General features: G+C 44.3%; 4 protein-coding genes, 5 long non-coding RNA genes and 1 pseudogene across 14 annotated transcripts; 5 read left to right on the forward strand and 5 right to left on the reverse strand.

The window, feature by feature from the left end:
• Positions 1–4029: 4029 nt before the first annotated feature.
• LOC101331962 (deleted in azoospermia-like) lies at positions 4030–8853 on the reverse strand (annotated as a pseudogene).
• An 18954-nt stretch (positions 8854–27807) lies between these two features.
• SDE2 (SDE2 telomere maintenance homolog) lies at positions 27808–41517 on the reverse strand. 3 transcript variants are annotated; one of them, XM_073801009.1, is made up of 9 exons: positions 41331–41461; positions 38500–38578; positions 35419–35536; positions 34303–34414; positions 33797–33966; positions 32894–33008; positions 30467–30971; positions 28807–28977; positions 27808–28143 (listed from the first exon to the last, which is right to left on the reverse strand). In XM_073801009.1, exons 4-9 carry the CDS (start codon positions 34401–34403, stop codon positions 27922–27924), a joined length of 1284 nt encoding a protein of 427 aa, XP_073657110.1. In that variant the 5' UTR covers positions 34404–34414; positions 35419–35536; positions 38500–38578; positions 41331–41461; the 3' UTR covers positions 27808–27921. The 3 variants fall into 3 exon arrangements, with proteins under 3 accessions (XP_073657110.1, XP_073657104.1, XP_004325365.1); XM_073801003.1 differs by lacking the exon at positions 38500–38578 and having other exon boundaries at positions 41331–41517; XM_004325317.4 differs by lacking the exons at positions 28807–28977; positions 38500–38578 and having other exon boundaries at positions 41331–41510.
• A 39508-nt stretch (positions 41518–81025) lies between these two features.
• LOC109547494 (uncharacterized) lies at positions 81026–88781 on the reverse strand. Its single transcript, XR_002173259.3, has 4 exons — positions 88704–88781; positions 87222–87291; positions 83655–83736; positions 81026–81132 (listed from the first exon to the last, which is right to left on the reverse strand). It is a non-coding gene; the product is annotated as an uncharacterized lncRNA (long non-coding RNA).
• Positions 88782–88977: 196 nt separating this feature from the next.
• Positions 88978–97167, forward strand: H3-3A (H3.3 histone A). Its single transcript, XM_033851392.2, has 4 exons — positions 88978–89125; positions 90670–90820; positions 92007–92160; positions 96507–97167. The coding sequence occupies exons 2-4, from the start codon at positions 90693–90695 to the stop codon at positions 96633–96635; spliced, it is 411 nt and encodes a 136-aa protein (XP_033707283.1). The 5' UTR covers positions 88978–89125; positions 90670–90692; the 3' UTR covers positions 96636–97167.
• A 10754-nt stretch (positions 97168–107921) lies between these two features.
• On the forward strand, positions 107922–111002 carry LOC141278024 (uncharacterized). The gene is made up of 2 exons (XR_012330127.1): positions 107922–108287; positions 109231–111002. It is a non-coding gene; the product is annotated as an uncharacterized lncRNA (long non-coding RNA).
• Positions 111003–125752: 14750 nt separating this feature from the next.
• Positions 125753–128985, reverse strand: LOC117311073 (uncharacterized). Its single transcript, XR_012330128.1, has 2 exons — positions 128852–128985; positions 125753–127644 (listed from the first exon to the last, which is right to left on the reverse strand). It is a non-coding gene; the product is annotated as an uncharacterized lncRNA (long non-coding RNA).
• A 288-nt stretch (positions 128986–129273) lies between these two features.
• Positions 129274–139534, forward strand: LOC141278023 (uncharacterized). Its single transcript, XR_012330125.1, has 3 exons — positions 129274–129383; positions 130278–136051; positions 136332–139534. It is a non-coding gene; the product is annotated as an uncharacterized lncRNA (long non-coding RNA).
• A 501-nt stretch (positions 139535–140035) lies between these two features.
• Positions 140036–169096, forward strand: LOC141278022 (uncharacterized). Of its 4 annotated transcripts, XR_012330122.1 has the most exons (6): positions 140036–140275; positions 140460–140793; positions 142386–142586; positions 144130–144376; positions 144837–144963; positions 146219–169096. It is a non-coding gene; the product is annotated as an uncharacterized lncRNA (long non-coding RNA). The 4 variants fall into 4 exon arrangements; XR_012330124.1 differs by lacking the exon at positions 142386–142586 and having other exon boundaries at positions 140042–140275; positions 149831–169096; XR_012330123.1 differs by lacking the exon at positions 142386–142586 and having other exon boundaries at positions 140042–140275; positions 150295–169096.
• Positions 169097–169360: 264 nt separating this feature from the next.
• ACBD3 (acyl-CoA binding domain containing 3) lies at positions 169361–203611 on the reverse strand. Its single transcript, XM_019920488.3, has 8 exons — positions 203280–203611; positions 187107–187248; positions 186321–186461; positions 183321–183479; positions 181403–181577; positions 177447–177633; positions 175272–175556; positions 169361–171497 (listed from the first exon to the last, which is right to left on the reverse strand). Exons 1-8 carry the CDS (start codon positions 203563–203565, stop codon positions 171286–171288), a joined length of 1587 nt encoding a protein of 528 aa, XP_019776047.1. The 5' UTR covers positions 203566–203611; the 3' UTR covers positions 169361–171285.
• Positions 203612–231157: 27546 nt separating this feature from the next.
• Positions 231158–234142, forward strand: MIXL1 (Mix paired-like homeobox). Its single transcript, XM_004320952.3, has 2 exons — positions 231158–231705; positions 232899–234142. Exons 1-2 carry the CDS (start codon positions 231298–231300, stop codon positions 233202–233204), a joined length of 714 nt encoding a protein of 237 aa, XP_004321000.1. The 5' UTR covers positions 231158–231297; the 3' UTR covers positions 233205–234142.
• Positions 234143–238277: the final 4135 nt, after the last annotated feature.

Genomic DNA, 238277 nt, shown 5'->3' on the forward strand with positions numbered 1-238277 from the left:
CTGAACCGTGCCTCTTTGCCCAGGTGACGCCTAACTTGTCACTCTCGTGGCCACACGGAGCACAGAGGTTCCTCCCCCGAGGCCCAGCCTGCTTTCCCACCCCCGCGTCCTGCCCCTCACATCACCCTCCACTCAGCATTCAGGCCTCTCACAGAACACCCCCTGGATGGTCATCTAGTGGCTCATTCTTCATCTCTCTTTTATCTTTGAAATGTTCTCATCTGGCAAGTCTCAGCATAAATTTCACTTCCTTTATGAAAACGCTTCCTAATGTTCTGAGCACCCCCATCTCTCCCTGCCCAGTTCATCACTATGTTCTCTGGATGCCCTTGGTCTCTCGTGAAAACAGGGGGATGACACTCCCTGTGACATTCTGGAAAGAGATGCTGGGGTGCAGCTCTCCCAACAGAGCACGTGCTCAGCGAGGGACGGACACCCCTCTAGGTGTAATCATGTCTAACATGGTGCCCGGCAGATAGTTTGTGCTCGAACTGCACTTGCTGAAAAAAGAGAGAGGCAGGGGGTGGGCAGCAGGGGAAAAAGAGAAGAGTAGATGAATGGAAATTAGACACATGAGATCTTACTCCAGATTAAGGCCACTATTGATTCAGGAAACTAATAGCCAACACATACAACGTTAAAGTTGACAAACTTGGCAGATGGACAATGAGAAGCGTCTCCTGTGCTCACCTCTAACCTCAGCTCTGCTTCCCCAAAGCAACACTAAATCTTGTATGAGCTCCCAGAACGGCTGGACCTGCACAAGCCCAGGTGTGTGACAACATCCGTGTGGTAACATGTTCTCCTGTTTTCACCTGACAACACATCCTCCGCCGCCTCCCTGCCCTTGGAGACAGCCAGGAGTCATCAGGGCCGGAGCTGGGTCCTGGTTCTCCTGCTCTCACGTGATTCCCTTGGCCTTTTCTTTATTTTTTTTTCAGTGTGGCAAGATTTGCTTTTATAAACTAACTTGGCCAGATTAAGAGACTGAACAATACTTACACTTCAAGGATCTAAATCTTGTCACATATTCCCCACCCAAATCCCCACCATCTTTTAAGATAATATGACATGAATAAGTAGGTCAAAATGCTTTTGAAAAAATTTTTTTTTCTTAATTTCTATTTATTCATTTATGCAAAGACAGTATCAACATAGGTAGTAGGAACACACTTTTTTTTTTTTTTTTTTTTTTTGCGGTACGCGGGCCTCTCACTGTTGTGGCCTCTCCCGTTGCGGAGCACAGGCTCCAGATGCACAGGCTCAGCGGCCATGGCTCACGGGCCCAGCCGCTCCGTGGCATGTGGGATCTTCCCGGACCGGGGCACGAACCCGTGTCCCCTGCATCGGCAGGCGGACTCCCAACCACTGCGCCACCAGGGAAGCCCCCCCACCATCTTTTTAGATAATATGACATGAATAAGTAGGTCAAAACGCTTTTGAAAAAAATATTTTTTTTCTTTATTTCTATTTATTCATTTATGCAAAGACAGTATCAACATAGGTAATAGGAACACACTTTTAAGTTTAATTTTCCATTTTGAAAGGTTCAGAATTTTGTCTCTTCTTTCTACCTTTTTAAATACTTCGGTCCAACAAAATAGCACACAAATAAAAAGTTTATTCCCTTACTTTTCTTAAGGTCATATTGGGATAATTAGAATTGGCTCTTTAGAATTTAGGTATCATTTATAGTAAACTTGAAATTTAATCATAGAATAATACATGTAAAATGTTATAGCACACACACACAAAAGTACAGAGAATTTTAAAAAGAACAAATTTCAGGGCACTTTCAAATTCTGAGGCATAAGAAAGCACTCTTGGGCATCCTTAAGTTAAAAGACTCTTCCCTTCAGATTCAGAATGAAGATTGTTAGGAATTGTAAGACAATGGGCACTGATGATATGGCCGATGGAAGATTCATTAGGCTAGGGAAAAATGGAGTTTCCATGTTTTAGTGAAGGGGCTGGCCAATGAAAGAAAACCCAGGAAGCCACTTTAAACTCATGTCCATGGCAGGTCAAATGATGCTGATACAAGTGTTTCCCTTAGAAATGTATTATCCCATTGCTACCTTTCCAAGGCTTAGCCCTCAAATTGTTTATACTGATACTTCTCTTCTTCACGTCACCTGTTCTAGGAGCAAACCTCCTGGAAGAATGGTGCTACAGACTGGAAAAGCAAGACTGTGGGTATAGCAAAGGGGCTCTGGATCTCTAGTTATTTGTCACGGTTTACACTGTCTAACGAGGAATCTAGCTGATCTAAAAATGGACTGTTAACTCTAAATCTAGTATATTTTGGGGATATGCTTATTGCTAAACAACTCTTTTGGTTTAGAAATGCCAAAACTTCCTTGACTCTCCTGGACATATTTTACTTTAAAAAAGGAAATATAATAGGCTAAAAAACAAAAATCTATCTGTTCTTTAACAAATAACTAATATTTTAATGTTTTTATAGAAACAATTCCTTTCAGGTGCTCTGAGTAACTTTTAAGTGACATTAAAAAAAGTTTCAGGGCTTGCCTGGTGACACAGTGGTTAAGAATCCACCTACCAATGCAGGAGAAACGGGTTCGAGCCCTGGTCCGGGAAGATCCCACATGCCGCGGAGCAGCTAAGCCCGTGCGCCACAACTACTGAGGCTGTGAGCCACAGCTACTGAAGTCTGTGTGCCTAGAGCCCATGTTCCGCAACAAGAAGCCACCACAATGAGAAGCCCGTGCACTGCAACAAAGAGTAGCCTCTGCTCACCTCAACTAGAGAAAGCCCGTGCACAGCAACGAAGACCCAACACAGCCAAAAGTAAATAAATTTAAAAAAAACAAAAAAAAGTTTCAGCCTTCTTTAATACCAATATTTTACACAATTTAAGACATAGCCATTGAGTTTAGCATTTCAAGGGAAAAAAAGTAAAGAGAAAAAGGAGAATGGTAACTTATTGAGAAGCTTATGTACTTAATAAAGTTTAGTTTGTTTTGGAGTCTTTACAAAAAATTAGGCCCAGAATTTAATCATCCTAATTACCATCCCAATCAGATATCTCTATGAGTGGATTCTAGATAAGATAAAATATTTTGAACTAATAAATGTAAGACCCACTGATTGGACTGTTTGTTTGGAATCTGTTTTACTGGGTTTAGATAAGGAAAACTTCAATAAAGCTAACTATATACTGAGTTCCACTGATTAAAAATGCAGTTTTAAAAACTCTGCTTTTGGACTTCCCTGGTGGTGCAGTGGTTGAGAATCTGCCTGCTAATGCAGGGGACGCGGGTTCGAGCCCTGGTCTGGGAGGATCCCACTTGCCGCGGAGCAACTGGGCCCGTGAGCCACAACTACTGAGCCTGCGCGTCTGGAGCCTGTGCTCCGCAATGGGAGAGGCCGCCATAGTGAGAGGCCCGCGTACCGTGATGAAGAGTGGCCCCTGCTTGCCGCAACTAGAGAAAGCCCTCGCGCAGAAACGAAGACCCAACACAGCCAAAAATAAATTAATTAATTAATAAACTCCTACTCCCAACATCTTCTTTAAAAAAAAACTCTGCTTTTGTGGTAAATTTCTGGACAAATCATCAAAGCACAACATCATAGAAATTGTACTCTTCACAGTTACTTGTTGCAGAAGTGAAGTGCTTATATTTAAACTATCAAAATTCTGACCTTTCAAAACAGGTTTTCTAAAACAATTTTTTTTGCAAATCAGCATTTGCTTTTAAACTCTTAAAATGTCAATTTAAAAAAATCCTTACAGATAAATCTTAAAGTTATTCCTTTCAGTCTCAATTAGTTTTTTACTTTTAACTGTATATTGAACACAGAATCAGTTTCTAAGTACATGTCTAATGAAAAACAGTTTCACTGTAAAATAAAACTAGGCAATCTATTATAACTGGTATAGAAAAGTCTGAGTGTGATTTATCAAAATTCAGAATTAAATTTCTATAATAGTTGAAACACTTTCAGTCTCTTCTTACTATTCAAAACCTGCAACTTCCTATGAGACTAGAAAGGCAGCAGAGAAGATCAAACAGACTTAAGCACTGCCCAACTTCTAAAGTGATGAACTCGGGCTTCCCTGGTGGTGCAGTGGTTGGGAGTCCGCCTGCCGATGCAGGGGACACGGGTTTGTGCCCTGGTCCGGGAAAGATCCCACATGCCGCGGAGCGGCTGGGCCCGTGAGCCATGGCCGCTGAGCCTGCGCGTCCGGAGCCTGTGCTCCCCAACGGGAGAGGCCACGACAGTGAGAGGCCCACATACCCGCAAAAAATAAATAAGTAAGTAAGTAAGTAAGTAAGTAAATAAATAAATAAATAAATAAATAAATAAATAAATAAAGTGATGAACTCTTAACCTTGAAGTAGTCATCTTGAGTAACAAAGGAGTTTCTCAGTCTGTTCTCTGGATTAAATAGACATGATTCCACCGTCTGTATGCTTCAGCCCACAGATTTCTTTTGTGGGCCATTTCCAGAGGATGGAGTAGCTTCATGAATTGAGCATTCACTTGGCAAAACTTCAGCTCCTGGATCAACTTCATTACAGTGGTAGTTAACAGCTGTATAATCCAGAGGAATAACGTAAGTCCTTTGTTCCCCAGTAGACCACTGAGGTGGCATCTGATAACTATAAACCCACAGCTGATATCCGGTCATAACCTGAACTGGTGAATTTGGATAAGGAGGATAAGCCTGAACATACTGATTCATCGTGGTTGGAGGCTGCATGTAAGTTTCAGTGTTGGGATTACTCCAGTGTCTGGATTACACTGAAACTGTGGTAGAGGAGGAGGATTAAAAACCAAAGGACGGGGCTTCCCTGGTGGCGCAGTGGTTGGGAGTCCGCCTGCCAATGCAGGGGATGCGGGTTCATTCCCCGCTCCGGGGCGATCCCATGTGCCGCGGAGCGGCTGGGCCCATGAGCCATGACCACTGGGCCTGTGCCTCCGGAGCCTGTGCTCCGCAAAAAAACCCCAAAGCACGTGGCTGTACATGATAAGCACTTAAATTTTGTTTCCTGATTGCAGGGCCCAGTTTCAGCTTTTTACCATGGAAATTTATCTGTGCTTCTACTATCTTCTGCACATCCATGTCATTATAAAATGAAACAAGTCCATAGCCTTTGGGCACACCAGTTCAGTCCGTGATTATCTTCACTTCTTTTACTGAACCATACGTAGCAAAGAAGCTTGTAATTTCGGTTTCATCCATCCTAACATCAATTCTACCACCACCAAAAAAAAAAGGTATTTGGCATGATTTTGCCTTCTGGTAAAACATAGCCTTGGCTGGTCGTAGTTGGTGAAGGCTGGGTGCTGGCCTCTCTGGAGGCGGTTGAGTTTGGAGTCTCAGGATTTGCAGCCTCAGGATGGCGGCAGCCAGGGTTCCCGCAGAGGGGCTTTCGGAGGAGCAGGGGCTGCTGTTAGGCCTGCTCGTGCCCGCCGCCCGGCTTGACAGGGCGCAGGCGGACGAGCGGGGACAGTCAGAGACGGGTGGCGAGGCCGATGGGCACAGGCGGACTCCCCTGGCCTTTTCCTTAGGATCACCTGTTCTAGATGGAAACTTCTTTAAGGCCTGGATCAGATCATCTTTTCTAGACTGTCAGTACTAAGTTCATCCTAGTGGAGCCAGAGTTCTAACCAGTCCGGGGGAGAGTGTGAATGGAGGGCGGTGGTATTGACATTTGACATCATTAATTGATATTTGCTATGGTAATCATTATTATGGTACCGATATCATTATCTTATTCTCTACCTGATTCTCTACCTCTCATACCTGATAAAGCAGGGAGGAAGCATTTGCACATTCTGACGGGTAATTGGAAAGGTGGCCTGAGTAAACAAAATACATAATAACGAGTGTGGAGTCATTTGGGAATCCCTGGGATTAGCTCTGTCCTGCTGAGCCGGATCCTTTTCCCAGATACTTCAGCATTTTGTTAATAGCTCAGCACTGCAACTATCATGGAAAGGAAACGAGCTTTTGCCATCCACTCTGGTGAGAAGCTACTGGCGTGTTTTACCCGCTTCCTGCATGTTCATTAGGGAATGTGACACTCCAGCCACCAAGCAGCCCCGACACCTCCTGGAAACACTTTTTGCTTCCTCTGCAATGCAGCTCTAAGCTGTCCTTTGAGCATTTGGCCTGCCGCTTGCTCTTGGAGCTCTGACAGTTTCCTGGTGGGAGCTGATGAGTTTTCTGAAGAGCCGTGTGTGTGTGTGTGTGTGTGTGTGTGTGTGTGTGTGTGTTCAAGGACGTATCTATGGTACTAAATCAAATAGCAAAGAAAGATTTATAATGAAATGTAATAGTCTCCCACTCCATCCTTCCCCACTCTTCAAACGTCACTTCTGACAGTTTACCTCCCAAACCATAAACAGTATGCTTGATTTCTTACCTTAGACGTATCTGTTGACTCCCTGCTACGAAAAACAAGGGTTTAGCTCTTTTCCCCCCTCATTCTGGATTCCATCCTCCTCTCAAATTTTTAATAAACGCATTGGTAATTTTAGTTATTTTCATCACTTTTGCAAATTTAAACAATATACGAAAACCTCTATTTCTCGCTCCCTGAGCTGCAGACAGTGTCTTATTTTTGCATCATGTAAAACTAGACTATGAAGCGACCGTGTCTTGCACCTCCTCACCCAGCCTGGTCTCCCAAGCCTGTACTAGCTACACCTTGGCGTTTGCGATGTCAAGATGGGTAACCGTAACATTCTGTTTAGTCCTTTGTTTATAAGTTGATTTTAAATGCTGAAAACAAGTAAGTGACATTTATGTTACCATTATGTAACTATTCTTTATTGTAGAGCCAAAAAAAAAAAAGCTATGGGTCCAAAATAAACCCTGGGCCACTCATTCTAAGCGAAGTAAGTTAGAAAGAGAAGGACAAATACCATATGATATCACTTATATGTGGAATCTAAAATATGACACAAATGAACTTATCTATGAAACAGACTCACAGACATAGAGAACAGACTTGTGGTTGCCAAGGGGGAGGGGGTGTGGGAGAGGGTTGGACTGGGAGTTTAAGATTAGCAGATGCAAACTATTATATATAGAATGGATAAACAACGAGGTCCTACTGTATAGCACAGGAAACTATATTCAATATCCTGTGATAAACCATAATAGAAAAGGATATATATATATGTATATGTATAACTGAATCACTTTGCTGTACACCTGAAACTACCGCAATATTGGAAATCAACTATATATTCAATTAAAAATCATTCTGAGAATACTAATTATAATTTTTGAGCATTTTATGTTCCCAAATAATATTTGTTTGCTCTAGAGTCAGTCCTTCAAAGGGGACCAACCTAAGGTATCGCCTATTACTTTGGAGAAAGTAGGGCTGTGGGTCTTCACTACCAAAATTTGTTCTTTGGCAAAGACCTGAGGCCATGTCTCCTCATTGTGAATTTAGGTCAGCGTGCTTCTTGTACGAGGATGCATGCATTTCAGCCTCGTCTTCAGTGAGAGGCTGACCAGCGCTCTGTGAGCAAAAGAAACATCCCTGGACATCACCCAAGTCCCTTGTCCAAGGGCAGCTTCTAGGCTCCCCCAGGGGCACTAACCACAGAACTGTGCAGCCCCTTGACTCTTTCCTGAGGAAGATTTCTCTAAGAAAAGGGTTCCCCTCCCCAACTTTCCCCAGAGCCTGGAGAAGCCTCTGAGATGGACAAACTGAAGGACTGGGATGTAGGAGCCCAACACTTTGCCCAAAATCCTGCAGAAGGAAAGCAACCGGTGTGCCCCACAGAAGCCTGAAGAGGCAGTGAGATTGCGAATGGGACTCGGGGCTGAAGCTGACATGCTGTTTGCAAAAGAGCACAGCACAGCCCTTGCCCCTTAACCTGCTCGCGACCACTTACAGCGGGCAGCCTCTCAGAGGAAGATGTTGCTATCGCCCTATGTTAACACGGCCTGTTACTGGGTGTCTATAAACAGAATAATACTTTTTTTTTTTTTAAAGCCTTCAGAGTCCTTGCAAGAAGGAAGGCTCCAGCTGGAGTGGATGGGATGACCTCTGCCAGGCGGTCTGGCTACGGGACCCTAAGGCCAAAGCCCTAAGGCGGGTCTCTCAGTCCTGAGGACTTGTTTGCCTCGTCCCGGAATGAGAAGCCATCTCCCTCTGAGGGAGGCCAGAGGAGGGAGGCTGAGGGAGGCTGAGCCCTTGCCACCCCTTTGGGCCTATCTAGGAGAATGCTAGGAAGGAGAAAATGGGGAAGGGTGGAGGGAGGAGTTTCACAAAGGATGCAGCAGAGATGGGCCCTTGCTTCTGTGGTACCCTATTCCTTCCTCTGCCTTCACCACATCACTGTGGCCGCTTCTTAATTTGTTAACAGTGGGAGGGAAGTTTAGAACTTCCTGGAATCCAGCCTCAGCCGATGTGAAACGTGTCCAGCCAGACCCCAGAGGTCTTGGCAAATCAGCTTCCTGCCTCCCAGAGGCTGAAGCCGTCAAGAGGACAGAGCCCCCTTCAGGAAAAGCATTTATGAGTAGGGCAGGAAGGTCAACCCTGGAACCCCTAATGGTGCCACCTTTGCTACGAAGGAGCAAGACAGAGCAGACCCTGTGGCTCCGAGGTCCCCGTCCAAAGGCTCAGCGCCCATCGTACATCTACCTGGGTCTCCTTGCCATCACATACACTCCATTTCTACCCTCACAACCATGGGGGCCTTTGGGAAGGAAAACTGAGGCCAAAACACACAAACTAATATCACCCAAGGCCATGAGCCTGAATGTCAGGGACACCACTGGGATTTGAACGCAGGCCCCCTGACCAGGGTAGGCCGTGCCCGCAGCACCTTGATCTCGTGGGTAAACAATCTCTTCATCTCAGTAGGTGGGCCACTTCTGGTCAGCCAGCTCATCCCATCTGCAGTTCGCTCATTCAATCAGCATTCACTGAGCACCTATCAATCACCAGACACCTCAGGGCTGGGGAGACAAAGACAGGGTCCCAGCAGTAGGAAGTCCACCCTTAGTAAACAGACAGCTGCACGGGGTGATAAGTGTGGCTGGGCTGACGTGAGGCAAATGTGGATTCTCCCTAGCTTCCCAGTGAGCTGTCGATGTCAGATTTCCCTTCCTCTGGGGTTTGGGACACTTCCACGCTGACTGGCAGAGGTAGCCCTGCCACCCACTGAGCTTTGGGGTTGGAAAAGGCCCTGGCACAGTGACTTGTGGCTGTGATTCCTTATGACCTGTCTGTGCCACAGCCTTGACTACAAAGCAAGTGTCATTCTTGACACCCCAAGGACACTGGCCAGGCTGCCTGTAGGCCCGTTAATGTGACCAGGCTTGGCAACAGTGTCCATGAACTGGTGCTCAAGGCACCTGAAGAAATAAGACAGGGCCTAAAAGAAAGAAGGGTGATGAGTCAGGGAATGTGTGGCTGAGGCCCAAATCAGAGGTGCTGGCTTCTTCGTGCAGCAGGAACCCTTCCCTTCTTCTGAGTGGCCCCAGCGCCTGCTCCCAGACTGAGCCCAGCTCTACCTTGTCACAAGTCAGGTGGCCTGGAGCTGCGCTCTGTGCCTTAGTTTCCACATCTACTGAATAAGGAGGATGACAGTAGAGCCTCCATTGTAGGGTTATTTGAATTCGTATTTGTTAAGCACTTAAACAGTTCCCAGGACATGGAAAACACTATGGAAGGGCTTTTTAAAAAAAATAAAAGAAGGGATCCAAGAGGCAGTGGCCCCGTTACCTTCACCCAGGATCCCCTCCATGGAGCATGGAGAAGTCAAAAGAGGACAGGCTTACTCAACAGGAAGGTAGCACTATTGGTGGAATGTGAATTGGTGCAGCCACTGTAGAAAACAGTTTAGAGTTTCCTCAAAAAACAAAAATAGAGCTACTGTATGGTCCTGAAATCCCACTCCTGGGTATATATCCAGAGAAAACTGTAATTCGAAAAGATACATGCACCCCAATATTCAAAGCAGCACTATTCACAATAGCCAAGACATGGAAGCAACCTAACTGTCCATCAACAGATGAATGGATAAAGAAGATGTGGTGTATATATATATATATATATATATATATATATATATATATATATACTGTGTATATGTATATATAATATTCCATTGTGTATATATATATACAATGGAATATTACTCAGCCATAAAAAAGAATGAAATAATGCCATTTGCAGCAACATGGAAAGACCTAGAGATTATCATACTAAGTGAAGGAAGTCAGAGAAAGATAAATACCATATGATATCACTTACATGTGGAATCTAAAAAATGATACAAATGAACTTATTTACAAAACAGAAACAGACTCACAGACATAGAAAATAAACTTATGGTTACCAAAGGGGAAAGGTGGGAGGATAAATTAGGAGTTTGTAATTAGCAGATACAAACTACTATATACAAAATAGATAAACAACAAGGACCTACTGAATAGCACAGGGAACTATATTCAATATCTTGTAATAAACTATAATGGAGAAGAATCTGAAAAAGAATATATATCTGAATCACTTTGCTGTATACCTGAAACTAACACAGCATTGTAAATCAACTAACTTCAATAAACAAAAACAAAACCAAAAAACAGGAAGGTAGCATTATTCGGGCACCAAATTAGTAAAGAATTCTTTTGAGAAGTTAATAGTCAATGTTGCAGAGAGAGCAGTGAGAAGGTGCCAGGTGCATTTACAGGTGCCACCTTTGCAGCAGTAATTTGGTCATATGTATCAAGGGCCTTAAAAATATTCATAAACTTGCCCCAGTAAGTCTCCTTTTAAATGAATCTGTCCCACAGAGATAATTTGAGATTTAGACAACAGTTGAAACACAAAGATTTTCTACAGCATTTCATACAATTACCAAAAAAATTAAGAAAATGCCCAACAAAAGAAAGATAAATACACAAAATAAATTGTTAAATAGTCATTAAAAACCATATTCAGAAGAATTTTAAATGGCATAAAGAAAGCTCACACTATGCAATGTCAGTTAAAAAGGAATATGTATCATCATTAAAATGTATGATTTCATGCTGGAAAGGGTGTGGAGAAAAGGGAACCCTCCTACACTGTTGATGGGAATGTAAATTGGTGGAGCCACTATAGAAAACAGTATGGAGGGTCCTTAAAAAACTAAAAATAGAGTTATCATATGAGCCAGCAATCCCCCTCTGGGCATATATCCAGACAAAACTATAATTTGAAAAGACGCATGTGCCCCGATGTTGATAGTAGCACTATTTACAATAGCCAAGATGTGGAAACAACGTAAATGTCCAACAACAGATGAATGGATAAAGGAGATGTGGTACATATATACAGTGGAATATTACTCAGCCATAAAAAAGAATGAAATAATGCCATTATCATACTAAGTGAAGTAAGTCAGACAGAGAAAGACAAATACCATATGATATCACTTATATGTAGAATCTAAAAGATAACACAAATGAACTTATCTACGAAACAGAAACAGAAACATACTCACAGACATAGAGAACAGACTTGTGGTTGCCAAGGGGGAGGGGGTACAGGAGAGGGTTGGGTTAGGAGTTTGGGACTATCAGATGCAAACTATTATTTATAGAATGGATAAACAATAAGGTCCTACTATATAGCACAGGGAACTATATTCAATATCCTGTAATAAACCATAATGGAAAAGAATATGAAAAAAATAAAATGTATGATTTCAGTCAATGCACACAGAAGAAAAAAAAAAAAGAAATTTACCAATGTGTTAACAATGATTACTACTGAGTTGAAGATATCTGGGTGATTTTTAGTATCATCTTTATATTTCTTCTGTATTTTCCAGAATTTCTGAAGGCCTTTTTTAGTAATCAGAAAAATGAGATTTTTGTTTTGCTTTGCTTTGTTTTTAATGCACAATCTCTGTAGTTAAAACAGATAAATTCTGACAATAACCTGCCTGCTTAGGAGCTTGGGCAAGTTATTTAAGCACTCTTGATAACTCGGTTTGATCCACCACAAAATGGGGGAAAGAATACCTACTTCATGAAGACTGGAGGATGAGAAAATGAAGTAAAGCCAGCACCTGACGGTTCCGTCCACCACACCTTAGGCCAGGGAAGATGCCGTTGGGGAAGAGTCCCATCCTCCCTTGGGATGTCAGAAGAGACCTGAGAGTTTACAGACTGGCTTTGCTGCCCTTACAATTTTGAAAAACATTCAGAAGGAAGTGCTTCTTGGCTGCATAAGCTGTATCCATGAACCCACACAAAGAAATTTCCTTCCAAGCATTCAACTGAAAGAGCGTTCGTAAAACGGTCTTGCAGACAAAAGTTGTCAAGAGCTGTTCAAGGGTTGGGGATTGTTGTTGGTAAGAATTGTGTGACACATTGGAATATTTTTCAGCCACAAAAAAGAAAATCCTGCCATTGGAATAAGTGGGATGGAGCTGAAGGACATTATGCTAAGCAAAATAAGCAAGACACAGAAAGAGAAATACCACATGATCTCACTTTATGTGGAATTTAAAGAACAGTCAAACTCCTAGAATCAGAGAGGATGGTGGTTGCCGGGATCGGGGGAGGGGGAAGTGGGGTGATGTTGGTCAAAAGTACAGCGTTTCAGTTATGCAAGATGAATAGGTTCTGGAGACCTGATGTACTGCATGGTGACTATAGCTAATAATACTGTATTGTATAACTGATATCTGCTAAGAGGATGTAGCTTAAATCTTCTCAACACACACACATACAAATGGTAAGTACAGAGACGTGATAGATACATTAATTAGCTGGATTGTGGTGATCATTTCACAATATATAAGTACATCAAAACATCAAGTTGGGGCTTTCCTGGTGGCGCAGTGGTTGAGAGTCCGCCTGCCGTTGCGGGGGACGCGGGTTCGTGCCCCGGTCCGGGAGGATCCCACATGCCATGGAGCAGCTGGGCCCGTGAGCCACAGCCGCTGAGCCTGCGCGTCCGGAGCCTGTGCTCTGCAACAGGAGAGGCCACAACAGTGAGAGGCCCGTGTACCGCAAAAAAACAAACGAAAAAAACAACTGCCCAAATCAATGCACTGAATCCCACAGGCAAGCACGCACCAAAGAGAACTTTCCTCATTTCCCATGTACGTAAGTCAGGATAGTGGTTACCTTGGAGGGGTGGTGACCAGAGGAGGCATAAAAGGGGCTTTGGGGATGCTGGTGATATTGATTCTCAATCTGGATGCTGGTCACACAGTTCATTTGTAAAAAATTCACATTGTACTGCATGATGTATTCACTGTTCTGTATGTATGTATGTATGTTATATTCAATAATATGTTTATTTTAAGACCCCATTAATGAAAAGGCAAGCCGAAAGTAGGAGGAGATATTTGCAACACAGAAAAAGTATGCTGGTACATATATCACTTAGCTCTGTGCCAGCATGTTAAATTAAGGGCTTTTCCTTCTAAGATCTCTTCATCCTTCTCTAACTATGCATTTTTATGTGTTTCTATAGATATGTGTGATTTGACAATAAATTATTCTTTGTGTTTATTGAGCAGATTTTCCCTCATGACAAACTTTTAAATGCAGATGAGTGGAAATTCTGCTCTTTCTCTGGGGAAATTTTTCGAATAATTTTGTTATGTTGTTCTTGGTTTCTTTCTTCCTCTAGTTAAAAGATTTGATCTATTTCTTTTTAAAGCTCTTTACCCGATCTTCTCAGTTTCTCTCCCTCCCTACAGCATCACAAAGCACTAGGCGGTCAGGAGGAGACACACGCTGTCAGCACGCCCCACCTTGATTTGACGGAAGGAGAAACTGAGACCTTCAGTCCAGCTGCCTGATCAGGAGGCTGTGGATACAAGGAAGAGAGGGAGAAAACCTGGGTTCCTAACAGTCAAGTGCAGCCCCTTGCAAGGTCACAACCACCTTCTAATATCAGTACTTTTATAAAAGCGCATTTAGGACAAGTGAGCAAGTGACACTAAATCACGGCAGGTCACGCCCCCCGCAGACAGCCCGACAGCGCCCATTCAGCCAGGCGCTCATCAGAGCATCTTTACCGAGCCCACAGCAGTGACCCAGACGGCCAGGTCTGCATCTTGTGAAGCTCCCATTCCAAGGAGAGGAGACAGACAATACACAAGCCACCAAAGAAGCCAGATAATGTGAAGGAAGTAAACAGGGTGCTGAAAGAGAGAGTGACTGGGGAGGCCTCACCAAGGAGGCAACATCTGGAGTAGAATGAACCAGCGCCAAGGGAGCAGGGAAGATGGTTCCAGGCAGAGGGCAACGTGGGTGTGGGGCTGGGAAAGGGCTTGGCTTGTTCCGGGATTAGGAAGCGGCCCGCGTGGCCAGAGCACAGAGGCCGAGGGGCGGAAGCTGGAGGAGGGCATCCCAGCCATGGGAAGCCTCTGACTGAGAGCCATGGGAAGCCACTGAGGAGTCTTGAGCAAAAAACGGACGTGATCTGATTTGCATTTTAAAAGATAATTCTCATGGATAAACAAAGTGTGGTACACACATACAATGGGATATTATTCAGCCTTGAAAAAGGCAGACATTCTGACACATGCTACAACCTTGAGGATATTACGCCAAGTAAAATAAGCTGGTCACAAAAGGACCAACACTGTGTGATTCCACTTACGCGACGTACCTAGAGTCATCAAGTTAATAAAGACAGAAAGTAGGATGGTGGCTGCCAGGGGCTGGAAGCGGGGGGATGGGGAGTTACCGTTCAAAGCGTTCAGAGTTTCAGTTTGGGAAGATGAAAAAGTTCTGGAGGCGGACCGTGGTGACAGTTGCACAACAATGTGCATGTAATTAATGCCAGTGAAGTGTACACTTAAAAATACTTAAAATAGTAAATTGCATGTTATGTATATTTTACCACAATAAGATAAAAACATTTTAAAGGTAATTCTACGTGCTGTGTAGAGGATGAACAGCAGGGTTGGGGCTTCAGAGATGAAGCTGAGAGACCTTCGAAGACTAAAGTGCTGAGGGCAGTCGGAGGGGTGGAGGCCTGACTAGGCAGTGGCCATGGGGGTGAGAAAAGCGGGCAGATGTGCCGTCCGGGTCATTCCGGACTTGGCCACGGACTAGACTGGGGAGAAGGGGAGGGAGAGGTCAGTATGTCTGTGACCTAACAACAAATGACAGTAACAGAATACGAAATGCAGTAACAAGAAAGCATTCCCAAGTAAGTTGTGCTAGCGTAGGATTTCATGTTTTCATTTTCAGAATTGTCTTTAACATTGTTGTATTAAAAAACGATGTATCTGGGCTCCCCTGGTGGCGCAGTGGTTGGGAGTCCGCCTGCCGATGCAGGGGACACGGGTTCGTGCCCCGGTCTGGGAAGATCCCACATGCCGCGGAGCGGCTGGCCCCGTGAGCCATGGCTGCTGAGCCTGCGCGTCCGGAGCCTGTGCTCCGCAACGGGAGAGGCCACAACAGTGAGAAGCCCGCGTACCGCAAAAAAGAAAACAAACAAAAAAAAGTTGTATCTTTTTTCCAACAAGATTTTAAAACCCACACATAAGGCCATTTACAGTCTCCAAACCCGGCCTGTCTCAGCACGCAGGACACTGCATCAGATCCCCGTCCATAGGGTCGTGTTCCAGTGGGGTCTGCTTCAGGAGCTCAGCATCCTCCTGACTCCCGGCTTTTGTCTGACAGCAGAGGGGAGCACGTGCAGTCCCAACACTAGAAAACACGAGGCACCGAGACGGCTGCTTTAGGGAAATGATCTCGTTGAATCCTGGAGACAGCTCGGCATCCTCAAAGCTGTGTGCCCTGGGGCTGGGCATTTCCTATTTGTAAGCGTTAGTTTCCCGTCTGTAAAACAAGTAAACAATATCGTTTGAAGGGTTGCGGTGAGGAGCAAATGAAAGTATTTGAACAGTGTTTTCAACTCAGATTGTCTCTTTCTTTGGCAAGGCCTGGGAGGGTCTGCTGGAGGTTATGGGAGCAAAGAACAGCAGCTAAGCTTCCCCACCTCAGCCAGCCTTTGTCACTACGGCTGGACAGGGAAGGATTTTATGAGTCATTGTGTGGCATGCCCGTGCTACTTCTTAGTAAGAACGCCGTCATTATATACCCATTTTTTGTCTGGGATGGAAGATCTTTTAAAACCCAGGCCCCCAGTCGCCTCCCCAGTGACCTGACCTCACTCCACCAGATGGAATGAGTCCTCCTTCTTCGTGCTGTGTCGCCTGTGAATACGCTTCATTATTGCACCTTCTATGTATTGATAAAAAACTACTATAACCACGTTCTAGACACCTACTTTGGCTGCTGGATTTGAGCTCTGTGAGAAAGGCATCCCCAGGGCGGGGGAGAGTAGAGAACAGGGCAGGTGCTCAACGAGTATTTGTTAAAATAAAATTGAAATAAACCAAAGTGACGTTCCAGCAAAGGAGCCATAACATGTTTCATTGTTATAAAAATTATATACATGGGACTTCCCTGGTGGCGCAGTGGTTAAGAATCCTCCTGTCAATGCAGGGGACATGGGTTCGAGCCCTGGTCCGGGAAGATCCCACGTGCTGCAGAGCAACTAAGCCCATGCGCCACAACCACTGAACCTGCGCTCTAGAGCACGGGAGCCGCAACTACTGAGCCCACGTGCCGCAACTACTGAAGCCCGCATGCCTACAGCCTGTGCTCCACAACAGGACAAGCCACCGCAATGAGAAGGCTGTGCACAGCAACGAAGACCCAACACGGCCAAAAATAGATAAATAAAAATTATATACATATACACATATATACATAATGGAATATTATACAGCCATAAAAAGAAGGAAATACTGCCATTTTTGACAACATGGATGGACAATGAGGGCATTATGCTAAGTGAAATAAGTCAGACAGAGAAAGACAAATACTGTATGATCTCCCACATATAGGGAATCAAAAACAAAATAAAACAATGGCTTGTAGATACAAAGAACAGATTAGTAGTTGCCAAAAAATAAAAAAGTAACCTGATCATAGGTCATAGAATATTTAGGGAATATATGAGATTAGAAAGAAGGGGGAGTAATCCATTTTCACATCCCCCAGTGATAATTTTGGTAAACATTAACCCGTATTTCTTTTTTTGGTATATATTTATTTATTTTATTTTTATTTATTTGGCTGCACCGGGTCTTAGCTGCGGCATGCAGGATCTTCGTTGTGGTGTGGAGGATCTTTAGTTTTGGCATGTGAGATCTTTAGTTGCAGCATGCGGGATCTCTAGTTGTGGCATGTGGGTTCTAGTTCCCTGACCAGTGATCGAACCCAGGCCCCCTGCATTGAGAGGGCGGAGTCTTAACTGTTGGACCACCAGGGAAGTCCCAACCTGTATTTCTTTCCAGTCATTTTTTCCTAGATGTGCTCTGTTTTTACACAATGATTTTGTAATTTATACACGCAATTTTTAAATCTGGCCTCTTTTAACATTATAACTGTTACAATATTTCATTCTTAAATCTCAAGGTCAGTTTTCATTCTTTTTTCCCCTCTTTGTTCTGGATTATCCATTTTTCCAAAAATCATGTTTCCAAAATAACAATATAAAGAATTAATGTCTCGAAGCTTTCAAAATTGCTTTATCAATAAACCCTGTTTTTATAAATTGAATCTTATATAGAACTCCAATATACAAAGAGATAATACTTTATTCAAATCAAATCATTTTCTAAGTCAAAAGCCTGGTATTTGCTTGTGGTAACATCAGTCAATTCACACACTAAGGCTATTTAGATGAAGACAAAATTGGAGCCTGGGGCTATATTACATCCTCTGAGGAGCCACACCCACAGAATCACGGCACCCTGAACACCCTGGGATTCTGTGGCAGCTCCATAGAGAAGGGGACAGACCTGCCAGCTCCCCAGGAGCCTGGCAGATGGGTTTCCCTCCCCATGCCAGGCTGTGACCAGTCAAGACTTCCAGGCAGTTCCAGGAGCCTCCCTAATTCCGCCAAGTGAACAGAGGAGAGGAAGAAGCATCTCTGAGGAACCCCATCTACCTCGACACTCACATAGGGTGACTTGGGGGATTGCCTTTAAGCAAAGCAGCCACTTATCTCTGATTTTCCAGGGCAGAAGCTGGGATTTTGTCCTCCCCACCCCCAGCCCGATTTCTCCCTTCTGCCCCTCTCCTGCAGTCCCCTCTCACTCAATCTGTGGTCAAGGGCTTCCCTGGTGGTGCAGTGGTTAGGAATTTGCCTGCCAATGCAGGGGACACAGGTTCGAGCCCTGGTCCGGGAAGATCCCATGTGCCGCGGAGCAACTAAGCCCATGCACCACAACTACTGAGCCCACGTGCCACAACTACTGAAGCCCACGTGCCTGGAGCCCATGCTCCACAACAAGAGAAGCCACTGCAATGAGAAGCCTGCTCATCGCAACAAAGAGTAGCCCCCGCTCGCTGCAACTAGAGAAAGTCCATGTGCAGCAAGGAAGACCCAATGCAACAACAACAAAAATAATTTAAAGAAAAAAATCTGTGGTTGAACCTTCCAACAGCCTTTCTGCAGAGATGAGAGAGAAGGAAGAGAAGACGGTATATTTCCTTGTGTCTCTGCGTTTCGGGACAGGAAGCTAGCTCTGGTCAGAGGCCTCTTCTGCCGGCTGGAGGGAGGGCAGTGAGGGGCAGCAGTACAAGCTGGAGCATCAGTGCACACAGTTCCCACTAAAGTGACCTGAGGACACCGGGCAGAAATAAATATGTCAGAGGTGTACAAAATACAGCTGTAACCGCCTCCCCTAATTTGTTTTATAACACAAAAATAAAGCAATTGTTACACAAGGATACTCCAATTCCTCTGGCAGAAACAACAGCAAATGATTAGGAAAGAGTTGTTTGTTGAGAAGTAGCTCTGGGATATTCAGCAAGCCTGTAAATGTGTTATTAACACCTGGTAGAGTGGAAGCTGAAATGCAATACGGGAATCTAAGAATCAGAATGGATAGAGCCTGGTCAAATCCAGGCCAGCTGCCCCTGACCCTCTGTCTGTCACCTCACCTCGGAGCAGGCTCCCACCCTGCCCTGCTCCTGTTCACATTTGTTGGTGCCCAGCACCCTCTACTGGCAACAAGAAAAGTCTTTCTTCCTCCAGAAATTGGCAGTTTTGTCACTTGGCAGGTGGTGAGCAACAGAATCCCTTTCTGTAGGGTTGCCCTTCCTGCCCAACTTGAGATTGCTGTCAGATTTTATTTTGATAAAATATTAAGTTCCAGTCATTTTCCACAACGACCTTCAAAGGCACCTACGTTGACAAGCAAAGGTTTCAAAGGCACTCCGTGGGATATGCCATATGATGGATGATGAATATATTCGGAATTCTATGCTTATTGTTTTTATAAAATACATCATATTAGGGCAGTAGTACATTCATTCGTTCACATTTTTTGAGCAGCTTCTATGTACCAGGTACTAGAAAACAGACAAATATTTCTGCCCTGATGGAGCTTATCCCTATGCGGGGAGGGGGGAGAGGGACATTTAATAAACAAGTAAAATAAATAGTATGAAATTGGTGGTACAAAAAAGAATACGCAGGAAAGGTACAGATGTGTGTGGGGGAGGGGTAGCTGCCTTTTTAAATTAGAGAAGTGAGGATATCTGGAGATAGAATGTTCTGGGCAGAGGGAAGTTGGTGCAAAGCTCTGGAAGCAGAGTGTCTTTGGTGTGTTGGGTTTGTCCAAGCAGCAGCAAGGAGGCCGCCTCGGCTGAGGTGGAGTGAGGCAGGGAGGAGATGAGGTCAGAGAGGGGTGAGGGCATAGACTGTAAAGGGGTTGCCGGGGATTGTAAGCAAGCACTTGGGCTTTTTTTTTTTTAAGGGCTTCAAATGCTTGGCTTTTTTTTTTTTTTTTTTTTTTTAATTTTTGGCTGCGTTGGGTCTTCATTTCTGCACGAGGGCATTCTCTAGTTGTGACAAGCTGGGGCCACTCTTCATTGCGGTGCACGGGCCTCTCACTACCGCGGCCTCTCGTTGCGGAGCACAGGCTCCAGATGCGCAGGCTCAGTAGTTGTGGCTCACGGGCCTAGTTGCTCCGCGGCATGTGGGATCTTCCCAGACCAGGGCTCGAACCCATGTTCCCTGCATTAGCAGGCAGATTCTCAATCACTGCGCCACCAGGGAAGCCCAAGCACTTGGGCTTTTTATTCAGAGGCAGATGGGGCTCTAAATAGATAAGTGACATGATCTGGGGTACACACCCCCAAGTGTTTTACTGATAGACATGCACAATTAATGTTTGGAAACTAGAGGTCTGCAGAATTAACTCTAAAATCAGCCCACTGTTTCCTTTCACTGAGACCCACATTGGAGGAGGCAATGTGAGCTGTCTTGAAAGATAAGAACTTCAACAAGCAGACATGACAGGCCTTCCTAGACTAATCGTCATTCCTTTGCTAAACCTCGAAGTGCAGCAAGTGATCTAGTTGGTAAACTGAGGTATCCAGCACTGGGGGCCTTCTCCGTACTGAATGCCCATTTTCATTGAGTATTTGTCTACACTCCTAATTCCTCACTCTCTTCCTTACTAGTCCTGATTCCTTACCTGAATCAGACTTCTCCCCAGAAACAAGTCGACAGACAGATGGCTTAGAGGGCCTGTGTGACACAGTGACACCTGGATTCCCCGTGTTCTAGATCAGACGCACAAGGAGTGTCATGAAGTTTAACAGCTGGTACCTTCCCGATTTTGATCAGAGCCAGCCTAGACTTGTTAATACCTGCTATTAAAATATTGGACTTTCTGGGAGGCACTTTTAATTTAGAAAACCCACTAACAGGGGCTGGTTCAGGTTGGTAATCTGAGAACATACATTTAACTCCTTCTTGCAAACTCCCACTTAAGTGACCAAAGGAATATAACAAGAAAACTCTGTATTAGTACTAGAAACTGAGGAGAAAGGCTGCTACCTTCAAATCAAAGTGTGAGCAAGTAAGTGAAATGAGTCAGAGGAAGACAAATTCACAATCTGACTTATATATAAGGAAAAAAAATCAAGCTCATAAAAAGAGAGAGAGAGAGAGAGAGAGAGAGAGATCACACTTGTGGTTACCAGAGGTGGAGGGTGGGAGAGGGGGAACTGGAGGAAGATAGTTAAAAGGTACAAATTTATAAGATTAAAAAGTACTAGGCTGTGATAACCTATATAAGAATCTAAAAAAGAATGAATAAATGTATACGTATAACTGAATCACTTTGCTGTACACCCGAAAGTAATACAACATTGTAAATCAACTATATTCCAATAAAATTTTAAAAAATTTTCTTTTAAGTACTAGGGATGTAACGTATGACAGGACTATAGCCAACACTGCTGCCTGGCATGTAGGAAAGTTGTTACAAGTAAATCCTAAGAGTTCCCATCACAAGAATTTTTTTTTCCTTTTTTCTTTTCCTTTTATTGTATGTATTTGGGAAGATGGATGCTAGTTGAACCTACTGTGGTAGTCATTTCACAATATATGTAAATCAAATCATCATGTTGTATGTCTACAACTTATACAGTGATGTATGTCAACTATTTCTCAATAAAGCGGGAAAAATAGAAGTGTGAGCCAGGGCTTCCCTGGTGGCGCAGTGGTTGGGAGTCCGCCTGCCGATGCTGGGGACACGGGTTCGTGCCCCGGTACGGGAGGATCCCACATGCTGCGGAGCGGCTGGGCCCGTGAGCCATGGCTGCTGAGCCTGTGCGTCTGGAGCCTGTGCTCCGCAACGGGAGAGGTCACAACAGTGAGAGGCCCGCATACTGCAAAAAAAAAAAAAAAAGCGTGAGCCATTGGAATGGACCCCAGCAGAAGCTCATTAACATCCCCACCCGTGGACCAGTGAGAGCTGGACAAACTACAGCCACATATAATAAGGTCAAGATGGTCAGTCTCTGTTCACCGTGAACCTCCTTACTTCCGGTCTTTAATGCTACAAGGGGCAATTTCAGAATTATGATCTTCTTACTTTGCCAGTCAAGGTCATTTTTCTTTGGGGAGCAGGGTGAGGGCTGCTCACACTTCCACACTCAGTGAAGCAGGGCACAGCTCGAGCTGGCAACTGAAGGGCATAACCATGCCACTTGGGAAAGGGGCACTGGCCCAGCCAACTTCATGCTGCCACAACAGAAAAATTCTTTGGACACAGCTGCCCAAATCTCTCACACGTGAAAGAACCTCTAATCTGACAAAGTAAATCTCCACTAAATCTAAACTCTCCCCTTCCCCCTTTGAGTGTGCTTTTTAAGATTTGCACAAGTACCCACATAATTTGAAGAAAATGGATTTCAACTACCTGAACTAGAAAAATAATCCTAAGCAACAGAAGAACATACTGTGGCAACCATGAATAAATACCCTTCAGATGCCCTGGTGGAGAGCATCATTGACTGATGGTCCCATCGGCTGCCCCCTGGATGCACCAAGTTCACCCCAGCCTACACTTCCCGGGGACTCTTTCTAGCCAATGAGCATGGCGGGGTACTAAGGCAGCCCCATTCACCGAGATGCTGGATTCCAACAGACGACTTTGGCTTGAGTCTCCATCCGCCTGGCCGAATCTTTCTTGGAACTGTAGTCCGAGATTCTTCCTATCTCCTTTCTTCCCTCTCCCTCCATGGGTGTCAAACCTAGATCTAAAGCCTCTCCCTGCCTTCTCTGGCACCAGCCCCCAGCCCCAGCCCCCAATGAATTCTTGTATATCTAATCCCATCCTAGCAGACCTAAATGCATGCACATGCAGACATACTAAAAAATCGAAAAATTGTAAAGAAATCAATTTGAGGGATTAGAGGAAAGGTGCCCTTATGAAAGAGAAACAGTAAACATAGAAGACCCTAAAGCACGTGCATACCGAGTTTCAAGAGAACACATCTAAAAACAGAAGCAAGTAAGCATGAAGAGGGACTAATCTGAGAGTGAGAAAGATTCTCTAAGGGAAAAACCTAATTGTTGACAAATACAGGAGGAGTGGTAAACAGCAGATTGGATGTGGCGAAATATCAGGTTCCATGGAAACAGAGCAGAGAATGAAGGCAAGAATCAAATAATAGGAGAATAATGGTCTAAAATTAAAAGGCTGGTCTTCAGACCTCAAAAAGGTTACCCAACACTAAGAAATATTAAGGAAGAGACCATACTTAGAAATAACATGGTGACATTTTAAAATCTAAAGGATAAAGATATAGAGGTATCTATCTACGAGAAAAATTCACATTGTACACAATACAAAAGAAACTCAAAATCAGACAGAAAGCTTCTCTTCTGCCAATACTCTATCCCAGAAAACAAAAGCAAATATCTATTGTTTTTAAAGGAGAAGATCGTAAGCTAAGGATTTGATATCCAGTCACGGTATCACATATGCAAAGGTAACAGAAAAACACTGCCAGGAATGTGACGGTTCAGAAAGTGCACCACCCATATACTCTTTATTTAAAGAAAAAAAAGAAAGAAATTAAGAATACCAGCAGAAGACAAAAAAAAATAGTAATAATTAAAGAACTGAGGCTTCCCTGGTGGCGCAGTGGTTGAGAGTCCGCCTGCCGATGCAGGGGACATGGTTTCATGCCCGGATCCGGGAAGATCCCACATGCCGCGGAGCGGCTGGGCCCGTGAGCCATGGCCGCTGAGCCTGCGCGTCCGGAGCCTGTGCTCCGCAACGGGAGAGGCCACAAGTGTGAGAGGCCCGCGTACCACAAAAACAAAAACAAAAACAAAAATAACAAAGAACTGGCCAGACTATGTAGTATGATACTGGAACATTAATTTGGGCCTAAATAAAAACTGAGACATTACAAAGGGAAGGGAAGGGAGTGGAGTGAAGATACGGTAAAAAAAAAATAGCAATTAAGGGAAACCAGGAAAAACAGAGCAGTGTCTCCGTAAGGTTGTTTCTATCATCATGAAACAAGGTAATGTCCAAAATATTCCTGAAAGAAGATAATAAAGAAAAAAATGCACTGCTTTTTGATTCCTTAGGTAACTATTTACTGTCCAGTTTTGCCCAAGGCATTTCATTGAACACCTGTTTTCTGTGTAATAACCATACTTCTATATAAACAGAGAGCCCCTGGTAATACCATGAAGGGAATTTTGGCAGTGGCTTTCTCCTTTACAGGAACACCGTTTGAAAAATCAGACAAAATCAATAGCTAAGCACATCTAATAAATGCTGTGCAGAGTTTAGCCCATTACATTTATGCCTTATGTAATCTTCACAACCCTACAATTATTCCTTTTACAGCTGAACAGACTGATTCCCAGAGAGGTTAAATAATTTTTCCAAAGTCACATAGCTTGTTAAGTGTATGAGCTAGGACTGGAAATATCTCCAAATCCAAGTTCTCCATCACTACACTAAAATGCTTCATTTTCTCCAGAATAAAAGCACTTACACACAAAATTGTGCCCATAATTTTACTTGTAGTTTTAGAGACAACCCTACTGAGTTGTTAGGAACCATTAATACGTGTGTATGAACAATTTCACCACGTAAAATCATCCCTTCATAACTCAAAATATATGGACTCTTGCAATTCAGTTTAGAAAGATATAGATACACACACATCTGTAATGCAGTACTAGAGGTTCTGCTCCTAATATGGCTGAGCAGCTTCTTTTGGACCAACCCTCCTGTTGTTAATAGGTATAAACTCTGGACAAAATACAAAAAACAACTAACTGAATACACTGGAGAATGACCAGAAGCAGGCAGAGTTCACACTTCAAAGAAAAGAATAGCACTGCGGAAGTCTCCCACTTTTACAGTTTTTAGTCCCTACTCTATACCTTGCCAGGCAGCTAGAACTCTGATGGAAAAATTGCAGAGTATTGTTGATAAGAATTCAGGGAAATCACAGCTGCAGGAAAGTGAGGGAGGAGGTCCTGCAAGGCAGAGCCAGAGAAGGTAAGCCAAAAATTCTGTCTACTTTAACTCTGCCCCCGAACCACACAGGCACAGGGCAGACTCTAAGCAGCAACTGAGATATGAGGTGCTGCCCACCTAGAAAAAAGAGTTTAGGGTTTGAGTCCAGCCAAGTTAAATGCCTAATAGGAAACAAAGAGCTATACTCTTGAAGGCATATAACAGGATCCAGAATCTCTGTAAAATCATTCACCATATCCAAGATACAACCTAAAACTACTTGACATGTGAACAATCAGGAAAATGAGATCCATTTTCAAGAAAATCAACAAAGACTGAGCCTGAGATGATCCAAGTGTCAGAACAAGCAGACAAGGATTCTAAGGCTGCTTTTTCAAGTTTACGTGGAACATTCATCTAGACAGACCATACACTGTGTCATAATACAAGTCTCAATAAAATTAAAAGGATTGAGGGCTTCCCTGGTGGCGCAGTGGTTGAGAGTCCGCCTGCCGATGCAGGAGACACGGGTTCGTGCCCTGGTCCGGGAAGATCCCACATGCCGCAGAGCGGCTGGGCCCGTGAGCCATGGCCGCTGAGCCTGCGCGTCTGGAGCCTGTGCTCTGCAGCGGGAGAGGCCACAACAGTGAGAGGCCCGCATACTGCAAACACACACACACACACACACACAACACACACACACACAAAAAAAAATTAAAAGGACTGAAATCATAAACAGGCTATTTTCTGACCACAGTGGAATTAAAAGCAGAAACCAGTAACAATAAAATATTTAGGAGAACAAACAAACATTTGTTCTATGTTACGCCATCCATAAAAATTAACTCAAATGGATTAAAGACTTGAACTTAAGACCTGAAACCATAAAACTCCTAGAAGAAAACATAGCGGTAAGCTCCTTGACACAGGTCTTGGCAATGATTTATTTCAATCTGACACCAAAAGTATAAGCAACAAAAGCAAAAATAAACAAATGGAAATATATCAAACTAAAAAGCTTCTGCATAGCAAAGGAAACCATCAACAAAATGAAAAGGCAGTCTACTGAACGGGAGAAAATATTTGCTAATCATGTATCTGATAAGGCGCTAATATCCAAAATATATAAAGAACTCATATAACTCAACAGCAAAAAAACAATCTGATAATAAAAATGGGCAGAAGATCTGAATACTTTTTTCCAAAGAAGACATACAGATGGCAAACAGGTACATGAAAAGCTGCTCTACATCATTAATGATCAGGGAAATACAAATCAAAACCAGAGTGAGATATCACCTCATACCTATTAGAATGGCTGTTATCAAAAAGACTAGAAGTAACAAGTGTTGGCAGGGACGTGGAGAGAAGGGAACCCTCCTGAGGCTTTGGCTTCCCTGGTGGCGCAGTGGTTGAGAGTCCGCCTGCCGATGCAGGGGACGCGGGTTAGTGCCCCGATCCGGGAAGATCCCACATGCCGCGGAGTGGCTGGGCCTGTGAGCCATGGCCAGTGAGCCTGCGCATCCGGAGCCTGTGCTCCGCAACGGGAGAGCCCACAACAGTGAGAGGCCCACGTACCGCAAAATAAATAAATAAATAAATAAAACTAGAACTACTATACAATATATCAATTCCACTTCTAGGTATTTATCTGAGGAAAATGAACACATTAACTTGAAAATCTATACGCACCCCCATATTCACTGCAGCATTATTTATAATAGCCAAGATACGAAAACAACCTAAGTGTCCATCAATGGATGACAGATGAATGAAGATGTGGTAAATATATACAATGGAATATTATTCAGCTGTAACAAAGAAGTAAATCTTGCCATTTGCAACAACATGAATGGAACTTGAGGGCACTATGCTCAGTGAAATAAGTCAGATAAAGACAAATACTGTATGACCTCTCTTAAACGTGGAATTAAACTTTTTTTTAATTAAAAAAACCCCTCAAGCTGATAGATACAGAGAACTGATGGGTGGTGTCAGAGGCAGGGGGGTACAGGGTGGGAGAAATGGGTGAACTTTTTTTTTTAGTTTAAATAAACTGAAAGTTTAACATTTGCTAATTAGACAACATACTTCTAGGTAATCCATGGGTCAAAGAATTCACAAGGGGGCTTCCCTGGTGGCGCAGTGGTTGAGAGTCCGCCTGCCGATGCAGGGGACACGGGTTTGTGCCCTGGTCCGGGAGGATCCCACATGCCGCAGAGCGGCTAGGCCCGTGAGCCATGGCCACTGAGCCTGCACGTCCGGAGCCTGTGCTCCGCAACGGGAGCGGCCACAATAGTGAGAGGCCCATGTACCGCAAAAAAAAAAAAAAAAAGAATTTACAAGGAAGCTAGAAAATACTTGGAACTGAGTGAAAATGAAAATACAACATATTAAAATTTTTGAGATGCAGCTAAAACAGTGCTTAAAGAAAAACTTACAGCTTTAAATATTTATACTAGAAAAAAAAGTCTAAAATCAATGACTTAGGACTTACCTTAAGAAGATAAAGAAAAAAGAGCAAAGTAAACCCAAACTAAGTAGAAGAAAGGAAATGATAAAGAGCAAAAATCAATGAAATTAAAAACAATTAAAAATCAACAAAGGCAAAAGTTGGCTCTGAAAACAGAACAATACAATAAACTCCTAGGTAGACTGATCAAGGAGAAAACAGAAATTATCAGTACCAGAATGAAAAAGAAGTTACCACCACAGCTCCTACAAGATGTTAAAAGGATAGAAAAGACTATTATGAATAACTTTATGTCCACAAATCTGACAACTGGGGTCAAATGGATAAATTCTTTGAAATTATAATTTACCTAAACAACAGAAGATGAAACCCAAACTCTGAATAGCCCTATATTTATTAAAGAAATAAGTTATAAGAAACCTTCCCACAAAAAAAACTTCAGGCCCAGAGGGTTTCACAAATTAATTCTATAAATCTAATAAAGAAAAAGAGGATAGTTAGAATTTGGTTATTAAAAAGTCACCTTTAATAGCAACAAGAATAATGTCCAAGAGTCAACATTATACAGGTTGTAAGCGCTAGCCTATAAAGAAACAGGAAATCAGCTCCGATGAAATTCACTTCTTCTTCCCTTTCGAAGGCTTGGCAAATAAAGCTGGATCTATCCGCTCCTTTGCCAGTCCTCTGACAGAGAAGAGCCTCGCCGCCCGCTCCTGGAGAGTGCCCCCACACTTCAGTCCCCGGGCCGTGAGTTCACACTTGAGCTTCTCCAAACCCAGCAACTCCACTTCCGCAACAGAGCTGAACGCCAGTAAATCTACAGTTTCCTGACCAATATCCTGAGAAGAAGAAAAAGAAAGAAAAATTTTAAATAGGTCCATTCCTCTGAATAAAACTTCCTTCAATTGTCATCGACCTTCTGTTTTACAAGAAATCTTCATTTAATACGCCATATCTCACTACTGAATTTTAATAATCAAGCTATTCTCTACACATTGTCAATACATATAATTAATAAATATTAATTTTCTATCTATATACTTAGAAACAAGTATTCAGAAGAGTAACAAGTTATAGAATTCTTGAACAGATTCTTAATATTACTTTTCTTTTTTGATTTTTCCAGTAAAAATTCAAACAGCAAAATGTACCTCACCTACCCCCATACTATGACCAGAGAAAAGAGCAGCACCCTATAAAGCCTCATTTTAATGAGATTCCTATGCCTGTGAATCTACTAACCCCATAATCCTAAGCTTTCTATTTTAATCAAATAACTGTGATTATCAAAGTTCTCACTTATATAACTTGACAAATTTAAATGCTGTTCAAAAGACTTGCAACTGTTCTATCCACCAAGTACCTTTATAGACTTTAAGACAAAAGTAAATACTTTTTTTTTTTAATTAAATACTTCTAATGACGGGTGCTCTTCAAAGAATGAAAACGTTCACCACCTAGGTTTTTTTTTTTTTTTTTTTTGCGGCATGTGGGCCTCTCACTGTTGTAGCCTCTCCCGTTGCGGAGCACAGGCTCCGGACGCGCAGGCCCAGCAGCCATGGCTCACGGGCCCAGCCACTCCGCGGCACGTGGTATCTTCCCGTACCGGGGCACGAACCCGTGTCCCCTGCATCAGCAGGCGGACTCTCAACCACTGCGCCACCAGGGAAGCCCTAGGGTTTCTTTTAAAAAAACATATTCGAAGGTCAGTAATTTTCTCTCACAGTAAGTTGTTTTTTAAAAATATTGAAGAGCTCTAGGGACAAACTATCTTTCTAGGTGATCTTTATTCTTTTTTTTTTTAAAAAAGTCCATTTTGTTAAGATTTCTGGAGTGAATCTTGGCTTCTTTATATATGGCCAAATCCTAAACCACCACTTATGTGTCTTTGGAGAATCACACATGGTTGTACATGATTATTATGAATACAACAGCTACAACTACATCAAGAACAAAATTTCCACAGTTAAAAGCTCAAAGATTGAAAGTCAAATCAGGTTTTATTCTATTTTCCTTTCTTCATTTTTCCAAGACTTTGGTTAAGATAAACTCCTAGCATATATGAGTAACATAAAAGCTACATGCTTGTAACTCCAGAGATGGTGTAAGGGTCAATTTAAAGCCCTTAGCATAAAAAATTTCACTATCTTCCCTAGAAAGGGCAATATGTGCATTTTTGCTTATTTAACCAGCACCAGTAGGGAAGCTGCTGGTTAAATAAATAATGATAAGCTTTGTGTTTACCAAAGAAGCCAAGTAGTTCAGGTTTCATCTATCCTAAAAAGCAAATCATTAGACTGAAGAGTAAACGTTAAAGATTTTTCCTGGAAGTAAGTCCACTAAAGGCGGCAAATAACTATTTAAGGAAAAGCATGCACAATGAAAATAAATTTTAAAAAGGTTGAGTGTGGGGCTTAAGATTTAATGATAAATTAAAAAGGAGCTGCTCGTCTTCTACAGGAAAGATCTTCACATCCAACTGACAACTGTGTTCAAACAGTAACTCACACGAGAAAGAAAAACTAAGTAACTAGAAATTTAGTGATAGGAAAATAAGCACATTTTATCAAAGCTAAAAATGCCATCTATCATAATATGCCTTATTAGTTCATGTGTTATTAAGAAAGAATAACAATACCAATTAAACTATAACATGATATATATTCAAATTCAGAGGTATTAAAACGTGAAAAACGTGCATCTTAGAATTGATGAAATATGGAACCAAGGACACCACCTAGTGGCAAAATAATACCAATTCCAGAGCTTTAAAAAAAAACAAAAACTGGGCTTCCCTGGTGGTGCAGTGGTTCAGAGTCCACCTGCCGATACAGGGGACACGGGTCCGTGCCCCGGTCCGGGAAGATCCCACATGCCGTGGAGCGGCTGGGCCCGTGAGCCATGGCGGCTGAGCCTGCGCGTCCGGAGCCTGTGCTCCGCAACAGGAGAGGCCACAACGGTGAGAGGCCCACGTACCACAAAAAAAAACTAAGGATTTTTGGGGGGGACATGGCAAGCTTCACCATCATCTGTACTTCTGATTATTAAACAAGCTTTTCCACTAAGCAGCTGATGGGAAAAAGCACATCTTTTCATTTTAACGACTTACTACAGAGATTAAACTGATTTGGCTTCAGACATCACCCCCCCAAATTTACTTACTGTGTTTCCTGACTGGCTTTCCTCCAGCTTGGCAACAGGTATGTTTTTCCTGTCTCCTCCAGGGGCTCCCTTGGCACCTCTTTCCCCATCAGTCATTTCTTTGGTCTCCTGCTCCTTGTTCAGTCCAACTCCAGCTGCTTCCTTTTCTAAGGGTTCTTTACTCTCTGCCTCATTTTTCTCCTGGGTTTTCTCTGTTTCTAAAGCCATCTTCCTTTCCATGTACTCCTGGGTAGATGCCTCTCCCAGCTCAGCATACAAGTCTTCTGAAATACCATTCCCAGAGTCCGTCACAGGGGTCTGTAGTTTTTCTCGTGATCTAGAGTCTGCACTCAATACTCTTGCCTGCTGAGAGCTACTAGGAAATTCGGCTGCCATCTCAACAACATCACTGCCATTTTGGGGAACGTGAAAGCTCATTCCTGAAGTACTAGGTGCTTCTGCACTGTCATCATCGGAGCTCTCAGAGCCAGACCCTTCTGCAGTCTCTAGTCCTTCCATGCCCAACCTATTAGAAGCAACAAAAAGGTTTAACACCATTTACAGCTTCTACTTAAAAAAAAAAAAAAGAGTTGCAGTTTGTCCAGGAAACAGACTCTGAATAAAGGTATCGGCTAGCTTGAGATGGAGAGTAGGTGAGTTTCAGAACAAGATACTCCAGAGGTATAAAAGGAAAAAAAACTTCAGTGAGACTGGAAGCAACATGCCAAAGATCCAACAGGATCTCTTTTTAAAAGCTGTGACTCTCTTAAAACAAACTGGTTTTGCTTAAAACTTTTTTCCCCAATACTGTATGAATTTTAACTGTTGGAAATCAGATAAAATAATAAACAATTAAAAGAAAATCCTGGGAATTCCCTGGCAGTCCAGTGGTTAGGACTCCGAGTTTCCACTGCAGGGGGCACAGGTTCAATCCTTGGTCAAGGAACTAAGATCCCGCATGCCACATGGCCAAAAAAAAAGAAAGAAAATCCTGTTTTATTCATAATTGCCCAAGACTGGAAACTACCCAAACCTCTAACAGCTAGAGAATGGTTGATAAACAAATTGTGGTACAGACATACCAGGCAACAATACTTGGCAATAGAAAGGAACGAACTACTGATACAATATAATACCATCTGTGGATCTCGAAAGCATTATTGTAAGTGAAAGCAGCAGACATAATGACATTCTGGAAAAGACAAAACCATATGAACAAACATCACACCAGTGATCAGCGGTTGCCAGGAATGGAGGTGGGGGAAGAAAATTAACTGCAAAGGGACACGTGGGAACTTCTTAGGGTGATAAAAATATTCCATAGCTTGATTTTGGTGATGCTTACATGATGTATATTATAAAATTTTCAAAACTTGTAGAACTGTTCAAAAAGGGTGAATTTTGGGCTTCCCTGGTGGCGCAGTGGTTGAGAGTCCGCCTGCCGATGCAGGGGACACAGGTTCGTGCCCCGGTCCGGGAAGATCCCACATGCCGCGGAGCGGTTGGGCCCGTGAGCCACAGCCGCTGAGCCTGCGCATCCGGAGCCTGTGCTCCGCAACGGGAGAGGCCACAACAGTGAGAGGCCCGTGTACCGCAAAAAAAAAAAAAAAAAAAAAAAAAAAAGGGTGAATTTTACCATATATAGATTATACCACAATAAACCTGGCTTAAAAAAAAGAAACCCACAGGAAATACTACTATCTTTTCTCTCAGGAACATTTAATTCACATTTCAGAAAGAACACAAAAAATTCTATGCTGGACTCACAGAGTTACATGGTGTTTAGTTAATAATTATCTTTCTATCCCCAAAGGGGAGGCCAACAAGGAAACCAAGATCCATTTGCACTTATCATATTCTAGAACTCGGCCCAAGGGAACTGAGCTGGTAACCAGAGGACCAACTGGGAAGGGTGGGAGAACTGTAAGAAGAATGGATAAGAAAAAGTACTGTTGTGCTTTTCACCTGCAGGTACAAAAGTGGTGAAGAGAGGTCTGGCAAAGTGACCAAAGACCTCAGTGATGACGATGAAAAACCACAGAGAAAACAGAACCACCTGGAAAGTAAAGCCATGGCTTCCACCTGGAATTTCTGAAAGTTAACTTAGTTAATTACCTAACAGTAATTCAAGTATAAAGCTATTTTTATGTGATTTTCCACTGTAAGGAAAAGAATTATCCTTTAGATTCTATGAATGGCACTTATGGCAGAAACCATTACTAACGTATACAATGTGAGAATCACTGAAACCTGAACTAAAGCACTCTGGAAAATTTCTGAGCTTCCATCAGACTTTACTTAAAAGTATGTTTATTCCAGGTAGACAAGAAAAAAATATAGTAGGTAAGTTTCAGAACAAGATATTCCAGAGGGATAAATAGAAGGAAAAACATTTTTTTTTCCTTCAGTTCTCAAAGATCTATTTGAAATGAAAATGAACACACTTACCAAAAGCATTTCCTTTTCTCTGCACTGGCTGCTCTGTCTGTTTTTGATTTGTTAGGCCGTTTCCGACTCTCACCAACTTCTGCCGATACCGTCTTGCTGGAGGCAGCCTGCATACCTAACCAGACATTTTAACAACTCAGTTTCTACTATCAGGACTAAGTTCAATTAAAGAATTTATAAATAATCTGAATTGCAAAAACAGCTGCAATCTAAAGCTCTAGATTTAAATTTCTTAACATACCAAAATTTAATCCAGTTAAAAGGAGACTAATCTCAAATTTATACAGATTTAAGATAAGCATTCTGGCTCTTGAACCGGATTTTTAAAGCACCATGTCCAATTTGTAATTTTGAGGCTGACAGATTCATACCTATCTCTCCTCAAACCTAATGATTCATCCCTTTGTCCTTGTTATTTGCATACAACTGTCTTTCCCCTGTTATGCCATAACCCTTTTGATGGAAAAGACTCCTTCTTATTCAACTGAATGCACAATAGCCCTAGCATAATGCTTTGGATGCTAAAAACATAAAAGTTAATGAAAATCATTCTCATTAAAAACTGTGTTTTAAAAAAGGGACCTAAAACTGGAAGCAAAATGTTGGGGTCTAGGCACCTCCTGAAGACTTAGCTTATTCCCATGAAGTACAAAAAGTATTCTTACCTGGGGCCCATGAGCCCACAGAGTTCAGGGGTCAAGTATGTCAAATGTTGTGAGAGTGTATGGGTTTTTTCCCTGGGTTGTATAAGATATACTGTATTCATTACTGAGGGGAGAAATTCCACAGCTTCATCAGTTTCTCAGAAGTCTGTAACCCAAAAAGGCTTAAGAACTGCCCTCTGTGTGGAACAGCTGGCTTCAGGGATGCCTGCTGATGGCACTAAGGAATCCTCATTCTCACCTCGGAGGACGGAATCCTCCAGACGCTCGGCCATCTCATGGCACTGCTGCTGGTAGTCGGGGCTGGTGAAGCAGTGCCTGGGTTCTGCAAGCTTCCGCTGCAGTCGTTCCAAGCGCTTTTGCTCCTTTTCAGCTTCTCGCTCGGCTTGTTGTTTTACCCATTCAGCCATTCTGGGGATGGGAGAGAAGAGATGTAACTGAATGGCCATATTATACACATGTGTTTTTATACATTAAACACCCCACCCAGACAAATTAATGCACTCTTGTTCATACTGTGATATTCCCTCAGAAAGGTGTGCCATGCTTACTACTTAGCATACTGTTATGGACTTGACTAAAACCCAAAGATAATTATTAAATTACAGAAAAAGTTAAATCTGATAACAACAAATTAGAGCATAAGTATTTCAAGTTTACATTTCTGATATGCATGGCATGCGTACAATCACTAATGCTAGAAAAGTATGTTTCTTAAAAAAAAATAAAAACAGGTGGGCATCTTACGCTTTTTCGTGATTGACATCTCGCAGTCTCCTTCCACTGAGATCCCGGCAAGCTTCTCGATTGGTTGTCTTCTCAATCTGAGCACCAAGTGCTCGGAGCATAGAGCCAAAACCTGAGCAAATATGTTTGGAGAAAGCAGGTTAAAAAAGTGTTCAAGGATGGACAAAAGCCAAATTTGTGAAAATAGTATTATATCAGAAGACTACAGGTGATCTCTACTTTCTTTTCAGTTTTAAAGGAAATGTACATGAAGATTCTAACCCAGGTGGCAAAGGTAAGAGTACTGACAAACTTGGTTCAATCTCATGCTTTTTACACTTCCTCTTATACTCCTGCAATATTGTATCAATACCCACACCACTGGGCTATTTTAGAGGGCTTTACCTAGTGCCAGAAATCCCAAGATTCCAAGATTAAGAATTTTAAAAATTATATGGTGAGATTTTGCAAGGAGGCAATTTTAAGCTGTCACTGGCTGATACGACAAGCTTCATTCTTATTGACACAATTTCGAACAGCAGGATGATTATAATCTGAAATGTTAGCTCTTTGAACACCAAACCGAATCACCACAGATTTTGAGAAAGCCTAAGGATTACATGTTAGTGCATCAGGAGAAATACAAAGAACTGTTCATATTCAGTTTTTGCTCTTTTAGTTTCTTTTTTCTCTTCTAAGATGAGTTACTACAACCAGGACCTTAATCTACCTCAATCTGTAAATGGTTGTATTTCATAAAGTGACTTTAGACCTCCCTTGGAACTACAATAACTAGGCAAAAATCTTGAGAAAAGCACAAGGAGATTTGATTGTTTTGACACTCGTCTGCAAACTGGACAAAATAACAATCATCCCTCTTCATCTAATCCTCCCTAGAGTTTGAGAGCCTAGGGTGCCTAAGAGTGATCCAGCTGGAGAAGGTGGGAATTTTATCATACAGTATCTACCTCAAAAAGAATAAAAGAGAAAATATGCAAAATTAGATAAGCAAACAAAGGATTTCACAAGGCAAATCGAGGCTGGTACATTACAGACACCAAGGAGTTTGTTAATTTAATACATATGGCTACAGAACGCAGATGTGTTACAACTAAGCCATCAACATTCATGTCCTACCTCCTTTTCCACCACGAAGTCTGGGTTCCAAACTATAAACAGCTCCATGCTGCACTGTGTCACTGGTGTTAACGAGTAATCCATTGCATTTCACAAAGTAGCATTCCACTGGAATATCCTAGAGACAAGTTTGGGGGTTCTTTCAATGCTGTTTATGAGACAATACAAGTTTCTTGCAGAAAGGGACCTAGCTTATCTTTTTATTACTCCAGTTATAAGGAGACAGTATGTGTTCAATTAATATTTGTTGAATTGCAAAAATGGAAACTACTAAAAGAAAAACCTCATTTTGTATGATGTATTCTAGGTACAATTTCTTCCTAATACTTAATCATGATATATAAAAGAACTTTCTGCCTTTTGGGTGAAAATTAAAACTGCTCTCAGGACTTCCCTGGTGGCCCAGTGGCTAAGATTCCACACTCCCAGTGCAGGGGGCCCAAGTTCGATCTCTGGTTAGGGAACTAGATCCCACACGCCACAACTAAGAGTTCGCATGCCACAACTAAAGATACTGCACGTTGCAACTTAAAAAAAGATCCCGAATGCTGCAAGAGCCCGCATGCAGCAATGAAGATCCCACGTGCCGCAACTAAGACAGGCACAGCCAAACAAATAAATAAATGTTAAAAAAAAAAAAAAAAACAGGAACAAAAAACCTGCTCTTTCTCCTTCTCTAATAGGAAATAGGGGTCAAGGTAGAATATTCAGTGCTCAGATCTAGTAACTCTGAAGGTCCCACTTCCTCTGACTTTTTAAAACAGGTAGTATCAAGTTGAACACTGAGTGGCCCCAAGTTTAAAAGTGACGTCTTGAAAAGTGTAGATAGGGATAAGAAGAGAGGAGAGGAGGAGACAAAAGTATGTTTTTTTTTTTTGTGGTACACGGGCCTCTCACTGTTGTGGCCTCTCCCATTGCGGAGCACAGGCTCCGGACACGCAGGCTCAGCGGCCATGGCTCACGGGCCCAGCCGCTCCGCGGCATGTGGGATCTTTCCAGACCGGGGCACGAACCCACGTCCCCTGCATCGGCAGGCGGACTCTCAACCACCGCGCCACCAGGGAAGCCCTGATTTTTAATATACTACCTATATAAGCTTTAACAGCTTTAGGACCAGCTGGCAGTTGGTGCCTCATCTCTTCTGCCAGCATCCCCCTGAGTTCCAGCCAATCACTGCAGAAGCCCAAGTACACTCCCCCAAACCCACTCTATGTATTTCAAAAAAATTCTCAGATCAAATGATGAAAGGAAAATATAAAAACTGTAAGTCTTTCTAAACAAGTTTCTAATGCCATAAAATTAGACAAGAGAGGAGTATTCTCCAAAGTTATATGGAACTTAGGAGGCTGACAATTAACTCTGCAACATGAAGAAAAGAGAGATCTAAATAGGAATAGAAAGGAAAAATGCATTGCCGTCATCTTCCTGAAGTGGAAAGTATGAACATTCATTCTGAACCACATCATACAGCTATTTCAATGGGAGCCATTCATTCATTCAGCAAATATTAAGTACCTACTATTTGCCAGGTACTTTTCAAGTGTTGGAATACTACCATGAATACTACAGTGAATACAGATCCTGTCTCATGAAGCTAACATTCTAGAGGGGGAAGACAAATAATGAACAAATTATATATCATGTCAAGTGGTGATATGCAGGGTAAAGGGGATAAGATATGTGGATGGGTGTGGTGGTAATCTATTTAATATATATAGTCAAGGAAAGCCTCTCTGATCAAGTGACATTTGAGCGGAGAATTAAAGAAAGTGAGAGAATGAGCCATGTGACTACCTGGGGGAACAGTATTCCAGACAGAGACAAGAGCAAACGCAACAGGAATGAACTTATTCAAGGAATGACAACACAGCCAATGAGGCTAGAATGAAGTACACAAAAGGGGAGTGATAAGGCCTTCAAAACCATTGTAAGGACTCTGGATGTTACTCGGAATAAAACTATTGTAGAGTTTTGAACAAAGTGAGATCTGAGTCATGCTCTTAAAGTATCACTCTAGCTGTTAAACTGAAAGTAAGACTATAGAAGCAGAGAGATCATTGAGAAGCTATTGCGATAATCCAGGTAAGAAATGAAGGCTATTTGTACCAGGGCAGCAGTGGCAGAGATGATGAGAAATGTGAGATTCTGAGGATACTCTGAAGGTAAAGGCAACAGGATTTGCTAATGCTCTCGGTGAAGGGAGTGAGATCAATAGAGGAATTAGAGATTATTGCAAAAATCCGGTTTGATAAATGGGAAAATGGAGTTGTCATTCATTAAGAGGGAAAAGGAAGTTTGAGGGAGAAAATTAGTCTCATCTCAGATATTTTACTTTGAGATGTTTATTGCACAGCCAGATGCAGATGCCAAGTAGACTGGTGGCTATACAAGTCTGGAGTGTGGGGGAGAGGTCTGCACTGGGGATTTACATTTGAAAGTTGTTGGCATACTGATGGTAGTTAAAGCCATGAGTATGGATGAAATCACTGGGATGAGGGAGGGGCCCCTCCAAGATTAGAGTTCAGGGTGATGAGGAGGAAACTGTAAAAGACTGGAAAGGAGAGGCCAGTGAGGTGGACGAGAACTGAGAGTGATATCTGGACAAGTGAGAAAAGTGTACTCCGGCGGGGAATGGTCAATTGTGCAAACTGGCACTGACAGACAAAGCAAGATGAAAACTGCAAACTGATCACTGGATATGGCAACATAGAAGATACTGACCAGTATGACAAAGAGCTGTTCTGTTGGAGTGATGGGAACAAAAAAGCCTAACTAGAGTGGGTTCTAAAGGAGAAAAGTTTTATGTTCAAGAATATTTTTTTATAAAGAAAATCAGAGAAAATAAGGTGATAGCTAGAATGGATGTGGGCTCACGTTTGCGCACTGGTAGGAATGATGCTGTAAAAAGGGAAAACACTGGAAAATACAGGGGAGAAAGAACTAATGCCCAAATAAGTCTTTCAGTAGGTGAGGGGGAGGGGTTACTGTACAAAGTAGAAGATAATTGCAAATTATTTGTAAAATAATGACAGTGCATCCACAGTAACAGACAAGAAGGCTGAATATACAGCAGGTACCTACCAGAGGCACTGGTGTGATGATGCAGAAATTCTCTCCTTACTGCTTGAGTACAAAGTATGGTCCTTGGGATGGAAGAAGTCTTGGAGATTTAAAGAGAGATGTGAAAAAGTAATCTAGGAGAGTGAAAGAGTGATGAACTGAGCAGTGCCTCTCAACCCTTTTCACATCATGGTATACACAAATAATATTTGGATGACACTCTAGGGAAAATGAGCAAAGCTATTAAAGATGTGTTGAGATCCTGGGTTCTGTCCAGCTGCCCAAGGACTACTTAGATCAATATTCTCAGCAGTCCTGCAACCCAGTGGAAGCATGCTCTGGGTTAGAGAAATACAGTAGAAATGCCAAGCACCACTAAGTTTGGTGTTTATGAATTTGTAGTGAGACTTGTTTGCGTGATTAGTTCCCCTACCACAGTCACTGCCCAGATGCCAGGTAAAACAGGTGGAGAGTTGGATTTAAACTGACTGGAGTTTTCCCAGGCAAATATGATACCAGGAGAGAGGAGCAAGGGGGCTCAGGCTATATGCAATGATGTGATTAACATGAAAGACTATTCTTGCCTATAAAATACTGTCCACTTTAAAGAGTTGTAAAAATTAAATGAGACATATAATATACCTCCTATATGTTTAATGTTTATAAATTAAAAGCTACTTTAGTTTCTTTTAATATCTTATATATCCAATGGGTATGGTATTTCTAAAATCCTAAATAACTTTAAAAGACTTTAACATGAAGGCTGAAAGATTATACATCATGCATCATACTTCGTTTCCAAACAGAACTGCTTATTTAACGAGACAACTGATTAACAAAATGGCATTTTCTACTTGCTAAGATTCTTGTCAGTTAATAATCACTAGTAGAAAAAAATAACAAAGAAAATTTACAATCAATTTAACTGTTTTTAACCATGACAGAGCATTTCAAGCAGAAAGTATTACGTGTGTCTTAGGCCAATCAGCCAAAGGCCACCAGAGACAACATATAGTTCAACAACTCAAATTTCTTGACTCACTACAACAAGAGAGGGACTGCACACAAGAGGAATCATGAGGTGTCTCACCAACAAATAAAAAGATATAGTTATTATAGGATTTGGGGTGGATGGAATTTAGGTAAAATTTAAATGAAACAATGTTTTGAGAGGCTCACAATAAAGCAGGGCTGTGTGTATAAGGGTCAACATCAGGTCTAGACTGTGAAGGAGATCCAGGCTCCTCTTTCCTCGGAAACTACAAAGTTAAGATAAATGTGGAATGTTGCGTCCAGAAACCCCTAATCTGAAGCTCTGCACCTGGGAAATCAAGAGTGCTTCTCTACGTCAAAGGGACTTAGATTCTCAAGGTAAGAGTGGGATGCTTCTTACTGATATAACTTCCAACAGCAGTTTATTCTTATAGTCTATGATTTTTGAGGTAAGGTTTCACAAAGACTAAAAAAGAAGCAGACTTTCAAGGAAGTCATTATGACATTTCATCACTGTACCATGTCCTTGGGAGAAACACTGTTTCCTATCAACTTTGCAGCTAGCTTTATCTGTGTATTATCCCAGTCTGATGAAGAGCCAGGCTGATTTTTACTTTCTCAGGGAGAGCTAACACTAACTTTATCATGTGTCAGAATAGCTCTGTTTTAAAAGGCATAAGCATGAACTTGAGCTATTTTTATTCGTTCCAGGATCTCATTAAATGCCCTTTTGTAAGTTTTGTTCATACTTGTTATGGCCATGTGTCTTAAGTATATGAATGAATCCATTCGTTTATATTTCTTGCTTATTTTAAATTATTTTTTCCAAGACTCCTCATAATTAAGATCTTATTTTTTTCTGGTCTCACTTTGGATCAACTGTCAGTAAGTTTGAAAACTGGTCATCAGATAAAAGTTATTTTCAGAGATACTAAAATCCAACTATTTTGGAAAATATTTCCCCATTCAGATGGTAAAAACATATCTGACAGTTTTTAAACTGGACTGAAGTCTGGGAATAAATATGGGGAAACTGAAAAACCACATTATTTGCAAACAGACATTGCTTCTTCACGGAACCAATCCAAGTAAAGATTTGGTTTAGACTGCAGTGTTAACGTGTTAATAGGAGATCAAATGTCAAAATTAAAATTAGATTCATTGAGACCAGCATATTCTTTAAATAACTGAATAGGTTTAGTATCTTATAGTTGGTAAAAGCTTGCTTACTTGATAATTAAGTAAACCACACATGTAACTTTAGAAGTCAATGACAGGTTTTCAAAAATATGCCTGGGCAAATCAGAGCATCACAATGATTAGTGAAAACATCTACATGACAGGCCCTAAGAATCATGCCCTCGACATGACCTATGTAAGTGCTTGGCCCCGACCAGTGACCAGATAAATCCATTTCCTTCCCAACCATCCTTTGGCCTGGGTTTGGATATGACATACTTCTCTAGGTTGGAGCTAAGAGGGCTGTGTTATCAGTGGACAAAAAATCCACGTCACATAAGCACAGAGCGAAAGTAAGGAAATGAGCCTTAAAAATCATCTGGTTCAACTGCCTCATTTACGGATGAAGAGAATACCAAAGTGTATTCTGTTAGTCCAGACTGAGGGCCGGACTAAACGCCCGTGAGCGGAGGGGTTTTTCTCCCTTCTGTGAGACAGAACCACCACAAAACAAAAGCAAAGGCAGGCCTCAGCATCAGTTTGAAGCACCTTAAAACCCTAACCCTCAGCCTCAAAAACTGAGAACCCCAAAGAATAGACGTGACCCCGACAGACCCTCACCGCACCTAATTCTGCCCCTGTCCTGCTTTCCCATTCCTTCCAGGAACCACAAACCTCACCTGATCTTGGCAGTGTCGGTGGATAAAATCGCGTACTGAGCGCGTGGCCGAGGTACACCACACCGCCTTGCACCCGAAGCTGGGGCCCCGAAGCCACACCACAGCCACAGGCTCCGCCATTTCACCCACTCGCCGAATCTCAAGACTCCCAGAAGCGCTAAGCGCCACAACCAGCTCGGCGTATCTTGATGACGTTGAGCTCGCCCTCCAGCGCCCCGCCCCTCACATCTTCCGCTCGTCCCGTTCCTCCCCTGGGGATAGTCACGTGACTTGGGACGGCGGAGCCTGCTGCCTGGGGGAGGGGAACAGGAAGAGCCTGGCAGAGGCAGATAAGACCTCGGAGCACCCGGGCGAGGCGTTGCTAGGAGAAGTTGCTAGGGCGGGGCTCCAGGGACTCTCTATAAAAGGCTAGCGCTGGGTTAGGTTTCGAGCGTTCTGGCTGTAAGCGATAAGTCGGTAACTAAGCACCTCCCTGTGCCGCAGGCTTTGGCCCTTTTCCTCACGTCTGTGTAGTTATTTTTGGGTCGCAGGGAATCGTGGCCTGAGAAGGCGCTGCTCCCTGGGGGCGTGAGGAGGGACGCTTCAGTCCCGGAAGCGGTTTTGGGGGGCTGCTTCCTCGGCTCTGGGGAGCTCCCCCAACCCTAGGGGCAAGGGAAACGGAGGTCAGGAGGTTTCTAAACAACACCCCTGGGCGGTTTTTTCCTCCCGGTTTACCGAGCATTCTCTTCCTTTGCGGAAACTGCCAACCACTCGGTTTCTGCCTGCCACGCTCAGTTTATTCGTACTTCCGCCTGTTTGCGCTCTGCGTTAGCTTCACTTCAGCTCTGTTTTCAAAATATTTCACAGCAAGTGGGCCCTTGTGAAAGGCAGTGGCAGGAGTGACGCTTATAGCAATGCTGCTTCGAAAAACCCTGCCGTAACTTTCATTCCGCACCATGGAAACACACTCGCACGCATTTGCATAGTCTAACTTTAAGGCTCTGGGAATCCGAAGGAGTCCCTTCCTATTTAATATGCTGAGATTATGGTGTTTCTAAAATCCTGAAAAATATAAAGGCGACGAGTGTGAAGATAGGAGGGTTCTTAGGAGATATCTGCGCCTGTTAAACACAAATATATCCGCCCGCAGAATCGAATTCTCTGACGCTCAGGTACTTGGCAAATGAAACTCTGCTGAAGGGAAAGCAACAAAAAATTCAGAAATCATTTTAACTGTGGCGGTATGAACAACAATAAAATTTCAAGGCCTCTGAAGTTATAGACTCTGTTACCTTTATTTCACTTACACAGGAGGAAAAATGAGAAAGTGCCTCCATGGGGGTGCCAGGAAATAAAGAAAAATTACACAAAATAACAAAGGTGCGGTGCTAGAGACCAGCGTTTTGCAAAGAGGGTGACATGGTGACCCTGGAGTCAGTAAATGTCTCACTAAGTATGTATCTTTCTAATAAGGGAAGTCCACATTGTTTATTACTAACATTATATCTAGTCCTTCCAAAACCTGAAGTCTGAATGAAATTGTTCACTCTTTATCCCTTTGTTGCATTTAAATTCCTATTGTTAAAAAAAATCCCAAGTATTGAAAAGGCGTTTGTCATATAATATATGAAATAGCTATTATTAACTTTTCAAAGACAAAAATCTCCTGAGCAGTATATAATGTTGTTAAATCTTCACAATAAGCACTAGCACTATGACACACACAAAGTAGACATTAAATCAATATTAGCTGGATATTTGATGAATTACTAAGGTAGTAAGTCTAATTATTCCCAATACACATCTGAAGAGACATAACTTGCACTAACCGAACGCTTTCTCTCCTAAGGATGCGGATTCAACTTGGGTTATCATTACTGAATACATTTAAATAATGAGGAAACTGATGTGCCTAAAGTTAGGGCTGTGGCCAAGAAAACAGTGCACATCAGTGGAAAAAAACCTAGAAACACAGCTGACTGGCTGGATGGCTGAGAGTGTGTGGTGGTGTCCAGTAGACGGTGTTGTGTGGCCAGACTGGTCAGTGGTTATGATAAAACAGAGATAACTGCTGCCACGTTTCCCACCGCACGGTGTTAGGTAGGGAAGGGACAGGAAGACACATGTAGGGTTGTGACACTAAGTGGTGAGGGGGTGGGGGCCTAGTTCCTCTACTATCAAAAGAGTGTAGCTGTGCTCTTAGAACTGTATTTGGTGTTCTTTCCAATAAACCACACTGACCTTGTTTCTGCCCATCTTCTCCAGAAGATTGACTCTAGCTATACAGTTGCTTTTTGAAAACTGGTTCAACCGCCACAAGAAGGACACTGTGAGAGCATCCCGAGGCAATGGGGAATATTGCTCACTGCCAGGAAATGACAGCACCAGACAACGTTTGTGTGGCAGCCCGTGACAGGGGCTCAACTGAGCCAGAATGTCCTGCTGGTCTGTAAGAACAGGAAGCAGAGCCGGACAGCTCTGGCAGTTTTCATAAATGACAGCAAGGCTCCTGAACTACTGAATTCACAGACTATATCCATGTGTGACATGCAAGTCGCACTTCGGCGTTTTCAGCCATGTTCGTGCTCAGAAGAAGACGAAAGGAGGTTGTCAATGCCATTACGACAAAAGACAATGGGACAGGATGACTCCTCCAGTGCCACAAACGCAAACGCTCTAGACTCCCCAACTGGTAAGTGTCACCTTGTAGATGGCTCCCGACCCAGGAACAATGAGGTCAGCTCCTAGGATGGAAAAACAGCTTCTGGGTAAGAGCTGTGTAATCCACACTGGGTGGTGGTTGGTGTAGGAGGTGGAGCCTGAAGCAAGCACCCAAGGTGTTTGGCTGCCAATGAAGGCACAGCTCCACCCTCCTTCCTTTACTGGATGGAAGAAAACAGGACCCGTCAAGGGTGAGATGGAGTTGAGATGTAGAAGAGGTTTGTGTTTAGCTCTGATGCTGGAGAGGCTCTGGAGAGAGCAGAAGAGGAGAGTAGGGTAGAAGCACAGAGCAGAGATAAAAAGCTGGACCCACAGTCAGTGCTGAATGAAGAAGCCCACCTCTCTGTAGTATCAGCAAGAAGAAAGCATCTTCACTTAGGGTAGACTTACATCAATACATTCTGTCACTCCTGATTGCCCTAGATATTACCTTGTTTGCATCATCATGCCAACAGTAGTTTCCAAAGGCTTATTTGGTATCATCATTCTTACATCACCATCAAATAATGTCATTACATTAAAAATTTCTGCCGTGCTGTTCAGTGTACTAGAACTATAAAACAAAACTGGCAAAGCACCTATCTTTCAGAAATTTACTATCTCAGCAGTGGAATTTTTTCAACACTGAAATTTAATTTCTCTCTAGTCAATAGATATCCACAATCCTTTATGAATTCTGCATAGCTAAGCCTTTCAAAAGGGGATTTTCCTGCTGGAGAAGTGATAAGTCTTTGGGAGTATTTTTTCCTTTAATTATTTGACATTAGAGTATGTCCACTACATTAGTCAGTGTTCTCCAGAGAAACAGAGTCAATAGGAGATGTGTGTGTGTGTGTGTGTGTGTGTGTGTGTGTGTGTGTGTATACAGAGAGAGAGAGAGACACACACTTATTATAAAGAATTGGCTCACACCTCATGCAATTATGAAGGCTGACAAGTCACAAGATCTGCAGGGCAAGTGGGCAAGTTGGAGACCGAGGAAAGCTGATTGCGTAGTTCTAGTCTGAAGGTCAGCAGGCTCAAGACTCAGAAAGAGCCAATGTTTCAGTTTGAGTTTGAAGGCAGGAAAAAGCTGATGTTCCAGTTTGAAAGCAGTCAGGTAGAAGGAATTCTCCCTTACTGGGAGGAGGGTTGGGCTTTTTGCTCTATCCAGGCCTTCAACTGATTGGACGGAGCCCACCCACATTAGGCAGGGCAATCTGCTTTGCTCAGTCTACTGGTTCAAATGTTAATCTCATCCAGAAACACCCAGAATAACGTTAGACCAAATATTTGGGCACCTCGTGACCCAGTCAAGTTGACATATAAAATTAACCATCTGGGAGGGAGACGCAAGAGGGAGGAGATATGGGGCTATATGTTTATGTATAGCTGATTCACTTTGTTATACAGCAGAAACTAACACACCATTGTAAAGCAATTATACTCCAATAAAGATGTTAAAAAAATGGGGCTTCCCTGGTGGCACAGTGGTTAAGAATCCGCCTGCCAATGCACGGGACACAGGTTTGAGCCCTGGTCTGGGAGGATCCCACATTCCGAGGAGCAACTAAGCCCATGTGCCACAACTACTAAGCCTGCAATCTAGAGCCTGTGAGCCACAACTACTGAGCCCACATGCCACAACTACTGAAGCCCGCGTGCCTAAGAGCCCATGCTCTGCAACAAGAGAAGCCACCGCAATGAGAAGCCTGCACACCACAATGAAGAGTAGCCCCTGCTCGCCGCAACCAGAGAAAAGCCCACACGCAGCAAAAAAGACCCAACACAGCAAAAAATAAAATAAATAAAAAAGTTTTTAAAAGATGTTAAAAAAATAAATAAAAAGTAAAACTAAGGGGCTTCCCTGGTGGTGCAGTGGTTGAGAGTCCGCCTGCCGATGTGGGGGACGCGGGTTCGTGCCCCGGTCCGGGAGGATCCCAAATGCCGTGGAGCGGCTGGGCCCGTGAGCCATGGCCGCTGAGCCTGCGCGTCCGAAGCCTGTGCTGCACAACGGGAGAGGCCACAACAGTGAGAGGCCCGCATACCGCAAAAAAAAAAAAAAAAAAAAAATTAACCATCATGTCCACTAACTGGAGTTATCTTTAGTAAAGAAATAACTTTAACTATTTAATTTTACTTTGCACCTGAAGAGGAAATGTTATGTGGTGAATAGAGAGACTGAGAAAAAATTAGATATTTCTTACTCCCCAGAGGTTTCACTGTATGAACTCAGGAAACTCATCTGACTGCTCTGTGTATCTGCTTCTGAATAGCTGAAGAACTACACTACAGCTGTTGTTAGAATTTATCTTTGTACCGCAGGGTGTGGTCAAACTTCAAGTGGCGAAATCCTTTGAGATTTTTTGCATGAAAGGTGTTGTACCTTATTAATTAAAATGTCAGGAGTCATTGGGCAACTGAATTAGGATTCTAGGTTAAATAAATTAACTAAATTTATTTTAATAACTCAGCTGTCTGCCTAACTCATCTACCTAAGAACACATTTTTTAAAAGTAAAAAATAAAATAAGCCCAAAAGTCTCTACACAGCTAACATCTGTGAATTTATCTCATAAAATCCTAGACTCCTTTTTTATCCATTAATTAATTTATTCATTCATTTAACAGATATTTACTGAGAATCTACTAGATGCCAGGCACTGATCTAGGCACTGAGAACAAGAAGAGGATAAGATAGACAATTCTTCATCCCAGAGAACTTAGATTCTAGTGGGACCATAGAGGCAGAGAAAAATACATTTAATTACATGAAAATGGAAATGCTTCTAAAGGACAAAAGATGTCACCAGCAAAATGACAATGCTAGGAGAAGACACTTGCAATGCACATAACCAAAAAGGATTAGTATCTGGAATATATAGAACCACTTCCTAATCAAAAAGAAAAAGACAGACAACCCAATAGAAGAATGAGCAAATGATATAGGAAAAGAAAGCCAAATAGTCAATAAACATGAAGAGATTTTCAGCATAATTTATAACAACAGAACCCTAGACTCTTTTTGTTTTAAAAAGGATTCTAAGGGAATTCCCTGGCGGTCCAGTGGTTAGGGCTCAGCACTTTCACTGCCGTGGGCCTGGGTTCAATCCCTGGTCAGGGAATTAAGATCCAGCGAGCCACGTGGCGTGACCAAAACTTAAAAAAAATAAAAATAAAAAGGATTCTAAGAAGGGTGGTGGTCTGCTACAGAAAATTAGTAAATTAATATGAAGTAAATTCTATGAAATGGGGAGGCAAGAATGAAGAGCGAAATGGGGGCTGCAAGAGTCTGGTGTGGGAACAAGAATGAGAAGTAATAGTTGCTGGCCAGAGTGATATAAAAGACAAAACTAATGCCAGGGAAGATTTGGAGAAGATTTTGTGATGGGTCAAACAGCGTGACACACCACTATAGACCCTGGAGATCTTCCTATATCACAGCAGAGTGAAAGCCTTGAAGGAAAGACTCAGCTATGTGGAGTGTACCCTAGTTAAGATGACAAGGTGGCATGATACACATTTTAGAAAAGATCTACCCAAAAGGTAGAATTTTGAAAACTCATGAGAATATAGGTTAAACTCTAGCAATAAAGAAAACTCAGCTCTCCAGAACAGCATGTTTCCCGAAAGCTCCAGATGTGAAAGTCTTAGCTGTTTAGGCTCTCCCCACAAATAACTTTTGTCTTCTAACATATTTCAAATACAGGGTAAGACAGACTGCTTTGAGTACAAATAAACAACTTTCTCCTTGTTACTATCATATGATGGTGATTTCAACACATAACTTCTCTTTTAATTACCCAGTGCCTTGAAAGACAATCTGTGCCACTCTGGGTAAGAAGATAAGGTTGGAAATGACACAAAAATTCTCTCATTTTCCATACATTAGTACAGGGCTTTCTTCTGAATATTTGCTAAAAATCTACAACCCAGGTATCTGGGCTAAAGGATTCATAAAGGATATGAAATGCATATTTCTCCTGTAATCACTGTTGAAATCCTCTGGACCTTGGAAGAAGGAGAGGAGTAATGCGTATTATGTGCTGCTATTAGGAGATGCAAACAACCCATATACAGTCTTCAGGTATTAGTGTTAAATTAGAGCAGTGTCTCCCAAAGTGTGTTCCATGAAGCGCTAGGTTCTTACAATGCACTATTATAAAAGAATTCCATTTTCAAATAAATTTGGGAACACTCACATACCGTATGCTGGCCCCTAGAGATTCACAAAGTTCATTAACATGATAAAAGCCCTGAGAAATTCTGTTATCTTTGTTTAATCCAATATTTCACAAACATATTTGACTATGGAACTTCTTTTCTAGATACACCTATTAGTTTGCCCTAGGATTAGTATTTTAAAAAGGTGAGGCTGAAGTATGGTTAACTATGGGTTCCCCCCCCAGTTTTATTAAGATATAATTGACCTACAGCACTGTATAAGCTTAAGGTGTACAGGATGATTTATCTCACTTATATTGTGAAACAATTACCACAATAAGTTTAGTTAACATGCATCAACTCATAGAGGTACCAAAAAAAAGTTTTTCCCTTGTAATGAGAACTCTTAATTAGGATCTACTCTCTTAACAACTTTCAAATATACCACACAGCAGTGTTAACTACAGCTATCATCATGTTGTACATTACATCCCTAATGCTCATTTACCTTATAAGTAGAAATTTGTACAGTTGACCACCTTCATCTAATTCTTCCACCCCACCCCCGACCTCTGCTGACCACAAATCTGATCTCTTTTGCCGTGAGTACTTTTTTTGTTTTGTTTTTTAGATTCCACATGTAAGTGAGATCATACAGTATTTATCTTTCTCTGTCTGACTTATTTCACTTAGCATAATTCCCTCAAGATCCATCCATGTTGTTGCAAATGGCATGATTTCCTTCTCTTTCATGGCTGAATGATATTCCATTGTATGTATTCCACAACTTCTTTATCTGTTTATCCGCTGATGGACATTTAGGCTGTTCCCATGTCTTGGCTATTGTAAGTAATGCTGCTGCGAACATGGGGATGCAGTTACTCTTCAACATAGTGTTTCCGTTTCCTTCAGATATATTCCCAGGAGTGGAATTGCTGGATCATGTGGTACTTCTATTTTTAACTTTTTGAGGAACCTCCATACTGTTTTCCATGTTGGCTGTACCAATTTACAATCCCACCAACAGTGCACAAAATGTCCCTTTTCCCCACATCCTCACCCGCATTTGTTTTCCCTTGTCTTTTTGATTATAGCCTTTCTAATAGGTGTGAGGTGATATCTCATTGTGGTTTTGATTTGCATTTCCCTTATGATTAGTGATGTTGAGCCCTTCTCATGTACCTGTTGGCCATTCATATATCTTCTTTGGAAAAATGTCTGTTCACATCCTTTGCCCATTTCTGAATTAGATTATTTGGGAATTTTTTTTTTTTTGCTATTGAGTTGTATGAGTTCTTTGATATTAACCTATGGGGATTCTAAATAAAAAAAACTACAGGGGCTTCCCTAGTGGCGCAGTGGTTGAGAGTCCGCCTGCCGATGCAAGGGACACGAGTTCGTGCCCCGGTCCGGGAAGATCCCACATGCCGCGGAGTGGCTGGGCCTGTGAGCCATGGCCGCTGAGCCTGCGTGTCCAGAGCCTGTGTTCCGCAACGGGAGAGGCCACAGCAGTGAGAGGCCGGCATACCCAAAAAAAAAAAAAAAAAAAAAAAAAAACAGAGACGCTGACCACAAAGGCAATTCCTCAGGGTATTATAGAGCTCAGTTCATTTTAATTCATAAAAACAAACACATTTTTTCCCTCCACACACTATCAAAATCCACTTTACCATATATATTTTTTCTAAATTGTTAGGACCTATGCTGGTGAGCTAAGTCTTCTTTCTGCCTCTTGGGGGATAAGGTAATAAGTGAACACAATGCCATTCCTTGTCCTCTTCATGCCCACATGCAGAGTCAATAAACACAAAGGAATTTACTGTGTCAAGATGAACCTCTACTACCTTCATAGTTCATACTGGAGATTCAGAGACCTGCAGTGTGAGTGAATTGTTCAATTCAATTTAACAACCGCTATTTCTTACCTCTTAAGTGCAGGAGAAGAGAAGGGAGAGAGAGGGGACTGGACAGAGAGATACCAAAATAAAAGAGTTAAGGGCCCACTCTCCTGACGCTCTAAAACTGTAATAAATGAAAAATCGTTCTTAAAACAGCTCAGACCAATAGATGCTATAATAGGCATTCTAACATACAAACACGAACTACATCCTATAGGCATATAGGGAAGAGAGAGAGAAAGGCAAAGAATTTGAGTTTTGAATGGCTATGCATTGTATAGGCTGGTTAGGTAAACACACACACACACACACACACGCACATGCACACGATAGAAAGGCACAGAAGAAGAGAGCACAGGGTTCAGGAGTGCAAGAAGTCTGAGTTACTGCAAGAGCATGCGAGGTGGGGGAAGAGGGTGGAAACCGTAGAAGAGAATGGCTGGAGGGGTGGATAGGGCTTTTAACTCCAGGCTGAGACATCCAGACCTCAATTTTCAAGGAAGGGAGAGACCACAGCAGGTTTCAAACAGAAGAAACATGATCAGATCTATATTTAAGAAAAATAAATCTGGGGAGAGATCAGAGGCATAAGCAGTCACAAGAGCCACACTTTATTGAGTAGCTCTCCCTACTGATAGCTGATTCCACAGCATAAGACCTACTAGTAGGTCCTACATTAGGCTGTTGCCAAGGTCAAAGAGGCCTGCAGGCAGTGACAGCGAAAAGAAGAGAACAGGTGGGAGACACTGAGGAAGCAGAATGGCTAGCTGGTTCCCTGCCTATTCACCATGACGTGGCATCCTCACAGAGAAGTCATAGAGAAACCACCATCTAGAAGAGAGATGATCATGGGGGAAGAAACAGGAAGACATTTGCTGAATCTTGAGCGTCTTCTTCCTGCCTCAAGATGGCTGTTGAGTGCTGAGCAGGGAAACTCAGGGACTCGTTTCTGTTGTGTCTTTATCTTCAATGCACTTCTTGCCAGATCCCTTTTCTTTGCCTTTTGTTTTACATATCTGGGTTCTGTGTGCAGTCTGTCAATGTCTGTGTTATGAATTCATAATGATATTCTGTTAGTATCTGCATGAATCTGGAAAATGCTTGTGTGTTTGCATCATATTGTGTTGACCAAAAAGTTCGTTAGTTTTTTTCTCTGTAAGATGGCTCTAGTAGCAGTTAGTTGTCTTCATTCAAGACAATTTTTGCATTTAAAAAAAAAAATCAAAATTGGTGAATTTTTGTGTAGCCATTTTAATATTGAAGGTGGAAGGAAAAAAGCAACATTTTTGACTTATTATGCTTTATTATTTCAAGAACAAAAATGCAACCGAAACACAAAAAAAGATTTGTGCAGTGTACAGAGAAGGTGCTGTGACTGATTGAACGTGTCAAAAGCGGTTTGTGAAGTTTCGTGCTAGAGACTTCTGGCTGGACAATGCTCCACGGTCAGGTAGACCAGTTGAAGTTGATAGCGATCAAATTGAGAACAATCAATGTTATACCACATGGGAGATAGCCGACATACGTAAAATATCCAAATCAACCGTTGAAAATCATTTGCACGCACTTGGCTATGTTTATTGCTTTGATGTTTGGGTTCCACGTAAGTTAAGAGGAAAAAAAACCTTCTTGACCATATTTCCGCATGCAATTCTCTACTGAAACATAATGAAAACGTTCCGTTTTTAAAACAAATTGTGATGGGGGATGAAAAGTGGATACTGTACAATAATGCGGAACGGAAGAGATAGTGGGGCAAGTGAAATGAACCACCACCAATCACACCAAAGGCCGGTCTTCATCTAAAGAAAGTGATGTTGTATATATGGTGGGATTGGAAGGGAGTCCTCTATTATGAGCTCCTTCTGGAAAACCAATCGATTAATTCCAACAAGTACTGCTCCCAATTAGACCAACTGAAAGCAGCACTCGACAAAAAGCGTCCAGACTTAGTCAACAGAAAACATAATCTTCCATCAGGATAACGCAAGACTGCATGTTTTTTTGCTGACCACGAAAAAACTGTTACAGCTTGGCTGGGAGGTTCTGATTCATCCACTGTATTCACCAGACATTGCACCTTCGGATTTCCATTTATTTCAGTCTTTACAGAATTCACTTAATGGAAAAAATTTCAATTCCCTGGAATATTGAAAAGGCACCTGGAAGAGTTCTTTGCTCAAAAAGATAAAAAGTTTTGGGAAGATGGAATTATGAAGTTGCCTGAAAAATGGCAGAGGTAGTGGAACAAAAGGGTGAATACGTTGTTCAATAAAGTTGTTGGTGAAATGAAAAATATGTCTTTTATTTTTACTTAAAAACTGAAGGAGGGACTTCCCTGGTGGCGCAGTGGTTAAGAATCTGCCTGCCAATGCAGGGGACACGGGTTCAAGCCTTGGTCCAGGAAGATCCCACATGCCGCAGAGCAACTAAGCCCGTGCACCACAACTACTGAGCCCGTGCTCCGCAACAAGAGAAGCCACTGCAACGAGAAGCCCGCGCACTGCAATGAAGAGTAGCCCTCGCTAGCCACACCTAGAGAAATCCCGCACGGAGCAACGAGAACGCAACGCAGCCAAAAATAAATAAATAAATATACAAAAAACGAAGGAAACTTTTGGCCAACCGAATACATCTGCGTAAATAGAAAACCCCAATGAAAAGGGCTGGATGCCTAGCATATTCATGCAATACAGATATACATAAAGACGTTAGGCCTGAACCTGTTACCCTGAGTTACATTCCTTTGTGTGATTGTTGTAATGTTGGATATATACCTTGTCTGTGCATTGAAATTGCTGTTTGCTCTCCGTGAGGCAAGAGGTGTTATAATTTTGACACTATCTAGGACTTATTTTAGGGTAAAAGTGGCTTCCTGGAAATACCACTACCTTTTCTTTGAAATCAGATCAATGTCCAAATCCTTCACACCTCTCCCGGCCCCTCTTCCCCTGATGCTAACACCTTGTTTCAGCTGTCATGGTCTCTGGCCTGGGTGGGCTCTCAGCCACCATCCTCAGTCCCTCCACCCACACTCCAGAGTGATCTCCCTGAAACCAAATTTAATGATGTCACTCCCTGTTCAAAACTCTTCAGTGGCAACCTGGGGCTTCTAGGCAAAAGTTCAAGCACCCACTGGCCTCTGCCTAATGCTGCATCATGATCTCATCTAACCTTCCCCACTGGACTCTATGCTTCAGCCATGCTGGCTACTTATGTTTCTCTATTTTTACCTTATTATTCACACCTACATGTTTTTGTTCAATTGCCTCTTTCAAGCTTCTCCTATGCCTACCTTTCCTCAACATTCCCTGCCTTTTCTGGTGGGATGGACCATCTCTTCCCTGGTGCCCTACTGGACCGTACGACAATTCTAACAGTGCCAAGGACTCTTGATGCCCTATCAACTCCTTGTCTTCCCTGACACACTGCAGTCTCCCTAAGAACAGGGCTGCATCTTATTTGTTTTTGTACTTGTAGCTTCTAGCACAGTGTCTGAAAGATAGTTGGTGCTCAACAAATATTTGAGGAAGGAATGTTTTTGTTTTAACATCTTTATTGGAGTATAATTGCTTTACAATGGTGTGTTAGTTTCTTCTTTATAACAAAGTGAATCAGCCATACATATACATACATCCCCATGTCTCCTCCATCCTGCGTCTCCCTCCCTCCCACACTCCCTATCCCACCCCTCCAGGCGGTCACAAAGCACCGAGCTGATCTCCCTGTGCTAGGTTGCTTCCCACTAGCTAGCTATTTTACGTTTGGTAGTGCATATATGTCCATGCCACTCTCTCACTTTGTCCCAGCTTACCCTTTCCCCTCCCCATATCCTCAAGCCCATTCTCTGGAAGGTCTGTGTCTTTATTCCTGTCTCGCCCCTAGGTTCTTCATGACCATTTATTTTGTTTGTTTTTTAGATTCCATATGTAAGTTTTAGCATACAGTATTTGTTTTTCTCTTTCTGACTTACTTCACTCTGTATGACAGACTCTAGGTCCATCCACCTCACTACAAATAACTCAGTTTCATTTCTTTTTATGGCTGAGTAATATTCCATTGTATATATGTACCACATCTTCTTTATCCATTCATCTGTTGACGGACACTTAGGTTGCTTCCATGTCCTGGCTATTGTAAATACGGCTGCAATGAACATTGTGGTACATGACTGTTTTTGAATTATGGTTTTCTCAGGGTATATGCCCAGTAGTGGGATTGCTGGGTCATATGGTAGTTCTATTTTTAGTTTTTTAAGGAACCTCCATACTGTTCTCCATAGTGGCTGTATCAATTTACATTCCCACCAACAGTGCAAGAGGGTTCCCTTTTCTCCACACCCTCTCCAGCATTTATTGTTTGTAGATTTTTCGATGATGGCCATTCTTACCAGTGTGAGATGATATCACATTGTAGTTTTGATTTGCATTTCTCTAATGATTAATGATGTTGAGCATTCTTTCATGTGTTTGTTGGCAATCTGTATATCTTCTTTGGAGAAATGTCTATTTAGGTCTTCTGCCCATTTCTGAATTGGGTTGTTTGTTTTTTTTGATATTGAGCTGCATAAGCTGCTTGTAAATTTTGGAGATTAATCCTTTGTCAGTTGCTTCATTTGCAAATATTTTCTCCCATTCTGAGGGTTGTCTTTTAGTCTTGTTTATGGTTTCCTTTGTTGTGCAAAAGCTTTTAAGTTTCATTAGGTCCCATTTGTTTATTTTTGTTTTTATTTCCATTTCTCTAGGAGATGGGTCAAAAAAGGATCTTGCTGTGATTTATGTCAGAGTGTTCTGCCTATGTTTTCCTCTAAGAGTTTGAAAGTGTCTGGCCTTACATTTAGGTCTGTAACCCATTTTGAGTTTATTTTTGTGTATGGTGTTAGGGAGTGTTCTAATTTCATTCTTTTACATGTAGCTGTCCAGTTTTCCCAGCACCACTTATTGAAGAGGCTGTCTTTTCTCCACTGTATATTCTTGCCTCCTTTATCAAAGATAAGGTGACCATATGTGCGTGGGTTTATCTCTGGGCTTTCTATCCTGTTCCATTGATCTATATTTCTGTTTTTGTGCCAGTACCATACTGTCTTGATTACTGTAGCTTTGTAGTATAGTCTGAAGTCAGGGAGCCTGATTCCTCCAGTTCTGTTTTTCTTTCGCAAGATTCCTTTGGCTACTCGGGGTCTTTTGTGTTTCTATACAAATTGTGAAATTTTTTGTTCTAGTTCTGTGAAAAATGCCAGTGGTAGTTTGATAGGGATTGCATTGAATCTGTAGATTGCTTTGGGTAGTAGAGTCATTTTCACAGTGCCGATTCTTCCAATCCAAGAACATGGTATATCTCTCCATCTGTTTGTATCATCTTTAATTTCTTGAGGAAGGAATGTTTATTAATTTTTATTACCTTCTTTGGAAACTTTATTTTTAGGAATTTCAAATTTTTACATTGGGGTAGGCATAATATCCCATTTGTTTCTTTGTTTTGTTTTGTTTTGTTTTTGCAGTATGCGGGCCTCTCACTCTTGTGGCCTCTCCCGTTGCAGAGCACAGGCTCCGGATGCGCAGGTCCAGCGGCCATGACTCACGGGCCCAGCCACTCCACAGCATGTGGGATCTTCCCAGACCAGGGCACGAACCTATGTCCCCTGCATCGGCAAGCAGACTCTCAACCACTGCACCACCAGGGAAGCCCTCCCATTTGTTTTAATACAGAAGATTTTAACCTTTTTCTCCCAACACTATTTCCAGCCTGTAAAGACTCTGATGTTTATATTCCAAGTGGGAGTGAGAGAGCAATCAGGAAGCAAGAGGCGAACACCTGGTTAAGTAGAGCCACATCCAGGGAAGAGGGTGATTTGGCTACAGTAAGACTATTGCAATTTGGAGGAAACAATGGGTCTCTTTAAGACTGTGAAGTCAGCTGCAATTTTATTTATATTCACATCTAATCTCAAATTATAAAATGTTTATCATGGGGGTGGGGTTTAAAACAGCAGAATAATCTTTAGTCCTGGAGATTGTTTGCCTAAAATCTATAGGCAAACAAATGTTCTTACTTTGAATGTAGTCAAATTTATCAGTTTTCCTTTTTCGTTAAATGCTTTTTGTGTCTTAAGAAGTCTTTTCCAACTCCAAGTTCTAAAAGATTCACCTGCATTTTCTAATTAGAGTTTTTATGTGTTTTTTTATACGTAGGATTTTAATCCAGTTAATGTTAATTTTTACTTATAGTCTGAGGTAGGGATTCGACTTCATCCTTTTTCATATGGATAATAATTTTATCCAACTCCATTTATTGAGTAGTCTCTCCTTTCCCCACTAGTCTTAAATGCCACCTCTGACACAGAAAAATTTCATACCATCCCATTCTATTCCGTTGGTCAATTTTTCTATCCCTGGGCCAGCACTACACTGCTTTCATTACTATAGCTTCACAATAGTTTTTGCTATCTACAGCATAAGTTTCTCCTTGCTGATCTTCTTTCACAAGTATCCTATCTGCTCTTCACTGTAACAAAAAACTCCATAGCAACTCAAATGCCAATCAAAAGGAGAATAGATGGATAAGCTCTATTTTATTCCCACAGTGGAATGTGATTCAGCAGTTACAACAAATGAACTACAGCTTCATGTAACAATATGGTTGAATCTCAGCAATATATGAAGTGAAAAAAGTAAATTCCAAAAAATTACATTTATTATGACCCTTTTTATATAGCCAGAAAAGACCAGAATAAAAATGTACTTTGTAGGAATACATAGAGATGAAATAAAATGATATGAAAAGACAAGCAAATAAATGAGAACACAGGATTCAGGATGACAGGTTCCTTGAGGTACAGGGAGGCGTGTGTCTCTTGGGGGTGGGTTTATGGGTACGTGTTACATGAATAAACATAACTAAATAAAAGAGAGACTTGCTTGAATAATGAGGATATGATTAATCCAATTCTGAGGTTTAAAAGATGAAATGAAATAAAAGATATAGGAGCTTCCCTGGTGGTGCAGTGGTTAAGAATCTGCCTGCCAATGCAGGGGACACAGGTTCGAGCCCTGGTCCGGGAAGATCCCACATGCCGTGGAGCAACTAAGCCCGTGCACCACAACTACTGGGCCTGCGCTCTAGAGCCCAGGAGCCACAACTACTGAGCCCATGTGCCACAACTCCTGAGCCCACGTGCTGCAACTACTGAAGCCCAAGCTCCTAGAGCCCGTGCTCCACAACAAGAGAAGCCACTGGAAGGAGAAGCCCGTGCACCGCAACGAAGAGTAGCCCCGCTCGCCGCAACTAGAGAAAGCCCACGCACAGCAATGAAGACCCAAAGCAGCCAAAAATAAATAAATAAGTTGAATAAATAAAAGATATAGAAATGGGCTTTGAGAAGGTATGTTGAGTTCTAAATGTTCCAAGGCCAAAGATTTTTGTTACTGCACTTCAATGTAATCTAAAGAGCTACTCAGGGGCTTCCCTGGTGGCGCAGTGGTTAAGAATCCGCCTGCCAATGCAGGGGACGCGGGTTCGAGCCCTGGTCCGGGAAGATCCCACATGCCACGGAGCAACTAAGCCCGTGCGCCACAACTACTGAGCCTGCGCTCTAGAGCCCGTGAGCCACAACTACTGAGCCTGTGTGCCACAGCTACTGAAGCCCACACTCCTAGAGCCTGTGCTCCGCAACAAGAGAAGCCACCGCAGTGAGAAGCCGGCACACTGCAATGAAGAGTAGCCCTCGCTCACTGCAACTAGAGAAAGCCCGTGCACGCAACAAAGACCCAACACAGCCATAAATTAATTAATTAATTAAAATTTATTTTTAAAAAAAAGAGCTACTCAGAAACTGCCTGACAAAAATATTGTAAAGACTAGCAGGTGAGTGTCATAAAAAATTACACTGCTATTTATTCCACACTCTTTTAGTTAATCTGTATGGATTGTGTACTCCAGTGGGTAATAAAGGGTTTCCTTCCCAGCATCCTTCCCTTCTTCAACAACCCCAAACTTGTCTTCAGCATCCCCACTGTGGAGCTGCGGGAGTTTGGGAGGAGTTGGACACCCCCTCATTCCCGGCCAGGCTCTGACTAACCAGGGTGATCCCACCCCCTTACCTCAGTTATCTCTTACGGGTTGAGGGATGAGTACCTGATGTAAACTGGCCTCGCCAGAATGAAGTTAAAGACTTCCATTTGCTGTTTAGGGAAATGCATTCTCCCCGCCTAGACTTGAACTGAGAAGTCTGTAGCCCAACCTGTTGCTACTGGCTGTACTGAGAACAGAGATGACACCTCAGAAACCAGAGCTGAGGGAATCCCAGGACACAGAGCCTGAGCCCTGATAGAACCACCCATGAAGCCTGAATGTATTTCCTCAGGAATCTGCAGTTTCATGAGCAAGAAAGTCCTTCTACTTTGTAAGCCAACCTGAACTGGGGTTTTGAGTCCTTGTGACAGGAAAACCTCGTAACACCAATATGCTCAGTCTAGGACGCCTCTCACTCGGCACGTCAGAGGGATATAGAAAATGAAACAGAACAAGTAAGCTGAGGTCCCTGGTACATTATAAAATCTGAGGGGAAATGTGATGAATACGATAAAAGTATAAAAACGCAGTGCTGTGTGCCTGATGGGGGATCGAGAGGGGCTCTGGGAGGAGCGGCGTTTGAGGCACACTCTGGAGAAGGAGGCGGAGCAGGCAACCTCTGCGACGGATGGGGGCGAGGCCCAGGGAGGCTCCGAAGAGCAGAATGGCAGAACCAAGGACGCAGGCGCAAGCAGAGGACTTTGATTTTACTCATGCTTTCATACCAGGCACTAATATGGATTATCTCTTTTAAGTCTCACTAGGTAGATGCTATTGTTACTGATTTCTTTTTTTCTGCAGAAATCCTGGGGCACAAAGAAGTGTTTTGTTTTCTTTAATATTTATTTATTTGGCTGCATCCGGTCTTAGGTGTGGCACGCGGGATCTTCTATGCGGCATGCGGGATCTTTTGTTGCAGCGCGCAGGCTCTTCGTTGCGGCACGCGGGCTTCTCTCTAGTTGTGACACGTGAGCTCAGTAGTTGCAGCACGCGGGCTTAGTTGTCCCGAGGCATGTGGGATCTTAGTTCCCCGACTAGGGATCGAACCCGCGTCCCCTTCATTGGAAGGCGGATTCTTAACCACTGGACCACCAGGGAAGTCCCCCCACAAAGGGAAGTCCCCCCACAAAGAGGTTAAACAACTCTCCACCTCTCTAGTTAACGCAGAAGACAAGCAGTTTGATTCCCATGCCAAACCATTAGCCTATACTGCCACAAGTTCAATAAGCAATTAACTCGTCTCCACACATGGTCAGTGTTGAATGACTTCACTAGGTACCCGGTGGCAGGGTTATGAAGTCCAAGTAATGGACTTCCTCAAGAAGTCCCAGTTGGGGAATTCGCTGGTAGTCCAGTGGTTAGGACTCTCCGCTTCCACTGCTGGGGGCCCGGGTTCAATCCCTGGTCGGGGAACTAAGATCCTGTAAGCCACGTGGCGCAGCCAAAAAAAAAAGAATTCTCAGATGGATTTGTCAAGGCAGAAAGATAAATAGGAAAATGTCACCCACATGTAATAAATAAATACAGGTCGCTATGAATAGTCCTTATACTATGCCTTTCTTTGACAACTCAGAGCCCTTTGGGCACACCCCACCTTACCATCATTTATTCTGATAACAGCCCATGGAAGGTTACCGGGGACGTTTGTCCTTTCTTTGCGAGGCCCCAGGCCCTCAGCCCCTCTGATCATATGTGGACTTCTCTACCAGGTGTTTCCTAACCAGGCGGTCCTCCTGCAGATTTCTTCCCTCAACTTTCCCAGGCTGCTTCTGAATCATACAGGAAAGCTCTTTGCCTAGCAGCCTCCTGGGCTGGTACTGGCAGGAGCGCCTCTCTCTGAGCAGAATCTGGCTCCATCATGAGACGAAAGATGGGTAGAAAGAGAATGCTCTTCCATTACGTACTCAGCCCTCTCTTGGTTAATAGAGCAAAATAAGGTAATCTTAAATTTTCACACGAAGAAACTGAGTTGCAAAGGACGGAGAAAAATGGCTATTTATACAAATATTAAGCACTCTCAAGGCGGACAATAAAGCGTCCCTCCCCACCCCAATTTTCTGCCTCTGTAAATATATGTTTTTCTTATAGACCAGTGGTTCTCATACTTTAGCGCCGTCAGGTCAGGTTGTTAAAACAGACTGCTGGGCCCCATTCTGTAGGTCTGGGGTGAGGCCTGAGAATTTGCATTTCTAGTAAGTTCCCAGGCGATGCTGTGGCTGCCAGATTGTTGGGAACCACACTTACAGGACACGTTACAGACTGTGGCTCTGTAAATGTGGCAAATCCTTTGATCCCTTTACCTTGGAGCAGTCTAAAAGAAGGCATAGAAAAATTAGAGTTCGGACTATATTATCTGTAAGGTTTCTTCCAGAATCAGATCCTATGATGAGGACAGACAGTCATCAACTTACTGGGAGATTTGTGTACCAAAGGTAATAAGTCGGTTGTGTACACCTCAGGAAACATTTTCCTATAACAGTAATGTAGGGAGGAAGCATCATTAAGTTATCATTCATTTACATTAGACCATGAGAGAGATGCTTCTTTCACAGAAGCATATCCTGAATTGGGCTCAAAGGGCAGTTAAGAGACTGAGAATCCAGGCCTCCTCCACTGCTTATTTGTTTGTTTTCCTAAAGTCTGAGTCAGGAATCAAGGGCCACCCACATTGATGTCCTTGTGCAAGGGCAAATGTCAACAATGAGCCTTCGAGGCCAGAGGAAGTAGCCCTGAGATCTTGGTTACCTGATGGCAGATCCAGGTTCAGAACCAACACCTTCTAATTTAGGGTCTGGAGTGGAGTCTTTTTATGTGATTTTTGTTATTGTTGTTTTAATTAAATTGCAGACTTTCTTGGCACACGAGTCATAGCAGCCTGAGGACCTCTAATCTCATGCATTAATTTAACCAAAGTTGCCCCTTGCCAACCAGGAAATGGTTTGACCTGATCTTGCTGCTAAGAAAGGAATAACCATCTGGTGTGGGACATGACCCTGGCTCTTTGTACACTGGATTTTTTATTCCTGGAAATACAGGCCAGGAGTGGCTTTATGATCATACCAGGTATAAACCCTGTCTGGTCAAGCGTGACTGGGCTATTCTTTTTTTTGTTTTTCCTTCTTTCTTTCTTTCCTGCTGGCAGGTGAGGACATTTGACTTCTCCCAACACATCTGAGGCATGCTCTGACAGTATCTTGTTTTGATTTACTGTTTAATTATAACTGTATCCACATCTGCCTGGGCCTGTAAAAGAACTGGAGCTCTTTTCTTTTCATCTATAATAGGCAGTCATAGTTACGCATTCAGAGAAAATATTTTTTTATGGTGAATGAATTATTAACCATAAACCGAAGTGGTACCAAGCTAAGTCGGCCTAAACAAGGATGCAGGAAGAAAGCAAAGAAAAAAGAGAGAGGAAAGTTCTTATCAAGGAAAATGAGGGCTAGAGAAAACCTGAGTTGAGATGTTGATGCAACATTCTCTAGCTTGGGTCACAAACAGATTTTCAGTTGGTAAACAAGAGACCTCTTGAGATATTCTATGAGAGAGAAAGAGAGAGACACAGAGAGAGAGAGAGGATGCTTGCGGAAAAGCAGAACTCAGACATATATATATATATATATATATATATATATATATATATATATATATATATATATACTCAGACCAAAAATGCCTTTGAACTGTAATAACACAAATATGGAGGTTCTAGTCCAGGTACCTGCAGGCACAGTCCTGTCATCACTGAGAGTGATAACAACAAAGGGGATGATATCAGAAGTGAAGCATAGAACCAGCTCTAGAGTCCAACATCCCTGTGGGAGGGTGAAAAGGAGCATTCCAGTTTCAGTTTTGCTCAGGAAGCCAAGAGTTTGTAATGTTGAGATTTTCAACACATCCAGTCTTAAAGTTTGTGTTCCTTGAAAACCCCAAGCGCTGTTGGGAAGTCACCTCTTAGCCGCTATCAGAGGAGTAGCCCTCGACCCTCTTCCCAGCCTGAGAAAACCTGAGGGGTGCTATGAAATTTGGTACGAGGCTTTGAAAGAGTCCCAGGGATCATCATCATCATTTCAGCTCTTTTAAAGTCCCTTTCAGCTGAACATCTCAAAGTCCTGTGTAAACATTAATTATTCTCATAACACTGCTCGGAGGTAAACAGATATTAGAATTCAATTGCCTTTCACTGATGCTTCTACATCTGTAGACTTCAGGTTCCATTCCATTATTTACTTTAGCAAAAAGTAAGTATCCCCCTCCCCATTTTTTAGGGTAAATGAATTTGCCAAAGTCTGTAAGCTGTACAAAGAAGTTCTGTATAGGGACCTCCCTGGTGGCGCAGTGGTTGAGAATCCACCTGCAAATGCAGTGGACACGGATTCGAGCCCTGTTCCGGGAAGATCCCACATGCCGCGGAGCAACTAAGCCTGTGTGCCACAACTACCGAGCCCGTGTGCTGCAGCTACCGAAGCCCGCACGCCTAGAGCCCATGCTCTGCAACAAGAGAAGCCACCGCAATGAGAAGCCCATGCACCGCAACGAAGAGTAGACCCTGCTCGCCACAACTAGAGAAAACTGCGCAGCAAGGAAGACCCAACACAGACAAAAAAAAAAAAAAGTTCTGTATAAAACACAGCCCCTGCCCTTGTGGAGTTTACAGTCTATTGGAGATAAGATGCATACATATAACCAATAATAATTTTAAAATTATTACAAGACAGGATATGATTAGACTAAAATGAGAGGTTTTCAGCAGGAGAGATCAACATGGATGCTGGTAGCCCAGGAGAGCTTCATGGAGGAGGAGGTATTTGGACAGAACCCAGTGTGTAAGTGTATGTGTGTGAGTGCACAAGTGCATCCCAGAAGGGGATGATAGGTAGGAATTCCTACTGAGGTAGGAATATGACTGATTTGTTTAGAAGTCAGGTAGCCTGATATTTTTGGAATCGGAAGAAGAGTGAAAGATAAGACTGGAAAGCTAAGTAGATTGAGATCAAATAGTGAAAATCTTAATACTAAATTCTTCAGATTTTGACACTCAGCATATTCTACAATAAATTAAATAGGATCAGAAACTGGCCGAAGTGAATAGTTAAAGCTCATACTTGACATGAAAAAGAAAAGGAATGGAATTGGTGACAGAAAAAATGAAGCAGGGGACTTCCCTGGCGGTCCAGTGGCTAAGGCTCTGCGCTCCCGGAGCAGAGAACTAGATCCCACATGCCACATGAAGATCCCACGTGCCGCAATGAAGACTCGATGCAGCCAAATAAATAAATAAGTAAATAAAAAGAAGAAGCAAGTTAGTTTAGAAGAGATGGTTTAGCTAGAGTTGTGGTTCTCAGTGTGGTCCGTGGACCAGCTGCATCAGTATCAAATGGGAGCTTTTTAGAAAGGCAAATTCTTAGGCCCCTGCAAAGACCTATTGAATCAGAAACTCTGGGGCGGGGGGACCCAGCAATGTGAGTTGTAACCAGCCTTCCAGGGGACTCTGATGTATACTCGTTTGAGAGCTAGTAAACTAGAAAAAATCCTTTAACAGTCTCAAATACGGCAGAACTCTCTCCATCTAATTCATGCTCTGCATATGCAAAAAATAAACTGTTAAACCAAATATTTTAATGTTCTTTAAAATAAGTTTTATTATGTAAACTTTTTAACTCACACAAAAGTGGACAGAGTAGAACAATAAACCTTCATATTTCCATCACTCAGATTCAACAATTAGCAAGATTTTGCTGTACTATCCCTTCTCTCTTTTTCTCTGAATTATTTTTTTAATCCTAGAAATTATTTCAACTCACTGCTACATATTTCAGTGTGCCTCTCTTAAATATATGTATGTTCTCACATGTCCATAATGTCAATATGACACCTAACAGAAAGAACAGTACTTCTTCGGTTTCTCCTAATACCCAGACTATAATCAGATTTCTCTGGTTGTTGAAATAGAGTCTATTTAATTCTGTTGTAACTGGCTATCTTCTGTATTATGATACCCACCTACCACAATAAACTTTAGAGGGAAACTGACTAAGAGGGAAAATACTTTAGACATCTTTCTTTGTAAAATATCTCTAAGAATGCATATTTCTTTTAGATACAGATGTTTGTAAGTACTAGAGGGGAGTTCCTTAGTATCTGTGGATTGGATATTATTACAGTACCTGTGAAATGAGTTTCCACTTTGGATGCTGTGACATCACACTAGCTGTCAGAAAATGTAATTAACCAAGATGAATCTCAGTCAGCTTAAGTACAGTTTCCTGCCATACATCTATCTGTTCCACTCTCTGTAGGGTCAGAAGCATGAAATGTTATTGAAATGTGTGGTGTTTCCTGACACTGCTTTGGAAATACCTGTGCTGTATGAGTATTAAAATATATAGTAAAATATTCTCAGTACCTTCAAAATATTCTTAGTTCTCTTAATTTCTAGAGTTAGAAGTAATAATAATTGTGCACACTTACACAGTGCTTTTAAGCACTTTACCTATATTAACTCTTAATTTTTTAAAAAAGCCATTAAGGAAGTGCTCAAATGATGGCAAAACAACAGGATACGAAGGAGACAAATGAAATCATAAGAAGATAGTTGACCAAATGTTTAGGTAATGAGAAATGGAATTTTTAACTTTAATTCTCTCGTCAGTTTTTTCTGATTATATATATATATATATATATATTCTGTTATATATGGCCCATCATTTATACAATCTTGATATTTATAAAGTAATTAATTTAATTAGCATATGCTCAAGACATGCACATACTGTATGTGTACTTTATACTCTTGCAACTATAATTTAAATTGGATGATGCAATAGAGACAAAGACGTAGAGAACAAACATATGGATACCAAGAGGGAAAGGGAGGGGTAGAATGAACTGGGAGATTGGTATTGACATATAAAAACTATTGATACTCTGTATAAAATAGATAACTAATGAGAACCTACTGTATGGCACAAGGAACTCTACTCAGTGCCCTGTGGTGACCTAAATGGGAAGGAAATCCAAAAAAGAGGGGACATATGTATACATATAGCTGATTCACTTTGCTGTACAGTAGAAACTAACACAACATTGTAAAGCAACTATACTCCAAAAACATGTTTTTTTGAAAAATAAAATAAAATAAATAAAAAATAATAAACTGGATGATGCAACAAAATACAAAGAGTAAATCTGGGTCAAAATTGAATTGTACCACCCCTTAAAATTCAACACAGATGACAGATTTTAATTATTTCATTTTCTTTCTTAACCTTTTTCTGGAGGAGAGTTCTATCCCTGTCTTGTTCTCATCACCTCTTCTGCCTGCTTCTTCCCTGCTTCTCTCTAGGCCATTTCACAAATGTGTCATTTTACGGCACTTTATCCAGACTGATTTGTAAGGTTGGAAATACTGTAAACAAGTTGATAAAGTGTCAATTGTATTGAAGATAAGAACAATTCCAAAAATAGTTGTCTGCCTCTCTGTGGTTTTGTTCTCCCAATAACGAAGCTCACTGCCTTTAATTATAGTTCGAGGCACTGCTGAAATATTTAATCTCTGAGTAATGACTGGATTTTAGTTTCCTAATTGGCATCTGCGTGTTTAGCAAATCTGTGCCAAAGCCCGAATCTGAGAATGAGCACACAATACAAGACATGGACTATATGTAAAACATTTCTGATATCTGCCACCTTAGCTCCAGGGCAACAGTGCTATAACCAAAAAGGAAAAGATAAATATCGTACAGTTTATGATTTCACATTTTTGAATCACTAACCAACAACCTGCTAAGGTTTATATGTCAAACCCAAAAGCCATGTGTGATCAGTACATAGTGAAGTGTAACTGTAGCCTCAAAGAAGCCCTTGGGGCTTGGGAACATGTCTTCCTTGCTTTCAAATGGTATTTCAGGTACCTGGGAGTAGTTCCCAGGAGATAAGGTCCCACCCACAACTGGGTGACTTACTGAAAGCCTTCCGAAACCAGCTTGAAAGGACTTAAAGAATAGGTTAGGTGGAGAAGTGATCACCTTGAACTCTGTCCACCAAAATGTCTTTGTGTTTTCCTAGGAGGAGAATAATCCACAGAATTGACCTGGGCATCTTCCTCCAATTATTGTTAGCTTCTTACTGTTTGAAACAAGATGGCCAACTCACCATCAGCAACACACCTCTTCGGTGAGTGTGTGATACAGATACATGCTGTGGGCGTGAGACCTACAAGCTCACATTCCCTGAATAATGTATGTTTCCTTTGGCAATGTTTATCCAGCCTAAAGTTACACATGAGTGAAGAAGGAGCAGGGGGTGGAATTACAGAACCCAGCTGTTCTACCCATTCTGACCTTCCTAAGATGAAAGGCCAAATTGTAGCCTGATGACAGGCTCTGGAGGCCAGTAGACAGAACTGCTCTTTCAGCTGTGGAGAAGGAGAAGAGATTCTGATTCTCCAATCTAGTTCAAACGGAGAAAGAGATCCCTTACACGTCTGATAGCAGTGTCTGAAGCCTCTTTCACTCAGGACAGGGTTTAACAGGCTACCTTAGACACTTCAGAGCTGAATTGTCACCTGGAGGCTATGGCATTCATGGTTCTCTGAAAACAGAAAACCGCTCTCCTTCCACATGTGAATGATAGCCTGTGGGTCTGGGATTGGTAAGGTGATACAGTGAAGGACTAAAGGAGGCCACTTGCAAACTCTGAACCATCACTGTGGTTACTCCAGAGGATCAAAACAAAGCCAGCTCCCTCCGTTGGCAGGCCGTGAGACGATGGCAGAGGCCAGCTGACCATGTTGATGAACGGTCGCCCAAATTTGATGTTCACATTGTACGTTGCCTTTCGCAGGCACAACCCAGAACCAGAACTTTCACTCTCCCCAAATTCAGATAAAGGAGATCCGATCATGTCCCAGAGCGCTCAGTGCTTTCACTGAATTCTCTCTACTTCTTCGTATAATGGGATTTTCCTCCTTGTGCTACAGAAGAGAAAACTAAAGCTTAAGCAACACACAGGAAGAGGCAGCACCAGGAAGGGAACCCAGGTCTGTCTGACTTCAAAGGTCGCGTCCTTTCCACTTCCTCATTTTCCACGCCTCCCTCACCCTCAAAAAATATAGATTCTATAGATAAAGAAATAACAATTCTATGTCGTCCATCCCACTGTGGTATTAGCAGGTTCTAAATTTCACTGTGATGGAGCTCATTGAACCAGATCAGTTCTAGGTAGAGGTGACAAGTATGTAGACAACATGAGGCCATAAGATCCCTTGCCTCTTAAGATTCACTAACTTCACTCTTGGCCAAAGACACTGAGTTGACAATGTTCTTTGGACCCTTTATCATGGCAAGGTATAATTCTCAACCTGGAATGTATAGATTGGCTGGCATTACCACCTGGAAGAGAGTTTGCGTCCTTTTTATGCCCTCCCTCGGTATCTGGAGGCAACAAATCTGAGGTTGATTTAGCCATATCCTCTTCTCTATAACAGGCTGAAGGTGGAAGCGAGGGAAAATGTCCCAGAGAAGGCCTCAGGCATTTGGGCACCCAGTTACTTCTGTGGTAACAACTCAGGGACACGTTGATCCTCTGCTCCCAAAGCTTCACATGTTCTCCTGCCTCTAGCCTCAATACAGTGTCACTTACATAATTTCAAAAAACAAAAGGAACATAACCACTGATTTTTTTTTTAACACACATTATATATTAAAAGCATAAAATCATGAATGGGAAAGAAACACAATGAAATTCTTGATAGTAGTGTCTCTGACAAGGGAAAGAGGACAGGGGTGAGGGGGAGGGGAAAAGTTCAAAAGAATTTCAACCACATCTGTTTTCTGTTTGATTTATTTTAAAGGGGAAGGAAAAGATTTGAAATAAGCATGGCAGAAAGTTAACATGGTCTGTGGGACTGTGAGAGTGTGTGCATCTTGGGGTTGGGTGCGTGGAATGGGGGCCTAAGGAGGGGAGCTGAGGCTGCAGGAGGGGCCTTCCTCCCAGAGGGATTGCCCATTAGCAAGTGACACAATTTGGGAGTCCAGAGATGGCAGGGCTGGACTGAGGCAGTCGGAGTGGTGGGCATGGAGAGAAATGGACGGACTCAACAGAAATTGTGACGGTAGAAGGGCAGGATTTGGTGATGGATTCTGAGAAGAGGAAACCAGACCAATGCCTGAGTGCTTAGCCCACGCAACAGGGTGGGTCGTGATATGGAATACTAACAGAAGCAGGTAAGAATTCCCTGGCGCTCCAGTGGTTAGGATTCTGAGCCCTCAGGGCTGAGGGCTGGGGTTAGATCCCTGGTCGGGGAACTGGAATTCCACAAGCCAAAAAAAAAGCAGGAGTGTAGCAAGGAGAATCATGGATTTGGTTTGGGACATATTGATTTTGAGGTATCTTTAAGACTTGGAGGAAAATCAGGGTACAGTTAACAAGGAAGTGGCCATACTTTGCTAATTGTCAGAGGACCGAAACCTGGCTGTCTCTTCTGTGCACTTCCTCTGTGATGTGTCCAGTTGCTCCATTCAGGGGCAGCGGTTTAGGGTGCAAAAACCTGCTTTATTACACTGTGATGAATCTTAGAATACTTTCTGTCTCTAGATGGGAAAGGTAACCATGCCCAGCTTAGTTACGTTTGCACTAACTTATTGAGGATTGTGTCCGATTTTTCAGTTTCCTCCTTTCCAACCCCAGGCCCGCTAGGCTCTTTCTCCAATTCCAAGTCCTTGCTGATATCAGGTTCCTTTTGTTGGACTCTGCCATGGTCTGAATGTTTGTGTCCCTCCCCCCAAATTCACATGTTCACGGCCAATACCCAAGGTGATGGTATTAGGAGGTGGGACCTTTGGGAGGTCATTAGGTTGTGAAGATGGAGTCCTCATGAATGGGATTAGTTTTCTAATAAAAGAGACTCCAGGGGGCCAGCTCACCCCTTCCACCATGTGAGGATGCAGCAAAAAGTCAGCAATCTGCAACCCAGAAGTGGGTCTCCACCAGATACCAAAACTCTGCACACCATGATCTTGGACTTCCTGGCCTCCAGAACTGTGAGAGATAAATTTCTGTTGTTTATAAGCTACCCTGCCTGTGGTATTTTGTTACAGCTGTCCAAATGAACTACGACACACTCCAGGTATAATACTAAATTCAACTTGTAACTGATTTTTTTCCTCTGCCACCCAGTCTAGTATTGACTCCCACTGTCTTGGGTTGGGTTGTCCCAGAATGGGACACTGACGCAGGATTTGAGTGCAACTAGTTTACTTAAGAGGTGATCTGGGGCTTCCCTGGTGGCACAGTGGTTGAGAGTCCGCCTGCCGATGCAGGGGACACAGGTTCGTGCCCCGGTCTGGGAAGATCCCACATGCTGTGGAGCGGCTGGGCCCGTGAGCCATGGCTGCTGAGCCTGCGTGTCCGGAGCCTGTGCTCTGCAACGGGAGAGGTCACAACAGTGAGAGGCCCGCGTACCACAAAAAAAAAAAAAAAAAAAAAAAAAAAAAGAGGTGATCTGAGGAAGACTGGGAGTGGGGAAGGGAGGCAGGGAAGAGAGGGAAGCCAAGGAAAGAACATTATCAAGCATGTTAGCTCTGTGGCGACTGGAACTGGGGCTCAGTCCTGCTGGGGACTCTGGGAGACAGTACTGAACACGCCTCTGAGTTTTCCTACCCAAGGGGTTAAGAAGCGGGGGAACCTCCACTTCCCAGCCGTCAGTGGCTGAGGCCAGCTTCTAGCGACATTAATTCCCCAGGATGTCTGTCGGTGGTATGGAAGGAAAGTTGTCAGGCGGAGAATCATGGGTGCTTGCAGTAGCAGCCTTTGGAATGTACCAGAATGCTGAGTGACAAGGGGATGTGTTTCCCACAAAAATTTTTGAGCTTTGTGTAACAGACTCTGAGATCATCTCGATGATTCCCACTTCCTGGTACAATCCCCTTTCCTGAATGGGATGCTTCTAACCACTAGAATATGATGGTGATGGGACGTTAGTCTGTGATCAGGTTATGTTATGTAAGATTCCATTCTTGCTAGCTGTTTCCCTTCCTGGCTTTGCAGACGTGAGTCGCCATGTTGTAAGAGGCCCTGTGGAGAGGCCCACGTGGCAAGGAGCTGTGAGCAGCCTCTTGGAGATGAGCATGGCCTCCAGCCTACAGTCAGCAAAAAGCTGGGTCCTCAGACTTACAGCGACAAGGAGCTAAATTCTGCTAATGGTGAGTGAGCTTGAAAGTAGATCCATTGCCAGTTAATCCCCCAGAGGAACCGCCGCCTGGCTGGCACCATGATGACAGCCTTGCAGGGGGTCGAGTGTATACCGTGCCCACCCAGACTCCTAACCCACAGGGTGTGAGATAATAAATGGGAGTTGTTTTAAGCCACTATAAGTTTGCGGTCATTTGTTATGCAGCATAGAAAACACACACTCCCTTATCCTATAAGCCCTCAGTCTGGGTAAGGTGGCCTCAGCTCCTCTGCTTTACTTATAATCTTTACTCCTTGTTCACTGATCAGTAATTCTTTTAGTTAAAAAGAAGTACTGGGTTTTTTTTCTTATTATTACAAAAATAAGACATTTTCATTCTAAAACATTTATAAAATAGATATAAGCAAAAAGAAAACTAATGAATTTCACTCAACTATTTTTAAGTAAGTTCAAACTTTCTTGCAGGGAGTTTTCTCTGTCTTTGAGTCCTATAATTTGTTCTTTTTCAGCCCTGCTGTGAATGAACTTTTACCCAAATATAAATTTATAATTAGAAGAGACTGCATTTATATGCATTGTTCTTAAACTTTTCTGAAAAGGAGAACACTCAAAATACCCATGTAATCGGGAAGACGCATTATTCCCAGAGGGAAAGGTTTCCACGGACACAGCAAAGCCATTGTCCAACCTTTGCTCAGAGGGATTCTCCTTCCATCCAAGGAGAAAAGAAGTGCCAAGTGTTTGAGGCCGTTCTTCCTGAACACCTTTTCAGTTAATAAAGGGCTTCCAAATTTAGAAATTAGGTGCTGAGTTTAGCAAAGGAGGAACTGCAGAGGCAGACTGAGTTCTCTGTATCTTCCCTTACTTTTCCACTTTTTTCCTTCTTTACCCGGGACAGCAGTGGAGGAAGACTCTCCTGCAGGCTCTGAGGCTCTCAGTCCCCAGGTGGTAGCCCCAAGGCATTTCCTCTCTTCCCTCTTCCTTTCCAACTGTCCCTCTTTCTGCTGCTCACAAAGCACTTTCCATTCCACCTCCATGTAGCCTCCATGCGGCCACCTGCCATTAGGTGAGCCTCCTTATCTTCCTACCCCACTGGTGTTCCTTTCTGGGGAGGTTTGCCCATGCATTCATCCAACAAACTGTCCTAAAGTGACTGCTGTGTGCTGAGCAATGTGAAGGATGACCAAGCATGTGGGCAAGAGGCAGCCTATGCTCCAGGAGCTTGGACCTAGTAGGGGAGTCCAGTGCGTGCACAGGTGACACACGGTGTCCTGAGCGCTCTAATAGCTGCCTACGTGCACATGGGACTGTGGGGGCCAAAGGACAGGAGATGGGGCTGGGGAAAAGAATGACAGTGGAAGATAGAAGGCCAGATACTACAGAACCACAGTGAGATACCACTTCACACTCAGGATGGTCATAATAAAAAAGATGGACACTGGCAAATGTTGGTAAGGATGTGACAAAATCAGAAGCTTCATACAGCGGTGAGAATGCAAAATGGAGCAGACCCTTTGAAAAACAGGTTGGCAGTTCCTCAGAAAGTCAAGTGTAGAGTTACCACATGACTCAGCAATTCCACTCCTTAGGTATGTACCTAAAAGAACTGCAAACACAAAAACTCTTATGAGGGAACTCCCTGGTGGTGCAGTGGTTAAGAATCCGCCTGCCAATGCAGGGGAAACGGGTTCAATCCCTGGTCCAGGAAGATCCCACATGCCGCGAAACAACTAAGTCTGTGTGCCACAACTACTGAGCCTGTGTGCTGCAACTACTGAAGCCCATGCACCTAGAGCCCGTGCTCCGCAACAAGAGAAGCCACCGCAATGAGAAGCACGTGCACCGCAATGAAGTGTAGCCCCTGCTCGCCGCAACTAGAGAAAGCCCGCGCGCAGCAACGAAGAACCAACACAGCCAAAAGTAAATAAATAAAATAAATAAGAGAAAAAAAAAAAAAGAACAGTTGCATCACATACACCCCTTGTGCCACCCCGTTATGGCCACAGTCATACCCCCCTCCTCCCATCTACCTGACCCCTGGCAACCGCTAATCTGTTTTCCATCTCTATAATTTTGTCATTTCAAGAATGTTATATAAATGAAATCACACACTATGTAACCTTTTGAGATTTTTTTTCACTCAGCAGAATTCTCTGGAGATCCATCCAGGTTGTTGTGTGTATAAATAGTTCCTTCCTTTTTGTTGCTGAGTAGTATTCTATGGTATGGATTGTACCACAGTTTATTTAACCTTTCAGCTGTCTGGATGTTTGGGTTGTTTCCAGTTTTTGGCAACTACAAATAAAGGTATTATGAACATTCATGCACAGGTTTTGTGTAAACATAAGTTTTCATTTCTCTAAGCTAGATGTCCAGGAGTGCAATTGCTGAGTCATACAGTAAGTGCATATTTAATAATTTAAGAAACAGCCATACTCTCTTCTAGAGTGGCTGTACCATTTTACATTCCCACCAGCAAAGTCTAAAGATCCAGTTTCTCTGTATCCTCGCCAGCATTTAGTGTTGTCACAATTTTTTATTTTAGCCAGTCTTATTATGCATGTATTTTTTAAAAGTTAGACAAATATGCACCAAAACTTTTAACAATGGTTATTTCTGGTGTGTATGTGCAGGGCGGGGTGGAGGGGGGCTAATATTAAGGAGGACTTTTACTGTCTATGTTACATATTTTTGTAGTGTTCAAATTTTGCATAATGTAATATGTGTTTGGAATCTAAAGTTCAATAGGGATTTTTTTTTAAAAGAGTTAACAGGTAGTAAGACAATGAAGACAAGTATTATAAACTCTTCTACAGAGGAGTTTGTCCATGCAAGGAAGGGGACAGGTGGGCAGAGGGGAAAATAGTGTTGAGGGAACTTTCTCTTTAATATAGTTGATGAAAGAAACCAATGGAAAGGGGAGAGTCTGCGCCACCCTAGAGCCCGTGCTCCACAACAAGAGAAGCCACCGCCATGAGAAGCCCGCGCACCACCACGAAGAGTAGCCCCCGCTCGCTGCAACTAGAAAAATCACCAGCGCAGCAATGAAGACCAACACAACCAAAAATAAATTTAAAAAAAAAAAAAAGAAGAAGAAAGGGGAGAGGCTGATAATACAGGAGTGAAGGCATATCTCCTCCATTTATCCAAGACCCTCCCTCCTCTCTCCTCTGTCCCCCCAAACACAGCTCTGCTCCGCCTGACTTTAAGGCCCCCCTTCTCTCAGACAGCCCCTCCTCACGGTGTCACCTCTCCCCACGCCCCTCACCCCTCTGCCTAGAGTAAGCCACGGCTCCCTGCTGTCGCTTGGGCCCAGGTGCCCCCTCCTACCCTGCCCACATCCCCGGGGACAGTCTCTCTATCAAGCCCTAGTGGTGCTCAGGGGTCAGCTCCCTCTGCCAGGACCCTGGCTCACGCATCCGATGAGGCCAGCCCCGGGAGCATGCCACAGGGACCCAGATCCGCTAAAGCGAGGGGACACCCAATTCTCTGAGCCCGAGGAGGCAGGTGAGGGTGGTCCAATGGAGATGTCTGCAGGTGGGAGCCAGGGGAATTCACACCCAATTCCCTCAGTTTTCTTGGTCAACTAGGAGGCACTGACTGTGCAGGCACTAGAGCTAGAGACTGATCACTCCTTTTCACAACCATGCTTCCAGAAAAAGTCTTGTTCTTTTCTGAAGGATAAAGCATTTTCTCTGCTCTTTATTTAGGCTGCTGAGCACAGTTGGGTTTTATTATCACAAAACTAATAAGGGGTTAAGGACCTCGATTCTGGAACCAGGCTGCCTAGTTTGAATTCTCATTATCACTGTTCTGTGACGTTGGACAAGTAAATTAGTCTCCATGCCTTAGCTTTCTCATCTGTAAAATGGGGATGCTAATAACAGGATTTGCCTCCTAGGTTTCAGGAGGATTAAAGGACTTAACACATGGAAAGCACTCAGCATAGTGCTTTTTTTAGGGACTTCCCTGGTGGTCCAGTGGTTAAGAATCCGCCTTCCAATGCAGGGGAGGTGGGTTCGATCGCTGGTCGGGGAGCTAGGATCCCACAAGTTAGAGGTAGCCTGTGCTATTGCCAGTCTCTGGTAGGGAAAGAAGCGATTAGCATCATCTACTGCCCCTGTAAATGTTGTCTTCAGGTCTAATATTTAGGAATTTGTTCAGACTGACTCTTGGTAAGCATCAAATCTCAGGCATCAAAGAACTCTGGTCAATAAATTCCTAGAAAGCCTCCTAGGCAGGTGGCCATGAACACTTTTCTATTAGCAGAACCACCCTAAGGAGAAATCCAGAGGCGGATCAAGGAAGAAAAAGCGAAAGTCCTACTGTTCCCTCACTTAGCAAACAATATTGTCTAGTATGTGACATTTGTCCTCAGCGTCTTTTCCTTCCCCTTTCTGAATCTCCCTCTAAATTTCCAGCTAATCTCAGCACTAAGAGTAAGTCACCAGCCCTCCGAAGGCCTTCCTCAGGCACAACCCTGAGGCCCACTCTCTGCAGGCAGCTCCCCGTCTGAGCCCTTTCTACAGGGCTCGTGGGATCAGGGTCCTAAGCACACAGACACCCCTACCCTGCCCCCCTTTACCCAGCAGCTTCTGTGACTCTGATTTAACCTATAAACTGAGGGGGAGGGGAAGGGATGTTTTTCTGTAGTCTTTAATTCCAGTATGTAATAAATTATGCCCATTTAAATTAATCCTTTAATAAATGAACAAATGACTGAATCAGTCTTCAGGACATTCAGCAATCCCTTTTTACGAAAACTTAATTTGGAGTGTATGTAACAGTAGTGAGAGAGAGCGAGCGAGAGAGAGACAGAGAAAGAGAGAGAAAGAGAGGGGTGGGGTGGGGGAGAGCAGAAAGCAGCAATGGCAATGAGCATCTGGTGTAGTCTCCAGGCACCATCCTGGATGCGCTGTTTAATGCAGGGGCTAGAAGGAAGGCTCTTTTCCAGGACAAACTCGGTGAATGCGCTGGGAGAGGGGAAAAGTAGCAGAATGTCATTATCTGAATTCCACCAAAAAGCTTCTAAATTATGGGTAAGGCATTGTAATGCTTCTGTACCAGTGTTTATGTTAGTTAGGACTTGCCTTTGTATAGAATGATGACACCACCAACAGAGAAGTTTCTGGAACAGGACAATTGCTCAAAAGATTCATTGTTTTAGCCACAGGAGGGTATGGATTTTATTTGGTCCCCTGACAGCTTGCACCACCCTGGGACTAAGGCACCATGGGTGGCCTTGAGTCACTGACAATATAGTGCCTGGAGGGCTTCCCTCCAAAAGCCCTGTCACCTGATTCACTTTTGGCTCACAGTCATCACTGCCAGTTTACATGTACATACGTGTCCTGGATCTGCAGGAATATTCCAATTTCAAATCCTGTGTCCTGTTGCCAGACCATAAGTCAGTCCATGCATCCTGGGGCTTTTAGTTCTAAAACTTCTCATCATAATGTCATATGGTTCTAATTGTACTTATAAGAGTTTTTTATTAAAAACCTTTCCACTATAAAAATAATATAATCATAGTATTAAAATTCTGTAAAACTAGGAAGAAAAACATAGCACCCATAATACCACCATCCTGCTGTATAGTTATATATACCAGTGTATAATTTCCCAGCATATTACCAAAATAAATACACAATTTTATATTCTGATTTCTCCAACCAACATTACATTTTTTAAAAAAACATTGCTAACAAACATTTTTAAAGCATGTATTTTAATGAAAGGGTAATATTTCATTCAGAAGATTACTAAAATACATTAATCATATTTATATTTGTTTATAATTTCACTAATGTTAATAAATCCACAATATATACCATTGTATATATTGTGGATTGTATATATACCATGTATATATACATTTTCTATATTTTTAATTTTTCTTTAGTTTAGTTTTTACAAGTTGAATTCCAGGCTCAGAGTATGAATATGCTAATGACTCTCAATACATACTGCAAATTGCTTCCCAAAAGGGTTGAGCTAACATACACAACCATCAGCAATGCATGAGGGTGTCTGTTCCACGTCATCACCACCAACAAACCGATTTGTCGAGGTGAAGTTTTGGAACGATTCTCATCATAGTTTCATTGAGTAACGGTCCCCTGTTTTAGAAGGGAAAGTACAGGTACAAAATGGATTATAAACAGAGATATACTGACGATGGTAAACTGACAAAGGTTATCTTTTAAGCCAGATGAGCAGGAAAAAATAAAAAGCACTTAAATGATGCTCTAAACCACAATTTCCAATGATGTGTCTGAGGACTGCTAGGAAATAAAACTATGGCAGGCAAATAAACGGCATGCAGCAATCCCAATTAGGGGAGCTTTTTCAGAAGAAAAGTCTTTTGGTGGATTTGAGTCTGAAGCCAAACTCCAAACAGCTCCAGGCACACTGCCTCATACGAAGGGTCTGATTTCTATGTAAATACCTTGGAAAGCATTGTTGCCACACACTGGTCTTTTCAACGCTACTTATGGATGTAACATATGGGAACGAATCTATTATTTTCTAATGCAACAATATATAGTGGCTAGATACAACTAAACAGCAATTCATTGACAAAGGGAAGGGGAAAATAGTATTTACAGGGTACCTACAAAGAGCCAGGCCCTTCACATTGGTTTTGTCCATTTAATGGGCTTGGATCCAATGTGCCGGCCCTTCAGTCTCACTTGGCAGCTCTGAAAACCATATTCCAGGGGTGCAGAGTGACTGAGCTGGGGCTTCTTGGCTGGGGCTCCCCAGGCTCAGGCACTGCACCTCTAAAATGATAGAAGGGTATTTACTAAGTACTAGGCTAATAGGCTAACTGCCGATACATGGCCAGTGGTTGATGTTCACCCTCTTTACTGGATGGCTCTTGCATTTAGATGCTAATCTCTCTGAAAATTACTGCAGCTTTTAATAGTAAGCATTATGGTTTACATTCTGGATTTTAGCAACTTATTGTGAGGTTCTTAGTATATCTGCATGACACCCTGGAAAAACTGACCAGTTCTTAGTAGGTAAAAATATTATGAAATGTGGCCATTTGAAAGATTTTCAAGGTAAATTTCTGATAACTGTGACTAATCTTAGTCAAATAAAAGTTTGCAAATCATGTGGGCAGGAGAGCCTGGGCTCCCAGATCTGCAACTTGCTAGTCCTGCCTTCCTTAGCCTGTTTCCTCATCTGTAAATGGGGCAGAATAATATATACTTATTATTATTTGAGAAAACATATCTAATGTACTCAGCACAGTCCCTGACATACCATAAATGCTCAATAAATATTATCTATGTTTATTATTATTGTTTTACATGATGATGATGATGATGATGGAGCCCATCCGATGAAAGCACAGGATAAGCAGGAATGTTTAATCCCTTAGACTCTGATACAATCAAATCATTAAACTATTTTTGCTAAAAAGCTAAATTCCTCTTGATTAGGGAGGTGAAATTGACTATATCTTTAAGTATAAAAAATATACATTCCTGGGAATTTCCTGGCAGTCCACTGGTTAGGACTCCACACTTTCACTGCTAAGGGCTTGGGTTCAATCCCGGGTCGGGGAACTAAGATCCTGCAAGCCATGCGGCGCGGCCAAAGATGATAATAATAATAAATATGCATTCCTGAGGTCTCCTCATGAGTTTCTTTACCTTCAGTCTTTTTTTTTTTTTAAGTGTCTGGTACTTCGTAGATGCTCAATTATACTTGTTGAGTAGAGATAAATTTTTTTTTTAAATTTATTTATTTATGTATTTATTTTTGGCTGTGTTGGGTCTTTGTTTCTGTGCGAGGACTTTCTCTAGTTGCGGCGAGCGGGGGCCACTCTTCATCGCGGTGCACGGGCCTCTCACTATTGCGGCCTCTCTTGTTGTGGAGCACAGGCTCCAGACACACAGGCTCAGTAGTTATGGCTCACGGGCCCAGTTGCTCCGTGGCATGTGGGATCTTCCCAGACCAGGGCTCGAACCTGTGTCCCCTGCATTGGCAGGCAGATTCTCAACCACTGCGCCACCAGGGAAGCCCGAGATAAATTTTTTTAATTGGGGTATAATTGACATACTACATTGTATTACTTTTAGGTGTATAACATAATGATTCGATATTTATATCCTGTCAATCCTTGAACAACTCAGGGGTTAGGGGTAACACACCCCGGCATTCAAAGATCAGTGTAGAACTTTACAATCGGCCCTCCGTATCCACAACTGCACATTCGCGGATTCAACCAACTGAGGTTGTTTTAGTACTGTAGTATTTACTATTGAAAAATTCCGCCTATAAGTAGACCCGCACAGTCCAACCCCGTGTAATTCAAGGGGAAGCAGCATAATGCAAATTGATCACCACAATAAGTCTACTTAATACCTGTCACCACACAGAGTTACAAAACTTTGTTTCTTGTGATGAGAGCTTTCAAGATGTACTCTCTTAGCAACTTCAAATGTGCAGTACAGTACGTTTAACTACAGCCACCATGTTATACATTATATCCCCATAGCTTATTTATTTTATAACTGGAAGCTGTGACCCCCTTCACCCATTTCACCCACCCCACACACACACCATGCCTCCAACAACCCATGCCTCACCTCTGACAACCACCAGTCTGTCCTCTGTACGTAGGAGCTTGGTTTGGGGGTTTGGGGTTTGGGGGTTTTTTTTAGATTCCACATATGTGAGATCATACAGTATTGGTTTTCCTCTGTCTGATTTACCTCACTTAGCCTAACACCCTCAAAGTCCATCCACATTGTTGCAAATTCTTTGCCTTCAGTCTTAACCCTCTCAAACTCACCACTCACCCTGCTGCCAACGTGATATTCATACAAGAAAACCTGATCATGTCTCTTCCCTAACCCTCTCCACAGCCCAAGTGTCTTGGGCTGACAGACAAGGCCATCTAGGACCAAGTCTCTGGTCATTTTCCAGCCTCCTCTCCTGAGACTTCCTGTCTTGATATATGTGTCCTGGTTTTATGAAAATGCTTGCCTCACTACCTTTACTCATGCTATTCCCTCTGCTTGGAACACCCTTCCATCTCTTCTTCACCTGCTCTATTCCTACTCATTCTTCAGGGCTAATTCCTATTTTTTGTAAAAAAAATGCCAAAAGAAAAGTTTGCATATGAATTGCATGTTGATGTATAGAAAGAAGTCAAAATATTTGAAAATACAAACTGTTAGAAGTAGTTATCTGTAATAATTTTCTTCCTTATAAGAAAATATTTTAAAATGTTGAAAATATTTTAAAGAAAGTTTAGGTGTCGCCACTTCCCAAATGTTCCCTGACCCTGAGGTTTCCTTGGTGCTCCCACAGAACTCCTGAAATGCCTCGAATGGAGAACACATCACACCATGTTGAGATGATCCCTTTCTCAATAGGACAAGGGCTATCTTTTTGCCTTTGTAGCAAGTGCCTAGCATAGTGCCAGGCACACGGTGGGCACTCAATAGATGCTTGTTGAACCGACCCGAATTGCCCTTGTTCACACCTAGTGAGCAGCTAGCAGATCCTGTTCAGATCTGTGGGCAGAGCCTGGCCACACATTTGTAAGAGGCAAACCCCGGAGCAGAGCCATTTTTCTGTGTCTGCCATTCCCAGTCACTCTGTCAGGAGCCGTGGGTGCCTTTTCCCAGTTTTTGCACTTCCATTTTTTCTAACTATAGAAGTAATACAGTCTCACTATAAAAATAAAAATTTGGAAAGCATATACTGCAATAAAGTAAGAAAAAAAAACATCTATTCAGTCCAAATACCTACTATTTTTTAACCAGAATTATTTAAATCAATGTTTTTCAATTTTCTTTTCCCATTTCCTGGCACATATATAACTTCTAAATTTTCCCAGCACTGGTCCAATTAGGAAATGGAGGGAGTCTATGCCCACGCATGAAAATTTGTAGGGGGCAATAGTGCATATAAAAGATTTTTAATAATCTTTGTATAAACCATGTTTAATGTGTTGGGGTTTCTTCATCTCCTAATAAGTTTAAGGCACCTAGGGAGACAAACTTTGCCTCTGAAATGACAACAGATCTCTCATCTGTGAATCCTGGTAACTAGGTGTGAAGAAGCTACTTTTGGTATTCAAGATAACCCAGAGGCAAGGAAAAGCTGATCACTCTTGGAGGAAGCATAAACATATCATTCCAAGATAACTGAGTCATATATAAAGTCAGGGAGAGCCTCCTCCATAGAATAAGGGGAGTAGCAGCAGGGTGTCCTTCTTGACCCCCAAGGGTCATCAGAGAGAATATCCAGGGAAGGACACTACTCACAGGCCAAAACATCACCTAGGCAGAGTCAGTCTCTCTCTCTCCCTGTCTCTCTCTCTGAGATGTTAACACTCCTATGGATCCAGCATAGAAAGATCTTCCTCCCTCCTGATTCTGCAATTACTGTTCCACCTCAGAGACTGGGGGACATTGTGGGGCTTCTAATAATGTGGTTATTGTTTAATTAAGCTTCTTCCTAAACCTTATGTAGAAGTACTGGGCCCATACTATGTCCTGGGGGGGCGCTGACTAGCTACCTAGCAGGGGACTGAAGCTAAACAAAGCATGACAAATTCTCTCAAGCTAACCTGCACCTTCATGCTTCAAAAAAGGTTACAGTTTGCCCACGTGTTTGGGAACTATTAACACAGCTACTTTAAATTGCAATGATACATAGTAGATCATACCTTTTGAAAGCAGTGAAGACAGGTTTGACACAATGATGGTCATTTGTGGAGCCCGTACTCTGTGTCAGGTGCTCTGTATTTATTCTTTCTGATCCTTAGTGACCTGGCAAGGTAGGATTATTATTACACTTTAAGGTAATTTTGCTCATTTTACAGACGAGGAAACTAAGACCCAGAAAGGTTAACGCTCCGTTGATTAGTGGCAGAGCTAGGATTCAAACTCAGTCCTGTTTGCCTCCCAAGTCCCCTCCCTTCCTACTTGGTCTCCTTTGATCCTGGCTGTGCCATGGGTGTCAGTCATCACTGGGTAGGTTCTGCTGGGGGAAGGACTAAGTAGGAATTGAACTCAGATAGCACTGTCAAACCTCACAGCACTGGCAGGATGTGACAAGGACTCCAGACTGCTTCCTGGGGTAGTTTCTCGGCAGAATATTTAGGAGGGAGAACAGAGTAATAACCTCAGCTATTACAGCACTTCGCCATGACGGTGGAGGGTTCTAAAGGCCCCAGAAGAGACCTGAGAGGGCCTGGAAACTCCTCGAGTGTGGAGATCTTACATGGAACACTTTGCTTTCTAGAAAGGGTAAGATGGGTGTGGCAAGAGTGCCGGCAGACACCAGCCCTGCCAGCCCATGAAAGGAAGCCAGATTCAGTTGCTAAAGAAGCTTAGAGAAGCTTGAGCAATGGGAGCTGGGGTCATGGAAAGTTGAGAGGAATATCCCCTTAGCATGCGTAAGGGCTGTTAGACTTAGGAAATAAAAATACAGGATGCCCAGTTAAATTTGAATTTCAGAAAAACAACAAAATATTGTTTAGTATAAATATGTCCCAGGCACCATTTTATCTGGAAACCCTAGCCGAGCTGAGCTTGAGTAGAAAGAGTTCCCTCTATGAGGGGACAGTGTGTCCAGGATGGGTCTTGCTGTTGGTGGATGTCAGTGTTGGAAGTGGTGTTGGGGAAACTTACTGTCTCAACAGGGAGCCATATGAGCCCTAAGCCAGCCTAGGGTAGGACAAGCCATCTAAGAATATAGCGGATGTGCATGGATTTTTAGACTGAGGTGACTTAGAAATTTTCCTTTCCAGGTAAAGACTTCATACTTAAGGTTTGATAACATATGTTCCATAATTTTTAAAAAATATTTCTTTATTTATTTGGCTGTGCTGGGTCTTAGTTGTGCCATGTGGGATCTTCGTTGCCACGTGTAGGATCTTTTTAGTCGTGGTACGCAGGATCTTTAGTTGCAGTGTGCACTTAGTTGCGGCATATGGGATCTTGTTCCCTGCCCAGGGATCGAAGCCGAACCCCCTGCATTGGGAGCGTGAAGTCTCAGCCACTGGATCACCAGGGAAGTCCCCATGTGTTCCATAATTTAAATTTTAATATAATTGGGAAAAAATAGTCTATTAAAAAGAAAAAAATCTTAATATACTAGGGATAAGTTAACTTGTCTGGTATTTGAGGTATTCTTATAAATGCTAGGAGTGAGAAAGGGGATTATAGAAGAAAGAATTTACTCTTTTTTTGATACTAGAAAAGGGGAACACCACTGCTTGAACCATTAAAAAATGGTACCAGGCAGTTCAGGGCTCCCTGGTAATTCAAGTCCTTGTTCTTCTGACAGGCAAGCTCTGCAGAGTAGAATATTCTGTCTGTCAAAGGAAGCATAACTCCTCTTTTTCCCAGAGGAGAAGGTAGTACTTTTTTTTTTTTTTTTTTTTTTTTTGGCTGCGTTGGGTCTTTGTTGCTGCACATGGGCTTTCTCTAGTTGCAGCGAGCAGGGGCTACTCTTCATTGTGATGCACAGGCTTCTCATTGCGGTGGCTTCTCTTGTTGAGGAGCACGGGCTCTAGGTGCGTGGGCTTCAGGAGTTGTGGCGCATGGGCTTAGTTGCTCTGTGGCATGTGGGATCTTCCCGGACCAGGGATCAAACCTGTGTCCCCTGCATTGGCAGGCGGATTTTTAACCACTGCATCACTGGGGAGGTCCCAAAGGCAGTATACTTCTTGAACCTTACTTTTCTTTGAACTTGGACAATTAATCCAGTTCTTGGAAAAGGGGGGATTTTTTCAAAAGAGAGAATCCTCTTTTTTTAAAAGGTTTTTTATGAAATAGAATTTTCTCACCTGTTTATTAATACTTAGCAAGTGTCAAGATCATTATATTAGAATGTTGGAGTTTGAAGCAAGGGGTTGGGGAGTGTCTCAAAGGCTGTCTAATGTCCAACAAGCTTCACCAGGTGCCATTTATATGTATGAATTCACAATGGTTCAAAGGCCTGGCTCTGGGCCTTGTGGTCTTAGAAACCACTTAACCTCTTGGCCGTCCTTCTTCAGGGCAGACCTACACCAACTCACTTCACCAAGACTGATGTAGAACTGGGACACCCACTTATTCATTTACAAAGAAATGTTGACAATCTCTAGGATACTGGGGAGGGCACCTCCAATCTACATAAGGAGCCCAACTACAATCCCAAGGCTGCCTGGTGAGCAGAAAATAATGATAATAGATGCCATTAGTCATTTAATGAGTGTTCAAAATTTATAAAACATTAATAGTGACAGTTAGCCCTGGTCAAAAGCACATTCATCCTCACAACTTCACCATGAGAAAATATTTACCTTCCTTATACGGATGAGAATACGGAGAAAGATATCATAGCTCATTAACTCTAAGAGGTACATTTTTTCAGATGTGAATATCCTGCAAACAAAATACATTTAAAAATTGGTTATAAAACTCTATAAACTATGGTCACTTTTTGTTTATTTATCCACCAAATAGTTATTAAGTGTCCAGCATGGACTGGGTACTATGCAAGTTGACAGGGACAGAACAGTGTATAAAATGTCAAGGTCCTTGCTCTCATCAAGTTTACAGTCTAGTTGGGGAGACCACTAATCAGCAAATGAATCAAAACATCAGGTTGTGAGAACTGCTGATGGAAATAAGCATGGAAATGTGACCGAGTATAACATGAGGTGTGGGGGGCAAGGAAGACAGGGTGGCTCTCTGAGGGGTGACATTGAACTGAGACCTCAGAGTCATCCAGTGGTCTTCACTTTGGGCTACGTAGGTACCAGGAGATAGGTCCTCTCAGCCCTATGGCCCAGGGATCCTGGCTGTAAGCAGCCCCTTCCGAGGCTCCTTGGAGGGCAGCCTGAGAGGCATGGGTCTGACCTGTGCCCCATGGTTGGCACAGAGCTGAGCAGATAAGTGGTGCCCACGACCCACTGTTCCATGTGATATGCTGAGCACAGCCCAGGAGGTGCTCTAGCCCCTCATGCTTGCTTTAGTTCTGCGGCAGGGAACACTGCCCATCATGGACAAGGAGACATAGGAATACCATGCCAGGTGCCCAGGGAGTGTTGGTGTAGCCCAAAATGCAGCCAGTCGGGGCTGGGGACAAGGAGGCTGAACAGGGCTGCTGGTGCAGATTTGAACTTCTGTTCTCCTACCAGGTACTTCTCACTATTTTAGACTCTTTTTGGTGGTGACCAAGGCACCTACAGGGTGACTACTTAGCAACATGTGCATTTTGCAAATTTGAGCTGTATCATAATTTTAAAATACTTGACCTTTAAAAAGTTTAATTAGATTCAAAATCCATTCACAAGAAATTCCAAGTTTACATTTGTCAATGAAAGAAAGGCAAGAATTTTAAATATATAACTTCAACAGTTACACTTTTTTGAATGACTGAAAACAATTATTTTGAAGTTTTTCAGTAAGATCATCAAGAATTTGAAGAGCTCTTCATCCTAAAATCTTGATCAGGAATGGCACGTGGCCATTTCAAGTATAAAACCTGATATAAAAAATTATGCTCATGGATGTAAGCTCAACATTTCCCATTAAAAACTTTGAAAACGTTTTATTTGGGAGTTTTACACAAGTTTGATATGTATTATCTTCTTTAAAATGTAATCTAAAAAATGTAATTATTTTCTTTCATAGTGATTATGTAATATAAAAATGTATAACGAAAGTTTTAATCAAGTTCTATTTGAATCGCTCCAAATCCCCTTCACTTTTCCTCAGTGTACCATACAAAGAGGATCTTTTTCTAAGAGACATGGAAAAGTGGAAAAGCTGCCTTAGAAGATGAGGGAGCCAGCCCTGTGAAAAGCTTGGGGAGAGCATTCAAGCTGCGAAACACAGTGAAATGACCCTCAGGAGGGAAGAGCTTGAAAGGTAAGGTAGCAGGGCTGGAGCAGAATACCACTGGAGAGGGCAGAAGTGATGCTAGGCCTTGCATTTAACCAAAAGCAGTGGGAGGCCTCTGAATGCATTTACACAAGGGTATGACTTAATCTGATTTACATTCTATAAATCTAATCTCTGCATGCACTGTAGAGAATGGAATACAGAGGTGCAAGAGTGGAAAGAGAAAGGTCATATAGGAAGTAACTGGGGGCCAGCTGAGAGGTGAGGAGAGGAGGAAAGGAGTAGGTCATTCTGAGAAGCTTTTCATAGGTAGGACCAATAGGACTATGGGAATGAAAGAAAGGGAGGCTTAAGTAGGATGCCTACACTTTTCGGTTTAAGCAGTTAAGTAAATCATAATGCCATTTACTGGGCAACACTGAAGGAGGGACAGTTATGGAAAGAGGACACTGGGATCCAAAGTCTCAGGACACAGTTTTCAACAAAGGGCAAACAGAATCATAGACGATAAGAGATTTAATGGGCATATGAATCATTAATCAATGATTACAATACATACTGAAATATCTACAGGTAAAATGATGTAAAGCCTGCAATTTGCTTCAAAATCATTTGAGTGGGGGGAGGTAGGAAGAATGAGTACAGGCGTAGATGAAACACAAGATTGGGCATGAGTAGATCATCTTTGAAGCTAGCTGATGGGTACCTAGAGGTTCATCATACTACTCTCCTTTTGCGTATGTTTGACAATTCCATGGGACTGGATGAGATCACCTAATATTCAACAAATGGGGACAGCCCCACACTGGCAGGGGTGGGGGGAGTGGAGTAGAGGTGGCGGTGCTAGTGCAGTGGAAAGAAAGAGATAAGACCACTGCTGTCCTAGAGTTGACATTCTCTGGGGAAGAGACATAACAAGCAAGTAAACAAATATGACACATTTAAATCAATGTGATAAAGAGGAAGGGTGATGTGATAAAGTGTGCATGCAACTGAGTGGCCAGAAGCAACAGCTCCTTGAGGCAGTAATCTTTGCATTGGACTGATTCACAAGCTAAACAGATATCAATAGTGGTGTTTTTAAAGTCCTTTCCATTCTACTTTTTAAACTTTTACTCATAAACAAATCTGAATTAGTGACCATAAGATTTCTACTCTAGGGAAAATGTTTTAACTTAAAAGCTTTTGCTCCCCTCCTCTCCACTTTTTTTTTTTTTTTTTTTTTTTTTTTCCTCTCTCTTTTTTTCTTTTAAAATTCATTTGGCTGCACTGGGTCTTAGTTGCAGCATGCGGGATCTTTAGTTGCAGCATGCAGGATCTAGTTCCCTGACCAGGGATCGAACCCGGGCCCCCTGCATTGGGAGCATGGAGCCTTAACCACTGGACCACCAGGGAAGTCCCTCCATTGTTTTTTAAACTCCAAATTTTGAAGCCATTATTAGCCCAAGAGTTCTAGAAGTAAAGCCAATTCAGGACTGACCCTGGTACCCCCTTTAGAATCCCTTTTTGCCCTGACAGCTTTCCTTCCCCCATCATCTGACTCTAAAGTGCTCTTCTCCCCTCAGCTACAGTTTTTGCCAATCTTAGGACTCCAAAGGATGTCTTTCCTTCCCTCTTCCAAGTGCTACTTCCCTGTGCAAAGCAATGCTTCCAGAGATTATAAGCCCCATGAGGGCTTGTGTTGTTTGTTCACTGCTGTCTTCCAGCACCCAGAACTATGCCAAGCACAGTTGGCACCCAATAAATATTCACTCAGTGAGAAAACTTCCAGAAGCCACTAGGTAGGTAACCAGGCACCTACCTAGGTGCTAAACGTACTTGATCCTACAAGTAGAAAAAACTTGTGGCCTATCTTCACACAGATAAATATCACTTCTATTTTACATATGGACAGCTGAGTAGGTTCAGATAATCCAAGATCAGAACTATTTCACCTAAAACAGTCTTTCCTGTCCTTAAAAATATTTTGAAGACAAAAAATAGAAGCTATGGAAAAATCTAGCATATAAAGAGAACGTTACCAGTGTCATTTAACATTTCTTGAAGATATGATGAGTTTAATTGATGTACAACAGCCTTCCTGGAAAAATCCTGGAAAAAAAACCAACAAATATTTTGGTTTCCTCAAAACAAAACAAAAAACAAGCAAAGAAACCTCTTCTTGGCCCGAATTATAGAAAGTCTTCGCTGGCAGCTCAGCCTAAGCTCTTTTGCATACGTGCTTTTAGGAGAGGCTTGCAGATTGCATGTATTCTGCAGAGCAACCACACACACTTAACATTCATTAAATAATAATGAAACAGGAGGCCTGGATTTTTTTTGGTTTCTCCTGGGTCTCTTCATCACTCAAGTGTCCTTGGACAAATCTACTCCCTCTCTCATATCTGATTTCCATATATCCGTTTCAGGATAACCTTTCATATCTGATTTCCATATATCCGTTTCAGGATAATGTTTATGACTAAGATGCTTTATAAGATCTTCAGACTACCAGTAGTAGTTATGCCCTCCATCTATGAAATTTATCTCCTTCACTATCCTATGGGATGTCTTCATGACACTTCTATTGAAAACCCTCACACATAGTTGCGAGTGCTGTCAAAACCACCTAGGGACGGTACAGATAGTCTAAGGCCAATGAGCTGACAACGTGGATGACTTGAACCTGAAGTCTGTTTCCTATGCTACTGAGAATTGGAAAATGGATAAATGTGATAATCCCCAAACCACGTTTTCCTTATTTCTGCCGTTTTCCGCCGCATCTAAACTATGCAGAAGCTGCTGACAACACTTGACTATCCAGTATTTGGCAATTCTACCGAATACTGAAAAGGTTAAAAGGCCGAACTTGCTAGTAGAACAAGCTGCCAGGACTGGTAGTCAGGCTCTGGTGCAGTTAGCTGTGTATTCCACACATTGTTTTAGAGGCTTACAAAATACAGCCATCTTGCATCAGGCATCCCGGCTCAGGAAGAAGGCGAGCCCCGGCCCCTCGGCCCTGGAGATGCCACCTGCGCGGGGCCGGGCGTCCTAGGTGGCAGAGCCCTTGCGGACTGCCTACAGCCCGCACCGCGGGGCCCGCCACGGCCCGGGCCGGCGTGTTGAGCGACTAAAGTTGTCTACGGGCGGGCCGGCCGCACCTGGCCCGGAGAGAGAGCGTGAAGACTGCAGTCCGGCAGCCCTGCCAGCGGCTACAGCAGCCCCATCCGAAAGTGGACGCGGGACGCTAGGCTGCTGTTTGCTTCCGGTTGGGTAGTGTTTTCAACTGGGGTGCACCGACCCGACCGGCGGTGCCCTTCTCCCCGCCCCCGGGGCGCCTCGGGGACGCGCGCCTGGGCCCGCGCCGGAGCGGGGCGCTCCCTCCCTCGCCCTCCCCGCCGCGGCCTGAGACGCCCGCAGGCCGGGTGTTCACCGACCGCGCCTCCTCCCGCCCGCCCCTCCCCCCTCACTTCCCCCTCGGCGCCCCAAACCCGGGCTTCCCGAGTGCCAAGACGTGTGCGCACGGAGCAGGGTGGGAGTGCGGGGCCGGAGAGCCGGAGTTAAAACGGGGGCGGGCGGGCGGCCGTCTCGGCCGGAGCCGGCGGCCCTTCGGCGTGTCTTTTGTGTTTGTACACACACTGCGCGAGGCGGCCGGGAGGAGGGAGCGGGCGGCGCGCGGGGGAGGGGCGAGCGCGCGCCAGCGAACGGGCGCGCGGGGGGAGGGGCGGAGGCGGGGCGCGAGCGAGGGGCGGGGGCGGGGCCGAGCCTTCCCTCCATTGTGTGTGATTGGTTGGCGCGCGGCGCGGGGGCGGGGCGGCGTGTGTTGGGGGATAGCCTCGGTGTCAGCCATCTTTCAATTGTGTTCACTGCCGCCGCCGCGCCGCTGTCGCTCTCCGACGCCAGCGCCGCCTCTAGCTCGCTGAGCTCCAGCCGAAGGAGAAGGGGGGTAAGTTTCCCCGTCTGCCCGCTTCCCCGGAACCGAGCCCCGCTTGCCGTCAACCCCGGGCCGGGCCCCGGCGGTGCGGTGAGGGGACCCAGGGTCCCTCCGGCTTGGCCCACAAACTTTTTGGCCCAGAAATGGAGGTGAGGAGCGAGTTTCCCTCACCCCTCAGGCGACGGCGGCTCCGGCGGCTCCCCAGTCTCTCGCCGCCTCAGCCCAACAGCAGCAACCGCCGCGTCGCCGAGCCTGCTCTCCCTCCCCGCGCCCCTGGCTCCTCTTTCTTCGGTGAAATCCCGCCCGCCGCCCCTTCCCGGGACCCCAGACCTTCACCACGACCCGCGCGGGCCTCTTAACTACCGCCCCCGGACCCCGGACCCCAGTTTTCGAGCGGGAAAAGGGTGGAAATCGCCGCTGCTTCCCACCCTGGGGTAACTCGCTTTTTGCTGCCTCCCCACAGTTGTTGCTAAGCTTCACCATCTTGTCTCTCTTCTCTGGTCACCGACCATATTTTTTCCCCCGTTTCTCTCTTCCCCATTTGAAAAAGGAGGAAAATTTTTTAAAGAGAAAAATTTTTTTCTCCTTTTTTAGAGAAGCGGAAACTTGATGCATTTGAAATGCACAAAAAAAAACTTTTGCATTTTTGGAGGGCGGCACGTGGCAGGGGATCGGGCTATTTTCGAGCGATTTGGTGTTTTGTCTCTTTGGTAGGGAATCGGATACGTTTTGCGATTGTTTCCATTTTGTTCTGGTCTGGGAGCCGAGTTTGTGCCTGCGCGAGACGCTGGGAGCGAGGCGGGCAGGCTGGGGGACCCTGTGCCGAGGGGCCGGAGGAGGCGAAACCAAAAGTTTATGTGGTGCTTGGGGTGGACTGGTCGGCCGGTCCCGTGCGTTAATTAAAGCCTGGGTGCGGGGCACTTTTTTTTTTTAATTTCACTGCGAAGCTTCTGAGGACTGGACGCCAGGACGGTGCTTTGTAGAATGCTCGCTGGTGGTAGCTGTTGTTCCTCTCTTGTTTTTTGAGACGCCTTTTTGTCAACAGAACTGTAGAGATGCAGAAGCAGGAATGTTTTCAGATATTTACAGCAGTCTATCAACTGCCAGACGTAAAGGGGGGGGGGCGGCGGGGGGGTGACCAAAACCTTTTTTGCTGTAATTTGACTCGACCTTTCTGTGGTTTGTGGCTTCGTTCTTTTGACTTGTTAGTGGGTCGAATATTTACAGTCATTTCTAATTTCTACTTTAATTAAAGAAACTGAAGTGAAGGCTGTCAGGGGTCTTTTTGTTTTGCCGTTTATCGCTCAGATTTGGCATTTTTGAGAGATGATTGGTGTTAACGCTAACAATTTTCTAGTACTACAGTTTGTTTCAGGAAGTCATATTTGGGTGGTAGACGTAATCTGCACACTTTAAAATTATGTAACATTACAGACATTATTTTTTTATACTGATCATAATTTCCAGATTTTTTGGGGGGGGAGCGGTGGTAATGGCAGGAAAACTTGTATGTTTGTTAGTTGCATATGGTGATTTTTGTGTTTTGATGCTGGTAGGTAAGTAAGGAGGTCTTTATACCATGGCTCGTACAAAGCAGACTGCCCGCAAATCGACCGGTGGTAAAGCACCGAGGAAGCAACTGGCTACGAAAGCCGCTCGCAAGAGTGCGCCCTCTACTGGAGGGGTGAAGAAACCTCATCGTTACAGGTATTAAAACAAGAGGAGGGAAAAAATGGGACAAAGCCTATCTCCCGAAGCAGTATCTATATAATTTAATAAAAAGATGTATAATTATACTTTTTGCTTTAGAGAAACTAATAATTTTTCCTTTTGAATATTTACTAATACTTTAAAATATATATATATAATTTAGTGTTAGGTTTTATTGGGAACATGTTTAATTTTGAAGCCATGATCTTGCCCATAGCCCAGAGGAGAGGTTGTATCACTAATAACGTTAATGGGATAGGGTAACATTTTATTTAGCTGTTAGGTGTATTGTATATTTTTTAAATAGTAAATACATTTTTAAATACATTTTTGAGGATACTCTTTCTCTTGGTAAAGTAATTTACTCAAGATTGGGGGTCATTTTGTTTTAGGTAAGTCCTTCATTTACTTGAATTGGTTTATTTCCTTCTGTTAGCACAGTTTTGAACTACCCTGAGCAGTGTTGTTAAGGGCATCTGCCATTAGAGGGCAGAAGTTGTCTGTATTTAGGTGCCTTCTGCAAATGATTTTAGTTAGCCTAAAATAAAAGTGGAAGAAATAAGTCAGAATTGAGGTAAATTTCTTGCTTAAAATTAGTTTTAAAAAGAAAGAAAGAAAGAAAACTTCCATATAGAAGATACACCATAAAAGAGTATTCACATTTAATCATTCATGAGGTATGTGCAGTGTTCAAAGGTATTCTGGGAAATCAAACTTAAATGCCATAAGTGTATTTTTTAAAGGAAGCTCATTGGGTTGTGCTGGTAGGTCTTTTAGAAGAATTGGGGGTGCCAGTGGGAAGAAGGAGAGTGCTGCCAAATTGAGAAGAGTCTGAACAATTTTGACCTCTTTATTTGTGACCTAGTACTTTCCCAAGTTGTAATTATAACAAGTTAGTTATATATATGTTAAAGAGGAAGAAAATAAGGGGACTTTGATTAAACCCCCCTGCCAGGAATCTACTTTAATATCATGCTTTTTGCTTTAAAGGATTGTTGTGTTACTCTTAACAGACTTGAATATTCGGGTCATAATTTAATAAGTGAAATTTGATACAGAAGCTGAAGAATAGTTGGGTGATTTATTTTGTGAAAAGTGACTGCGTCTTTTTAAAGCTGATGACCACTCTTTTATGTTTTTTATGTATTTGGTAACCGTGTCTTTATTGTGTTTTGTTTTAAAGGCCTGGTACCGTGGCACTCCGTGAAATTAGACGTTATCAGAAGTCCACTGAACTTCTGATTCGCAAACTTCCCTTCCAGCGTCTGGTGCGGGAAATTGCTCAGGACTTCAAAACAGATCTGCGCTTCCAGAGTGCAGCTATTGGTGCTTTGCAGGTAAAATGGCGGGTGGGAAAGGCTCTAAGAGTTGGCCGTTCCTGCTTTGTACCAAGAACAATTCTAAATCTTTGTATATGCTTGTTAAATTTAATCATCACGAGTGGATGAGGTAGGTCTTATCTATTTCACTGTTAAGATGTCAGAAAGGTTAAGTTGCTCAAGGTCATACAAGCAGACATAGGATTTTAAAATTTTAGACGTTGCAGTGTTTAAAGGGAAAAAGAACCTTCTGGTTTGGCTTACAGTTGCTGCAGGACATCAGGAAGTCATGGGGCTAAAGGTAATTGGTAATTAGTTTCAAACAGTGACTGATATAAAAAGAATGTTAGAATAAATGGCTTCCTGGGCCTGAAGAGGCAGTTGCAAGTGGAGAGAACATAATATCTGGGATGGGAACAGGCAGCATAAAAGAACTGTGCATTGAGGTAAAAGAAGCATGAGTGGTAGTTAGGATTAGGTTGACGATAAGGAGAAAAAGATACTAGGCTTGTAAAAAGAAATTGGAAGACTTGTAGTTTGCTAAAGGGGATTATGTATGGATTTCCACTTAAATGGGAAACATAGTGAATTTATTCTTAGCTCCAGTGTGTCAGAACTTTGAGAAGTACTGTTTTAGCTGTGGTTATCTATTTGAAATACTGGTGGTTTGTGCCAAGATTAAAACTTGAAATGCCCACAAGTAAGATATTTGATTAGGTATGTGGGTATAATTAACATCAATCACTTAAGTAACCTATAATGTTAATGGCGTTCGTTGTAACTCAGAGTATGGTAAGACTGCCACCTCCTTCAGAGCGTGGGGTTAGAGGTGATTAAAATTGCAGATTGCTAGGCACCTCCACAGACCTGAATCGGAATCTCTTTTGGGGGAGGGTCCAGAATCTACATACACTCCATTGGAGGATTTTGCAAGGCTGCTGTTGCCAAGCTTTTCCTTTATGTGTGAGGAAGATTTGATAGGTGGATTCTACCCTGAAGTGTAATTGGTTGAGCTGTTTCTATGGTTAGTCTGAACTTCATTTGATTGGTAAATTCCAGGAGTAGGCATCCATTAAATTCTCAATGAATTGAAATTACTGAAATTTCAAACTACTAAAATCTTCCAGTGCTGTTATTTAAAACCCTTATTTTCTGTTTTAATCATTGACTATCTTTAGATCCCATTTTGTTTATTACTATAATTGCTAATCACATTTTCCCCACTAATTTTAAATATAGAAATATTATTGATATTCTCAAGCATTGATCTAAAGCTGCCAATTTTGTTTTGTAGTTAGAGTTAGCAGGGCTATGCTTGAAGAACACACTATACTTGAAAGTCCAACATTGTTGAGCTTAAGTGTCAATGATAGAGCTTTGTAAATTGATTACTAAACAGTCTGAGTAAAAGACTATTGTTTTTTAAAATTCATGTCTAAACTTCCACATTGCTGTTATTAAGGTGTGTGTTTTATATTTGTCAGTAAATGTGGTTGTATTGGTTTTGAGCAAAATGTTCAATTCTGCTGCCTGTAGTACTCTTGCATTAGGTAGCTCTTTATTGGAAGAGTAATCTTTGTTAGAAGTTTATTTTGTTTGTGTTGCTTTTTTTATACATCAGTTCTCTTAAAGATACAGAGATGGAGAATTTGCTAATGGAAATAGGGCAATAGAAGAGAGCAGTTGAAATAGAATTCCAAAAGTCACTATTTTTGCCTTTAGAATTACACAGTTTACAACTTTTCTAATACAACTAAATGAGGAGGGGAGGTAGTCCAATGAGGATGGGAGAGAATTTAGTCTAGGTTTGCCATAGATAATCAAGAATTCGCTAACTTGAAATTTAGCCTTTGCCCCTGATATCTGAGAGTTTGAACTGAGGTATCATGTTAAAAATGGACATTGGTGGTTTGAAGTGGTGGAAGAGTCAGATATTGAATATACTCAAAATGTTGTAAATTAACATTTTCTTCCAGCTATAAGATACTTTTTCTTTTGCTGTTATCAAAATTACGTTCACTGGGCTATAAATTAATGTGTCAGTCTTTAATTCCCATCATAGCCTTAATGTTTAGGAGACTTTGAGACACTAGCAATAGAATTAGAAATATATGAGTCATGGTTAAATTCCCTATGAGTATTGACTCTTCTCCCAGAGCTGACCAGACACAACTCTATAAAACCTATAGCCAGGTTGTAAGATGGCAGTGAGAGGCCCAGCTGCTACATGCCACATTTGAGTCGTACTAGGGGAGCCAGTAGATCATTATTCCACTCTTAAATGGTCTCAGAATTGCAGGACCTGTTGGCTTGTCCATATAGCAGCTCATAGTGCTGTGTTTTGCAGAAGCCTTCTAGATTTGCATAATCCTGAGATACGCTGGGTGAAACAAAAAAGAAACTAGTTTCTTTCTTGAGGAACTTCAGTCCTAGTATCTGATGTGTGGTGCGAACCCGTAAGAGTAGGCAGGCTACAGTATGCTGTGTTTCCTAAATTTTTTACCTATTTCTAGAGTATCCCAAGAATTAATCCCCAAACATTAAGGACTTTTGCTTTTAATATATTCTTTGGAATAGGTAAGATACACGGAACTAATTGCATAGAAAAGATGCAAATTTCGGGAATTCCCTTGTGGTCCAGCGGTTAGGACTCCGCGCTTTCACAGCTGAGGAGCTGCATTCAATCCTTGGTCAGGGAACTGTCCTGCAGCCACATATCCTGGCCAAGAAAAAAAAGGAAAAGATGCAAATTTCAGTTAGGGTTAGAGGTCTCTGTTAAGTAATTTAAGGGCATTAAAAGATGGCTAGTGTACAAGGCCATTATGATTGCCAAGGCATTAGGAGTTCAAAGTTACCTGCACCTGGGAACCAGGGGCAGGAGGAGTGTTTGCTTTCTCCTTCATGGAATAATCTTAGGTAGTCCATAAAGGGGAGGTAAATAAGACTTAGCTCTTGATAACAAATGCTGCAGAAAGACATGTAGGGATAGTAAACTTTAGGTGAAACAGATTTTTATAGAAGAGAGATTAGGCTAAAAAGAATGAAGATATAAATGTAGGGAATAATTTTTTTCATAAGATGGAATAACGTAAACCATTTGAATTAATTGTTGCTGTGTTAGTTCTTTTAAAAGCAGAATCTCAAGTTTTATTGGCAAAGTCAAAATGTTTGTAAAAAGCAAAACTGGTTCTTCCCATCTCTGTATCTTGTGTGTTATGTAGTATTGTGGGGCTTGAATTGCTCAAGTATTCTGTGTATTTCCCTTTTAGTTTTATTACCCAGAGTTTCCAAAATGGATATAATTTTTTTAATTAGGACAAAAATAGCAATTACAAAAATCTGGTTTTTTCCCCTAAATATATCTCGAACAGAGAAATAACTTGCTTATAGAGAAGCCAAATATCGTCTTTCATTTAGTGTGTTCCTAATCCGCTGAAACAGTTGGACTGATGACTGGTAAAACAGTAGGTTCATTTCAAAATGAGTAAGCAGATGTTTTAACCTAGACGAAAGGATTCTTCAGCTTTTCAGACAGCTGTAAGATGTGCTAACAATTTAAGAGTTAATTATAAGTAGAAGCTCCCGTTTTTTCCTCTTTACATGCCAAGTGTTGGTGAATGATTCATGTAGCTACCAGTTTTTGAGTGAAAGTAGGGATAAGAAGATGCCTTCAGAAAAGTCTTAAGAATATCATGAGAAAAACCAGGGGGATCAATGTTAATGCTGGGAGGTAGCAAAAATGCCATTACAGATAGGGGTGCATAGAAGAAGGTACAGTTAGTGGGGGGCATGGGGGCATATCTCAGCAAAGTAGGTCAATGTATATAAGTAAGACACAAATCTGGTGTGTTCTGGGACCCAATAGCACTCTAGTGGTAAAACTGAGGTGTTAAAGGAAAGGTAGATGAGGACCATATGATGGAAACCAGTGGTCAAACAGATATAATGAAGTGTGAGTAAGATTCAGAAAAAGGAGGACACAGCAGGGTAGGAGAGTGTATTACTTTGGATTAGATACATGATTCCATTTATCTTAGGATGAGAATGAATGTTAGAATTTAAGTTGGATTTTTTGCTTTACTCAAGACACATTTCAGTTTACTAAAAATCACATATAACATTAAAAAAATTAAACTTTTTTAGTAGTGAAATTATTTGACTTGTATTATTTGATAAAGACTTGAGTTTTCACTTTCATAAGCTGCCTTTCAGCCTCGTCGCACAGATATTAAAATGTAAGCATTTGGTAAAATAGTCAACATCTTCTGAAGTAGGTTTTTAAAGGGCTCAAAAACCTCATCTTTTTAACTGATACAGATGTAACTTAACTATTGATAATATTTTTTTCTTTATTCCTGTTGTAGGAGGCAAGTGAGGCCTATCTGGTTGGCCTTTTTGAAGACACCAACCTGTGTGCTATCCATGCCAAACGTGTAACGATTATGCCAAAAGACATCCAGCTAGCACGCCGCATACGTGGAGAACGTGCTTAAGAATCCACTATGATGGGAAACATTTCATTCTTTAAAAAAAAAAAAAAAAAAAAAAAAAATCTCTTCCTGTTATTGGTAGTTCTGAATGTTAGATTTTTTTTTTTCCCCCGTGGGGTCAAAAGGTACCTAAGTATATGATTGCAGGTGGAAAAATGGGGGACAGAAATCAGGTATTGGCAGTTTTTCCATTTTCATTTGTGTGTGAATTTTTAATATAAATGCGGGGACATAAAGCATTAATGCAAGTCAAAATGTTTCAGTGAACAAGTTTCAGCAGTTCAACTTTATAACAATTATAAATAAACCTGTTAAATTTTTCTGGACAATGCCAGCATTTGGATTTTTTTAAAACAAGTAAATTTCTTATTGACTGCAACTAAATGGTGTTTGTAGCATTTTTATCATACAGTAGATTCCATCCATTCACTATACTTTTCTAACTGAGTTGTCCTATATGCAAGTACATGTTTTTAATGTTGTCTGTCTTCTGTGCTGTTCCTGTAAGTTTGCTATTAAAATACATTAAACTATACCTGCTTTTGGTCTTTACTATCAACCTTATCTGTACAATTAACTTACTTGAAATTTCCATATTCAGAATAATGTTAGTATCAAGTGTTTTGTCACTTTTTATCTGAAACTGTTGAGAGAGGAGGAAAGTATAAGCTTTGTATGGGAAGGAAACTGGAGCTACTGGCTTTCCTCAAATTTTTAAAAATTTGAAGATGGTATTTCTATTTTCCAAAACCAGAGTTTGACTACGGATATGTGTACTTTTAACCAGCAGTTCCCAAACCTAGCTGGCCAGCAGAATCACATGAAAATAGTTAAATCTGTGTAAGTAGTGAAAGTACATATATAAACATAATCTGTTATTAAACTTTGAATATTTAATGGTAATTTAACTGCAAATGTAACAGTCTTCAGTTCAAAAATTAGTGCATCAGAGAGCTGGCTATTTTAAGATATTGTATATTAACCCTGAAGTTATTAATCAAGCACCTATAGTTCATTCTTAGCACTGTTTTATTTAGCATTGGGGTGATTAATGTGAAATGAGGATGGTGAACCTTTTAAGACTTACAACATTTCTTATTAGAGAAATGCAAATCAAAACTACAATGAGGTATCACACCAGTCAGAATGGCCATCATTAAAAAATTGTCTACAAACAATAAGTGCTGGAGAGGGTGTGGAGTAAAGGGAATCCTCTTGCACTGTTGGTGGGAATGTAAATTGATACAGCCACTATGGAGAACACTGTGGAGGTGCCTTAAAAAAACTAAAAGTAGAATTACCATATGGCCCAGCAATCCCACTACTGGACACATACCCTGAGAAAACCGTAATTCAAAAAGAGTCATGTACCACAATGTTCATTGCAGCACTGTTTACAATAGCCGGATCATGGAAACAACCTAAATGCCCATGGACAGACGAATGGATAAAGAAGATGTACATATGCACAACAGAATATTACTCAGCCACAAAAAGGAACAAAATTGGGTCATTTGTAGAGACATGGATGGACCCAGAGACTGTCATACAGAGTAAGTCAGAAAGAGGAAAACCGTATGTTAACATATATGTGGAATCTAGAAAAATGGTACAGATGAACTGGTTTGCAAGGTAGAAATAGAGACACAGATGTAGAGAACAAGTATGGACACCAAGGGGGGAAAGCAGGCGGGGAGGGGGTGGTGGTGTGATGAATGGGAGATTGGGATTGACATATATACACTAATAGGTATAAACCAGATAACTAACAAGAACTTGCTGTGTAAAAAAGTTCAAAACAAGGGGGCTTCCCTGGTGGCGCAGTGGCTAAGAATCCACCTGACTGGGACATTGGTTCGAACCCTGGTTGGGGAAGATCCCACATGCCGCGGAGCAACAAAGCCCGTGTGCCACAACTACTAAGCCTGCGCTCTAGAGCCTGTGTGCCTAGAGCCCGTGCTCCACAAGAGAAGCTGCTGCAATGAGAAGCCCACGCACCACAACAAAGAGTAGTCCCTGCTTGCTGCAACTAGAGAAAAGCCCATGCGCAGCAACAAAGACCCAACGCAGCTGAAAATTTATTAATTAAAAAAAAAAATTCAAAACAAAAACAGACACATGCTCCCCCAGTGTTCCTTGCACCGTTTACAACAGCCAGGACATGGAAACAACCTAAATGTCCACCAACAGAGGAATGGATAAAGCAGATGTGGCACATATATTCAATGGAATATTAGCCATAAAAAGGAACGAAATTGGGTCGTTTGTAGAGACGTGGATGGACCTAGAGGCTGTCATACAAAGTGAAGTAAGTCAGAAAGAGAAAAACAAATATTGTAGACTAACGCATATATGTGGAATCTGAAAAAATCGCTATAGACGATCTTATTTACAAAGCAGAAATAGAGACAGATGTAGAGAACAAATGTATGGATACCAAGGGGGAAGGGGGGTGGGATGAACTGGGAGATTGGGATTGACATATATACACTATTGATACTCTGTATAAAATAGATAACTAATTAGAACCTACAGTATAGCACAGGGAACTCTGACATTAGTTGTAGCATACGAGTGAAGCTGCTCTGGAAGTGAACTGAGGTGTATTAATCAATGGGCTAAGAACAGATTCATGTCAATACGATATAACATTGGGCTTATAAACATTGATGTTAAGCTCCTTTTTAGCAGTAACTTCATTTTTAGATTTTAGGTCATTATAAAATCACTGAGAAATATAAGATTTTTTGAGAGCCTGTTTCTAATTTGTTGACGTGGTATCCTAGTTTTAGTGTGATCGTTTGTATAGGCTTCTACAGGCAGGCACTAGTATTACTTGGAGTATTGGCAGGAGCATATGTCCACTGCAGTATAAGCTACCAAGAGCCAATTGAAGTATGTTTGATACAAAATAGATGACCTTGGCACTCAAAGCAGGTACACAGATGTCTGGTCAATGTACTGAGCTTGTCTCAGTATACCATGGTCTGTTAATACTTGACATGTATTCTCTTGTTCCTATAAGGTAGGTAACTCTTTCCTACTTAACTAAAGAGGCAATGAAATTTGGGAGGATTATTCTTATTTGACTAGGGTCTAAACAATATTCATAATTTTGAGGTCAGGGTTATTCTTTGACTTAGATATGAGTGTGATCTGCCACTCCCATTGATGCTTATTAACCTCCTGGGCTGAAAATCCTCTTACCTGCTATGCTTTGGAGTTGGCTACCTGAGAATTTACCTAGGAAAAATCTATAGTGAATTAGAGTTGGGCCCAAAGTGATATGTGGGGACCATAGCTAAACTCACCACTCGTTATTAAGTTCAGTTTTTAACATCTGTAACAAGGTGGTAACCAGCTTTTGAATATGAAGTATCTTATGAAAATAGCTGATTAATACGTAAAAGTTTCCAGAAAATATTCCTAAAGTCTAAGACAAATTTACAGATGAAAAACCCTATGAACTCATGTGGTAAGATAAAAAACTTTAGATAAGGTTTTAGGGAAATCAGGGAATGCTGGAAGAACTTCTAGGAAGGAATTTGGAAATGTCATTCTCTTAGGCAAACGAGGGGAGGAATTCTTCTCTTGGCTAAATACCGTCAGGTGGGTTAGTGCTTGAACAATGTCCAAGCTCTTGCCCTTCTCATCTTGACAGCCTAGAATCTGAGAGGAAATCAACTTTGCACATTTGAATATATCGAGGATCTGCTAGGTGCTGAGTATGTAAAGGTATAAAGCTGCTCCAATGTAAATTCTCAACAACTCTGTAAGGTGGGTGCTATTATATACCCTATTCTACAGGTGAAACTTGCCCAAGATCGCACCGTAAATAGAGGGGATGGAATTTGTTTCCCGGTAGACTAAATCCAAGGCCTTGCTCTCTAATTCCCATGCTCTAAGTGTGAGACATACAAATAAGAGCAGTTAGTTTGTCGGGGGCACTAGAAGTTAAGGAAAGTCTTGACAGTAGAAACAAATGGGGGCCAGAGGAGACAAAATTGGGAATGAGAGGGACAGATTATAGAAATTACAAGAAAACTCTTCATTTGAAAACATGCTGCTCACCACCTGCTCAGTCTTGAGCTACCCCCTTGATTCCTCCCTCTTCCTCACCTCCATTAAATCCTGTTGACTTTCTCCGAAAGTGCATCCAAAACTTTGCACTTACTTACTCCTTCTACCATCCTAGTCCGAGCTGCTATCAGCAGCTAAGTTATGGACTATTGCCATAACTTAAATCAGTCTGCATTCATCCACTCATTCCCTCCGGCCTCTTCACACAGCCCCCAGAGAATGTTTCTAAAACATAAATCATTTCAGATCATTTCCGCACTTAAAAATATCTAGTGACTTCCCATTGCTCACAGAGTAACATCTAAACAGGCTCATGAGGCAGGCCCTGCGTGATCTGGCCCTGTCAATCTTCTCTTCCCACCACTTGCTTATTAAGCTGTAGCCAAACCCTCTGCCCACATACCCTTTGTCACATCCCTTGGCTTTATTTCCTTATTTATCAAAATCTGAAATTACATTACATTTTTCCTGACTCTATCCCTACTAGAATGTGCTACAAAACAGGGGTTCATTGTCTCCTCCATTGTAGCCCCAGTGCCGGTACATAGTAAACCTAAATAAAAATCAGTTGCATTCATGCTAGAATGAATGTCTTGCTGTCCTTCAGATTTTAACATTAAGCTTGTATAACCTTAAAATATAGTAACTGATTTATTGTTTTGAAGATTAAGTGAAAACGTGAGGCTTGGCACATAATATTCAATAAATGCTGGGCTAGAATTTTAAATTCCGGTAAATCAAGTCAGCATACATATTGTTTCTTGCAAAGTTGTAGAGAAAAATGCCTCCAACTTCCTATCTTTCTAAGTAGTACGCATTTTCTATTAAAACCCTGCTGAATAGTTATCATTCTTATGCCATTAAGCATAGATGTCTAAGTGAAATAGAATTTAGGTAACACCCTTATCACGACAAAGTCAGTTGAATCAGTAAGTACATAACTAGTGGTGAAACCATAGGTTAAGAGGCATTCTCTTAAAGTCATTATGAGTACTTTTTTCACCATTATCACTAAACATTCTTTGGAAAGTTCTAGTCAACGAGAAAATGTATTTTTTTAAAGGAAATAATTATTTGCAGTATAGCTTCATAGCTGAGTTCCAGCTCTGGGACTTTCCTGGCTGTCCAGTGGTTAGGACGCCGGGCTTTTACTGCCGTGGCCTTGGTTTGATCCCTGGTCAGGGAAATAAGACCGCGCAAGACCAGCAGTGCGGGGGGTAGTTCAGGTCCACTCGATGCCTTGTTCATTCAGTATTTATGGAGGCAGGCACAGTATTCCATGTGCCAGGCACTGTTGAAGGAATACTGAAGTGAACAAAACAAAGTTAAAATTCTCTGTCCTCATGGAGCTACATTCTAGTGAGGGAAATAGACAAGGATAATCCTTAAAGGATAAAGAAGTAAAATACAGTTGTTCCCCCGAATCCCCTGGGATTGGATACAGGACCCACCGCAGATACCAAAATCTCGGACGCTCAAGTCCCATAGTTGGCCCCTCCATGGCCGTGGTTCCACATCCAGGGAATCAACCACCACTGATCGTGTGGTACTGTAGGATGTATTTAGTGAAAAAAATCCGCGTATCCTTGGACCCACAGAGTTCAAGCTCGTGCCCTTCAACAACACAGGCTTGAACTGTGCTGGTCCACTTATAGGTGGATTTTTTTTCAATAAATATGCAGTGAGCCCTCGATTTCCCCGGGTTCCGTATCTGCAAATACGAGCGCCCACTATGGGACTTGAGCATCGGCAGATTTTGGTATGCGAGGCGGGTCCCAGAACCAATCCCCCACAGACACGGAGGGATGACTGTACATCGTTTATTAGATAGCGGTACGTGCTAAAGAGAAAAAGTAACATGGGTAAAAGGTGTTGTGATACAAGGGAAGTGGGTGTTGGGAGTTAGGCCAGGCAGGCATCACTGAGGTGTCTTTGGAGTAAAGCCCTAAAGAAAATGAGAGAGCAAGCCACACAGATGTGAGAGAAGAATATTCCAGGCCCTACTGGGGGTCCTGCTGGGGGCAAGCCTGGTGTGTTCAGGAACCACAGGGAGACAGGAATGGGTGCAGTGGAAGAAGTGAGCAGAGTAGGAGAGAAATCAGAGATGCAATGGGGACCAGATCCTGCAGGACTTAGAGGTCCTAGTAAGGACGCTGAGTGAGAGGAGATGCCTCGGGAAAGTTTTAAGCAGAAGACTAATATGGTGTGACTTAAGTTTTAACAAAATCACTCCAACTACTGTGTGCAAAATGAGGAGAATAAAGGTAGAGCAAGAAGGAAAACCCCTTAGGAAGCTACTGGCAGTAACCTAAATGTGACATGATATTGTGGCTTGGACTTGAGTGATGGCAGTGGAGGTGGTGAGAAGTGGCATGCTGGCTATTTTTGAAAGGTAGGATGGCTGGGACTTGCTAATGGGTGTGGGCATGAGAAAGAGAGGAGTTAATGGTGCCAAGGTTTTTTGTTTTTGTTTTTTGCGGTACGCGGGCCTCTCACTGTCGTGGCCTCTCCCGTTGCGGAGCACAGGCTCCAGACGCGCAGGCTCAGCCGCCATGGCTCACGGGCCCAGCCGCTCCGCGGCATGTGGGATCTTCCCGGACCGGGGCACGAACCTGTGTCCCCTGCATCGGCAGGCGGACTCTCAACCACTGCGCCACCAGGGAAGCCCGGTGCCAAGGTTTTTGGCCTGAGCAACAGCAACAATGAAGTTGCTCTTGCTTGAGACAGGGGGACATGTCGGGGCAGGTTGGAGGGGAATATAAGGACCTTAGTTATGGACATGTTAAGATTGAGACGCTTATTAGACTTTAGTGGAGATTTCAAGTAGATTGTTAGATACGAGCCTGGGGTTTAAGAGACAGGTTTGGGCTGGAGACAGAAATCCAGAAGTCATCAGTAAATGTATGGTCTAAAAGCCAAGAAGCTGGATGAGATCACCAAGGGAGTGGGGGTAGGTAGAAATTAGAGAAGAGGTCCAAGCACTCAGGGACTCAACATTCAGAGTTTAGGGAGCAAGGGAGCATTCCGAAGGAGGCTGAGACGAGCAGGCAGATAGGAGAAAGCCAGGCGTCCGTGATGTCTGTAAGCCTGAAGAAGCAAGTACTCCAAGGAAGAGGAGTGGTCTCTGTGACAAATACTACTGCTGTGTCAGGAAGAGGGAGGTCTGAGAGTTGACCGTTGGATTTGGCAACGTGGAGGTAATTGGTGATCTTGATAAGAACCATGTTGGTGAAATCGAGGGAACAAAACCTGATTAGAGTGGATTCAAGATTTGGGGCTTTAAGCAAAATGATCACACTTCGCATTGTCAATAATGAGACAAACTGACATTATAAACCCCTGATGTAAAACACTAAGGACACAACATTACCCAAACGTTTACCCCAAATGTTTAATCTGTATATAATCATGAGGAAACAACCAGCTAAATCCAAAGTGTGAGACATACTACAAAACAACTGGCCTAGACTCTTCAAAAATGTCAATTTCACAAAACAAAACAAGGCCGGGGAACTGTTTCAGATTAAGGGTGACTTAAGAGACATGACAATTAATTGCATGTTAATCAATCCTTCATTGGATCCTGGATTTAAAAAAAAAGTTAAAAAGAAACTTTGGGGACAGTTGGGCAAATTTCAGTATGGAATATATGTTAAATAATACATCAATTTCAAATTTCTTTAGTGTATGATAATGGTATTAAGGTTATAGAGGAGAATGTACTTGTTCTTCATGCATGCTGAAGGAGTGAAGAGTCATAACAGCTGCAGCTTAATCCAAAATATATAGAGGGGAAGGTGGGGGAGGGATAGACTGGGAGTTTGGGGTTAGTAGATGCAAACTATTACATATAGAATGGATAGACAATGATGTCCTACTGTATAGCACAGGGAACTATATTCAATGTCGTGGGATAAACCATAATGGAAAAGAATATAAAAAAAAGTATATATATGTATAACTGAGTCTGCCGTACAGCAGAAATTAACACAGCATTGTAAATCAACTATACTTCAATTAAAAAAAGAAAACATATATAGAGAAAAAGATAAAACAAATATGGTAAAATAACAATTGGTAAATTTACATTGTGCCATTCTTTCAACTTTTCTATAGGCTTAAAATTTTCAAAACAATCAGTTGGAAATGTTTTTAAAAAGAATTAGAAGAAATGAATTGGTAACTCCAGGAATTTTGCTTAAAATAAAGAGAAATGGAAAGTAAATGAAGAGGAAAGTGTAGCTCAGTGTTTTTGTTTTTGTTTCCTGTAGGGTGGGAGAGATAGAATATTTGTTTGCTGTTGTGTGTTTTGTATGTTTGTGCTATTGGGGTTGTGAGGATTATATGTATTAAAACATGTCAACTACTTGGAACGTTCCTGGCACATAGTAAATGCTCAATAAATATTCACTGATATGTTTATTATAAAATTGTTATTATTAACAAATAATATTTATCTTGGAAGCCCAAGAGTCTCAATTACAAAATTATTGGTTTTAATGAGATCTCAGTAGATGGTAGGTAATAAAATATACAAAAGTCAATAGTGGTGATCATTTTGTAATGTATAAAAACATTGAGTCACTATGTTATACACCTGGAACTAATTTAATGTGGTAAGTCAATTATACTCGTTTTTAAAAAGTCAATATAATTTCTATACATTAATAATTAGTTAAAATTTATAATGAGGGCTTCCCTGGCGGCGCAGTGGTTGAGTGTCCGCCTGCCGATGCAGGGGACACGGGTTCGTGCCCCGGTCCAGGAAGATCCGACATGCCGCGGAGCGGCTGGGCCCGTGAGCCATGGCCGCTGAGCCTGCGCATCCGGAGCCTGTGCTCCGCAACGGGAGAGGCCACAACAGTAAGAGGCCCATGTACAGCAAAAAATAAATAAATAAATAAATACTATGTAGCTGGGACTTCCCTTGGTGGTGCAGTGGATAATATTCTGTGCTCCCAATGCAGGGGGCCCAGGTTCGATCCCTGGTCAGGGAACTAGATCCCACATGCTTGTCGCAACTAAAAAAATTCACATGCCACAACTAAGGAGCCCGCCTGCTGCAACTAAGACCTGATGCAACCACATAAATAAACACATATTTTTTAAAAAGAAAGAAAGAAATACTATATAGCCATTGAAAAGAATGAGGCAGAGAGACCTATACATGCTGATGTGGAAAGGTTTCCAAGCTATACTGTTAAATAAAAAAGAAAGCTGTGCAACAAGTGTAGAATTCTTCTTCCTATGAGTCTAACAACAAAAACAGCAACAAAACCTCAAATTACTTGTAAATCGTGTGTGTATGTACACATTATATATAACCAGAGACTACATGCATATGCATAGGAAAGGTCTGGAAAGATACGCACCAAACCGCTAACAGTGGTAGCCTAAGGGGAACAGAGTTTGTGGAATCTTAGATATTCTGGCAGAGGAGCCACTCACTCACAAGCATGGCTTCAGAGCTCCTTACCCAACTTTTTATAGCAACAGGAGGGATTTATTGAGGGCTTGCTATGTGCCAAGCCAAGCACTGTACTAAACACTCTGCTTTATCTCAGTTCTCACAAGGACCTCAGGAAGGAGACTGTTACTATCTCCATTTCAGAGATGGGAGAAGTGAGGCTGAGTATCCCCATCTTCCCATCCCTGCCCAGCCCTAGTGTCTTGGACACATCCCTGTGTTTGTGGTTCCCCTTTGCGAGAATCCTTCTGTTTGGACCGCTCCAGGTTGTATCCTTTTGTAGTCGCCTGTGTCTGGTTTGAGGGCAGTTTCAGGAGTTAAGTAGGGCAGTAGCTTGGCCAATGCCACAACCGTGGGCGGGGCACTTAACCTCCATGAGCCTCAGTTTACCAGTCCAAAAAACAGGGACCACTGGTGGGACATGAGGTGATTTCATGTGGCTTATGAGAGATTTTTTTTTTTTTTTGGCCGCGCCGCGGGGCATGTGGGGTCTTATTTACCAGACCAGGGATCGAACTTCCACCCCGTGCAGTTCTTAGCGCAGTCTTAATCACTGGACCGCTGGGGAACTCCCATGAGTGAACATTTTAAATAAATAAATAAATAAATAAATATATATATATATATATATATATATAGTTTATGAACTAGTAAAATAAACATTGTACATCAAACCTGGGATTTCAGATAGCACCTCTTTACATTTTGAGTGGATTAAAAATTATAATAAGTAAATAATAGTACAGGTGGTGCTGGCCAAAATGACGAAAGGGGTAGGAGAGGAGGGGAATTTATGAGAAAAAGCATGAAAAAATGCTTAGCACAGAGCCAGAACGCACACACAGTGAGTGATCAATGCACAGATTTAATTGGTTATCATCATCACATTTGGACTTGAAATAAGCAGTTCTGATTCCAAGTGTAGGGGAGCGAGATGGAGTGGGGAGAGAGAGAGGTGGCCAGGACTCCTGTCACCAGCCTCGGGCACCCTCAAGACGTCCCAGGCCCGGGCTTAGCCCCGGTGGGGCCCGACAGCGTGTTGGGGAACTCGGTGGCTTCACGGCCAGCTGAGCCGAGGCGACCGCGCTGGCTCCAGACTGGTCAGCAGAGGGCCGCGCATAGGGGTCCTTCCTGCACTTCCTGCGCGACTCGCGGCTCTCAGCGCCCGAAGCGGCGGCTGCCAAGGACGGATTCCGAAGGAGCGCTGCCCAGTCTCGGGGAATCGGGTGCGGAAAAGGCTGCCGCTGCCAGCCCGCCCTCGGGAGCAGCCAGCGGGGGACGGGGAACGGACGGGGCCTCGAGAACCGAGCGCTCAGACTCCTCCCTGCCCTTCGCCGCCCACACCCCGTCTACCTCAGGTTGGGAGGCCAGTCCTCCACGCCTTTCGCCTCTCGAGCCCACCCCTTTCGCTCCTTGCCCCTGTTGTTGCCTTACTGAGGGCTTTTCCTTTTCCGCACTTTTCTGAAATCGCCTCCTGACCTGGGCTCTCCCTGCGATCTCTCCCTCCCCACCCACTGTCCAGCGTCTGAGGGACCTTCATACGACGCCAAGCTGATCTTTCCAGCCCTTTCCAAACTAACGCCAGGCCGGCGGGCAGCACCGCCGCCTTCGTCCGCTGTCACTGGAGGCCGCCCCATCCAGACCATGCCCCTCGGAATCCCGACACGCCCCTCCAAGTCCACGCCCCTCCTAGACCACGCCCCTCCGCGCCTGATGCTCTTCTGGAGCTCCGGAAGGTGAGCTAGCGCTGGGAGTCCCGGCTTTGCAGCCCACTCCCCGCCCGCACCCCCAGGAGGGAAGATCCTGGACGCCCCCTGCCGTCCCTGCGAGGGCCACACGCGCCCACGATGAGGCCTGCTTCCCAGACCTCAGCCTCCTCGGGGGTCAGGGCCCGGGCTCGCTGTCCCCGCAGCTTCTCCCGGCCCTCAGGTTTGGGGTCCCTTCCCGCGACGAGGGGCCGGCGGCCCGCACGGCTCCGAGCTCAGGGCCTCCCCGCCCCCGGCCCGCTCCCGTGGCCATCTGGAGGCCCGCGAGCTGCAGCTGCGGCCCCGAAGACGCCGCGCGTCCCGCCGAGGGGTTACACTTGGCGTTTTGGGAAAACAAAGCTGGTTAGTGCTCAGCTGTCTCAGATGAAAACTGTGGATGAAAATGTAACATTTATGAACGGAGAAGCCATGAGCATGTAAACTGCGTTTATTCTTGCCGCGGCTCCCGGGGAGCAGGAGTTACTCGTCCCGCCGCGCCCGCGGTTGTCTCCGGCAGCCGCCTCCTTCTGCCCCTCGAAGGTGGGCTTCAGCCTTTAACCCACCTGGACCTGGCTGAAACTGATCAGGAAGCAGGGCTGTCGGAGAAAACGCCAGGACGCCGCAGGCTTCCGAGGCGCAGTCACTGCGCCCCAGCCTCCCCTGTGGCGGAGGAGGCCGCTTCCCTGGCTCGCCCGGACCGGCCCGATTCCCAGTGCTCCGGATTAAGGTTTTTTTTTACCCGGAGCTTCGGTCTTTGATTTAGCCGCCCCGCTGGGAGCTAGGAGAAAGGATGACCAGGCAGTTCCCAGTCCGGAGAAAGCGAGTCCTTAGGGGACACTCAGGAGAGGGGAGCCAGTGCTGAGGGAAGCGGGGGTGGGGGGCGGTCGTCCAGGTCAGCGTTCCCCGTGCCCTCGAGGATAAGCAAGATTTATACAGGTCAGGAGAGGCAATCGGGGAGGCTTTAGGATGGGATTTTACTTAGGAATCAGTCATGTGCGATTATCGCAAAGTGATCAGTTATGAGGTCGGGGCAAGGCCTGAGGAGCTGCCCCTGGGGGAGAGGGAATCCTAAGTCCTGGAGGAGTCATCTTGGGGACACCAAATGTAGAAGGGTCCTGGGATGGGGGCTGTCTCCCAAGGGTGCCTTAACGGCCCAGCTCAGCTTCTCCCACTTGCTGGGGAGGAGGCCTGGGGCGACCTGGGGAGGGGACCCCAGCACGAATACCACTTCAACAGAGCTTTGCCTCTGTACCACCCCAGGTCCTGCCCAGAGGTTTTAACAGGACTATTTCCTCCCTCCTCACAGAATCAAGCACTTGGCAATGAGTCTGAGAGAAAGAGCAGGTCAAAACAGTCCTCAGGGGCTTCCCTGGTGGCGCAGTGGTTGAGAATCTGCCTGCCAATGCAGGGGACACGGGTTCGAGCCCTGGTCTGGGAAGATCCCACATGCCGCGGAGCAACTAGGTCCGTGAGCCACAACTACTGAGCCTGCGCGTCTGGAGCCTGTACTCCGCAACAAGAGAGGCCGCAACAGTGAGAGGCCCGCGCACCGCAATGAAGAGTGGCCCCCGCTCGCCGCAACTAGAGGAAGCCCTCACACAGAAACGAAGACCCAACACAGCCAAAAATAAATAAATAAATAAAAAATAAAATAAAACAGTCCTCAGGACAGCAGGGGAATAATTTTCTAAGGAAAGGGCACACCCAGAGAGAGGATGCCACCTCCACTCCTGGGAATTTCCGGTAGGTGCCACCTGGGATCTCCCCAGAGCCTCCCTCCCTTCCATCTGCTGGTTGAGTGGTGGGGACACTGTGGAAGTCTCCCAGTAGCCTGCTCTTGGGAAATAAAGAACGATGGATTAACCCAAGAGTTCTAGGACCCTGGAACTTAATGTTGAGAATGGTTGACAAACAATTTAAAGGGAGATATTCGGCTTCCTATTCAGGATGAAGAGATGTTCTTGTATGTCTTCTTCACCATGAGCCAAGCACTATGCTAAGCTCTCATTCTCATGTCGTCAGAGCAACCTTGAGGAATAAGTATTGTTTTCCCTATTTTAGAGATATGGAAACTGAAGCTCAGAGTTATGAAATGACGGACACCAATCACACAGCTATTGAGGGGCAGAATCAGAATTATAAGACAGGTCTTGACTTCAATCTTGGTAGAAGGAGAAATTTACATAATTAAGAAATGGATGAAACCTTTGTTAGGTTTTGGGAAGCATATAAGGACAAACATGGACCCAGCCACAGGTTTAGTAAGCAGGGTCTTCCAAACGGGAATGACCAACGCACCCCAACCCCTTGGGTTGCCCTGTGCCATTTCCACTTTGCAGTGCGGGGCAGCACCTCTGCTTTCCCGCTGGCTCGCCTGTAGACCGCACCGGGGAGCAGGGCAGGAGACTGCCAGCCTAGAGGGGGCAAAGGGGACTGACTTCTTCCCGGAGGCTTCCTGTGGGCTTTCCATCTGCTTCCAGTTTGTGGGGGCATCACCCCGGTCTCAGTTCTTCAGCCCAGCAATAGCAGTTCTTTCCTGTGGCAGCGGCTCAACCCAGTTTGCAGTTTCTCCTCATCATGTACCACCGCAACCCCCCGCCCCACTCACCTATCGGAGATCTCAGCACTATTTGGACAACACCCCCTCCTCAGAAGATTGGGTTCCAGACCCACAGGGCCCTTCTTCCCAGCTCAGAGATGCTAGCACCAGCCGAGCAGTACCCCCTTCTCTGAGGTCCGTGTGTCAGCTCCGGGCCTCTCGTGTGAGTTTCTGTTTTCATCATTCTGACCACTTAGATTCTCCCAGCTCTAGAGCGGTGGCTGCTTCCTGCAGTTACTCCCTTTGTGATACCTTAAAGCTTTCTTTTTACTCTTTCACTTACTAGTTAAATGTTTACCTACTTAACAGTTCTTTTTTTTAAACTTTATTTTGTTGAAGTAGAGTTGATTTACAATGTCGTGTTAATGAACAGTTCTTTATATTAAATTTTCTCTGTTAAAAAAAACTACTGTGGCTTCCGTCTCCTGACTGGCCCTTGACTGATACAGAAATTGGGACCACGAGTGGAGTGTTAGGTGTGATAAAAGCAAGAGGAGGACTTCCCTGGTGGCGCAGTGGTTGAGAGTACGCCTGCCGATGCAGGGGACGCGGGTTCGTGCCCCGGTCCGGGAAGATCCCACATGCCGCGGAGCGGCTGGGCCCGTGAGCCATGGCCGCTGAGCCTGCGTGTCCCGAGCCTGTGCTCCGCAACGGGAGAGGCCACAACAGTGAGAGGCCCGCGTACCGCAAAAAAAAAAAAGCAGAGCCACTCTCACCCTGAGTCCCAGGCCCAGCTGTGGGACAAACAGCGCCACGTGATGGTCTCTGACTCAAAGCATCCACTGTGGCCTGTGAGACCTGTGAGACAGAACCCCATCCCTTCAGAGTGGTGACTCCCAACAGGCACCATAACTAGGTCATCAGTCGGTCATCCCACCTTTCTATTAGGTCAGCTGCTTCTGAGTGATAGGGTATGTGACTAAACTGGTTAATTCCACAGGCATCAGCCCTTTGCTGCTCTCCTTCTGACATGAGGTGACTTCTTTGATCCAAAGCAGTGTTGTGTGAAGCAGCAGGGCTGTGAGCGAGGCACTCCGCAAATCCATGCATGGGTTGCTTGCAGAAACGCTATGAGCAGGAAAGGCACGTCCATATCCAGAATGTGTGTATAGTCCATTGGGCACAAATCTCTGCCTCTTCCATTATGGAAAGGGGCCAATGGAATCAACCTGCCACTAGGTGGCTGGCTGGGCCCCCCAGTATGGCTCAGTGTTGGTATCTGCTTCTAGCTGATGAGACAGTTGTCGACCAAGTCAGCATTGGTGAGGGGAACCCTGTGCATAGACTTGGACTCAGACCCTGCCGCCATGGCCACTTGGTTCCATGGGCCCATTGAGCAAGCACTGGGATAGCTGTGCAAAGAGGCTGACTGACATCCTTAGGACATGCTTTGTTCACCTGATTGGCAAGAGCCTGCTTTGCAGTGAATACCCTTTAGTGAGCAGTTACGTGGGACACAAATATCCTGGCATTCCATGCCCGTTTGGAGAGACACATCCACATACTTCTTCCCCAGACCTCCTTGTCACCAACCTTCCAATCATATTCCTTCCACATCCCTGCCAATGAATCCATATAGACCCATACTTCTGGCCGTCTCTCAGCCCAGACAAAGTGGGCAAAGTGCCTCTTGAAGTCCTGCCCACTAGGAGGATTTTCTTTCACTGTCCTTCAGAGCCACCCTGGCGTGGGACTGTAGGGTTACGGCCGTCCACTTTCTGTTGGTGCCAGCAGAGCGTGTAGAACCTTCTGTAAACCAGACCTGAATTTTTTACTTCTCAGCCAACTGATCACAAGGAACTTTCTATGAAGTCCTGGGATTAAGGGAAGACAGGCGATGAAGAAAGAGTCTCTGTTACAGGCATCTAAGCCACATGCACACACAACCTCCTTGTGTCTCTGAACCTGCTTGAGCCCAGCCTCTCACGTGCCATTCCACGGGACAAACCAGTGTCGGGTATTGTACCTGAAAAGCTATCACCATACCCAAGTTCACCTAGATTTTCTCCAACGTTATCTTCTAGGAGTTTTATAGTTTTACCTTTTATACTTAGGTCTGTGATCCAGTTAGAGGTAGTTTCTGTGAAGGGTATAAGTCTGTATCCATATTCCCTTTTTTTTAAAAAATAGATCTTTATTGGAGTATAATTGCTTCACAATACTGTGTAAGTTTCTGTTGCACAACAAAGTGAATCAGCCGTATGCATACACATGTCCTCATATCCCCTCCCTCTTGCGTCTCCCTCCCACCCTCCCTATCCCACCCCTCTAGGTTATCGCAAACACCGAGCTGATCTCCCTGTGCTATGCTTCTGCTTCCCACCAGCCAACTATTTTACATTCCGTAGTGTATATATGTCGATGTTATTCTCACTTCGCCCCAGCTTCTCCCCCCCACCCCATGTCATCAAGTCCGTTCTCTACATCTACCTCTTTATTCCTGCCCTGCAACTAGGTTCATCAGTACCATTATTTTTTTTTTTTAGATTCCATATATATGCATTAGCATACTGTATTTGTTTTTCTCTTTCTGACTTACTTTAGTCTGTATGACAGACTCTAGGTCCATCCACCTTACTACAAATAACTCAGTTTCGTTTCTTTTTATAGCTGAGTAATATTCCATTGTATATACGTGCCACATCTCACATTCACTTTTTTGCATGTCGATGTCCTGTTGTTTCAGCACCATTTGTTGAAAAGCATAATTTTATTTTTTGAATTTACATACAGTAAAAATTGACCTTTTTCACAGGGTGTGTGTGTACACTTCTGAGTTTTAACTTATATATAGATTCATGTAACCATCACCACGATCAAGGTACAGAACAGCTCCATCACTCTGCAAGATTCCCTCATGCTCGCCCTTTGTAGTTGAACTGTCTATCCAGCCACTAGCCCCTGGCAGTCACTGATCTGTTCTCCATCCGTATAGTTTTGCCTTTTCCACAATGCCATATAAATTGACTTGAACAATATGTGACCTTCCAACGTTAGCTTCTTTCACTCAGCACAATGCCTTTGAGATTCATCCATGTCATTTCCTGTATCATAGTTTGTTCCTTTTGCTGAGTGGTGTTTCATGGTGTGGATGAACCATTTGTTTATGTATTTGCTCATTGAAGAACATTTGTTTCTAGATTGATGACTTATTAAAGTTGCTATAAACATTTGCGTAGACGTTTTGGGGTGAATGTAAGTTTTCATTTCTCTAAAGTAAATACCTAGAAGTATTTTATTTTTCAGGTCAGTTTATTAACTCTTAAAACTCTGAAAAATAAAGCGTTTATTAACGCTTTATTTTTCAGGTCAGTTTATTAACTCTTTTTTTTTTCCATTGGCCGTGTGGCGCGACTTGCGGGATCTTGGTTCCCTGACCAGGGATCGAACCTGTGCCCTCAGCAGTGAAAGCATGGAGTCTTAACCACTGGACCATCAGGGAATTCCCTCAGGTCAGTTTTTTTAAAATATTTATTTATTTATGGCTGTGCTGGGTCTCAGTTGCGGCACACGGGATCTTCACTGTAGCCCATGGGCTTCTCTCTAGTTGTGGAGCAGGGGCTCAGTAGTTGCTGCAGTGCACGGGCCTAGCTGCCCCACGGCATGTGGAGTCTTAGTTCCCTGACCAGGGATCAAACCCACATCCCCTGCATTGGAAAGCGGATTCTTAACCACTGGACCACCAGGGAAGTCTCAGCCCTCAGATCATTTTAAATTGGACTTGCTGTTACTGAAGATGGAAAGCATCCTAGTAAGTACACGTCCCAGGATCACAGGGTCATGTGCAGTGCCCAGGCACCACATGGTCTCCAATCTTTGGTCATAGGTCCCTGGTGGTATCAGCAGTGACGCCCATGACCCCAGCTCACAAGGTCCCTATGGGTCTGAAGGTGCTGTTGCTTCCATGCCTCTTATGAAGTTGGGGTTCTTGGGTGAGGCTGGGCCTCCCACATCTAGGATCTGCCTTCCCTGGTGTTACAAGCAGCCAGCTCGCTGAAACACTACCCCCTTCACTGCAGCTGACAGCAAGTAGGCTCCATGGAACCTGTGGCAATCTCCAAACATGGTCCACACATTCTTTGACACTCTCTCCATCAAAGAGTAGAATCTAATCCCCCTCTACTTGAACCTGGGCCATCCTTGGCAACTCACTTCTAGTGAATAGAATGTGGCAGAATTGATGCCGCGTGGCTTCTGGGGCTAGATTAGAAGAGGCAATATGCTTCCTTGTGGCTCTCTCCCAGGATGCTTGCTCTTGGAACCCAAGCTCCATGCTGTGAGAAATCCCAACAGCCACATGGAAAGGCCACATGTAGGTGCTTCGCCTACAGGTCCAAGCGAGGTCCCAGCCAACAGCTAGCATCAACCAGACATGTGACTGAGGCCTCAGTGATTCCAGGCCCCAGGCTTTGAGTCCAGGTCCAAGCTGATGACGAGCAGAACAGAGACAAGCGGTCCCCACCAAACACTGCCCGAGTAGCAGATTTGTGAGCAAAATAAATGGTGTCATTGTGTAATGCTAAGTTTTGGGGTATTACATTATGGAGCAACAGATAACTGGAACAGCAGATGACTTCTTTCCCCAGACTCTCTCCTCTGGGTCTTACTGCTTTTCACCCCTCCCCAGCCCCTGGAGCACCCAGCATAAACTCTTCAACATCACCAGCTTTGGGAAAACTAAAGCCAGAAAGGAGAATGCGGTAACTTGCTAGTTATGCCTCAAAATATCTTCTTCCCTTCCTCTAGAGTAATCGAGTTAGGTTAGCACACGTCTCTCCAGCTAGAGATGCCATTTCTCAGCATTCCTTGCAGCTGGATGTATCCACTTGATTTAATTCCAGACAATGGAATGTGACTGGGTGACGTGCGCTACTGCTAAGCCTCGGGCATGTGCTTTTCTAAACTCTCCCCTTTCAATGGGTTGGATCACAGATGGGATGATGTCCCAGCTGCAACCATGCAGATGAGGGTAACAGCCTAGGAGATGGAGGAACAGCAGCTTAGAGGAAGCCTGGGGCCCTGAATAATCCTGTGGAGCAGAGCAGTTTATCCTTCTTGAACCTCAGCTGGCCTCCTCTGCGTTGGCACATGAGAGAGAAGTAAACTTATATCCTGTTTGAATGACTATACTTTGTGGTCTCTTTGTTATAGCAGCTTAGTCTCTACCCAAATAATACTAGAAGTAAGAGTCTCAAGCCCTGTGACCTAACCTTCCCTGAGACAAGGGCACAGAAGGGCTTGGCTACTTTCCTAAAATGGGAATTAAAACACAGGGAGGAAAATCGCAACCAATGCTCAGGAAATTATCCTGCTCTAAGGTCTCCTCTGATGAGTGCCATATAACTGGTCCCAGCAAGGGAGCTATGGGAACCTAGAAGGAGAAATTGCCTTCAGATGGAACTATTAGGGAAGACTCCTGCAGAGACAGTGGCATTAAATTGAAGGTAGAATTTGGATAGAGGCAAATGGGGTATGGGAAGTTCAGATAAAGGGAAAGTGAGCCAAAAGGTGGAGATAGGAAGATGACAGATCTTTCTGGGAGAGATGCAGAAGAGATAGTATGCAGTTTAAAAGTAGAGCTAAATATAAGCCAGTGCTTTGGGGCTTAAATTCAACATGGCAAATTCACAGGTTTAGTATCCTAAAAGATTCTTTCCTGTTTCTATTAGAGAACTGTCTGCAAACAAATCTTTGCTTGATGAGAAGTTTAAACATAATTACATCTAGTATATTACATGCATATTTCATTGCTTTCTTAAATCCTTCAGACAACACAGTTCTTGGAAGTATAATTAAACTCTTTAGAACATTACCTCACAAGAGAATGAATGAATCATAAACTTCAGATATTCTTTCTAAATACCTCTTAGTCTGTAACGTCTGCAGCGATACTGAGTGATGCCATGGGAAAGTGGCCTAAGGGAGTGAGGGTGGTGGTACCCAGCTCACTTATTCCTACTCCCTTTCTTCTGGTAACAGACTTTCTGGCCAGAAGAAAGGCATGTCAGCCAGGCCTGGGCCATTGTAGTACACCATTCCCCAGGCCTCAGTGATTAGACCAGTGATGGATATGTGACTAAGCAGGACCAATCAGAGTTCTTCCTTAGGATTGATGCACAGAGGTAGGTAGAGAGGGATTGGGAGTTATTTTATTCTCAGGACTATTAAGCTGGGGTTTCCCCCATGGAGGAAGAGAACCCATAGGCAAAGATGAGCAGAGATGAAACATGGACAGAGACCTAACAGTGTTGAGTCCTACTTTCAGTGTCTCTGCAGCTCTTCCTTCAGTCCAATGACTTAATCCCAGGATCCTTCCCAATTTTTGAGGGTAAGTTCCCCTTTGAGCTGGATTTCTGTCACTTGCAACCCAGAGTCCTGACACAAGGGTGAACTATATATAAGGGAGGCTACTAGGATCAGCCACTTAATACCGTAGCTCATCCAATTTAAGACGCCTTTGATTGTAAAATATATGTTACATACCACTGAGAAAGGGGAAAATGCGGCCGAATAAGCTATGATGAGCCATTCATTAGATGCATCCTGGTTTCAGAAATATGAAAAAGTACTTTCTAGAAGTGATGAAATATGGTACTTGTGTGCCCTTGGGTGAGTTACTTAGTATCTGTTATCCTCAGTATCCTCACCTATAAGGCGAGGATGATAATACCCACCTCACAGGATTGGGAGGATTAGTAATAACAGATTTAAAGTATCAGAACACAAACTTAAAGAACACAAGTGTTCTTAGCAGCGTTATTCATAATAGCCCCAAACTGGAAACAACCTCAGTGCCCATCAACCAGTGAATGCACAGGCAAACTGTGGTATATCCAAATGATGGAATACTATTCAGCACTAAAAAGGAATGAAGTACTGATACATGCTATACCATGGATGAGCTTCGAAAACATTCTGCAAAGTGAAAGAAGCCAGACACGAGAGACTGCATATTGTATGATTCCATTTATAAGAAATGTCCAGAAAAGACGAATAATATACGATATCACTTATATGTGGAATCTAGAAAAGAATACAAACAAATATATATACAAAACAGAAACAGACTCACAGACATAGAAAACAAACTTCTGGTCACCAGACGGGAAAGGGAGAAGGAGAGGGATAAATTAGGAGTATGGGATTAACAGGTACACACTACTATATGTAAAATAGATACGCAACAGGGTTGACTGTAGAGCACAGAGAACTATATTCAATATCTTGTAATATCTATAATGGAAAAGAATCTGAAAATTTATATCTATACACAAAACTGAATCACTTTGCTGTACACCTGAAACTAACACAATATTGTAAATCAACTATGCTTCAATTTTGAAAAAATGTCCAGAAAGGACAAATCTATATAGAGACAGAAAATAGTGGTTGCCCGGGGCAGAGAGAAAACAGGAATTAACAGTGAATGGGTGTGAGGGATCTTATTGGGGTGATGGAAATGTTCTACAACTGATTTATGCTGACGGTTGCGCATCTTGGTAAATTTACTAAAAAAATTCATTGAATTGGACACTCAAAATGTGTGAATTATACGATATGTAAAATAGAACTCAACAAAGTTATTTTAAAAAGATGTAAGATGTCTAGAATAGTTTCTCAACATGGTGGTTGCTTAAGAAAGGGTGACTCTCTTTACAACACAGGGAATATAGCCAATATTTTACTATAACTATAAATGGAACAGAATGTTTACAAACTGTGAATCACTATGTTGTATACCTGAAACTTATATAATATTGTACGTCAACTACACCTCAGTTGAAAAAAAAAAAAGAAACGGTGACTTTTCTCAGCTCTGCTTCGGGCTCAGGTACCTAAATTCATAAAGCTACCCCTTCTTGGGGAACCAGAACGGTCAGTGCTCTCTCTTTTGTTTTTTTTTTTTTTGCGGTACGCGGGCCTCTCACTGTTGTGGCCTCTCCTGTTGCAGAGCACAGGCTCCGGACGCGCGGGCTCAGCGGCCATGTGGGATCCTCCCGGACCGGGGTACGAACCCACGTCCCCTGCATCGGCAGGCGGACTCTCAACCACTGCGCCACCAGGGAAGCCCAGTGCTCTCTTTTTTTATGGTACCTAGGAAGCACTGCTTCTAGAAACTACTCTGGTCAGTTAAGCTGTGCAGGGTGCAGCAGGAGAGGGTCCTTGTCTACAGAGAGCAGACTGACAGGACTTCAGGAGACTGGCCAACCCGCCCACCCCTCCACCCACCGCTACCATTACACACACAAACTAAGAGGTTAGTGACCAACAGTCTCCTGGACTGGTCCTGGAGGCAGTAAAAGATCTCAGAAATATAAAGAAGTGAGGTTGCTTTCACTTCCTGGAAAGCTGGTTTCATCCCCAGGAGTCTCCTCTATGCAGCCCTACACTTGTCCTCTTCCCTCCTCATCCTCTGGAGGTCACCAATCTTGAGACCCGACCGTCAGCATAGTGACCCTCGGCGTATCGAGATGTCCAGACACTGGCAAAAATATTCGATCCAGAAAGAAGCTCCTAAGAAGGCCTCCAGCATGGGGCTTGGACTCAGCTCCCACAGGTGGCCACGCGGGGCCTTGGCTCCCTTTCCCAGCTGCTGCCAGGCCCGCTGGAGAGAAATGGGGGCTCCGGGTCCGAGAGCCCAGTGTTCCAACCCCAGCTCGGCGTGTGTGGGCCGTGTGACCTCAGGAACCACAGTGTGTCCGCTGTAGAAACGGAGCTTCCCTCACCCCTACCTCTCCAGGGACTGTTGCGGATGAATGGAACGTCGGCGGTGGCAGCACCTGGACGGCAGGGCTCCAGCAGGGCCGGCTCCTGCCCTCCCATCCAGATGCTGCCATCGCCGACGTTCCATTCATGCATTGGACCTCGCTGCTTTGCCTTCACCTGGGCTCCATTTTAATCCCAGAAATGATGTTGTCAGCAAGTCATCAGGCCTGAATGAGGGCCTGCCCCCTTGACTTATGGCGACACTTTTACTTTCTTGGAGATGCTGGTAGACACAATCGGGCCTGGCAGCAAAAACAGTGGCCATTGAGTGGTTTGGGGCTGTAACCATTTAGCCATACACAGCCTGCACCTTCAGGGCCTTGCATTACCAATGTGTGGGCTGCAGGGCCCCAGAGGGCAGCCTGGCCCTGGGATCACAGCCTCCTCTACTCCCACAACCCCCCAGGGTACAGGGAGGGCATTTCACCCCTGCCAGGCAGTGCCCTGGGGCACAAGCCAAGCTCCAGAGCCCTGCGGGCCAGAGAAGGCAGCACAAGCACCTGGCCTGGATTTGAGTATGCGCTTCAGCACTTGCTGGTCAGTGACCTGGGCAGGTCTCTTAACTTCTCGGAGCCTCAGTTACTTTGTCTGTAAAATGGGCACCATTGCACCTGTCTCCCAGGGTTGTTGGAGGATGAATGTGTGCAGAGCCCTGGGCACAATGCCTGGCGCACCTGCAGTACCTATCATAGTCCAGGCAGAGGAGATGGGGCTGGTGGGAGAACAGCAAGGAGGAGAGAAAGAAAAGCAAGAGAGGGGCTTCCCTGGTGGTCCAGTGGCTAAGTCTCTGCACTCCCAATGCAGGGGGCCTGGGTTCGATCCCTGGTCAGGGAACTAGATCCCACATGCTGCAACGAAGAAGTTCGCATGCTACAACTAAAGATCCCATATGCAGCAACGAAGATCCCACGTGCCACAACTAAGACCCAGGGCAGCCAAATAACGAAATAAATATTTTAAAAAAGAGAGAGACGGAGACAAAAAGAAAAGCAAGAGAGGGAAGTGCCAGGGGGAACAAGAACACCTTGGGTTTTGCAGGGACGGCAGTTTAGGCTTTCCTGGCAGTGCCCATTACCCACCCTGCGCTCTCCCCCGCCAGCTGCACCCTCCCCGCCTCTGCCTGCCGAGGCCTCCTCACCCCTCAGCCTCAGCCTCAGTTTAAAAAACACCTCCTCCAAGAGACCTTCCCTCGAAACCCCCAATCCACACGAAAAGAGATCCCTCCCACCTTGTTTCTCCCTTCCAGGCCGAATCTATAGGTGTATCTGTCTGATTATACGTTTAACATCCATCCGCCCCCAAGACAGTCAGTCCCAGAGGGCAAGGCCACGTTTATTTTGCTCACTTCTGAACCAGCACCCAGCACCATGCCTGGCAGAGTTGGTGGAGGGAACCATTCCATGTCTGCAGCTCAGACAGGTGACAGAGACATCACGACAGGGTCCTGCTTCCAGCAGAGAGAGGAGCGCGGGTCAGCGTGAATCAAAAGCAGAGCCTGCGGACGGTGACATGGCGAGAGCCCGAGCAGGTCGGGCCACGGAGGGGCGGGCACGGGGCATTCTAGGCATTGTCTCAAGGAGTTTGGAGGAGACAGTCTAGGGAGTGGCTGGATAAGCAGAAGGAAGGGGCCGGCTTGTAAATGACCTTGAAATCTCCACTAGGGTACTCGGACCTTCCCTCGGTTTTGAAGTGGGGAAGTAATATGGTCAAGTATGGTCAGAGCTCCCAGCCTAGGGCTGCAGGAGGAGGCTGTTCCCTTGAGAGTGGAGTCTGGGCTCCAGCCTCACTCCTTCCTGGGACAGGGTCCTTGCTGGGCTGAGCAGCTGGTGAATCGGACACACTCCCCCTTCTTTTGCCGCCTTTGGCTGACCCTCTACAGGCAGGCTCCCCGCATCCTCTCCGGGTGCCTCCTGCCCACCACAGCGTTGGTGTCTGTGCCCAGGCAATGCAGGCTCAGCCCAGCACTGGCCCCGCGGCAGTAGTGAGCCCCGTGCTTGGAGACATCCCAGCCAAATCCTCCCCAGGGCACTAACTCCTGATGTCTTCCTTGCTCTACCCATGCCCAGCCCACCTCTGTGCTGCTGAGAGGGGAGGTCCCCTCAGAGCTGGTATATTAGTCAGGTTAGGCTCGGTTCTACTGCAGTAAATCAGCCCCCAAACTTCAATGACTTCACAGTAAAAGTTTCTTGCTCAGTCACGTTATATGCCCAGCGCAGGGGGAGAGGGCGATGGCAGGGCTCCGCTCCACCTAGCGTCTCAGGGATCCAGGCTGCTAGAAGAACCACCATCTGAACAGTCACCAGTCACAGTGGCAGGGGAAGAGAGGGCATAGAGGACTCTGACCCACAACTGACACAGAGCGCCGCCAGTGACGGCCCATTGGCCAGCAGCCAGGACTTTGGCAAGGTGGAAAGCCCACAGGCGCTCAGTGGCCAGTGTCTTTTCAGCCTGGTGAGTGCCAGGGTCAAGAGCAGGTTGGCTTCTGCCTAGACACAGAAAGATGGATGACAAAGGATGCAGGGGGAGGTGTGGGCTCCCTCCCAGTTGCCTCCACCCTCCCCCTGCACCCTGCTTCCTAGAGCACAGCTCTGGTAGCATCAGCCCCACTGCTCCCCGCTCCTGCAGAATGCGGTCTCTACCCAGTCTGGCCTCAACCCAGCTTTTTGCCTCATTTCCCTCCACTCCCCCACCCTCACCATGAGTCCCTCTCAAGCCACACGACACTCCCTGCTGCTCTGTAGACATCTGCTTTATTTCCTTTACTCCTCCTGTAATGTTCTTTCTGCCTCATCTCTGCTCATTGGAATCCTACCCATTCTTCCAGGCCTAGTTCAGGTATCACCTTATCCATAAAAGCTTCCAGACTCTTCCACACCGTAGCATCTGCGTATCAGACACGTCTGTGACGGTTCGTCTCACAGTTCACCCCCACAGTCTCCTGCAAGTGACACTGCTCAGCCCAGAGCCCCCCACTGACAGGCCGGCCCCAGGCCGACCATGGGACCCCACTCCCTCCCAACCACAGCTGACTAGCCCGAAATGGCCAATGTGCTGCCTGGCAGCGGCCTACAAGGTGGAGCCTGATGCACGAGGAGGAGCTGGGCCAGTCAAATCCTTGCCAGAGACTTTTAACTGGGGCCAGGCAATAGTAGCAGGAGGAAGAGCTGCAGAACGGCATCGGGGTGCCACAACCTGGAGATGGGCGCGCGGGGCCCCAAGAGCTGAGCCTGAAGAAGCAGAGCCACGAGGACGACGAGAAAGGCAGAGCTGCCAGTAAGCAAATCCCCGATTGGTGGAGAAGAGACGGCACGGGTCCGGGAGTGGAGGGAGAGGCAGGCACCCAGGAGAGGCTTCAAAGCACCCTTCACCCCAGGCCACCCAAGGGAGGAAGCTGTGTAGCATCCAAGCTGGTACCATGCTGCTGTGGACCCTTCCCACGCAATGACTGCAGAAGCTGGTCCATTTGGAAAGGCTGACTCTAAAGCGAGTCCAGGGGGCAGGCCTGCTCACCAGAGGAGTGGCTGTGATCCACACTGCTTGCTCCCCAGCACGGCCGCCCTGCCCTGCCGCTGAAAAGCATTGCTGCTGACTCTTCACTCCTCAGGCCCCACACACCCAGAAACAAAGGCAGGGAGAGACCAGCCTGCCCAGCCAGAGCGGTCCTGATGGACTCCCAGGCCCTGGGGCTACACTGCCTCATGCCTCTAACTCCCCCTAGGCACCAAGAGCCCCAGGGCCTGGGCTCAGTATCTCAATATCCCGGTACTGCCTCTTAGGAGTACAGTATCACTGAGCAAGTTTTCACATCTGTAAAATGGGACAGTAATAGCTGTCTGCCCACTCCATGGGGTTGTCATGGAGATCCAGTGCTTCTACATGGAAAGAGTGTCTCTATGTCTTTCCGTCTTTCTGTTGCTTTCTGTGCTCTCAAGACGTGATGATGGAGGCCGAGTAGGCGGCCTCTCCTGTGACAGAGGCAGGGCTGAGGCCGGCACTGAAGACGTCCCAGGCGTCTCTCAGCCCCGAGCCCTCCTGTTCCTGTGGCACCTGATCCAGGCAGCCGTACGCTGTTTGTGTCTGCTCCTTACCCCCACCCCAATCACTTGCCATTTTAGTTTCTGCTCCTTTTTTTTTTTTTTTTTTTTTTTTTGCAGTATGCGGGCCTCTCACTGTTGTGGCCTCTCCCGTTGCGCAGCACAGGCTCCGGACGTGCAGGCTCAGCGGCCATGCTCACGGGCCCAGCCGCTCCGCGGCATGTGGGATCTTCCCGGACCGGGGCACGAACACGTGTCCCCTGCATCCTTTTAATGGTTACCTCACCTGACCTCCAGATGTGCCCTCATCTTCAGGCCCAAGTCCCCAGAGGCCACTCGGCTCTGTCTCTGGCTGCCAGGTTGGCACAGGGCGTCTGAGGGCTGAAGTCAAGCATAGAACCATTCCCCTCCAGGCTCCTGAGAGGACAAGCCACACAGAGAATTCACCTCAGATGCTGTGGCGAAGGTTGCTTGTGGCCTACCCAGTGTCCACTTACCCCTTCTTCCTTGGTAACTGAACTGACTGTTGTATGGTTGGTGAGGGATGAGGCTAAAAACCTACATTTCTAACCTCTCTTGCAGATAGGGGTTGCCAAGGAGATATAAGTGGGAGTCATTGGGTGGGGCTTCTGGGAAAGCTCTCTAAAGGGGGTTAACTCAACAGGGAACTTAGCCCCTTTTGTCCTTCTCACCTTCTTCCTTCTTGGAACTGAGAGGTGAGGGTGAGAGCACCAGCAGCCATCTTGTACCATAAAGACAACCTTGAGAACAGAAGACATGAGCTAATAATGGCGAGGTCTGGGTTCCTGTGATCGTGGAGCTGCCATCCAATCTGGAATTCTTAACTCTGGACTTTTTATGTAAGAGACAGACACACATAACTGGATCGAACTAGACTTCATTTCACAGAAGAAGTGTCTTCCTAAAAAACTGCTTTTCAAATAAAATTTTTAGTCATTGACTTCTACACCAAGGAGGATCCTGGGTCCTAAAAAATGTTTTCCTAAAATATTCTGTGCAAACCATATTTTCACAAATCTAGTCACTGTTCCCCATTGATTTACTTTATGAATTTTAGAAATGCCTTTGATATAGTATTCATTTGTCAGTGACATTCAACCAGTGGTTTAAGTTTTTCAAATTTTTCACTCCTCAGTCAGTTGGGTAATGATCAGTAAACAACACTTAAAAGTCCCAAAGAGGCACTTCAAAGAGAAGAATCTTTCTGTAAGATCAGTGTAATAACCACCCCTAATGTGTTGTGACCTTGCATTTCTTAGAGCAGAGGATGTGACGGCAACCCAAGGTTGAGGGGAGATGACCTCCCCATCTACCCTGGAGGGAGGGGTCAGTGCCCCGGACAGAGATGGCTCCAGAGGCAGGCCCTGCTGGCCAGGAACCTAGGATGAAGGGGCTGATCAGAAAGTCCTCAGTCCCCCTGGTTACTGCCCACCATTGAAACGTGTGTTGAAGCTGGGTTGGTAGCACAGAGGCAGCCCACGGGAGCAGGGTGCATCCAGGGCAGTGTGTGCTGAGCTAAATGGCTCCCTGGGGGGAGTTTCTCCCCAGAGGCAAGAGATTGCATCTTCCCAAGTACCTTCATGGCCTTGGGTGTTGTTAATAAGTATTCTGATTTTTTTTTTTTAAATGTGACGAAGTGGTTTTTTTTTTTAACATTTTAATTTTTTTAATAAATTTATTTAGTTTATTTATTTATTCTTGGCTGCATTGGGTCTTCGTTGCTGCATGCCTTCTCTCTGGTACCTATGGAGCCTTCCTGGCCCAGGCAAAGGCCTCTGCTCTCCCCATCTACTCAAGGACATTGCTGCAGCTGCTCTCCCCTCCCCACTGGCTCATCCCCATCAGCAGGAACACATGCTGCCATTTCTCCCAGCTAAAAAGAGCCCTTTCTGTCCCAGCTCCCTCTCCAGCTCCCTCTCCCTTCTCCCTTTACAGGCAAACTCTGCTAAGAGTTGCCCATCCCTCTCCTCCCCTCCTCTCTTGGAGCCGCTCCAATCAGGCTTTGGGCCCACTTCTCCTCCAAACCTGCTCTTGCCAGCATCACCAGTGAGTGACCTCCCGGTTTGGACCCAGTGTCCACGCTCTGTCCTCATCACTTGACCCTGCAGCAACGTTCTGCCAGATGTTCACTCCCTCCTCCTGGTATCACCCTCTTCTAGGGTCTTCTGGGACACCACACCTGCCTGGTTTTCCTCCTGTCTCTGCTCCTTCCCAGGCTTTCTGCCGGTTCCTCCCCATCTTGCTGGCTTTTACATCATGGAGTGCCCTTGGGCTCAGTTAATCCGTGGACCCCTTCTCTTCTCTAAACACATTCCCTCCCTAGATTGAAACTATCCAATAGAAGTTTAATCAACCACATGTGTAATTAAAATGTTTCTAGAAGCCATTTTTTAAAAAGTAAAAAAGAAACAGGTAAAACTGATTTTAATAACATCTTATTAACCCAATATATCCAAAATAGCATCATTTAAATATGTAATCAATATAAAACTTACTAATGAGACATTTACCTTTTTGTATTAAGTCTTCGAAACAGTGTATATTTGACATAGCATATCCCAAAGTGGACACCAAATTTTCACTGGAAGTTCTTTTTTTTTTTTTTTTTGTGGTACGCGGGCCTCTCACTGTTGTGGCCTCTCCCACTGTGGAGCACAGGCTCCGGACGCGTAGGCTCAGCGGCCATGGCTCATGGGCCCAGCCGCTCCGCGGCAATGTGGGATCTTCCCAGACCGGGAAACGAACCGGTGTCCCCTGCATCGACAGGCGGACTCTCAACCACTGCGCCACCAGGGAAGCCCTCACTGGAAGTTCTTGATCTGTATTTAGATTTTATAAACTCTACAGCTGAAAAAGTAGATCTGTATACCCAAGTTATTCCAAACTTATTAAAATTTTTCCAATAATTTAATCAAATATCAGTTTTTAAAATTTAACTAAAATTTAAAACTTAGCTCTTCAGCTGCACAATTTCCACGAATTTCAAGCGCTCAGTAGTCACATACGGCCAGCAGCTACTGCATCAGACAGCACAGAGCTAGATCATCTCAGAAAATTATGGCTCTGAATACCAGCAGATCTTGCTGATGACTTCCCATTTTTATCCCCAGCCTGTACATTTCCTCTGGCACTGCAGACCTGTCTAACCAGTGTCTACTCAACCCTGCACCTGGATGTCTAATGGGCACCTCCAACCTAACCTGTTCAAAACTGTGCTCCAGAGAGGTCCACTCCCAACCACCAAACTAGCCAGGCCAGTTTTCTCCATCTCGGTTAATGACCACTCTTTCTTCCTTTTGCTCAGGCCAAAGCCTTGGTACTCTCCTCGTCCTTTTTCTCTTTCCTACCTCATATCTGGTCAGTCTCCCCATCGAAGTATTTCCAGAATCCCACAACTTCTGGTCATTTCAGCTGCCACCAGCCTTGGACATGCCCCCTCATGGCTCCTAGATTACTGAAGGGCCTCCTGGCTCTGGTCCTGCCCCTGCAGTCTGTTCCCATTCAGAATGCTTTTAAAAGAAGTCAGACACATCCTTCTTCTGCTCAGAACCCTGCAGGGCTCCCACCTCACCCAGAATCGCAAGTCCTTACAATGGCCCCATAAGGCCCTCCCACATCGGATCATCCACCCTGACCCCTTCATCCCCAGCTTCTCCTAGGTGCCTCTCCCTACTCTGCTCCAGCCTCCTGGCTGCTCCTGGAACACTGTAGGCCACCAGATATCTGCGTGGCTGGCTCACTCAGTCCTTTACTCATAATCGCTGTTCTCCTACATGTACATTTCATACCCGCTTTCCCTGCCTTTTTGCCTTTAGCCCTAATTCCTAACACATTCTATATTTCACTTATGCCGTTCTGTCTCTTCTATTATAATATAAGCTCCAGGAGGGCAGGGACTTTCGTATGTGTTTGTTTTGCTGCTCTAACCCCGGTGCCTAGAATAGTACCTGGAACCTATCAGGAGCTCAAGAAATATTTTAGATGAATGACTTCCAGTCAGGGAGAAAAGCTGGAGCAAATCCAAGGGCAGTTGCTACCTTGAGAAGCCTGAAGCTGGAACTGGGGAGCAGCGGGGGGTGGGACAGACCACTCCCCCGGTTGAAGTTGGGTCGGGGGTGGGCACTGAAACTTTGCTATCTGCAAGATGGGAGCCGGCGCCGGAAGCTCAGAGTCTTGGGAAAGCGGCGGGTCTGTAATCTCCTCCGGAGAGGCTGGCAGAAAGGCAGAGGCGGGTTGGCTTCCTCCGTCACCACTCCCCACCGACCCAGGGAAGCCCGGGAGATCCGAATGTCGAAGAACTCTGAGAAAGCAAAACGTGTCATTAAACTCAAGCTGGGGATTTGTGTGGAGGATCCTAAATGACAGCTGCCCCCACGGAGGAGCGCGGAGGGCGGGCCGGGCTTTGTCCCGGGAGGAGGAGCTGCGGGCTCGGGAAGCGCGCGCGTCACATGGCCGTCAGTGCGCCGCTCCGCGAAAAGGGGCTGACCGCCGGGCCGTGGGCGGTGAGGCCCGGGAGGGCAGCCGAGGACGCAGAGCGGCGTGCGAACCTTCTCAGTCCTCGGTCCCGCCGGGACAGTGCAGGCTCGAGCCACCGCTCGGAGCCGGAGGCGAGGCCTCCGGAGCCCGGGGCAGCTCGGCGCGGGCGCGTGCCCGGGTTCGCCGCCGCCGCCAGTACGTCCGCGCTGCCGGCGCGCGCCCGGGCCGTGCTCACAAAGGAGAGCCTTTCCCGGGCGCCCCGCCGCCCGCGCGCCAGCCGCGGTCCCGGCACCAAGGGGAGGGGCCGCTTGCGAGCCGCCCGCGAGCTGCTCCAGGCTTCCAGGCTTCCAGGCTCCCCGGCAGCTTGCCCCGAGCTGCCCTTCATTTATTTATTTTGGTGGAGGAAGGCGGGGTCATCTATCTTGGAGCAGCAAATCTTTCCAGGAAGTTTGTACCTATTAATATTTCAGTTCCTGGCAGCTGCTTTAAGTGCCTGGGGGTGGGGGTGGGGGTGGGGGTGGGGTGGGGGAAGGGCCAAGTTCAAAGCCGCGAGAGTGGGAGCTGCTGAGCGCGGCCGACTGTTCTCGGCAGGCCTGCGGCGGTGGGGCCGAGGGGCAGTCCCCGCGCCTCCGAGACACGTCCCTCTCCGCCGGAGGCAGGAGCTGCCCGGACCCCCGTGGGGCGCGGGCACTACAGTGGCGGGTGACCTGGGGAGAGTCGCGCTTGGGGGCAGTGGGGGGAGAGGCGGGCCCAGAGTCTGCGACCTGAGCGGGGACGCCAGCTTCGAGTTCCCAGAGCGGGGGCGGTGGAGGGAGCGGGGAGGGCCGCTCAGCCAGCAGATGTCGGCGCGGAGCGGACGCGGGCGGGGAGGAAGGAAAGGCGGCGCCGGGAGCACCCCGGCTTGGAGGGCGCGTCCCCGCAAGCGAGGGGCCGCCCGCCCGGTCCCTGCGGCTCGGCCGCCGCCTGCATTCGCGGGGAGCCGGCGACGGTGAGGCCCAGAGCCCTGAAGAGGTCGGGACGCCCTTTCTGACCTTGGTCCAGCCACACAGTGCGAGGGCGCTGCTGCAGAAACTTGATCTCTTAAAGCTCGATACTCTTCGCAACCTCCCTGCAAGGTTATCGTTATCGCCAGTCTACAGAAAATAGAGCTCAGAGAAGTTAAATAACCTCCTCGCGGTCGCAGTGCTGCTGCCCCACAGCGAGGTTCCCGATTTTTGACATATCTTGCAAGAAGTGGTCCCTTGGAAGCAAATGCAACGCTGTTCTTCCTATAGTACCGCCCACAGGATCGTCCCCTAAGGAGAACCACGGGAACGAGTGGAACTCTAGACCCACAGCACCTGGACTTGCCAGCTTTTCAGAATCCCTTTCATTCACCGCAGAAGTGCCTGCTCAGGCATCCTAGCCAATCACGCGTCCGGAACACAAGTCGTTTCGCCAAAGAAAACTTATTTTTAACATCCCTCAGGTGCATATGTAGATGAAGAGATTTGCAGCGGTTGGCATAGCCACCTCTGAAGTGTGGCTCCTGAAAAGGTTACTTCAAATGCTAACATCCCCACGGTAAAAACTGAAGTCCTCACACACAGCAACACGGCACTGCCTTGTCCCCAGTATTGCAAAGTCAGTCGTAGACACTATGGCAGCGTTCCTTCTCAGTATTATCAGCCCCATTCTGCCGAGGCACTCTGTCCAGCCCGGCATGGAGGTCACTCACTCCAGAGCCAAGACTTGGAAACCCTTGGGCAAGGGGAAGTTTGTCTCAGGCACCTTCTCACTCTAGTCTCCAGGATCCCCTCCCCATTCCACCCTCTTACCCCCTCCCCAGCTACATGTGTTTCTCCCAGGTGGCCAGAGCCCCACTGGCCTTGGACCAGAAGGGAGGATGTGACAGATTCAGGCATCTTAAGGTAGGACTTGCTGACTAGAAAGCCTTCCCTGACCGCGTCTCCTGGGACAAGTACTCATAGGAAAGCCCCTGGTGGAGCGTGTGGAGAGCTGGCTGCCACATCTGTCTTCCTGGGATACCAGCCTTGGTGATCCAATGGAGGAATTCCAGCCTCTGCTGGCTACAGTCAGCAGGGCGTGCTTTTTGGAGGCTTAAGTCCTCAAGCATGGCTGCCTCCTGTGAGCTTTCTCTCCCAGCCCTGGGCCATACCCAAAGCACCCCGCTTCTGTTTGCATTCCCACCGCTGAGGTTTTCGTGAGGGAGGGGGGCGCTGTCGGTGAAACAGATGCCCTCTCCCCGGCTTGGGTGGGCTAGCCCTGCCAGCTGCCTTCACTTTTGGCTGCAGAAAGCCTGCCAGGCTGCAGTGTGCAAGGGCCTGAAACAATGACTGGTAGCATCAGCTATTTTAATGCAGAGTTAGGCACACAATCCTTGCTAAAAATACATACAAAGGAAAGCCCCAAAGTAGCTAAGCCTATTTTAATACCTTTTATTTTTCTTGGTCCTAGTTCTTTTGTCTTCCCTTGCAACTTGGGAGCTGCATTTCACACAGGGCCCACCCTGAGTGTTGTCAGGGCTCCCCCCACCCGTGTCCTGTGGACGTACAGCCCTATCTTGATCATTGGCAGGAACAGTCAGAGGGAATAGAGGGAAGAAAAGGAAGAAGACTCAACGGCCATTTATTTGAGTGCAATTTATATTATTAAATAAAATGATGGCATGATTTCTGAGGCATGATAACCACAAAGGAGCTTAGGGGTGATGAGCCCTCTTCCCACTGCCCATCTCCCATGCAACTCCCACGCAGCCCCACAGGGGGGAGAATGGACGTTTGCAAAGCACCTGCCTGAGAAATGGCTAGCGGATGCTGCTCTCCTCTGATGGGAGGAAACAAATTCGAGTGCCTTTGGGCTCCTGTGGGCATCACTGCTTACCTTTTCAGAAGGGAAACAAGGGTGGCAGACACCTTTGTGGGTGTCTACTGTTAAATTACTTAAACAAGGAGGCCATTAGACTGACTGGCTCTAATGCTTTGGGGACTACCTAGGCAGACCAAAATCTATGCCTGTAAATGCGTCAAGGTTATGAAATCAGAACTATAAAGACAACTCATCACAAACAGCCAACTAGGCTATAAGCTACAGCCAAGCAAATGATTTCCTTTTTTTGCTTCCACGTAAGTCTGTCTTTCTGTCTTTCCCTCCTGGAGGAGTGCTCCTAACCACTTCCAGTTTAACCCTGCCCCCTTCAAATGGGTTTTTGCTCAAACTTACAATTTTCAATATGTCTCAATCGATTTTTTAACACTGCCTGGATCGGAATCGATGACCCCTCTTTTCTCTGGGAACTGATCCTCATCCCCGTGAGCTCAAGGAGGTAGTTCCTACCTGCTATGACGTTACAAATTTTCTCTACCCGCCCCACCCCCACGCCTGCACCTCTCTCACAGGTGATAGGATCGGGGTGGACACCTGGCCCGATCAGGCTCTTCCCTGGAAATTGGAACAGAGAGAAAGGGAGGGAAGGTGAGAGACGAAGCCCAACATCTGGGCCCCCTCAGTGAATTTCTAGTGACTCCTTTTTGTCAGATTACAGGGCACACTTTTCTGTTTCTTTGCATATCCTGTATTATTATTTTTTTTTATTGACATGTGGCTATTGGAGGTCATATATTGTAGCGGCTCTGGACTTGGACCCCACCCCACCCTTGCTGCCCGCCCTTGTTATTGCTGGGTGTGTTTGTGTATGGGCTTGCTCAGACCAATTCTGTGGAGTCTGTCTCCCTGCAGTGTGCAGCTACTGCTCTCTCTACTCCATTTCTACTTCTTGTTTTGATGTTTTGGGTTTTTTTTAATTTTTAAAAATTTTTTAACATCTTTATTGGAGTATAATTGCTTTACAATGGTGTGTTGGTTTCTGCTTTATAACAAAGTGAATCAGCTATACATATACATATGTCCCCATATCTCCTCCCTCTTGCGTCTCCCTCCAACCCTCCCTATCCCAACCCTCCCTATCCCACCCCTCTAGGTGGTCACAAAGCACCGAGCTGATCTCCCTGTGCTATGCGGCTGCTTCCCACTAGCTATCTATTTTACACTTGGTAGTGTATATATATCCATGCCACTTTCTCACTTCGTCCCAGCTTATCCTTCCCCCTCCCCATGTCCTCAAGTCCATTCTCTACATCTGCGTCTTTATTCCTGTCCTGCCCCTAGATTGTTTTGATGTTGAATCTGGCCTGTCTGGAGGCTGTCCCTGTGAGCCAGTGATTGGTCAGAGGTTATGCCCACACTTTTTGACCAGTAAGGCTTCCACCCTTCGCCGATGGATCTGTGTGTAGGTCAGGGGAATGCATTCAAAGTCCAGGCAGTTGTGCAAGTTTGACCCCGCCTTTACCTTCTGCCAGGCCCTCTTGTGTCTCTTCCACATGCGTGCAAGGCATGCATTCGGCCAAGGATGTGTGGAGAGCCAGGGCTGTCTCGGGTCTCTCTGGAGTGGTGCAGCCTTGGGCCTGCAGGCAGCCTCCAGACCACGAAGGATGTGAGGAAGACTACACACTGATGAGAAGAGCCCTCCTTGTTCTTCCTCCAGGGCCCGGAGTGCCCCGGTCACCAGTGTTAGGTCCCTTATTGCCATGACCAAGAAGGATGCCTGTGCTCGGACCTCAGGCACAGCCCAGAGGCCTGAGCTCCACTGCTGAGGTACTGAGGGGACAGCTGGGGTCTTCCTGCCCTCACAGAAAAGTGAAGACTTCTGCTCCCAGCCAATTCTACACGGCCTTCTCACTTCTCCTCCCCTTCACCAGTAAGCGGGTCAGGCCCGGAGGAAAGAGACCACAGGATATGGTTCTCAGGTATCAGAAGCTCAGGGCTCAGGTGGGGAAGGGAGCCGCGTAAGTTGACTAGCTCTAGGACAGTCCCCTGGGTGTCCTAGCCGAGGGGGGCAGGAGGCTGATTGGGAGCAGAGGGGGAGTGGGGGGGGAGTGTGGGTGGGGGGACACTGGGCCCCGAAGGCTGAGGGGGCGCCTGGCTTCCCTTGCTTCTCTCTCCCCCTCTCGGTCCCCCTGCTCTCTGTATGCCCCCCGCATTCCATCCAGCACCACTGAACCCTGCCTGGATCATCACACTTTGGTCCTTTCATTGGTGGATTCTCTAAGATTTGTATTGTTAAGAGAGAAACTGAGACACATTAAACATTTTAAGTTATTTGAGCAAAAACCAATTCAAATTGGGCAGCATCCAGTCTAGCAGAGGATGTTAAAAAGGGAAGACTTTTACAGAAGGGAGCAGGAGTAGTTACACGAGGCCGAGGAGCTGTACAAAAGGGAAGACTTTTATAGAAGGGAGCAGGAATAATTATACGAGGCCGAAAAGCAGGTTGGCTATGACAAGGTCACTTTTAGGGAATGGCAGGGCTCTGCCAGGCAGATGACCTCACTGGTGCCGACTGGGTGTTTCCTGATGGACTGGTTTAAGATTCCATTTCTGGGAGAACCGAAACTGTAATTAAGTCTCGGATTGGTGACATCGGGCCTAGCATAAGTAACTCCATGTGGGGCTGTTGCCTTACTTTTTTTCACAATACGTTACTCTGTTGTGATTTATTTATTTTTTGCTTTTGTTATGCCTCACTTTTTTTTTTTTTTTTTTTTGGCTGCATCGGGTCTCAGTTGTGGCACGCAGGATCTTCATTGAGGCGTGCAGGATCTTTCGCTGAGGCGTGCGGGCTCTTTGTCATTGTGTGCGGGCTCTCTAGTTGTGGCATGCAGGTTTTCTCTTCTCTAGTTGTGGCGCACAGGCTCCAGGGTGCATGGGCTCTGTAGTTGGGGCTCGCGGGTTCCAGAGCACATGGGCCCTATAGTTTGCGGCACGTGGGCTCTAGTTGAGGTGCGCACGAGCTCAGTAGTTGTGGCACGTGGGCTTAGTTGCCCCGCGGGCTTAGTTGCCCCGCGGCATGTGGGATCTTAGTTCCCTGACCAGGGATCGAACCCGCGTCCCCTGCATTGCAAGGTGGATTCTTTACCACTGGACCACCAGGGAAGTCCCTATGCCTCACTTTTTATAAGTATTTGACTTATTTACTTGTCAGGTAGATGATACATTCACATAGTTCAAAATTCAAAAGGCACAAAAGAGTATTCAGGGACAAACTCCCTCCATTCCCAGGCCCCAGCAGCCCTGCTCCTGTCTGTAAAGGCAGACTCAGCTCTGTGTTCCAGCGGAAAGGTTTCAGCTCCCCGCTACACGCCAAACATTTCCCTGCCAGCGGGACTATGGGTCCACCTGTCAGGGGCACCTCCAGTCCCAGCCCTGGAGGCGGTACTGTCTCGACTGTAGCAGGACTTGCCTTGTCCATCAAGAACCCAGTGCGTGTTTGTGGAAGGGATGGGCAGACAGGGGATCAACATTATTTAATATTCAGCTACCGCATATTAGGGGCCTGCTGCATCATGTTAACATGTCTTATTTCTAATCCTTTCAAAACTCCGTGAGGTACATCTAGGATCTGTATTTTACAGATAAGGGAACTGAGACTCAGAACCCTCAAGCACACTCAGCCTGTAAGTGGCTTTATTGGTTTTATGCTGCTGGATAATAAATTACCCTAAAGCTCAGTGGCTTTGAAACAATGCACATTTATTACCACTCGCATTTTATGTGGCTCCGAAATTCAGGAGCAGCTTCATTCTGGCTCAGGATCGCTCATGAAATTAGAGTCGAGATGTCAGCCGGGGCTGCAGTCATCTGAAGGCTCGAGTGGGGCTGGCGAGTTTGCTTCCAAGGCTGCTGACTCACGTGGCTGGCAAGTTAGTGCTGCTGCTGGTGGGAGGCCTCAGCTACCCACACACGGGCCTCTCCGAAGCTGCTTCAGTGGCCTCACAACATGCTGGCTGGCCTCCCCTAGAGCCAGTGATCTGGGAGGTGGGGGGTGTCACGGGGAAGCTGCAATGCCCTTTATGACCTTGTCTCGGAAGTCACATGTCACTTCCACCGCATCCAATTCGTTATAAGCAAGTTGTTAGGTCAAGTCCAGCTCACACTCGAGGGGAGGGGATTTTGCTCCATCTTTGGAAGGGAGATATGCCAAAGCACTTGTGAACACATTTTAAAACCATCACAGGGCTGATCCAGGATTGTAACTGTAGTCCCCAAAGCCCGTTGTTTTCACTGGAGGTCCGTGAAGCTAAGCTCTCAGAATGGGACGCTCTCAGAATGTAAAGTCTTTGCCCCCATCTGGATGTGTCATGAGGACAAGACCCCACAAGGCAACATGAGCGCTGGCTTCTTGGGTGTGGATAGCAGTTACAGCCAAGGCCAGTGGAGGGCAGGGCCAGAGTGGGTCTGAGGGCCTGGGAGAGGCTGGGAGGAACCAGCAACAGGAGGCTGGGCCTTGACAAGTTGGCTTGGAGGGAGCACAGGGGAGAATGAACCGGGAGGGACCGAGGTGGGATAGAGGCCTGGGGGCTAGTGGAGAGGGCCCCTGAGAGGGGGGAGAGCCCTGAGCAGGTGCAAGGGAGTGGAGAGCTGTGACACTGTTTACTGCCGACCCAGGGCTGGGGATGTCCCTCTTGTTGGGACAGCATGACCTGCAGCTGCCTGGGTCCCACCATCAAGCTCCTCCTGACCTTCTCAAGGCGCTAGTGTGATGCTTGGGGCCCGTCTTGGGCCCAGACAGGATGGTGTCCCTGCTCCCCATTTCCTCTGGGTCCCATAGCTCTGGCTGCCCCAGTGAGGAGAGGTGCTGGTGGCCTCACGCACATCTCATCTCCCTGGAAGCATAGACGCCCTCCCTTTCTTGGGACTGGCAGGGCATCGACTCATCCTTCCGGTGCGTCCCAAAGCCCTCTCCCCTTCCGCTCCAGCTGGTCAGGGACCCCAAGTATTGGGAAATCTCTCCACACTGGGTCCACCTGACCCCCTCCACCATGTAGCTCCTGAGGACAGAACCCTGTCCCTGGGGGGAGGGCTCCTCTCTTGCCCTTTGGGTGGGGGGCAAATGCCAGCCGTATTCCAGATGACTTTTAGTGTTTGCAAAACTAGGTCAGAAGTGGGCGGGAGGAGGGAATTCTCCCTCATCAGATGGTCATTTCAGCAGGGGAATGTCGCTTCTTGGAGGAGTAGCATCAACTGTCTGCTAGAAGGTTCATTAAAGAAGCCCCTGACAATAACAGAGAGGAGGTGAAGAATAATGGTGATGAATGTGGGTGAGCTGAACCGTGTGTCTTCTCGATGGTGCCAGCCCCACGCAGGTCTCCTCGCCTCTGTCTAGGCTCATCAAGGTGATTAGAATTGCTGTGGGGGACAGCAGGCCTGTGGTGTCTGTCTCCCCTCTGACCTTGGGCTGCTGCCCACTGCATGCAGGAAGGCAGAGGAGGAGAGGGAGGAAAGGGAGAGGCAGGGGAGGGGAGACATCAGCTTTTTCTTAAAGGCCAGGAATCCTGGCTGTGGGGGGCGGGGGGTGGGGGGGGCTACTCTGGTGGGGAGGAAGCCGGGAGGAGGATGGGTAGCCCTTCCCGCTGTGATAGGGAATTTTCCTGGGTGGGGGGGTGTATTTCTAAGGAAGGAGATGAAGGGTCCAGACGAATTCTCCTGGCTGATGGCTGACTACAGGGAGGTGTGAAGAGCGGACCCTCATGGGATGGGGTAAGGCCCTGAAAGGAGGACACACAGCCACCAGAGGCAGAGCTGGGATGGGGGGGGGGGGCTCCTGACTTGGGGGAGCTGGAGGACCCCTTTCTTTCATCGTGGGATATCTGCCCCTGTCCTGGTCAGGGGTCCTCAGTGGTCCTTGGCATTCAGTCAATCAATTACCAATCACACAGGCGGCACACGCTTGCATGTCTCCAGACAATAGGGAAGAGACTGACGAGGAGGCTTGGTGGGCTGGAGGAGCCCTGGCGGGGGAGGGAAGATGGAGGGAGACCAAGGGCCTTCGGGGAGGAGGGTCTGAGCTAACCTCCACCCCCAGAGCCTCAGGCTGTCTTTCTACTGTGACCAGAGAAAGTTCTACAGGGACCTCTCACAGCTTAACGGCCAAGACTCATAGTGGAGGTATCCGACCAAGGTGCCCTTGGTCTCACTTTTCAGATGAAGAAACTGAGTCTCAGAGAGGTTGAGTGACTTGCCCCAGGTCACACAGCTGATAAGTGGTGAAGTCAGAGTTCTTCGCTTCAGTATCAGGAAGTAAGAAACACTCTCCATGAATCCTATAAAAATATGTTTTAGGGGGACTTCCCTAGTGGTTCAGTGGTAAAAAATCTGCTTTCCAACGTGGGGTATGCGGGTTCGATCCCTGTTCGGGGAGCTAAGATCTCACGTGCTGCGGGGCAAGTAAACCCATGCACCACAACTACTGAGCTCACGTGCCTCAACTAGAGAGCCTGTGTGACGCAAACTACAGAGCCCACGCGCCCTGGAGCCCAGGCGCCACAACTAGAGAAAAGAACACCCGCATACCACAGCTAGAGAGAAGCCTGAGCGCCGCAACAAAGGGGCCGCACGCAGTAACAAAAAGGTCCCGCACGCCTCAGCGAAGATCCAGTGTGCTGCAGCTAAGACCCGACGAAGCCAAAAAAATAAGGAGAATAAATAAATAATACATATTTTAAGAAATACGTTTGGACTTCCCTGGTGGCGCAGTGGTTAAGAATCTGTCTCCCAATTAAAAGGACACGGGTTCGAGCCCTGGTCTGGGAAGATCCCACATGCCGCGGAGCAACTAAGTTGTGAACCACAACTACTGAGCCCACGTGCCACAACTACTAAAGCCTGCGCGCCTAGAGCCCGTGATCCACTAAAAGAGAAGCCACTGCAATAAGTCCGCGCACCGCAACGAAGAGTAGCCCATGCTCGCCTCAACTAGAGAAAGCCCACGCACAGCAACAAAGACCCAACGCAGCCAAAATAAAATAAATAAATAAATACATTTTTAATAAAAAGAAATATGTTTTAGGTCTCCACCCCCACCTCTACTGGAGAGCCTGATTCAAAACAGGTGTCAACAATAAAGATGTTAAAGATAATAATAATTTTTTTAAAAAAACGTGTCAGGAACTGTGTGTAGAACAATTAAGTGAAGAATAAATAGAAAACAATGACTGAAATCTGCTTCCTGAGGTGCCTTCTTCACATGCTGCCCAGGGGATGGAGCCCATCGCTGCTGAATAGGCTCTAAGCCCGCCCCAGTTGCGGAGGAGGGGAGGGGGCCGCCGTGGTGAAGGCAGTCCGGTGGTTCCTCCCTGAGGCCCCAGGTCGTGTGCCCTCCCCACAGGTTTCCCAGGCTTGGCCCTTGCCCTCTGGCCAGGGAGGCCCAGCGCTGCTGGGGTGGTGGGTGGTTTCCCTAAACGGGAAACCCTGACATTCATTGGCTCTGCCTCTCCCCAGCCAAGGGAGGTGAGCGCCTGTGTGTTCGCCTGACGAAAAATTCACAAAGGTCAGAGGATTTAAAAGCAGCGAGTGAGCAGTGCTATCTGCTAATGGTCGGTCTCTGCCCAGCACCAAATGGCCCAGGGAAGAAGAAGGCTTGTGTCACCTGCTTGCCCAACGCTGGGTGGCTGGGTCTTTCCTTGCAGCAGGATGGCCTGGGGCTGGTGGACCAAGAGATGGTCAACACTTCACACGACGTCCTGGAGCCCAAGATGCCGTCTCCTCCATCCACCAGCATCCAGAGAGATGCCCCACTGAGTTCAGGAATTCTGTGGATGGGAGTAGGGAATGGGTGGGTGTCCCCAAGCCAGAGTCCCCAAGAGGAGCACCCAGGCAGGGTGGGAGGCCCTGGTCAGCACACATGGGTTGGCTGGCCAGTGAAGCTGCTCCCCGTGTGGCCTCTAGGTCTCTTCCCGCAGAGGCACATGGAGCAGCCAGATAATCTGTCCTGAGGGGGGAGGGGGGAGCAGGTGGGGTCAGGAGGGGAAACTGAGGCAGGAAGGGGCCCAGCTTTAGTATCCCCAGGCCAGGTGAGGCAGAATCCCGGCTACAGAGCGAGTGGGAAAGAACTGACCCCAAGCAGCAGGTCAGGGCACCTATCGGTTGAGCCCTGAGTCAGCTCCCCCATCACATGCCCGCCCTTGGCCCTGTATCTGTTATTACCAGGGAAGTATTTGTTCTACAAAAGGGTTGCTTTTCAAGTCCCCTGGGCTGTTATAGATATTCTATTTACAAGGGACACTTTCCTACAACTTATTCATTGAGAGAAATCCCACTGCAAGTGATCTTGTAAGGGGAGGAATCCCTTTGTTAAGCTGATGCCAGATTTCCCTGGACGGAGTGTGCTCAAAGGAAGGGCTGCTCGGCACTGCCCAGGCTGGTAGTGAGTAGCGACCACATCACAGCGCCGGGGGGGTAGGTGCACCTGGGAATGAGAGGACCTGGCTCCCACTCTCACCCACTTTCGATTTTAAATGCAATAACGAGGCAGTTTGTACCACTTCGTCCGTGCCGCTCTGGGAAAGCCCACCCGCCGGGCCCCTCCCGGGTGGCCTCGGGGTGCCTCGCAACCGCGCCCCGCACGCAGAGGGGCAGTTCTCATTCTCCGTCCACAGGCGGAAAACCGAGTCCCCAGGAGGGCCAACACCTGCCCCGAGGGTCACACGGCGACCGAGCTTGGTTCTCTGGTGGCCTCAGGAGGTTCGGGCCGGGACAGGGTCTGCGCGATTATCCCCTAAGGCACACACACCCCCTCCAGGCCCTTCCCCGCCAGACCAGGCCGGTCGCCCTCCGCCAGAACGTCCCCGCTGCCCTACGCAGGAGCGGGGTGGCCCGCCCGCCGCGGACCTCGGAGTCCCCCGGCCCGAGCCTGGGTCGCGCGCTCTGCCGGGTCTCGGCGGCCGGGGCGCGGGAGAACCAGGGGACGGCGCCGCGCGCCCTCTGGTGGCCGCCGCGGGCGGAAGCGGGAGCGCTGGTCCCCCGCGCCGCCGCCGCCGGGCGGGGGCGACAGCGGCCGAGAACCCCCCTCATGAAGCGGCGTCCGGGCCTCGCGCCCGCTTCCCCTTTTCCACAAAAAGGAAGCACGTTTGGGGTAAAACCGAACTTCTGTAAAATCAATGAAATCGACAGGGACACCTGGTCTATAAAACGAGAGGGAGGCGCTCAGGCGCTCGGGACCCGTGGGCAGAAGCCAGGGGAAGCCGCGCCGAGCGGAAATGGTGGCTATTGTCGCGGCGGCGCGCGGTTCCGCTCGGGCCACCCGCTGAGGGGCGCGGCTGCGGGGCCCCCGGGCAGGGCGGGGGGCAAGAATGACACTCCCCCACCCCACCCCCATCCCGGTTCGGGCCCAGCCGGCTAGGCTGGCCCGCCGCGTCAGCCGCCCTTTGTCCGCCGCCGAGCCCCGCCCCTCCGCCCCTGCGACTCCGCCCGCCCGGTGCCCGCCGCCTCCCCCGCCTCGGCCCTCGCGGGTGAGAAAAGCAGGGGAATGTGATCGCCCGTCTCGGCCGCCGAGAAAACCTTCTCTAGGAGGGGAGGTGACTGGTTGCTCGTCACACGGCACGGCCAGGACCCGAACCCAGGTCTGCGGGGCCAGCGTGAGCCTCCCGCAGACGTGGGAGCCGCACCCCTCCCGCCCCCGCGCCCTATCCCTGGGGGGTCCAGGCCCGGAGGCGGGGAAGGGCCGTCCCAGTCTCTGTGCGGGAGGCAGTTTGCTGGCTAAATCCCCAGCACCCTCTGGTTTTTAAAAATCGCCTTTATTTGCAGAGCCCAGTCAGAGGCGCCGCTTCCTGGACTGTGAAATCAGAACTGGGAGAAGATGGTTTGCTGCTGCTGCTGCTTCTGGGGATTTGGTCCCAGCTCCTAGGTGCTGCCTTGAGAAGACAAGCACTTACTTGAGGGGCGGCTGCAGCCCAGGCAGGGGAGGGGAGGATTCAGCGAGTGTAGCGGTCGGGCCTTGCCTTCCAGTCCGGGGACAGAAGCTGGACAGACAGGGCTCTCCCGGGGAGCAGCGGAAGGTGGTGCAGAAGCCGGGCGCTGCTGGAAGATTCAGAGCCGGGGGAGATGGACGAGTTAGGCACGCTCCAGAACCTGGCACATGGTAGGGGCTCCATAAATAACTGTCTAAGTGTCTGCTGCAGGATGGAGGTGGGACTTGAGCTGCGTGAACTCCGGCTGAGCAGAGAGGACTGGAAAGATCTGAGGGGACTGTTTTGAGCCTGGCAGCCCAGGGGCTTTGCAGGGCAGTCAGGAGCCGCCTGGAGGAGGGGGGCTCCAGGTTGCGTCTGGGTTGGAGAAGGTTGGCCGGGCGGGGGATGGGTCTGAGGGTCTCAGAGGGTGAGGAGGGCACCTGGGAAGTGGCCCCTCTGAGTGCTGGAGCTTTACTGCTTGTAAAAGTGACAGTTGACTTGGCAGCACCCACAGAGGACACATCACCAGCAAATGTTTGCCCAATCCGGCTGCTCGTCTCTCCAGCTCCTCCCTGAGGGGTGCTCAGTGGTGGTGGCCGTGGTTGGCCTTTCCAGGTGAGGCCCTGCCAGGCCAGGAAAGGCCCAAGTGGGAGCTCACCAAGCCCTTCATGTCCCCATATATACCTTGAAAACCCAGCAGAGTCATCTCCTGTGGTTGTAGAAACTGCCTTTTAGAATGGCACATTTGCTGACTCTAAACGTCTGGGTCGTGATGCAACTTCTTGCTGCAGCAGCTGCGTGGACCACAGGTTATCACACTTATCAGGGTCCCTCACACAGTGAGGTACCTGTGACACTCGAAAGGGACTCCCAAAAGGGGTTACAGGGAGGGAACTAGGAGCTCGAGGAGCTGCCTGGGAGTCAGGGGACCGGGGCTCAGAAAACAAAGAGGGACCAAGGGAGCCTAGTTAGCCGATGCCACCACTGGGCTGCAGCACCGCTGGACTCAGCCCCTGCTGCCATTACTCAGCTGTAGGCTCTGCTCCTGGGGGAGCTCCCACTGTCCAAGCCTGGTCTGTGCTCTGCACCCCAGCTGCCCAGGAGAGGGGGAGGTGAGAGCTGGAGCCCTTCAGCCTCTGAAGTGAGAGGAAAGGCCCTGCACAATGCGGATTGCCCCCAGTGGGAAGGCGGTGTGGACGCTGACAGCCCACCAAGTGTTCACAGCTACTGAGAGCTATGAAGGGTCTTCAACAGGAGCAGCCGGACCACATAAGCTTCTGAAGTTGCCCCCTGGCTGGGGATGATGTCGTGGGGAGGGGCTGGCAGCCACAGCCAGAGCGTGTTTTCAATTGCCAGGTGTGAGGCTGAGAAAGACATGCTGATGGGAGGCGGGCAGAGCCACTGGGGAGCCGGCTGTTCCTTTTGCGAGAGCAGCAGGGACTCAGATACTGGCAACAGAAGGTTTTTGTTTGTTTATTTACCTCTTAAACACTGAAAAAGATGTACAGTAAAGGTGTGTAAAACGAAAGGCCTCCTTCACTCTTCCCCATCCCCCCCTCACCAGGCCGTGTGTCCTGACCTGTCCTCCTATACATTTTCAAACTGATGTGTAAACCGTAGGTCAGGTTTCGGTTGGTCTCTTTTAGTAACTGGAATTGTGTTGTATATGTTGATCTGTGATATGCTTGTTGAAGATGTTTCCAGTCCTGCATACTCCTTTTAGCCACTACATAACATTCAATAGAATCAGTGTTCACCATCTTTTTTTTTCTATTATAACCAGATGATTTTACTGAAAGTTACGGAAAACATAGCCAGTGAATTGAAAGTGCCTTGCTTAAGACGCCACTGAGAGTCACCAGAAGATCCAGACCGATGCCCCAGTCCTCACACTACCTTGATGCTTTTTATAATTCTACCCCCTTAAGAGCCATCCTAGGACGACACGCTCTGAAAAGAGTGACTTTCCCCCTTCCCTGTTTGGGTCAGTTATTTCTTGCAGTTCTGTCCCTCCTTTGAAAATGTTTTTATGTTTTGTTTCTGGCTGCGCCATGCAGCTTATGGGATTTTAGTTCCCCAGCCAGGGATCGAACCCGGGCCCTCAGAAGTGACAGTGAAGAGTCCTAACCACTGGACTGCCAGGGAATTCCCCCACCTTTGCAAATGCTTCGATCCCTCTCAGGTTGAATCCCCATAAAATCCCCGTGAGTTGGGAGGATGAAATATCAGTATTTTTGTTTTAAAATTAAAACAAAGTCTTGATCGGGAGTTCCCTGGTGGTCTAGTGGTTAGGATTCAGAGCTTTCACTGCCATGGCCTGGGTTCCATCCTTGGTCTGGGAACTGAGGTCCCAGAAGCCACGAGGTGGGGTTAAAACTCAAACCAAAAACCAAAGCAAAAACAAAGAAGGTCTTGATCAAAGGGGTTCATTGGCTTTTCCAAAAGCATTTGGGAACGCCCTCCAGCACCTGCTGGACCACCTGCCAGCTTGTAGCACACTTCTCCAATCCTGAGTGTACCTGCATGGATGTCTTCAAAAGGTGGTTACCTTTTCTTCTAAACATTAAAAACAATTGGATGGGAAGCTAGAAAGGGAGAAGGAGATGAAAGTGGGAAGTTATGATTGAGAGAGTTATGAGCATTCTCATTCGGTTTTTCTATCACTCCCTAAGAAGGAAATTAAAAATCTGTGAACTTGGGGCTTCCCTGGTGGCGCAGTGGTTAAGAATCCGCCTGCCAATGCAGGGGACACAGGTTCGAGCCCTGCTCTGGGAAGATCCCACATGCTGCGGAGCAACTAAGCCCGTGCGCCACAACTACTGAGCCTGCGCTGTAGAGCCCACGAGCCACAACTATTGAGCCCACGTGCCACAATTACTGAAGCCCACGCGCCTAGAGCCCGCGCCCCGCAACAAGAGAAGCCACCGCAATGAGAAGCCCGCGCGCCACAACGAAGATTAGCCCCCGCTCGCCACAACTAGAGAAAGCCAGCGCACAGCAACAAAAGACCCAACTCAGCCAAAAAAAAAAAAAAAAGATAAATAAAATTAAAAAAAGAAATCTTTGAACTTCCCATTACTGCAGCTGCAACAGTAAATTCCTGATGGCTGCTGGATGAAAGGAGCACCTGATTGGTTTCTCATTTCAGCATTTCCCATTGCAGGCATAGTCTCTTACTTGTGCTAATCTCATTCAAAATATTTTCCCTTCCTATCTTACTTGTTTTGTTTTTGGCTTTTTTTTTTTTTTTTTTTGGCTGTACCACGTGGCTTATGGGATCTTAGTGCCCCGACCAGGGATTGAACCCTGGCCCATGGCAGTAAACGTGCTGAGTCCTAACCACTGCACCGCTGGTGAATTCCCTCCCCTTTCTATTTTGAAAAGAAAGTTAGTTTTCTTCCTATTTTACTTTTCTCTCCCTGAGGCAATTTCTGGAACAGGAGAAGGTGAGCCTTAATTGACAGGATGCCACTTTCTTGCCAGCTGCTAACCTTTCCCTCTGCCCCTCATATTTCTTTTTCCTACAGTGTTCACCGTCTCGATGGACATTTGGGTTGTTTCATTCTGCTCTAGTTATGAGCACTTTTGTGCACACGTTTGAGTGCAGGGATGGGATTTGAAGGGGAGAGTCTCCGTGTGAATCCCTGCCCATCTCAGGGGAAGAAGTGTTGACTTGGCATCCAGCAGGCACCCCACTGCACGCTAAGCCACGTGGGAGAGCAGCTGGCCTGTGGATTTGGGACTCAAAAAGTCCAGAGGCACCCGTATGGCCAGGTAGGTCGCTGGTTTTGCTTCTGGGCTACAGAAAGGTCTGTGGGCCGGGGTGGGGGTGGGGTGGGGGGCGCAGACATGTCCACTAGATGGCGCCAAAGCCAGTAAGACGAGGCCTGGGCTTCGGAAGCCCCAGTCGCTGCAGGAGAAGTGGTTCCAGCGTCTGACCCCTTCGCCCCTAGAAGACAGGTGAAGATTCTCCTAAGGCACCAGCTGCCTCACTTAAACACCTTGCAGGTCGCGCGGTGGGGAGCGGGGCAGCCGTGAATGGTTCCACAGCTTAAGCCGGGCCCGGAGGGCTGCAATTCAGGCTGTGGGACTGGCCGTGACAGCCCAGGGGAGGGGCTGCTTTCTTGTCATTGATACAAGTTTAGACAGCGCTTGCAGTGGCCGGGGGCGGGACGGGGCGGGGCGGGGCGGGGCGGGAGTTCCAGTAATACAGCCCCGTGTTCCACATTGCTAGTACCTGCAGAGGAACCCACCTCCTGGAGAAAATATGGGATCGGATGGCACAAGGATTCTCTCTGTTGGCCACTGAAGGTTCGAGGTGGCTGTAGACAGTCCTGCCCCACAAAGGAGCTCACCGCCAGGTAGGAAATTGACACTGGACAAATTGCAATTTGTTATGCCACTGCTCTAATGGTCCATTTGGAATCAAATAGGATGACGTGAGGGAAGGTGCTTTGAAACACCTAAAGGCCTCATCTGCGTGGGATAATTCGCCATTTGCCCAGAAAAGCTTCAAAGCAGCAGCAGCAGTAGCAGCAATAGCAGAATCTCTCTCCCTCCTTCCTTCCCTCCCTCTTCTCTCTCCCACCCCTTCACCGTCCCTAAGTTCGGAGCCCACCCTGCTGCTCAGCCCCCCTAGCAGTCTCCAGGCTGCTCCACTCCCAGCGTCTGAAGCTGCCCCAGGTTCCCAGCACTGGAGCTCAGGCCTGACTCTTTAAATAGTAAATGAATTTGCAGAGAAACAATAGCCTCCAGCCCCAGTTCCTAGCATACTGTAGGTGTGATGAACTTTGTAGAGTCGGAAGAAGGAAGCAGGGAGGAAGAATGGACTCTGGCTGATCAGGGTTCCCTTCCCTTAACTTTCTGTGCTGGGGCAGGAGACAAGGTGTGGCTAAGTGGGTTTCCTGACTGCGGACGAGCATCTCCCGCCACACGGGGTGACGTCACACCCTCCGTGGAGCATGGGGTCTGTTTCCTCCCCTGGAATCTGGGAAGCCTGTGACTGCTTCGGAAGTGATGTTCTCTGATGACAGACTTCCCATTTGTTTTTTGGGGTTTTTAAAAAATTTTTATTATTTATTTATTGGTTGAGTTGGGTCTCTTGCTGCGCGCGGGCTTTCTCTAGTTGGGGCGAGCGGGGGCTACTCTTCGTTGCGGTGTGCGGGCTTCTCATTGCGGTGGCTTCTCTTGCTGTGGACCACGGGCTTTAGGTGCGCGGGCTTCAGTAGTTGTGGCACGTGGGCTTCAGTAGTTGTGGCTCGCGGGCTCTAGTGCGTAGGCTCAGTAGTTGTGGCGCACGGGCTTAGTTGCTCCGTGGCATGTGGGATCTTCCCAGAGCAGGGCTTGAACCCATGTCCTCTGCATTGGCAGGCGGATTCTTAACTACTGCACCACCAGGGAAGCCCAACAGGCTTCCCGTTTGTATTCTCTCTTTTGGGACATGCCCCCTGGGATTCCTGATCGGCAGGTAAAAGGCCATCTACCCTGAAGCCACCAGGCTGGAGGGACCACGTGTAGCCAGAGATGCCAAGGGCCTCACTATTCCAGTCTCAGCACAGGAGCCAGACCTTTTTACTTTTTTGTTTTTTCTTTTCCTTCTATGGCTGCGCCGTGCAGCATGTGGAATCTTAGTTCCCCGACCAGGGATCGAACCTATGCCCCCTTGCAGTGGAAGCACGGAGTCTTAACCACTGGACCGCCAGGGAAGTCCCAGGAGCCAGACCTTCTGATGACGCAGCAAACCCCAGACGTTGAGCGGCCCAGCTAACACAGAGTGGAGCAGAGATGGGCTGGCCCTGCCCAAGTTGCAGATTCATTAACAAAATAATACTGTTTTGGGTCACTCTATTCTGGGGGCGGTGTTGTTTCACAGCAACAGAAAATGAAACAAAGGACCTAAAGCTGGGGTGACCAACCATCCCGGTTTGCCGGAAACTGAAAGGTTTCTGGGACTCAAGACATTCAGTGCTGACACTGGCAGAGTCCAAGGCACACGGATAAAGCAGTGGTTCTCAAACCTTCATGTGCATCGGAAACACCTAGGGATTTATTAAAACACAGATGGCTGGGCCCTACCCCTAGAATTTAGTGGATCTAGAGTTGGGTCCAATCATTTGCCTTTCTAACAAGTTCCCTGTTGCTGGTTGGAGCCCAAACTTCCAGAAGGACTGGCCTGAATGAAAGGCTGAGTTCGGGACCTGCAAATCCCAGGTTACTGCATGTCCCACTACTTCATCCTCTGCGCGACCCAGCACTGTGGCAGGAAATGGAGGAGGCCAAGGTCCTCTGGGTGTCAACCAGGAGAAACCCACATCTTCCTGGCAGGGTGGCTGGGTGCTATGGAAACAAGGCTAAGCCCGGAAGTGCCCAGGCTCCTTGGCACCTGCTTCCCAGAGGGAGCCTCAGCCCCTGCGGAGGAGCGAAGTGAACAAACAGCAGAGATCAGCCCTCGACCAGGGAGGGTGCCTGCAGGTCCCCACCCCTCAGGAAGCAACCCCGAGGACAAACCTCTGCAAAGGAAACCACCCATCTCCCAGGACCTTGAGTTTTGTAGCTAGAGGGGACCTTTGCCATCATTGGGCCAACCTCCTCTTTTAACTGGGCGGGGTGGGGGGGAGCAGGGAAGCAGGCTGTGTGTTGACATGACTTGTCAAGACCACCCGTCGAGAATGAGAAGCTTCTCCCCTCCCAGCCGCCTTCCTGGGTCTTGGTCCCTCCTACCTCAGGCTCTGGCCCCATCTCAGCCTGGGTGCCCACAGCTCCTCGCCCCACGTGGTCCTACGCTGTGAACCCACATCCCCCTCGTGGGCCCTCCCCATCTTGAGCGTCTCAGTCCACGTAGGCACCAGCCACCAGGAGCTGCAGGCCCGGGCAGAGGAAAGCTCAAAAGCGGCTGCTGCCTTACTGCAGGGCCCCAAGCTTCAGCGTGAAGACTGCAGAGTCCTGGACCCACCCCCGAGAGGCTGTGACGGGGCCCAGGCACCGACATTCTCGACAAGAGCCCTACGTGATTTGGATGCAGGTAGCGTTGGCCAGACTCCGAGAAGCAACCCCCTAGCATCATCTTCCACAGAAGGCCACCGACAAAGAGGTGACGAAGTGACAGAAGCCTGACTCAAGTACACTTGGGAGGAAGCCGGAATTTATTACTGGTTCTAAAACCCAAACAACGGACAAAGCAGAGCAAAGATGTCATTTGGCCTCATGCATAGTGGGAGCTGAGGCCTGGGATGAATTCCCTTGATTCTCATGGCTAATTTCCATCCAGCTGGACATAATAACCCACAGGTCACATCTTCCACCAGGGGATCGACTCACTCTCCCAAATTAAGACACTCTGGGGGAGGGCTGATTGGGTCAGGTGCTTCTCCCTGGACCAGCGAGTAGGATCCTACGCAGGCCCCAGTAGCCCAGCCTGGTCGGTACTGCTCAGGGTCTGAGAGGGAAATGTGGTAAAGAAGGGAGGACTTGGTTCCAGTCTGTGGAGGCCTCTCCCAACCACTGAGACTCTGGGCAGGAGACCTGGTACGGCAGCCAGCCTCCAAGACGGTACCATGATTCTTGTCTCCTGGCGTTCATGTACCTATGTACTCCCTCCTGTATTGAACAGGGCTGACCTGGGTGATGAATAGGATACTGCAGAAGTGATGAAGTGTCTTCCAAAGTTATGCTTTAAGAAGTATTGCAGCTTCTTCCTTGCTCACTCTTGGGTCACTGGCTCCGGGGGAGCCAGCTGCCATACTGTGAGGCACTCAGTCAGCCCTTTGGGCCAGGGCTGGGATGAGGGTGAGTGAGGTATTGGCTCAGGCTCAGAATTTAAGGGGTTGCCAATAAAGCCAGTTATCAAGATAGATGTTTTAAAGTAATATTTTAAAAATGAAAATTCATGCAAAAAAATCCATCGTGAACAAAATATCAAATTTTTAAATAAAGACAGGCTCAGTACGGTCTGAAGTGTACTGGAGCCTGAAGCAAAAGGGAAAATCAGTAACACTCGTCCTGATAGCAATACTAGAGCCCACCAGGAGTGTGGGAGGTCTCGGTCCCGGGGCTGAGGATCCAGTGACATCCACTCAGCCTCCAAACAAGTGACTGGATAAGAAGAACACACGTGTCATCTTCTGGCTCCAGGAAGAAGGCAAATCTAGCAGGGCGTTTCCCTCTGTGTCTGGACTAGGGTGACTAAGCTAAGCTCCCCTTAGCCAAGCAGAACAGTAGCTGGCCACTTCCAGGGCTGCAGCCCGGTAATGACGATGACTCATCATAACCACATCTGTGGATTCCTTATCACGTGCCAGGTCCTTTGCCAAGCACTTTTCAGGTATTAACTTCATTCCTCAGTGGGGACCTGAGGTAGGTTCTAATCACCATTTTACAAATGAGGGAACAGAAGTACAGAGACTTCAGTAACTTGCCCAAGTTTCCACAGAGCGAGGGGTCGGAGTTGGGGTTTGACCTCAGGCAGCGTCTGACTCTGGAAACCACAGGCTGAATTTGCATCTCAGCTCTGCCAAGTATTTGCTGTCTATACTGGGAAAATTACTTCACCTCTTTAGGCTCAGTGCTCACCCCTGTAAAATGGGGATAGTAGATGAGCTCATGCTTAAAGCACTTAGCACCACAGTTGCTATGAAGCAAATGAACACTCAGCATTAGCCATTATTATTCTTCTGTCAGGTGCACTTGAACTTCAGATGGTAGCTTCCACTCAGGGACGGTCTCCCCCTAATCTTTCCCTCCACTTCCTTTTTTTTTTTTTTTGCGGTACGCGGGCCTCTCCCGTTGCGGAGCACAGGCTCCGGATGCGCAGGCTCAGCGGCCATGGCTCACCGGCCCAGCCGCTCCGCGGCATGTGGGATCCCCCCGGACCAGGGCATGAACCCGTGTCCCCTGCATCGGCAGGCAGACTCTCAACCACTGCGCCACCAGGGAAGCCCCTCCACTTCCTTTTTTACTGGCTTCTATAACCATCCTCCCTCACTCTGCAGGGACCCCTTGCCTCTCATGGGGTTGTACCTACTCCCCACCCAACCCTCATGCAGTGAAGCTCAGAAAATCCAGGAAGAGCTATGGGATGCTGGGGAGAGCCTGGGGCGGGTGTGGGGAGAGGAACAGGAGGTGAGCCGGGCAGGGAGAGCGTGGCCCTGGGGCAGGAAGCGCCGGTCTAGGGGAGGCCTCAGGGCCCCAAGCGAGCAAGCTTGCCGAGCTCGATCCTGTTTGCTTCCCCAGCTGCAGCCCCGACTCACAAGGAGACCTACCAGAGCGGACACACCGACTAACCCGCGGGTCTTCTTCCCTCCCCACCGCCAGGCGCCATCAGGGCGATCCCAGAGGCCTCGTAGGTGGGAATGGGGAACCAGGAGCACAGGGCAGGCTGGGCCGCCGCGTGGAAACCTGGCTTGAGGGGGTGGAGGGACCACCTCTGCCCTTCGTCCGCCAACACCGTCCCCCGCCCAAATTCATGCTCATAAAGAAGCTTGTGGGCACAGGCTGGGGACCAGTGACTGCGTGTGCACTGGAGTGCTGGTGGCAGCGAGCTCTGCCAGGTGGCTCCTGCTGGGCGCTACTCCCCTTCAGCCATGCCACCCAGTGTCACACAACAAACCCATCACGACGTCCCAAGTCTGTCAAGTCTTCTGAAAAGACTTGCTCTCTTCTCTTATTGCCATCCTGCCTCCTGCCCTCCTGGGAAGGGATGACCTTCATCCCGTGATGGATCCCCGATGCTGTGCTGGAACCATGAGGCGCACAGATGAAAGGCGCTCCAGGATTCTCGGTTCCAGTTTGCAGAGGAGCGGGGGTAAGAGCCGATTTGGTCCCAGTGCCTGGGCTATGGTAGGAGGCTATGCAAGGACAGGGGCAGCAGAGGGGGTTCCGGAGTCCTGAAGGTCACCAGGAGTTGGCCAGGGGAAGGAGAAGTGTCCCCAGAGGAAAGGCCCTGCAGGGTAACTGGGATGAATTCTGGGGGTGTGTCCTGGAGGCAAGTGGGGAGAAGTGGGGAGGTGGAGCCGATGATGCTGAGCTTTGTAATTAGCCGGCTTTCATAGTTTGCCTTTTATCTAGAATCCTCTGGGGATCCAAAGGGTTTTAAGCTGAGGGACATGATTAGACCTGCCTTTTGGAAAGCTCTCTGGCTGCGCTGCAGAGAGTGGATGGGTGGATGGAGAGGCCGGGAGAAGGGCGGAGGGAGAACAGGTGCCGGCCCTGGGAGGAGAGCATTGGCGTGGGAACCAACAGGACTTGGGGGCTGATGAGGGGAGACTCTAAAGAGGACACAGTTTGCTGACATGGGGGATTGAGGAGGAGGGCACATTTGGGGAAGGTTTCCGACACATCCACAGTAGAATCCAGAAGGGACATGGATAGATAGCATCGTGTAACTGTGGCGTCTCCCTTTACCACCTTGAACAGGAGTAGCAGGCCCATTGTTTCTAAGTGTCACTCAACCCTTCTCCCCCCTCCTTCTCCCATGTGACTAAGACCCCAAACCTACTCAGTTTAAGTGGGGCTTCCCTGGTGGCGCAGGGGTTAAGAATCCGCCTGCCAATGCAGGGGACACAGGTTTGAGCCCTGGTCCGGGAAGATCCCACATGCCGCGAAGCAACTAGGCCCGTGAGCCACTACTACTAAGCCTGAGCTCTAGAGCCCGTGAGCCACAACTACTCAGCCCACGTGCCACAACTACTGAGCCTGTGCTCTAGAGCCCGCGAGCCACAACTACTGAAGCCCACGAGCCACAACTACTGAAGCCCGTGCGCCTAGAGCCCGTGCTCCGCAACAAGAGAAGCCACCGCAGTGAGAAGCCCGCACACCGCAAGGAAGAGTGGCTCCCGCTTGCGGCAGCTAGAGAAAGCCCACGTGCAGCAACACAGCCATAAATAAATTAATTAATTTTAAATTAATTAGTTTTCAGAAGGGGTGGGTACTGTGGTTTGCAGCTGTGAATCCCATAGGACTTGCTAACACTGCTCAGGGCCCCAGCACATCCAGTGGGGTGGCCCTCACTATGAATCGTGGCCCCGCAGTCCTCTGCAAACCGCCACTCAGAACAGGTCCTGTCACCTGCCAGCTCTGACTCCAAAACCTATCCTGAACTCAACCCTCCCATCTCCACCGCACCACCGCAGTTCAAGCCACCAGCGCCTCACCTGGACCACTGCCTCCTAACTGGTCGGCCAGCCTCTGCTCTGGCTTCCGCACTCTCAATATGGCAACCAGAGAAATCTTTTCAAAATATAAACCAGATCATATCACACCTTGGTTTAACACCCCTCTATCTGCATGGGCTAACTTACCACTCAGGCCTCAGACAAAATATCCCCTCAGAGAAGCCTTCTTGACACCCCCCCGCCAAGCTAGATTAGTGGCCCCAGCCTCAGTATCCCATCACCTTCTTCTACTTTCTTTGTCGCTCTTTCATTATCTGACATTATCTTGTTTCCTTGCTTCCTTGGTCTGTCTCTGCCCGACAGGATGTCAGCTGACAGCAGGGCCCTTGCTGGGCTCGATGGCCCAGTATCACCGGCGTCTGGCGCCGGGAGAACAGGTGCTCAAGAAGCATCTGTTCCATGAACTGTTAATGCTATAGGCCCCTGCTGCAAACTGCCTCTGAGCCCTGGCATTCGGGCAGCCTGGTGACCTCCCTTGACCTGAAGACAGCACCTAGTGACAAGGGTCAGGTAGAGGAGGAGTGAGACTCTGACAGCCTGCTCTCCGTGCCAGTCTCCTCCGCACGGCCCTCCCCACCAGGCCCCCAGCACCTCTCTCCTCTCCCAGTGTCCAAGTCTGCTCCACGGCCTGCTCTGTGGAGAGGACACTCCTTTTGGGGAACCCCTACTCCTACACCACTTTGGCAGTGAAGTCAGGAGCTGGTGGGGGCTAGAGGAGGGGGTAGGCCGTCCAGAGCAGAGGGGCAGCGTTAGCTTTGGTCAGTCATTTGAGAACAGGGTGAGAGCCGAGAGCAGGGCGATGAGTCCACATCTCGCATACAGGTTTCCAGTGTCCCTGTGCCCTCCGATTCTCTAAACTGCTAACATTGTTTACTACACACAGGCCCTCATTAACCTAAGAAAGCCCTGCAGGAGGGGCTCCTGTTTCGTTGGGTGCCTCTCCTGGTGTGTGGGGAAGGAGGGCTGTGGCCAGAATCCTGGAACATTGGCCTTCAGGAGACATACGGGAGGAAGCGGAGGCTAAGGCGAGGATGAAAGTGCCCAGAGGCTCAGAAGGAAGTCGAGAGAGGACGCTGGAGGCCAGTGGAGCAAAGGATTTCAAGAAGGAAGTAGTAAACAGGGTCAATGTTGCCAAGCAGTCCGGGTTGCAGAGGTGTCAGTGGCTAACCACTGAGATTGTTGGTGACTCTGGTGGGGGCAGAAGCTAGCCAGGCGTTGCAGACACGAGGAGCCTGGGACTTCTTCCTGAGTAGCTGTGCCTGTGATGGAAGGGAGACTGGGCAAAAGCTCATAGGGCTCAGGGGACAGGAGCCTTTTTCCTTTTGAGATGGAATGTGAGCATGCCTACAGGGGAAGAGAAAGGCGGCCAGGCCAGAAGAGAACCTAAATGATGCAGGGAGGCCCCGGGGGACAGGGGGTGGAATGGGATCGGTGGGAAGCAAGGCAGCAACGTGAGGTGATGCAGAGCGGAGATGAAGGGGCTTCTCACCTGTTGGCGGGAAGCGAGCTCACTTGCTGGAGTTGGGGGTCGAGGGGCAGCGGCAGGGCCGTAATCGTTGCTGTAGGGGAGCAAGGGCGGGTCGTGCAAAGAAGTGGAGGGGCCCTGAGGCCACGTGACCTGGACCAACACCCTCGAGAGGGAGGAGACTTTCTCTCCAGAAGCACTTGTCAGCCCAAGTGCAGGAACAGATTCGAGGGTTTTGCTTTCCTCCTCCTCCAAACCCTCATTTTATGGAGGCAAGTCTTGTCATTACTTTGGTTAGCAGTATGGCTCTACGAGAGCTGGCTTTAACAATAAAACCCGCTGGATAGAAGAAAATTCTTCCATAAAAGCCCCCCAAAAAACTGTTCAGGGCTTCCCTGGTGGCGCAGTGGTTGAGAGTCCGCCTGCCGATGCAGGGGACGCGGGTTCGTGCCCCGGTCCGGGAGGATCCCACGTGCCACGGATCGGCTGGGCCCGTGAGCCATGGCCACTGAGCCTGCGCGTCCGGAGCCTGTGCTCCGCAGCAGGAGAGGCTGCAACAGTGAGAGGCCCGCTTACCGCAAAAACAAACAAAGAAACAAACAAAAACTATCTGAAAAGAAAAGATGGGGGGGGGAGTGTCATGGGTCTACATTCACAGGTGAAATAAAGTAGTACCGTCCCACTGAAGCATACATACCAAGGCCTCTCGCAAAATGACTGGAGAAACCAAGAATATTAAAAAGCAGTTTCCAAGCAAGATGACTGGGTAGCTCCAAATCTAGTTTTGGTTCTGCTGCAAATGATTATATGCTTTTATGTAGGCGCGCCGTTTCCTTTTTTTTAACTTATTGTTAAAAGGCAGTGGAACTAGAGAGCTGCAGACTCCCTGGATTCTGAGGCTTTGAGCCTGAGAAATTCCCGTGAGTCAGCAACCCTCGGGACAGCCACAGGGACGCAGTCTGGTGGCTCTGACCCCAATCATGCTGCCCTGACCTGGCAGCAGGCCTCCACCAGCAGTGGCCACTCCCTCTCTGGGGACTGTTGTTAAGTCTGGAGCTTGGCTTTAGCCACTCATTCTTCCTTTAAATCTGTCTCCAGAATTTGGGTCTCTTTCTGGCCAGGACGGAGATCTTCGTAGTAGGGATACCAGGAGGAAATATGTCTGCTCTCAGCATTGAAAGAATTGCCCAGGAGGGAAGAAATTCTGTCACAAAACATTTCAGAGATCAGTTCATCTGGTCCAAACCTCCCATTTCACAGATAAGAAATACAAGTCAGCCCGGAAAAGCTGCATCTGTTAACCTCACAGTTGGTGGCAGCACGTGTGTGCCCTACACACTGGGGGCAGGGTAGACGGGTAGGGCTGTCTTGGAAAGACCGGGAAACTGAGAAAAGAGGGAGGCAGCCTGTTCAGATACTGGCAGCTGGTACGTGAAGCCAGAAAGCATTACAGAGATTCTGTGGTACACCTATTTTAGTCCAGAAGAAACAAAAATCTTCACTTTCATTTTCTGTGATCCCCATGGATTGCCTGTCTGTATGTGTACTCAGTGCTTTGTTGTGTAATATAAAGACTTCCCCAAGATGCTACACAGGTATAAAATCCCTTAGGCAGAAATAGTATTCACAGGATATTAATAAATGGAACATAAAGACAGTGTTGGCCACAAAAGTTTTAATTCTTTAAGGGATTTAATTATATTAAAGAGCTAAATGTTCCAGGAAAGATTCTGTTCCCCTTTCACAGCCAGTTCATGGCAAAAGGTTTCTGGGGACAGGCAGCTGTCCCCAGAGACAATTAAGTGAGGCTCCAGGCTGTTGCTGGTTGCCTTATTTGGAAATGGCTGAAGTCGAAGGAGTTCCTGACAATCACTGTGGGGGGACGATACAGGCAGAAACCTCTCAAAACCTCTCAGTCTCCTCACAAATCGCTGAGAAAAGGGCCTTTAAAACAAACAAAAAAAAGGCAGACAGAAGACTCCGGAAGAGTAGCCAAATAAAGGTCTTTGAGACCACAGACGAGAGGCTTACTGCATGCACAGCTCGAAGTATAATCACCAGCTGGCTGTGACAAATCTGTCCTCATTAGACCTTGGACTCTGAAGCTAGTTCTCAATATAATCCTGAAGCCCAGTGGATGGATGTGGAGAGTGTTATCTGTTCTCTATCCCCACTGCACTTACTGTTTAAAAGGTTCGGGCTTCCCTGGTGGCGCAGTGGTTGAGAGTCCGCCTGCTGATGCAAGGGGCATGGGTTCGTGCCCCGGTCTGGGAAGATCCCACACGCCGCGGAGCGGCTGGGCCCGCGAGCCATGGCCGCTAAGCCTGCGTGTCCGGAGCCTGTGCTCCGCAACGGGAGAGGCCACAACAGTGAGAGGCCAGCGTACCGCAAAAAAAAAAGGTTCAGCAATCTTGCTTATGCCACAGGCAAGAAAGCAAAAGTCTTCACAAAATCAATATGTCCAACCCAAAGAATTGGAGAAAATATTTGCAAACCATTTATCTGTTAAAGGATTGATACCCAGAATATATGAAGAAGCGTCTACAACTCAACAACAAAAAACCAAACTACCCAGTTTAAAAAATGGGCAAAGGACTTGAATAGACATTTCTCCAAAGAAGACATACAAGTAGCTAACAGGCATGTGAAAAGATGCTCAAAAAAAAAAAAAAAGATGCTCAACATCACTAATCATTAGGGAAATACAAATCAAAACCACAGTGAGATACCACTTCACACCAATTGGGATGGCTGTTTCATAAATATATAAAACAGGCATTGGAGAGAAACTGGAACTCTTGTACATCGCATTCTGGTGGGAGAGTAAAATGGTGGCACTGTAGAAAACAGTACAGATGTTCCTCAAAAAATGAAAAATAGATCCAGCTATTCCACTTCTGGGTATATACCCCAAAGAGTTGCAAAGTAGAGTCTTGAAGAGATATTTGCACACCCATGTTCATAGCATTGTTCACAACAGCCAAGATGTGGAAACAACCCAAATGTCCATCAACGGATGAATGGATAAACAAAATGTGGTATACACAGATATACAATGGAATAAGATTCAGCTTTAAAAAGGAATGAAATTCTGACATATGCTAAACATGGATAAACCCTGAAGACATTATGCTAACTGAAATAAACCAGAAACAAAGAGAACAAATATTGCATGATTCCAATTATACGAAGTATACAGAGGAGTCAAATTCATAGAGAAAGAAAGGTAGAATAGTGATTACCAGGGGTTGGGGCAGAGGGTAAGGGAGAGTTACTGTTTAATGGGGACAGAGTTTCAATTTGGGATAATGAAAAATTTCTAGAGATATTGGTGATTTTGCACAACACATGAATATACTTAATGCCACTGAAATGTACACTTAAAAATGGTTAATATGATGTTATATATATTTTACTAAAATAAAAATAAATAAAAAACCAATCTGTCACCAGATTGGTACAACTGTCATGTCTCAATACCAGTATCAAATAATCTTGTTCTAAGGCTGGAGAGAAAAAATGTGAAATCTTTTCAAGGTAGAATAACTTATTCTAAAAGACTCCTGGGGACTTCCCCGGTGGCGCAGTGGTTAAGACTCTGTGCTTCCAATGCACGGGGCCCAGGTTTGATTCCTGGTCAGGGAACTAGATCCCACATGTGTGCCGCAACTAAGAGTTCGCATGCCACAACTAAGGAGGCTGCAACAAAGACCCAGTGCAACCAAATAAATACATAAATATTAAAAAAAAAAAGACTCCTGGATACAAGATAAATATGCAAAACAATTAGCCACAAATCACAAAAAAAGGTATTTTAAAAATATATTTTGTAGGTTCACCATTCTTAAGATGTAGAAATACATTAACAATGGAAGAAAAACCGAGTAATATTCAAAAATCATAACTTTCCTTGGGCCCATCTCAGAGCTATTACAAAGGAACCAAATAAACTGAATTCTAAAGGGTAATAAACCCATCCAAGCAGAGAAAGGGATGCACTGAGCATGTCATATTATGCTGATCATGGAAGAAAAAGGTGGGCGCCATTGGAGATAAGGAAGAAGAAATGAACTAAAATTTTAACAAGTTTTTAAAGGCCAAGTGTGGGCTAGTGTGTCAATTTTGACAGCAGAGAGGACCAGAAAAGGAGAACTCACACTCACTTGCAAGCTCTTTTCTGGGTTGGGCCTCCAATGGTACAGACCAGGAGGATGGAGAGAGCCACCCTTGGCGGCACATGCATGCAGGAGTGATAAGCTGCTCTGGGGGAACAGATGTGAAAACCCACCTCCTTCCCAGGAATCCTTCTCTCCTCCACAGCCCAGGCCAAAATCTATTCTAAAGCCACTAGGGAGGACATGAAGTATGCTACTGTAATGTTTTTATACTGTACATGAAGTGGTATAATATATTTGAAGGTCGACTGTGACACATTAAAGACATGTATTATGAACTCTAGCACAAACACTAAGTAAACCAAAAAAAAGTAAAAACAAAAGAATAAGTCAGTAGGAGAATTCCAAAAGAAGGCAGTAAAAGAGGGGAAAAGTCATCCAAAGAAGAGATGCAACAGAGAAAACAGCAAGAGTATAATAGATTTAAATGCATATCTACCAACAATTACATTAAATGTAAATTGTCTAAACACTCCCATTAAGAGCAAATGATTTTTAAAAAAAAATCCGACTACATGCTATCAACAAGAAACCCACTTTAGGTATAAAGACATGGACAGGTTAAAAGTAAAAACATGGAATAAGATATACCCTGTAAATTTTAACCAAAAGAAAGCTTAAGTGGCAATATTAATACAAGATGAAACAGACTTTAGGACAAGGAAGTGTCCTTAGGAGTGAAGAGACAATTATATAATAAAAAAGAGGTCAATCCATCAAGACATAACAATCATAAACGTAGACACCCAATAATAGAGCTTCAAAAGACATAATTCAAAAATCGACCAAAAAAAAAGTATTCAAAATAGACAAACTCAGAATTTAGTCGAAGACTTTAACACTCCTTTGTTGGTAATTGATAGGGCATACATAAAATCAGTGAGGATACAGAATACTTTAATACTACTATCAACCAACTTGACATGCTTGACATTTACAAAACATTCTCCCCACCAAGAGCAGATAACACATACTATTTCAGTGAATGTGGAACATCTACTAAGAGAGACTATTCTGGGATCTAAAACAAGTCTCAATAAATTAAAAAGGACTGAAATCATATAAAATGTGTTCTTTGGCCACATGGAATTAAATTAGAAATCAACAACAGAAAACATCTGGGAAATTTCCAAATATTTGGAAATGAAACAATGCACTTCTAAATAACTTATATATCAAAGAAGAAATCACAAAGAAAATTAGAAAATATTTTAAATAAATGCAAAAATACCAAATTTACCAATATACCAAATTTATGGGATGTAGATAAAGCAGCATTTAGAGGGAAACTCATAGCTTCAAATGATTAGACAAAGAAAGATCTCCAATTAATAACCTAGTAAGCTACCTTAAGAAACTGGGGGTGGAGAGGTGGGAGCAAATTAAACCCAAAACAAGCAAAAGGAAAGAAGTAACAGTAAGAGGTAAAATCAATTATGTTAAAAAAAAAAAAATCAATGAAACCAACAGCTGATTCTCTAAAAAGATAAATAAATCACTAGCCAATCAGATCAAGAGAGAGAAGATACAGACCAACTGGAATGAAAGAGGAGACAACTCTATACAGATCCTCAGACATTAAGTGAACAATAGGAAATATTATGAATAAATTTATACCAGTAAATGATAGTTTGGTAAAATGGACACACTCCTTGAAAGTGACAAACTACCAAAAGCTCACTCAAGAAGAAACAGATAACCTGAATAGCACTACATATGTATCAAAAAAGTAAGTTCACAGCTAAAAAGAAAGAAAATTCCAGGCTGAGATAGCTTCTCTGGAGAATTCCACCATCGTTTAAGGAAGAAATAATAACAAGCCTACACATGCTCTTCCAGAAAACAGATGAGAGTATACTTCCCAACTCATTTTATGAGCCCTCCATTACTCTGAAACCAAACCCAGACAACAATATTATCAGAAAACAAAACTACATATCAACATCCCTCATGAACACAGACATAATATTAAAAATTGAATCCAGTGATAAAAATGATCATTATCAAGTAGGGTTTATCCCAGAAATGCAAAGTTGGCTCAACATTCGAAAAGTAATCAATATAATTCGATATATCAATAGGCCAATAAAGGAAAGTCATGTATATCTCATCTCCATAGACAAGGAAAAAGCATTTGGCAATATTCAACATATAATAAAAACTCTCGGACTTCCCTGGTGGTGCAGTGGTTATGAATCCGCCTGCCAATGCAGGGGACATGGGTTCGAGCCCTGGCCCTGGAAGATCCCGCATGCCGTGGAGCAACTAAGCCCATGTGTCACAACTACTGAGCCTGCGCTCTAGAGCCCGCGAGCCACAACTACTGAGCCCGTGTGCCACAACTACAGAAGCCTGGGCGCCTAGAGCCCGGACTCCACAAGAGAAGCCACCGCAATGAGAAGCCTGTGCACCGCAATGAAGAGTAGCCCCTGCTCACAGCAACTAGAGAAAGCCCAGCGCAGCAATGAAGACCCAATGCAGCCAAAAATAAAATTTAAAAAAAAACAACAACAAAAAACCTCTCAGCAAACCAACAGAAGGGGACTTTCTCAACTTGATAAAGAAAAACCGATAGCTATCATCATCCTTAATGGTTAAGACTAAATGTCTTCTCTTTAAGATGGACTAAAGCAAGGATGTCTACTCTTATTATTATTATTATTATTTTTGCAGTACGCAGGCCTCTCACTGCTGTGGCCTCTCCCGTTGCAGAGCACAGGCTCCGGACGCGCAGGCTCAGCGGCCATGGCTCACGGGCCTAGCCGCTCCGCAGCATGTGGGATCTTCCCGGACCGGGGCGCGAACCCGTGTCCCCTGCATCGGCAGGCGGACTCTCAACCACTGCGCCACCAGGGAAGCCCATTACTCCTTTTAAAAGGAGTGTTTTGCAGGGAGCTGAGCCGTTATAGAGGCAGTGTGCACCTCGAGCAGTGAGAGTGGCACTGCCAAGCTCCTTCCTTGGAAACTACACAGCATCAAGCCACCAGAGCTGTGAACTGTGTCTGTGAACATCTGCACTTTACCTCGATTTATTTTGTACATGTTAGCAAGATATGTCCTAACATAACTGCTTTTTCACTTTATGCCACTTCGGCTTATGAAAGGTTTCACAGGAATGCTCTACTTTCAGTGGGGGAAGCCTGTATATGGTCAACTAATTTTTGACAAAGGTGCCAAGGCAATTCAAAAGAGGAAAGAGTCTTTTTAATAAATGGTGGTAGAATAAGTGGACATTTATGTACAAAGACAAAAAAACTGTTACCTCACATTATAGACAAAAATCAACTTGAAATGGATCATAAAACTAAAATGTAAAACTAAGCTATAAAACTTCTGGAAGAAAATATAGCAGAAACCCTTGAGTTAGGCCAAGATTTCTTAGGACACAGAAACCACAAATCATACAAGAAAAAAGCTGATAACTAAACTTCATTACATTAAAATGTCTGCTCATCAAAAGGTACTGTTAAGAAAATGAAAAGACAAGCCTAACTATGAAAGAAAATATTTGCAAAACACATTCCTGTAAAGGGTTTGTATCCTGAAATATAGGGAACTCTTACAAGTAAACAGTAAGAAAATAGCCCAGTCAAAAAAGAGCAAAAGATCTGAACTGATAATTCATCAAATGATAGATATGGATGGCAAATAAGCACATGAACAGATGCTCAACGTCTAGTCCTTAGTGAACTACAAATGAAAATCACAATGAGATACTACCTATTAAACGGCTAAAAATTTTAAAATGACATACAAAGTGCTGGTGAGGATATGAAGCAACTAGACAGAACTGTGTTGGTGGGAATGCAAAATGGCAGAGCTACTCTGAAAAGCAGTTTGGCAGTTTGTTAAGAAAAAAATTAAACATATACTTACTAAACAACTTAGCAAACCCACGCCTAGATATTAACCCATGAATAATGAGAACATATATCCACACAGATACCTATACATGAATGTTTACAGCAGCTTTATTCCTAATGACCAAAAATTAGAAAAACCCAAATGTCACTAACAGATGAATGACAAACAATAGAATACTTCTCAGCAATGAAACAGACTACTTGTATGTCTACAAGGATGAGTCTCAAATGCATTATGTTTAATAAAAACATCCAGACACAAAAAGCTCCACTTGTTTACACTTATATGACATTCTGGCAAAGGCAAATCTACAGGGTCAGAAATCAGACCAGTGGTTGCCAGGAGGCAGTGAAAGGGGACTGACTCCAATGGGACAAGGTAAAAAAATCTGGCATCATGACACCTAACAGTGCAACTCAAAAGGGTGCATTTTATTGCCTTTAATTTATACCTCAATAAGCCTCAATATAAACTTGATATTTAAAAAACGACAAAGATAAAAAAAGATAATCTACAATAGCACCAAAAAAGTATCAGAGATTTAAAGATTTACTTAAGAAACAAATGAAATTACCCTGAGATACATATGCAAAATGATATAGGTACATGATCATTTACTGCAAAATTCTAATGGCAAAGACTGGAAACCTAAATCTCCTTTATTACTGAAGTTGTACAATCCATTTATTGAGAAGCCAAAAATAAACTGAAACATCTATGGTTTCAACAAGGATTTTCAACAAGGATTCCAAATGAGTTTCAAGGAGGATTCCAAGACCATTCAATGAAGAACAGACTCTTCAACAAATGGTGCTGGGACAACTGGATAACCACGTGCCAAAGAATGAAGCTGGAACCCCACCTCACTTCATATACAAAAATTAACTCAAAATGGATCAATAACCCAAATGTAAGACCTAAAACTATCAAACTATTAGAAGCAAACATAGAGGTAAATCTTCATGACCTCAGATTTGGTAGTAGATTCTTAGATTTGACACCAAAAGCACAAGCAACAAAAGAAAAAATAAGATAAACTGGACTTCATAAAAATGAAAGACTTTTGTGTATCCAAGGGACATTATCAACAATGTGAAAAGACAACTTAGAGAATGGGAAAAAATATTTACAAATCTAATAAGAGTTTAATATTCAGAATACATAACAAACTCTTACAACTCAACAACAAAAAGACAAATGACCCAATTTAAAAATGGGCGATGGACTTGAATAGACATCTCTCCAAAGAAGATATAGAAATGGCCAACAAGCACATGAAGAGATAACATCATTGGTTGTTAAGGGAATGCAAATCTAAACCACAATGAGATACCATTTCACATCCACTATGAGGCCATAAAAAAAAAATCCCCAAACAGAAAACAACAAGTGTTGGAAGAGGGTGTGGAGAAATAGGAACTCTCATTTGTGGTCAATGGGAATGTAAAATGGTGCAGCCGCTGCAGAGAACAATTTGGCAGTTCCTCGAGAAGTTAAACATAGAATTATCATAGGACACAGCCATTCTACTCCTAGATATACACCCAAAAGAACCAAAAACTAGTATGCAAACAAATACTTGTTCACAAATGTTCATAACAACACTATTCACAACAGCCAAAATGTAGAAACAACCCAAATGTCCATCAACAACAAATGAACATATAAACAAACTGTGGTCTAGCCAAAGGATGGGTTCTCATTCAGCCATAAAAAGCAATGAAGTACTGATACATGCAACAGCTTGGATGAACCTTGAAAACATTATGCTAAGTGAAAGAAGAAAAACACAAACCATCACGTATTATGATTCCTTATATATGAAATATCCAGAATAGGCAAATCCATAGAGACAGAAGACAGATTAGCGGTTACCAAGGGATGGGAGGAGCAGGAAATGGTGTGATTTCTAATGGGTATAGGTGTTCTGCTGGGCAGATGAAAAAATTTTAGAGGCAGTGGTTGCACACTGTGAATGCATTAAATGTCACTGAATTGTACACTTTATAATGATTAATTGTATGTTATGTGATTTTCATCTAATAAAAAAGAGAAAAAGATGTACTGGTCTATCCAATGACATATATATTTATAAAAAAGAATGGGGGCTTCCCTGGTGGCACAGTGTTAAGAATCCATCTGCCAATGCAGGGTACACGGGTTCGATCCCTGGTCCGGGAAGATCCCACATACCGCGGAGCAACTAAGCCCGTGCACCACAACTGCTGAGCCTGCGCTCCAGAGCCCGCAAGTCACAACTGCTGAGTGCACATGCCACAACTACTGAAGCCCACGCACCTAGAGCCCGTGCTCTGCAACAAGAGAAGCCACTGCAATGAGAAGCCCGCGCACCGCAACAAAGAGTAGTCCCTGCCTGTTGCAACTAGAGAAAGTCCGTGCACAGCAACGAAGACCCAACGCAGCCAAAAATAAATAAATAAAATTAAAAAAAATAATAGGCAAAAGATAAATATTCTGAGTCTTTAAAAAAAATGAATGAAGCTATTATGTATTGATATAAGATTACAAAAATAAGTCTTTAAGTTGGAAAAAGTTGTAGAGTATATACAGTAGGGGAGAATTTATAAGTATGTACTTATTTACTTGGATATGCATAATACACATGAAACTGGTAATACTGGTTGCCTTCAGGGAGCAAAGTTTGAATCCTTGGATGGCTGGGGACAGGGTGAGAAGCTAATTTTTATATAAGCTGTTGTACATATATAGTATGAATATATATATATATTTTTTTTTTTTCTGTATATATCAGACTCATATAAATAATAAATATAAAAATACACACAGGATAACTAGTTTATGAATGATAGTGGAATAATTTTAGTTATCCCTATAGAAAAATCAATTAATAACTCCTACTTCACATCAAAAATAAATTTAACGTGTACTTGAGACCTAAATGCAAAACACATTTTAAAGTACATTTTAAAGTACAGAGGAGAATCTTTATATCCTCAGGGCTGAGGAAAACTTCTTAAAGTAGATATGGAAAACACAAACCATGAAAGTTTAATAAATTTAAAGTAAAAACTTCTAAATAGTAAAAGACATTATAAATAAAGTAAAAAGACAACCTGAAGTGTGACACCAGTTACCTGTGATGCACATGACCAAAAATAAATTGTAGGATCCAGAATATTTAAAGTACTCTCAAAATCAAGAAAAAACACAAGAGAATGGATAAAGGATATAAATATGGACTTCACAAAAGGCCAGTAACATGAAGAAATGCTTATCCTCACTGGTTATTAAGGACGTGCAATTAAACCACACATGAGATTCGTTTCATATCCATCCAATTGGTAAGTACAAAATCTGACAACTGTCAGTAAAGATGTGGAACGCAGGCACCCTTGTATATTGCTTTTGGGAGTTTAAATTGGCACAATCATTTGAAGAGTACTTCTGCGTTATCCAGAATAGTTGAAGATCCATGTAGCTTATGACTTAATTCTATTTCCTGATATGTACACTAGAGAAACTCTTGCACATGAGCATAAGTAGACATGTACAAGAATATTTATAAGAGTGGAAACCTGAAAAAACCCTAAACATCCGACAGCAGGAGAATGACTACATGGCGTTATGTAGTATCCACATGATGGATTACTCTAAGCATAGAGCTATATGAAGGTAATCACTAAAAACAATGCAGATTAGAAAAAACAAACTATCAAATGATATCAAAATTTATATAAAATTCAAAAGCATTCTGTAAAACCGTACTATTCTGGCAATCAAACTTTTCTGGCAACATACATTATTATAAAAGGCATACGGGGGATTTCCCTCGTGGCACAGTGGCCTGCCAATGCAGGGGACACAGGTTCAAGCCCTGGTCTGGGAAGATCTCACATGCCGCGGAGCAACTAAGCCCGTGCGTGACAACTACTGAGCCTGTGCTCTAGAGCCTGCAAGCCACAACTACTGAGCTCGCGTGCCACAACTACTGAAACCCTCATGCCTAGAGACCGTGCTCCACAACAAGAGAAGCCACCACAATGAGAAGCCTGTGCGCCACAACGAAGAGCAGCCCCTGCTCGCCGCCAACTAGAGAAAGCCCATGCACAGCAACGAAGACCCAATGCAGCCAAAAATAAATAAATATTTTTTAAAAAAAAAAAAGGCATATGGAATGATAAACATAAAAATCAGAATAATGATTATCTTTGGGAGGAAGAAAGAGGATTGGTAATCAGGGAAAGGTACACCAGGCTCAAACTCTTTCATTAATGTTGTATTTAATTAGACAAGATCTGAAGCAAATAAGGCAAAATGGCAAATATGACCAAAGGGGGTGCTGGGTACATGAGTAGTCATGTTATGCTCTATACTTTAATGTACACTAGAATTATATCGTAATTGAAAATTAGAAAAAAAGATCAGAAGGAGAATTTCCAAATGATAACTATTATCTCCTAGTGGTAGGTTTATAATTTTATTCTTTTCACCTATGTATACTGTCTAAATCTTCTATAGTAAATGGGTATGGCTTTTATAATGGAAAAAAAATCAATGATTTTTTTTTTAAATCAATATTTTAAAACTCACTTGGGGACTTCCCTGGTGGCGCACTGGTTAAGAATCCACCTGCCAACGCAGGGGACACGGGTTCGATCCCTGCTCCAGGAAGATCCCACATGCTGCAGAGCAACTAAGCCCGTGCGCCACAACTACTGAGCCCGCACAACACAACTACTGAAGCCCTTGCACCTAGAGCCCGTGCTCCGCAACGAGAGAAGCCACTGCAGTGAGAAGCCCGCGCACTGCAATGAAGAGTAGCCCCTGCTCGCGCAACTAGAGAAAGCCCGCATGCAGCAACAAAGACCCAATGTAGCCAAAAATAAAATTAATTAAAAAAAATAAAATAAAATACTGTTAAAAAAAAACTCACTTGATAAATCCAAGTCTGCTCACTGTCCACTAGAATCCATTCCTTTTCATAATAAACACACTCACCCCTCTCCAAGTTCCAAGTTTTGGCTGTGCACAAGACTGCCCAGCTAGAGACGGCCGTGTAACTTAAGTACTTGCTAATGGAAAATAAAAAGAAATAGGGGTTTTCTCTTTAAAACTAGTCATGATCCCCTCCCCCCACCCTAGCTGAATCGGGAATGTAATCCCAGCAAGCCTGAGTCTAACCATGCACACAGAAACAATGTCCCCCAGGACGCTGGAGCAGTAACATTTTAGGAATCTGGGGCTCTCAATCACTTCATCAAATACTGCAGCCCACCTGCCCTGCAACACTTGCCTCCTTTGGCCTGTATGAGACAGCAACTATCTTATCTGAACTACTTTATTTTTGAGTCTCTGTTGTCCCAGATTAGCCAGTATTCTAATTAATTATGGCAGGAAAGACCACTTAAGGGGTGTATTTTCCATTTCTTCTACTGAAATTACCATTTAAGAACAAAGAACTATCCACCTTTCCTTAGAAAGGCAATCTAAACTACACTAAAAATCAGTGGCTGAAGCTCTACCAATTAATCTAGAAATTCAACACAGTATTGTAAATCCCAACAAGATTTTTCATGAAATATCAATATGACACCCTAATGATTAAATTCATATGCAAGAAAGGTACAAAAATAGCCAAGAAAAAGTATCAAAAGAACAGAGGAGATTCACCTTGTATCAAAATATATTTTAAACCTACAGGTATTCAAAGCGTAGTATTAGCACATACATGGTCAAACAGATAAATGGAACAAAGTTCACAGACAAACTCATATATATATGGAAACAAGCAAAAGCCATAAAGGAAAAAACTGAATAAAATTGACAACACAGGTTATAACTTCTATGACCAAACAGACATATACACACACCAAAAACACCATAAACAAAATTAACAGACTAGCAATAAACTGGGAGAAAACACTTACATATAATGTATGATAAGTATACGAACTATTTTTTTAAATGCTAATAAATCAATATAAAATTACCCAACTGAAAATAGGTAAAGGACATAAACAGGCAATTTATAGGAGAAGAAATACATATTAACAATAAAAATGGATGCTTAATCTTACTGGTTATCAGGGAAACACACAAAATGAAACTCCATTTTTCACCCATCAGATTAACCAAAACTTAAGTCTGATAATATCAAGTGTTAAAAGAGAAAAAAACAGTATTCTCAGACGCTACCCACCATAGTGTATTAGAGGGAAAATTAGTTCAGTCACTTTGGAGGACAATTAAAATTAAAAGTGCACAGAACTGGACTTCCCTGGCAGTCCAGTGGTTAAGACTCCGTGCTTCCAATACAGGGGGTGCAGGTTCAATCGGGGAACTGAGATCCCACATGCCATGTGATGCGGCCAAAAAAAAAAAAAAAGCACAGAACTTATCCAGCAATTCCACTATTCCACTACTTGGTATTACTCTTGAAAAAGTCATGCACATATGCAGAGACATATAAAAGAGTGTTCACTGGAACACCATTTACAAGAAAAAAACCAGAAGTAACCAAAAATGTTCACTAACAAAAACGGCCAAAGAGCCACTCCACAGAAGAACATAGAGCAGATTGAAAGAACATAGTAGACCCATACCTACTAACAGGAAATGTTCTCCAAAACGCAACCTGAAATTTTAAGTGCAAAATGCAGGCCTTTTGAAAAACATGTTTGTATTTCTGCATTTTGCCATGCCCCCCCCCAAAGTTATGTTACCTTCATACTGGATATATTTAAATTAATGATCTTAGAAAAGGGTAAAAATTGTTATAATTGTACAGATATGCCAATAAAGAAAGGTTAAAAAAAAAATCGGCATTTGTAATCAAATCTGTACTTGCTCTTTTCAGAAACAGACCTGCAAATCACCAGTTCACCATAGGGTTGAACTAAGCAACCACACACAAGCTTTCAACACAGATGAGTTAACTGCTCAGTTTACATGTTTACCCCATGTTTGGACTGCCTGAGTCCAAATGCCAATGTCAGTTCTGAAAAAGTCAGCCACTTAGTTTTCTGTACTAAATTAAGTACCCTAATCAATTTGCAACTTACAAGTGACCTGTCAACTAATAAACACAGAGCTAGTGCTTACATCTCTAATTACAAAACAAATCAAGCAATATAATAAGCAACTGAAAAAATGCAATAAACTCAAAATAAGGGTGTTGAAAGGACAATAATCAACTTGGTCTTAAAAAACTTTCAATAAGAAAGTTGAGGAACCCTGGGCAAATGTATGGAGATTGAAGTCCAATATTTATTCATACACATTTTGAAAAGTTAGTGAATGGAAATGAAATTAGGATTTGTGCTACCCCAAGAATACATGCATACATTTTTAGGTTGCTGACAGAAGTGCTGAACTGAGAAGAAGCTGGGGACACAAACAAAGATGGCTTTGGCTATAGACTACTGCACTCTAAGTCCCAAGGAATTATTAGCAATCATTTGCTATTTTGAACTAATTGTTTCTTCTCTTCCATAAAGCAGATGGTCAAGACTCGGTAGCATGGTTTCTAAGATGTGCTCACACATCAACAACTCTCCTTAACTGTTCCATGATCTGACTTCATGGTAGCAACAAACTATACAGAAAGGAAGAAAAAAAGATGGTAACTTCATCTAGCCTCTCCAAATTTCCAAAGGAGAAAAAAAAATTGATGTCCAAGTGACCGTGCATTTCAGTGGGGTCATTTTTAGAATGGTTTGTGGCACTCCACATCACACTGACTGGGGCATGCCTCTCATTGCTGCTTCCCAGGCGCCACACCTCAGGAGATATTTTAAAGGAGCATATTCCGTCTTCAAGGAACATGGTACACAAATGGTTTGGAAGGGGAAATACTTTTATAATGTCACTGTCAATAAGAAAAGTCAGCGCTTTCCCTTCCATCAAGAAGTCTGAAAAACTGTTAACCTATTTGAACAAACTAGGGTAATTCACAGCAGAAACGAAATAATTAGCCAGAAAGTTTGTTGTTGTTTAACTTTCTAAAACAGAAAAGATCATTTAAAACATTTCTTGTCCTACCCAAATGATGAAATACAGAACTAATGCTTCAAAGAGTAACTATATTAATGAAACATCAACAAGATACAGATAAACATTTTAATTGATTAAATATATTATTTTCAAGATCTTTTTGAAATCGCACTTGTAATATACTAACCAACAGCCAAAGGCAATAAAAAAGTTTAAAACCAAAAATGTTCTGACATGAACATGTGACAGGAATTGCCGCTATGTCAAGTAACATACACTGCTCCCAAGAACAATATTTTTGGAGGATAATTCATCTTAACATGTGCAAGGAAAAATCTGTAATCAAAGGCTGGAAGAAATATATATTAGTGCCTGCTTTTTAAAAGTTTATTTTACATTTTAAATACAGTGTTTTCTCATTAAAAAAAAAGCCAGGAAGTGCCTAACCCCAAGGTTTCTATACCATGTACACGTGAGAGCTGATGGACAGCTTGACAAACCTTCTGGTGTAACAGTACGGACATCCATAAGCTGGGACTACTGAAATCAAAATTAAAAAACACACATTAAGCATCGCTTAGGAGAAAATAATCCAGTTTCTGAACAACCAAAAGAGAACAGAGTTAGATATGTACAAAACCAGGTATTGAAAAACAGAAAGAAATGCAGCACACAAAAAACAAACAGCCCCATATGTAGTGAATTGTATACACTGCAGCTAATCAATGGAAACCCTCTGACAAGAAGTGATTTGTGATTTGAAATTTTAAAAATCTAAGTATTTCAGTAATAACATATAATAACAGCATTATGTGTATATTGCCATCTTTGTGATTTTTCTATCTATACCACCCTCCCTTCTGAAAACAAGAATCTCCAGACGAGTCAATCACTTATACAAATTTGAGGCAATTAATCCATATTTGTTTTCAGTAAGGAAAACAAAGATGTACCTCTTTCCATCAATGAAGACATAATATAGATTAAAGCTATAAAAAAATTTAAGTACAGGCATACGCATTTCCAACTCTTTCTCGTAATTCCCAACTGGAATCATGTAGGGTGTATGCCTAAGTAGTATCAAATCAAAAGAAAACGGACTGTCTCTGGCAGTGATTTCCATATTAGTGCAATGTTATTCCCCATACACTGAGTTATATTTAAATGATTTTATATATTTCAATTCAGTAGGTGTCATTTTAAGTTTACAAAATCCCTAACTAGATGCTTGTGTAGAAAACAGTTTCAATTTGAGATGCTCTATAAAGCCAAATCAAGGCAAAAATGAATTAACTTTGCATTGCTACTGGTAGTTATGAATACCAGATTAAGAGAAAAGGGCCAAGAGTTTGTGGAGGCTTGCTAAGAGGGATGTTTGAAGTGTTCTATGCATCTTGATACTTCAATTATCAATCAGGTTTGAACATTCTATATTAAGATTATTCAGAAAATAATTATCTGTAACATAACTCCGAACTAAATAGCTGCACCCAAAGCAAAAACAATCTGGGTCATTCGGAACAAGATCAAGTTGAGGCAATTTCTTTTTCTATTATAATCCGTGAGGTCTTAAGTTTTTAAGTTTTAAAAATGGTGACCTTCGATCAAAGTCAGATGTACCTCATGTAGACTATTAACAAAGGATTTCAACTCAGAGGGCACTGTAAAGGAACTAAGTGCTCTCATAAAACACAGCAGGCAGCAATGCACTAACCATCAGCCAGGTGGGGTCAATGCTGAGCTATTTTATTTCGGAGACTTTAAAAATTTAACATGTAGCTCATGTAACGTCAGTATCCACTTGTGACTCTGCTGGTCAGCACCAAAGGGCTGGATGAGTCTGAGGAGTCCCTTTAACCCCAAAGTACTAATGCTCAAGAGTTTCAAGGAAATCCTGATTCCCAAGAAGAGTCACAAACCATCAGACCAAAATCAATAGGGTAAACACAGACTGCAATGCTCCACAAAAGTCAAAGGATATTTCCAAATTAAATGCCATCTTCTGCCCAACCCTAGACTCCAGACTCTGTAACATCTTTATCTAGTATAATAGACTCTGTAGTAGACCGATTTTGACCTCCACAAAGAGTAGGAGTTGTCAAACTTAAGGAGGTAGACTCCTCTCCCTGGATATTGGTGGCTGCCAGCATACACCTCTTCATGACAGTCCCGTCGGTACACAGGCACAATCTCGTCCAGTAGAGGCTTGTTGGCATTCTTTTTGGCTTTCTCTTCAGAACTGATGTTTTCTGTGAGAAAGAATAGAGACATGTCACTGTGAACAGATCCAGGAAAACCACATTTGCCTCAAGCATCTTAAACTCCATCCTTTCTTTGAGAAACTGCTCATTAGGAATTCTCTCAATCCATGCTACAACTTTCTGCAGGCAAACATGTGTTGATTCCTTCTATACCTGAGCAGCTGCTATGTGTACCAAGCACTGTCTGGGCCCTGGAAGCCCAGTGGCAAACATCTGGTGGTGGCAGCAGTCAGCATCCTCTCTCCCTCTCTGTACTCAGACCATTGCTCCTATTTCTGAGCCCCACTTTTTCCCATCCACATCCACTCAATTCCTAAATCTCCCAACAGGTGGAATCTCACTGATCTGAGTGAGACCACGGAAAATGTTACTCCAATCCTCCTCTTCTCAACAATATGAAAGTCCTCTCTTGTTTTAGGAAGGTGGGAAGGGAACTTATGAGAACTATTATTTTCTATTTATCTGAAATATAAAGAGTAAAATGAGAAAGCCACACTAGAGAGGTAGACATTCACAGACACTCTGAAAATTCAATTATTTTCACTAGGCCTGTGAAACCCAGGGATGATCTCAGTGGCAAAAAATAACCTCTGATTCTAGGTTTGCCCCAGTTAATAGTTTTCTGAACTGTAACGATATGAGGTTAGGAAAAAAAAAAATACCTGTAGAAACCTATAGGAATGAGAACTATGAACCAGTTTAAAAGTCTCAGTTTAACATATTAAATATAAACAGCCTCAAGGAAAATAGATCAAGGGAATACTCAGCATAGATTTTAAAAGATTTTCAGGTTTACAACATGACAGAATGAATTACAGAGACATGAGTCAATTATGTGACGCCTGTCAATGGGCCACTATTAGGAATTTAAACCAGGAAGGTCTAAGAAACTCTCACAGTCTAGAGGAGCTTAAGGAGACGTGGTGACTGTAATGTGGCATCCTGAATGGGATCCTGGAACATTAGGAAAAATTAAGGAAATGTGAATAAATATGGACTTTAGTTAATAATGTATCAATATTGGTCCATGAGCTATGATGAACATACCACAGTACAATGCAAGGTGTTAATAATAGGGGAAACTGCGTTGTCGGGTATATAGGAACTCTTTCTATTATCTTTCCAATACTTCTGTAAATCTGAACCTATTCTAAAATGAAAAGTTTATTTTAAAAAAGTAGATGAGGGCTTCCCTGGTGGTGCAGTGGTTGAGAGTCCGCCTGCCGATGCAGGGGACACAGGTTCGTGCCCTGGTCCGGGAAGATCCCACATGCCGTGGAGCGGCTGGGCCTGTGAGCCATGGCCGCTGAGCCTGCGCGTCCGGAGCTCGGCAACGGGAGAGGCCACAGCAGTGAGAGGCCCATGTACCGCAACAACAACAACAAAAAAAGTAGATGACACTTATAAACGGGCCCAAGTCAGATTTGCTTTATCACAGCAATACTACTTGAAAATTAAATGTCCTCCATTTGCAAATGCGAAATACAAGCCATTCAAATTATACACTATTGCCCATAAGAATATCCATGAAACAGATTATCAGGCCCCACTAATTCAAGATCCAAATTTTGTTCAAAATCTATAAAACTAAAGGTTACTGGGATAGACGAACAATGCATCTTTCATCAATCTAAGCAAAGACTTCAGCCCTGGAAACAATCAAGTGGAGAACTACAGCAGGATGATGGATTACCATTATGTTTTCTTCAGAGAAAACAAACTCCTCCATCTTTCTACCTTTCAAGACCTAATGGAGAAAAACTAAAGCAACAAACAAAAAAACTGGACTCCTCTTCCATCTTAAACCAAGCTAAAAGGACCCCCCATAAAATAAAATATACAATGTGGATAAGACATGGTGGCACAGTAGCCTCCATAAGGAGGCATATGGCTAAAAGCCATTTGTGAGATAAATCTTCAAAAAGGAGACAGGCTCACTCTTAGGAAACAATCCTGGGGAGCAATAAATCCTCAGTGTTGCACTTTTTTTTTGTTTTTTTTTGGCCACACCACACAGCTTGCAGGATCTCAGTTCTCTGACCAGGAACTGAAAACCCGGGCCATGGTAGTAAAAGCCCGGAATCCTAACCACTAGGCCACCAGGGAACTCCCCTCACTGTTAATGTAGAGGTTTTAATGGGTTAGTTTTAGTTGCAAATCATTTTATGATTAGGAACAGCACAAGGATAGGTAATGCCATTTTCCATTTGAGGGCTATCATACATTAGAGCAAAGGTCAAGGATGTCTTACCTCTAGTCAGGCACTGGACCCCAGGCATTTTTACCAGTGCTCTTCCCAACGGCAATAACCCCAAAATGATAATCAGCTGAGGGCTCAGACTAGGAAGTAATCTCCTTTAAAAGCTACCTGGCTTACAAGCCAGGAGAAATATATTACCTCAACCCATTTCTTAACAGAGAATTCTTCTTACTATTCACAAAGTACAGTAATTTGCACATGCAACAAAAACTTCCCTTCCCTTGACAGGTATACACTAATATGTATAAAATAGATAATAAGAGCCTGCTGTATAAAAAATAAATAAAATTAAATTTAAAAAGAAAAAACACCAAACTTCCCTTCCCAAACATTTGCAAACCATCTGATTTTAATGAGTCCCCATGTGCATCAGAAAGGCTAGTAAATGGCTTAGTTACTGGTCCTGATGTTGCTGAGGGGCACTTAAGACAATGGTAGTGGCACCTGCCCTGCAATCTCAGGTCTCTCTCTCACCTTTTCTTTTTTTTTTTCCTCATTCTTACATTTTTTTTCTTTCTGGTTCCGTTAGTAGTATTTATGGGCAATGCTTTACCTTGCTGGTGGTACTTAGAAATAAAGATTTGCTGAAAACAAAATGCCATGTAAGACAAAGTAGCTCCTAAATGACACTGGCCCAAGTGTGTGTGTTGCCATACACGACCTTAAAGGGCCTAGACTGTCTTGGTGATGTAACTGAACTTGTATATCAAAAGCTGACTGAACTTTTAGCCCCCCTCCATGCATCTTCCAACAACTACCTCTTTAAACATATCCCAATGGAGTCTCTGTGATTACCAACACTCTTCAAGAATAAGCAGTTTGTTTACAAGTCACCTGAAAGGTTAGTTAGGGCCAGAACTGAAGGTGCTTTTCCATTCTCCCAGTCAGGGCACTCTTTCCATATTACTCTCAGTCAAGTTAACAAATACCTAAGTGCTTACTAGATGTGTACAAAAGCCCTGCGTTCTAACCTTTCTGGATAACAAAACTGAAGAGACCATCTTCTCAATTAGTAAGCAATACATTTCACAACCCACTTCCTAGACCAAGATAGTTTAGACGGTCATTGGAAACACTCTATTTTGTCTAGTTAGAGAAAATAATCTTAGAAAAACAACCTAAAAAGCTGATATCAGAAATATAAATTTAAATGAATTCCAGAGTTGGCAGAATTTCTTGCTTGCTCTTCTAAAATTTTTCAAAATGGCCTTGCACATTTGGCTTTTCAACACACAAGGCTGGAAGTAAAACAGCATTCAGAAAGCGGTAAAATAAACTGTCAAACAGACCTTCCTGGTGTTGAAAAAAATTCACGTTCAGGCCCCAGTCCCTTAAGAGGCTAGTTTCTCTCACAATCTTTTCAGCCCAATGTCCCACTAACGAGGCGACTGATTCCCGTCCAGGAAGTGTTAGTTAGGAAGCATATGGCTGGCTGACATCTGAACTGCTAGCATTTTTGCCAACACACAACCCAGCTACTAAATATGGACCAATGGCTCTACCTTCTTCCTCCTCGTCGTCATCGCTGGACTCACTGACATGCACGCTGACAGCAGTGTTTGGAGAGTCTGTCCATTCAAAATACACCCCAAACCCAATGTCATAATTGTCTGTAGCAAATTCCCAAAACAGGTATGATCCTTCTTCATGGGTGGGTACTCGAACAGTGACAACTTCTCCTCGGCCCACTGTAATCACAGAATCCGCATCCTGCCGAATCTTCTCTTTAAAGTCTTTGATCTGGGGTCGTGTCCACATGGATGGAGCTGCTATTACTGGAAGAGATTCTAAAGGCAACAGGAATTACAAAGGCTAAAGAGGATGAGCCTTCACCAGTAGGCAGCAACATCTGCACAGGATGACCTGCTCAGACACATGAGGGCACCAAGTGCAATCTGGTCTACCTTAGACTGAGGACTTTAAAAGCCTCCCCATGGAAGTCTCCCCGCAAATTACTACATTTAACAATGCCACAGGTATTTAGAGGTCATCATACCACTTTCAGTAATAAATGCAATCCATAGTCTTAAGGAGGATTTTTCCCAACACTCTAATTGCATAAGGGCATGACCATGAAGAATGACCTTGGAAACTTCCTAGCTGGAGATAGGGAAACATGCTAACAAAGAAGAGAGATCTGGACTTGAAATAAATTCATTTTTGGATGTGAACAAAGAAAGCTGGGCTTTGACTTCAGTCTCTCTGTCAGAAAAAAGTCTTGACCTCAGAGTAAACCGAAGTTCTAGGGGAGGGGCTATTCTAAAAGAACTCAAAGAAAAAGAAAAACTTGGATAGGAATGGAACCGCTAGCGACTGAGTAAAAATGGGTGAAGTCTTGTTACTGAGCAGTATCTACGTGTACTCAACAGGTTTTCCAGAGTTATTCACAGAGCCTTTGACTAAAGATTCATTTGAAAATACTGGTGAACTCTTAATAGGAAAAAAAAGGGGGGGCTGTGTGAACCAAGGTATTTCAAGGTCTTTTCTGAAACTATTTTCTGTTACTTGTTCTAAAAAGAACAAGGAAGAACTCTGAAATCAACTTTCTTATGAACCACACCACCATCTCTGATCACCGTCACTGAAATGTTCTCTTCTTCCTCTTTACTTAGTGAACTCTTACTCTTGCTTCAGATCTCTCAGCTCAAGTGTCCCTTCCCCCCTCTCTAACTAGGTCATATCCCCCATATTATGTGCTCTCACATCATAATAGACCTTTCTCTCCAGCACAGTACCTACCATAGCCACAATGCTCATTTTATGTGTGTAATTTTGTTTCACCACTGTAGCCCAACAGTCAGAAAATCTTCAACCAATTGCTGAATGAATGAATGAGCTGTCCATGAAAAGGTAAGCAGACCTTTGAAAACCTAAATTCTTATTGGTAACATGGTACTTTTGTCTCAAAAATATATTGTAAATATATGGTAGCCAATCTACAAGATGGCCCCCAGTGATCCTCTCCTGTGGGTATTCATGTACTTGTAAGGTTACCACCCAAAATGCATCAGGACCAACAGAATATGGCAGAAGTACGGATGTATTACTTCCAAAGCTAGGGCATAAAAGACACTGACGCTTTTGCCTTGTTTTCCTTTGCATCATGTGCTCTGGGGGAAGCCAGCCACTGTGTTGAGATCACTCAAGCAGCCATTTGGAGAGGCTTCATGGGGCAAGGAATTGAGGCCCTCCTGCCAACGGCCAGCACGAACTTGCCAGTCATGGGTGGGAACCACTTTGGAAGCAGAGCCTCTAGTCCCAGTCAAGCCTTCACGTGACTGCAGTCCCAGCCGACATCTTGACTACAACCTCATGAGAGACCAGAGCCACCACCACTTAGCTAAGCAGCTTTCAAATTTCTGACCCACAGAAACCGTGAGAGATAATAAATGTTTATTATTTTAAGCTGCTAAATTCAGGTACAGTGTGTCACACAGCGACAGATAACCAATATATACAACAAGACAACCCAAAGTGTCCAAAGGACATCTGATTTGCTCTTCTAAACTATTCAAAGAGTCACCAGAAGCACCAGATTCAGACTAAAGAGTGAAAAAGCATTCAATTCTCACAAATATGTAATTGCTCTCAAAAGCAAATTAACCTTCCTGACTTTTGCTTTTCATGAAGTCTGAATTACAGCATGTGGATGGAAGAGCACATATGCCAAACCATACCTTTTGGTCCATTCTCCAGGGCTTCTTCTGCAGCTTCTGGTTCAAGCTCTTTTTCAGAGTTGTCAGTGTGGGTTTTGGCCTGTCCATTCACTGACATCATATCACTTGGCGTAGTTGTATTCACTTTTGATGATGTAGGCAAAGAAGCCCCAGCTACTGCTACTTCCTGTTGTTTCTGTAATGCTGCCTATAAGTCAAGAAAAAGTGAAGATACACTGACCAGGAAGGCTAATAAACCGGACATTTGCCCTGAAATGCATTCTGACCCTATGTTTTTGCCCCATCAAGTAGCTCCAAGAAATTACTCATAAACTTTATCAGTTTTTACCCTATCTATAATGAATATTAGTATCACAATATCAAACTGATAGCTAAAAATGTCAAAATATTAACGTGGACAAAAAAACTGTAACTGAGGATCACATTTTTGTGACCCGAGGATCACTAGAAAAACTAACCAGGAAAAATTAAAGTAGGTAGAAATAATCAACCCAAAATAAAATTATTATAGGTAAAAACTGAACACAGTAACATCTGTTCTTAAAATTGATAAAAGAAAATCTTGATAAAATTCAGATACATAAAATTTGAATCAGAAAAATTAAACTTGGTAGAAATAAATGGTCACAGAAGAAACTTCATAAAGGCAGAAGCTATAACTGGTGAAACCTGATAAGGGCCCCCAAAGTAACCAACAAATCAAATATGGACAAAAGTAATCAATAAATTAATCTTCACTGTGAACCATATACAGAAAAATTCTTATCACGATTAAACTACAAACTGTTAATCATGTAAAAAATATTGACCTAAAAATTAAACAGGCTTATAAAATGGAGTCTGAGGTCAAAAGACTTTCTTAATGAAAATTCATCACTGTTTACATCATTATGATTAAAATATGTATATTCATAAACATGAAATCAAAATGTCCTCTGAGTCAAAATGGAGAATAAAAACATCTTAAATCTCAAGGACAACTACTTTAGGACATTCCTCTCCTATCAAGATGAATAAATATTAATACTACTAGAAATGCCTAAGTATTACTTGAGTAACTTTTGGGGGAACTGTGAATTATAATGTACATATAGAAAAGTATACAAATCATAGATGTACAGCTTGATCAATTTTCATTAGCCAAACATACACATGTAACCAACGCCCAGATCAAGACATTACCTGTGGGTCTTCCCTGGTGGCGCAGTGGTTAAGAATTCGCCTGCCAATGCAGGGGACATGGGTTCGATCCCTGGTCCAGGAAGATCCCACATGCCGCGGAGCAACTAAGCCCGCGAACCACAACTACTGAGCCTGCCTGCTGCAACTACTGAAGCCTGCGCACCTAGAGCCCATGCTCTGCAACAAGAGAAGCCACGGCAATGAGAAGCCCGCGCACCACAAAGAAGAGTAGCCCCCGCTCGCCGCAACTAGAGAAAGCCCGCGCACAGCAACAAAGACCAAACTCAGCCAAAAAATAAATAAAATTTAAAAAAAAAAGATATTATCTGCATGTCAGAACCCTTCCTGGTACCCCTTTCCAGAAAGTCCCCCAAGGGTAACAACTATTCTAACTTGTAATATTACAGATTTGGCTTTGCCTTGTTTTTGAACTTTACATACATGAAATTGTACAATATATGCTCTTTTTTGTGTCTGGCTTCTTTTACTCAACATTTGTTTGTGAGGTTCATCACAAGTAATTATAACTATTTTGTTTGTTTGCATGTGACAGGATATGCCACTGTGAAAATACAAAATTTATTTATCCAATCTACTGTTGAGTGTTAGGGCATTTCAGTAACTTTTTAAACTAAAACACTAAGTTATAATAAGTAAGCATACATTTACAACAGTTAAAAAAACAAGAAAACATAGGGAAAAAAAGCCTTTATAATATAATTTCATGGTTTAGGGATAATGATATATTTTGGCATATCTGTATATACATTTCATTTAACATATCATTTACAAACCAGTTATTTAAACAGCAACGCCTCTCTCTGCTGCTAGTGCAGGTTGGCAAAACACTTAAGAGTTTAAAATACCTTCTTCCAAGGCCTAGATTCTCAGTAATTTCCACATCAGTTTTCTAAAAGAGTACCAGCTTCAAGAAAAAGGGCATATAACCAAAACAAGTCAGCACACTCAGAACATTCACTGCATGACAGGAAAGCAAAAAAAGCATTTCTGTTGATGATCAATTGGTCAGCTCAAATGGTCCCTCTCCATTTCAAGCCTTTCTTGAAACTCTCTAGCAGAATGAACAACTCCCTACCCCGGGATCCCACTGCCTATGAATATACATCTATTACATAAAATAGACTGTAATCATGTATTTACATAATCTCTCTTCTATACTCCAGGAAGGTTTTAAAAGAACAGAAAGGCACAGGAACAATGTAACAAACACCCATGTAACCACACCCCCGAATTAACAAGTGTTCCCATTTTGTTATTTATATAAAAATTAATACTTTATGGGACTGAAGTTCCCCTTGCTCCTTCCCCAGTCCCTCTCCTTCTCTCTTTCCAGAGACAACCAATCAATTTGATAAACCTGAGTTTGTTCACTGCAATCTAAACTATGGCTTTCCAATTCTGTTTTGAAGATTTTTGGTTTTCCCCTATATGACTGACTTTGCTATGACTAAGTGATAGCAACCTATAAGCAGGACAATGTGTAATGAGCTAGCCTATTAAAAAATTATTTCAATGTCCATCAAAGAAGCAGGAAACGGGGAATGACATGCTAAAGTAGAAACAGGCTTTAGAGGACAGAAAAGAAATCCCTCCAAAATACCACTTATCTTGTAACTCTGGTTTGACATCCTTTTCCTCTTCTCATGGATTATACAAAACCTGCAGTGCCTTTTAGCTGCTCACTAAATGCTAAAGACTCAGGGGAAAACGTATTTTAGGTGAGGATATTAATTTTCAAGGAATTTAAAGAGCTTGGCAAAACAACAAAGATTACTTCACCTAACAAGAAATATGGAGCAACTATAATGCAACACTTCTTTTTTTTTTAAAAAAAAACATTTTATTAAATTTACAGGGAAACATAGTTTGTTTTGTTTTGTTTTGTTTTATTTTGGCCATGCCGTGTGGCTTGCGGGATCTTTGTTCCCCGACCAGAGATTGAACCTGGGTCCCTGGCAGTGAAAGTGCCGAGTCCTAACCACTGGACCGCCAGGCAATTCCCTGCAACACTTTACTTCACTCAGGTATTTGGACAGGTAGTAACTGCTTTATAAGTGAAAATTAATTAAATACGTAAACTTAGCTATGTTAACTTTAAGGAGGCATTTTATGCCTCTGCAAGATGTAAAAAAATGAATGTAAAATCAGTTATCTTCCCTATGTACCAAATACTTTCACAGAGTAACTATTTTCTCATTTTATTCCTCTGATAGTCCTGTGAGGTTAACAAGACAAGTACCAGGATTTTATAGCCCATTCTTGCTGACTGGGAGAAAAGGCGGAAAAATCAGAGCAATAGGTAACTTGTCTGAGATCAAACAAGATAATGGCGAAGCCAGGACAGAATCCAAGTGGTGTGTGACCTCCAGTCGCATGTCCTTCCCCTAAACCGCATATTCCTATGTGGAAGCAAAGCCTGTGGGGGCACTAATCACCCAAGTCCTCGTGGTTCCAGGACCACTATTAGAATCTACGTCAAACTCACTGGAATAACACTAGGTCCATACAAATCCCAAATACATTTATGACAATATAATAGTGGCCACTTCATTTATTGCTTCAATATCATATGCTTCCTTTCATAATTGCCAGTGCAATGTTAAAATCTCCCTTAATAAAGGTCATCTAAAAGTTATGTTATACCTGAGAGGCTAACTAATGCAAAATTCATCAGCAACTGTTAAAAAAGAACTTGCGTTCCAATGAAACCAAAAACCCTGTCTATGGCTGAATTCAGGGGTTATCTATCGTACCTGTTGCTGTGCAAGCTGGACTTGATACAACTGCTGCATATATTGCTGATAGTGTTGCTCCTGCAACTGGCGGATGAGAATTTGCTGCTGTTCGTAGTTCCCTGGATACTGTTGGGCTGCATACTGCTGGAACTGCACGGCAGTCTGCGAGTTTAAAGCTGCCATTATCTGCTGCCTAAAAACATTAAAAAATATACACTAGTCTGACTACAGGAGATTGATTGTTCATGACAAAATAAAATGTCCTTGTTATTGATTTTTATAATGCATAACTCTTAAAAATGACTAAGGTAGTAATGTATACCAATCAACATGTGTCCTAGGTCCAGAGAAAGAATAAGAAAATAAACTTGGCCCCTAATCTTTCACATAGGTTTTTCAAGGAAAATTTGGGATGAAGAGGGAGAATAATAAGCATATCATCATCACCACCATCATCATCACCATCATAACTGCTAACATTTATTGTGCCCTTACTATGTGCCATGCAGTGTTCAGAGCACTTCCATGTACTAACCCACTTAGTTCTCACAACCACCCTCTGAGGTAGGGTTTCACAAAGCAGGAAATGGAGGAGTTCAGTAACCTGCCCAAGATTACACTGCTAGTAGATGCCAGAGCCAGGATTCAAGTCTAGGAAGTCTGGCTCCAGCCTATACTCTTTAAACATGATGTTGTAAAAGGATGGGTTGTCATCTATGGCAGCGATGAGATATTTAACTGTTGGCCATGGTTTCTCTACCTAAATACATGAAAAGGCAGAATAGCTAAAAGATGTTACAGATGGCTCTGGCAAGTATAAAGAAAGCCAGTGAAAATCTGAGTGCCCTTGGCATTTAATGTAAAGCCTGCCTTAAAGAGGAATACTGAAGATAATAACTGGGCACACTTGGTTTAGAGATACTGATTTCTGTAAACTATTACTCTTCTTTTTTTTTTTTTCCAGAGGAACCACATGCTTAACTCAGTCATGTGACCAAACATAAACACCTCAAAGCCGTCTCTTAACAGATAATAACAAAGCAGAATCTCACAAACTCCTGAATAGAACATGACACTGGGTCCATCTAGGGCACCCCTCTCCCCTCAAAAAGAGTAGCAGTCATAGTCTCTCTCCAAGGCAGACTGAGGTCCTGGGTCAGTTTGAAGCTTTTCTGAGGAACTACTCAGAAATAATGGGGAGAAAACAATGGACCCGCATGTCCTCTGATTTAATCTACACTCCATGCCACATCTAGAACCCTAGGCCTTCTTCCCAGTGTTTTATGGGCGTTAATCCCTTTCTCCTTATTCCCACAGCTCCCTCTGGAAGAACCAATCCCTTCTGAGACAGCTGCTTTCACAGCCCTTACTGAATAAGAAATGGCTTCAGCTCCCAAGTTCTGTACTAGGAGACTAGGAACAGACACCCCACACAGGCTGAATCAGCTAGATCCTTTGGCCTGGGAATTTGTAACTGGGTCTCTCATATGCCAGCCAGTCTCTGTCAGATGCATGAAAACAAAGACCACATAAATCTTGGCTAGGACAGCCTTGCATATGACAAAGCAGAGTGACAATTTGCAGAGAACAGGAAGAATGAAACAGAGACATAGCTGAGAGAAGCAAAGACAAGAGACTGTGTGGACCCAAAGACAGAGAGCAAGCAAGCAACCTCAGCTCCTATTCTAGTGCCTGGGTTCTGGGAGCAAATTCCAAATCCTTCTAATACATTCTTCATTCGCAACCAAATGATGCTTAAGATGAGGCCTTCCTTGGTAATACATCATTGGTACAAATGGCAAGCAGCTAATGCTGGTCGACTTCCCAGTCAAACAAATCAGAGAATTATTCCAAGGCACACAATGGTCAACGGTCAAGCACAACAGTGTGGCAATCCATTGCTCGCTGTGAAACACAAGCCACACAGCACGCGTACTTTTGCTGCTCCAGCCGAAGCCTCTCTTCTTCTATCCGCCTCCTCTCTTCTTCCTCCCGTCTAAGCCTTTCTTCCTCTTCTTGCCTACGTTTCTCTTCCTCCTTTTGCAGACGTTCTCTTTCTTCCTCTTCACGCCGCCTTCGCTCTTCCTCCTCCTTCCTACAAGGTAAAGGACAGAGGGAATGAACCCTAAACAAAGAATCCCGTTTAAAAATAATTTAAGACTCTTTCCCAGTGAAGACGGACACAAGCTTTTTAGAGAATCATGTGATAATTTTATCACAATTTGAAATACATATACTTCATGAGGAGAAATTTATCATATGGAGTCAATCTCAAAATATACAGATCACAGCAAAAACAATGACTGCTTCACAGCAACAGAAAAAGGAGTCCATCAGTAAGGTACCACTTAAAACATTACGATACCCTGAAACCTCCCTTCTAAGATATGCTCACAGCACCACAAGTTTTTCCTTCATACTACCTGCTGTGGTTGAAATTAAATTTGTGTGATAAAGTTAGCAATACATCTGCCGTACTCATCAAGTACATGCTCCATAAGGGCAGAGACTGCCCATCTCACACTGCTATATCCTCAGGGCTTACCACAGCGTGGGAAAGAATAAGCACACAACAAATGTGTAGAGAAATGAATAATCCACCCTGAAATGCCAAGTAGCCATAAAAAAAGAACAGGACTACATGGCCCAATATGTAAAGACATTTAATATATATGTTTAATGGAAAAAGCAGGTAAATAAATAGAAGAAGGCCTGGAAAAATATACCTTAAATCTGTCCGCTATTATCTACGGAGAGGAGAGTGAGACTAAAAGTAAGGTGGGAAGGAAGGTTTTCAGTTTGTGCTTCATATACTGCCATAAATGGAAAATCATTTATATTGCTTATATTCATGTATAATTTCTGAAATTTAAAAAAAAATTAAAGCTTTTAATTAAAAAAAAGAAAAGAACAGTTGGGGATCTAGGTGCAGCCCTTACCCAGCTCTTGCTCACCACCACAGCCCCTCTCCCGAGGGAGAGCAGACTCTGTTGCACTAGGAATGGAGGCCATATAGGCTGAGAGTTGTGAGGAGTGCAGGGAGGTTGAAGATGGGATGAAAGAGAAGACTTCTGAGGGGTCTCAGAGGAGACACCATTTCATGGCCCTCCATGAGAACTGTGTGCGTTACCCCTTTTCTCCCCAAACTTCTATAAGTGATTAACACACCAGAGCCACAACCAAGTCTCAAACTACAGCAATAATATGACCTACTTTTTATATGTCACAGATAGTACACAGGGCAAGATGTTCCATAAACCAGAGCTTAAGCTTCAGGAAAGAGGAAGTCTAGTCTTAAATGCTTTAAAAGAATTCTACATGGACCTCATCTCATGACAAAGGTGTATTTTTAAAAGGAAAAATACAGTTTTACATGTTGAGTAGTAACTTAAGTATTCAATTTATCATTAAAAAAGAACTTAAGGGACTTCACTGGCGGTGCAGTGGTTAAGACTCTGTGCTGCCAATGCAGGGGGCCCAGGTTCAATTCCTGGTCAGGGAACTAGATCCTGAATGCTGCAACTAAAAGAGCCCACATGCTGCAACTAAGACCCAGTGCAGCCAAATAAATAAATAAATATATTTTCTAAAAAAGACCTTAACAAGCAATATATACTACTTCCAAAGACACAGCTACACCTCAGTGATCCAATATCACTACACAATGGACTGCAGCACATAAATCAATTCCAGTAAAGGAACCTCATTCCATTCCCATAGGAATCAAACTTTTTCTCTGGCTAAAAACTATCTTCCTTTGGATAAGTATCTTCTGGAAATGTATTAAGGTATTTTCTATTCGCTTAAAGAGAAATAAATTACACCCAATACTCTGTCTCTTGGTAACTCAGGAGTTATAACTGCAAGCATAAAAACTGCACACGTCATAATACAGTGATAGAGAGTTTACTTTCACATTAGCCCTGACTGCCACAGTTTTATCATTCTTGCATCTACTTTTCATGGTTTCTGTCTCCTCCCTCACTGTTAGGCTATTTTCTCTTCTAATGTTATTTCCAATCCAGGTTAAGGTGGGAAACCAGAGAACCAACTGTTTCTAAAGTAAGTATAATATAATCTGAGGGAAAATTGGTGTTACAGCATTATTTTCATTACCTAGAAATTTTGGACTGTCAAAGTTCTTGAAAATATAACCTCTAGATAAATAAAGTGCTGGGGGACTTCCCTGGTGACACAGTGGCTAAGACTCCATGCTCCCAATGCAGGGGGCCCGCGTTTGATCCCTGGTCAGGGAACTAGATCCCACATGCATGCCGCAACCAAGAGTTTACATGCCACACCTAAGGAGCCTGCCTGCTGCAACTAAGACCTGGTGCAACCAAATAAACAAATAAATACGTATTAAAATAAATAAATAAATAAAGGGCTAACTATAATTCTGTTGAGTTCACAATCATGACAGAGAATCCCATAAACATACAAGCAGCACATTCAGCAGCTCCCCATGCAACCTCTGGAAATAATAAGCCATCTGGAAGCCAGAGCCAATATGAAATGCCTATATAAGGTCTACCATGTAGCACAGCTGATAACCATGATATGGAGTATGAATATTCTAGAAACCCAAGGGAGGCAGCAGCAAAGGGTGTATCAGACCAGAGGGTAAGGAGGAAGGGAGTGGCTGAGCTTACTGTGCTTGCCCAGAAACCTAGTGTAGCAACACAAAAGGAATGCTGCCATGATGGATGGGTGGTTACTCTTAAAGGTATAGCCAGACGGAAGCAGCCAACCCTCTCCCCTCAAAACTCATAATAAAAACACCTGCTCACATCAGAAAGTTTGAGCAATTGCCATAAGAAGTGGGGATCCAATGGAACTAAGACACCTGATTTAAAACATTCCATAAAGCAAAAGCATCAGTATACTATGCAGTAGGCTGCTCAAGGATAAAGTATTCTGTGCCTTCAAACTTCACCTTTTTTTTTCTTGCTCTTCCTTCTCTATTTTGTGGGATGCAACATACGTTGAAAAGAGATGGCAACACCTATTCAGGAGCTTGACAAACTCTACCATGGCGTCCTCTTTAGACATGTTTCCCAGGGCTGCCCATTCTCTCCTGTGAAGAATAACAAGAAAAGTTACTTCCTCTTCTTAATAGAATGAGAACTTGATTTAATTTAAACCTAAATATGAACAAGTCTCAATTATAACTAAAATGAAGAATGATTCTACTATAAACAAAAGGTTCAAAACTTCAACAAGCATATAGTGATTTACTAAATTAGATATGCCACATACAAACCAAACTTACTGTTGTAAACCACAATTTAACTGCACTGCTGACAATTTCCATACCAGTAAAAGGTATCAAAGTTTTACTTTTCTTATATCATAGTTTAGCCTTAACTGAATAAAATGCTTAATATATTCTTTCTTGTTACAACTCTGTATGTCCCAATAAGGGAATCAATTACTACATTGTAAATGGCTTTTTAAATATCATTTAGGAAGAATCAAATGAAGCTGTACTTGTCATATGTTCATAAACAGATGAGTAAACTTCTTCCACAATATTTAGCCATAAACATCTCCGAGCCAAAAACAGATAAACGTCTGAAGACTCCAAAAGCTGCAAGCAAAAATGTTTGTTTAGTTCTTATTCTAAAGCTAACGAGCCAGTTATATACATCTTAATCAATTTACTTTGTACCCTTTTCAACATTACTCTCATTAACTTCATTATACAATAAAACACCGTTACCTCCTGTCATTGCCCAACACATCAAAGAATCCAACCTCAGGACAAGTGTCTGGATTATATGGACCCATAAGAACCTGCTTAGGCAGTGCCACAAGCTTCAGCTTTTCTTCATAAGTTGGATGAAATGCTTTGCCATCTTTTTCTTTAAGAAAAATAAATACAAAGAAAACAATTAGCACTGGCAAAATACATAATTTTCAGGATTATATGTTGAAATTTTGCTGTAAGGTATATCACAAATTGCCTGTGATATATATAAACCCCACTATAGGGAGATTTTAATTTCAAGTACTAAATTTTAATAGTCAAAGCCAAGATAGAAACACTTGATGCTGAATTAATTTTTTAAAAATAAAGCTTAAGTACTGATATTTATGTTAAAACTACTACAAAGAGTAAATCAACTACATTTAAATTAAAAAAAAAAAAAGCCGCTACTAAAGAGAAACCAATCTGTCAAGCTACAGTAGGGACACACATACTAGTGTACCACTTGACATATTTTACAAATGTTAAAAATGTTCAGCAATCATTTCTTAGTTTAAAAAATAATTTTATATCAAGCATTTTTAACATAAGAGACAATTACATATACTTTGAAAGGCTATATTCAAAACGTCTCCATCCCACTGAGGCACTATGATGTGGTAGAAGGGTCTTTGGAATCAGACAGCCTAGGTTTAGATCTCATCTCAGACACTTCCTAGCTGTAGGACCATTTAACCTCTTAGTCTGTTTACCAATAAAGTGAAAAGTCCCCTGATACTTCAGAGGTAACAGGATAGTATTAATGGTAATAACTGTTAGATACTTTTACTTCCTTCATATTATGGCTGGCTCTGGCAGATTTCCAATGGGCTATTATGAGAGAAGCCAATTTGACCTGTAGAGACTTAACTACCACCAACAACATTCCGAAGTAGTATGAAACTGGGTAAATGGGAAGTCCTTATAGAATAGTTCTACTTCTTTGATAAATGGTAGGATTAATTACTGGTTGATTCTAATGATAATAAGAGATTACCAAATTTCAAAACAAACAAAACAGGAGGTAGAAAGTAGTATATTTTGCCTACAAATTTTATCCATGTACACAGAGGTCACCAAAAGAAAATCACTGATGATGAGAGAAGAATATGGTTTAAAAGGATATGAACAGGAAACTCAGAGGAGAAGAAAAAACCAGAAGTTGCCAATAAGCATGCCAAGATACTCAATTTCACTAGTCAAGGAAATGGACAGTGAAACCATTAGATACTAAGATGCTTTCTGCCATCAGATAGGTTAAAAAAATGCCATCAGATAGGTTTAAAAAGTTAAGTAACATCAAGAGTTGGTAAGAACAGGACAAACAGGTACCCATTCTCATACACTAATGTTGAAAGTATAAACTGTTACAGTTATCTTGGAAGGAAATTTGGCAATATATTCCAAAATTATAAGTAGATGCCCTATGGTCCAATAATTCCAATTCTCATCATCTACCCTTGATAAGCACTCCCAAATACACAAAAGGAGGTGGATATAGGGATATTCTGCAGCGCTCTTTTCTGGTTACTGTAACCAAATTAAAAGTTCATCAGTAAGGGAACAGCTAAATAATGTGTCATATTCAGTCTGTGGTATAAATGAAACACATAAAGGGAACACTGTTAAATGAAAAAAGCAAGCTGCAGAAAACTACATACAATCATAGCACAAAATATATACCCTCAATTCTAAGTACTTCTGCTACCCACACTTTAACATCTCTAAAATCAGACTAGCTTTTACAATCTATTGTATTTTACAGTTATCATTGGCAGTTTTTCTTTCTTAAATTACTTAAATAAGTTTTTCTTTCTTAAATAATAGTAAGTCTTAGAATTGATGAAATACATGTCAACATACCACATATATATTCTATAGGTACATTTATATGAATGTAAATGCAAAGAAAAAGATCTAGAAGGAGTCACACTAAAAAGATAAGAATGAGAAAGTGGGAGGGGGCTAAGATCAGGAGTGGTGATCAGAAAATTGAAAACTGGAAACATTTTATAGTTTTTTTTTTCTTTAGGCCACACCGTGCGGCATATGGGATCTCAGCTCCCAGACCAGGGATCGAACCCGTGTCCCCTGCCCTGGGAGTGTGGAGTCTTAACCCCCGGACTGCCAGGGAAGTCCCAAAACTAGAAACATTTTAATCTTTCAAAGGAAAATATGTGGAAGAACAAACTAAACTGTTAAGAGGTACTGCCTCTGGGGAAGTGATTGGCAACACTGTGGGTGGGAACTGAAAAGAATTATACATACGTACTTCTATCTGCATTTTTTTCAACAAGCACGAATTCATGTAATATTTGGAAAAAAGACAAAACTGTGGCACTGACCTTACTTATGTAATAAAAATCAAAACAACTCAGAAACCTGCGGACCTGCCATCTGTCTTTGCTACTGAGCAAACAGTATCACTAAACAATTAGCACGAAGAGTAGGAATTTCCTCTAAAGCTTTTAGAACAGAATTATCCATAGGTCTATATTTACCAACTAAAACGCAATCCTCATTTTAAAATCTAACTCTTAGAAGTCTATTTCAATCAATGATGGAAATTATAAGCCCTTTTTTACATTCATTCATTCAACTTAATAAATATTTATTGAGCCCTTGTATGCAAATCATTGTGCTAGACACGAGGATTCATAGCCCTCCTGCAGTTTACAAACTACTGAGCTCAATTAAAAATGTATAGCTTGGCAATACAGTATATAATTGTGTTTAGGTGCATATTTCAGGTATATATATACTGTAAACAAATTATTAAAAATTATATTGAGATAAAGGAACAATTATTTTAGAGTTAAGGAAAAAATAAAATTATGTCAGAGGTAATAACATGACTTGTTCCAACTCTAGGTTGGGCCAGTAGTTACGTTTAATTCGAACATAGTATATAATCAAAATAAAGCAAAACGGATGAGAGCTTACAAAACTGAAATACATCTTTACATTATCTTTCATGTAAAACACAACAAGCCTAGGGACTTCCCTAGTGGCGCAGTGGTTAAGAAGCCGCCTGCCAATGCAGGGGACACGGATTCGAGCCCTGGTCCGCGAAGATCCCACATGCTACAGAGCAACTAAGCCTGTGTGCCACAACTACTGAGCCTGTGCTCTAGAGCTTGTGAGCCATAACTACTGAGCCCGTGTGCCACAACTACTGAAGCTCATGTGCCTAGAGCCCATGCTGCACAACGAGAAGCCACAGCAATGAGAAGCCCTCGCACTGCAACAAAGAGTAGCCCCTGCTAGACACAACTAGAGAAAGCCTGTGTGCGGCAACGAAGACCCAACAGAGCCAAAAATAAATAAATTAGTTAATTTTAAAAAAATAAATAAAAAATAAAACCCAACAAGTCTAAAAGAGGTGCTCCTTATTTCATTCACTTCCCAATGAATCTTTTCTAAATACAGCCTTGAACAATTATCTTAGCAAGAAACACGGTGTTATACCTGTTCACTGCTGCATTATTTAAAATTAAAAACCTAATTATTCAACAATAACGCAATGCTTATAGTAATCCACTGAATAGATTATACAGCTATTAAAATAACAATATAAGGGCTTTTTAGCATTTTAGAGAATATATTTATGATGTATTAATTTAAATAAGTAGAATAAAAATTAGATACTAGGTTTATAACTATGTAAAAATGGGTGATTACACATATAGATCTTTCTTTTTAAAAATTACAGTTAAGATTTTTCTTACAAAATTAGCTTATCAGAACTCCGTATTCTAAGATGTTAGGGTGCTAAAAAATGTGAAACAATAGTGGCAACTTTTTACCAAAAAGCCTTTCTCCAATTTTAAAGATGCCCATAAGCTTCCTTTACCATCTACCTTAATTTTGTACATACTAATCACCAAAAGTTTTCTTATGCTAATTATGTCTCAGAGAAACATAGCACAGACAACTTTCTTCTTACTTCCCCCAAAAGTGATGATCTGAAAAACAGCTCCAACCTTGATCTTAGCCTATTAATTGAAAGATTATTATTTAGAAAGTTTTTGTTTTTTAAAACCAAAAGGCATCAACCTACCTATTCATTTTATCTTGAGCCTTATAAAAGAAAAATATGCTGCTGGTCATTCAAGAAAAAAATAGGTGTAGTGAGCCTGGGAAACAGTGGAGGTAGAGTGCATAGCAGAATATAACTTCCTTGTTTTGTTCAATCAGGATCCCTGAGATTTTGTTTTGTTTTTTCCTTTAAAAAAAAAAAGTCTAAATTCTATGAAAGTGGTTGCTTTGACCCAAATAAACGTCAGTAAAGATAAAGTCAGATGGAAACTTTATTCACTGGAAGACCAAACACTTTTCTGAGTAGTCATGTAATACAGCAATTTTCAAACATACACACACAAGAATTCTTATTTGCTTTAGGGAGATGATCTGAAGCTAACAGATAGGACTAGTGGGTATGAAAAAAATATTTTAAAAATATGACTACTATAAAGTTATTCTAATGGAGGGAGGGTCCATTTCTTATGAGGTGATAAATTTGCTCCTTTATTTCAAACTAGAATCGGGGACCATGGGAGAGGGTGAGTCAACAAGGAAACTGTACCCGTTATTCAGCAAGGTGTTAGGCTAACCTTGACCCTAAAAGGTGACTCATCAACAGAGGGAGGGGGGGTTTCAGGATTTTTGGATGTCATTTTAACATCTGCCCTTTTTATGCCTGACGGAATTAATTTTTCAAAAGGGGAATATGTTTTTAAGTGTAAGTTTCTGTCAAGCACTCACATAAATTTGTTCACCACCATGAACGCCAGCACTAAGCACACGCTTTGTAAACAGGCACTCACCACACCAAAACCACACCCAACAAATCTCTCTAAAGAAGAAACTGACTGTACAGGTCAAGTTCTGTGAAAATGAGCAAAACAGTACATCCAATCTTGCGAATTTTACTGGCCTTTCCATAGAATCTTTTATGCATTTGCTAGTTTTAAGACTTGCGCTATAATCCTTCCTTTAATACGTATTACTGAATCTTCAATTTATTCGTCATTATTCTAGCTGGGAACTAAATCTGTCTTAAACACACACACACACACACATACAAACCAAAGAAATGGAAACACACCAAAATGTTAATACTAATAATTATTTCTGAAAGATTGGATTACAGATTTTTTCTTTATTCATTTATTATTTCCACAGATTTCCAATGTGCATATGTACTTTTATATCAAATACACATATGCTTTTTTTCTTTTTTAACAAACCTTTTTAAAAAGTCAAGGCAGTTATAAAGCAGAAACTAACACACCATTGTAAAGCAATTATACCCCAATAAAGATGTTAAAAAAAAAAAAAAAGTCAAGGCAACTTATTTTTCAGCCTTTGGGATGAGATTAACAGATCAATTATTCTCTCCTGAGGAATATACAAAACCCAGAAGGATATACTAAGAATCCCAACCACCTTTAGTACAGGACAGCCCACATCATGTTGACATTCTAAACTTCAATGAAAACCCTTCAAAATCAATATCATTAGGCAGACTATTATAGTATCACAAAAAAGTTACTTCTCTCCTACTCTTCAGATGGCTCTAGTTCACACACCACGAAGGTTTGTTTTATTTAGTTTTTCTGCGTTAGATGAGAATAATTTTCTCCTAAATTATTTCTTTTCTAAAAAATATATTTTATTTATTATTATTATTGTTTTTTAACTTGGCCTTGTTTCACGACTTGTGGGATCTTAGTTCCCTGACCAGGGATCAAACCCAGGCCCTGGCAGTGAAAGCACCAAGTCCCAACCACTGAACAGCCAGGGAATTCCCTCTCCTAAAATTATTTCTGGTTCCAAGGGCATTAAACGTAGTTAGCAGGAAAGAAGTTATAACTACCATAACTGCAACAGACAGAAAAGCCTTGCTGAAACTCAAAGATCTTTAGCCAAGACCATATTCCCAAAGGAAAGCTCTTTCAGTCCTGCCAGTAAGGAAGAGAGGCATCATCCTCGGTCCCTGCACTTACAGAGTTAATTAGTACAAAGTCATTAAATTCAATCAATTTGGAAAAGCACTTTCTATGGCAACAAAAAAAGACAAATATAAATTATGCTGGAAAGAAGCGGCAGAGCTATTTTTCAGATGCAAGCGTGTGAAAACACATCAATGAAAGGCAGGAAATGACCATCGCTACTACCTGGAGAAGCGTGCGTACAGAGCTAGCCACTTTCAATCAAATGGACTAAAAGGGATCACTTGTTGGCATCTGTCCAGCAACAATTATATTAAAAAGTTTATTTTCTATAAAATTGAAGACCAAAAGTCAGGTTAAAAATCTATTTTACCTAAAGGAGACAGACTAAAGCAGGGATTAGCAAACTAGACCAATTCTGCCCACAGTTGTTTTTTAAGGCCTGTGAGCTAAGAATGTTTTTTATCTTTTTTAAGAATTGTTAAAGAACAAGCAGAAATAGACAAACAAAAAACAAAGAATATGAACACAGACCATATACGGTCCTTAATGCCTAAAATATTTACTATCTGCCCCTTTACTGAAAATGTTTACTGACCCTGGACTAAAGGAAGAAATAAATGCAAAAGCCAAATGATTTCTAAATATTTTAAAAATTCGAATATAATTAAAAGGATTGAAAACATAAAATTCAACTTCCAGTTAAACATGGTGAACTGAACACACACAATTACATCTGATCCTCAATGAAACCCCACTAAAAGGAAAAAGGAAGCCAATTCAGAGAACCCTGGAAAGGCTCGGGAATTGAAGGTACCAGGTTCTTTAAAAGCTGAAGTCTAGATAAAAACAGGGGTTTTGGTTTAAAAACTATCTAGGGACCTCCCTGGCAGTCCAGTGGTTAAGACTCCACGCTTCTAATACAGGGGGCTCGGGTTCGTTCTTGGTTGGGGAACTAAGATCCCACATGCCTCGGGGCGTGGCCAGGAAGTAAAACAAACAAACAAATAAATACACACACATACATATATATGTATATAAATAAAAACTATCTAAAAAGCAGGTACCCCTACCTCCCATTTTGTTTGGCAATCCCAAGCAGGCAGATGGCTACCTTGCCCCTACTTAGCAGAGGTCTGGATGTGTACACTAGAGAACACGAATCACAGATACTCCAGGTAGGAGAACACCAGCCTGAGAGTGAACTGCAGGACTAAAAAGAGAAATGAAATGAAAGTTACGCTGGTAAATGGTAAACAACTTCCACCCACCCTCCCTTCTCCTGTCTAGTGCCTAAATGCTGGCCAACTAGATTCATACACTCCAGGCAGGAGACAGGAATATTTTCATGAAAAACTGGCACAAAATAAAAGACTTACACGTACTAGTTTGAAAGACACTGATGTCGAGGGTTCCCCGATGAAACTTCTGCCTCATTACCTACAATAAAAGCTTGTACTCAAGGTTACAATTGGCTCTCCAGTGCCTCACCCTTTAACAAGAATGAATACCCAAGGATCACCGGACATTTGAGAAAGCTCCCAACATGGGGGGAAAAAAAAGGCTGAAAGAAATTTCCAACAGGAAAAGAGAAAGTCTAAAAGAAAATAAGGAATTCCAGGAGAAGGAATTCCAACACCACAGAGAGTTGAAGGTAATTTTCAGGATGACAGTGGGCGGAGACTCACAAGGTAGAAAGCTAAGACTGAATCAAAAATTTAAGGATATCTAGGAGAGATGTCTCTTAAAAAAAAGAGTTTACCTGAGGACAGAGAAAAAAATGATAATTACCTCTAACTACACAAAAGACAAAGAGTTTGCATGAGAACCAAAATATAATCAAAGTGCAAGATCTGTCTCAGGTATGAATAACACAAATAGAAACAACTGACACTGATTTAATCACAAATGTGATATTATAAAATTAAGAATTTGGGAAGAAGGAAGAGAGAGGCATACATGTATAAGCTACTTTTTTCTTTTTCTTTCTTTCTCTTTTTTTTTTTTTTTAATTAAAGAAGCAGGGACTTCCCTAGTGGTCCAGACTCCACATTCCCAGTGCAGGGAGCCTGGGTTTGATCCCTGGTCAGGGAACTAGATCCCTCGTGCCACAAGTAAGACCTGATGCTGCCAAATAAATAAATATTTAAATAATAATAATTAATAAATTAAAAGAAGCAGCAGGAAAATGGAGACAAATACCAGAAGAAACAGTTAAAATAATGGAAAGTGGTTGCCTTGGGGGAGAAGGTCTTGGAGATGGGAAAAAAGAGAGACGGAGTTGGCTATTTTTCCTTATAAATTTTATAGCACAACTTGACCTTTCAAATTGCCTTGGTTTTCACTTTGATAAAAAGGTAAAAGGAGTAAACTCATATGCTCAATTTCAGTAATCAGCTCAGAAGACATTATAACATGTGGTAGGCATAGTAATACTACCCCCCCAAAGATATCCACATCTAATCCTCAGAACCTATATCCCAGTGAATATGTTAGGTTACAGGAAAAAGGGGAATTAAGATTGCAGCTGACCTTATTCTGGACTACCCACGTGGGCCCAAAGTAATCACAAGAGTCCTTATAAATGGAGGGAGAGCAAGAAGAGTCAGACGGAGATTTGAAGATGTTATGCTGCTAGCTTTGAAGATGGAGGAAGGGGCCACAAGCCAAAGCATGCAGCTGGCCTCCCGAAGCTGGAAAAGGCAACAGATTCTCCCCTAGAGCCTCCAGAAGGAACAGAGCTCTGCTGACACCTGGATTCTAACCCCGTGAGACCCATTTTGAGCTTCTAACCTCCAGAACTATAAAACAGTATGTGTTGCTTTAAGCCACTAAATTTGTGTTAACATATTTTCCCAATAAAGAGAGAAATGGCTTCTAGATTACATTTCTATTAAATTCGTAAGTATCTAACTTTACAGTTCTAGTAAGACAGCATGAATAATTTGATAATAGCGTTATAATCACAGTTACCAAGCCCAAAGCTCTGAAAGATTACCCTTCCATCTGAAATTAATTAAACAAAAAGTTATTAGTCTCACATGTCAACTGTCAGAGTAAGTTTACTGAGAAATATTTTTCTCTTCTCTCTGGAGGTGAAGATAGAGGAAGGTAACAAATTATTTCAATGTTCCTTCTAGCCTTTATTTGATGAAATGAAAGCCAATAAAATCTATGGGTTGGAAAGGATATTAAAGATAGACGACTGAACTGCACAACCAAAGTTCAAATCCTCTCTACATAACCACTTGCTCTACAATAATTTGTTACTGGACACACTATATAAAAAGGTGTATATTGTAACATCAATAGTCTAAAATGTGAGGGAGGGAGAAGTGAAAGAATAGAGTTACTGTATGCTATGGAAGTCATCAGTTTAACCTATATTTTTATACTACAGTATAGTACTTTATAGTATAACTATATTATATAAGCCGCACGGTAACAACAAAGAAAAAACCTGAAGTAGATACATAAAAGATTAAGATAAAGAAATCAAAGCATACCCACCTAGTTACTGCTAACGTATGCTTGAACACTTCCTGGTGATGGGAATTCATTGCCTCAAACAGCCTATTCCATGTTTGGATAGCTGTGATTTTTATTTTAGGTCTTTATTCTGAGTAGATCTGTCTCAATTTTATCCACAGGGTCTATTTCTAGTCCTTGGCATTAAATAAAACACATCTAACAGATCAGACCTCAAAAAAAGCCACAAAATACTGTACATCATATTTGCCCTGAGTTCTCTATTCTTTAGGCTAAATATTCCCAGCTTATTCACTCATACATACCTCCTAAAGACCCAGCTCTGCTATTATACTAAGTATATAACACAGACACAGATAACCTTTCTTAGCCTCAGTTTTGCTATCAATAAAATGGAGATAATAACTTCTCACATTTCTTGTGAGGGTTAGAAATAATGTGTTCCAAAGTCTTGATACAGTGCCTGAGTAGAGCAGATACTCATTAAACAGCAGCTATTATGATAATGATGGCAGGGATTCGAATTCCCACACTATACAAGTTGCTCTCTTCTGAATGAGCTCCATTTTGTCTTTAACCCTAAAGAATGATGCCTCAAACTGAAAGCAGTATCCAGGGACTGTCTGAACTGTGTGGAAGATAGCAGGACCACCTCCCCCTTCTCTCATTGCAGATACAGAATTTCCCCCACAGCAGCCTAAGCTCAAATCTGTTTTCTTTCATGGTCCTATCACTGTTGCCTGGCAGAGAATACACTTTGAATAAAATCCATCTTCTAGAAATATTAAAATTAAAACCACATCTCGTCCATGTTCAATTGAGAAATAAACTGATACATTCTTATACTACTTATAATAAAGTATAATAAATGCAGTATTTCTGAGTTAATGAGTATGAAACTCTGGAAACTGTCTAGCATGTACAAAGTGCTTAATAAAAGTTGATCTCCCCCCCATAAATTCAACACACTCTCTAATAAATTCTTGGTAATCTCTCCTCTTTAACAACATAAGCAGTCACAGAATACCAATTGCTAGGTACTCTGCTAAGAGTTTATATATATATATACACACACACACAATTCTTATAATTCTTACAACAATTTGAGTAAAGGAAGGCAGATTTTAAACAACTGAGTGGCAAAACTAGGAAAAAGTACCCCAGGTAGTGTTCACTCCAGAACTCAACTTCCTAAATACTGAGCCAGAGTAGCTCTCGTTTTAGCTAACTGATAACAGTAAACATTACCTCCTTCTGGTTGTTGGTTACCAAAGTGTACTCACTTTGTAAAAATTCATCAAGCACCATTTATGATTTATATACTTTTCTGCACGTGCAGTAAATAAAGGGGAGGCCTCAGGCAAATGTTAAATCAGTTACACTAAAATATACACATATACAAAAATATATACAAAAAATACACATATATAAACATATCCTTGAATCCAGTATTCAAAGGAAAATTTTAGTTCAGCTCAAATCTAATATGAAATAGCAAATTAAAAAAGCAGATGTTTAAAAGGCATTACTATTCTTGGCGGCTATAATTTTCTTTCTTATAAGTGTCTCTTAGGTCTATTACATCCTCCTACGCTATACATGTATACCTAAAGATAAAGACAATAAAGAAGGGAAAAATAAACTCAAAATTTAATAGATATTCAATAGTAACAATTAAACTTGAATTTATCTGAAGCTAGTCCACTTAAGTCCAGGAGGCGCACACTAATTATTATGTTACCAAAGAATAAATTACAGTTGTACAGTATTTTAAAACATTAATGGAGCCATTTATAAAAGTTCTTGGAGATGCATATGTTTCAAGAGGACAAAAGGAAATGGAACTATTCAGTATGTACATATGATTGCTTCTCTGCTATCAGCAACGTAACACAGTGTAATCTACAGCAATGCTAGTGGAAATTCATTAACAATTCCACAGAGAAACTGAGTCCTAGACTTAAGTTCCTCCAAATTCAACTACAGCTTCCTTTCACGTATCACACCCTCAAAAACTTATCACTCCCCTCACACACACACACCCTAGATCTGTCTACTGAAATAACGACCAATCCAGTAGCAATGAGCGTCCACTGCTAACACCTAGATTACGGCTCTTCAAATGCCACTTCCCACTAAAGGAACCATGTCTCTTTGGAGAAATGGCTGATTCCTACGGAGGCAGGAAATGTATACGATGAATCTGGAACATCTCATCATACCAGATACCAAGGAAGCTACAGAAGACTACTAGTCATGTCAAAGGAACTTAGGAGCCAATCTTAAGAGGCCACCACTTGCTAAAGATCATACAATTTGAGCCTCAATAATAAGAGCCTAAGTAAAAAAAAAAAAAAAAAAAAAGGTTTACATGCATGAGTATATAACATTTTGAAAACTGTCACCTTTTGAGGCTGCTAAGGGAGACAACTCATTATTTTGAAACCTAATAATGGGAAAGAAGCATTTATCTTTTCTTTCTTATTTAAGCTGTACCCCAAACCAAATAGCATGTGAGGAAAAGTATTACAGTGAAGGAAAGACAATTAGAACATTACCATTTTTCAACTGCTAATGAATCACACATCCATTTTCAATTTACCAAGAGTAAAACACAATCATTATGTTGGCTAAACGCAGGCCTCTCAAAAGGTCTAATAATGTATTAGTAGCAATGAGATTTAGCATTTATCAATATTTTTGATGGGCACATTTACTTCAGTCCTTTGGAAGGGATTTTTTCATAACAACCAAAATTGGAAACTGGGTAACAATGTTATGTAGGAATTTAGAGCAGATGATTCTCCCACACTTTACCTTTCCAGATCTCTGAAGAGATTCTCGATAAAGTGACCATGAGCAGAAAAACAATATCTTTCCATTAGCTCTTAATATTTTCAAGCAAATATATTAAAGAAGTTCTAAAACGTGGTAAGGCAACAAGGTAGGTAGTTTTGAATATTTTCCTAGGAACACCATCAAAAAGCAAGGTTCCTATTTGCTTTTCATCTCCTATAGTGGGAAGAACTGCCTTTGGAATCAGACAGACCCAGGACCCACTCTGCCTCTTACTACTGGTAACTAACGGGCCTATAAGGCAAGTTTCTCAACTAAGAAACCAGGATAACACCCCCATTGAAGGGCTTGTAGAGGATTACACAAAACAGTATATATACAGCTCTCAAAATAGTACCTGATATTTAGTGAACATCTGCTCAATAACTGGTGGCAATTATCACTCTGGAATTTTAAATTAATGCAACCATCTACCAGCTTAATAGAGTGAGGCAACAAAGTATTAGAGAAGGAAAAACTCACCCCCAAGAACTCTAAAAACTGAAACACAACTCCCCAGGTTAACTCTATCCAAGAAGTATAAAGGCTACAATAAAGCCAGCTGATTCATTCCTTAACCTAAAGAGATAAGGAAACCAGCTTAATCTTCCTAAAGTAGAACTGGGCAACTTTGCTCCTCCTTTTAAAAACCTTCAATGGTTCCTCACTGTCTGCTGTCAAAAAGGCTATTTACAATAGCATTCCAGTCCTTCCACGGATCTGACACCAACTTACCTTCCCAGCTCTCTCCATCAAACTACAGTACCTACTTTCTATTTGCCATTTCCCCGACACACGTCTTGCCCTTTCATGGCTCTTTGCCTTCCCCCTTCTCTGGAATGGCATTTGCTCTCTGGATCCTCCACATTGTATTGCAGTTGCCACTGGGTCTTTAACTCCTCTTTTGGACTCTAAGTTCCATAATAGCAAAAGGGAATATACTATTCATTTACAGTGGTAACCTTATATAAAACTTGATCCATAATAAGGATTCAACAATGTCTGGAGCTTAGATGGTAAAATGCTAACTTACATTTTCCAGTATTTTCATCTATTATTTTACTTTTATCTTCAAAAACTAAGAGGGTTAGCTAATTGACACAATGGGTTCAGTCACTGGCCTATGATCACTGTGACAGGGATAGAATGAGAAACAGGGTTCCTAATTCCCAATCCAAGTTATTTTCAATGGAAAAAGATACCCATGCTTTCAAGATTCATATTTATTCCACAGTAAAAGATAAAGTGTAATGTTATTTCTAATTCATGTGAGATACAAAAACCACAAAATAGTGATTTATTAAAGTCCTTGCAAGACTGATAAAAATGCCAAGTATTATGCTGGAAAAATTCACACATTAAAACAAAGGCAGACAACACTCGACTCACCCTACTTTCCATAATTCTTCTGACTGTTTTTAGATCCTTCCCCCCAACCCCAACTCAGGAACCTCATATACTAATAGCTTCTTCATTGCTAACATGTAATGATCCATGCAGAAAGGGAGCTTTTGATTGCTAGACTGTTATTTCTCCTTTTAAGTACTTGGATATTGCTTTGAGAGATTAACTTAGGAACTTAGTAAATCATAACTATCAATGTAGCTTTTTTCTTTAAGGTGACTGATAACTAGGTCCCAAATTACAGGTTCCCCTAGGAATCCTACCACTCAACAAACATGTTAAGATAATGTTAGGTTTAGAGCACTAAACCTTAAATCTGAGATGTCAAATTTCATTTAATCCAGCCATATTATATCTCTATATATAAACAAACTGAGTCTGGAAGACAAAAGTTAATTGTCTAGGAGTACATGGTAAATAGAATCCAGAGGGATTCCCTGGAGGTCCAGTGGTTAGGACTTGGCGCTTTCACTGCCGTGACCCGGGTTCAATCCCTGGTCGGGGAACTGGGATCTTGCAGGCTGCGCGGCACAGCCCAAAAAAAGGAATCCAGAGCTTCCTGACTCCCAAGCAATGCTAAATTTACTGCACATTAAGAGTGTTTTAGGGACTTCCTTGGTGGCGCAGTGGTTAAGAATCTGCCTGCCAACGCAGGGGACATGGGTTCGAGCTCTGGTCTGGGAAGATCCCACATGCCGCGGAGCAACTAAGCCTGTGCGCCACAACTACTGAGCCTGCGCTCTAGGGTCCGCGAGCCACAACTGCTGAAGCCCGTGCACCTAGAGCCTGTGCTCTGCAACAAAGAGAAGCCACCTCAATGAAAAGCCCGCACACCACAAGGAAGAGTAGCCCCCTCTCGCCGCAACTAGAGAAAGCCCGCCCTGCAGCAACGAAGACCCAACACAGCCAAAATAAATAAATAAATAATGGGGGGGAAGAGTGTTTTAATCTTTCAAAGAAGACATTACTACCATTTTCAAATAAGACAGACTCAGAAGACAAAATTATCCATTTATTTTTTTTGTTAGTTATATGGTGAAAGTTAGTATAAGAAGTTCATTCTTTTCTATTCTTACATGTTATTCTGCTACAATATACTTTAATCTTATTGTACACCGGAAAAGTAAGTTCCAAGAATAAAAATTTTAAGTAAAATGTAGTTATATGAATTGTACAGAAACCACCAGATTTTTACATAAGTGGTATCATCACCTCAGGAAACTCTAAATTCAAGCCAGTGACCTAAGGGTCAAGTGATCCAAAACCCATTAGCCATTACCAATTCCCCAAGCTGGCACGGAGAGCTGAACTCATCATGCAATGACGATGAATATTTCAAGGGTAAACTTTTTAATAAAAAATGCAATGAAGGGGAATGACCAAATATTCTGGAAAATTTATAAAAGACTTTCATTAGTTTGCACAATTAGAGTCATTTTCAGAGAAAACAAGTAACTTTGGAATGTATCACTACTTTCAACGACTCAACTTCAGCTAGTAAGATATGTACTCCAAAAGGTACTCCCTCTGGGAAAAGTGTCATAAATATGCTCTTCTGGAATGTATATGGAACCTAGCAACCACGTCTAAAGTTTCATTTGCTGATGTTTCTCCTTGCTCATCTACCCCAGAAGATCTAAGTATCTCTTCTCATCAGTTTTTCCCACTGACAAGGTCATGTGACTGGTACCACCACCATCTGACTACGTGGTGTCACCCAATTAAAAAAACCAAAAAAAAAAAAAAAAAAAAACCCACACACCACAATCTAGCTCTAAGACAAGATTTATTACAATTAATTCTATGAGAAGTACAGAGGGTACTTTTAGACCTTAATCTGAGAATTCACTCTTGGACATTGCTTATAAGGTAAAATTTTAACGATCTAGAAGTTACTAGTTACATAGTGAGCATCCCTTCTCTTCAGAGTTTGACAAGCCAAGGGGGATTAATACTTTACTTCTTTCTCTCTGCCACATCAGTACTGCCAGGTGATCAACTCCTAAGCTCTCCAGAATGAATGGAAAGTATATATATGAAACCCATGAAAAGATTTCCACTGTGGAAAAAGGGCAAAAATCGGTGGTTCTGACGTGCCAAGCCATAACAAACAGGAAAAGGAATGCGACAGTTAAAAAAAAAAAAAAAATCCCAGAACGGGAACCTCTGGGAAAGAGAGAGAGATGGCTCATTCTTCCACCCAGGCTCCTGGAAAACCGAGAAGCTAAGTCAGGTAAGATGCCCCGGTAACCTCGGGGAGGCGGGACCCGGACTAATAAACCAAGGTTCCAGGCCCCTACGGGTGGGACCTAGTGGCCAAGCGGGTAGTGACAAACTTCGGGTAACCCCAAGGACAGAGCCCAGCTCCGGTCACCGCGGTCCCGCACGGGTGGGTGAGGACGAGACGGGTCCAGTCTCCCCGGGGCGGGGCAGAGGCGGCGGGGGTGGGGCCTGCTCGGCTCACCTTTGAAGAAGCGCAGCGCCAGGCCATACAGCTCCTCCAGGCCGAAGCCCCAGCGCTGCTCCAGCCGCCGCGCCTCCTCCGCCGCGCCCCCAGCCGCCGCCTCCCCGGGCTCCGGCTGCTCCCCTGCGGCGCCCGGGCCCTGGCGGGACCCGGGAGGCGAGGGCGGCGGCAGCGGCGGCGGCAGCAGCGGGGCGCCCTCCGCGCCGGGCCGCTCCTCCGGGTCCGGGCTTAGTGTGAGCCCGTCGACGGACACCTCGAGTCGCTCTGCGTTCAGCACCGCCGCCATCTCCGCCTGCTGCGCCTCCTCGGCGGGGACAGGCGGTGGCCACGTATCGACTTCCTGCTGACCTCTGACCTCCGCCTACCGACACCGGAACTTCCGCCGCTGAGTAGAATCTAGGGCTCCCGGGCATGGTGCCCCGCCCCCCCGATCCGTCGGTCGGACCCGCTCTGCCACCACTCGCTCCGACCCCTAGCCCCGCGGGTCCCAAGCGCCCCGTGCCCACCTTCACCCGCTCCCCCTCCTGCCCTCTTTCCTCCCGGAGGGAGGGTACTACAGCCCAGCGGCCCCCGCCCCGCCGTTCTTTCCGGCGGCTCGCGGTGTCCGGCAGGGGAGGGGCCGAGCGGGGTCAGAAGGACCCCGAGTAAGGTCTGTGACGGGAGGGTGACTGCTGGTGAGCTCCCTACCCCTCCGGTCAGACCCTCCGCATTGGTAGAGAGTTGTGTGGTTGGCGGAACTCTGGCAATTCTAAGGAAATGCCGAGCAAATGCCTTTTTTTTTTTTTTAAGAAGAAACAGGCTGCAGAGAAATTCCGTGGCTTCTGAGACTGTCGTTGAAGGGCACATCCTGGTTTTTTCGGGAACTGAAGCTCCTACAATTTGTGGGGCCGTCATTAAGTAAAAAACACAAAAATTACGAGCAGAAACGTAGGAAAGTGAATATATATTTAGAATGAGAAAGAACTCAGAAGTGACATTTTGAAAAGTTAACAAAACTCACAAACATCACACAGATAACCATAAAATTTTTATTAACTGCCTGACACACTTCTACAGGGCGTCCAAAAATCCAGAACATAATTATTTTATTTATTTTTTAAAGATTGAAAAAGCTCTTGACAACATTATGTATATTTATCTGTGTTCCTAGACTTTATGGGCAACAGTTACGATAATTTTCCCCACACTTTTTGGCTGTATACTTTTGATCAGCTTTTCCTATGATAATTATTTTGTAATGTTTTCTATAAGGAAAATAGAGAAATCAGTCTTTAGCATGGTGATCCTTTCTTTTTTTATTATTAATTGCTTATAAATTTTAGCTTCACAACTTATTACTGAATTACTGTGTATTTTTTTAGGGTTATTGTCAAATTTGGGAAAACGTGTCAAGTTTCTCTCACATATGAGCTATAATATTTCAGGACTGTCTGGCTGCTTCAATGGCAATTTTCTGCCTGGTTTTTACTGGATCTCCAGCGATTTTCAGGACAAGATTTATCTGCTATGTTAAGACAGAATCTCCTCCATTACGATGAATAAAACATGTGACTTCACATAGAGACTCACTACAGTACAACTGCAAGTTTGTGTCCCACAAATACAAGAATTCTAATATATTCCATTCCATTCCATACAAACAAAAATAAGTATGGTGCACTTATAATTGTATATATGACATTACTTAGATTCCTGATGAGTGAGAACCTCTATTTTAGGTTAGGCATTGAGAGATTTGATCCCCTACTAGAGTCGGAAGGATTTTTTACTTCTGACAGTCGGAAGGATTTTCTATGGGCTAGTTTCTCCTTTTCTTTCAAATCTTGTTTCTCCTCTGCTGCCCATGGCATCACATTCCTGTGCCAGGCATCACAGAGTTCTTTTGCCCTCTAGTCCTGCACCTCTGTGACATGGTGCTGGCTGAGCTGGCATAATGGGCAGTAGGTGTATTCCAGAAAGCCATTCCTACACCCACGGTGAGTAATAATTTAACAGTAGCCGGAAATGACTGCAAACCATAAATGCACGCTAGTAAACCCAAATGAAATGTATCCCTAATTCAATCATTGTTCCCTTAGTCAGGTCTCAGAAAAGCCAGTGGCCATTCCTGCACCACTTAATGCAGAAGAGAAGTGATGGAAGTCTGAATACAATGTGACAGTGGTCTTAAATATCTTACTTTAGAAACTTTTACAGAAACATTTGATCTGTTAAATATATTGCCAGGGCCTCTCCAAGGGCCTTGGAAGTGGCCTGTGCAAGTGAGGGACCCTGAAGCTTAAGCTTCATTGATCTATGGTAAACCCACATCTTGAAACAAACTCTCGTACTCTAAGCCCAGTGATTTTTTTTCACTTAGCTTGGATCTTTAGATTTAACTTTTTTTTTTTTTTTTTTGCGGTACGCAGGCCCCTCACTGTTGTGGCCTCTCCCGTTGCGGAGCACAGGCTCCGGATGTGCAGGGTCAGCGGCCATGGCTCACAGGCCCAGCCGCTCTGCGGCATGTGGGATCTTCCCGGACCGGGGCACGAACCCGCGTCCCCTGCATCGGCAGGCGGACTCTCAACCACTGCGCCACCAGGGAAGCCCTAGATTTAACTTTAATTATTATTTTTTAATGTTTTGTTTTGTATTTTTGGCTGTGTTGGGTCTTCGTTGCTGCGCGCAGGCTTTCTCTAGCTGCAGCAAGCGGGGGCTACTCTTTGCTGCGGCGCACGGGCTTCTCATTGTGGTGGCTTCTCTTGTTGTGGAGCACGGTCTCTAGAGCGCAGGCTCAGTAGTTGTGGTGCACAGGCTTAGCTGCCCTGCGGCATGTGGGATCTTACCGGACCAGGGCTTGAACCCGTGTCCCCTGCATTGGCAGGCGGATTCTTAACCACTGCGCCACCAGGGAAGCGTTAATTACTTTAAAGATATGCATATCACAAGGCCTAACCTCCAAGAAGTCATAAGTACACTACATTTTTGTATTCTATCTTTAGTACTCAATAACTTTTGAGGGTGATAATGAGATGGGTAAATATAACTCTACCTCCTGGAATTATAGATTCTGTTTTCCAACTTTTCTACAATAAGCATTTCTTTTGTAATCAGAAAAAAAAATTTTTTTTAATTTAGTGTAAATATTAAAACCTACAGAACACACCTAGGAAGATGGACAGGTAAAATATGATACAGTGGTAATTATTGACATTTTATTGTTTTAGAGTTTAACATATTGAACATTCTTGAAAAATCTGCACATCCTCTAGATCAGACACATAAACCTCTTCCTAATATAACCATCAAAGAATGCCCTGTAGGTAGTTGCTCTTAGTGACCTAAAACAGATTAGGAAATATAATTTTCCTTTAACAACTCATGGTAGGAAATGAGTTCCAGACATTCACTACAAGAGGTCAAATTTAATGTGTATGAGAACCACACAAGGGTATCATTAAACTGCAGATTCTGACTCAGGAGGGAGGCCTGAGAGTCTGCATTTCTAATAAGCTTTCTGGGCTGATACTGCTGTCCACAGACCACATTTTGAACAGCAAGAGTCTAGGAAACTTTTTCCACGGCTTTATGGAGGTATGACTGACGTCAAATAAACTGCAAGTACTCGAAGTTTACAATTTGATGAGTTTTAACATACACGTATACCTGTCAGACCATCACCACAATCAAGATGACATGTCCTTCACCCTTTCTGTAATGCCTCCCTCCCTCAAGCCATCTCAGTAGGTGTTTGTTAGAATGTGTTTGTCACAGTAGAATTTGATTTCTATAAACAGTTCAGAGAAGCTACCTCTATTTCCCCACTCCTGTCTTTTATATGTGAGGAGACACAGAACCAGCAAAAACGTATATTTTCTGAAACCTTTCAAATATCTTCCCCAAGTCTGTTCCTATACGAGAGCGCTTTTCAATCAACCAACTTTGTTGTGTGAATTTCAGTTAAGCTCCATCCCTTTCAGTCATTTGCCAGATGAAGTATTACCATTGCTGAAATGCTTTTGAAGTTTCTTCCCTAAAATCAACCTTTCCCTTTGTTCCCTCCACATATTTTCATCTTCTCTGAAATACGGTTAGATCACCAGACAAAGACTGGGTTGAATTATACGTTCCCTGCTTTATCTCGTGAATTCATAATCGGTCCTTGGTAAAATTTTGCAGTTAGTCTAATTTAGTAATGATAATTACTGCACTTTAGTAATGATAATGATTTTGTGCTCCTTGACTGGAAGCACCTGGAGACCAAAGGCTGTGTCCCTGGACTCCCATAGTCCCTAACACAGGACAGGAAACATGGTAGGCACTCCAAATATCTTACTGAGTAAATGAATAAAGGTATAATTACATCTATTACATGCAATATCAGTTCAGCTCAACGTACATTTAGGGAGTGCCCCCTATACTAGACATTGTAGGAAGTACACAGACGAGAGGCTGTGGACCACAAAGGAATCATGGTCCAGTAGGTGAGATCACGAGAGAAGCATTTATATTACAGGCGGGCTGCCAGTACTGTAACGTGCTCACCAACTCAGCGACCTTGAGCAGGTTACTTAACTTCTGCTTCCTCCTTTGTAAAATGGGGATAATAATAGTAACCACCTCTCAGGCTGTTGGGAAGACTGGATGCATGAATACACGTAAAGCACTTAGAAAAGGACCTGCCAGGCACATAGTGAGTGTTTAGTACATTTTGGCCACTGTTATGTACAATGTTCCATTAAAATGTAGACGAGAGGGAATTCCCTGGCAGTCCCGTGGTTACAGCTCCACGCTTTCACTACCAAGGGCTCAGGTTCAAACCCTGGTCGAGGAAGTAAGATCCTGCAAGCCACGCAGCCAAAAAGTTGTAGAAGAAAGATTGCACACTGGAGGCCCACTGGATGAACCCTGCCCACTAATGTCTTTTACTTGGCTTGCAAGGGTTGGCCCCTGTAGTGCTTTAAATCTGAATGGGTTGGGCTTCCCTGGTGGCGCAGTGTTTGAGGGTCCGCCTGCCGATGCAGGGGACGCAGGTTCGTGCCCCGGTCTGGGAAGATCCCACATGCCGCGGAGCGGCTGGGCCCATGAGCCATGGCCACTGAGCCTGCGCATCCGGAGGCTGTGTTCTGCAATGGGAGAGGCCACACCAGTGAGAGGCCCGCGTACTGCAAAAAAAGAAAAAAAAAATCTGAATGGGTTGCTAGCATTTCAAAATCTGGAATATTTTTTTAACAGAATCATTATTTTATTTGTTTATTTTTTGGCCTTGTTGCGCGGCTTGTGGGATCTTAGTTCCCTGACCAGGGATGGAACCCAGGCCCATGGCAGTGAAAGCACCGAGTCCTAACCGCTGGACCGCCAGGGAGTTCCCCCCAAATCTGGAATTTTAATGTAAAAGTTACTTTTAAAAATTAAGAAATTTGGTGACACTGAGCCTGGCATTGATGCTAGACATCCATGAGCTGGAATTATGTAGAGGCTGCCTTCTTAAGAAGGGACAGAGTTGCTCTGGAGTTCGCGAGAATCCCCCCAGCCCATGGTGATAGACCCTGTCCTTGATGTTTATCATGGGCCTGTAGCTGGTGCTTGTGATCATTTTACACCAACTCTATTTATATTGTTACCTGCCTGGCCACTGTAGGCATTTGTGTTTGGAACTCCCTAATGCAGAAGAAAGAGAATGGCATATTGCCAGGAGGGTTTAGAGGTGGCTTCAGAGAGGAGATAAGTATGATCATTGTGCATGTTTACATTTGAAGAAAGTAGAATTCCAGGCAGAGGGAATACCATTTGCTAACTTCCTGAGGGTTAAGAGAGACCAGCATGTTTGGTTAGCCTTGGAGGAGTGACAGGAGATGAGCCTGAAGAGGTAGGAGGGGTCAGATGTGCAGAGCCTAGAAGGGTAGGCCAGAGATGGTCCTGAAGATGATGGGGAGCCATTGAAGGATTTTATACAAGGGAGTTTCACAAATAACTTGGGCGGCGGTGGAAGGAGAATCTGGAGGGGAGGCTGGCAGTAGGGAGCTCAGAAAGAAGCTGTTGTTAGCCCAGGAGAAGACCATGTGATCCTGAAGAGGAGCTGCATAGGGAGATGACAAGGAAGAGATGGATTCTAAAGAGATGTACAAGAGAGCCAGCCAGAGTAGGTAAGGCAAGAGACTGAACCTGTCACTTTTTTTTTTTTTTTCCCCAGTACGCGGGCCTCTCACTGTTGTGGCCTCTCCCGTTGCGGGGCACAGGCTCTGGACGCGCAGGCTCAGCGGCCATGGCACACGGGCCCAGCCGCTCCGAGGCACGTGGGATCCTCCCGGAGAGGGGCACGAACCCGTGTCCCCTGCATCGGCAGGCGGACTCTCAACCACTGCGCCACCAGGGAATCCCGAACCTGTCACTTTTTAGGTGTTGTGACCTTAAGACCATTTTCTGGACCTCTATCTCTTTATCTATAAAAGGTAGAAATTGTTTCTGCCTTGGTTCCATCACAAGATGTTGAAAGGCCTAAATTAACTTATATCTGTGAAAGTGCTTTAGAAACTGTAAAATTCCTGAACAGATAAGATATGATTAGTATAGCTGCTGTTATCATTCCTCTCAGGCCTTCACATCCAAAACACTCTTAAGGGCCACTTTCCATTATGAAATGATATATATTTCTTCAGGTTCAAAAGTAAAAGTGAGTCTAATAGAAGAAGTCAGACAGGGATGACTAGTGTACAGTGTAAATCTATCAACTGTGGCACTGTGTATACATTTATGCACCAGACACCTAACATTCATGTAACAGCTGCAAAGGTATTAATGGACATCAGATTAATAAAAGAGCATTTTTCCTTTATTATAGTCAAAAAAAAAAAAGAAGAAGTCAAAGACATAGACATTTGTATCTAAAAAAAAACAACGCTTCCGTAATCCCATTACTGAGATCTAATCAACATTAGCAATGAAAGACAATTTTCATTGCAAATAATAATATTCATATAATAATAATGATGATGATGATTATAAAGTAATATCTTCCACTTACAGTAAGAAGAAGTTAAATGTTTAGGAATGGAGGCCCCTGATTCCAAGGATCTATTCAAAAGATGCTCCGAGACTAAGGCTTCTGCTTCAGGGGCTTTTCAGCCCCACCTGCTGGCTGGAGGCGGTAGCGCTGCCCCAGCCGGGCTCACTCTCCACGCGGGGTGCTCCTGGGACTGCCAGGCTCGCCGCTGCACCCGCGGCCCTGTAGCCATCTCTTGGGTCGGGGGAGAGGGAGGCGGGCAGCGAGACGAGCAGCTGCTGGGGCCCCGCCTGGGAGCTGGAGAGCCAGGATGAAGCCTGGGGCTTTGGGCAGGTTTGCCCAGATGAGGAAAGTTTTTGAAATTAATATAAAAACCAAATTTTGATCAGCCATGCTAGAGGAAAGACTGAATTATCTTTCCATTTTCTCAGTAGAAAACTAAGTTATGAAATTGGTATCATATGGCGAACAAGAAGTATGCAGTCAAAAAAATGCAGGAAGAAAAATAAGCATAGAGTTGTATCGGGGAATCAAATAACAGTAATAGCTGTTGTTACGACTGTGTCATTTCAGTTTTGTCACACTAATAAGCATTCGTTTTTGTACCTAATTTTTTTTTTTTTTTCTTTTGTGGTACGCGGGCCTCTCACTGTTGTGGCCTCTCCCGTTGCAGAGCACAGGCTCCGGACGCGCAGACTTAGCAGCCATGGCTCACGGGCCTAGCTGCCCCGCGGCATGTGGGATCTTCCTGGACCGGGGCACAAACCCGTGTCCCCTGCATCAGCAGGCGGACTCTCAACCACTGCGCCACCAGGGAAGCCCTGTACCTAATTTTTTTATCCTTTTTCTTTAAGAGCTCCCCTTCCCCCCATAACTGAACAAGCTTCAGGCCTGGCTGTGCCCTTGCTTGGGTGTACTGGAGGACTGCTCTCCAAAGAGCATAGAACTAAAGGCAGGAGACCAGACTTCAGGGTTGGCTTGGTCACTTGTGGTCCTGTAGCTCGGATCCAGCCTGAGCCTCCTTCCAGCTCCAGCACACACTCGTGCCGCGCAACCTTCCTTTACCTGCACGTGCACTTCAGCTCCCTGGTGGCCAAGCCAAAGACTGACTGAGGTTTCCTGAGGGACACTGGCCGTGGCTCGGGACTGCTGCCTTCCATTTCCTTGCACAGTGCCTGGAAGCCTTGGGTTGCTCTCCAAAAAAGTGGGAACACACCAAAAAACAAACAAATAGGAAGAATGGAAACTGGGTCCCCAAGGGCTGACAAGATAACTGGGGCAGGGGGACACAGCTGCTTAGTGCAGTTTGGGAAGACTTCCTGGAGAAGGGATAATTTTGAGCCTTGATTAAAATCAACAAGCAACAAGAGCAAGAAGTACAGCTAAACGGATGTGGGAGAGGGAGGCCGAGCCTGGGAAAGAAGTATGTCAAGGAAGCAGTGACTGTTCTCCTTACATATCCCAATGACTCTCATGTGGACGAGGGGTACTTCGTCCACATACAGGGACTGGTCTTTATTCTCAGTTGTGCTCACAGGCCTGGCCCAGCCCCTGGCACAAGGGAAACAACCAATTCATGTTTGTTGAATGAATGAAAGAGCATGCAAAAATAAAGAACATTATAAAGAAACTTTAAAAAAAAGAGCATGCAGATTTCATAGCAATGCAAGGAAGTTACAGGAACAAATTTTAGCTCAATAAGAGGAAAAACTTTCTAAAAATTAGAACTTATGATTGAAGGACACCAGTAATAGCTACTGAACATGTTGTATGTGTCACGGACTAGGATAAACTCTTTATGTACATTTCTCATTTAAGCCTTACAGTAGCTGCTTGAAATAAGCATCATCGTCCACATTTAAAAATGAGGAAACTGAGTTACAGAGGTTAAGCTACGTGCACAGAGTCACAAACCCTCCTTCAGAGCCAGTGGAGGAGCCTTGACTTGCAGACAGGTCTGTCTGACCCCAAAGCCACAGCTGACCATACCCTGAAGGTTTGCCAGTGCTTCAAGCATCTTGCTGACCCGTGAAGCCCTTGCATTTCATATGCAGAATATGCACAGCCTTTCCCCTGAGGAGGCCCTGCCTGGTAAGATCTGCCAACAGGTACAGGAAAAGGTGCTCAACATCGCTAATTATCAGGGTTTTGCAAATCAAAACCACAAGGAGATACTGCCTCACACCTGCCAGAGTGGCTTTTACCAAAAAGGCAAGAAATAACAAATGTTGGGAGTTCCCTGGCAGTCTAGTGGTTAGGATTCGATGCTTTCACTGCAATGACCCGGGTTCAATCCCTGGTGGGGGAACTGGGATCACACAGGCCGTGCAGCACAGCACCCCCCACCAAAAAAAAAAAAAAGAAGAAATAACATGTTGGCAAGGATGTGGAGAAAAGAGAACACTTTTGCACTATTGATGGAAGTGTAAATTGGTGCAGCCACTACAGAAAACAGTATGGAGGTTCCTCGAAAAACTAAAAATAGAACTATCGTATGATCCAGCAATTCCACTCCTGGGTGTATATCCGAAGAAAGTGAAAACATTAATTCGGAAAAATACATGCACCCCAATGTTCATAACAGTATTATTTACAATAGCCAAGATATGGATGCAACCTAAATGTCCATCAACAGATGAATGGATAAAGAAGATGCACACACACACACACACACACTCACACACTAGAATACTACTCAGCCAAAGAAAAGAATGAAATTTTGCCATTTTGCAGCAAAATGGATGGATCTAGAGGATATAATGCTTAGTGAAATAAGTCAGAGAAAAATGCTATATGTTATCACTTATATAGGGAATCTAAAAAAAAAAAAAAACGAATGAATATAACAAATCAGAAACAGACTCTCAGATGTAGAGAACAAACTAGTGGCTACCCGTGGGGAGAGGAAAGGGGGAAGGGGCAAGATAAGTGTAGGGGATTAAGGGATACAAACTACTATGTATAAAAGAAAGAAGCTGCAAGGATATATTGTACAGCACAGGGAATACAGCTGTATTTTATAATGACTTTAAATGGAGTATAATCTACAAAAATTTTGAATCACTGTGTTGTACACTTGAAACTAAAATAATATTGTAAATCACCTATACCTCTATAAAAATAAATTTAAAAATTTGAAAAAGAAGCAGCAAAGATACTGCTACCTCCCTCCAGGACATGTCATAAAATTATTTAAGATAAAGTCGAGGTTGCTTTTTTTTTTTTTAACTTTAGAAGTACATGTTTGTTATAGAAAATTCTGTCAACATATAATAATATAAAGAAATAATCAGGCAGAATTCTGCCACCCAGAGAACCACTATTACACGAGTTCTATTAACTGTATTAGCATTATCTCCTAATGGCAGGCTCTCCTGACCCAGCCCAGCAGAGGCTGCTATTTGAGAGACAAAATCTCCTTTGCAGTCCCCTTGTTTTGCCTGGGGCAGGGCAGGTGAGACAAGATTTGAACGTGGCCTCCCATCCAGGTACTAATGAAGTCCGGCCCTGCTTAACTTCCAATATCAGAAGAGATGAGGTATGCCCAGGGTGGCATGGCTGTAGGCTGAGCCTGGCCTCTTGATAAGAGACACAGAGCCCCTCAAAAGGGTACTAAGACATAGGCACAGGAATGTTTATTACAACAGCATTTATAATAGAAAAAAAAATTAGCAGCAACCAAAGTGCCCAGCAGTAAGAGGGAAGCAACATACATAATGGCGCACCATTGGATGGAGTTCTAGTAGCTATTTTTAAAAAATGCCCCAAAATGGAAAGATCTCAAAAATATGTTACTATGTTACAGAGCCACATTTATAGTATGGTTCTTTTAGGTTAACATTTTTATATAGCTAAAGAAATCAGTATATATGGGATATATGAGGGAGGTTTTAACCTTTCATTTTCTACCTTTCTGTACTGTTTGAATGTTCTAATCTTATATGGGCATTATTTTAAAATATCACAGTGAATTCCCTGGCAGTCCAGTGGTTAGGACTCCACGCTTCCACTGCAGGGGGCACAGGTTCTATTCCTCGTCTGGGCACTAAGATCCCACAAGCCCCGCAGCCAAAAAAAAAAAAAAAATGTCACTGAGGATTATCTGGGGAGGAAGGGTTACGGATAATTTTTAAAATCTTTTCATTGTGTATTCTTATATTAAAAAAAACACATGAATCTTCTACTCCTGTATTACAAATACTCTTTTTTTTTTGGCCACGCTTTCCGGCTTGTGGGATCTTATTTTCCCAACCAGGGATCGAACCTGGGCCCCCAGCAGCGGAGTCCTAACCACTGGACCGCCAGGGAATTCCCTATTTTTGTATTTTTAAAATTAACCTTTTATATATATATATGTATCACTGAATCACTTTGCTGTACAGCAGAAATTAACACAACATTGGAAGTCAACTATGCTCCAATAAAATAAATTTTTAAAAAATTAACTTTTTTTCAAAGCCTAATTTAGGAATTTTTGAGGTGGCACCCGTTATGGCTACCAGGACTGCCAACCATCCTCATGCCTGGCACATACTAGATACTGAATAAATTATTCAGTGGATGAATAAATTTGGTGAATCTGTTGGAGGCAATTCACTGTTCTCACAGAGCTCAGCCCCTGAAGTCCTCCCACAATCTCTGAAGAGCAGGTTATCTTAAATGTAACCTTTGCAGCCTTCCTCTTCTACCCAAAAGCTCAAACATTTTCACACATTCAATCAGGAAATATTTATTGCTCACTTACTATATGCACAAGGCAGAGCAAAGGGCTGGTGTTAACTTCCCCAAATTATTTTCATAGCTAACTAGTTATTAAGTCAACAAATATTTATTGATCACCTATCATGTATTCCAGGTGGAGGGGCAAACAGATGTGATCCCTGCTCTAAGGGACCTAGAGGTCCAAGGGCCATGGATTTCACCCCTATCAGACCCCGAACCGCTTCATAAAACAGATCCCTTTTAGTATCCCTCTTCCTATCTAAAAGAAATCCATAGATAAAACATCATATGTACACAGTCATTTTTTATGTCCTAAATATAATATAAAGGAGAAATGCAGGAAAAGCAATTAATAACAAAACTGTGGCTGTTTGAGCATGACTTCTAGGGCAATAATGAAGTGGTCAGATGCTTGCATGCATACATGGAACCACCTTGAAAACATCTGCTGTAAATGCAGATGGATAATGCTGTTGCTGTTGGTAATGTGCTTTTTGAAATTGTGAACAACGCTTGAGGAAGAAAATTAGCTCATACATAGATACTTCCTTGGAAATTTTAGTGCAAAAACTCACCGTGTTTCTTTGTAAAATTCAGGTTCTGTGCTTGGATAATTACAGACCGGCTTTTTGTCTCCATGACCATCCAGCGGGACGTGGGAGTTGGGTAACCTGACCCATGAGTGGCAGGACATCGAGTGTCCCCGCCCTGCCCACGGATCGCCAGGTTCATGGCCCCCATGGGTGAGAAAAGCAGAAATGCTGGAGGGGAGATACTAAGAATACCAGGTCCAGAGGCTGCCACGGGAGGCTTCAGAGGCAGAAACTGAAGAGTCAGAAGCAGCCCAATCACACTGCATATCTTCAAACAACAGGAAGTCCTGACACCCAGGAAAAATGTGGTGTGCAAGCCCCAGAGCAGGGACTAGGGTGTCGGCTTTCCAGGTGCCAGACAGCAGGATTCCGGCTGAGGCAGATATAAAGGTGATAATCAAATAAAACCCCCATTATAAAGGGCCTTAAAGTAAGTACCAAGAGTGTGCCAGCTACACCCTCCCCCATGGCACAGGGCTGTGTGCAAGGCTGTATCTATTTATTTTTTAAAAAGCAAACTTTTGGGGGATTCCCTGGAGGTCCAGTGGTTAGGACTCCGTGTGTTCACTGCCATGCCCAGGTTCAATCCCTGGTCGGGATGCTGGGATCCAGCAGGCCACATGGCATGGCCAAAGTTAAAAAAAAAAGAAAAGAAAAGAAAAGAAAAAAGCAAACCTTTAGAAAGCTGCCTGGAAAGCAGGGCTACGGCAGCTCTTGTGTCAGGGTGTGTAACAGGGCGAGAGGCCCAGAGAACATTTCAATAGTCAAAAGGTAGTGGGACCAGGCAATATTTTCTTCTTATTATTTTTACTCCTTCTGAATTTTATGCACTAATCCTTACTAACATTAATTATAATTAATAAACTTCAATATATGGTGTATGTTTTAAATATAAAAGATAAATATATCATATTGTTATAATATAATCATTAATATAATTATATAAATACCAATAATAATTCATTCTTATTAATAAAGGAATATTCTTTATTCCTACTGACTTCTTTCTAATATATCTACTTTTAAATTAATCACAAAATAACACAGATTTGTGGTGAAAAATATTCACACAGCACGGCAGGGTATAAAGTGAAAAGTTAAATTCCCCTGCCCCACTCCTAAACTCCGCAGTCCCACCTCCTAGAGGTCAGAGTTTCTCAAGTATCCTTCCCTGAAATTTTTTCTATGCATATGCAAATATACACATGTAAATACAGTACAGAGCTTCTTTCAAAACATACACATGGGGCTTTCCTGGTGGCGCAGTGGTTGAGAGTCCGCCTGCCGATGCAGGGGACACGGGTTTGTGCCCCGGTCCGGGAAGATCCCACATGCCGCCATGGCCACTGGGCCTGCGCGTTCAGAGCCTGTGCTCCACAACGGGAGAGGCCACAACAGTGAGAGGCCCGTGTACCGCAAAACAAACAAACAAACAAACAAGAAAAACCATACACATGTGCTTATAGTAACAACTTGTTTGGCAATTTGCTTTTTTCATTTCACAATATCTTGGGGACCTCTTTGCAGATAGTACATTTAGAGCTACAAATTCTTTCTGCTTGGGTCTAGATCTCCTTTGAACCAACATACCCCAGTTTATTTAAGCAGGGTAGAGGGCACAGGAAACCAGACAAGAGGCACTCACCCATGCAGTCTCTCAGGTTCACCTGGGGAAGGGCAGAGGGGCCGCATTCCAGAAGGTGGCTGTGCTGTGTCATTATCCCTTCTCCCACTGCAGGAGACCGTGTATCGCTCTGCTGGGAGATTATAAATGTGCCAGAGTTGAGAGAAGGGAGGGATAGAGGCTTGTCATGGTGAGGAGGTTAGACTGTGGTGTCTGGCAGACCTGGGCTAGGGTCCAGGATGGGCCACTAAGCAGCTTGTGTAAGGAGGTCTTGAGTAAGTTATTTGGTCCTGTGCCCAAAGCCACAGTTTCCTTTTTTGAAATTAATTAATTTATTTATTTTTGGCTGCGTTGGGTCTTCGTTGCTCTGCACAGGCTTTCTCCAGTTGTGGCGAGCAGGGGCTACTCTTTGCTGCGGTGCATTGGCTTCTCTTGCGGTGGCTTCTCTCGTGCAAAGCAGGGTCTCTAAGAGCACGGGCTCAGTAGTTGTGGCACACAGGCTCTAGAGCGCGGGCTCAGTAGTTGTGGCACACAGGCTCTAGAGCGCAGGCTCAGTAGTTGTGGTGCACAGGCTTAGTTGTTCCAAGTCATGTGGGATCTTCCTGGACCAGGGCTTGAACTCGTGTCCCCTGAATTGGCAGGTGGATTCTTAACCACAGGGCCACCAGGAAAGTCCAAGCCACAGTTTCTTAATCTATAAAATAACTGGTGACAACCATACAATGGGATATTTTCCAGCCGTGAGAAAGGAATGAAGTGCTGATACATGCCACAGCATTAGATGAACTTTAAAATATTACACTTAAGTGAAAGAAGCCAGACGTGAAAGATCACACACGGGATGATTCTGTTTTTATAAAATATCCAGAATAAGCAAATGCAGAGAGAAAGGAAGTAGCTTGGTTGTTACCAGAGGCTGGGAGAGGCGAGAAGGAGTAGTAACTCCTTAGTGGACACGGCGTCTTCCCTGAGGGTGATGAAATCCTTTGGAACTAGAAGCGATAGTTGCACAACACTGTATACGTACTAAATGCCACTGTATTGTACACTCGGAAATGGTTAATTTTGTGTTCTGTGAATTTCACTCCTTAAATAAAATAAATGGTCACAGTGATTGTACTTACCACATGGGGCGGCTATGAGAGTGAAGTGAGATAAACTGTGGAAAGCATTAAGACTTCCCTGGCAGTCCAGTGGTTAAGACTCTGCATGCTGGGGACTTCCCTGGTGGTGCAGTGGTTAAGAATCCGCCTGCCAATTCAGGGGACGCGGGTTCGAGCCCTGGTCCGGGAAGATCCCACATGCCACAGAGTCACTAAGCCCATGCGCCACAACTACTGAGGCTGCTCTCTAGAGACTGTGTGCCACAACTACTGAAGCCCGCGCACCTAGAGCCCATGCTCCGCAACAAGAGAAGCCACTGCAATGAGAAGCCCGCGCACCGCAATAAAGAGTAGCTTCTGCTCGTCTCAACTAGAGAAAGCCACGCACAGCAATGAAGACCCAACGCAGCCAAAATAAATAAATAAATAAAATTTATTTAAAAAAAAAAAAGAAAGACTGCATGCTGTGGCAGCGTGACCGGAAAAAAAAAAAAGAAAAGAAAAAAGAAAGAAAGCATTGAATGCAGAACTCAGCACAGAAAAGAACTCACTATCAGCTATGGTTACAAAGTCCTTCCTCTGAACAAAGCCTTCCAGGGCTTGGGCCCCCAAGAAAAGCCAAAGTCATTACTCTGTGTCTACTAACTAACCTGGGCCCATCACCTCCCTGGCCTCTTTTCCTACTGCTTCCCCTGCTTCACACACTGGACTTGGGGTTCCTGCAACCCACCAGGCACACTGCCACCCTAGGACCTTTGCATTAGCTTTTCCCTCCACAGCCGTCACCTTCAGCGTTTGTTCCAGGCCTCTCTGACCGTCCTATTTAAGAGTGTCATCTCCACCCTATCCTCCTTCCCTACTCTTTTTTTTTTTTGCGGTAAGCGGGCCTCTCACTGTTGTGGCCTCTCCCGTTGCGGAGCACAGGCTCCGGACGCACAGGCTCAGCGGCCATGGCTCATGGGGCCCAGCCGCTCCGCGGCATGTGGGATCTTCCCGGACCGGGGCACGAACCCGCGTCCCCTGCATCGGCAGGCGGACTCTCAACCACTGCGCCACCAGGGAAGCCCTGTAAGTTTGTTTTCTAAGTTTGTGTCTTAGAAAAGAATTTTGAGGAAGAGACTAAAACCTGACCGGAAAGAGTACTAGAGAAATCTTACATTTGAGAAGTGGTTGGAAGTGGGTTCTGCACACAGAGGGGGCTCCAGAAGACTCAGATATATGGTTGAATTTCTCAGTCCCTCATAGACTCCTCACTTGGTGGGAAGGCGGGTTATGATTAGCTAACCATAGAGTTCTAGAAATCCTTTATTCTAGTGCTCAAACCTGGCTGCACGTTGGAATCACCTGGGAGCTTTAACTCTGACGCCAGTGTCCCACCACAGAGCCTCAGACTTATTCCATCTGAGGTGCAGTCTGGAGTCAGGATTTTAAAGATTTCCCCAGGAGACGACAGTGTGCAGCCAGTTCGGGGGGTCACATCTCTCCTCAGTTTCCTCCTTTTACACATCAGGAAACTGAGGCCCAGAGAGGGGAGAGCTTGCTCAAGGCTTTGCCTTTCTGGGCTTTGCCCTTGGGCCCAGTCTCCTCAGCATGTAACCCAAAGCCCCCCTCCTCAGGGAAATGACAGATTTTGCCCCTGATAAGGGCCCTGCTCCCTGCTGCCCTCACGCCCTAGGTGTGGCTGATTGGCATGCTAATTCTCCCCCCCACCCCACACACCCAGCATCACCCTCTGGGTGGCTTCACAAGTCCCTGTCAGCTGACCACTTCCTCCAGCCCCTCCTCCGAGGCTTCAAAAACTGTGGAGAAGCTTAATATGGCCCCAAGGTCCTTTCATCCCATCAGTGCCTTTCATCTGAGCCCTTTAAAAGTGAAAAGTTTCAATTATCAAAGAACCCCCGGGAAGAAGGTAGGAGGCAGGTACCACTTTCCCCATTTCACTGCTGGCAAAACTGAGGCTCTGGGAGAAGCTGTCAGTTGCCCCCCTGAGCCCTCCAGTTCCTCTTGAGATAAATCAGTTGACAGAAACCTGCAGGGGCTGAAAGAAACCCCACTGAGTCTTCCAGAAAGAGACGGCAGACCAGACAGTTGCTTCTGCATGGACGGCCTCCCCTGTCCTCTTGTGTCTCAGCACCTGGGGTGGGTGCTATACTCCTTACCTTTGTGCCCGCAGGAGCTCAAGGCCCTGGACTCATACAACCCCAGACACGTCTGAGCTGGCCCCAGAGCTCGGCAGACACCGGGGACCCTACCCACCGGGAGCTCGCAGGCCAGATGGGAGCCGAGATGAGCACACCTGAAAAAACACTGACTTTGCAAAGCAGTAGTGAGACGTGATAGACCCGGCAGTGAGGGGCCACGGAGGGCGGGAGGGCGTATGCGCAGAGCCAAAGTGAGCGCACGGTGTCCCTCTACCTCACTTAACCTGCAGCCCTGCCAGGAATGTAGTAAGGATCAGCTCCACCGGCAGTGTTTTGCAGTGTTCATTGCCTCATCAGTTGAGACTTGCACCTGGCCTGGGCTAGCCAGCTTAAGAAGCCCTTTTGGGGGTAAGCACCTCTGCTCTCCACAGGCACACTTTGCAGAAGAGAAAACCAAAGCCTGGAGACGTTAAAGCCCTCGCCCAAGGCCCAACAACTAATCGAGGACTCAAGTGAAGACAAATTCAAGAATCTGCACCCTTCTGGGGCTGGAGACTTGACCCAGAGCGGGCGGGAACCCCGAACTTGTGCAGTGTGCCAGCCACAGAGAACCCCTGACCCCCGCCTGCTTATCATAATGAAATGTTCACCGAGCCCCTCTTGTGTGCCGGAAACGAGGCTGGTGTTGGGCGAGTGGAGAACAAGTCAGATCCAGCTTCCGCCAGTCTCCCAGGGAAGGCGGACAATTACCCAGGCGTCCCAGGCAGCATGTAGACAGGAGGGCTGGGAGCAGGTGCCCTGGTCTTGGGCTCAGGGCTCCTTTTGGGTGTTCGTACCACACTCCTACGTGGGCCAGAACCCCAGGCCATCTAGCGCAGGTCAGGAACTGTAGTGACTGCGTGGGAAGAAAGGGCGTGGGGTCAGCCGGCCGGGGCTGTGCGTGGGGATTGTTGCCTGTGTCTGGCCTCAGGCTGTGAAATACACTCAGGCGCAGCGCAGTAATATACCTGAACAGACTCTTGCTTCGAGGAAAAGCTGGGGCTAAAACAGGGAGAGGCCTTTTAGAGTCTGAGATGGGTGCTCCCCAAACAGCCCAGCCAGCCCCTCATCATCCAGGCCCCTGCAGACTCCACTCCTTCAGCCCTCAGCCCTCAGGGTGCCTCGTGGACCCCCAAGTAAGAGATGCACACTCAGCCACGCTCCCCACTCAGCCTCATCCCTCTCTGGACACGCTGGGAGGCACAGGCTGCTCAAGTTGCTGGACCTCTCCTAACCCAAAGGCTTGTTAACAACATCTTTGCTTCAAGATAAAAGCCGTGGCCGAGGTCCCGGCTCAGACCAGATCTCACTCAGGCCCTTCCTGGAGTGAGCTAAATCACCTTCTTCTTCCACAGTCAGCGTCAGATGCTTCCAAAGTAGCGCTGCCTCCAGGAAAGCGGGGTCTTCCCAGAGCTGGAGCAATCCAGGGATTTCCCCCGGGGCATCCTCGACATACCCTGAGTCTTTCCAAATGCAGCACACACAGAAGATTACGAGAGTTTGAGAATGATCGCTGTGCAACGAATACAGATACTGTTAAAGCCTGTAAGGAAAAGTGTGAAAGTCTCTCTCCCCCATGCAACGCCACTTCCCACACAGATGGGCACACACACAGATTTTAGATTGTGATTTCTCTCCGGCGTCTGACAGATTTTATAGTGTGCTAGGCACACGGGGGCATAGTGATATCAAACAGAGAAATTACAGTCTGGCCAGGGAAACAAGATTCGACTGCAGAAAAACTATACATGAAATTATATAAATATATGTATAGACACACACACCCATACACGTGTACCTACACAGAAAAGGTTCTACCCGAAAGGGTTGATAAATGGCTGACCTCAGAAAGATTGATTTCTGGGTCTTTTCTTTTTTCTGTGGTTTACATTTGACTTCTGCAGAAACTAGGACTCACATGAATTGACTGGAGAGCCCCACATACATAAGCAAGGAACAGTGGCAGCTGGGGCAGACCCGGGGGAAGGACGACTTGAACCCGGACTGGCAGGGGGTGGGGTGGGACTTGGAATAAATGTCAGAAGGTGGAACCAAGTTACTCCCGAGAAGGACAGGGGTTTGAGAGACGAGGAGGGATGGCCTGAGGGGGAGCAGACAGCACAGGCCCTGGCTTGGGTCAGCCTGGCTCTGATTCCAGCCATCTCAGGCCTCCGGGGCCTGTCCCCTCCCTTCACCCCAGGGAGACTCGGGCAGGAAAGGCTCCGTGAGATCACATCTGCGCAGTCTCCACACGGGGAGCTCCAGGCCGTGCTGGGCCTGGTAAGCCCACCGTTAGGCCCCCAGGGGGCAACGTGGAGAACCGGCAACAGGCTGAGGCGGGTCTTCCCGACTCTGGAAAGTTCCCAGGGTGGGGTCCCAAGCTCAGCCTCTCTGGGACAGGTCCCCTGTCGCCCCTGCCTCCGCTCTTCACCTTGGGCCAGGACCAAGCGCTCGGGAAGGGGGAGCTCCCCCAGCAGCGCACACCCCCAAGGCACTCTCGGCCCCAGGGGCCGAGGTCGGAGAGGGGCCGGCCTGTAGGGGGCTGTTTTCTTAAACCCCACTCAGGGACATTTTTAGGGCTGTGGTTGCAACTGGGGAGTCTCCTCCCAGACTTACAATGGAACGGTCCTGAGCTGACCTCCGACTGGCTCTTTGCCACCAGGGTGGGCACGACTTCCAGCAACTCGTCCTCTGGGGAAGACTTTAACAACAGATGAGTCAAAATTCCCGGCGATGCCTCAGAACTCAACCCAGAGTCCCCAGAAACTTGCCCAGGACCATGGGGGAGAAAAAAGGTGAAGAGCTGTTTGCAGAAGAAGAAAAAGTGCCTCGAGAGCAGTGGAACGAGAGGCTTGATTTCCCCTCTTCTGGCGTATTAGCTCTTCCCCTGGAGTTCCTGGCCATGGCGGGGGGGGGGGGGTCCCTGTCCTCAGGCTGATACCTGGTGCTGGGGATCCAGGCTCCCTGACAGGCCTTGCTTATTCCTGCACTTGTACCTGTGCTCATGCCCTCTTCTCCCAAAGTCCTTCTCACAGCCTCCCTAAAGGCTGTCTGCCCGCCCGCAAGGCTCAGCCCGACCACCCTTCATCCAGGAAGTGTTCCTGCGCCTGCCAAGCCCACCCTTGCCTCTCCCCCCGTCCTCTCCCTCTCCCCCCAGTACTCCCTTCATCTGATAAAGCAGCATGACCAAGCCTTCTGTGGTTGTGCGACGAACACACTGACTCGGTGGCTGTGCTTTGTGCAGCCTGGCTTGTGGCAGATTCCCCAGAGGGAAGACCCCGCTACACATCACACTCAGCTCCGGCACCGCCCCCTTCCTCTGCTTCCAGCTCCAAACGGGGTGACTGCGGCTGGTCTTCTCTCCCCTGGGTTCATACAGCGAGTGCCACCTCAGGCCAGCAGACCCTGCCTCTCCAACGTGGTATTTCTGTCCTCAGCCTCAGTATCTATCTTCTGTTTCTTTCAAAAATACTGCCTATTGCTTTTTAAAACTTCTTATTCCGGAAAAATCTCAAGCGTTCACAAAAGTAGAGAGAATAGCGTTGTGAAAGATCATGACGTAACTTCAACTGTTATCAATTCATACCCAATCTTGTTTCTTCTATATTTCCCCTCTCTCCCCCTGACCCCCAAAATAGATTGTTTTGAGAGCAAAGCCCAAACATCTTATTTCATCTGTCAATATTTCCATGTATCTCTAGAAGACAATGAGTCTTTTAAAAATATAACACAAAATCACCATAACTGAAGAAATATTAACAGCAATTCCCTAATATCGTCTCCTAATGTTTAAATGTCCCACCTTGTTTTAGAAATGAATGTTTACAGATGGCATGTTGGCATCATTCCCCAATGTTGCATTGGGTTGATATGTCTCTTTGCTTTCTTTTGGTCTTCAGGTTTTCTCTCTCTCTGCACTTTATCTGACGAAGCAGCTGCTGGTTTGTCCTGCAGAGGTTTCCACACTCTGGGTTTTGTAGAGTGTATCCCTGTGGGTGGTGAGGGACCTGCTCCTGTACTTCTTTTGAACTGGTAGGGAGCTCTAACGGCTGAATGAAATTCTGGTTCTAAATTTTGGCAAGAATGATTCATAGGTGGCGATGTGCATTTCTACAAGGACGTAGAGTTAGCAGCCATGACGATGGCTGCATTGGCAGGTGGATTCTTAACCACTGCGCCACCAGGGAAGTCCACTTTCAGGATTCTTATTGATGCTCAAACTGTCCCAATGTTTGGTCAGTAGGAGCCTATTCAGATGGTTTCTTGGGAGGGCTCCCTCCATAGTGCTTAATAGTTTTGTCATTTTCAGATATGACTAAATATTTTAGACTCATACATTTGCTGTCTCAGGCCTAGAATGAGCCATTTCCCAATGAAGCATTTTTGTCCTTTTAATAGGAAATGGTATGTAGAGACCAAAGCCTCAGTGCTAATGAGTTTAAATAATCCCAGAATAAGCAACCCAAGTTAAAAGCAGGGCCCCCTTTGGCACTATGTACAAGTGATAAACCCAAGGCAAAAGCATATTTGGGGCAATAAAAGGGGGTGGGCTGAGTCTGGGTCAACGTCTGGGGTCTCAGAGTGGTGGGTCAGCTGCGTGGGGCGGGCTTCATTCATGCAGAATGGCCACTAGCCCAAGAAGCCAGGCTGCAAAGCAGAAGGCCCAGCAGTAAGGAGATTCTCCTCATGCTACTGCAGCTCGGTGCCTGGAGCACATGAGCACTGTCTGAAAGAAGAGGAGGTCAAGGTTACTTACCGCTCCATCCAAAGGAGTCCAAGGGCCGGGGCTGTGAAAAGGTAAATGGCCAATTGCTGGAGACAGTGGATCTGTTTGTTTAAAACAACCCTTCCTGGTGCACACTAAAATGGATGAGAATCCATTTGAAGGTGCCTTATTATATCCTATATCCACCAAGAATCTGTGCTTGATTGGACTAATTTTAGGTGGTATTTTACTTGCACAGATTTTCTCATCTATTATAGGCTTATAATATATCCAGTAAATGACAATATATTGGAAATACAGACCCAGTACATGCTGGGTGGGACACAGAGTCCGGAACTGATCTTAGGTTACTTTGGGTATCTGCTAACATGTAATAAATTATTTGGGGGCAGAAAAGACAGGTATTGGCAGATTCTGCATTCTCCTGATACCTCTCTCTTTACTTTTTCCTGGTTCAGTTTAACTTTGTGCAAGACACATGATACGCGCTAATTCAATACCATGCCACACCCCACAGAGAGTCAGGGAATTCTGAAGCTAAGTTTCATTACCCGCTTAGAAGAGAACAGAATGATCAAAATGAAATGGAGTTTAGTCAACTGACCATGTTGAAGATACTCATGGTATCATAAGCAGTGTTCTCATATCATCACTTTGGAGAAACACCATTCATGAATGCTGCTGGAGTACCTCACACACTGCTCAGCCAATCTATAGGAGACTGTCCAGTAGGAAAATGAGGTAATCATTTTGATGATCCAGAGTTCTGTTTAAACAATAAAAATGAGATTCTAGAATTCAAATCTAGTGTATGATTTTGTATCAACTGAATATCTCTTTGTATCTACATATAAAAAGTTATCATGGGGGAGTTCCTTGGTGGCCTAGTGGTTAGGATTCCAGGCTCTCACTGCCGTGGCCCAGGTTCAATCCCTGGTCGGGGAACTGAGATCCCGCAAGCTGTGCAGTGTGGCCAAAAAAAAAAAAAAAAAAAAAAAAAAAAAAAATTATCATGGATCTAGAGATTATCATACTAAGTGAAGTAAGTCAGACAGAGAAAGACAAATATCATATGATGTTGCTTCTATGTAGAATCTAAAAAAATGATATAAATGAACTTATTTACAAAACAGAAATAGACCCACAGACACAGAAAACAAACTTATGGTTACCAAAGGGGAAAGAGGGAGGAGGGATAAATTAGGAGTTTGAGATGAACATATATGCACTAATATATATAACATAGTTAACCAACAAGGTCCTTGTAACGGTACTCGATATTTTGTAATAACCTATCAGGGAAAAGAATCTGAAAAAGAATATATATATTGATATATACATATATTTATATATATAAAACTGAATCACTTTGCTGTACACCTGAAACTAACACAATGTAAATCAACTATACTCCAATAAAAAATATCAAATCAACTATATCTTCAATTAAAAATAAAATCAAAACAAAGAGGAGTATAGACAAACAGACTGTGGACAATGAAAATACGAACGATTTCAAAACTTAAGCTACAAAGTCTAGCACTTACCAAATAAAACATTTTCAGATGAAAAAAGAAATTATCAAAGAAGAGTGATTTGCTGGATGATGATAGAGAGCTTAGCTGTTAAATATGATATAGAGCTTAGCTGTTAAATATGATAGCTACTAGCCATATGTGGCTACTTAAATTTAAATCAATTAAACTGAAATAAAATTTAAAATTCAGTTCCTTGGGGGCACCAGCCCCATTTAAAGTGCCCAGTAGGTACATTGCAGAAAGAAATGTCAGACAAATGCCAGGTGTGAGGACCAAATACTCTGCTAGTGGTTTCAGTTTTTCTTTTCAAGTGTGTAGACATAAACTTGGAACATTTATGGTTTCCTTTCTCTGAGGTTGAAATGTTCTTTTAACTTTATTGCATAGCTATGTGAATCGGGGTCGTGAAAGACATACAGAAGAGTCTTTCCTGCTCAGAGGCTTTTGGGTAAAAATCACTGAAAGAAGAAAAGGAATCATCCTTTTAAAAAACTCAACACGCTGGGTTCAAAATCTGTTTCGTGTTTGTTATTTGAATTTATACGACGCTGACTAAACAACAAAAAAAGCTTCTTAACATTTTATCACTTTCCTGGCACATTAATACCTTTTGGGGGTGTTGTCTCTCAATCTCTTGTAACCACTGGTTCTGAAATAAACTTCAGAAACTGAAGAGGCCTGGGCAGAAGAGGAGATGAAATCAAAGCGAGGCCAGGATCAAAGGGGCAAACAGCTCTCGGATCTCAAGGTGAAAGCAGAGCCCTCGACTCCCCTCGGTTGCCTTTTCCTGGCTCTCCCTTTAATAAACACCCAGGGCTCCAGGGCCAGGCCTTAGGGCAGCCCAGAGGGGAAGAGAGTACTTAGCACTTGGAGAGGAAAGGCAGGCCTCTGTGATGTCTGGGGGAGTCAGTGACAGGAACCGTGGTGGGAAATGTGGAGGAAGCAGAACAGGATGGTGACCCCAGATGGCTCCATCCTCCCCAGCCTGGGCTGTTACAGAGCCAGTCTTGGCTCCAGAGAATAATGTTTTCTTTATGTGTCGTTTTTCTCCTGCGTTTTTACTTGTATTTACCAGCTCTCCCCGCATTATACAGGAAGCATCTCTGAAAACTGTCTTCTATTTCACCTTGCCCTTCCTTTGTGTCTATTTCAATAGGCGTTACTGACAGACCAAATATAAGTAATGGACAAAAGCGCTCAGCAAATCAAGTGGTGAGAAGCAGAGCCCACGTGTTATGAGGGGGAATCAGACCCCTGACCTCAGTGATCCTTGTCTTCCGCTAACCCTGAACTTTGCTTTGCTATTCTGTAGCTGGTAAACTGACTTGCTTTGGTAGAAGAAAGTACTTTACAGAGCTTATGTAAAAGGTACTTAAATTTCACAGATTATCTATTTGGGGAAAGAACTCACAATAATTATTTTTTAAGATATTGACAAGGATCGGGCTCTTTCCATTTTGCATTTGGAGAAACAGGTATAGAAGAATGAAAAAATGTTCGTTGTGCATTCGCAGCAGGGTAAATGAGTAAGGAATCTAGAACTTGGATTTAGTGAAAACCACTTATGATTTTTTAGGTGTTTGTCAAGCAAAAGAGAAGCAGAAAATAACTTTAGTGTGAACGTACTCCCTGGAGACCCTGTAGAGGCTTACAGATTGCTCACCTTAGTCAATGAAAAGCCCAAGAGAACTAGGAACACTGTTCCTACTGTGCAGTAAAACCTCTTTTCAGATACATTACATTGCATTCTTTGCTTCAGTTTTAAAAAATTAGTTTTTTTTTTTTAAATTCAGATTTTACCAGTTTTTCCACGAATGTTCTTTTTCCTTTTCCAAGGATCCAACTCAGAATACCACATTGCATTCAGTCATCAAGAAACTAGGTTTTAAAAATGAACTTATAACAATAATACAGGCACATAATTAAAAAATAATAAAGCACACCGAAGGGTATAAAACAAAGTCTCCAGCTATAACACTTCACTCCAAATTCCAACCCTGGGTTTCTACTGTCTCCTCAGCGAGGTTATTTTTTTAGGTATATGCAAGCACACACCATTAAAACTTCATTTTAGAGTGAAAGGAGGAGAGAAAGGGAAAGGATGAAATCTTATTTCAACATAGAGGATTATAATTCCACACAGACTCTCAGGAAAAGTCATCAGGAGATAATGCTCATTTAGTCAGTTTGGAGGATTATCAAGTTGCAAATTGAGCACTGCAATTTCTTACCACCAGTTTAAAAGACAGAGAAAAGACTGTCTTACGTGTTTAGATTCCTTCATCAAATCGTCACCAGGCACTCCATTCGTGTCTGCAGGTCCATTTTCCTGGCAAAACTGCAAAACAGGCCGGTTTGGGGGGCCCCTCACAAGTGAGCAGATAGCAGCAGAGGAAAGAGGCTTGGACAAAGGACTTGGGGGGGGGGTATTTCCACACAGGCCGGAGAATGCTGATGACTCTTGACCCCTGGGCAGAGTTTCTGGGTTGCTGGGCCATCTGGCTCTTAAACCTCAGCCGGCAGCCAGCAGCCGGCAAACCTCTGCTTTCCTTGCGTGGTTGGCCTCCTGATCTCAGAGCGACAGCAGTGGAACTCGGGGTCTGCGTGGATCTGGCTCCATCACCTCTACCTATGACTGGGAACCCAATGGGCCCAATGTGCCTGGAAGAGAACAACCCCGAGACTGGAGAGGGCCAGGGGGCTTCACCCTCCTCTGAGGCTGGCAGGGGAGCTCAGCAGGGCCCCCGGGGGTCATGTCTGGAGACCAGCTCGGCACAGTGCCTTTGGAGTCATTTGGGCCTCGTCTAGATTGTGGAGTGTTTCTTGATCTGTAAAACTGGGATAGGAATACCTACTTCATAGGTACATAAGTAAAGCACAGCCTAGTACAGTGACACTATAAAAATGTTTTTTGAATTAATGAATGAAGGAGCATAGTAAAATAAGAGGGTCTGACCTCCCATCCCATACATCCTCTGCCTAAAAACCCCAATGACCTGGCTAAGGAATAAGGGAGGAAGGGAGGAGAAGGGAGAAAGAGAAAGACGGGGTAAGGGGTGGGTGCAGATGTGAGAATGGTCAGACTGCCTACAAGAGCCTCGGGGGCTGCGCAAGGGCTCTGGGACACGGTCCCCGACCCTATCCCCTCTCCCCACAGGGAGAGAATCAAGCACAGGGCTCCTCTTTGCAGCTGCCCCAAGAATCCTTTTTGCTTTGACACCTGGAAAGTCCATCCAGGACGAAAGTATCCAAGGTCTTCCTGAGGCTGTCTTGTAGCATTCTAGAATGGATAGAGACAGGGGGGGACTGTAGCCTAAGAGACCCTCCCAACTCAGAGCCCTCTCTGAGTCAGTGACAGTAAATGGTCCTGGTGAAATCAGGGCTCAGGTTCTGGGAGCAAGAAGACCCAGGCCTTTGGGTTCCTCTCCTGAGGATGTGCACTCTGGTGGAGCAGTTCCCATACTGGACCATGAGTTTCTATAAAGTGAATTCAGTGGCATCCAATTCAACAGATGTTAATTGGTGCCTTATGCATAGCGCCTTATGCATAGTAGATGTACAAAGCAGACACTCAAGACCTGAATGAGAGAAGTGGTTCCTGTTAAGTCTTTACAATCTAGGAGGGGAAGCAGATACATAAACCGTAACCACAGTACCAATCTGGGTAAAACGGGAACCTTAAATGAGGACCAAAGGGCAGAGGCAAGAGAGAGTGGAAACTTGGTGGTGCCCCTTTCATCTCCTCCCTTCCAGCTCAGACGCGTCTTGGGCATTGTTGGCTATCTGCAGAAAGGCCAGATCAGGAGTCAATAAATGAGTCTAGAAAGGCACATTCTCAACCCTGCTGTGCCTAGGGTACCCTTATTCCTAGGCCTACAGGGACATTCCAGACAAAAGGTCTCCTCCCCTCCAAGGTGAGTTTACTGCCTCTCTTTAAGGTCTCTTTATCTGCACCGCCTTCTTCTGATTCAGGATTTGTTAGGGAGGCTTGCGGAGGACAGGGGCTGGGCTGTTTGACCAACCTGGTACAGGGTCTAGCACATAGCAGGGGGGGGTAAATAAATACCTTTGCTGACGACAGACGGGGCAGCGGGCAAAGGCTCACTGACCTGGCCATGCGAGAGAGAGGCGGTCCCCGGCCCTCGCCGCCCTGAGCGGGTGACCTGACCCCAGAGGAGGGCGGTTCCGCCCGCACTCCGCCCACGCACTCGAGGGGCCCCTGCCGCCGCGCTCCCGGGGCATACCTGCTCTGGGGGATGTGGATTGCGGTGGCGGTGGCGGGGCTGGCGGGGCGGATGAACGGGGGAGGGGTCGGAGGGGGCCCAGGCCCAAGTTCACGCCTTCCTCCCTCCATCCCACGGGCAGCGGAAGCGATTATTCCCCACCGGCGTCTGGCGGGGCGGGGGGCGGGCTCGCACCCCGAAGGGACACGGGCCTCCCCGCGTCCACCCCTTTGATCGCGCCGCCACACTGGGCCCCCTCCCTCAGCCCCGGGGCCGGTATAACTAGAGGCCGTGCCCCTCCCGGCGGCGCACTGGGGTCCGGCAGCGATGGCCGCAGCTGAGCCCAGCCAGCTCCAGTTCGGGGAGATCGCCGCGCCCCCCGCCTACCGGCCCGCCCACCCCGGCGGGGCGTTCCTGCCGCCCCCGAACCCCGCGGCTGCTCTGCTCCCCGCGCGTCCCTCGGGCCCCGGTCCGGAGCGCGGCGCCCCGGTGGCCTTCGCCGGCTTTCTCGGTAGGGGTCCCGGGCCCGCGGCGCCGCCCTCCGCCGCCCTGGGCCCGCCTGCGCCCCCTAAAGGCGCGGCCGTCCCGTCGGCGTCGCAGCGCCGAAAGCGCACGTCGTTCAGACCCGAGCAGCTGCAGCTGCTGGAGCTCGTCTTCCGCCGGACCATGTACCCCGACATCCACCTGCGTGAGCGCCTGGCCGCGCTCACTTTGCTCCCGGAGTCCAGGATCCAGGTGAGCGGCCGCGGCGGGCCGGCACGTTCGCCGGTGCCACTTGCTTGACGTTGGGCAAGTTCCTTCCCTTGAGCCTCGGTGTCCTAGGCTGTAAAACCAGTACTTGCTTACGGTGATTGTGAGGCTTAAATGAAATAATTCAGCTGCACGCTCAATGACTTCTGCCTCTCATTGCTGAGGATAATAAGGACCCCTCCGAGGAGGCTAGCTGGTCTCTTTGAAATGGTCAGAAAGTAAATCCTCAGCAGGAAGGTAATAGGAAGTATTTTCACACTTTTTCCTTATCCAGGAAGAAGGGACAGATGAGGCACAGTTGGTGTTTCCTCCTGCTGGCTCACCAAGTTGCCCCCTGGGCCCCTAGGCCACTTTCTTGGCAGGTATTCGGTCTGCAATGTGGGTTGTAAAGGATGTAACGTCTTGGGGTAAAGCCTGAAGCATGTGGAGCTTCTCGTCAGAGTTTGAAAAATCTAGCGCCAGGTGCGTTTGTTGCCTAAAGTAATAAAGACAGGTTCCTCGGTATTTGTGGGGAAATAGTGAGCTGAAAAATTTATTCATATAAGTGAATGAAGTCCACTGAGCAAAATGCCTCCTTAAATAATTTGACAAGGGAGTACACTTTCAAAACCTAATATTCTGGGGCTTCCCTGGTGGGGCGGTGGTTGAGAGTCTGCCTGCCTCTGCCTGCAGAGGACACGGGTTCGTGCCCCGGTCTGGGAAGATCCCACATGCCGCTCTGAGCCATGGCCCCTGAGCCATGGCCGCTGAGCCTGCGCGTCCGGGCCTGTGCTCCGCAACGGGAGAGGCCACAACAGTGAGAGGCCCGTGTACCGCTAAAGAAAAAAAACAAAAAAAAAACCCTAATTTTCCAAATTCTTTTAAGGGCTATCATCTTTAAGCATAGTAGCATTTTTTTCCTAAAATTCTTAAGTGCTGCTATTTCTGTGGCCTCATTTTTCATTGCAGATGTCCCTATATAAAGTATAGCTAGAACTAGGTATTATTCCAATTTTGCATCTGGGAATGGTGAGGCCGAGAAAGCTAGGTGCTCTGATTTGTGAAGTGTTCTGTGAAAACCATAAGGTTCGGGAGCAGGGAGCCAGGGCATGTTAAACTGGAATTTATAATGAACTATGAAGGTGTAATAGTAGCATGAGGACTCCAAGCAAAAGCACTTTCTCTCTCCCCACTTCCAGGTGTGGTTCCAGAACAGGCGTGCCAAGTCGCGTCGTCAGAGCGGGAAATCCTTTCAGCCTTCAGCCAGGCCAGAGCTCTTCCTCCATCACTCTGCTTGTGAAACTGAAGCAGAATATTTGAAGCCCCAGCTGCCTCTGGAGGTAGATGTGAACTGCCTGCCGGATCCCAACAAGGTTGGAGGAGACATCTCCAACCCTAGCTCCCAAGCTCAGAATTTTGAAACCTATTCTCCTCTCTCTGAAGACATTGGTTCAAAGCTGGACTCATGGGAGGAACACATCTTTTCTGCCTTTGGTAACTCTTGAGGAGTCTGGGAGAATTCAGGATAAGTTCAGAGGAACCATGACTGACAGCCAGGGAGACACACATCAGAATACCATCCTTTCTGGCTTCCATGTTAAGGACTCATCCATGTTAACCTTGGTAATGGTTTTGGGTCATCTCTCACCTGTGAAGCTTCTTCCCCTTTTGCCCATGAACTTTTGCCCATGGCCTGTTCTTTCTTTATAGTACACACCCCCTAGGAGTTCTGGCATTTTTTACCAGTGCATCTCCAAATCTGCACTTTCATTTTGGTCTGCATACCTGCTCTTTCCTACCAGTCCTGTTGGTATTTTTTTGAACTAGTTTTTCAGAACTATCTTCACAAGAACGCCTTGGTTCGACTCAGTTTCCCCTTGTGCTTAACAGCTGCTGTCTTCATATGGCTCCTCCAAGGCTTATACCCTTAGACTCATGTTAACCCAGCTCCTTCAATCCTCATCCTATCATCAAGATTTACTACTTTTAAAATTTGGCCTGACATCTTTATGCTCATTCGTAGCTCCGGTGATTCTGCATCCAGATTATTTAAGAGCCCCCTGCCTCACGTTTCTCAGATTTAAAAAAACTACTCTCTAGAAATCTGTAGTAGCCTCCAATTGCTACCAAATTATAAAAACGTTTTGGTTACCCTTCCGGATAACGGACATTGATAGCCTACAGGACCATTATGCGCATCTTCTTAGGGTCACCCATCCACGATATATATATGCCTCTGTCTCAAAGCCACTCCTTTCAGTTTTAGAACCAAATTAATAACCTGTCTCTTTCAAAACACTCTAGACCTCCCTCCTTCTGAAGGCTGTAACTTTTTCTAATCCTCATTTTGTACCTGTTACTTCAATCACTGCAGCATTACCCTTAGCACTTGTTATTGTACTTCTGTGCAACTTCAGTTTATTATTATTAAATGTTTTCCACAAATGTTTCATTGTAATTCTATTTAAATGAGTTCTGTCCTTTAGATAGCACTTAGTACAGCGCTTCACTCCATAACTGCTCAGTACATATTTTGTGGTCATGAGAAACATTTCTAAAAGAAAAGTTTCTGCAAATGTAGTTTATAAAGCCAGAAATCATGGTATCAGCAGGCCACTGTGCTGAGGAATTTAACTTGGTTAAAAGTCTATCCAGCTTGTTCAAAGTTTAGTAACATGAGTCTTCTGGTTTCAGGAGATTTCTCTTTCCCAATTTATATGATAAGAATGTATGTAAATTACTAAGTTAGCCCAGGATAAATTATTGCTTCGAGGTTTTGAGGGTTTTCAAACTCCTAAGGACAAAAGGAAACTGTTTGTATATGAGGTAATCATAGGTGAGGTTTCTCTGTAAACTGTGCTTTGGAGGCAGCTCATGAGAAGCCATGGCTGGGGCCAGGACTCAGGTTTGTCTTTTGTTTTTTTTTTTTGTAATGGATTTTTGTTTTTCTTTTGGCTATGCCACGCGACTTGCAGGATGTTAGTTCCCCGAACAGGGATTGAACCCGGGCCCTTGGCAGTGAAAGTGTGGAGTCCTAACCACCGGACCGCCAGGGAATTCCCCAGGACTCAGGTCTTGATGATTCCTAGAAGAGTCAGAGCTATGCTGAATGTCTCAGAGATCATACATGCCAGCTACCCTGATATTCATAGAGGTGTTAAATGGCTTGCACTTTTCAGAGTAGCAAATCCACTATTAAAAGCAACCAGGACATGGGCTTCCCTGGTGGCGCAGTGGTTGAGAGTCCGCCTGCCGATGCGGGGGACACGGGTTTGTGCCCTGGTCCAGGAAGATCCCACATGCCGCGGAGCGGCTGGGCCCGTGAGCCATGGCCGCTGAGCCTGTGCGTCCGGAGCCTGTGCTCCGCAACGGGAGAGGCCACAACAGAGGCCCACGTACCGCAAAAAAAAAAAAAAAGGCAACCAGGACATAGTTCAGGCTTTAGTAGCAGACTTGCCTTCTGAACCCTTAGAAGCTGTCTGAAACCAAAAATGAAATGATAAACATTAGCTCTTACCATTTTCAGTGCTTGTTATGTGCCAAACATCGTGCTTGGGGCCTGCCCCCAGGGTGGCCAGGAAGTCTCACAATCACAGAGCCCTTCCTTTGCATTTAGACTTGTGACAAGGCCAAATGAGACGACATAAATACATTCACAACTGAGAGACATAAAATAATTAACTTACAGTCCCCTGCTGGGGAGAGACGCCCGCTGGGGGAAGCACAGGGCAGGGGCCCCGTCCTCCCCAAAGCTTGGGTCTGCAGCCAAGTGGGTGTGCGTCGCCTCCTGTCCGTGTCTGGTTCCCCACTTGCACCAGAAAATACTACAGTACTGCACCATCTCTGGATGGCTGAATCTGAAGATGTGGAACCACAGACAGGGAGGAACTACATATAGGAGGGATGACTGTGAAGTTACACAGGGATTTCCCATGGCAGGGAGGGTTGGCCCCTAAACGCCCTCCCCACACCATGTTCAAGGGTCAACTGTGTATCAGACTTTTCCTTTATTGTTAGCACGTTGTGCATCCAGTTGAAGACATCTTTCCTGCTCCTGGATTATAAAGGTATTTTCCTGGCTTGTCGTCCTACAGTGGCCTTTCCCGTTTAGGCTTTCAGTCCACCTGGACTTGACTTCTGAATATGGTGTGAGGTGGGGGGCAAGTCTCATTTGTCTGTCTGTCAAACTGTCCCAGCACCAGATTAACTTTTCAGTTACGTCAGCAACTAATTGCTTTATTTTAAAAAGTAATAGAAAAAAAAAGTAATAGAAACACTCCTACTAAAGTTAGTGAAGTACAAACCACTTCTTTCTTATCTATAGGCAATGTGAAGATTTTTGTTGTTGTTTTTTTTGTTGTTAGGGAAAGAAACCATTATAAAAAAACATTTACACTACTTTATTTCACTTAAACATTCGTGTGTCAGGATATTTTTATTTCATCATAAATGATTACTTAAATCACTGGCATAAACATTCCTGAATTTTGAATCACTTTAATTATAAATACTTTATTTATCATTTTAATTTATAAATTTATAAATTTAATTATAAATACTTTAATTATAAATACTAAATATAAATTTTAAAAAGCTAGAAAGACAATTTCAACACATTTTACATGAAAAATTTAAAACATTTGGTCTTTATTTTCTTTCCGTTCTTACTTTTCCTGGATGTTCTCAAATAAAGATAAGCAAATGACTTAAAAAAAAAACAAAACTTGCAGTCCACTAAGGATCACATTTAAAGGAAACTTGGTAATTAGCTTATTAACTTTATCATTGCATTTACGTTGTGTTATGTTCTGCTTTCCCCAGTGAAGAGTTTAGAAAATCTACAAATATTTAAATATTGCCACAATTTTTAATGTGGGATCCTCTAAGAACAGTGATTTGTACCCCTCTCAAGCTCTTAGGAGACCCTAACTGCTAAATGTATCTATTATAGGCACTATATGTTTATTCCTCACAACTGCCATATAAGGTAGGGACTATTATTGTTTTAAAGACTACGAATTTTAAGTAGTGGTTGACAAATCACACAGCTAATAAACGACGGCCTGGACACAAATCTAGGACTAACTCAGTCCACCATTTTATTCACCACCATATAATGCCTGCTGTATTGGCCTGGCCTTTTTAGTTAGGACTAATGATAACGTGACAGGTTTAAAGGCAACTCCTTAAGCAGAATTTGTACACCCAGGTGAGTACTGTCTCATCTTTCAAAGCAATCATCATGGAGGACGATACTTTTACTCCAGTGACACTAATGTTGCTTAGAGCTCTTTTGAGACTCTTATTTGTTCTTTTGTTCCACAAATATTTGGTGCCTACAAAAGGTACTTTATCAGGGCCTGGAAATAAAATGGTAAGCAAAACCAGCAACGGTCCCTCCCCTCATGGACCAAAGAGGCTAGTATGGAGACAAAAGAAGAAATATAAAATTGCAAAATGTGACAAAGTGCTGGAAGGAGGGGTACACGAAGACCTGTAGATGATGTGCTGTGGTCAAATAAAGCTTCCCTAAGAAAGTGATGCTGAAGGTAAGATCTGTAGGATGATCAGGAGTTACCAAGGTAAACGAAGAGGGAACACAGAGGTCACTGAGTGTGCAAAGGCCCTGTGGAGTAAGGAGCAGGATGGAGAAATTGTAGGGGAGGCTAGATCATGCCTGGCTGTGTAGGTCTTGTAAGAGAGTTCTGAAATTGTCCCGACAGCCGTAAGACTTCAGATGGGGATAACGTGACCAGTCCTGTGTTCTAAGAGTATCGCTCTGGCTGCATCTGAGGAGAGCTGAGTGGATACCGGGAGATAAGTCAGGAAATGACTGCTGTGTTCCAGGCTAGTGATGATGGCAGCTTGGCTAAGAGTACTGGTGATAGTGTAGATGGAGAGAAGTGCATGAATTCAAGGGAAAAAAATTTTTAATTGGCAAGTTTTTTGTAGATTCTCAACGGTAGCAAGTGAATCTGATTTTAGGAACTAACAGTAATTCAGAACCAAATCTGCGTTAACACCTGATGTGCTTGCTTGCTCACTCAATCTGGCTTTGATAGTTTTCTTTGGAGCTCCAAAAATGTGTTAGGCAGTGGCAGCATCATTTAAATGAATGTACAGCTGACCCCAAATGACTACTTTGAATTATATAGATTTCTTCTTCCTTACATAAAAATAAAATTCAAATATATTCTTAGGCACAGTTCTTGCCATCAACACATGATGGCACTGAAGACACGGACAATGCTTAATTAAATATGTGCAAAATCATATATAATTTATTTTATTATTTTTTTAACATCTTTATTGGAGTATAATTGCTTTACAATGACGAGGTATAATTTAAGTGTGACAAGTTAGCCTTAAGAAATGTAAAAGAAAAAATGTAAAAAATGCTTACCTAAGTCTAGGCAGAATATATTAAAAAATAAACCCTTGGGCTTCCCTGGTGGCGCAGTGGCTGAGAGTCTGCCTGCCGATGCAGGGGACACGGGTTCGTGCCCCGGTCCGGGAAGATCCCACGTGCCGCAGAGCGGCTGGGCCCGTAAGCCATGGCCGCTGAGCCTGTGCGTCCG

This window comes from Tursiops truncatus, chromosome 1 (genome assembly GCF_011762595.2).
Source record: "Tursiops truncatus isolate mTurTru1 chromosome 1, mTurTru1.mat.Y, whole genome shotgun sequence".
Taxonomy (NCBI): domain Eukaryota; kingdom Metazoa; phylum Chordata; class Mammalia; order Artiodactyla; family Delphinidae; genus Tursiops; species Tursiops truncatus.

Bases quoted from the DNA above. Each gene is read 5' to 3' on its own strand.
- MIXL1 (XM_004320952.3), top strand. From the start codon at position 231,298: ATGGCCGCAGCTGAGCCCAGCCAGCTCCAGTTCGGGGAGATCGCCGCG. The intron at 231,706-232,898 runs GTGAGCGGCCGC...CCCCACTTCCAG, and splicing joins TCCCGGAGTCCAGGATCCAG to GTGTGGTTCCAGAACAGGCG.
- ACBD3 (XM_019920488.3), bottom strand. From the start codon at position 203,565: ATGGCGGCGGTGCTGAACGCAGAGCGACTCGAGGTGTCCGTCGACGGG. The intron at 187,249-203,279 runs GTGAGCCGAGCA...TTTTTCTTAAAG, and splicing joins GGCGCTGCGCTTCTTCAAAG to AAAAAGATGGCAAAGCATTT. The intron at 186,462-187,106 runs GTAACGGTGTTT...TATTCTTCACAG, and splicing joins GTGTTGGGCAATGACAGGAG to GAGAGAATGGGCAGCCCTGG.
- H3-3A (XM_033851392.2), top strand. From the start codon at position 90,693: ATGGCTCGTACAAAGCAGACTGCCCGCAAATCGACCGGTGGTAAAGCA. The intron at 90,821-92,006 runs GTATTAAAACAA...TTTGTTTTAAAG, and splicing joins AAGAAACCTCATCGTTACAG to GCCTGGTACCGTGGCACTCC. The intron at 92,161-96,506 runs GTAAAATGGCGG...TTCCTGTTGTAG, and splicing joins CAGCTATTGGTGCTTTGCAG to GAGGCAAGTGAGGCCTATCT.
- SDE2 (XM_073801003.1), bottom strand. From the start codon at position 41,450: ATGGCGGAGCCTGTGGCTGTGGTGTGGCTTCGGGGCCCCAGCTTCGGG. The intron at 33,009-33,796 runs GTGAGAATGAGG...ATGTCTGGTTAG, and splicing joins GGAGGATTCCGTCCTCCGAG to GTATGCAGGCTGCCTCCAGC. The intron at 28,978-30,466 runs GTAAGTAAATTT...AAGAAACCCTAG, and splicing joins AAAGCCAGTCAGGAAACACA to GGCTTCCCTGGTGGCGCAGT.